General features: G+C 43.2%; 8 protein-coding genes and 5 long non-coding RNA genes across 13 annotated transcripts; 8 read left to right on the top strand and 5 right to left on the bottom strand.

Annotated features, from left to right (window-relative positions):
* Positions 1-18,236: 18,236 nt before the first annotated feature.
* gpr139 (G protein-coupled receptor 139) lies at positions 18,237-37,561 on the top strand. The gene is made up of 2 exons (XM_088936906.1): positions 18,237-18,354; positions 36,624-37,561. Exons 1-2 carry the CDS (start codon positions 18,237-18,239, stop codon positions 37,559-37,561), a joined length of 1,056 nt encoding a protein of 351 aa, XP_088793032.1.
* Positions 37,562-64,408: 26,847 nt separating this feature from the next.
* Positions 64,409-75,909, top strand: proza (protein Z, vitamin K-dependent plasma glycoprotein a). Its single transcript, XM_088936210.1, has 8 exons — positions 64,409-64,575; positions 68,055-68,215; positions 69,118-69,142; positions 69,922-70,035; positions 71,084-71,212; positions 72,254-72,378; positions 74,066-74,183; positions 75,082-75,909. The coding sequence occupies exons 1-8, from the start codon at positions 64,503-64,505 to the stop codon at positions 75,609-75,611; spliced, it is 1,275 nt and encodes a 424-aa protein (XP_088792336.1). The 5' UTR covers positions 64,409-64,502; the 3' UTR covers positions 75,612-75,909.
* A 12,104-nt stretch (positions 75,910-88,013) lies between these two features.
* LOC148818708 (uncharacterized) lies at positions 88,014-89,162 on the top strand. Its single transcript, XR_016094426.1, has 3 exons — positions 88,014-88,081; positions 88,237-88,287; positions 88,939-89,162. It is a non-coding gene; the product is annotated as an uncharacterized LOC148818708 (long non-coding RNA).
* Positions 89,163-89,945: 783 nt separating this feature from the next.
* LOC148818707 (uncharacterized) lies at positions 89,946-91,280 on the bottom strand. The gene is made up of 3 exons (XR_016094425.1): positions 91,198-91,280; positions 90,931-90,983; positions 89,946-90,516 (listed from the first exon to the last, which is right to left on the bottom strand). It is a non-coding gene; the product is annotated as an uncharacterized LOC148818707 (long non-coding RNA).
* Positions 91,281-95,706: 4,426 nt separating this feature from the next.
* LOC148818706 (G protein-coupled receptor family C group 5 member B-like) lies at positions 95,707-129,306 on the top strand. Its single transcript, XM_088936557.1, has 4 exons — positions 95,707-96,591; positions 112,755-113,781; positions 116,931-117,043; positions 119,852-129,306. The coding sequence occupies exons 2-4, from the start codon at positions 112,758-112,760 to the stop codon at positions 119,894-119,896; spliced, it is 1,182 nt and encodes a 393-aa protein (XP_088792683.1). The 5' UTR covers positions 95,707-96,591; positions 112,755-112,757; the 3' UTR covers positions 119,897-129,306.
* A 3,102-nt stretch (positions 129,307-132,408) lies between these two features.
* Positions 132,409-162,466, bottom strand: iqck (IQ motif containing K). Its single transcript, XM_088936558.1, has 9 exons — positions 162,415-162,466; positions 161,360-161,487; positions 158,971-159,103; positions 156,429-156,526; positions 152,807-152,859; positions 151,650-151,727; positions 149,816-149,900; positions 137,517-137,631; positions 132,409-132,572 (listed from the first exon to the last, which is right to left on the bottom strand). Exons 1-9 carry the CDS (start codon positions 162,464-162,466, stop codon positions 132,409-132,411), a joined length of 906 nt encoding a protein of 301 aa, XP_088792684.1.
* Positions 162,467-162,551: 85 nt separating this feature from the next.
* On the top strand, positions 162,552-177,567 carry knop1 (lysine-rich nucleolar protein 1). The gene is made up of 6 exons (XM_088936209.1): positions 162,552-162,587; positions 163,618-163,815; positions 164,356-165,198; positions 168,185-168,247; positions 170,560-170,628; positions 176,957-177,567. The coding sequence occupies exons 2-6, from the start codon at positions 163,618-163,620 to the stop codon at positions 177,284-177,286; spliced, it is 1,503 nt and encodes a 500-aa protein (XP_088792335.1). The 5' UTR covers positions 162,552-162,587; the 3' UTR covers positions 177,287-177,567.
* Positions 177,568-194,033: 16,466 nt separating this feature from the next.
* On the top strand, positions 194,034-195,713 carry LOC148818703 (uncharacterized). The gene is made up of 5 exons (XR_016094468.1): positions 194,034-194,102; positions 194,312-194,367; positions 194,545-194,626; positions 194,821-194,874; positions 195,320-195,713. It is a non-coding gene; the product is annotated as an uncharacterized LOC148818703 (long non-coding RNA).
* Positions 195,714-196,412: 699 nt separating this feature from the next.
* Positions 196,413-198,130, bottom strand: LOC148818702 (uncharacterized). Its single transcript, XR_016094464.1, has 4 exons — positions 197,646-198,130; positions 197,440-197,490; positions 197,234-197,284; positions 196,413-196,687 (listed from the first exon to the last, which is right to left on the bottom strand). It is a non-coding gene; the product is annotated as an uncharacterized LOC148818702 (long non-coding RNA).
* An 8,111-nt stretch (positions 198,131-206,241) lies between these two features.
* Positions 206,242-224,797, bottom strand: vps35l (VPS35 endosomal protein sorting factor like). Its single transcript, XM_088936489.1, has 30 exons — positions 224,747-224,797; positions 223,456-223,555; positions 223,043-223,210; positions 222,778-222,900; positions 222,156-222,180; positions 220,631-220,707; positions 220,024-220,152; positions 219,572-219,656; positions 218,987-219,043; positions 218,789-218,885; positions 218,043-218,090; positions 217,627-217,720; positions 216,796-216,996; positions 216,075-216,121; positions 215,683-215,794; positions 215,157-215,273; positions 214,712-214,765; positions 214,425-214,505; positions 214,153-214,215; positions 213,829-213,914; positions 212,719-212,799; positions 212,414-212,477; positions 212,217-212,315; positions 211,598-211,675; positions 211,250-211,364; positions 210,294-210,433; positions 209,827-209,992; positions 209,206-209,324; positions 208,205-208,351; positions 206,242-207,018 (listed from the first exon to the last, which is right to left on the bottom strand). The coding sequence occupies exons 1-30, from the start codon at positions 224,761-224,763 to the stop codon at positions 206,920-206,922; spliced, it is 2,889 nt and encodes a 962-aa protein (XP_088792615.1). The 5' UTR covers positions 224,764-224,797; the 3' UTR covers positions 206,242-206,919.
* A 664-nt stretch (positions 224,798-225,461) lies between these two features.
* ccp110 (centriolar coiled-coil protein 110) lies at positions 225,462-243,086 on the bottom strand. The gene is made up of 13 exons (XM_088936593.1): positions 242,725-243,086; positions 238,680-238,808; positions 235,844-236,966; positions 234,991-235,118; positions 234,339-234,498; positions 233,846-233,955; positions 233,125-233,241; positions 232,068-232,169; positions 231,661-231,777; positions 231,297-231,373; positions 229,449-229,514; positions 228,845-228,904; positions 225,462-228,385 (listed from the first exon to the last, which is right to left on the bottom strand). Exons 1-13 carry the CDS (start codon positions 242,860-242,862, stop codon positions 228,310-228,312), a joined length of 2,403 nt encoding a protein of 800 aa, XP_088792719.1. The 5' UTR covers positions 242,863-243,086; the 3' UTR covers positions 225,462-228,309.
* Positions 243,087-247,202: 4,116 nt separating this feature from the next.
* gde1 (glycerophosphodiester phosphodiesterase 1) lies at positions 247,203-262,657 on the top strand. Its single transcript, XM_088936486.1, has 6 exons — positions 247,203-247,665; positions 252,004-252,179; positions 253,747-253,852; positions 254,687-254,779; positions 255,421-255,632; positions 256,226-262,657. The coding sequence occupies exons 1-6, from the start codon at positions 247,399-247,401 to the stop codon at positions 256,371-256,373; spliced, it is 1,002 nt and encodes a 333-aa protein (XP_088792612.1). The 5' UTR covers positions 247,203-247,398; the 3' UTR covers positions 256,374-262,657.
* Positions 262,658-264,530: 1,873 nt separating this feature from the next.
* LOC148818698 (uncharacterized) lies at positions 264,531-265,887 on the top strand. The gene is made up of 3 exons (XR_016094406.1): positions 264,531-264,654; positions 264,858-264,913; positions 265,459-265,887. It is a non-coding gene; the product is annotated as an uncharacterized LOC148818698 (long non-coding RNA).
* The last annotated feature ends 22,471 nt before the right edge of the window (positions 265,888-288,358 follow it).

Below are 288,358 nucleotides of genomic sequence, written 5' to 3'. Positions count from 1 at the left end.
TTAAAGCCTCGCTGACTCTACAGCTGGGAGAGTGTGGCACAGAAAGGGCGGAAGGAGAAGCAGTAGGCAAAGGAATGCTGGAGAAAGTGAGGGAGAGCTACAGGGACCGAGGGGGGGATTCGAAGGGGAGAAGGGTCACATCGCTGTAATGATGGAGAGGGGAGGCAGGAAGACCCTAAAGAGCACACTGACGAGCACTTCAATTTCCTCCTGTTAATTAAATAACGGGACACCCTGGCAACTTGTGTTCAATTTGCTTCTTCCTCCACAAGTTCTAACAGATTGTGCCCCCATATTTTTTTGACTGCCGGCAGCTGACACAGGATTGGCTCCCTGAGAAGGAAGGAGTAGATTTCTCCAACCAAAATGTAAGCTGTCAGATCAGCCCACTGAAGTCACGTCCCGCCGTCATTTTCAATTGTCCAACTCCGAGCCTATCCCAGGAAGCCCTGTGTCCAAGGCCAATTTTACGAAAGCCAGTTCAGTTACCCGCACGTCTTTGGGCTGCGGGAGCCAACCGGAGCACCTGGATTAATACCCATGCATGGGGAGAATGTGCAAACTCCACACAGAAAGCACCCCCCTGGAATTGAAGTCAAAGCCCCAGCACATTAACACATCTCAGAAACTAAGCTGGTTTTAGTCAGGCCAATGGGTGGGGAATCCCTGTGTTGCAGACCCTTTTCAGGGCTTGATTAGAAATTGAGCTCTGGGTTCAAATCATTCTTCCACTAAAGCCTCCACTCACACAAAGTGCAGGCTGATTTTGCAGTCTGGAGCATTATGTTTTTTTCACCCGGGACTCTGCCATTAAGTGGTTCTTAATGGGATTCGTCGAGAGGCAGGCAGCACGCAACCTGCTGAGAGCTGCTGGGTTTTTTGCGGGTTCGAAGTTGGCCTGGGTTTGTTTGGATTGCTGTGCGGCCACAAACCCCTGTGGCTTGCTGGGAGCCTGTCAGCATGTGTTCTTCCACCATCGCCTTCCTGAAACAATGGGGATAGACCATGGCTGGAGTAAGTGTTTCTCCATGCTGAGATCAGAAATCAAAATGAAAATCGTGTGAAAGTGCAATGGCTAAGAACCTGCTGTATTAACAGAATTCTACATTATGGAATAAATTCAGAATTTGCATGAAGAAAACATCCTTCTGTTAATCTCCTTAAAAGCCCTTGGTCAGCATACAGTAGGCACATAGACAGTATCACTTTTTTCTACCCTCAGTACTGCAGCTGGGATCTCTCTGTATTCACTCACCCATTAATTCCATGCACTCACTCCAGTTTCTTTAATATTAATGATCCCACTACACAAGGCAGATCTCCCTTTTATGGGAGAAATTAATAATTTGCTTGGTTCATATTCTGTTTTTTTGATGGATAGGATGCTGTTTGCCTTCTGATGTCACTTGTTTTCCAATCTCTAAAATGAGACAACTGAAAAAAATAATACAACAATACAGACATCATTAAATAGTCAGTTTCAACGATCTGACATCGAAAAAAGCATCCTTTTCTTGGGAATAAACAAGCCTCAAATTAGGTCACGATTACAATAAAAAGTTACGTTTTCTTCCCAAATATTAACTGGGCTATTGCTTTGTTTTCTATTGCATTTGGTATCATATGGGACTTTTAAATCAATCTTTACCAGCAAAGCTCAATCAGTGGTATGATACACAGCTAATACACAAACTCTCCACCTAATCAATGTAACAGGTAGTATTTCCTTGAATGCCTGCAAGTATTGTCCATAAAGACTACATTTCTATTTCCTTGCTGACACCTCAGAAGGCACGCAGCACAATATCTATCACCCCCTCTGTTCCTTAGCGGTGCACTCTTATTTCAGTAATAGATACATTCATAATGGGAAATGGCTCAATGAACACTTCCAGTATCTTACCATTTTCTGCCTTTTCATGCAGGCATATCGTAAACAGCAAATGCTGGTGATAGCATAACAAGAGCAAGCAAATAGCAAGAGCAACCCTTTAAATTTACAAAGGAAAACCACCCAAAAAGCAGCACTCTTACAGCAGTAGTTTGACTTTTCTACTGCCCCAATGCAAGACACAAATGAAACCTTAAACACTGGTGTGACATTCTGAAAGCTTTGCTGTTAACATATTTTACTTCTTGACAAGGTGTTAAAAAGTTAGATCTCTATTAATCTCCTGATGTAGCTATCTGATAGATATCCTTGCCAATTCTTTGTGTGTCTGTGGCTTATTAGTAGTGTGAAACTAAATGTATGGGTTGCCTATGGCCCGTTTTATAGAAAAAGGAAAAATACTGTATAACAATATTTGTCTGCTTGATCAAGATGAAGTAGGTCCTTTCCTAAGCACAAAGCCCATGAGGTTCCTTTGTGATGACAAGCTCTATTTAAATGCAGAAGACTATTAATGTTATCAGTTGCATTCAACTGAATGCAGCTGCCAAAGACATAGAAAATGTACAAGATCAAAGTGGAATTTAGGAAGGACACACTCTTCCTTCCACAATGCCCTGAGAACTTTGATGTCCAAGTAGTAAAGACCTAGGTTCACATCTTATCTGAAATATGGCATCTCCTATAATGGCAGCTCAGTGTGTCCATTGTCACCATACTGGGGCTTTGGTTTGGAATGTGTGCTCCAGTAGAGAGTACCACCTGCTGGTGCCTCAAATCCACTTACAGCAGCAAGCTGTTGTTTTCTTCTGAGATCCCCCATCCGAGCACTAACCCGGCCCACCCTTAGTTTCTAAGATCTGCTGAGCTCAGGCTACAAGATGCACCTCCAACAGGACTCAAGCCATCTGATTAGGGAAGGGTCAGTCTTAGCCGGCATAATTAGTGTTATATTTAGAGGTTTGTGCAGGATAGGAGTGGGAAGGGTGTCATTGACACAAAACAACAAAGAGCAAGGCAAAGTAACCAAACTAGGGACATAGCGTCTTGTCTGTTTTGAGTTTAAGTATTTGTGACAGCAAAAATATCTAGTAAGTATAATCAGGTGTATTTTTTGTATTGGATGCAGAGCCGTTTGAAATCTCCCTCAAACATGACTCTGCTATCCACTGTTTCATGATGGATTTGTACTGGAATCCTTTAAACTAAAGAGGTGCAAACTGATGACTAGCAGATGTTCCCACATTTATAACCAGAAAGGCAGACTCTAAAAAAAAGTATGCACAATGTGTTAAATACAGCCTTTTAGTTATTCATCTGTTTAGGGTCCAGCTTCATATACTGAGACTGAAATTATTCACTTTTGTGTTCTGAATGTTTCAGGTTTAGATGTACTAAGAAAACAATTCAAACAAATATAGTGCCAACAGCAAGGAACACCATGACAGGTGTTCCGAAAATTAATTGATTATGATATTAGTTTATATTCACCCCTTTGTGACTTTCCTGCTCAAACCGTAGTAAGGTAATAGTATGATGATTTGTGAATTATTTCTTGGGCAGTGATTTTATAAAGCATTATCACAGGCAGAGACCATCTGAAGTCCGGTCATTGCTTTATGGTTTCATACCACAAGAAAACCACTGAAAATCCTTATCCAGCCTTGTTCAAAAAGCACACTAGTCTTCCGGAGATCCAGAAAAGGTCATTAAAAATATGGGCTGCACTTTATCCATAAGGTTTCCTTGAGATAAGGTGTGCTTTTGCTTTAGACTTTCTTAACCCATAGGTGTTCTACGAGATAAAGTGTACATAATCCATAGGTGTTCTGTGCGATAAAGTGTACATAATCCATAGGTGTTCTGTGCAATAAAGTGTACATAATCCATAGGTGTTCTGTTCGATAAAGTGTACATAATCCCTAGGTGTTCTGTTCGATAAAGTGTACATAATCCATAGGTGTTCTGTGAGATAAAGTGTACATAATCCATAGGTGTTCTGTGAGATAAAGTGTACCTAATCCATAGGTGTTCTGTGAGATGAAGTGTACCTAATCCATAGGTGTTCTGTGAGATGAAGTGCACCTCACCCATAGGTTTTTGCAGGAGCTAAGGTGCGCCTAATCCATAGGTTTTCCATCATATAAGGTCCATAAGAACCTTTGTGAATGAGGCCCTAAGGAGTAGAAAGAAACAGCATGTAACACCAGTACTCAATCAACAAATTTTATTTGCTTACAATTTAAATTCCTCCTGGAGTTTTTCGTGCTTTCCTATGTGAACTTGAATATCTCATGACTGTTTTACTGTTTTATTATGCTTGTTCAGCAGTTAAAATCACAAGAGGGGCTACCTGTTTAAAGAAATTCCTTCCGGAAGGATTTCCCTTCCTGCTGTTTGCATGCCCGAATCCTCCCTGCGCTACAGCATGCACTCCCTTTCACCCTTTCAGTTATCCACAACGTGACATATTTTGCATTCAAAGTTATCCATGTTTTAAGAGGGTAGAATAATGAAAAAGCCTGCGGTGAATTAGGAGCTGGAAGAATAAAACCATTCTGCAAATAGCTAGCGAGAAGAGCTTAGGCTCATCCTTCTTTCCACAATCCGCTGCTCCAGATTATATTTCATTTAGTCCTGACTGGCTATTGATTTGATTTACATAGAAAAGTCATTTGGTGCTTACTTATTAAAAACAAAAAAAAATGTATTGCTCTGTAAGACACAGACCAGACACACGAGACGCGACACCAGTTTTCCCCGACGTGTTTAATAGCATATTTAACAGAGATGAAAACAAACAAATCACCCCATTACTGTCTTTATTCATTATGCATGCTGTGACTGCCTTAGTGGTTATTTGATGAATTAAAGTGGCAGTCCCTCAGAAATCTGTAATTGGAATCCCAGGCCTATCTGGAGAGGACTAAAAGCACAGCTGATGAAGGTTCCTTTCAAGGTTATCAGCCCCTTATAGGGTAAGCTTCATCATGTGATAAGATCGTGCTTCACGGTGTGCTTGTAACATTTTTTATCCAGTCACCTTTCTGCAAAGTGCAGTGTAACAGCCATGGGTCTTAGCTAAGATTAAAGAAGCAAATGGCAAGCGTACTACCTTTGTAAAATTGGGTTTTTTTGTTAAATGGGTTTGCTTGTAAAGAGGTTATCTCTTGTCCTGTAGTAGTGCTGTCACTGAGCCCCTGAGTGGCTCAATCATGCCCGATCTCATTTAAAGCCTAGGTTGAGTCCTGTAGTCTAGATATCAGATCTTTTAATCCGGATCGTATCATTAGCCTGTGGTGAGTGTCTTTCCTGAATCTGTGACACACAACGAGAAAAACAATAAGAAAAAGAACAGTAGAAGATAAGAAAGATTATAAATGAGCGGAGGCAATTCAACCTGTCTAGCTGAATGACCTAAGGATATGTTTCTTGAAAGAAGCCATGATTTGGCTTTAACAGCATGACTGGATAGTTTGTTTGAGACTCAAATCGCACTGTGTGTAAAGAGCTGCCTCCTGTTGCCAGTTTTAAATGCACTGTCCAGTGGTTTCTGCTTGTGCTTGGGTCTGTGTTTCACTGTTGATTCCTATTGTGAAGAAGTCCACTCATTGGGTGGACTTTGTCAATGGCTTTGTGAATTCGGAATGCTTGAATCAGGTCCCCTAGTCTTCTGTCTTCAAGATAAAAAGGTTTTGGGCCTTTTATCCTGTCAACGTAGGATGATTCTTTAAACCAGGCATGTGCAATCATGGAAGGCCTAAATCAGCTTTTTATTGGCTTGAAAGAACCAGTTTAACAGCTTCTCCCTGCTCTTCAGGTGCTGCTTTATTAAAGAGACCTAGAAAATCCACAGACACAGCCACCCCCCTTGACCAGGATATCACCAACCCCGGTTTTAATCTCAGTAATGTGTCTGATCTGTTTCCTCTGGAGCAATAACCTTTCTTTCAATGTGACCAAAAATTGTACACAATATTTTTAATGAGGTCTTACTAGTGTATTCTACCGTTTTAACATACCATCCCTTAATTTTTAGGTTTGCATGTTTAATTCTAGATTCTAACATTGGTTTTTAATGCAAACAGTGTTTTGAAGGAAAAAATGATGAGCCTCCACAAGTCATCACAAGCTTTAAAAGCTGCTTCTTATAAAAGTTCAGTGTTTCCTATCTTTGTAACGTCTTGTGTGACGGGGGGTGGCAGCTGAATGTCAGCAACTTCGGCAACATTTAGACTTCACAACTTGAGAGCCTCGCTTATAATGTTTTTAATTAGGGGTATGGCTTTTGCGGTATTTGTCAAGAAATTGGGCCAGGAGGCAAACAAACTTGGAAGGCACTGATGATCAAAAGGAGTCCTAATGATTTCCTTAGGTTAATTAACTTCTTTCTAAATCATTAAGACAGGCATAGGATGAGCCATAGTAAAGCATTTATATTCAAACCTGATCTGGCCATCCCTAGCGAGGTCATTAATCTGGCCTTTGTAGAAATGGACCACAGCTCAAATATAAGAAAAAGAGATGGAAGAGGAAGAAACATGTGCTGTTGGATGCTCCTCTTTCCTATCAAGCAGTGCGATTCTGTCCAGATAATCTGAACATTGAAACATTGAATATTGAATACCAGACTCTTGAGATTGACTATATAAGAAAGACTGCTGTCTTATTTATCTGGAAATGCTGATTTCCTATATTATAGGATCCTCACACTAAAAATATAATATATAGTAAGGTTGTGCCAGAACCTTTAAAATAAACACAGGAAACGTCCTGGACTTTAAAACAGCTGTCGTCTTGGTGTGTGATGTGCAATTCTTCCAGATAATGGGGATCAATTCACAGACCCTAAGCCTGGGCTGGGATAACACTGTACAGGGATAGAGTTTCACCTTTCTGTGTGTGCTGTCTGAAAGAACTACTGTACATGGAACCAGGCATCTCAAACTGCAAACAGAGGAGAGTTGCCTGACCTTAAAAGCGCTCCAGTTTCAGGAGAATAAGAAATATTCTATCACTCTCCTGACACTATGTTTATTAGGGAGCTTTCTGGAAGACCAAATTTGATCATTTTCTTTCTCGCTCATTTTACTTTTCTTTTCCGATAGTCTTTTTGAAGTGTTTGCTTTAAAGCTTGCACGCTCGCAGACATTTCATGCTGTCCGAATAATAACTGTTCTTGTCACTATTGCAACAGAGCCCTGCCTACAAAAGCCAGTTCTCATCCTGCCCATTACACTCTCATCCTGACACGGGCTCCCAAGAGACCGCTGTGTTGGGATGGTTGTCTCATTTCGTGACAGAAGTGTTAATTGGAAGGCAGGCACTCCTCAAACTAACATCGCCTGATCCTTCAGGCACCTCAGCAGATATAGGAGTCTCAGATACATGGTGAGCTTACAGACAAAGTGAGCCAAGGGGCATATAACACACAGTAAAGGCAATCAGGAGACACTACTCTCGCTCAACGGCAGCAGATGGGTTTATTCCCAAACCTTTCGTAAACGATAGTAACGGCACTGCTGTGCAACATTTTATGAACAAGTGCCACAATTTTGCGGCTTCACACTTCGAAGATAGAAAAGCATTTTGACTTTAGTTACATTTTGAACTTAGAGGTGACCTTGAGGTGATTTGCTGTAACCTTACCAGGACAGGTAGATTAAAAAAGAGTGGTCAGAGAGATTAAAGGGCATCCCAGGGTGTGATCAATTTGAAAACCACTGCACCACTCAGCTAGATCCTCCTGTAAATCCTAGTGCACTGCAATTTTCTCATGTCTTGTGCAAAAGAAGAATTTCACAAAAGAACTCAAAGTGTTATACTTGTAATGACCAAGTGTTTTAGGCACACTTAGATGAACATTTGATCAGTAGAATCTTCTACAGCACAGTGTCACCAGTCACCAAATACAGGCATTGGCTTGGAAATAGTGGTCCAGGTGGAAGACCAGCTCCCCTTGGTCCACCAACACCACTTACAACAGCAACCTGGTTTTCCCTAGAGTCTCCCATCCCAGTACTGAACAGGCCCTGCCTTGCTTAGCTTCTGAGATCTGGCAAGATTAGGTTGCAAAGAAGCAAAGCTGCTCTCATGGTAGTAATTCTACTACGAAGGACTTCCCCTCACCTCTTGCTTGGCATGGGTATCAATATCAGTAACAATAACTTTCAGTCAGTTAGCCCACTGCTTATATCAAGTGTTTTTTTGAAAGTGCCCGGGAGTGTGTCACTAAACACTGCTTTTATATAATTGAAGGATAAAGACAGTCCTTCACACTAAATGGGTCACGATGTGAAACAAGACATTGGTGTAACATGGTAGGACAGGCAAGATTTGGATTGTTTGAAAAGAAGGCTAAGGTAAATCGATCTGGTGTTGGTCTCCACTGATTGAGTCCTGCAGTGTGTGTGAGTACTCTTTTCTAGAAGTAGAACGACTCCTGTCAAGCAGGACCCTACAGACTCAGCAGGATACCTTCCTGTACGCAGGAGGGCTGAGTCATTCCTCCAAATGTCACTGCCCACCCCCCTGAAGCCCAGAGAAGAGAGCACTGCACGGGCTTACAGGATCTGTAGGAATGGCTGCAAGGTGCACAACAATCTTTTAATGATTTTAAATCCATGAGACACGCGCAGTATCACTTTTGTGGACAGCGGCCAGTGGTAAGTGCTACCGATGTACAGTATTTGCCACACAGGTGGGGATGAGTGACTCACCTCAGTCTCAGGGCGGTTTCAGAAACTCCCAGCATGCATTATTGATTGGTCACTATTTAGTGTGGTCTGATCAGGAACTTCCATGCTGAGTTTTTCCACCAGAGTGATTGAACATTTTGTAGAAGAGAGGAGGTTTGAACTGCTGTATTGGATAACAGGAGAGGAGAGTGAGCACTGATATTCTCTTATGTCCTTGAAGCTTGAAGTCTTGGTCTTTGTTGATTGTGCAAAATGTAGTTGTCCAGCACATCTTGAAATACAACGTCCAATACAATTTCGGGCTGTTTTAATAGATGAATTCATAAACCCCTGTCCATGTGGTAGGAATAAATGAGAGAAAGTAGAGATAAAACTGAAACAGATCCTGCATTTAATATCGTTTACCTACATACTTTTGGGTATCACCAACTAATAGAATTGTGAAGATTTATTAATTCAGACTTTCGAAACATCAGATTTTTACAAATCACTGCTTAGGTTCTAAACACAATAAGCATGGCTACTTTTTATGTAAAAAAAGTGATTGTTTTTATTTGACATAAAACAAGAAGGTGTCATGACGGGTCATTATACTTTAAAATGGCTTTCTCAAAAACAAAACAAAGAAGACAAATCAGAGAAGCCTCGGTCTCAGTGGAAATGCCTCTTGCCTAAAACGTCCAGTTGAGTGGCAACTATATTCCACCAGTGGAAGCAAGATTCCCATTTCTCTCCTTTTCTTCAGCTGAGTCTCAGAATGAGGCTCCCAGAAATTTCATTCAGGGCTTCTGGGGCAGATGAAGCTGTTAAAATTAATCTTTTTCTCGATTAGGACATGGGTGAAGCCGTGAAAGCAGAAAGAAAACTGCTCATTGTTTTCCTTTTTAATTGTGTTGGTGCCGATGTCAGGGGGCACCATATAACAGCTCTGAGGAGGAAGGGAGGGGGGATCGTTGTTACATCCTTGCCCAAGGAGAAATAAATGTTTAATGAAGTTGGCAGGGGTCCAGCAGAGTCTGATTATGCCTGCAGGCACTTACCCCTAGAACAAGTAAATCTGTTTGATGGGCAAGACTCTGAAAATGCCATTCCAGCTCTGTCTATTGCAGTGCCCCCATACCCTAAAGCCCCCTGTACTGGCAAACATGGTGACATTGCCACAGATACCAATACTTGGCATGCTTAGGAAAGCTGGGGCTTACCTTAGATGGAAGGATTAAGGTTATACAGTAGTTGACATCTGAGTATTTGAGTGCAAAAAAAGATGAGCTCTTGCCTACAAAAATCATAAACATTTCTGACAGTCGTATTATTAAAAAACATGAGACTGAAGGAAGTCTGACTGCTCCTTAAAAGTTGGCTTTATGTTTTTGTCAGCAAGATTAAAAAAAAACACCTGAAAACTGTTGTTTTTCAGTTACTAAATCAGAGCGTAATGAATCTGATGGGTATCTGTGATCACCTGCTTCTGACTTTCAACAGCACCTTTGAATGCTGTTTGAAGGAGGCAGGCAGGTCACCAGCATGTGCACGGGAGAGGACCAATGGACAGGACTTATTTGCATAAACGTTTAACAGCGTGGTGTAGTCGTACGCCAAGCACCTTGAGGAGCCGTGAGCTGCAGTTTCCCATTCAGAGAAATGGGTGCTCATTTGCCCAGCTGCGGCTAGTTTTCCTTCTTCCCTGATCATTAAAGGTCATGTGGTAAAGCGGCTTAAAGTAGTAATTAAATAAAAGCCTCTCCTAATGCCTAAAATCCACAGCTTGGCTCTGTTCCCTTGACGTTCGCCTTGACAGCAGTGCTTCAGGTGCTGATGCTGCTGTGTTTGTAAAGTGTCACCTTTATGGACGTTTGTACACACGCAGAGCTCTCCCCTTAGATCTTAATTCTAGTTTACCTTGCTGTTCCTGGGTTCCCCGTGATTATCCATACCTTCATGGTGTTTAATTACTGCTCTGGACTGATTTACTGTAGTAAACGACTGTGAGCCGAGTACAGAACTCCCGTCATGAGGTTCAAGTGGGCAGCTGCAGCAGTGTGCAAAGTGCAAAGGGAGAGGTAGAAATTCATCGATCATTGAAAAAACAAATTAAAAACATCTGGACTGTGGACTGTATTTCAGGTCAAACATCTGAAAGTTAAACTGTCAGGCTTGCCCCCGCTAGTTGCCATAGCAGCCAGCCCCACATCTACTAACCAATCAGTGAGTGACAGTTGCCATGGATATGCAATCAGACAAGAGGTCTGTAACACCTGTGGGCCATATACAACCACACCCACTTCAGGTGGTTCAGGATACTGCACTAACCATGCTTTGGGTTCTGGTATTCTGGTAGTTTCGGACTAACAGTCTACTTGGATCCTCCTTGCATTCCTAGTTCTTTAGTTCCCTGATTTGCGTTGTGCCTTGGATGTTTGACCTTTCACTCTGATCATGTCTCCTGGATCTGCCCCTTTGTGTGTCTCTAGCTCTGAGCCATGCTTTGCTGTTGGCCATGGATCTGGACTGTGTTTTGCCTGCACCACGCTTGCCAGCTTGCTCATCACCACTCTGCCTGTGTCCCTAGCCTGCTACCACACAGTGCCACCTGCAGCTGTCCTGTCATCTCTATCGTCCAGCACTTGGGTTCTCCCCCCAGACTCTCAGAACACTTTAAGCGGAAGACATGACATGTACACCTGAAGAAAGCTCCACCTTCTGTTCTTTTCTTTTTGCCTGATGAGAGATTACTGTGGTGCTGTGAGACTTGGTTGAGTCAAGGACAATGTTAGCATTCCTAACATTATTATATTAACATGCAGAGGAAAAACACATTTAAAACACCAAATGTGGAATTGAATATTTTCAATTAAACTAGCACAATGGCAATGCGTTGAATACAGAGAGCAGTGTGGCTGCCAATTCCCTGCCCTGAGTTCAGCTGGGTTTTGCTGCTCTTGACAGTGCTGAGGTTTGCACAAGGCTGAATGGATGGAGAGCAGGCAGACATGCCTTAAAAAAGCAAAGTAGAAACTTCAATACCACAAGCCCAGCACAGAAATCACAGAAATATGCTGTTGTGAGAGTGATCTAGCCACAGTAGCCCGAATCCGCTCTTTACTGTTCCACGCTCAAATTGAAGGAAATGACTAGATCTTCAAATCAAACATCAAATCAAGCTCTGTGCTGTCAGTGTAGACCTGAAGAGCCATCCATCCTATTTCTAGCTGCTTCATCCAGGTCAGGGTCATGGTGGAGCTGGAGCCTATCGCAGCCAAGCAATGGGCACAGGCAGGGTACACCTTGGATGGGATGCCAGTCCATCACAGGACAAAAACACACACTCACACCAGGGCCAATTTTCTAGAAGCTACTTAACCCACCAGTATGTCTTTGGACAGCGGGGGGAAACCAGAAAACCTGTAGGAAGCCCACACAAACACAAGGAGAACATCGAAACTCCTCACAGACAACATCCCAGGTCTGAAATTGAACCCAGGGCACCATGGCTGCCAGGCTGCAGTGCTCACTACTGTGCCACTATGCCACACAGACCTAATGATGTCCTTTACAAATCTTGATATGCTGTAAGAGCAGATAAAAAATCTCCCTGCACAATGATGTCAGTAGGCCTTCTACAGTGCGAAGATGTATAATGGCTCCCAGCCAGAGGTGGCATATGCTGTTGGTAGACTGTTTTACTAAGCTTATTATTCGAAGCGCCAACCAGCTTTTGTTGTCCCTGCTACTGGCCATGTTCTCTTGCATTCTGCATTAACTACTTGGAAACTGCTGTTCTGTTTTTACTGCGTAATTACAGTGAGCGACAAGGGAGCGTATTTCTATATGGATGGCATCAGCCACTGAGGCAAGTTCCATTACTTAAGCCATCTCCAACCACCACGGACAAGACGCAGGAAACTGTGATTCATAAATGAGGGAAACTGACGTCTGAGGTGAATCCCTGAGGTCAAACGCTACTTCTTATATAAAAGCTTTCTTGAGTCTTAAACGGCAATTAGGGAAATAATATTTATGTGAGTGTGTGTCATGGACATAAAACTCCAAATGCAGGGCAGTCAGATCTATCTTAGGATTTTACAAGCTAAGTGATGGGAGCACCGTGAAACGGGATAACAAATGAATGTACTGTACACGTAAGGATCCAACACCTGGTGGCTCCTTAAATACAAGAATCTGCTGTGTGTAAAATCTACAATGAAACTCACTGTTGTGTAACTGCTTTACTGTTGCCCTCTGGACCAGAACCCATCAACCAACCAGTATGGTCACCAAGGCAACCTGTAGAGACTTTAAACTGTGGTCCTGACTCCTTGGTTATTAAAGAGTAAGGGAGACCTGGTAATATTCCACTCTAGGCTTTTGCAATCAAGCTTTCCAGAGATTCCTCCTTCAATTACTTCTCCACCTGTCAAAAATCCTTAGTTATGTGTTGTTGGAGCAGACCCATAGATCAATCCATCCATTTTCTATCTGCTTCATCCACTTTAGGGTCATGGGGGAGCTGGAGCCTCTTCCAGCAAGCAACAGGCACAAGACAGGACCCACCCAGTCCACTGCAGGACAGACGCAAACACACACTCACACCAGGGCCGATTTTCCCAGAAGTCAATTTTACCTACCAACATGTCTCTAGAATGTGGGAGGAAACTGGAGCACCTGTAGGAAACCCAAGTGAACATACAAACTCCACACAGAGACAGCATCCCCGGTCCTGAATTGCAGTGGCAATTCAGGACCCAGGGCCCCAGCGCTGGTATGCAGTGTAGTGGAATGTAAGAAACTCATATCGGACTCCATTGAATATGTATTGAAAACTGATATACAGTATAATAATTGAAAACTGCTTTATAAAATTATTGATTTAGATTAAAATAATGGCTTACCTAGGAATATTTCCTTGTACTAGAGAAGAATGGAGAAGTAATATAGTTTTGTTATCTCATGGACAAGATCTACAGATTCTTTAAAGCATCATAGTCAGTCTACAGTATTTACCTAAACTTTACAGCTGCAGATAATTATGAATTCAGCATTTTTTGTGAGGCCAAACATACCAGAGTCATAAATTTAAGATAAAAAACCAACCAAGAACCTCAAAATGCCCGTGTTTCTGTTCAATAATTGTTCTGTAGATTAATGGATTTGTAGAGAATGTATCACCATATGCAACTGATGCAGAGTCTTAATAAGAGGGTTATAATTAGAATGATTATTTTCCTCTCCTGAAAGGCATGTTAATAAACTCGGGTCAATACCATCTGAAATTATTACCAGATCAAATTACTCTCCAGCCACAGTTTTGAAATATGACATATTTAGTTGGATATGCTGCATGCCGGAATTGAACTGTAGGAGCTCAAAATGATCTCTTCTGCATAGGCTTTGGTCTCTTGAGATATTATTCCATGGGTAAACTTTAAGAATCCTTTTCTCTGCAGTCTGAAAAAAGAGATGTAGTTTTAAAAGGAAATATAAGCTGCCCCTGGAGGATAAATGCTTTTTGACAACCTGTTATTTCAAAGCACCTCTGCTCCTCAGTAATATTCCATTTCTTTTCCCATCTGTTTTATAGCCCCGAAAGAATGAAGCCCCACTATCCCTGAGGAACAAAAGTCACAGATAGTGAGAGGGTGTCGAAATGAGAGAGCTGCCAGAGGGTGAGAAGACTTTGAATGAGGGTAAGAGCAGGGTTTGCCTGTCAGTATCCCACACCTTGGTTGTGTTTCACCTGGATCATGGATCCTGCTTGCGTTGAAATCTCGGCCAGCTAAGAGAGCTGTGCAGAGAAATCAAAGAGCCAATAAATGCATGAGCCGCATTACCATTACCATCAATCCTCTGGAGAAGAGACAACCGGTGCAGGCTCGGATGAAAGGTGTTTTAGTACCACTAACGGCATGCTCTGCCAAGGCTGAGTCTGTGTCGAGTGACCATTTTTCAGATTCTTTTCATGGGTGGGCGTCCCATCCAGAAATGGAGCCATGGGCTAGGGGAGCTGCTGTGGTTGTAGTCAGGACTGGACGTTTATCTTTTCTCCAGTGTGACGGTTTGGGCAGGAGTGTCTAGCCACTCCAGAGCTCCTCCTGCAGGGATTGATGGCACCCTGACAGGACAGTGCTACATCTCTCAGATCCCGAGACCTTCTGCTCCTCCTGTGGCCTCATCCTTACATGAGATCATCCAAGCAAGAAAAGACACGTCCGCTTGCGGCTCGCATTGCAACAGCATTACTGTGAGATGAGAAGGGGGTGGCTGGTCTGTGGAAGCCCTGCTTGCAAGACACGAGCCTCTCTGAACATCTGATGGATGAGCTTCAGCAATGTGAGGCGTTGAGGGCTGAGAGATCAGTAAAGAACCACATGCTTGTCCCAGATTTACAGCTTGTATTTCTTCCAGCACTGGCCTCACATGCTCCTGGCCTGTGATTTTAATCATAGACACCCTTCTGATGACAGATGTTAATCTGCATGAATTTACCTAAGCTGTGTCTAAAAATGCCACAGAAATGTTTTAGGATTTTTGCGATAATAATGTCACAAATTTGACACAATTACTCTATAAATGAGGCTTCTTTTGATTATTTTAAAAGTCCTACTTGTCAATCCTTTTTGCCTGAGAAAGATCAGTTTTCTGGATTCTCTTTGTGGCATCATTTCCACATCATTTCTTCTGATAGCAACAGAGAAGCAACTGGACTGTGTTAAAAACAGATATACTGCATGTTGCGTTTTCTGTCTATTCAGAAGACATGCTGAAAGTGTTCAATAATCACTATGCAATAATTTTAAAAAGAATGCAGGCCTTAAACTGAAAGATGTTGTTAAAGTAGGCCTACATTCCCTTATGAATATTTACTATGGTATTGAAGGAAAATAATAGAGTAAAAGTAAAGTAAAACATAGTATATTTATGGTGAAAATATGGTAAAATTGTGGAAACAAGGCCATCTCAAAGATAAGTAAATGCATGGTGAAATTTTGTAAAACTGACATGCTATAAATGCCATATGGTCAAGAGGTAATTTCAAATTGATCCTGAAAATATGCCAGTCAGCTATGTGACAGAGCTTGACAAATCTAAAGCATACATTAAAAATCATCTCTCATTTAGACAGCTTCTCTCAAATTAAGCCTGAAATGACGCATTCTTGAGTGCTCCTTGGCAATGGTCAGCTACCTCTCTGATCTGATTGTCAGATAATGGCTGCGTAATTATCACGGCGCGCGTAGGGAAAAAGCTTCAGGAGGCGCTGCCACCAGCACGTTTTGTGGAGGTCTCTTAATTTATTTACCCTCACACACACAGACACACACGCGCCCGCCCGCCCGCCCGCACGGGGGGCCTGCGCGTTTCTCCAAAGCACACACAGACAGCACACGTTGTTGCGCACGGGGCTTGTCAGAGCCAAAGTGAGCGAAATGTCAAAGCCCGGGGATGACTTTCATGAAATATTCATGACTTGATTGGAGTTTATTTTCTAAGTCAGGCTGCGGCCTGTGGCTCCACCTACTCACGTGGGACTGCCTGAGGGGCCCGGGTCTTTAAACAGACACAGGTGTGCAGTTTTACCTCAAGAAACTTCAATGTATGTACCGTGGAAAATGAACAATTAAGAGGTTTCATCAATACAAATATGGAATAAAAGAACATTAGATATACTTGAGGGTGGCTCGGTGTGTTTTGCTCACCTGCATTCCAGCAGCTCAGTGTGCAAGACCTGCATGAGGACTATGGTTGAGCAGAACCACAGACTCCACACTCACCACACGAGTTGGCAGCTTGTTTCACAAACCTCCTGCCTGCTGTTCTCTTGTTTTCGACTCTGCTTCAGTTAGCACTATATTTCCAATTCTGCCCTACAGTTTGTCCTCTGTAGTGACTTAGAACCAAAGGTCTAGGTTGTTGTCTGGTCCTTTTTGGAGCTCCTTTTTACATACGCTATATCTCACAGCCAGATTAACCCTAGATTAGCATCATGCAATCTCATCTTCAAGTGGAGCTAGAGTGGATTTCTAAAGGATGATCAGTACTGCTCAAACTGCATGTAAAAATCTACTTCTGGTGGTATTGTTGTCTGGTTTATTTTCCTGCCTCAGACTATAAATGAAAAGTTGAAGATGAATAGTTCTTTCAATAGTTATTTTGCTCTCTATATCATATAGAAGAGGCTAGATCAAAAGAACGTCCTTGTGTCTCTGGAGCTCATAAAATTAAAGGATGTTTATTTCAATATTACATTGTCATTTGGAAGTGGGAAGATTGCATTAGGTCCTCATCTTTCTATTGCACTGATATGAAATTTTAATCATACAGTTTGCACTGTTGCCTTATCTCACTTTAACTGGAAAATCACACAGTGCAGATCTTATTTCCCCAAAGAATAAGAGAATGAGAAGAACAAAAGAAATAATGTTTCATTGATGAGATTTCAAATGGAAAAAAACAGCTGATGGCATAAAGGTTCTTCCAACCTTCACCACAGAAAATGCAAGGTGCCCAGCTACTCTTTCCCTAATATTTTTGGGAACCAGTGCAGTTTTGATTTCTGATTAAGGAATGAAGGTCAGGATGTTTCAATACAAAGATTGTGAACCAGAGATGATTAACAAGCAATCGTTTGCACTGAGAGCCGGGCTAAGAAATGTTTTTGTACCAATCGAAAATGGCTGCTAACAGCATCGAAGCTCCCGTTCCCAGCCAGATCTGGATGAAGGGCTTTTTCGCCTTGCTATCAGCTTCTCACCTAAAGTGATTAATTGGGCGCTGCTGACTGGAGAATCGGCAAACCCCAGACTGCTCTCAAGCAAATTGTTAAGGATTTGTTCTATCCCTCCCTCCCTTTTCTCCAGCACCTCTGCCACTAACAGCATTCTGTCGGCTGACTTGCTCTTATTCTTAATTAATTGCTCTCTACATCAGGGAGCTGAAGGCAGCAGGTGCTTTTATTCAGGATGTTGTGTTTAAGTTGTCTGCCTGTTGGCGAAGAAGCTTAGTGTTATATACAGTCAGGCAGCGCACTGCATCACAGACTCCTGTCCTCCATCCACATATATTCTCCTGGTCTCTTACATCTCCTTCAAAGCCTGCAAAACTCCCATTGTTGCACACACACATTATCTCCCTATCTCCTTCCTTCCTCTCTCAAATACCCAGGCTCTGTCTTTCTCCCTCTCCTCTTTTTTGCCTCCATCTCTTTCTCTCTCCCCCTCTCTCAGTCGACACGTCTTCTCCTCGTCGAAGCCGCCTCACGTTCAGCCTCTCTCTTTTGTGCACCGCCGTTCTCTCAGACACATCCTGCCTTCCCCTCTCTCTCTCTCTCCACATTTCTGTTCACTCGGTCACATGCGCAGCCTCTCCGTGCCTCTCCTTCTCACTCTCTCTCTCTCATTTCTCCCCGTCAGTCACACATCCAGCTTCTCTCTCTCTCTCTCTCTCTCTCTCGCTCTCTCTCTCGCTCTCTCCCTCGTTTGCTCCTCTCTCCCATTCCGGCTCTCACACGCGCACATGGTCTCTGCCGCCCAAGGACGCTGCCAGACCCTCGGCACCAGCTTCGGGGTGCTTGCCTCCATCTCGTTCCCTGGCAGGCAGAGCTGCCCTAAAGTTTGGGGAGAAGCCGAGAGCGGGGAAGAGACAGGAAGTCGATGGAGCACAACCACATCTTCAACAACAGCACTGGGCAGCCGCACAGCCTGCAGAGCTGCCCTCTTGGACTGCTGCCTGTTATCTACTACAGTGCCCTGCTGTGCCTTGGGCTGCCAGGTAAGGTGCGAGCGCAGAGACAGGTGTGTTTGGTTCAGCCAGTTTTCCACTGCAAGGGGGTTTGTGTGCTTGGCTTGCATCCTGCCACAGTAAGAGAGCACTTGCCTTCAGCTGATTCACTTGCAGGTTTTCCGCCGTGGGGTACTTCTGAGCCGATTTCCCACTCGTTTGCCATCTCCTGCTCCTCCCGCTCTCCTTTCCTTGACTGTTTTCAAACTTAACCCCTGCGTTCTGCTGCCAAGACGCACCTTTGGCAGCTGGCTCCCTTGACGTGACTCTGTGACCACGTTGGGGTTCCCTTCGCAGCTCTTTAGCATCGAAACTCTCGGTCTGCTCCTTTGCTGTCCCTGTGTCTGGCTTCCTTCTGGAGCCCCGTCTCTTCAACTTTCAAAAGCTCCATCACGAAATGCTCGTAGTATTGTCTGCACAAATTGTCATTTTTAGTCATATCATAGACTGTGGGAGCTTTTTATTGGTGTCCTCATACAGTGCATATTTAAATAATGTTTGCATGGCAAGTGGCCCATTCATTCTCTTCCGCTGTATGCAGCATGGTACCCTGTATTTAAAGATCGCCAGCCTGTGGCATTCATAAAGCATTCATCTCTTTTGGCTGTAATTGGTGGTTAATCACTCCTGAGTAACTCAGACAGGGCACAGTTAGTTAGCCAGCCATAGACGAAACTCAAAAGAACACAAAAAGCCCTTTTGGGTTTATTGTTGCATTGTTTTGAAATGTTGTGTTAATTCATCCTATAATTTGACTTGCTGTGAGGTTGTGCTAACTTAATTGACCAGTTGCAAAAGTATTGTGCAATTCTGTTTAGCAGCGTCATGGTTTGTAATAATGCTTCAGAATAATCTCAGAACTTTATTATTTGGCAGTAACAAAAGGAGCAGGTAATAACCTTTATGCTGATTTAAACAAATGTGTCACCTGAACTTGCTGTTTTTATACCCCCTTGACCTACTTTAAAAAGATGACATGCTAACGGATCACTTTTGTATGTCAGAGTACATGATGACAATAATAAAATGAGTCTTCAAAATCTGTCCTAGCTCAAGGGTTAGATGGTGGTTTGATTATTTTCTATGAATGGCAGAAGTAGCACCTGTTGTGTAAATGGATTAAAACCTTTTGAAATACAATTAATCAAAACATGGAATCAATGCATAAAAAAGCAGCGAGTTACAGATGGGGACATGCACACTGAAATCAGCTCGGCTTTCTCTTGTGCAGGGTTAGAAGTTATCAAGCACTGCTCGGGGTGTGCTTCTTTTTCAGCCAGCAAGACAGCCCTATCTTGTGGAAAGCCATCAAAAGAAAATGTCACCTTTTAATTCGCTGCTAATATTACTAATACTCATGTTTTATAAGCAGAAAATACTTGAAGAAATACTGCTCTGTGCTTGTAAAGTTTCAGAAACCTATCACTTCACTTACCGTGATGACAAATTAGGTTTGTTTTAATTTTGCATGCAGAAACTGTTCAAAGCAATTATTCCAACCTGGTGCTAGAACACAAGTTGCAGGACAAATTTCGACACATTAAGCATACTGATTTATATACTGCATATACCCTATATAAGCATATCGAGTCTCCAGCAGAGTAGAAACAAATTGTGACCTCAGTGTGCAGTCAGTGGCAACACTAAGGAACTAACAGGCAGTGCAGTTTTACGGTGTTGCTATGAAGCGAGCCACATAATGAAGAGATTGCTATTGATTTGCAATTAAGGTGATTGATCTTGAATTAACAGAAGAATTGCTGGCCCTTAACGCCAGGGAAAATGGTATAGCACAGTGCCAGATTGTCAGATTGGGAAATCAGGAGTCAATATGTATTAAAGATGCATCAAACACAATGTACTATTATTCAAGCTTCAGCTTTTCAAATGTTCTGTATCACAGAGATAGGGTTGCACTGCCTTCTGATAATGACTATGTTTTGGTGTAAAAGACTTAGTTTACTTGGAGCTTTATTGCCATTCAACTACAGATGATCAGATCACAGGTTCCTTTTATTGAATTCTTTGTTATGTAGCTGCCTTGCTGTCTAAGCTTATTATATTGTAATTCTGCATTTTACTTGCCTGTTATCTAACTTATCTTGCACTGTATTGTTATTATTTCACTGAGAAACTTATTGAATTAGATTTTGTAATGCAATCTGTTTAGACCACTTCACTTGCCTACTCCACACTGTCTGAGAAAGTGTGCCCAGGTAGAAACAGAACTTAACGTCTTCTAGCTGTGCTTTATTTTTTCATGGACAACGGATAAATGACTTTCTCGTCCAGCCTACCAAAGTTAACAAACTTGGGCATTTTCTGTCAGCTTTTGGAAATGGTCCCTTGCTTTAATATGGTGAAAATAAGCCTTCAAATTGCTTAGAAAAATTGCAGAAGTCTTTACTTTTGAGTGTTTCTTACTATTGTGGAAGTAGTGGAGAATTAGCCATTATTTTCAACTAGATATTGAGCCAAGGAATTGATTTTTTTGTATGTTCTTCAATGTGAAAAAAATCATCTCTTTCTTATTCAATTGGATGTTTTTTTTTCAGTTTAGTACATGCTCACTCATATAGAGGAGTTGGTTTTCAATAGCACTGACTGTGTTTTGCTACACTTTGCTATACTGTATGTCTGTCTGTGCTGAAAGCCATAATACAGATGAACTGAACTAATACCTTGCTCATTATGTGTCAGTTATGTAAAGCATGATTCACAGGTGAATAACACAATATTCAGTCAATAAGGCATCAATACAAGTTAAACCAGGGCATCTCTCTAAGACCTATTTTCTGATTAATCTGACATGGTTCTGTACTATTTTAGTGCCATTTTACAGCTCACTGGAGAGTCAATACAGAACATTTCAGAAAAACACAGATATAGGTATGTGGGTCATTCTGTATCACATCATCTCACATTCTGGGGGTTTGAATAACCATTTTAGAAATAAACAGTAAAAGCAAACAAAACCAAGTCTTAGCATAAGGAAATACATAGGTTTAATTTTCTAAGCTTCATCTCCAGATGTGCTTAAAGTCTACATTTTACATTTGAGACAAGTTGGTTATTTACTGTAAATGCAGGTATTCTTTTGTCTGTGTATTGTCTGAACTGCCAAAATGAATCTGTTCTACAGGGGTCATATACTTTTCCAATAATGAATATAGTATATTTGATGCAGACTACAGCAAACAAATGCTTATTGGGACTCTATAGAGAATTTTTTGTATTTATTTAGCATTTTATCCCACAGGATCCCAAATTTGTTCTCGTGCAGTAGGGCAGGAGGACTCACTCCATCCATCACTGAAGTGCAGTGGTGTTGCTGAGTGATTCTCAACAGCCTTTATGTGCCAGCAGCCCCACCACACAGGAGATCAGGAGAAGAAGTGAGAAACTCATCAATTGAATCAAGGAGTATTTTCATTATTAGCTTGACTGTGCAAGTGCAAAGTGAAAATGTAGCAAGGGCATCGGGGTAGACTCCTGTATTCTTTGGAAAGTGCAGTGGGATAGATAAAGACTGACCAGCCAGCGCGTTGATTTAAGTCATTGATCTCATCCAGAGGATGGCACCTTCTCCAGCAGTGTCCCAGTCAGCATGCTGGAGTATTGGTTTAGAAATTGAGGTCCAGAGGGAGAAGTTTCACCGAGCAGTTGGCCAACACTACTTGGAGATCTCTTTACTGCACTACTGGCCAGGGCCAGTCCTGCTTAGTTTCTGAGATTTGACCAGGTCGAACCGGTAGCACAGTTGTCAAAGAGGTTGTCCCGTCTTAAATCTTTAGTAACTGTGATTTCTGACTGGCACATAAAGCTAAGAAAGAAAGTAAGAAACTCTAAGGATTTCAAATGGCTTCCCTTCTAAAATGGAAGTTTTGAGGTCATGATTAAGATGAATGATTTTATATGGAACAACAGTTCTTATATGGCCTGCGTTTGGCTGGCATCCCATCCAGGGTGTACCCCGCCTTGCACCCGTTGCTTGCTGGGATAGGCTCTGGGTCCCCCAAGTCCCGGTATTGGCTAAAGTGGTTAGAAAATGGATGGATGGACTCTTATAGAGTACTGTTTTGTCTGGAATTGTTGTCAGGCCTTCAATAAATTATTTAAACAAGGACACAAGCACAATACTGTGACATGCCTTGATTAAAACATGCTGGGAGGATGCAAATTTTGTGTCCTGTTACCATAGCCAGTGGGGTGACCCTTGGCGTGTTAGGGTACTCACATGCTGTGGTACTCTTTCCTTCAGGGGAAGAATTAAAGCCCACAGTTCTTTCCAGCATTCAATTCTGTTTCCATAATGTTTCATGTAGGAATACTACAGTAAGTATAATGTGGACATTTGTTACAGATGTTAATGTCAGACATTTTGCACATAAGCTCTTATTACTTTATAACTGTCAGCATTTATCTCAGCTGAGCAATTTCTTCTTTATATCTGAGCAATTGTTCCTTTCCCTTCATTTTTATTCCAAAGCTAGGGAGTACCAGAACACTGCCTGAGGGGGGAACTGATGTCCACTGAGTGACTGATGAGTTCAGTGCAGTTTTGAAATAAGTTTATTAACAGATGCCCATCCAGAGAGCAAAGCAGATGCAGTGGCTTCTTTGCTGTACCATTCAATCACTTTTAAGGGCCTATTATATTCCATCTTCAAGCCTGGTCTGCTTCTTATGTTACCATAACTGCTGTGTTTAGGACAAGGACATAACATAAATGTGAACACAGAATGAACACATATGTGATATACGAATATTTCAAACACTAACTCTGAATTTGTAGTCTGAAGTCCAGCTGTTATTTAGCCACGTAACAACTGGTCACTTCCAGAGTTCAATAACAGGTGTGCCGTTTACTTTATCTGCCTGCTTTCTTAACATAAAGGAACAATGTCTAGATGGCGGGTTCACATCTGGACTGGGGTGCCTTCTGTATGGTGTTTGTAGGCTCTCACTGCAGGTCTTCTCTGTATGCTTCAGTTTCCCCCCAAAGATATGTTGGTTGTAAAGACTGGTGTCTCTAAATTCTCCCTGTGTGTGTGAATGTGACTTCAAACGGACTATTGTGGCCCAGAGTGTAGTACTGTCTATATTTTTCGGGATAATCTCTGGGACGTCATGATCCTCACTGGAAATAAGCAGCTTTCGGGTAACTGAAGGATGCTGCAAAGCAGACTGGGATGTATAGTCGGGGTAAAAAATAAAGTACTATTTGGCTGGCTGGGCGTTGCTTTTGTAAAGTGAAGAGACCTATTGTGGTAACAAGATAGAAGTTTTATAAAAGCTCATGAGACAGTTGTCTTGAAAGAGATGTTTATTTAAATTTGGGAACTTTTCCCATTTCTTCAATGTTAAGGTTTGGGATGAGTTGGAATTTGGGGTGATATTGGCCCTGCTCAGGCCTGGCACAATGGATATCCTACTGGATGCTCTTCATATTTAGGAAAGCTGGGGGAACCGGGGCTCCGGCTGTATAACTGGAAGTCATGTCAGCTTTTTTGCAGGGTCTGAGGCAGACAATTGCAAGAGTAAATTGAAAGTCCCGAAACGGGGACTCCAACGAACGCCGGCTGCACTGAATTGAAATGTCACACGGAGCTTCTCCGCCTCAGCTGTTTTCGTGTCTGGCTTTGAATGAAGTTTGTTTTAAAGCCTCTGCAGTATAGTGAACATATGCAATCCCCAAAAATGATCATTAATCGCCCACCTTTCATTACCTGGATGGGAAATCAAGTTTTAAGTTACTGGAATATATAATCAGAATTCTTATATAAACAAATTAGTTACTCCCATGCACTGGAGAGGAATAAACATAGTGATAGCACTCTAATTTGTTTTTAATATAACACAGTACAACATTGTAGCATTTGTGTGGGCACCATGCCATTTCAAATTTATAGCCATTTTGAGTTAATTGAATAGAGAGGAATTAGATTTACTCATGTCTTTTTTTAAAAATATTTCTTTCAGGCATGAACTAAGTTGGTAAGTCCCAGCTCAAGAGAACTGTCTATCACTGCCTTATGCCCACCTGTTACAAAATGTATCTAGGTAAATAGGCTGTTCCCTATTCCTCCTCCAGCAAGAAAAAAACATTCAGAGCAAATGACTGGCATGTTGGTGAGGAGTGCCTTGCTGGCCTTATAATTGAGCCTGTGAGTACAATAACCAGTGGAGCTGAAGGAATAGTAATGGTTAATCAGGCTGTGCGTGCAGCATGTGCCCACCATGGTGTCACCAGCCTGAGGCATTTCATTCAGGTCAGCATCCGGAGCTGGATACCAGGTGGAATTGTATGGGCCTGAAAGAGATACAAATCACATTATAAAGTCCTGTACTGTTGGCAGTCCCTTTGCAAATCATAAAACGAATGGCATTCTTGTGGCAGCCACTGTTCAACAGCAGTCCTGCTGTATTGAAGCCAGTAGTGCTGCACACAGAAAGCATTGATGGAATGTAACACCTAGGAAAGTGTAGACACAAACACAACAGCATCTGGTAATTTGGCTTCTGTACCATAGTTTCTGGGTGCACAAATTCATGCTGAAGGTAAGTATTTATGCCAGGTGAGTTAAATTGCTGCAAGCATCATGTATCCAGGTTAATTCAGGAAGAAGGGATCCTGAAATCCTGGCTCTCAAGCATTCCATCTATCTTGGTTTCCGTGCATTGCTGGTGCAATCTCTTCACCAACCATCGAGGACGATGGCACAGCTCCCTCCAAAGATCGCTTGACATTGATCTGCACAGAGTATTATTAGTTTTCAAGTGACAATAAACTGCATCGAAGAGCCTATCTTCCCCCAATTCTGAACAGTTTTTGAATATAGTGGCTATTCATATAATCCAAATAAACCAGATGAACAGTTTATTCAAGTTAAAAACGAGTAAAATTAGTTTTCTAAAATGAGTGCCAGCCAACTTGTTTAGGGAGGGTTACATTGTCAGTCTTGCTGCAAATACCATGAGATCAGCATTAACGTAAGGGGTTTGTAAGCTGAGTAGTTGTTCATCTGAGAGACCTGGGGGAATACAGTAGATCATTTCGCTTGGCCCTAGTTTGAGCTGATGAGCTTGGACACACAGCTTGATCTTTATGAAAAAGAGCTGCACTTTTTCAACTGCATATACAGTAACTAAATGTCTGCTTGTGGCCATGGCCATTGTGATTATAACTATTGGAATAGATGAGAGAAGCTGAAGTTAAAATACTTTGTCCCCAGCTGTCATGGATGCCGGTCCAGGCTCCCGTGAAGTGCGTAGTTTAGGACCCTACGCAGGCGGTATAATCCGGAAGTAGCTGGAAAAGGACCACTGGGAAAACACGATGAGGGTCAGACAGGGGGGCGTGACGACGGTGATCCGGTGCTCGGGTGGTGTGGTGCAGGCGAACAAGTCCAAACAGTCCATAAAGGGAAACCGGAACGCAGTCCAGGGTCCAGGTGCCAGGAGATCCATCAAAGACAGACGAAGTTAAAACCCGGAACGGGATCCGGTACGGGAACAGGGAACCAGGAAGATAAAAACAGGATAACGAGGCCAGGCGCTCCGAGCCCCGGACTCAGATGGTCAGGACGCCGTGATGAAGCCAATGCCGTCGGGTCTCTCCTGGACCCACTGGTAGGCAGGCTTCCGGGCGTCCGTCTCCCGCTGCTGAACGAGGAATAGCGGGAGCGCCGGGCTTCAATAATAACAGGCAAAACAGGGGGCAGGTGCACGTAAATAAACTAAAATACGAAAGGGTCGGAGCGCCCTTAAGAGGAGGGATGACGATCGTGACAGCAACCTGGCAGCAACTTGATTATTTCTATATACTATATCACCCAGTTCGGTTCTGCGCGTGTTGCAATTGTATTGGCCTGCAGGTGCAGATTGCTATTTTGGCAGGACAAGATTGTGTTTGTCATCGCATTTTAATATGAAAACTGGATTTTCTTTGTGACTCAACGGGAGATGTCAAAGCTGCACAGAAAAGATGGCGAGAGAGATTGGAACTTCATTTTTTTCTTGGAGAAACACGAGGGTCTTTTGTCTGAAGCTACAGGAACTACCTATTAAATGGACTCCTGTGGCTTTTGTTTCTTGCCTCCTTTCTGAGACATGGATCTATATTAAGGATTAGTGTGTTAAATGCCCAGATTACAGCTGAACAGCCACACACCTGGAGAAGCTAGAGAACAGAAAAAAACCTTAAAGCAGAAATCTTCATACAGATCCAAAAGATAGGATTTTTTTTTTGGCATGATGCAAAGGATACTCCAGAGGCATACACACTATGAGAATAAATGGAGGAAACTGAGAAATTGAAGTTTGAATTAATTTTCTCCCAAGCTGCCATTTACTTAATGGAAGCACAAGACTTACTGTAGTAGATTTTTTCCAACACATTGCCCCATACCCTTGTGGATAAACTAAAGTGTGTGGTGCCTCGGGGACCACCTCCACAGCAATAGAACTAATGAGAAATTACAATTCATCACCATCCAGAAATAAAATCACCCAGCTTTGAAACAGGAGCTGAATTCACTAGGTCTCATGCACATCCTTTCTAAACACAAGCCCACAGTGAAGGAACACAGCCATGTTCAAAAAGCAATTCTCCCTTACAATGCTGTCTCAAGCATTACAGAATAAATTGAACGGAGGAACTCTTCGTTTATGAAGACTCTTATGATACTTTACAACTTTGTTGTGCTGCTTTTATATTAACTGAAGGCATACATTTAGAGCAATGTTACATTTTCAATGTAGATCTTAGTACCAACCTCCTACATTCTCCTTGGTCACTGGCAATACTACTTGGATATTCTGGTGTTTGCAGTCTGTGTGCTTTCCTGTAAACAAAAACATGTTATCCAGTGAGACTGCTGAGAAATGAGTGACAAGTGTCAATTTCACTAAATGCGCTCACTTTCCTGTCCAGCCCACAGCAGAGAAAACACAGCCGCTAAGGAAGACTAGAACACAGCAAGTTTTAAATCCGAAAGAAGTTCAGAGCAGGAATGCCTGAGCAAAACCCTTCCCACGCACCATGTTTGTGTCTAACTCTGACTGCATTCATTACGTCATGGGAACCTTTAGTAGTTCACTGACTCTCAAGATTGAAAATGACTACGTTAAAGTCAACTGAGGCAGACCAGATTGCCTTGTTTTTTGAACTTGCAGTTAAGATGATTCTCATTTTACTTGAACCAGTTTGCATTGGACTATTCGGAATTCGATGAGCAGGCTTTACATACAGAACTTCAACAACCCATGTGATGGGACAAACACAAAAACATGCTTAATTGGAGGTCTGACCTTTCAAAGACCTTGATTGTGGCAGTCATGCTGGAGTCTACCCTTTCAAGAACTGTGTGATAAAGAATAATTCTGCATATTAACCCCAAAGGATTTTTCATCAGAGTTTCTTTTTTTGATTCGCTTCAAATGGTCCTATTCTTATATTGTTGTAAGATAAATTTGTCAAATGTCAAAGAGAAGTACAAGTGTGATCTCTCTAAAATTGTAGCATAACTGAGATACTGGCATGTCCAGAGAATACTGTACCTTTTAAATTTGTTTTCCTGGGTTTGGGGCTGTCTTTCTGTCTCTTCTGTGAGTCCCAAGGAGTGCCACTCATCAGCGACAGCATGGGGCCTATCCTGTCCTAAGGCCAAAGGCAGTCAAGAGGCAGCTGCTTATCACACAGGCCCTAGGTGATGCCATGTCTGTCTCTGATGAGTCACCAGGGTGCACTGCCTTGGCTTCCTGACGCACAGCTCGGCTCACTGGGGATTTTTGTATGGGCTGCCTCAGGGACTGAGCTCTGTGCTGGTATTCAAGCTTTCCAAGCCACTAGGGACCATCCTGCCTTGCCTTCAGCCTTCAGTAGCTGGCAGAGATGATTACAGCTGCCCTGGCATCTATGGATGAGGAGAGCAAAGAGATGGATATCTATCCCAGAGGCAGAACTAGGGCTGGATGGAAAGGCAGGAAAAGAATATTTCCCTGCTTACGTCCTGTCTGGCCCACTTTGTGGAAAGAAACCGTCTATCCAAGCTGGGCATAGCTACTGCGCTGGAGGGTTCTGAGGGAGGTGATCTCATCTACTTTCTGCAAAAACGTTTACCTGAACGGTAAGCATCATGGGAGACCTTCAGCCCCATCAGTGTCACGAGGATGTCTGATGGCTGTGGTGCATGGAGGGATAGCCCTTGTACTTTACTCATTAAACACCTGCTGCACGCACCAGTGAAGCTCTCTGGGCTCCTGCGCTTTATCGGTGGACAGGCGCGTGTTCTTTCTGGTAGAAGGCTGATCAGAACCAAAATCAATTAGCGTAGGAAAGAAAGTGATTTGCAGTTCAGAGACTCTTGTGTAGAATATTCTGATATTTAGGTTAAGGCTCCAGTGTCTCATTATGGAAGCTGATTAGTACTGATGCAAAGTGAAGTTTGAAAATGGGTGTAACGGGCTAAGCTGCGTTAAGTGCACCATCTGTAGAAAAGGGAAAAGTCTGACTTCCTTTTTCTGGCTTTCCGAAGTTTGAAGATGAAAGCATTGGATGAGGAACTATGGTGCCCTTGCTACGGAAAGCTGAGAACTGAGCAGTGGTCTGCGCAGGCTTCTCTGAAAGGGGACCAATGGAACAGCTTGAGTTCTGGCCACCAGATTCTGTGCAGGCCAACTCAAATGCACAAACTTTAAGGGGATGTGCTGACTGAGCCACACAAGCCTTCTCTTCATAATCTGTAAACCGTGTAAGAGAGACTCTCAGAAGCTACACTAAATCAAGGAAAAGTAGCATAAACTGCAGTACCTCATGGAAACCAAAATGAAAGCACTGGTATTGGGAGATTCAAAGTTTCAGAGCATTGGCCTCATTTAAGCCCTTTGGAGTAAGTGTTAATGAATCAGAGTTGCAACACTTATTCAAAGATCTTGTAGTCCTTCAGTCAGCACAGTCTCTTCACACGGACCCGACTACTGAAAAGCCAAATGGTGTTTGGACAGCACTCACTCACTTTTTAGACACATGTTTCAGGACCCGAAGGAAAACTATTTGCTTTTTTTCCCCTCCTTGATGTATCCCAGGCTCAGCATTGCAAGGTGCCACAAGACATGGTTTTGTTCTGCAGTGGATTGGCAGATCCATTTCAACAGGGGGTCTAGGGGTCTAGTCTGTTCTCCATCTGCCTTTCTAGTCCAAAACTGTCCCACTTTATATGGATGGAGTAATAAACAAGCTGGATACAATTCCTTATTGGTATACAGTCTGTGAAAATGTATTTTCTCTCTTTTGAAATTTATCACCCAATGTATCATTTATCAGCCAATCTGCTATAAATTGCATATATATTTGCAACACCATTCTGGAGATTCTACATGAAGATCGCTCCTTCTCTCTAGTACAGTTGCACTCAGGGCATGACTGACACCTACAACGTTTTGGCTTGCGATGGGATCTGCTGGCAAGTATGTGATTAGTGTGTTACTGGATGTGATTGGTATGACTGTGCTCTTGAGACCTGCTCATCCTGAATGACAGCTTCCTTTTAATGTCTTCAGGCACAATGTCATCTACAAGTTTGGGTGGTGAATGAAATGCCCTCGAATCACAGCTGAGTACATTTACTTACAGTAACTGTTCTTATGGACAAATCACTTTTTTTCATGCACACGCTGTCCACCTGGTCAGATATGTTCTTTTACAATATTTTCTTGATTATAGTACAGTACCTTTTCCCTCCAAATACAGCACCTTTATGTTCTAGAGTTTGTACATTTATTGCAAGTTTTGATATAAAAAACAGTAGAGAGGGCCAACTGCAAATTTCTGGGACATTTTTAAACATATTTTAGACAAATAATTTGCATTTGAAAAAAAAAATCAATAATGCACAATGAAGGCAATGCTTCTTACAATTTCTATGTCGTTGATTGATTCCCTGTAGCACCTGTTTCAAACAGCTCACTCTTGGATCCTGATTTTTTAACTGTTCAGCTGCAGTCTATCTCAAGTCCCTTATCTCTCCCTATACTGCCTTCTGACCTCTCTGAGCTGCCTCCTTTGACAGACTCTGTTCTCCGTGCTCCAAGGGCCAAGTAATTCTTATCCCTGGCTCAGCAGTGTTGAACTACTCCTTTACAACCTTTGGGCATCTCCAAGGGCTCATCTGTTTAGACAGCACCTGTGATCTCTATCACACTGCTGTAGAGCTTTACCACAAACCCATTCTGCTCTCTGCTCAATAACTGCTTCTTTATTGCAATCGATGAATTGGACCTACATGTTCTTCACTCTTCAGTGGACATTGTTTTTACACTGCTTTATGCTGCTGAGGCATTGCAATTCTCATTGTTCTTCTTAGTTGCCTGCCTCACTGTTTTTACTTATTTTACTGCTGTATTGGAATGTTGGTTGTACGGGTATATAATATTCTGTATTTATGTTGTCACCCTAGAGGAGGGAGTCTTCTAAAAAAATATATAATGCCTGATATTATAATGAAGGTATGTTACGACGATCAGCAGGCTAATCTAACTCAGCATAGTGTCTTCCTCTGCTGATCATGGTTACAATCTTAAGCTAGCCGCTGCTCGTGTTGGCATCTGTCTGCTGACTTGTGTTCCATCACATGCATCTACCGGGCTTTCTTTCACTTCATCCTCTGAAACCTTGCATTTCCAAATATACTCAGACGCGTCAGACATTCTCCATACTCATTCCACACTACACACATGATCTACTCAGTTCCTGCGAAACTTTGCAGCCAAAGCAACTTGCTTTTAGCTCCCTGTTCAAAATCTGTGCTGGTGTGCAGATCTTTGAGTTCTGTCATTTCCTCAGCCAGGTGAGTTAACACCAAAGTATTAAGTGTGCTATACCTTTATATTAGTTGGTTTGATTCAGTGTTACTCAAATTTGATCAGAGAGCTGACATTATATTATACAAAGGTAAATATATATTAAACATAGGTGCTAATGACAACAGCAACAATAATAATTCTTCACACTTATATGGTGTTTTTCTGTGAGTGTGAGGTGCTCCCTACACTCTCTGCGTAGATCTAGATAGAAATTTATAAATGGTAATTAATAGAAGAAAAATAAAACCAGCGGCTCCACTAGTTAATTCAATAAAGGTGCTTTTGCGAGCCCAGGCTGAGCTCTGAGAACCAGGCGTTGCTGGTTCAAGCCTGTGTCTTGTCACTAGCTGGCTGTGACTGACAGACCCAGATGAAGGAAAAGGAGGGGTCCTGTTAGATCTGTTAATTGTTCATTTGTACATTTCTTAATGTAACTGAAAATGTTTTAATGCGCCTTATGTGAAATCCAGTACGATTTCATTTTCTGTCCAAGCTGTAATTTATCCATGCACACACACGGACTTGCATATTGACCTGTCTGCTGCTGGTGAAGCAAGCCAAGATTGTTTCACAAGTTCTGGCTCATTAATTCTTGCTACTAGCTACAAAGACAACTGAACAGTGTAGGGCTAAATTTGATCACTTTGGTCTGCCACTTAGCACTTTCTCTTTGAGAGCTACAAAGTGCAAAAACAAGAAGAAGAAAAGTATGAATTTGTTGGAGAAGGGCCATCTAGCCTAATAGCCTAATGACTGTATTGCAACGAAGCCTATGAAGAATTACAGTAGTAAATGGATTTTGCACAGTTCGTGTAGCGGCAAAACACTTAACCATTTGAATTTGAAACTTCAATGTTCTGAAACAGACATCAGCAGTGAACATGGACAAGTTATTTTTTGAATGCACACAAAATCTCTAGATGTTCTGCAGAACTGTTGTTTTCTTGTTTGAAACTTGTGTGAAAATGCCTCCGATCAACAGTAAAGGAAGGAAAACTAACTGCGTTAACATTATTAATAATTTTATGCAGATGGCATTGGATTTGGATGGCAGTTATCATTGAGTTTGCAAGGAAAAAAATAAATGTGCTTTAAACGTGACAGCAACCCCATTCACTTGCTATGGTTGTATAAATAAAAATATGTATCCAGTTTATCCCTATATATACTAATGCCACTGCAAATTCCATTTTACCAGTGATAATGTTAGGGTACACCATTCCTTGAGCACTAGTCTGATTGTTGTTTATTTCAACAGTGAGCATGAAAGGTTTTAAGAGACAATTATGTTACCTTAATATTATATCAACAGTGTATAATGTTTTAAAACTGAGAATTAATTTTAAAAATGTGAGGTACTTCAATGTAGAAGGTAACACACTGGTGTTTGTGAGAGCTTAAATGGAGCTTACAACACATTTTGAGAAGGGATAACTGGCCTCAGCTGTCCTAAATCAGAATCATGCCTGATATAATTTCCTCATTAACTACTGAAAACTATATCCTGTACACACCTCTTCTTCCTTTGCAGTCCTTCTCCACCTCTTCTTCATTTTTGCCTCCAGTCAGTTCTAGACAGTGGTTAGTATTCCAGATACGTTTGCCTACATTCCTCATAATCCCTTGAGTGTGATCATGTGGATCACAACTGTGAACCAAGATGTGAAAAACACATAACTGGCGATTCCAAAAAATCAGGCAGGTATAACAAATCTGTTGGTAGTGAATGTGGAGGGAAGGGTGTGTGTGTGTGATGAGAGTGGGACCTGCAGTTTGATCATTATTTAAATTTGACCAAACCTTAGGAATAGTGGTATTTAACAGACTTTCGAGAGGAAGTCAGATTCTAATCTTGCATGCTGATTATGACTAAGTACTTCCTGGCTGCCCACAACTCTATCCATATTTTTTCTAGCCCCCATTTCCTCCACCCCAGCTACACCCTTGTAGCTGCCACCCTGGTTCATTCCTCATAAGTGACTGAGTTGTGACAGTGCAGGCTGAAGATCAGAGCAGTCATTTCTTCAGCCATAGTAGTTAACACCAAAGTATTAAATACACTATTAATTCATATTCGGCAGCTCATTTCATTGTTATTAAGACTTGACCAAACTACTGATGCATATTCTGGCAGCTGTCTGCTATCGCAATGGTGATTTAGCACTCCAGGCTTGGTGAGAGGTCTGGTTATCTCATAGGTCTCATAGGTGCATCAGTTTTCTTTTCTATAGTGCTGTCTTAGTCTCTGCCCTTGCATGAACACAAGAACACAAGTTCTACTCCCTGGAGACACCCAGACGTGGCCTGACAGGAAAAATTATTCTGTGATGACAAAGCAACAAATGCCTCCTTTGAAAATTCTGCTGGATAAGCACTCACAGACATGGGCAGAGAATCAAGTTTAACACTCCTTTCTCATCCAAAAGAAAAGTGCTTTTTATACTTTCTTAAATGCCTTTTTACCTCCAATTATTTGGTTCCTCTTTTGTTAAATTGTATATATGAAAGTGCAGCTGTTGTTGTTGTTTTGGAGATTTTGAACCAAACCCACATAGAAACATAATCTGTAATATGTTATGGATATATATATAGAAATGTAATATTTATGATAAAACTGAAGAAAATTTAATTGTATTTATCCATTTATGATAATATTAAAAATAAATTAAAGAAAGAAATTAAATAGGATCATATATTTAAAACATATGAAAGTATAACATTATATGATGTTATGACATGTAATTTAATATCAATCCTATATGCCTTTTAAATACAAATTAATACAATGTAAAAAATCTATTTATTTAAAAATATATTTTAATACAATGCAATGTATTACTATATATAGTAAATAGGCCTATATTATTTTAGGTCATTTCTCCAATGTATGCATACATGAAATACATAGTGAAGTCTACAGTATGTTCCACAGTACAGATCCCACTGCTTCCTAGCTCTCCAACAGACACACCGCCAGCCACCCACTGTAATCATTATGGCTCTGCAAGTTAGAAATCCCAGTGCTGATTTTCACCCTGACCAATTCTTTTCCCCCTTCTCTTTCTAATGGGGTTTATTAAACCGAAGTTCAAGAGGAGGTCCAATTCTAATGTTGCTCTTCCACTCATCCCTGTATAAAAAATATGTTATGGCTGCACACAACTCTGCACACATCTATTCTAGCCCTCCTCCTTCCACCCCAACTTCACTGTTGCAGCAGCTCCCTGGCTCATTCCTCAGAATGTGATGGGTTGTGCTCATTTCTTCTGCCAGGCATGTTAATAGAAACTTATTAAGTACCCTTATATTCATTGGCCCCTCTTTTTTTTAGAATTTGGCCAAACTGCTGAAATGATGAAAGGAACCATCTGCATTTCCTACATCCAAGCTGTAGGGGTATCCCCATACAAAAGAGGATTTTACCGGTTCAATTCAAAAGTTTCAATCTAACATTACACTGACTAATCCAGAGTGCAGCTGGGATCTAGTGTGTTGCTAAGTGAGATCTATTAGTCATAAGGATGATTACATCTCTGAATTAAAATTAGCTAAGATCCAAGGAATCCAGGTGGAAATTAACTGTGAGGCACATTCCGGATTGGAAATGGGGGGAAGCTTACCTTGAACATACTTACCAACCATTTCACAGAAGCTGATTCCCCAGACTTCCTGGAGGATGATACCGAAAGACATTGTTGAATCGATGAGTTATGAGCAACAGCAGCTGAAGTGAGATGTTTTCATTTGAATTGTTTCTTTTACCCCTATGTTCTTATCCCTGGGGTGTCTAAAGCTGTTAATGTAACACAAGTGAAAACACTGGGAGGCAAATGCAAAGAGGTAAGGCCCTCAGCAGTTTAGGACTATATGTGTGCCAATATAGCTCAAGGCAGTGCTACAGCAGGGAGGATAGCTGAGCTGGCAGGCAGGTCCAGTGCATCAATCAGTGGTGCTTATTAGCAATGGCAACATCGATTCAGTGTTTTAATTCATTCATTCCCATAACTGTTTGCCTTCCTGCCTGTGCCAGATGGGTGACACATTACTTGACTGAACATTACCTTTGAAGGCCGCCAAAAGGGGGTGACTATGCCATGGCAAATCTAGACTGAAGCTGGTGCCAGTGGCAGCCCACCTACTACCTACCACAGATCCTAGTAACGCAGCCAGACAGTATGACCTTCATCAGTGCCCTGCTTTCAACGGGAATCCAATTGCTCATCAAGCCGGGAGTACTCTCAGAGAGCACCAGCCTGGAGTAAATGATGCTGATTCTGAAGGGAAACTCCAGTCATTATCCTTGAACACTATGTCTCTCACTGCTGCGTTGAAAATGCGCATTGCAGGCGTCATTTCTCTTGGTAATAGGCTGTCCCGGCCTGTAGATTAATAGCTACAGACAGCAGCACAGCATCAGGGGCAGGGGCACTGATGGCCTGAGTGGTGTTGTAGAGGGGGAAAATAGCAGCAGCAGAGAGAAAGTTTATTATCCAAGTCAGTAACTTTGGAAATTGCATGGACTAAAAGAACTTGCCAGTGAGGCAAAAGTGAAAGAGGAAATGAAGGACACAAACAAGGTGCTCTTAACAAAAGACCGATCAATTCCAATTACCTATGGAAGCAGTAATGCAGCCTCTCACTGCCTTACAGTCATATTGAGAGAAGATGTTTTTTTTCTGGTCTTTTTTTCTAGCTAAATTTTTCTTGTTTAGAGAAATTACTTTTTTTCCCTTCGACTTCAATCTAGGATCAGCACTTTTCCAGATTGAGGCACTCACGCCTCTCCTTCAGGGCCTGTCCTTCCTCCTACACCTGTAGCTCTCACTTTGTCAGCTCACGGTGATCTTCTGCTCCACTTTCTGGGTGACCCTCACACAAACTTTATTTCAGCTGACAGCGCGCAGCCAAGCACTAAAGGGTGGCATGTTGCATTTGTCAGATATTTTTGGCAGGCGACACAAAATGAACCTCGTCTTTATTGAGTCTGTAGGCATTTGCATTTATAATCTCTGTTCAGGAATTTGCTTCTATAATATTTTGGTCCTGCAGCATCAGCCTGGGGAGGGTCCATTTGCATTTCTTGTACCTGAGCTTTTAGCTTTTAGTCCACAATTCCTGTTTTAAATTGCCACGCATCTTAAAAAATTGTGTACTGCCTCATCGTGTTGATTTTCCTTTGAAAGCATAATTGTGTTGCAACTCTGATTTTCACCCTCAAAGTGCTACCAGAATTTTTTGCGGTAATAGTTCATTGAACTTTTTGTCATTGAAGTGAGAGATGGGAAATCTCAGGCCCATGCTTCTGAGCAGACATCCAGCCCTGGTTTAAATGCAGTTCAGACAGAAAGATTGTGTGCACGGTTTGCGAACTCCCTTCTCTCTTTCTCTGTTTCCAGCCAACATCCTTACAGTGATCATCCTGTCCCAGCTGGTGTCCCGGCGTCAGAAATCCTCCTATAACTACCTTCTGGCCCTGGCAGCTGCTGACATTCTGGTGCTCTTCCTCATTGTCTTTGTGGACTTCCTGCTGGAGGACTTCATCCTGAGTCAGCCCCTGCCGCCTTCTCTGAACAAAGCCGTGCAGGTGCTGGAGTTCTCCTCCATTCACACCTCCATCTGGATCACCGTACCCCTCACCGTCGACCGCTACATCGCTGTCTGCCACCCACTCAAGTATCACACGGTCTCCTACCCAGCCCGCACCCGTAAGGTCATCGTGACAGTCTACCTCACTTGCCTGCTGACCAGTGCTCCCTATTACTGGTGGCCTGATCTGTGGCAGGTGGACTACAGCAGCAGCATGGCTCATCAGGTGCTGGTGTGGGCCCACTGTGTGACTGTGTACCTGGTGCCCTGTTCCATCTTCTTTGTCCTCAACTCCATCATTGTCCACAAGTTGCGCCGGCGCAGGAGCTGCTTCAGGCTGAGGGGCTACTCCACGGGCAAGACCACCGCCATCCTCCTGACGATCACCACCATCTTCGCCATCTTGTGGGCGCCCAGGGTGGTCATGATCCTGTACCACCTGTACGTCTCGCCCATCGCCTCCGCCCGCGTGGTGCACCTCGTCACCGACGTGGCCAACATGCTTGCGCTCCTCAACACCGGCATCAACTTCTTCCTCTACTGCTTCATCAGCAAGCGTTTCCGGGGCATGGCAGCCGCCATGCTGAGGGCCTTCTTCCGCTGCCAGAAGCAGCCCGTCCAGTTCTACACCAACCACAACTTCTCCATCACCAGCAGCCCCTGGATCTCCCCCGCCAACTCCCACTGCATCAAGATGCTGGTGTACCAGTACGACAAGAACGGCAAGCCCGTCCGCATTTCCTCCTGAGAGGTGGATAAGCACGGGGAGCTGCTGTTCCCTGGCGTTGGGCGAAGTTCGTTCTCGCTTCTGCTTCTCAGATGATGCGGAAGAGCAGGATTACAGAATCCTCGGCCAGCGAAAGCCAAGGAACAAGTCGTTGGCTTGTGAGGAGGCTCTGTGGCTGCTGCTGCTGCTCTTGAATTCATGGGTTTCCCCCCCAAAGAAAGGTGCAGCAAAAGTGGTTGTTTCGATGTTCCTTTTTATTAAGTGTGAAAGGGGATTTTGATACGGAGGTCGATATCTTATTAGAGGATCTCTCTCCTACCGCCGGTGGTCCAAGTTTGTTTTTGTTTTTTTTTAAGTCTTAGAGGTTCTGTCTGGCAAAGTATCTTTATGAGGCCAGAAGCAACAAACTTTGCCAAGACTCTTTTTTTTCAGAGGTGCAAAAAAGAGACAGTTTTTTTTTTAAATCTCTGCACTGTCAAACATACACAAAGGGATTACACTTCACCCCTGTGTTCCCTCATATTTTCACATTAGTGACAGTGAACACTTAACAAGTGTTTTACTGTCGGAGAGGAATATCTGTAGTCTGACAGACTGGAGGGGACTCTGGTCCTTGAGAATTACAGGTTCTCAATCTTTTCATTCCAATTCCTTTCTCAGTTTCTTAATTGAACTAATTATCTACCTAATTATTTAGGCTTTCAGATATTTATCCATTGACTGTAAAAACCTTTAAAACCAAAATAACTAGGGTTTTTTGAGACCAATGCAGGAGACAGCTTTCCAAAAAAATATCCATTTTAGTTCTTCAAAGAATTGGGATAGTTCAGACACAAATATCACTTTGAGGTAGTCTCTTTCTTTTTCTAAAGCCTTCTAACTCTCTTAATATCTCTAATGAAGTATCTTAAAGTAATGGTGACAGGCTACTGTACAGCAGGAAATGTTTTTAAAAGCAAGCAAAGGATGTTGGTTCAAACAATAGTAAGTCCTTTCTTTCTCTACAGTATATTAGCACTTTATTTCATTGATCTGCTCAACAAGAATTTTTAAACATTACAATACATTACAATCTTGACTATGATATATATCCCTCTTGTGTTTTAATAAATACCCAGATATGCTGTCATTTACTCTGGAGCACTGTTCTTGATCTGTTTGCACAGGTTTAGATCAGTGCAGTAGTCAAGCAGTTAAAATAGTGCACAATGAAATAAATGAACCATACTGCCTGTTTCCAAACATTTCCCACTGGATTGACAAGAGCTGAAAATGTACTCTCACCTCTGCAAGCCACATGAGAATATCTTTAACCTTTCGCAATCTCTCCCTTTTTGGTCACACGAATTGATCCTTATCCATAATTTAATTACTTTATCCTGAATTTGTTAATCTGTTTGTGCTTTGTAATCTCTCGAGAAGGCTTTAAAATGGATAAGGAGGTATAAAATGAAGGCTGAAATAAATGCCATAAACCCTAATTAATTAATTCATAACTTTTTTTAAAGAAACGTGGTGCTAGATGTTAATGATGTACTGAGGTATACTGTATTAAGCACCTTATGACTTTCTGCATGTGAGAAGCTGCTGTGAGATTCCACAGTTCTTAGTATTGCTGAAAACCAATCCTTTTACAGAAACATAGGGTTTTAGATGTGTTATACTCTTTAAACAGTACAGTGGAAATTAACCCTTTAAATAATTAATAACCATCAATCGAAAGCCAGACACAAAATGGTCCATAATCCTTTAAATTGTTCCCAAAACTCTGTCAACAGAACTGCTTCTGCAAGTCAGAAAAGAAACCTTAAAGAAAGAAACATTCCCTTTTAAACAGCTCGGCAAAGATCTTGAACTTCTCTGGCTCATAATTACGGTAATGCCTTCTACATTCTGGAATCACTTGATTCTGGTAAGTAACAGTTGTTACGGTTACTATGATCATTTATGTTGCTATTTTTAAGATTCCTAATTCTCAATCAGTGGGATCACGCAATGTTTTGTGATCCAGAGCAATCTGTAATCTTTTCTGGAAGTAATGAAAACAGTTTTAGATGGCAGTCACTCCAAAGAGGCAACACAACTCGGGACAGGAGGGAGAATGCCGAATTATTCTTTTTCGCCGAGTTATTTTTTGGGGCACTAGAAATCTATCTGGAAATCTTTGGTTTTTGCTTTCAGAGTTTTGACATGTCTGTATGATAAAATGAATAACTGATTTCCCTCCTAACCTCAGATATATTTGTGTCATCTCAGATCTCACCCTGTACAGCAGGAAGTGCTGTAACTGATTTATTGATTGGTAGGTTTCTATTCTTTTTTGTATGAATGGCTTTCCAGTGGGCAAATACAACATTAAGGCCAAGCAGGTTGGTGATCTGTAAACAGTAAATAGAAAGAATGTGTAGAAATAACAAACCGATGCCAAAAGACCTTGAGAACCTTTAGATTCTTTAGAATAGAATTAGAGAAAATGGAATAATTCACAGATGGTAAACTATAACAGCAAAAAAAACTATAATGAAACAGTGCTTGAGAGCCAGATAGCATGTTTAATTATTTTTCTCAGAGAAATATGGATACAATTTCACATATTGGGGCAACACAACAATTCCTCAGAAGGTCTTTCTGTGGAAAGACCTAACAAAATTTCAGTCTGCTTTCTTGCCAATGTGTGTGTGAGTCTATGTGTTCTGATTCGTGTGAGCTGATTTATGTGGTTAATTTCTTCACAAGTGTTTCCACAGAGGTAGGAATAATCTCCTCCACTGCTCCTTGGCCTTCTAGACAACCCACCACAAGTTATCAATTTGAGGGGTTAATAACAAGGTGCCTTTATTATTAAAATAGTATAATCTTCTAAAAAAGAAATGAAGGACCAGATAGGCAAAACGAAGTTCTATATATTTGGAATGTAACAAGTTCTATATATTCTGAAGATATATATATATATCATTTCTGAATGAGGACAGGAGCAAACATAGGCTTGATGGAAAAATAAAAAAAACTCCCTACCAAAACACATTGTCACTGCATCATTGTGAGGAGGAGAGAGTGGGGGTAATTTAACAGGATTGTTGTAACTGCATCTGCTTCAGACTGAGGATTTAAATGACAAACCCTGGGCTTTTCAAAGCTGCTAAAACTAGTGAACCACTCCAGGGTTTATAGGAGCTATGATGTGAAAGAGATGTAGCCTAAATTAACCAAGCGCTAGCCCCCTGCCTTACTTGACCTGCATGTAATGAGCAGGAAATACTCATTGCTTGGCTCTGGGATTTGGGATTCAAAGAGTTTAACTGTTGACTCCTGCAGATCCCAGACCTGGTAAAGACAGGAGCAAATGTTTCGGGCTGAACTCTGTAGTTGGGGGATCAATTGTGCACTCAAGGTGGAATGATTTGGTACCCAAATTGAAAAATCATTTAAATCATTAAACCAACGTCTACTCACCAGACAGTTTTGATTTAAAACTACATCAGACAAATCATACACACCAGACATCACATTTTAAGAAAAACCTTTAGACTCACAAACCACAGAGAATGAACTCAATTTCTAGAGGCCCAATATCCATTGTAAGTATTCAAGTCAAATTTGGTAATAGTATCATTACAATTTTAACCAATCATACTTATAGTGCAGAGAAATAATGAGTTTCTTCAACAAAGACAACATATTAATCTTGTAGTTGTTCAGCTGGACTGTACAGCTAAGTGTACCCAGCAAGCAGATGGGTTTTAAGGTCCAGAATTGCTAACTAATATGAGTGTTCAACGCAGGTGTTACATTAAGGACGATAAAGTGATTTAGACCTAACTGTATTATAAAGCCCCTCTGGGCTTCCTGTCTGCTTGCATCTTAGATAGAGAAAAACGCCTTTCATTGGTGCTGTACTGTGATCACTGTCAGTTTTCATTTACAGATGAAAGATATTATGATATCACTAGCAGGGACTAAATGTAAACTTTTAACCTTAATTCTGCCAGGGGCCTCTTTCAATAGATGTCCTTTTTCTCAGTAAATAAGATACCTTCTGCATATATAGATGCTGCAAAAGGCATGAAAATATATAGGTCAGCTCTCAAAATGACTTCTCATGTTCCATTAAGGATTTTTTCAACTTCCCACAGCTCTAAGCACATTATCAAAGGCACAAAAGAGCAATTTTTTAACAATTCGCCACCTCTCATTTTATTTGTGACTTTCTGCTGTTGTTTCAATCTGGAATAACAGTAATGAAAGGATCATGAAAGCTGGATTAGATGAAACGGCCAACTGGAGGTGAATTAAAAGCATCGCATTGCTCTTACTAGTGCAGAATCATTTCCTTGCCTTTTGTAAAAGAGTGAGCATGCATCTCGAAACGGAGTTGTGGGTCCCTTACGTTTCTGTCAGTGCGGTGCTGACCACTCAAGGTCATATTGGGAACATTGGTGGGCACATGTTCACATCTCAAGACTCCTGCCCCAGGGAGACGTCCAGCACAAGATCTTTTAATGAATAAATCCAAAAGTGTAAGTGTCTTGGAAAAGACATTCATCAGCAGCCCCAGAATGATCTCAGAGAGCTGGCTTTAGTTTGCTCTCTAGGTCTTTATGTACCTAACAGAGGCTCTTTCTTGCAGTGATTAAAATACTGTCCTCAGACAGAGAGGCAATGGCAAAGCACCCACCTTTACATCTGAGAACCCTTCTGTGCCACGTTCTACCACTGTGACAGGGTGGTCATGCACCACACTGTGCCTGATAAAGCTTTACCAATGGAGAAAGAAAGACTTGGCATTGATCTGCTTACCTTAAAGTCTTCCTGGTCATCGACTTTGAACAGACTTCTCAGACGCTGTTCGTATCCGTGTTGCGATGGCACAGCGAGACTGGAGAGCTCACCAGCCCTTGGTCTGCTCGGCTGGAATTCCAGTTGTCTGAGCCAGATGTGGTTTGGACATGGATAGAATCCCCAAACTATGAAAAACAGGAATGTTTGGTTTCAGTCTCCAGAACTACAAAATAAGTCTTTTTTTTCTACCATCTCGAGTTAAATTGGACCTTGCTCAGAAGCTCAGGATCAAATTTAACACTGTAGAGTTGGAGGAGAATGACTATACTGTATAAAGAATCTGGTTATGTTTATTAATACCAGAAGATCATCTGAATTCAACATCTTCCTAATTCAGTGTTGTGGATTGTCACTAGACATTAGACAGATGTTTGAAGAATGGCTCAGTGAATTGATGGACAGAAGTCAGGTGACTTCTTGCTACATTTCACATATATACCATGAAAGAGGTTAATGTTCTGTACTAATACAAGTAGTTCATCAATAACTAAAAGCTGACATAATGCTTCAATTTCAAACAGACAGAGAGTGTATAATTGGGTGAAATAACTCCCATACAGGTATTTCTAATAGGAATAACACTGGCATATCAGGAAGGCACAGTCCAAGAAACCATGATATATGCTCAAAGACCCCACCTTCTTTTGCCTCATACGTGTAAGTTATATGCATTTTGAATCCCACCATCAGGCTAGCATGGGCATGCTTTGAGCTGTCTGTAGCATGTAATTAAGATTAGTCTTGCAAAATGAATTAAAATTGAAGCCCCAAGTAAGCCTTTTTGAACAGATGCGCCTCAGTAAGATTTTTCACATTCCGCTTCATAAAAAATAATGAACTATGACCCACTCTCTAAAATCCATGAAATACATTCCCCTCTCAGGAATATAGTAGCTGAGTTTCGGCTTAATCCATTCTAATGAAAACCGAATTTCCCAGCCCAGCCAGTGGGGGGCCAGAAATAAAAAGGGAGTATCAATGCAGGTCCAGATATAGAAAAAAAGAAAGCAGAAGAAAGCAGACGCAATAAGGCATAAGCAGCTCAATTAAGTAATTGACAACTGAGGTAGGAATAAACAGACATCAACTGTCCTTGTGAACTTAACCTCTTTAGGCTACAAGATTAAGCTGTAATTGAATAACATGGGTCTGCAGTTACCCACCCCTTTATCAGCTCCAGTACAATCTAGCACAGGTTCAGCAAGTAGTCTCAAACTATTACTCATTATTTTATTGAATGCCTTCTCAAGATGAGCACCATTTTCCAAGCCCCTTGCAAAAGTGCTCATTAGAGACAAAGCCCTCGTGGACTGGATGAGATCCTTGAATGAATTAGCTACTAAAATCAACATGAGCTCCACAGACAGATGGGTTTCATTTTGTTTGTAAATATGTGCTTATAACCTGTGAGGAATTCTGGGCAGCTTCTATCAAAGGAGGGCTATGTCATTTCCTGTTATCTCTCTCAAATTACGTTAGCTTTCCACATTTATAATTAACAGCATTTAGACATATTTCCCAGTTAGGCTTATTGGGAACACATCCATTTGGGGCTGCTGTTATGTAATGTCAGTTATGCATATTTTATAATTGAAATATACTGTATTGCCAAAGAATGAATACAGTATCCTAAATGTTGTAATAACTCAAAAAGCTAGCCCTAACAGTGATCACTGACTGAACCATACCTATAATAATTTTAATCATTGTTTATAAAAACATTAATAGCATGTTAGTTTATGGCTTATAGACAGTGACAGCAGACACATTAACTGCAGTGGAACATTGTGGACTATATAAAGAGAATATTGAATTAAGAAATGACTCTGCATTTCTCATTATGGTACCTGAAACTTACAAGACAGCAGCTAGAAGCAGAATTTACTTCTAGAGCTCCATCCCTTTTTTTCTTAAAGAAATGAGCAGAGATACTATCTATTAATCATCGAGAGTCAGACAAAAACCATAATTAAGTGAGGCTAAGGAGCCATTGCTGTGCTGAAAATTAAATGTCTAGCATCCGCAAAGCTGAACCCTTTCGAAGAAACAGGAAATTAGCAGCAAGATCTCAGCAGAGTGTAAGAAGGATGGTTTACAGGTCAACTTCAGGCCTGTTGGGAAGGAAGTAGGTACTGTTAATGAACAACGAAGCGGTTACAGGAAAGCTCTTGGAGAATTGTGAATCCAGGGAACTAAGTGTACAAAGGAATTATTTCATGACAAATCCTTGTGGCCACAGGCAGTTAAAGGTGTATTAGAACATCTCTTCAGTGGAAACACTTGTTTTATCAAAATGAAACCTCGAACTGCAGAAAACAATCTGCGTTACTAGGGTTGCCAAGCATGTGTATAAACTATGTTCTATTCTGGTTACATTTCTTTGCTGAGCAAAATCGTTTGAACACTGGGCTATGTGCCTGTTTACATCTGGAACTGAGCAATGGCAGCACAATACATTGATATGACTGATGCCTTCACCTTGGGTAGACAATAGAAGACAACGCTTTGCTCCTAGAAGACTTTGTACTTTTACTCCGCTGACAGGACACTGGAAAAAAAAAACGTTCATAATATAAAACAACAACACTGTCGGTGAACAGTAGAAAAAGAAAATTCCTGGTATGAGATTGTATCACTGTGGAAAGTGGAACTGACTGACTGTCAGCTTCCCTAATTCTTGCGGATCAAGCGGATGCAACAAATACTATATCATGAACAGTATTATTTTTCTACAGGTAACTGAAAGAGAGTTGGGTTTTTCTTATATCCTTTAAAAAAATACGCCTGTCCTATGGTTTCTCACAGTTAAAACCAAAAGGATAACAAAAGTTAAACATGGGACAATCCAAACCTTAAAGTTTTAAATTACTCCTCACCTAAGAACAGCTCTTGCTGGGCCACATTAACAAGGGATTCTTTTTCTGCTTTTCTTTTTGAGTTTCTCCTGAACTCAGTGGACATTTAATGTTTCAGTTTTTTTTTAAAATGCAATATAGCTTTGTTGAAAGCCTTTAACGGTTTGAAATTTTTTTTCTAGTATGCCATGGACAGAATGGATACTGAAAACAACATTACAGCAGATGAACGGAGTATACTTGCACTTGAAATTGAAGCTGCAGGTGATGTGCATCTCACTGAAAAACATCCACAGTTTTAGAAAGCAGCATGACCACAAATGAGCTGATTCTTGTATTGAGACAAAGAAATTGTAAAAGAAAAAAAAGTTGCTAAAATATTTAAAGTGATCCTTAGCAGACGGCTATCATTGAAACAATTAACTATTTCACAAAGTGCAGATGTTGAAAACAAAGACATCTGGAAAAATAACTATATTATTTTGTTTTGGCATACTAATATATGACAAAGCAGAATATTATTGTGGTTGAACGGGGATGGGATATACAACTTCCTTTGCCAGTAATGCTGTTCTTTAAATTGTCCGAATATTCTTGCTTTTTAAAAATGATTTGACAGAACACAATTTATGACAGAATTTGAAACAAAAAAAGTCTTATGAACTGCACAAACCTGTAAATGAGGGGCTAGCCAGTGGCTCCACTTTTGGAGCTTCCATATTTCCCCATATGCTTGTGCAACTTTAATTTAGTTCCCCCTCTGCATTTCCTGGCTGATGTCTTTTCACTACATGTGTATTTCTAACACATGGTGGTTCATATACAAAAATCTGGAATATGGAGAAATGACAACGGGGACACATTAAGAATGATTTGTATGCACAAGCAAGTAAAAGCCAAATTAACAGACCAATCCGGATAAAACAGACCAAGCCTTTAGTCTTAGAGATTACATTTTGTGAGTCGTCTTATACACTGTGAAAGATGTACAGTAATTGTGAGGCCCTCTTGTCTATCGCACCGCAGAAAAAGACAGCGAAATCTGAGTGTTTCGCAATCCTTCCAGATTTCAATATTTTCCATTAAATTAAATCCTAAGGAAATCAGGCTCTTATGGCTGAATGGTAACAGACAATCTAAGCACATACTGTATCCATTCCTGATACTTTTATAACAAAACAAATCCTCAAGGGTTCTTCAGACCTATTAAGAATGATATTGTTTTATCATCGGGCATTTCAGTTTCACTTGGGTTGATGATATTGGTGTTAGATGAAAACTGGGATTAAAGCTCCAGTTTATGCTTTAGAAAAGAATGTGAAAAGACGTATTAATATACATATTGCTTTGTGTTATTTTTTTTAAATAAATGGGCATTTGAAATCATATTTCCTAAAGGAATAACACCATTATAGAAAAATACATTGTGTACGCTGTAACATATAAATCGCATTTAATATTAATATTCTCTTTCATTCAAAAGATGTTTTATAATACAGTTGAAAAATTGTCGTTAGACTTGAAAATTGTAAATAATTCATATTTAAATAGCTTTTTAGAAGAAAGGAAGATGGTAATAAAAGAATATTTTAAAATGGCTCAATTAAATAGCCAGGCTATAAAGAGCAGCTCTCAACTACAAACATTCAGTTTTCAAAAGGATGGATCTGTACATACAATTGGTCTTAATCTGCATGAACACATACAGTATGTGGTATTAAAAATACTGAACTTGTTCATTAGCTTTATGACACATTCATTAGCCTTTTTTATGATTTTTCCCAAAGACACTTATCCAAATATCAGCTGAGGTTCAAAGTTATCAGGACATGAAACGTTTGGCGTACCCCAGAGCTGGTTTGTGGCCAGTGCTTTTTTGTTGCCTTATTTTATTATCACAGACACCAGGCGTGTTGTTTTTTGCTGTTAATTAAGATTTGACACTGGCTAGCAGTGGGACAAACCACCAACCAAACCGTCTCGACAAACAAAAGGAGACAAAGTTACTATAAACACGTTTACCTTGAGAGGCAAGAATAAGAACGTGTTTCAAAAGCTCACCGTTTTAACACATCTCCTATTTTTATATCAATGTTCTCTATACATCTCTGTACATTGTGAAACTCTCACTCCTCTTCAATTATACTCAAGCTAGCTTGGCTTCTTCAGGCCCTTGTATGGATGCGTATTTTTTATTAATTCAAATGTTTTTCACGTGGAATTTGCAGAAAACCTGATCCTGTAAGGGGGTCCTGAAGCGGACAGTTCCACAAGAAAGCTGCTGCTGGTTTTCATATCTGTGAGAGAGGGAGAGGAAGAGAGAAACACTGGACTCCTTAAATGTACTGTAACACAAATGGTCTCGTCGGCCTTTCTAGATTAAATTTATCTTAGACTGTTCTGCTTATGTATATTTTTCTTATACTTTCTACTTTAGGAGGCTTTTTAGGCTATGCACACTTTGAGAAAATTCAGTAGGACTGTTTTAACAATTTTTGCAGTTAGACATTCATTCCAGCAGTGCTCTGCTGTGCGTCTTTCTGGTGTCTCGTTTAGGGCTAACTACTGTATTTCCTCGTTCGCCAAATGTTTGGCTGAAGACTTACTCTTTTGCTCGTGTATGCTTGTCGGGTTTTTTTTAATAATCTGCTGTTATAATTCACTTTTCTAAAAATATAATAATAATAGAAGTCTGTATTTTCATCTTCTGGTATTTTTTTTATCAGAAGAAAAGTTTGTCATGTGTGAATTAGCACTGAACTCTCTGTTGGTGTTTGCTCAGTGGCTTCTGAGCTGGAAGCAGTAACAGGAGAAAGAGCTACTTGTCTTGGCCCAGTATCTGTTACTCACTGTGACTGGTCGGGTTGCTTTTTAAAAGGCCTTCGCAGTGAGAGCCGTCAGGTTCATGTCCATCAAGATTTTTAAAATAAGTTTATGGTGGAAAATAAGCAACACAAACAATACAGACAGGAACAAACATCTTCCATCCTTCTGCAAGTAATTTGGACATTCTCAGAACAAGAATAAAACATTGCTATTCTTACAGTTTGTTCTGGTAGATAAACTCATTTGCATTACTTTATTATTATTTGATGTAGCTGTGTTAAATTTCAGAAAGTTGTTTCATCGGCAGATTGATTTTCTTGATGTCAAGCAATGGATTATTTCAGTCCAATGCGGTAAATACTGAACTTGAATCCTTTATCACCACACTTGCATCTCCAGAGTTAAATAGGGGTATAAATATCAGTGAATATGGACATTCCTTTTCCCTGTATTCTTGTACTGTGTATTAGAAAAAATAAAAGGTCATTAGATCTGCAATCCATGTCATTAGCTTGGTCATAAGTAAACGTTTCAAGACTGAAATGTGAAGTTTAGCAAAGTTATTTCGCTTACTAGACAATACGAGCTAAAATTACTTTATGGGTAGGCTTTCAAATGAACATGCAAGCTGCCCTTCATCACAGTCTTCACCAGTTAGTGGGCCAACTCAAATATCCATCAAATCTGTGGGGCACAGCCACTGGAGTGAGATTCTCGATACTCATCAGGAAACCTGTGTCAGCAAATTCTCTCTCTAGAATCCAGGTCTTCTAAAAAAACAAACAAACAAAATTATTTCCGAAGCACCTCCATAGCTTATGAAGTAAAAAAAAGAAACAAGAACATATCTGTGATTTAGCCAAACAGGCCTCCAATCTAAAGCACAGCTGTCTGTGAAAGAGCCAGGTGTGTAAAAAGGTGCTTGCTGAGGACTTCAGACACTAGTAAGTTCTGAGTCTTTCTCTCACTGGCAGAGTTTTGTGCTACAAAGAGTAACAGCAGCACAGGAAATCATCTGTCCGTGGGCCAGTGCCCCCCCACAGACTTCTTTCTTGGAAAGAGACTGGTGCAATATTGCAATAACACTTTTAATATCGACCCAGCTACAAATTATTGGGTGCTTACTTCAAGAGTCTGTGCCTTGCAGCCAGTGCTCACGTCTACTATGTTTCACTGCTTTGTTGTAAAAGGTTTCATATTAATTATATATATATACAGTATATTATAATATTATGAAAATCTATTATGTGTTGAGAAACTTGGATGTATGGTTTACATTTTTAATAAAGCAAGATTAATTTTCCTTTGTTGTTTTTACCAACTCCAACAGAAAAAGCAATGTTAACATTTTTTACAGCAGCAGAGGCAATAAAAATGTCACTGATTCTGTGTGACGTTCTGTGATAGACTATGAGAATGCTCCTGCATTGATAAAGCAAGACAAGTTTCCTCACAGTCAGCTGGTAAGGTTCGGCTGAGTCCACACTTGAATACTCCATGGTAGCACACAGAAAACGTTTCTTTAAACTGTACGCCAGCCTCACCACAGGAAGATCTTCAGAGGCTGGGACTGGAGCAGACTTTTGACAGGAATTTCAGCAGGGCCAATTTAGGCCAATCATAACTCTGGAATTATTTTCTCCACTCTGTGGGTATGTGTCACGTGTTCAATAAAGCCCTCACTCAGTGTTGTAATAGTTATGTATCATTTGTAACTCATATTGCCTTTCCAAAATATAATATAATTCATATAATAATATGAAATATATAATCTAGTCCAAAACAGGACAAGACATTCTATATCTACAGTATAATTGCAAGCCACCTGCACTACCTATATATCTATAAACACCATGCATGTACTATTTTTTAATCATAAAGCATGAATGATACATATCACATTTATTTAAAAAGTTGTATCAACTTAGTGTTTTGCTCCCTCATAAACAACTCACATTTCTGCCATTTTGTTTGTTTGTCTGTCTGCTGTAGGATACAATTCAGGTCATCCTATCTCAGAAGTTGTATATTACTGTACTGTGAACAGAAGAGAAATCGAGGCAGGAAGAGATAGCATTGATATTTTATCTTAGAAATGAAACAAGGAACATGAACCATTGGATTTAAACATCACAGGCTAGTGGATGTATTCCTACCATGGCCAAGACTGGAGCTGACATTTTTTTTGTGTTTATTTAGTCAGTTCACAAGGAACGACACAACTAGAATATTAGTGACAAAGCATAAAAAAAACATACACCCAGTGGATTTACTGATATCCATTGATAAGCCCTAGGCAGGAACTATTAGCAATAAATCTTTTTTTCTTTTTATAAATGATTAATTTATAAATCTGCACATAAACCATGTTGCAGGCTCTCAATTAGACCCTCACTTCACTTTTCTCCTTTGAAACCCTGCTTTCCTTTCAAACATTTTAGACCCTGGATTCTAACTAAGGAACAAAATACTGTCTTTTGTTTTGCTCTATAACCCAAGGTGATTTTAGATGATGCACGTATTCGTTAATTTATGAAGTACCTTTCATGCACAAGGTCCGTGAGCTTCACAGACAGGTAAGGCAGAAACAGCAACAGAAGCGAAAGTAAAATGGCTGCAGCTGAAGTAGAAGTCGAGCCACAGAAAAATGGATCCATAAAATATCAGAGCTGATTCAGAGTCTTAAACATAGATTTATAAATGGGCCAGGGATGCAAGCTTTCTGTATGATAAGGTGGTAAAGAAGAGAGCAGAAGAGCTGTAACACAGGTGGTGGAGTTTATTTTTTCATTTAATTTGACCTTCTGAATGCAGATAAAGTCATAACTACCTGACCCAGTCCAGCCAGAGTTGATAGGAAGACTGCACCTCTGCTAGATTCACTGCCACCAAACCATTCAGCGCTTTTGTATCTAAGTAAGGGAGTAAATTATTCTTATGTATTCTAGATGAGTGCAGACTCCTGGCTATAACAATTTTGGCTGAAAAGATTTGTTTCAGGATGTTCCCTTTCAAATTTCTTTAGGATAATATGAAACAGCAGAGCAGGGAAGTGTGAGCTGTGATAAAAGTCAAAGAAGGTTTGGGGATGAACAGTTAATACAATTTGTCCCTGGAGTGAAGGAAAAAAAATTGGAATTGAAAGCCCGATTTCAATTAAAAGATTTTAAAAAATACATTTGAAAGAGTGAACCTTACTCATGTTAAAAAGATGTGTGTTTGCAGCATTACCATGGCCATGGTCTCCAAGTTCAAACATATTTCTACAGCTATACAACAGTAGCTTTATCTAGTTCTGAGCAGCACTATGCAAAACTCCAATCTTCCACACCATTAATCCAATAGTTCATGCATTACTCTGTAAGATAACATGAAAATCAGACATGCATCCACAATTATCCTGAAACATACCATGGATGAAGGTACTAAAAGATCAAATTGTAGCTCTCATCCTCTCTAACCAGCTTCATAACTCTATTAGACAAGAAGTTACTGAACCACACTAAAGCAATAGTTATAGTTGAAAGTGAAAGAAGAAATCACACTCTGCTGAGGAGTGACATACAGTAAGTAGTTAATAGAAATCAGTTTCCATCCTAATGTAGTCCTTCTAATATTGTACTACTCTATTAACAAAGACTTTGACTCTGAAGACATGATAGTAATCACAACTGCTGTCTATTTGACTCCTCTGGATGGTCACACACAGATAAATCAGAATCAGATTATCAGATAAATGAGTGCTTTGTTTAAAACCACCTACTTAAGTGGAAGTGAGACACACCTGGCTTAATTGATTAATTGGCATTCAATGAAAGAGAGATTCCACATGAGGAAAAGAGCAGATATGATTGGCTCTGTGGGTCACTAGCCACGCCCCTGGATTATAATAGCAGGAGGTAGAGGACAATAGTTTTGTTGGGACTCCTGTATTGAAGGGAGATAGTGTGTGTTCAGAGGGGAATGTATTGTTTACAGTGTCGATAGCACAAATGTAGCCTTACAGCTCCTTTCCTTTAACAGGATCAGACAGGCTTGTGGTATCTGTTTGAAGGTTTATGACTAGGTAATGCAAATCACTGTTTCACTAGTTATCAGCTCAGTTACTCAGGTAGAATATTCCAGTGTCTCATTATGGAAGGTAACTGGTACTGATTAAAGTGAAGTGGGGGGGGGGAACTAGGTGTAAAGGGTTTAGCTGAGTTAAGAGCACCAGGCTGTCTGTGTAAAGGTAGCTCAGAGAAGTTCACATGTTCTGGCCTTCCTGAGACGGACAGGTGGAGGAATGGGAATTAAAATGTCTCTGCTGCCTAAATCCTCTGAGGGAATAATAGCAGGCTGTCTGGATAACCCTGAGAGGGGAGCGGCTGTACATCTTGTAGCCTAGAGGGGTTCAATCTCCGATATACTGACAGGCCACCCAAGCCCACGTGGTGACTGAGCTGCAATCTGTGGTTCGGGCATTGCTGTTCACCGCACTGGAATATTCCAGTCTAAAATATTTTACATGTCACCTGCTTCCTGAAGACTAAGAACAGTGTTGAATCAAGCTGTTTAACCACCAGACAACCCCCAAGTTACAAGTAGAGTGCTTGATAGGTTCTTAAAGATAAGAACAGTCTGGCAAAGAAAATGGAAGCCACCAGATTCCTGGGGCCTCCTGACTCGCTCAGCAGGGGGAGGTGTTCCCCTTAGCACAGGTTGAGCTCGGGGATCGCGGGTTCGAGCCTGTGAGACGTCCCTCGATGCCACTGAGTACAGGCTAGTCAGCTAGGGCTCTCTCGGCTCTCGACAGCCTAGGGACCCCTGCAGCCTCCCGGTCTCTTGCAGGCCCAGAGACGCTGCCGGAGCGGGGTGTACCTCTCCTCCAGTCAGTGCTCAACCTCCTGTACGGAGCAGTGTTGCCTGTGACGTGAAACTACAGTACAAATTGCTCAAAGGTGGGAGGATTGGCTGCCTCTACTTAGACTCCCTCATTGTCCCCCCTCTGTGCTCACAGCGCTCAAAGCCACAAGCTGAGACTTGCACTTGACTATTTCAGATCACACGAGTCGCAGAAAAAATAATTCCATACATCCATCTATCCTTCCGTTTTCTAACCACTTTGGCCAAATTAGGAGCTGGGGGGAATAGAAGCTTATCCTGGCAAGCAAGGGGCTCAAGGTGGGGTGCACCTGTCCAGGGCTGCCATGCGCAGGATGGAAACGAATGTTTTTGCCTTGCTGCTGCTAGACGCGTTTTGTGGAATTTGCCCATGTTCCTCCTGTGCAAATTGTTCCCAAGAACAGTTCTTCTGAAAAAGGCTACTGTAGTACAGTTTGAAAGAAGCCATTGGTGCTTCTGAAGCCAGATCTGTTACAGTAAGGTTTAAATACAGATTAACGAGTGGGTTTCAGTTTGAAGGGCAACTTTGTAAAATTAAGGATGAATAATGGCCACAACTGCAGGAGGTATGTAATATTATTAAATCAAATTTTCATTCCAAACCATGTCCTGACAAAAAATTGAAACTGTTACTGAAGATAAGGTACAACTGAACACAGAAAATGCAAAGGAATTATTGTGAAAAGAAAAGTGGCCCAAAGTTACTATTTACAGCCTGAATGAATAACAGTTTAATTACCTCTGGCAAATTTCTCTTTCTTTAACAAAATGTGGCTTATTTTTTATCATTAAGGTTGAAACAGCTCTAGTAAGGGAAGCATGGTTGAGAGAAAGCTTGGGAAACTTAGGAAATTTTAAAATGTAAAATGTTTTCCTTTGCACTTTTTGTTTTACTTTCAGTGGCTTCTAATCAGCTGACATTATGGGGATCAGTGAAACAGCAGAAGAGTTCTTGTTTTCTCCACCCAGCAGGAGGAAAAAGATGAGCTGTGGAGGATAATACAGGAACGTCTGTCTCCTTTGAGATAAAACAAACACACTGGCAAGCAAGCAAGAAACAGGACGCACACAGGTGGGCGAAGTGGGTGAGAGTAGGGGGTGAACTCCTCCTGAACGTTTGTTGAAAACCATTAATCGCAGAAAAATGTCAGGCTCTCCTAAAGAGTGTAAACACTACTCTTTATCAGAGGCATAAGGTTGAAGCTGCTTGTTTTTGAATGCTTTTCTTCTCTGTGCTGAATCATCCTGGAGATCAACACAATCACAGTAGAATAAATAGACTGGTAGTACAGTGTAAATTTAATAAAATCAGAAAAACGTGCATCAGCAAATAGAATGTCAGTATTTCCCATGCAGTTATCTGCACCGATGTTTTATACAGCCATATTGTTGTGCCTGAGGGTTGTTCAGAATACTTTTGTGAAATCAGAAATTTATCTGGAGATAAACTGAGGTGGGGGGCGGGGGGGATAAAAACTCCTGAATGGCCTCCCAGTTCATTTATTTTCCCTGTATTTTAGGTTGTGTCGATCTGCATGTAGATTGCTTCTGTCTTGTTGTACAGTTAAAGGGGGTCATAGAATTAGAACGAAATATCACTCAGATCAGAGAGCTCGCCCCTTAAAATGACATTATTACCATGTAAAGGAGACTGTAATATAGGGAGACTAACAGAATTGTCTCTTCCAATATCCTCCACTGTGATATGGCAGCAGGGGTCAGATGAACTCTGGGTATTAAGCGGTGTTTCTACGCATTTCATTTTTTCCCTTATTACAAAGAATTTTTCTTTCCTTTATGAGATCCTAGCAGTGCAGCATTGCCACAGAGTGGTGTCATTTTATTTTTGTGTTTCATCTTGCAAAGAGCCAGCAGGACCAGATCTCCTGGCACTGATAACGATTGTTTTTGTACCATGTTTTTGAAAAACGTATTTGAGGTTGTTGTTCCACCTTTGCTCAAGTTTCTTTGCTCTGTTGCTTTAACATACCTCTACCGTTGATGTTTTATCCTCAGTATAAACACTACTAAGCGTAGTAGTAAACTTCAGATGACACAACAGCATGTAATCAGCCTATACATGATTATGCATGCCCTAAGGAAAATGTAGACAGAAAATAGATTATATAGTATGATTGAGTTCTAAGTTCATGTAAAAGCCTGGACCTCCTTTTGAATAACGTGCCGTGGTGTAGCATATGGACTGCATAAACGAACATGAAGAACACAGCCAAGCGAAGAGCACCTCCTTAGCAAAGAGTGATGACAGTTTTCTCACTCCAAGCTCCATGTCCTGGCGGTGCTCTCCGAGATGAAGTGTCCGTCATTAGCGGCGCAGAGAGGCTCCATTAATATCGTTGTCAGAGTCTGGTCTGAGTGCTGTACCTGCTGCTCCTGAGGCTACATGACTCAACGGCTCTACTGAAGCCTATAAGGAGCACAGCCTGAGCGACCTATAGAAACATCCAGCGGCAGCTGAGAGGAGTCCTCTATCAGCGCTGAACACAGAAGCCTTTTTCTTTCATCCTGGTTGAACTTTTGCCTTCTTAATTGGACCGGAATGGGCTTTGTTTAACCTTGCCAGAATGCCACTCTCCTTTTTTGTTTAAGGAGTAATTACCCTGTCTACTGTGTCTTAGCCTCGGTGTTTGTTCAGTTTCATGAGGTTCAGTAGGCTGTCTCCAAAACTGCGTTTAAACCTCAGCAGCGCTGGTTTAGTATGATAGTGCCTCTCAGCCTTTTCCGTCACACGGCACACTTACAGAAAACTAGACATTTTTGTTGGCACACCGCCCTCTTCCCCACAAACTCACAAGTCATGACGCACAGTACTACTAGGTCCTGTAGCCGATCACGCCACCTAGCAACTTTGAGGGTCTAGGACCCTCCCCCCCTGCACAGCCTGTGGTATCCCCCAAAACCACCAGTGTACCCACAGACCAGCATCAGCCCAGTATAATACATAACCGCTGTTTTTATTTCTCTAGCAGCCACAGTGAGTTATCACAGAGTATACAACAACAAGAACACTAGAAAGAAGTATCCACAAGGGACACACACACAATTTCCACTACACTTCCATTTCTCCATATTCCATTACACTTCCGCCTCACCGGCCTTCTGTAGACTCTGCAGGCCAAAGGAAGAAAACAGTGCCCTGAGCTGCCTTGGCCTCCGCTGAACAGGGCTTAAATATCCTTTCTGTGTCCAGGCGATCATGGGGAGTGTAGGCAGACATAACAAAGTGGAAACTACCTGAGGAACCAACTGAATGCAGACGAACAGGTGGGACAGCGCATCTCTCCTTCCCTTGTCCTTTGGGTTTCCACTCTGTTCCTCTGTTCTAGGGCCAGTTCAGACTGGCTGCCCTCCTCACCTCTGACTGTGGCTGTGTGGCGAGTGATCGGTGTCCCAGAAACCTCAGGGACCTTGACACCAAACCCTCACAGAAACACTGGCCTTAACTCAAGTACACAAAGCCCTCAGGCCACTGCCCTACACCCACTTCTGTCATCTTGTGACAGTCACAACCATTTATGCCTATTCTCAACGCTTACTTTCATGCTTAAAATCAGGGATGGCTTCAAAAATGCATTGTCGCCTCATCCTGGTCGTAACTGACGACAGTAAAACACGAAGCTCCTCCTCAGATGCTCTCAGAGGTTCCCTGTTTTCTGTTTTTTTTTGGCCAGTTTTGAAAAACTTAACTTTTTTCTCATTTTCCATCAGAAGAATCTCCCATCTCAGGTGCGTATACCCCCAACACAACACTTGGGTTACCCTGCGAAGCAAAAATCTGTGTGAGTGATATTTAATGAATCCATTTTTCTCATACATGACTTTTTCCCCAAATTCCACAGACCGATGCCCAACGGCGGAAAGCACACCAGTGCAGCAAACCACAAATTCACTTGAGGCAGTAGTTGACAACATTTTGCTCCCTTACATTCCTACTGGAGCAAGAAAGGCTTCAATCTGGAAGGGACCAACTCATCTGCTGAAGACGCCAGCCCAAGACCACTCTAAGCATGAGGAGTTACTCCTGGAATGCACATAGTGCACTCCAATGCATTGCATAAAGATGCCCAATGATGCATATTATTAATGGCCGCACTTAATGGGATCATAGGCAGTTAAAACGGGAGCAAATCTCATATTTGTGCAGCCTGTCATGTACTGGACATGGCTTTGGCAAAATATAATGTGTGGCTCCCTTATGAATAGTCATAAACCCCCCAATTTAAACGCATGTGTTGTGAAGCTCTGTGCTCCAAGAACTGTCACTATACACAGCATTTGTTTTCTCTGTAGCAATAGTCTCTTGGATGGGCTTTAGGCTTTGCATTTCTGCCATTGTACTCCTTATTACTGCAGGCTTGTCTTTTCAAGGAGAAGCAGGCAGCAACATTAGTCAGACAAATATTAGTGAGAATGAATTAATCCTTCCTACTCTCTCTTTCCTTCACATGAGCACCGTGCCTTCTCCTGTGATCAAGAAGCGAACCATCAGTTCTCTCAGTTTATTGCCGACAGACAGTTGGGTAAGTGACAGTGTCAGCTGGTGGTCATTTATTTTCACATTTCTCCTGAGAGCCTCTGTACAGTGGAGCCATTACTGCTTGGAGAGAATGAATGCGCCATCTATAATGTGAAGTCATCGTCTGTCCTGGGAAAAGCCCTCATCATTTCTCGTACAATAGTCCCTTCTCTCCTGCTGGCTGGGATCTATTTAGACATTAAACTCTGATCCTGACAACTGGACAGTGTACAAATCCCTTGGCTCTGTTTGCAAAAGCTGGGGTGTTAACCCCATTGTCCTGGCAAGATGGAGATGTTGCTAAATAACTTTGGTGCTTGTAAATATTGGCCTGCTTTGTACGCATATTCTGCAGGTCAGGGTTTTCTTATTTAAAATGAGAAAATAACATTTTTGCTCGTTGCTCCTTATGCCTTAAACCCTAAGAAAATTATTCCAGAAAAAACAAGCAAACTTTTCAAACATTATCTGTTGTTAGTCAATGGCGATTAGAGTGTATGGCTTGAATTGTGTTTTATCGTACATTTTGGTGTACATTAGGAATTAGGATTTCATCTTTCAAAGTGCAACTCCTGCCTAAAACACTAATGTATTGCTTTTGAAGTGATCCCCCCCAAACAATTCTCTACACAAATTTTTAATTCTGACCACTTAAGTTGTCGTGTTAAACTCTATCATGCGTCTGTCCCTTTGAAGCCAACGTTTTTAATTATCAGCTGAATGGGAAATAAAGGGAATGAAGGGTTATAAATTCAGAATTGTACTCAATAGCACCTAAGTGAGGAGGGACTGTAAATCCAACAGTGACTTGACATGTGAGAGGCCAGTAGACTGGTCTCTGTATTGACCCCTGTGAGGATGTGTCAGGTCTTCCCAGTATCACTGGGTCTGATTGTCAGCCCCTGAAAACCTGCTTAAGAGTTCATCAGGGGGGCAAAGTCATCACTTTGACCTGTTTTTGGTCACTGATCTGTATTTGTCTGACATGTATTTTAAGGAAGGACTTGGCACAAAGAGAAAGCGAATATACTTGAACTGCCAGAGGATTGTCCAGGCACATGCAGGACATCCGGAAACGTGATGTTCTGAAGTAACACAAAGTTCTTTTCGCTAAGGACAAGCAAATTTCAGCCATTCGAGAGCTGTGCTGCACCTGATATCTTTCAGTCTTCATAAATAATTTATCAGAATTACCATCTCCTTCAAGCCTGGAACAGACAAATTAAAGACACCTATAAAATCTGCAGGGTCCACTTCTTCACCTCTTGTGAGGACTCACAAAATTGTAATTTCTTCAGAAGCTGAGTTTAGGTTTTGGAGTGGAGAGAGAGGTCAGAGATACTTCCCATCAGTGTCATCAGCAAGGATGTACGGGAATCTGTCATTCCTGTCATCCTGGAATGGATAACGGGACAGGAAAAGCCAAACGGCAAAGTCCTGGATTTCCTCGCAGCTCCCACAGAAATGAATGCCAGGAAGGTGAAGCGTGTCGGAGATGCGTTCGGCTGGCTTTATAGCCCAATCTCCGCGATGATTCCCTTCTCAGTAAAGGTTATCCTGTCATGGTTCAGCTGTTCACTTCCTGCGCTCCCTCACTGAGTCCGTTTTTAGCATTAATTGCTGTTTGGCTAAACGTAATTGTGATGCCTTGCTTTCTAGAGATTACGTGGTTGCTTTGGGGATCAAGGAAATGACAGTTTTTTTAATCAGATCATTAGAGAATTATGGTCCTTACCACAGTTCATTGAGCACATTGGCTCTGTTGCAGAATAGGTAACTCTCTTTTCCTTAGATAGTAATTATGATAAGTAACAGTTTAAACGAGACGGTCATTTCTCCTAATTTACCGGTCAGACAGCCAATTATGGGCCTTTCTGGCCTTTTTCGATTCAGCTGAAAGAAAAAATGCTGCTACCTTATAAAGTGAGATGTGCCATAATTCCATTAAGGTGCTTATATTCACCACCAAGGATCTTACTGTGCTTCATGCTTCTTAACAGCGCACTCAGTAGTCGGACAAACTCTTTTTTCTGCCCAATCTACAGTAGTTAGGTGCTTGAGGTTGCAGAGTGTCAAATTCTCCATCTCCTGGTTCTTTTAATCTTCTGGCCTTGTCGGTCAGGTTTTGAGGATGGGGACAGCAGAAAGGCCACAAGTAAGAAAGGAACCATTTTTTAGAGGAAACTGAGACACCCACTAAAAAGCCACAAGGAGAACATGCAAACCCCTTACAGACAGGGGACCAATTCTGGAATCAAACCCCAGACTCCAGAGCTGTGAGGAAGCAGTATCAGCCATCATGCTACCCTAGAGTGGCACAAATAGCGAGGTTTCTTACATTTTCCATTATTTAGCAACCCACCCAGCAGGATCACCTTATTATTGTTCCTCAAATCTGCTGCAATAAGTCATCCCAGTTCAGCTAGATATAGTATCAAAACATGCAGCCAACCCTTAAGCTGTGTTTCACTTTTAGAAACTGAAAAGAAGTGTTTTCCCTCAGATAATCCATGGCCTTCTCCTCCGAGTCCCAGAAGGCGTGTGATAACACTGCTGGCAAGTCTACACAGCTCACAGGAGAGATCCAAATCCCTCAGTAGGACTGAAGTCTTGCTGGGGAACGTATCCCAGGCACGGTCATTTCTGAGCAGTTTTTAATATTTAATTTTCACATGGATTTCCTTTAGAGATGGAAATCTGACAAAAAAATTGCTGTAGATCAGTGCCTGTAAGAGCTGTTAGGTGGTAGAAATGTTGTGGCTGCTCTCCCTGCTGTGTGAAGCCACAGAGTCATTACACTCTGCATCATTCTGTAAGGCTGTTTAGTTTCGCCTTCATTTCTCACAAACTCCCACCTGTCCATTTGCATGAGTGTGACTTCATTTACAATTGTGTCTTGTACGTAAACATTGCTGTTTTTAAAATAAGCTGATAATAATCGGACAACACCAATGTACAGTATGGAGGTGTCAAAAACCGCAGGGTAGTTGCTTTTAATATGAATTCCTCCACTGATAGTAGAGGCAGAAAACAGCTGAAACATACTGGAATGTATATGTACTGTAATTACCGCAGCCTATATGCAAAGCACCAGAAATCAAAGGTAGGAGACCACAGATCAGGTTATGTGTGCAGGAGATGATCTCCACATTCCAATTATGCTACCACTGCAGAAGTACTGTAGGCCAGACTGACTCCCACCCCAACTAAGCAGCAAGGAGCAAGACTGACTCCTGTTGTAGACTTATCTTCTGTGGGAAGATTATAATAAACCGACAGTTCTTTTTCCATTTTTTCTTATATATGCCTCTTAGAGTGAAGGAAACTATGACACTTTGGAGAGGTGACCTGGAATCTGGTTTTGGAGTTCATGTGTTCTAGTTGATTCAGTGACTTCATTCAACATTTAACACTTGAAAAAAATACACTATAAATACATATTAAATATTCTATACACTAAAATATTGCAAATGTTTAGGGTTTCTTATTCTTCCTCAGAAATCTGAAGTCTCAGGCACATAAAATCTAGATTTTGTAGTCTAATTCACATTTGTATCTCAGTGCAGTTGAATAGCGTTAATAACATGAATAAAGTTTACAAATAACAGGAGGCCATTTAGCCCATCACTTGGTGTTTGTTTTGTTGTTTCCTTTTTGTTTCCTCTTGTATTATTACTTTATAATATGTAAATGGTTTCATTGTATTGTATTGTTCTCCTAGAAAATGTAAAAAAAAAACCCAGAGCTTTCTGTATAATGTAGAGGGAAAGTTAAAAGTTAAATAAGATGTTTCTGTTTTAGTTATTTTGTTGTTCATAATATTGATTTTAACCAAAAAAAACAAATGTCAGAGAATGCAGAGGTGGTTTGTCAGTTCTCAGGCGACTCTTTCGCGCCTCTCAGTGTCCAGATTCAGGAATGACAGCTGCCCAGGGAGAACTGACTCTTCCTAGAAAGCTTTGTGCCAGTTTCTATTAAGACTTCAGAGAACAGCATCGTCTGCTGGACTGCTTCTGGAGGACACGTTACTGTAAGTCACATCAAAGCATTGAGTCCTCTGCGGCTTCGTGCATTTGACGAACTGTCCGTACCAGAGCATGGAGCTGCCTGCTTGTTAAACTGCAGGTCTGCGAGCCTAGTAAGCGAAATACGGGACAGGTAATGAGGACGCCTTATTAATTCTCGAGCAATACGATTGCGTACGTGCATGCAGGACAGTTTTTTTTTTATTGGAGCCCGTAGGCTCCAGCTATTTAATGAGGATCTGCTTTCTCTTCGCCGCTTTGATGCGCTCTCGCGGAGGTCAGGAAGAGAAATGAGTGATAAAATCGATCGAGAGCTGTCCATGGATTTCATTTAATGCTATAAAAATGTCGTGCGCGTTTTGCAAATGTCTCGTTTAAATGTCCTGTTTCAGTTTGTCTCTCACAGCTCGGCACGCCCCTCCTGCGGCGATCGCTTGCGCTGACACGGCTGCGCGTTCAATTAGTCAGCTGTGCTGCTGGATGGAAGGGGTGGGAGCGTGGTGGGCTGTAGAAATCCCAGCAAACGGTCTGAGCTGCTGTCTGCAAACAGGAAGGCCACATGGGTGGCAGTCTGGTTTCAGAAGGACGAGTAGACAGGTTCACCTCTCGCTTAGATTAGGCGTTAGATTCATAACGGCGTCCTGCGGTAGATAGCAGTAACAGAAATGTCGTTCTCCCAGATATTGTTTCTGGTTCACACTCGGTACAGTCTCCAGTACTGTACAAGAAAAGCGTTCTCCAACTCAAAATGCCACACACACAGTCTCAAAACAGATTGTAAAGGAGCACACAGGCTATCATGAACAGAACAAGCAGCAGTTAAGACAAGTTAATACAGGGGCATGATTACCCTTTTCATCAGCCAAATTCAATTATGTCACAGAGAACGTGAGCTTGTGGCCTCTAGGACAGAGCCAAACTCATCTCATTTTACAAATTGAGAAAAATACATTCAATCATTTTCTAACCGCTTTTTTCAATACAAATTTTCCCAGAAGCCAATTAATCGGCCAGCATGTCTTTGGACGGTGAGAGGATACTGGAGCACCTGGAGGAAACCCATGTGAACACGGAGAGAACATACAGACTCCACACAGACAGCACCCCTGGTCCAGAATTGAACTCGGGGCCCCAGCACTGCAAGGTACCCATGCTAACCACTTGTTAAGTGTTAACTGGCTTGCTAAGAAAAATATTCTCACTCAATAAAGCAAAATAAAGAACATAATTGAGATCAACAGAGTACCTGTCTATACAAGTAACAGGCTAATGGGGAAAAAAAGAAAGAAAGAAGAAAGAGAAGAGTTGTTTTGCTTTCCTCTCTAATGAGTGCTTGGCTGCTGTATAGTCGGGTCAAGGCCCTGACCTGCAGATGGACGTGCTCCTTTTTGTAAGAGCAACTTTGTTTCGTGAGATCACTGGGAAGGTTACAAATGACATTCTGCCCATCCCAGAATCTCATACAGCTGTGTCGCCAAAGAAGGCAGGGTACTGGTTTCACCAAAGGGGATGGGCAGTCAGTTCTATACACCCACAAAACCTCTTTTTGCTCAGTTTCTGAAACAAGAGGCACCTATTTACCTATTTATAACTCAATTAAAATTGATCCCCCAAAAAACAGGCAAATCTGGTTAGATCATGTGGGTGTTAAGTAACGATTTAATAATACATTGATTGGTTTATACTGTATTTCCCCTTTAAATACAAAAGGTGTGTAATCTAGACTGAGTCGTGATGCAGAAGGTCATTATGGGAGCCCCTGCAGTTACTCGTTAGTCTGCGTTTTGCTTGCCAGCCATTTTGTTAGGAAAGGGGAAGGAGGGAGAGGGTGTTGTGTCTTTGGTGATGTCGCAATATAATTAAAACAAACAACTCCCAAAAAACGGCTGACTAAGGCTCATATAACGTGAAATAACGTGGTCCAGCTGGAATCAGAGAGCCCCACCTTTACCAAACACAGAACACATGAGTAGACTTCCTGAGACAGTAGCTTCCACCCCCGCTCCTGGGGTGCCAGTGTCTACTGTTTACACTCAGACTGAGCTCTAAATCTCCAGAGATAATTTGTCTTGAACTGATCTGTTTGCTTACGTTTTTCTTGCTTCAGCACCCAGTCCTGACTTTCGAAAATACCCAACTTCAGCTTACAGAACCTGAAGCAACTCTCCTCAACCTCCTAGCCCATAATTCTAACTGCAAAGCTGATTAGGTGACCAGCTCACGAGGAGCAGGCACAAGAGGGAAAGACAAAATGTGAAACTCTCCCTTCATTTAATCCCTCTCCAGAGGTCCAGAAGGTGACATTTCAGGCAACACATCTGAATGAGGGCAGTTCTGAAACTGGTACAGAGTGGATACCAATTACAAATGCCTTTTAACTTTTTTATGAGAAAAACATATTTATAAATATGCCTTGAATATAAATTAACCTGTTATTAAGAAGTGGGCTGGGGTAAAATCCAGAAATAGTTGGTAACTACAGTACCTGTCACAGTGCTTTTGCTAACATAGCATTCAAACCTACTTATCAGATCTGAGATTGGATTTGCATTAGAAGTGTCAGAGATCACGCAGCGAGCTTCTGTAGTATTTATTCCAGCATCATAGGCAGTGATTTCACTACTTATTAAAACCACCTGCTTCCCTCTGTGTGTGTTGCCACAATACATTTTCATATTCAGTGGAACTTTGCTTCTCCTAATTCGTTGTTTCTTAGTCCCCGTGACTGTCAGAGGGACAGTTCAGTGGAAACCAGCTTAAGATAGCAATCTCCAGTACAAAGAATTGTGTAACATAGAAAATGTTTCATTGCTTGATCAGCTGATTCTTTCCTACGCCACTGCTGTGCTGTGAAAATCAAGAGTTATAGGTTGGGGTCCCCAGTCAGTCATTGAAATGGTAGATAAACAGGATATTGGCCTTTCTGGAAATAGGAACTTTGAACTCTTTGTTGTCAATATAGAGATACACTGAAGCTGCTATACAGCTCAACAAAAATGGACTCCTTCATCATCAGTCTGGCTGTAGCCTTAATGCTGAGCTGTGTAACAAGTCAAGATGCACAGAAAGGTAATGTGTGAATCTGATAGAGAGGCTTGTACTGTCATTTGAAATTCAGAATGCGGTGGCAGTGAATTTAGATAGATGATTATGCCTTTACTTTGTTGTGCAATGACGGCTATGGGTTCTCTCAGATTTTAAGTTTACACTTTGAATTTAAAATCATATGGAACATCAAACCAGCTAGTTGCTTCTTTGATTCAAAAGATGAGCTATATTTTAATTCGTGATCCAATTCATCAAATGAGCAGTGCACTGTCTATCTTTCCTGCATAAATGTGCAGCTATTATGGCTACTGTTGTGACTTAGAGAAGTTTCAGAAAAAGGATAATTTCTTTTTTCCCTTTACTACAAAGTGTGCCTACATTGGTTACACCACCTGTTGTGTACTTTAGAAGTAACGTCTCCTGTATTATTAATTGCTGAAGGCACAAGCATGCTATACGTTGTGAACATACATTTATTCCATGGTGCCTCATTCTATTATAGTACTGTAATTATATCCATAATGTTTCCTCTAGAAAAAAGGTTAGTTTGTGACTTCTCAGAAACTATAGGATTTTGTTTGTTTTTTTTTCATTTATTCACTATTGCCTACAAAATGTTTTGGGTGAGTTTGCAAGGTCTTCCATAAGATACAAAAGAGTATTTTATGGAAGAAACGTCTGAGCACCTCTGGTACAATTATAACAAAGACAGGAACAATAATGCTAGAAATATTCAAGCCTGTTTTTCCGTTTCTGCAAGTAATCATCGAAAATATAAAGGTGCAAATCCTACAAGAGAGAACAGAGATGTGGAAAAGAGGTTTTGATTCATTGCTTAAATTTTAGCAAACAGATTTCTTCAGTGGAACAAAAAGCATTGAAAGTCTTTGTTACATGAAAGTCATTCGTAAAGTACCTTAAAACCCTTGCCCTGGTTCACCAACAGCCTGGCTTATTGTATTACTGTGAGAGGGTTGGGGAGTTACACTAGCAGTGCAATCAGGAGCCCTGAATATGTGCGTGTTTATAAAGCAATGTAGGTGAATTATAAGAGTAAATAATAAGTTCCTATGGAACGAGTGGTAGTTCCTCAGAGTTGTGAATGAATCTTTGGTATAACTGGGATGAAAACAAGGCAAGAGTGTATTTTCACATGAGTGAAACTGTATGTGTGCTCCCCGTCTCTAAACCATTAAATCGTATTTTTTATCCACTGTAAGAACATAAAGAAGTCTTAAAAATGAAACGGCCATCTAGGCCATTCTGTAATTAGTAGCTAAGTGATTTAATTCATCTTGAACCAAGCCAGGGTATCTCCCTTGGCAACATAGCTGGGCAGCTTGTTTCCACAACATAGCCATACTGTTTGTTGTTCATAAATGCTTATTGAACCTACTTTAAACAGTGATGTTCCACATTACCATAGTTACATGGTGCTTTGCATGGTGTCTGAGTGCAGTAATTGATATCTGTTACTGGAAATCCATGTATCCACTCAAGATGTATCTGCCTGATAAGGGTCCTAACAGCATGGAATCGTATGAAAATACTGTTCCGTTAAAAATACAGCTAGGCTATAATAGTAGCCTAGTACTGCTGTCTTAATAAAAACCTACTTTATAAAATAAAGCAAAGCCAAAGCCAATTGGCACCATTTCATTTGGGCTTTTTTAAAGGTGAAGGTAAACACTGTACAGGTTTGCTGAGAGAAAAAATAGCCTGAGGTCTTTGTGGTTGTTATTTGCTGAAATGAGGTGGAAGGTTATCTGTGTAGAGTGTCTTATTTGTTTAGCTCCAGCATGAAGAACTGAAGCAAACACCTGGTTAATGAATCATGAGTTTTAGCTTTCTTGCGAAACCAGGCCTTATTCAAATGTCCTAGATGTTAGTGGTGCGATAAATCCAACTCTATAAATATAGAGGGCTGCTTTGTCACACAGATGCATCAAAAGCTTCAAACAGAGCAGAAAAAAACAGAACACAATACCGAAGTAATCTTTCATATTTAGTTTTCTTTGTTAAATAAGGTCTTCATCATCTGCTACTGCACTCTAAATACGAAGTCTATCAATTTTTCCCTCACGTTTTAGTGCTGACGTTAGTTGGAAGAATTTTTTTGTCACTTGTGGAATGTAGGTTATGTTTAAATGCCTTAATCTTAAAATGCTGAGGAAGTTCAGAAATAACCCAGAATTCTGCTTTAAAGTAGTGAAATAATACAAATGATCTGGTTTTCCACTGTAGATAAGTTACCGTAGGTACCTAAATCATTTCATGAAGGGAGGACATTTGGCCCATAATGATGACGATTTTTTTTTTAAGATAAGATTTTGTTTCTTTCAATTCTGAACCTAAGGTGCTGTCTGTGTGGAGTTTGTAGGTTTGCCCTGTGTTCACGTTTTTCCTCCAGGTGCTGGAGGAAATGCTGCCAGGTTAATTGGCTTTTGGGAAAACATGCCCAAGGTGTGAGTGTGTGCAGGTTTTTGGCAGTGTCTGTGTCTGGCATCCTGATCTGACTGCTCCCTGCCTTGTGCTCGTTGCTGGCCAGCAACCTTCTTAGTGGGTAAAGCAGTTAGAAAATGGATGGATTTTTATTTCTAGGGTTTGATTTCTCATAGCTGATGGTAAATGTATAGGAGATGCACATTATACTCTAGTACAAAGGAACCATGTTACTATGCACGTACAGTATATCAGGTTAATGATGAATAGAGTTATGTTGAATAAAAACCACTAGATGGAGCTAGTAGGTAATATTCTGTGAGTTTATACATTTGAAGAGAGAGAAAAAACAAAGTCACCCAGGCTGCAGAACTATGTGGGAAGGAGGGAACAGTGCACTGACAGCACTGCTTTGGACAGTAACTGCATCACTGACATGGCAATTTGCACATCTTAATCCAGTGACAAACAGTCCAGAAGTGAAAGACTCAGCCATGAAAATGGAGAAAGAATTCGTTTTGGAGCTGGTGTATTTATTGCTGTACTCTTTCAAATTCAAATAGGGAGCCTCTTACAGAAGTTAATGTCCCCAGGTGTTAAGAACGTATTAATGGTTATAGGTGAGAGGATGTCATCTGGTAGTTAGCAGCTACTTGATCCAAGAATTTCATCCAGGAGTTTTTGGAAAGAAGCCAGGGTATCAGCTTCAACGACATGGCTGGGCAACTTGTTCTACACTCCCATATCTAAGACTCTTCCAGAATGTAGTTTGGTATGGAGATTGCCTTGTTGAACCTGCTTCTGCTTTTTAGCTTTTATCTTGGTTTTACAGTCTGTGCCTCACTTTTCCAGCAAGGGTTTTAGCTGTATTAGTGCACAGCTGTGGTAACGCCAAAGGGAGATTTAGCTAAAATCTCAATTCGTCCACCAATTATTCATCCATGTATTATCAAATGTCAAGCTAACCAGTGGCAGAAGTAGAGAGGTGACCAAAGAAGTGAAGTCATTCAGGTTTCGTAAAGGGACAGAGTCAGGGGAGGGTTTCTGCTTTGTTACAGTGTTTCTGGACAAAGCCACTGCCAGTAGGATCATTGGAAGACACAGGCGCGCCAATCACAGGAATGAAGAAAGCCTGCCCCCAAATCTGGAGCGAGAGTGTGTGGAAGAGGTGTGCAGCTACGAGGAAGCCCGAGAAATATTCAAAGATTCCTACCGAACAGTAAGTACCCCCTCTTTGCATGTAGTCAAAACAGTGCTCACCGTGCCAGACACAAAGACCCAGTGTCGACATTGTGTTTCACTAAACTGCAGTCAGTGCACAGTGCAGCCCTGTGAAAGCCCAGCTGCATGGATGCACTGAAGTCTTAAGGTAAAGGAACAGTGTTACGTTCTGCAGTTTGCATTCAGATAGAAAGGTATTCCCTTTTTCTGCTCGGTCCAGACTCGTACATCAAGTTGACAATGAGGCACAATAATAAAGGCAGCACAATAGTGAGCACTGCTGGCTCGCAGCGCTGGGGCCCTGGGGTGCTGTCTGTGTGGAGTTTGTATGTTCTCCCCGTGTGCCTGTGAGTTTCCTCCTGATGCTCTGGTTTCCTCCTGCTGTCCAAAACCGTACTGGCAGGTTAATGAGCTCCTGGGGGAAACTGGCCCAGGTGTGAGTGTGCTTGAGTTTGTGTCTGTGCGTGCCATCCAGGGTGTACCCTGCCTCCAGGCTGCTGCTTGTCAAAATAGGCTCCGGCTCCCCTGTGACCCTGAACTAGATAAAGCCGAAAATGGATGAATGGAATCAAATGCATAATTATTACGCATTGCACTAGTAGAAGTATATCATTTCACTTTACACACCTGAGCCTATAAAAGCCTTGAGTCTTGAGTTTTCTAGTCACTCTATTTTTTAAGGTGCTTTCTGTACTTTGCATCATTTTTTAACTGTAAGATAGATTCATCTCATATGTTTTTCTCCCTTCCAAGTATAAATGAGTTAGATTATAAAGCATGCTGGTGTTTTTACTGGAGTTTGTAATATTTCCTCACATGTACATCATGTATTCAGTTCAAGATCTCCAGCCCCTATGAAATCCACATGAACTGGCTTCTGACATTGCTGTCTCTTTTCAGGACATATTCTGGACAGTGTATATCGGTAAGTACCAGTATAATAAGTGTCTTGTGATGGCCAAATGGCAAAGATGAAAACATAAAGAAATGGATTCTACAGCTAGGATGACCACAAAGCCTTCTGATCTTTCTCTCAATCAAGTGATCGTGAAAAAGGTTCTTTTGTCAAATGTTTCAAAGCCTTTTGCAGGTCAACTGATATGATTCAGCATATAATAGCAATAAAACCTTTCCTAGCCTCAACAGAAAAACTGTGTGACTGAGCACATTTCTCCCTTTTGGGAAATGGGTTTGACTGCAACACCAACTCCTGCATTCCTCTCCTTCCCCATCAAACTCATTCATGCCAGACGTCAGCAGCGATGACACCGATAAGACTGCCGTACTCACCTCTGCTGAAGGTCTCGGTGCCTGTAAAATGTTTCCTTTGCCAAGTTAATGCAACAATTAAACCATTTCAATAATAGGCTATTTGCAATTGGAAAAAAGACCAGAAGGACCATGCAGAAAGAATGGCAAAACATGGTTTTCCTGAGAGATTCCTTGGCCCACTTTGGAAATCTCCAAGTGAATTCAGGGTAGAGTTTCCAGACTATGTTACAACAGAGGCACATATGCTACACCTGTTCGGTGGATACGTAAACTTTCGTAACACTTTTCCAGAATGCTGAGAACATTTTTCTTCTCTCATCTTAAGCAGTTTTAGGAATACCGGGCTCCTTTGGAAGTGAAGGAATCTGAGGATCCTTCTGGGTCACACGTGATAGGTTATGAACTCAACCCACTTCCCTCATTACTCCACAGACGGGGATCAGTGTGCGAACAAACCGTGCAAGAATGGAGCCCTGTGTGCCGACAGCATAGGGGGGTACGACTGTATCTGCAAGAATGGCTTCTCTGGGGTTCACTGCGAAACCGGTGAGCAGCAGGAGGAATCTGACCTGTTTCGTATTCCACAAACTCTCAGTGACTTTCAGTGGAGCACAGGTGTTTTAAGGTTTAACACACAATGCTGTTTTTGTATCACTGCAAAATCCCCTTCATTAATGAACAAACATACCGAATGAACTGTAAGTGAAGTGAAGGAGAGGAGATCATTTCATATTTGGTTTTTAGTAGCTAATTGATCCAAGGATTAATTGAAACAAGCCAGGGTATCAGCTTAGAAAGCCTGGTTCTAGATTCCCATAACCATTTGCTTAAAGAAGTGGCTCTTGTGCTCCATTTTAAAGGTTTATTCCCATTTGTATTTGTGCCCTTCAGTTTACGCTTGATTGTTGAATCTGAGGCCCACAGCAACTCAGTCAGGGTTTTGATTATCTGAATCACGTGTGCACAGTCAATTGTGTTTGTGTACTTCTCTATGTCAAAATCTGCAACATTCTTGCAAGAACTAGCACCATCTGGGGCCATACGACTTCAAAAAATCCTTCAGTGTGAGTGTGTGCATGTCTGTGTTTGTGTGTGGTCTACGATGGACTTGTGTCCCGTCCAGGGTGTACCCTACTTTGTGCCTGTGGCTTGCTGGGATAGGCTCCAGCTCCCCCACGACCCTGAATTGGAAGAAAAAGATAGAAAATGAATGGATGGGTCCACTCTGGGGTGGCACAGTAGTAGAAATGGCTGAATAGTCACTTCTGAGAGACTAATTTACCCTGAACAACTTCCTCTCCAGTTCTTGGTTGTTTGAAGACAAACCGAACTTCCTGTCCCTTACACTGTGGCCTCTTTGTCTCAGTCCTCGCACCGCACAAGTTCCCTTCCTGACTGATTTGTCTTTGCTGACTCTTAGAATTCTCTCAGCAGAACAACCCAGAAACGTCAAGAACCTGAGATGAGCCTCTCGGCAAACTATTGTTTTTATCCACATGACCATTGCAAGAACACGGGTTCTCCTCAGCCATCGCTTCAGCAGGTTCGCTCTCATTGCTTCATTAACCATGCCTGTTGCTGTGGCTCTCCCCAGATCAGACTCTGTGCACGAGGAATGAGGACAAAGGCTGCAGCCAGTTCTGCCAGCCGGGGTTTCAGTCTTATCAGTGCTCCTGTGCCAGCGGATACGAGCTCCGAGAAAGAGAAAAGTGTGTTCCTCTTGGTAAGAGCCATCTCTCACTGAGGGATATTGAACATGTCCTTTACAGGCAGTTGCTTTGCTTTGTAATAAATAGAATGATTTGGACTGAGCTGTGTAAAAATCTCTCTGGCTGGCCTTATCAATCCCTAAGGGCAGAAACAGAGGCTCATGCAGAAAGTACACTTGTGCACTTGAGAAGCAGATGCAGAGTGATATACAGTATAGAATAGATACAATGAACAGATAAGGGTTGTTCCTTATTTGTCTTTGTCCACTGTTATTTCATTTATACTTCATTGAATAGTTTACCATACAAGTTGAGCTTGATTCTCTGTTGCACTTAAAGCCATAGATTAGGATCTTTCATGTGGTTAGATGATCTGTCAGTTTTATTGAGTTTATACAAGGGGAAGATTAATAGGGTTGCACCATATCTTTAGGCTCAGGTGTGTATTGTCAGCTGTCAATGGGTTGCTGGGGTGTCAGAAAGCTGGGTATGATAGTGTTTCTCATGTGAACTCCATGTGTTGTCTGATTGACCTGTTGAATGAATTAAAAGATTTTGTGTTTTTTTTCCCATTCATTTTTTTTTCTGTGGCAAATGTCAAGCAATATCATTATTGTTGTTCCGATTCAGGTAACTTGAGTCCGTGCTGAAAACAGCTGACAAGCTCTCATTAAGATTGAGGGCACTTCACTGAAGCATGGAGCTTTTAAACTCAAAGCCCAACTGCAGCCATAAACCAGAGGACATTGGAGTTCCCTCTGCTTGGGACTGGGAGATACTGCTTTATGAATGTAGCCCTGGAGCTCCATGTACATATCTTCCAAATATATCTGCTGGCTTTTCTGCCACTTTCAAAAACAGATATGCATCAAGAGAAGTGACGCCTCCCACTTAGTCACACCAACATTTAGATATCTAATACTACCATCCAGCCCAACTCAGATATGACTCTAAATTCAAACAGGGACTTGTGGCAGGAGTCTGTGCCCTGCTGCAAAGTTCCAGTGGAAACAGACAAAATTGCAGCACTAATGTGTTTGTTTTTTTTCTGGCAGGAGAATTCTCCTGTGGCAAAGTGAGCACATCAAGGCTGAAGGACCCAAGGGTGTTGGAGCAAAGCATCAAGACACACAGCAGTAGCGTGAGCTTGCCCTGTGCCACAGGCGAGTGCCCGTGGCAGGTATGTGTGACCAGAGGCTTGATTGCAGCTGGTTAGAATGCAAGTGGCACTCCTCCAGCATGCCCACCTGTCACAATGATTCCCGTTGCTGTCAGATCACCAGTGTCCCACTGTAGTCACTGTAATCCTACAGGTCCATCACAAGTCACGGGGGTTGTTGTATCTTCAAAATGTGGACTAACACCAAATCCTTGCCTGGCAGCATTTAACCTATTGGGTGCCATCTCTTCCCAGGGCCGGATTTTGGTGTTCGTAGGCCCTTAGCACTTTCACTCCGAAATGTGCAAAAAGAGGGGTAAATGCCGATTGAATAACATCGATTGACACGATGCACTTGAAACGATCCTAATGCTAAACCACGTGATTGATGGAGCGAGACGAACGACCATCACTTCCGTCCTTCTAGTTTCTAGAACAGCCGCTAGATACCAGATGATTATTGATTTGGAGCACCTAGAGCCGATCGCACACGATCGCGTTTTTTGTTAGTCACTAGTGTTTCCCTCCTTCGTAGGCCCTGAAAATTCCGCAGGCCCTAGGCACTGTGCCTACAGTGCCTAATGGGAAATCCTAATGGGAAATCCGGCACTGTTTCTTCCATAAACCTGGCTAGAGCGAGCTTGTGACCTGACTAGACTCTTGACATCTCAGTTGCACTGTAGGGCTCGTTCTGCATTCTGAGCCAGCACCTTCACAGACTGACAGATGGGGAAGCCCCTGGCAGATCACTTTGACTATGTGCAGCAAGCCATATCAACAAACGTGTACAACAAACGTGTCATGAAAAACAACAGACATCTTGAATGATGACCCATAAGACAGGAGACACAGGATTTCCCTCTGCTCAAGACTGGGAAATGGTGCTTGGTGAATGTAGCCCTGTGACTCCATGTGCATCACATTTCCTACTTTTGTTACTTAATTGATCAACTTCTTATATCTGTTGCAAAAGGGTTTTTACTTGGTCCCAGACCCCTCGTCTATTACACAGGACTGTAATAAGTATTATAATAATTCCTTACGCTTATATAGCACTTTTCAGGACACTCCATTCAAAATGCTTTACAGGTAATTAGGACTCTTCTCCATCACCACCTGGTTGATGCGACGGCAGCCAGAGTGTGCCAGTCCGCTCACCACACACCAGCTCTCGGTGGGGAGGAGCAAAGAGCGATGAAGCCAGTTTGAGAGATAGGGATTATTAGGAGTCCATGTTTGGTAAAGGCCGGGGGAAACTCCAAACACCAAATTTAGGTCCAGGATTGTGACCGTTGCAATATTAAAATAAGAGAACTATGGCGCAGTTACAGCTCAGCATGACATAGAAAGAGATACACAGAGCATTGGATGAAAGAGGAAAATGGAGACAGTGTATTGTCTAATGTGCAGTGTTGCATGGAACTAGCATAGACTAACATGGACTTGCTAATAGATTTTTTGCCAAAGGAGAATAATACTGATCACCTGTTTACACTCCCTGATCAGTGCAAGGCTTTGTCAGAACTTTAGCCAAGCGTGCTCAGTTTATATTTAAATGCAATCCTGGATGTGTACAATTTGGAAGCAATTCTTAAAACCACTTCTTAATGTGGGCAGCTCCAGTTAGGTGATGTAGTGTGTGTATTATTTGCTAGAAAACAAAATCCTCAGTAACTCTGTTTGCTGTTTGTCTGTCGTCCTGAAACAGGCCCTGTTGAAAAGCGAGCAGTCAGATGGGTTTTGTACCGGAGTCATCCTTAAGGACAACCTGGTGCTCACTACGGCACAGTGTGCCACCAGGTTCAGCAGTTTTCAGGTTGTTGTAGGTAAGTTTGAGATCGTTTAAGGACAAATGAGGGACTGGGAAAGAGAAAGGTATTGCTCTTTACTAAATATCAGTCTTACTGATGGCATCCATGAGCTGATAACTGAGTGTGATACTGTACACAAATATAAAGAATATCAGGACATATTAATTTACTGAAAAGAGGAAGGACAAACTCACTCCATCAGTTCGATGACAATCTAGATTTCTCCCCTTTTTACTTGAAAATCTAATGGTGTGTGACACTAATTAATTACAGTAGCTTTGGCACCTATGCAGGAAAACTCCCCTGGATTTATAGCACATGGGAGACATGCTGCTTCTCCAATCAGTGCTGTATTGTATCTTCTGTTAGAGGTTCATTGAGATATGTACACATTTCACTCAAAATCGTTTCGGCAAAAGCTTGCAATTGTGACTTTGGTGTAAATGAAGGAAATGAATTGAACATGTTGTGTTTAGCTGAGCAGTTAAAAAGCTTTGTTTTGTAGCCCCCCCATCACTGAACTGTTAAAGCACTGCCCACCTGGTTAACTACAGGCCCTCCACAAGAAGGTGGTCCCATTATCTTCAACCCACTGGTGGTCACCTAGGACCACCGAGAATATAGACTGAAACAACACTGTAGAAAAGAAAACTATAGTTAAGTCTTGGTCCAGCCAGACTGTCAAGGAAAATAATCATCTTCTCATTTTGAACGCTCTGTTTGTTTTTGCACAACAAAGTCTGTTTTGTTTTAGATTTTTTTGCGATCTTGAGCCCATTTGAAGGGCAGGTTTCCTCCTGCCCACAGAGTCACGTTTCAGAGGCTGGACATTTGGTACCTTTGCAAACGAAAGGCAGGAGGAGGGGGGCTTCTCTCCCCTCGCAGTGAAACTGTGATTTTTCACCCATTCCAGGAAAAATGCAAATACCTTATGAGGAGGGAGAGCAGGTCTTGTACGTGAAGAGCATCCACAAGCACCCCAAGCATGTGGCAGGCAGGCCGGAGAATGACCTGGCCCTCGTTGAGCTGAGAGAGCGGATCAGGTTTAAGAGACAGGCCGCGGCGCCCTGCCTGCCGGAGAGAGACTTTGCCGAGAACGTGCTGATGGGAGAGAAGTCAAAAGCCCTGGTGATGGGGTGGAACTACACCGGCGACGCCCTGCACGGCAGTTTGAAGCTCAGTTCCTTTGGCTACCTGCCCCTGCCTCAGTGCCAGGAGAAGCATGACGGCCTGCTAACCAACAAGATGTTCTGCACCACCTCCCCCGAGAGGGCCAACTGCTTCTTCGGACCTGGAACCCCAGTGGTTTCTATTCACAAGCAAGTGGCCTTCCTCGTGGGCCTCCTGAGCAGACCCCAGGGACAGGCCTGTGAGAAAGGCTTTGTGTACCAGAAGATATCCCGTTTTCTGCCCTGGCTCAGATCTTTCATGGAGGCTCGGTGAGGTGAAAAAACAGCCATCGCGGAGACCTCATTGCCTGCACCGGTTGCCTGTATGGGCTCTTCGCAGGCTGTGTGAAGACGACCCGAGCTCTTTGTTCTATTGATAACTATGTAGGCCCGTCTGATTTGTTCGATCAAGAAATCCCTAGGTTATACATGTTATTTGATAAGTCAGATCTGGCTGTTTCTGAAGACTATTGTCATGTTGGTTTATAGTACATTTTATGCTATATTGGTTCAAACAAAGGAGTGTAAATCCTACATTTTAGTCGCCTTAAAAATAAAATAGAATGTTTGTATTTTATGACTCTGTTTGGTCTTATGTATGCATGCCTGCAAATATTTGATGGATTTTTACCATTGTATTATATTAGATTTGCATACAACCTACACTTTGCTTTTCCTCTGCTGTTTTTTTTATTCCTCTTCAGATTCCTACTTTTTAAGATTGCTTCCCTTATTGTGCACTATCAGCATGCAGAACATTGCTTACTAACTTCCTCACATTGTTTAGAAGATGTAAATAATGTGTCGACATAATCACAGTCTCTTTCACAAATAAAGACTCGGGAGCTTTAGCTCTTTCCAAAAAATCAAATGAGCTTTTCCCCAAAAAAAACCTTTAAAGTTAAAAAAGTGACCGTTTTACCTGAAAGTGTCTGAAGGTGTTTAGAGACGAGGTTAAATTCCTAAAACTGATTATTGAGGAGTGTTTAATAACAGTTTGGCTTTAATACCCTTTGGTGCTACTTCCTTATTTTAATGGCCTAACATTGCAACTCAGATCTGTAAAAGGGTTGTGGTTTTACTGTTGCTTTTGTGGTTGAAAATCAAAGAGTTTAAGTAAATAAGGATGAGTTCCAAGTGACGGGTTAACAGTCGTGAGGCCGCGTTGCCGTGGAGACAGCAGGTAAAATGGGCCTTCACAGATGCAAACAGGATTATTCTCAGATGCACTTGAAACCTCTTTCAGTTTTAATTCTAATTCACATGGTCTCTCCGGCACAAAGGTGATGTTCCACTCATTTCCATTACTGTTTTACAATAAAAGTACTCATCTGCATTCACTGAGCCAGTACTGTACCACATACTTCCTAATTATTTAGAAGAAGGATTTTTTGTAGGTTTTCTTTTAACTGTCACATCTCTGATGCTCTGATACCACATTCCAGAGGGACTTATCTAGTGATGCCATTTACTGTTTGCTTTTCTACAAAAGACGATACATTTTGGAACTTTCTGAATGTGTCCCCACCCTTGATATAGTTTATATGGTCTGTAGGTTTTGTTCAATTTTACAAAACTAAGGAAATTAATTTTATACTTAGAGGCACACAGTCAACTTGCCTGATGAAGGGCTGATTATGCATCATAAAAAACAGACAAAAGTATAAATTAATTGAATATTCACGTGCAAAAAAGACACAGAAATGTTTAATACTGTCACTTATCAGTCAGCTTTCCCTAATGTAAATAAGCATGGTTATCAGTCAATGGAGCCTAAAAATCACCCTTGAAATCAAATATTATAATTTATATTTTACCATTCTTACCATTCTCTTTACCTTGAGAAAGTGACATCTCCACATTAAACCCCTATTCATTCATTTCCCTCCCCTGCACAAAATGACATGACTAATTAAGATTATCCATCTGGCAAAATGAAAAATAATAATAACATTAACATTGCAGACACCGAGAAAAAACATCCTCCAAAATACTTGTTGTTTAAGTTGCTTTGGTGTGTTTTTTCCAGTAAGTACAGAGCGGCATTTATGAATCTGCAGGGCAAATGTTGCTCTTTATTGATACCCTCTGTTTCTAGAAATTAAAATCGAGGAAAGTAATAAAATAGTTCAATGCACCAATAAGTGTAAATCTCGAATAGAATACTGTATTTCATTTTATTTTTTGCCCCCAGAAAGTCCTCAAGAAAGAGATCAAATGCAAGCTGCTAAATTAGGAACATTACAAAGGTTACAAAAAAAGAGGAGGTATTTAATCATAAATAGTTCATCTAGTAAACAGTAGCGAATTGATTCTGAAGATCTCATCCAGCTGTTTCTTGAAAGAAACCTGGGAGTTAACTGAATATGTTGCTTGGTGGTTTATTCCTACTTCCAACAACTTTTGCGTAAAAATGTCTCCTCTTCATTTTAAATTGACTTCCCCATAGTTTTTCACGCGTTTCGTATGAATTCACGTGTCATTTCATCTGCGTAATTTGAGAAGGCGGATGCAAAAGAGCTGTGATACCAGCTACTGTCGCAAGAGGGCCTCAAAGCCCCCTCTAGTTAACAAGGGGATAGTCCTGCTGCACTCCCCACGTGAAGGATTCGAGAAGAGTTGACTCGCGTGGAAATGCCAGTAAAACACAGGAGAGCAGGCCGGACCAGTGCAATAGTGTAGCTTTCCGGAAGGAAACCGATTATGCGACTATTTTGCGCTATTTAAGGAGTAAATAGCGGGGTTTTGCGCAAGTGAACGGTGGTTAAGGCAGCCTCACAAGTATCCCACTATTTTTCGCCTCAAGAAAAGCACTCAGATCCAATGTCGGTCACTGCACAAGGACTATCAGACGTGCTTCACACACACACAAATAGATTTCGTCTTTGCAAAGTTTTTTTTTGTGAGATAAATACGATCCCCAAACCAAAAAGGACCAATGTAGCGAACTTTTAAATGCAGGTTTTGCTGAACAGATAGCTTGTAAAAATGTTTCGGTAAAATTCAGAATTCATTCGTCTGCTGCTATCATTCGTTACAATATCAGTAAAGATGAGTGTCTCGGACACGGCTAGGAAAGCACAGACTGCCTCAGAAGTACAGATCGAGTGACTGAAGAGTTACAGTATAGATGTGGGAGTGTAAGACTGTTGCAACGTCACCTTAACCTATTGTCCTGGTGCTGAAACATCAGGAGTTAGACATAAGTTCATTCTTCTTTCGAATGCCAGTACTGTCGGGTGTTAACTTTGCTCTTCAGTCTTGCGTGCAGGTAGAAATGAAAGGGACAGAACATCGTAAAACATAAGATACGTTTTGCACCTCAGTTCCAGTTAAGGGAGGTATGCCTAACATCTGCAATGTCCTAGTTTCCCTGCTTTTTCTGTTTGAATTTTTATATATCCACCCTAATTTAAATAACTTGTATAACTAACCACTCCAAGCAGCTTCTTCAATTACTCTTCCCATGCTGGTTTAAGGGCCGACTAGCAATAAGTGTTTACAAAATTGCAGCTCTGAAAAGCAACAATAATTACAAATAATGTAAGAAGAATACAGAAAAAGAAGAGCAGCTCACAAAACACAAGCAAGTAGATAGCGAGGCCCGTAGGACATAGACAGGGCTGCCACAAATTGTAAACTGCCCCTCTGAAAAAACTGTACCTCTGGTTCAGGAAACAAGAATCCGTTTTCTAACTGCTTTGTTCGGTACGGGGTTGCAGGGGAGATGGAGCCTATCCAAGCAAGCTACAGGCGCAAGGCAGGGTACACCCTGGATGGGACGCCAGTCCATCACAGGGCACACACAGACACACACTCACACCAAGGCTAGTTTTCCCAGAACCCAATTAGCCTACTGGACCAGCATGTGTTTGGACTGTGGGAGGAAACTGGAGCACCCAGAGGAAACCCACATGAATATGGGGAGAACATACAAACTCCCCACAGATAGTAACCCAGGGCCCAATGCTAACCAGTGCACCCCCATGCTGGCCCATAGAAGGGTTTCAGGTGAGAATTTTAGGCACAGGGAAAGTATTTTTTCCTGGGGATTAAGATGCGGTGGCGTATCCTCATGCAGCCATGAGGTTAAGAGGGTTCATACCCTGTTTTTTTAGGACCTCAGGAGCTCCTTCATCATGACTGTCTGTGACAAGGGTGCTGGCAAACAAAACCTGTTTTACTGGGGCGCTGAAAGGGACACCCCTGTAGTTTTTCTTGCCTTGCAGCTGGTTGCCATGGCGCTCTCCTCGGAGACCTCGCGCTTCTTCCAAAAAACCTCCGGCTTTGTCCCCTTTCTCTCCGTTTCCATCAGCGGAGCAGATTAAGCCTGGTGTCTGTGGGAGGACAGCCTTCCTTCCTTTCTCTGGCCCTGGTCCTGCACCCCGCTGTCACCCCGATTCGCTCTCCTGGGTCACCGGCCGGGCGAGTGGTGGAGAGGTGGGGCCGGGCTCCGGTCAGGCTCGGCGAGAGACGCGCTCCTCAGGGAGGGGGCCAACGGACACAGGGAGGCCCTCTGGTTACCTCTGTGTGGCTTGACTGGCGAATTCGTACCGGTCTTACTCCGCTCAGCTGGGACACAGAGATCCTTCTTGTCAGCTCTGCGGGTTGTTTAAGAGGCGTCTTTTCCGGAGGGTCCCGGAGACCTCTAATCCAGAAGGTTTTGTAGGCTCTCAATAAAACCAGTGATTTCTTAAATTAAGTGATTTTAAAGATCATTTAGAACTGAAATCTCAGTGCTTTTAGGCAGCACAGTGCACACTGTTGGCATTGCCGCCTCTCAGCGCTGGAGAGGGGAGAAGGTGGAGTTTCTGTGTTTGTGTGGGTTTCCTCCCCTGGTCCAAAGACATCCCAGTAGGTTAATTGCTTAAACGTACTTACATTTTAGATCTTTTAAATGACTAAATTTAACAAATCAATTGTTCAAATGATAAGATTTTTTTTTCTATATCTTTAGAAGCTGGTTTTTTAATTGCTCCTGGTGTGGGAGTGTGTCCTGTGATAGACTGGCGTTCCGCCCAGGGTGTACCCCACCTTGCGCCCATTGCTTGCTGGGATAGACTCCAGCTCCCCCTCAACCCTGAAATGGATGAAGCGATTCGACATTGGATGGATGGATCTAAGTCCTCTTCGGCCTTCAAGGATCAGAGTTCTTTTAATTGAGCTGATCGCTTCTTTGATTCATTAAGAGCTGACAGGTGTTGTCAATCTTGAGGAACAGGTGACCTGTCAGGCAAACTGGACTGAGGCTCCCCAGGAACAGCAATGGAGATTCCCTGAAATCCTGTATTATTGCAATGCAGTATGTTGAAGAAAACGACTTTTATAAGGTGACATACTGGAGAGTGATCAGCAGTCATTGGTATTAATACAGGGCTGTTAAGTTCAACATGCAGAGAAGCTTATAGATGGTAGTAGCATGATATATCAGTAGTGTGAAACCACTAGTAATGGTAAGTTCACCACCTGGGTTTGTACTGTTAAAACACAATCGACAACATTATTTTTACCGTTTTATTATCTTGCGGTGGAGAGCTTAAGCAGAAGGGTGTAATGACCCAGGACCGTCCACGAGAGGACGCCAAAACTACCTCAAGCCTAGAGGTCAGAGACGAGCGTCTAATGTTGGGATGTGAGTAGTTGAGTGGATGTGCGGTATAACAAACTGAAGAATATTTCTCACGCGGGTTGCTGTATATAAAGGACAGGGTAGAATTTTTTTGTGTAAAAAGAGGCGTTAAAATGTGATCTGTTATGCACATCTCTGTGTTTCGCAGAAGTCTCTTTGAGACCCTGAGCTGGTCGTGGGATTCTTCCGCCGTTCTGACGTCGGGGACTGACAATCCCGCACCCGGGAAGTTGCAGAAAATGACCGGACGGAAAAGGCGAGTATCGATTTTGCCGTGTTTGAGTTCGCGGTGCAGGTTGCTGTGCCGCCTCCAGCTGAGAACAGGGCGTGTGAAGTCGGAGAAACCGAGGAACCGAGGCCGACGTCTCGTTTTGTAAGTGATCAAAAGGCTCGTGGGTCACTTTGTTGCACAATGCATACCTGAACAAGATTTGTAAACATATCACACAGAACGTCGAACAGGAGAAGTACATCGTTTCTCTTGTTCCAAATTTGACTCTTGTATCTGTGCAGTAAAATTGTGGTGACATGCCAGGTAAGTGTGTCCTTTAGTATTAGTGTAACCTTATGGAAACAATTGGCTGTAGTAAGTGCATAGCATACATTTGGCCAAAGAACTGCTTTGGTTGCATAGATCAAAGCCAGCTGGGAAATTTGTCAAGCATTAGCAGCTCTTGTTGGTTTGGTTGCATATCCACATCCTCTGTGTGAGGTGGAAGGTCTGTTGGTTTTCACTTGGGGTCTGCAAGGCTAATAGAACTGATCGCTCAAGAAGGCGCTGTTATTTTTAGAAGATGTGATTCAGAACGTATGAGCTCTCCCTCTAGGCCTACCACCTCAAACCCACCCTCTCCTTTCCAGAGCTTCTATTCCCAACAGTAGGGTTGTATGCAGTGCCCAGAATACAGCCCTCCCCCCACAATCCTTCCATCCATCGATCTGGCTGCTATTCAGTCGTTTCCTTCTTCAAAGATGGAGAAGAAGTTAGTCTGGCCCCAATCCCTCTCCTCCAGGACCTCGCTGGAGCGGCAGGCCTATCGCTTCCAGTCACTTTCTATGGCTCTTATCCAGGCGTTCAGCTGCAGCGCAAACAGTCACATGACCGAGCCCACTGTGGCAAACAGCATCACTTTCCAGCCCAGCTAATGATTGTGCAGACCCATGAAAACTGCCTCATGCCTCTTCATCTGATTGCGCTCTTGGCAGAATCCCATAGTCATCTAACAAACTGCTGCATGCTGTGTTACTGTAAGGAACTTGTGTGTTCTGACGTGTTTACAGACATAATGGATTAATGTTATATGAGATATAATAGAAATTACAAATCTGAGGCAAGCATGTGTGCTTAATTCTTTGCTAGTAGCTAAATGATCTGAGGCTCTTCAGTCACTCCGGGGATGGCCGGGAAGTGTGCTTCCACAGCAGGGCTTGGTATTTTGTTCCACACCCCCACAACTCTTTGTGTACCCAGGCCTTCTGTTTCTAGTCCCAATGAACTGCCATCTCTGCTATTACATATCCACATACTAAATGTCCTGTATATTCCCTGCCATGGACTGGTGTCTCATCCAAGGTGTACCTTGCTACGATGGACTACAGCTCCCCTGCGACCCTGTCTTGAAAGAATTGGTTAGAAAATGAATGGATAGATGATTAAAGAGACCCTAGAGACTATTTGTACAAGCAGGGCATTTAGCATTAAGTAAAGTACCTTGTTCAGGTATACAACAACAACGCAGGACTTAAACCTCCATCTTGTACAGCCCTTTAAGTGCCCTCACGTTAAGATAGAATTGTTCAAGCCCCAATATCCACACGTGGAAATGCCATGAAATTAAGAAAAATCAAAACACTTGGCAGTAAAGAATTTGCTGTTTTGCGATATCTGCTTGAGGAGTGCATAACCTGCCTGCAGTGATCCCACTTTGTGATTGAACCCCTGACAAGCATGCGTTGGTTAGGATAGCTGAACAGGGTTCTCTTGAACACAGGCCAGAGTCTTCTCAGAATCAAATTAAAAATAGCACAGGAACCCAAAAGTACTTTTCTGAGGTAACCGGAGCTACTGGGCCACCAGCCCAGGCTGTGAAAGGTGGAACAGATGAAGGGAGGATAATCTCCTCCTATACTTCGTCATTAGTCAATTACAGCCTCAGTAAGTCAGCAGTTTCTCCAGGAGGAAAATATTAAGAGCCTATTGGCAAAGCAATGGGTGCATTATTTCCTCCCAAGGAGAAAAACCTCTGCCATTTAGTTGGCAACTAAACATTTATCCCTTGTGCAATTAACAAGACATTCTTGTCAAGGGTTCACTGGACAATTATGAGCAATTAAATAGTGTTGACTGTTCCACCAATAGACTGGACACTTTTTTGGGAAAGAAAATGCTTCAGGTGAAAATGAAAAGAATAAGTATATCCTGAGGTTGATTGCTTTGCTGAATTGAAGGTCATTGTACTATTCATAATTAAGACCACTAAAACATCCAAAAATCCAAATTGCATATTTAAAAATCAGGTTTGTAAATATTAAACCTTAGAATCCATCACAGTTAAGAAATGCATTTATTATTGACAAAGGGACATAGTTCATTACATACTTTACTCGCATTTCTGCCAATTAAAACTGTTAGGATTTTACATGCAGATCAGACTGTGAACAGCTTTCTGAACATTTTCTACAGGAGTAGGTTGAATTTATTAATGGAATGCAGCAACAATATCAAGATGGAGATAGAAAGTATTAGATCTGGGAAAAAAAAAAAGTTTAGAAAGATGTTTGAATGTTCATCTTTTAAATTATATTACCGAGACAGGATGACTGGTGCTGTGCTTCCTCCTTCTTGGAGCTTGGGTTTCATTGTGGACTGGGGTATGTTCTTGTTGTGCTCGCATGGGCTCTCTCCAGATGTCCTGTTTGTACCCTGCAATGCGAGACTTGCAGTCAGGGTTAACTGGTGTCTAATTTTTGCTTATATAAGCAGCTTTTTTTATATGGAATGAATGGATGGATAAGGCTGCTTTTAAATCCTACAGCACAACTTACAATGTCCATTTAGCAAAGAAATTCTGCTGTATACTCTTGAACCTTATCCTGTCTCCCTCAGGGAATTATGGAGACATCTGGCATACCTAGCCTTGAAGTAAGTAGAGGTTACACAACTCATTTGAGAGATCCGAGATGAATATAATACCGTGGTAAGAGCTCATTTAGCCTCCTAATTAGAACTGAAGACTTTACAGTGATCAAATGAAGATGAGAAGAAAACAGACCACTTCCCCGCCCGGTGCAGTGTGGAGGATCTCCTTTTCCCCATGGTTGACCTTCGGCTGCCAGTCTCCATCCTTCCCAATGTGATCAACAGGGCTTTTTCTGCAGGTAGGAAAGGAAAGAGGTTACATGACCAAGTCCTGACACTTGGTTGGTCACTGTGGCATGGTCTCTGAATAATAGTTCAATACCAACATCCCTACCCAGACCCATCACCGTCTACTCCCCAGGCTTGGAGAGCACAGGCTCCTTACTTTACACAGATCATGAATGGTCATTGAAGGACTTCCACACCATCCCACAGACTTATCCAGTGAATATGCTGCCATGAGGAAGCCCCCTTTAGCACAAAGGGACTGGAGTTTCAGACTGATGCTTTTATCCAGAGTACCTTCAATTGCTACCTTTATATCCAAGCCACATACAGCAGGGTCCTACCTGGGATCGCTCCTCACTGGCTGTGCAGCAGGGTCAATCTGGGTTTCTATGTCCCAAAGATAGGAACACACTGGGCTCCTCCTGGTATACAACTTTCCTAAAGAGCCTACAAACCTAGTCCCTTGGAATGGGGCTCTTGTGGAATGCTGTTCTGACAGATCAGATGTTGCCTGAACATACAAAAATGGGTATATACACTACCTTGCATTGATCCATGAAGCCTCAGTTGTACAGAGGATCAGTCCTGTGCTTAAGGCTGTACTGCCTACAGAGCAAGTACTGAAGAGAAGCCAGCTCATCCATCTAAAGCACATCTTTAAAATACACTAAGCGATGTGGACAAGCTCAGCTTGTTTTAGCATGCAACACCATGAACATTTACATTCAACATCACCGACTAGGAATTCTGCAATGGTAATTCACTTCACAGCTTCAACTCACCCATGAGCTGGCACAAACATTCTCTCCACACATCTCAGGACAGCATCACTCACTGCATTTCCAAGCCACAGCTCAGCTTGTCAAGTCACGCAGAGGATCAGCTGGCTTCAGGAACACTGTGCTGGTTGAATTTTCCAAGCCAGTAACATCTTGCTCTTCTCCCCAAACAGATCCCAGTACTCCCAAGCCACAGGAACATTAGCGATACGCCTCACAGTGAATCATTCTCCTGTTCCTCTCCAACTCCAAGCATAGTCTAAATGTTTTTTTCTCCCAGGCTTCCCTTTTATAAGCCTCTTCATTAATTACAGGGGCTTGGCTAATTCCATGGGAACCTATCACAAAAGCTCTAAAATCCTCATGTGAAATGGCCAGGTGTGTCCAGCTCAATAATGCACACCTGCTTCCAGATCCTTTTTGGCTCAGAGAAGCATCACAGCCTGGACTTGAGCCAAAATGCAAGGTGCCTACAGAAGCCTTCTAGGGACAATATAATATTGCTTTAATAAATTATCTTTCAGCATTATTAGAACTGTATTCTTTCTAAACCTTTCAGCATACTTTATCCTATTTCAGAATTGAATTAAAAGAGAGAGATGATGATTTCATTGTAGTTTATATATACTGATTTATACATATACAGATTTCAGCACCCAATATTATTTATCTTCCTACATCAGACCACTTGTCAGTGCCTTCTATGATTGGAAGGGTGTTCTCAGGTGATGCATCACAAAAGAGAAACTAAGTGCTGCAGACTCATTGTGAAAACATGCTTTGCTAGTAGAGTCCGCTGTTTTTGAAAAATAACAATGGTTGATAAGAGTGTTGTAATTTCAGTTAACTAAGGAGATTGAGGCATTGCTTTGAGACATAGAATGTGCCTTCCAATATTCTTGATGGTCTTTGTTGGCTGCCAATGTTTTAACTGTTTTTTTCCTGTTGAACAGTCTCCTTCCCTTTTCACTGAGAATTGGTGGTTTTGGTAAGTAGGTATTTAATTAAACCAGCAGGGTGGCTTTTTTGAATCATCACTAGAGTATGAAAGAACATTTAATTTTGTTTCTGCTTGTGTTTTTTTTTCTCATGTACTTAAACAACTCCATCACCTCTGAGTTCTCATTTTGATCCCTTGATTTCTGTAAATCCTTTCTTTCCCTGAAAATGTGTCATCAGCACTGTTTCCTCCTGGTCTCCCCTTTGTAGACACAACCCATTATTAATGAATTATTATTAATGAACTGCTCTTACTGCTTCTACCAGTTTGAAAAATCCAGGGATGGGAAATGGAACATGAACATCTGCCTCCAAAAATAATAATAATAATTCCTTACACTTATATAGAGCTTTTCTGGACACTCCACTCGAAGCGCTTTACAGGTAATGGGGACTCCCCTCCACCACCACCAGTGTGCAGCCCCACCTGGATGATGCAACAGCAGCCAGAGTGCGCCAGTACACTCCCCACACACCAGCTCTCATTGGGGAGGAGAACAGAGTGATGAAGCCAGTTCATAGATTGGGGATTATTAGGAGGTCATGATTGGTAAAGGCCAATGGGAAATTTGGCCAGGATGTCGGGGTTACACCCCTACTCTTTTCAAAAAGTGCCCTTGGATTTTTAATTACCACAGAAAGTCAGGACCTCGGTTTTATGTCTCATCCAAAGGACAGCGCCTGTTTACAGTATAGTGTCCCTGGTGCTATACTGGGGCATTAGGACCCACAGAGACTGCAGGGTGAGCGCCCCCTGCTGGCCCCACCAACACCTCTTCCAGCAGCAGCTTTAGTTTTTCCCAGGAGTCTCCCATCACAGTACTGACCAGGCAGGCTCACACCTGCTGAGCTCCGGGGAGCTGCCAGATGCGAGTTGCAGAGTGACATGGCTGCTGGCGCTTATATCCCTTCTTATAAGGGCCAGAAGCTCACAAGAGACGGCTTGTTAGTGTTATCCCTCTTACAGGAATATTTGTAATAAACGAACACAGAGGTGTGAAGACATATATCCCTCATTTTCCTTATGTTGTTACTCTTGTCTACGTAGGTCAGCTCATGTCCGTCTCCCTACAGTTTGCTTTAGTTTGCCAAAGCTCGTTCCTTGTGATCCAGATCCATCTGGATACTGCATTTGCTTGCTTACTGACCTTGGCCACTGACTTTTTCTCTCCTGCTTGTTTGACACCAAGCAGCCCCGAGTATCTCCAAAGTGACCATGTTGACAATCCCCTACAGCTGGGAGACTCTATACTCTCCAACAGTTAGGTGACACTCAAGGATGAGGGACTGATATTTAATGAGCATTTGCTTATGTGCCTCCTCTTTCCTCTTCTCCTATGCTCTGTTAATTCAGTGAGGGCTCCCTGCTTTGGTCTCTAAGCAAAGCAAGTACAGCACTGAGATAAATCAGGCTATAGAACAGTAAGCGTCCTGCAAAGAACTTTAGACCCCACAGCTCCACTACATATTGCTAAACTCTTTCATTCACATCCCTGTGGCTCTCAAATACTAATAAGGATGTAACGTACTGTGATTGCTCAGATGTCCATGGATTTTTAATAATATTTGTAACTCATTGGGGCATCTGAAAACATACTCGATTTCTTCCACAAGTTTACGGGTGGAGCCAAGAAAAAAAGCTGCCTGCACCGTCAGACTGTAGCCACGCCCACTCGAATGACATCTCTCGCAGGCCACGCCCCGCGCACCTGTGCGCCAGGTTCTGCTGGAGAGAGCGGAGCTGAGTGAGTTTGTTCCGCGTCTTTTAGGATTATTTTCTATTTTTCCTTTATTTGAATATAGATAAAATTTAACTCATGTAATTATGTAGTCTAAACCTCTCGGGAAAAAGTGATACAAATCTCTCTTGCAACGAATACTTGTTAGTTTTGGTGGTCTTTAAATTCTAAAATCTGTATTTGTGTGTCTTCAGGCAGGACATGTTTGGCCCAGCTGCTGCAATTATCCAAGTAAGTATAAACGTTTTACTCATTTCTTTTCACGTATCTTTTTGAAATGTTTTCTGCACTATCTAGCCTGGTGAAAACGCTGTTTGCTATTAAGAAACCTTGGTTTAAATTATCTTTAAATAATCGTCTAAATACTTGTGTTCTTGTGTTTCCAGTTTGGTGTCTGCGGGCAGGACATGCTTGGCTTAGCTGCTGCAATTATACAAGTAAGTATAAACGTTTTACTCATTTCTTTTCACGTATCTTTTTGAAATGTTTTCTGCGCTATCTAGCCTGGTGAAAACGCTGTTTGCTACTAAGATGTAGCAATGTAAGTATAAACCTTTTTATTCGTTTACACGTATCATTTTGAACTGCATTAGATCATGTTTCTCCCGAAAATGCAGAAATGGTTTTGACCCGACAAAATTGTAGGCCTGCTGTTTATAGAACTCATTTTTTGCTAAACTACGATCAATTTCGGTTTTCTTTCTGCGTATTATAGATTATTCAGAAACCGTTTTGGCTTCCAAATTGCATCACAACAATTAAAACAACCGAACCTATAAAGATATGGATTAATTTTGTGTGTTCAATTAATTGTTGCAGAAAACGAATATGCTTATCAAAATGGAAAACTTTAAAGAGCACATTAGTAGTGGTAGTTTCTAATCGACACACTCTAGCTGTATTGTTTCAGTATTCACACTTTAAATGTAACTGTTACACCAGGCTAATCGCTTTATTGCATCTGTAAATATTTTTAAACTGTTTCATCTTTTGAACGTAAGACTCGATTCAGAAGATCTATCTTTCTGGGGTAATTTCAATATCCTGTTTGTAACCGAAAATTAATTCTTATTTTTGTTGTTTTACAGGAAATGCAACGAAGTTCCAGTCTTCATTCCGGTCGCTGCCTCGACAGAAGCCTCGGAGAACCAGTAACGTGCTGTATGTTTCTGTTTTAACATGTAGTTGCTTGCAAATGTTTTCTTACTCTGTTGACTTGTAACAGTATTTAGCGTTAATGTAGCCGTGCTTTGACACTTTGTAATTGAAATGCATGTTAGTTTTCACTTCGACGCCTGTGCATCCGACGTATTGTAATGCTTTATTTTGTATGCAATTTTCGCTCAATAAATTGTTGATTGAACCTTGATTTTGTTCTTTCATTTCTTGTGCAGAGTTCTGTACCCCTTGTCCCTGAAAACCCCCGATGTTGGTGAGTTTTTTGGCGGAGAGATTTTGCTAACAGTTTGTGGCCGCAAGGGGACCCCCTATCGCTTTTTGACTTGAAAAGGTCAAAGGCTACCCCCTTTTTAAGCGTGTCCAGATTTTCCCGCCAAAAAACTTAGTATCTGGGGTCTTCTTCGGGGTGTGGTAGCAATCAAGCCGAGCCTCGCCCACCCCCCTCATTGGAGAGGGGTAGGCGGGGGCTGGCTGATTGACCGCAGCTCTAGCCAAGCCCACTCGCTCCCGGCAGGAGAGGATGGCAGGCTGGTGGTGGCTTTGGTCCCTGCAGAGAGGCAGGTCTCCTGGGGTGTGGACTTAGAAAGCTGTCGGTTGCAAGCTGTGACTGATAGGCTGAGTCCGCCCTGGGTGCCTCCTCTCTCTCGGGCCGAGGCCATCTCCAGCTTGCCTTCCCCTCCTGCTGGGAGTGAGGGGGCTTGGCTAGAGCTATCCTCGGTTCTCCTCCCCCCAGGGCTATACCCACGCTCCCTCCTAGGGACCCTTTCCCCCCCCCTAGTCTATCTAAAAAGGCGGGAGTCTTCGCACTTTTCCAAGTCAAAGTAGTGCGGTGCGTGGCGCACACTGCAAGACAACCCTTCGCACCTTCGAAAATACAGGACAATGCAGACAATGAAAGGAGAGTTTTTATTGCGGAATTCACAGCACATACAATAGCAGCAGTCAACAGAAAACATGCAGGTCAAGAATAAAATACAGCACTGAATCGGGACATTACAGATCAAGCCACTGGTAACAAAAATCAAATGTAACAAAAAGCACACATCGTCAAGAATAAATTGCCGGAGATCGTCGGAGCGCAGAGAACCAGGAGCCGCAGCACATACATTAGCAGCAGTCAACAGCAAACATGCAGGTCAAGAATAAAATACAGCACTGAATCGGAACATTACAGATCAAGCCACTGGTAACAAAAATCAAATGTAATAAAAAGCACACATCGTCAAGAATAAATTGCCGGAGATCGTCGGAGCGCCGAGAACCAGGAGCCGCAGCACATCCAATAGCAGCAGTCAACAGAAAACATGCAGGTCAAGAACAAGATAAATCGGTATACAAAGGGTACACTACAGATCAAGCCACTGGTAACAAATATCAAATGTAAGAAAAAGCACACATTGTCGAGAAGAACTTGCCACCGTTCGTCGAGTTGCTGGAGTGGATTGGAAAGGAGATCGTCGGAGCTCAGAGGATCAGGAGCCGCAGAACTGAAGGCAAAAGAAAAAGGATCAAGTTAACAAGATATCGGACTTGTAGAATCGATTAACTTGAAGTTCTGAAGTCTTTTAACTTTTTTAATGAACTGCCCCAATAAAGAAACATACAAACACGCTCAAATTCAACAAGAAACCAATAGGTAACAGCATGAGAAATCCCAGATACATCCCAGTCCCAATACTCCAATATTTAGAAAGTAGGTTCAGCCTATTATGAATAAAAGAATCCGTAAAAAACAACCAGCGCTTTAGTGTTTCCTATTTGTATTCAGCAAAAGCTCAACTAAACGAAAAGAAGTGATAACATTAGTATAAAACCGTTCTGGTGTTAAAATGCTGTGAAATACGTGTAGTCTTTAATACACAGATATAAATAGTATAGCGTAAGATAAGAATAAAACTTACCTCGGAAAAAAACTTTAATAACTGGAGGCCGGTTTTTGAAATCCTTTTGTCACCTGGAGAAATAAGAAAACATACGAATTAGTACATTTAATCTTTGCAAAATTTTATCATTTCGGAACGGAAAGCGAAAATATAACCCAATTAGGAAAAGCAAAGATACTAACAGTTAGTTACTAACTTTATACAGGAAATAATTGAAGATAAATTACAGCTTTTTTCGTTAAAGGAAACAGAGCTAGATATGCCATGTCTTTAAAAAATACTTACATGAAAGGCAGTATAAGAACGCTGAATGCAGACTTTTAAAACTTCGAGAGCACGCTCAAACGGACAGAAGACTCATTTCGGCGTCCTAAAACATAAATAAAAGAGAAACAAACGCAATTAACAAAAGTTGGAACGACAATCCATTTTTGTCTAACTTTTCTCAAAGTGAAATTTGAGTTTTTGCACTTAGAATAAGAAAAATAGAAATAAAACGCAAACGCACCTCACGCCGCAGAAACTCACCCCGCCGCCATCTTGCCGGGCGCACCTGTGGAACAGGTGGACGGGGCGTGTCCGCTGAGGAAGGTCACTCTGGGGGCGGGCTCGGCTCCTGAATGACAGCTGGGCACTCGGTTACAAGGGCTCAACTGTTACTGAAAATAAATAGAAACTTGAACTCACCAAATCATACATAAAGATTTAACGGCGAAGGATTTTCAGACAACCTAATACAGTGACATTTTCCTACAAAGCTGTTCGCCGGACACGTTAAGCTTGCGGCCAGCTGGTCGAATCAAGAGAAATGTGCTGGAGAGAGACCCCTGTCGCTCCTAGTTAGGACTGCACCTCTCTTTCACTGCTAGTGTCACACCTGTCCTGAAGGTGTCTCAGTGGTATAAGGGGCTGCTTTTTCGAATTGAATTCCGATCTCTGCATTTATAAAGGACTTAAACCCCCCCATTTTCCCTGTTTTGGAAGGCCCCGAAAATGGAGCCCCCCAAAACGGCCGGCGTGGTAGAGAACAGCCCCCTTTACAAACTCACCCCGACAGCACGAGAGCTACACCCGGGGCTTAGATCTCAGACTGACGGGGAGGCTCGGGGCTCGACTTCAACTCACACGACTCTCCGGGAGTCGATCTGCTCTCTGAACTTTAGACGTGTCCGATGGTTCAGCCCGCGGAGCCACCAGGCCGGCCACGCAGAATACTGGCCATGTACATCTTTTATTCAGTCTAAAGCCAAGTCACAGCCCCGAGACCAGGCGTTTGCTCTCTTTTCAAGCATTAAAGCTACTGGGATGGCTTTGTAATGCGCTTTCCTAGCCGTTTTTGTGACTGGACCTGACTTTTGATTTTTTAGGATTGACAGTGAAAAATAAAGTATCAAAACCTGCAGTATAGTTGGGGGAGCCTGTATGTTGTCTATAAAGATCAGACGGCTGGCAATGAACTAGTTAAAGCAGTGTGCGACAGGTAGTGTGGGATCTTTAGATTAACGCTTAATTGTCATCTCTTAGAGATGCAAATTAATTTAATTAAATTTAAAAAGTCAATATAAAATTCAATATAGTCTCATACACTGCATTAGCAGGTTCTACAGTGAAAAGGTCTGGGGAACCACTGTTAATGAGTGACGTACAGTACGGTAATCACAGGTGAGACTGACTATCAAACACTAACAGTTCTTACCGCTTCTTACTGCTTGAGCTAAATTTAAAATGTAAGAATTCTGAAACACTGTTTCTGGCGCACGTTTGACGCTAATTTCTAATCTTTCATTATTCATGATCTGAATCCCTGGGGATGAATTAAGTATTCAGAATTGAAAACAAATTGTTAATGTTCAATTCAAGTTTCAACAAGGTTACTTCATCAAAACGTCAATGCAAAGACATGGATAATGACGTTTTTTTAATAAAAAAATATGATGAATTATGTTATGTGGAAATAAAAATAGTGTCAAATATTTACGAGGTCTGCACGTGTGAGGCACTGAGAGTTTCCAAGATGTTGTTTTGCAGATGTGTTATGAACTACCTAGGTCAACTTGGTATATAGCGTCCCTTAAGAAAAATCCGAATTTGCTTTGCATAAAAATACATAGTAGAACCAACGTCACGTACTACACGAAGTAGCTAATTCTAGTGTTTCTGAGTACTTGGCTCGAAAAACGGGTCGAATCTTTAAACATCCCTTCATTTGCATATTTAAAACGCAATGAGAAACTGATTACTTCTTCAGATTGAAAGCCCTCCCCCACGGAAAACAAAGAAACAAAACTGCAATCACACTTACCCTCGCACCAGTTATGAACTGTAGTGTTTCAGCTTTCCTGACGGGGCTGCTAGCGGTCAAAGACGCCGTGCACGGTCACGTGATCGCCGGAGGAAGAAGGCGCTATATCTCGGGACCGAAAGCAGCACTTAAGGTAACGAATGTGGTGGATTTCATCGTTTGTGCCGTTTGTAGAAGAGCTAAAATCACAGAGCTGACTGATTGCATTCATGTCTACTTAAAACTGGCACCGGATTTCAATTCGTATGCATCATCATTAGTTTTTTTTGTGCTGGCATATTCTTGTGGGTCATCTGAAAGTTGAATTCCATAATCTCTGAAAGTGCCTGGCTGCAGAAGATCTAGTTTCGAGGTCTTCTGAGAGTTTCTGGAAACTTTTCTGAAAAATTAGTGCATTCAATCTGTGGTTCTTAATCCTGATCCTGGTCAGCCGGTATCTGCTGGTTTCTGTTCCAGCACTGTCCCTAATCACCGCTGATGCTGCAGGTCGTGCCTGTATCTGATTTGTTTGCTGGGAGAAATGATTCTGCACTCAGTCCTTGGTTTCCAGCAACGTCATCTCTCATACCTCGAAGCAGTCTCTCCTCATTTGACTCATTTCTCATTTTACTAACTTCTGAGGAAACACCTTTTGCTGGAGGGCAGTCCAAACACTCACTGATGTGCACAAGGTGCACACACACGACAAATCTCATTCATCTTTTAAGAGCAGAAAACGTTTTTTTTTCAATCAATGCCTCGGGCTGAACATAAAAATGCATTGCCCTGCAATTAAGAACTCGTACAGAACTGAAAACAGACCACACACTGGTGGTACCACTCTCTTGGTATATTGGACACCAAGGCCAAAGCGCAGAAAAAAAGTTGAAAGAAGCAACCGTATTAGTTACAGACTCCAATCAACACTGGTGTGTAAGAGCCCAGATGCAACAACAAAACAGACCCCGAAGAATCACAACCTATTGGACCCGAATCTGGCACCTCTGACTACCTGTCTGGGTTTTGACTCTCCAGGTGTCAGTTCCCCATAAATAAGGCAAGGAGTCTCGCCTGTTGCTTTTCGTTTCTGCCTCTGGAAGCTTTTTCGTTTTCTTTTTTTTTTGCCAGAGAAAATAATCTCCTTCTTGACTCATCACATATTTGACACTCATCCTCCTTCCTGTCGCTCCCTCATCGTGCAACTGTCGGATTATGGGTCTGAGTTTCTGTGCTGCCTGGTCCGAGTAACCAAACGGGACTGGCTGTCAGGGAGCATGCGCGTCACAGTGGCCTGCTGGCATTGCCCAGGTCCAGCAGTGTGCGTGAGCGCTGCGTCAGCCGAATAGACCGCGTTGAGGTCAAGTGTACTGGAAAGTAAAAGGGGGGGGAATTTGGACTGTTTGTCCTCTTTAGGCGTCACACCTAAGACCTGAAGATGGCTCAACAGCCTCGACATTGCGACTCGTTACATCAATTTGTCAATGTGGAATTAGTTTTTTAAAGTTCCTTTTTTTATTATTCTGTAGGGGTTTTAACTTCATTATTTCAGTAACCATTCCGCAGTCCAGGCGGTTAACAGCAGGTTAACAGGGCTTCGGGATGAACAGCAGTACAGTGCAGACTATACTGTTATTAAGGAACGAGTAATAGGTTTATTCCATGCTGAAAAGAGAAGAAAAAAACACAACGTTTCGGCTGTGGAACCTTCTTCGGGGTAACGATAACATCATTAATAGTAATGGTTAAAAACCTGTCGTAAACTGCGACATAAAATTCAAATATTTTTAATATAGGTTTAATACTCCCAGGAATAACTGCCGCGCTCCAGGTACAGTGATCTATTAAAGGCTGAAAGATAAATAGATTTTAAAAAAAGTTTTCACTGCTATTTCAGGTGATTTTTTTATTTGCTTAGTTCTTTTTGTGTTTTGATGGTGAAAAGGCGTAAAGCATTTCTCGATTTAACATCGAGGACGTTGTGTCACCTGTGTGTGTCCCCTTTTGAGTGGAGGCTCATTGTGTAGCGCATTGTGTCATTTTTATAACCCCTTCTCTCCTCATTACAACAGAAAAAGCAGCATTGAAATGCCAACGACGTCCTAAAATGATCCAAATGATTAATATCCGAAAGGCTGTTGGTTTTCAAATTGCAGCCTACGCCATAGAGCTACAGTACCTTCTATCGCATCCCTGTCAACACGATTATTTAGTTCCAATAAAAAAGAATCGACAGGGGTGGACAAGTTTGAAAAACGGGAAAACCGATTCCTCCTTTTGGCGCACAAATCGACGATTTTGGCAACTCGGGAGTCTTTTAACACTGTCGGGCAGCTTCAATGCGCAGTGAATCGTTTAGTAAGATTACACGGGCGTTTGGCCTGGGAAAATGAAATACCCCGTCTGTCACCCACATAATCCTGACAGACACAATCCACACACACACACACTCCCCTAATCGCGCACACTCGCTCCGCAGAGCACCGTCCACGGGGCGGGACCTGTGTCGCTGACGCCTTGTTGTGAAGTGATGGAGTTGGACAGCTGGGGAAACGTGCGCTCAGACAGTCAGCAGCACCACACTGGGAATCACTACATCCTACCCCGGGGAGCCTCGGCGGTACAGAAGGAGAGCGCTCGTCTCGTCGCTGCTGCAGCAGAACCACACAGCGGACTTAAAAGCCACCCAATGCAGACAGGTTTAATACAAAGCGCGACTGACCAGACAATAGAGCCGCTCTACTCCGTGTCTCCGGGGGGACAAAGGCAGTGAAAGACAGGGGAGCGATCCCGGCAGCCACCCACCGGGAGCTTTTTCTGGGATACCGGGGAGGAGCACGATCGAGGGGAACAGTGGGTGCCCCAAAGCTGACATCTCATCTCCTTCCGCGGTGAAGAATGCGGCTTGTGCGGATAGATTTGCGGCGACACACGCGAACGATTGGATCTGGACCGAAACAGACACCGGGGATAGACTTGATGTCGTCTAACTTTGTGAACAGCGAGATTTGACGCTGGCGAGACATTTTTATTCTTCAAATCCGTATTTCTCGGAAGGGGTTAATTGCACCACTTCGGTCAACAGAATTGAAAGGCAAACGGCGGGGGAGAACAATAGTCTGACATCCATTCTTCTTAGTAAAACCCTGGAGCAGCGACTGGCTCAAGCGCACTACCTATAGGAGAACCGATCCAGCTCAGGAGCGTGACCGACCCAGATCCGGAGAGATCCCGAAAAACAGCCCGGTTAGCGGCGTGCTCATTACAGCCGAGATCGATGCGAGGAGTCCCGGTGATCTCATACTGTCAGCAGGGGGTTTAAACCGAAATGTGACTCTATTTACCTCCAATACACACACACACGTGATTCAGTATTCTGGAGTCGGAGATTTGATTAGAAGGTAGGTGTCGAAGCCGTGTGTTGAATTGAGTTTTCCCTCCTATGGAAATAATCAAGTAAAAATCTGACGGATGTTTAATTTTTGTAAAGTTGCATGTGTAGCTTTGAAAATATTAAGGGCTTTTAATATGAACTACCCTTTCTACTTCACGGAATGTAAATTGGACGGCGTGTATTTGTTGTGCCAGTAGACTGTGGATTTTCGCTCAGTCTCTATGTGGTTTTCTACAGCGCTTGTTTACCAGCTTCTCTACAGAAGGATACAGAAGCTCCCGATGAATTTTAAACTGACCTCTGAGCCTGCTAAAGGGACCATCTTGTTAATTCCCTTTTCACAGACTCACGGAGAAGTGTCGGTATAAATTAAGGAGTCGTGTTTGTCCACTCGGTCCTCATCCTGATCTTCAACTCCGGCTGGAGAGGTTACTCGCCCGACTCTCCTCAGAGCAAGAAGGTCTCAGGTCCAGGCTCTGCCATTGTCTGGTGTCCCTGTGACAGCAAGCAAAATACACGATGTATATTTTAATTTCTTGAACAGCTCGAATCTTTTCTTAGGACAAGAGAATGTACTGCTGACATATTCGTGCCAAGGTATAAAAGGCTGTATTCCTGAGTTCGTTTAACAAAGTGAGGTTGTGGTAGTTAAGAGTGTTAAACAGTTCAACCGTAAAAGAAGGAATTCGATGTTTTTCCCCGAAGAGAGTCTATAGGACACCGCAACTCATTTTCGAATTCACTTGACAGATAATGGAATATTTTCTCCCTGATCTTTTTGATCAGTCTCAAGGCAACCTCATACGTACCGTAGTGTGTGGACAAAGCTTCGAGGTTGTGTATTTAGCAAATGTCTTTTTTATCACCCCATGGTATAAATAGACCGCACGTGTTCTAAAATGGCTTGACAGTGCTTGACAGCACCCCCCAATAAAACGTTTGATTGATGTGCGAGGTCTAAATCCACCGTACATCATTACAACCCTCTCTAAAAAAAAGTCAATGCCCTATGCTTTAAGCCAGAGCGTCTGTACTGTACATGCTGAGCGACGGACGCACGTTGTTGCGAGAGAGCCGCATGAGATCGGGCACGCACTGTGAATGTTCAGCTATGTGAATTCCCCTGGGGTCTCTCCCCAGCAGCTGGGCTCTATACACGTGATTGCTGTCAATTGAAGTTGTTCTCACCGTTGGTGCGGGCTTTCAGCATTTCGCTTGAGTTTAAACCCCCTCCCTGCTTTTATCGTTCAAACGGAGGAGTCAGTGTGGACGAAAGCGTCGTACTCTTCACCAACTTCCCCCGTATTCCGCAGTCACTTTTTCTGTTAGCTTTCGTTCCCCAAAGATGTTTTTTCGGAACGTTTTTGTTCTCTTGGAACGCGAAGAAAACTGTATCATTAGGACAAACAGTTCATAACTGATTGCATATAGACTCCCCATAAAGATCTGAAGGACAGTCTTTCAGGGACTCCTGCACCCAACTCGCAGGTTACACCATTTCACATAATGTGAAGGTGTAACTCGTAAGGGCCACTCCTTGCACGAAATCCGTATTATGGTGGCCTATGGCAGTAGATAGACTCGCATGGGTCGAAGATGGTGCGCAGTTGGCAGTTCAGGCACAAGTGCTGCCCAGGTTATAGCTGAGCTGCGGCTTCTGGGATGGTTTTTCTTTGCCTCTTTGCCTACGATGGGAGTCTTGGCTCTTCCATTATGAAGCACAGACATCTCTTCCTAAACACATCTAAAAAGTACAAGACGGTTTTTAATTTCTCCACGCCAGTTGTCAGCTCTCCAAACAAAGCACTCTAGCAAAGTCGAGCAACGCCATCGTGGTTGAATTAAAGGTGCCAGGCAAAGATGGGAGACAGGTGGTCAGTCACAGTTTAGAGCCTAATTAATCTGTTGTACGTATGTCAGATCGGCATAACGCTTTCAATCGGCTACTTGAAGCTGACTGTCGCTTGTGGAGATTAAGAGTTTTAGGTTAATCTGTTACTAGACGCACTCCTTCGTTTTGTGTGAATCGGAGTTTCTAAATAAAAGCACTCAGTCTTGGGGTCAGAGTCTGAGAACCCACCAGTCAGAAGTAGGCTACATAAAAGGACTATACACCATCTATGTAATGATAGACTTATTTAGATTTCATTTCGTTTAGGAAAAGCCTATGTATTTATCACAACGGTACAGAAAGGTATTAAACATACCTGATTGACTCTATGTGTGCGTTAATAATTCTTTAAAGGGTATTGCACTTCAGACATTTTGTACTCTACGTTTACCACTACGTAGCTCTTCACAAGTACTCAAAGGTCTTCCCAAGTTTTTTTTGAATGCTCAAAGATTATGCTATAATATTCCACTGAGCCACGCGAAAGTTTCACAAGCAGAGTGCTCACTTCTGAAGAAGACTCTAGACTCGAGGTGGGACCCCTACATTAGGTGCTGTGTGTTAACACTGTGTGTGATGATTTTGAAACCTTTGAAACGCAGAGTGTCCATCAACATTACACATGGATATGTTTTCCCTAAATGGACATCATCAAACTATTTTACACTATAATGTAAATTTATTTTTTTTCTCGTTCCTTTATTTATAGCATGTAAATTGTCGCGTGGTATTTTTCGTCTTTATAGTGAAACAACAGCTTTGTTTTCTATGACGCCTTCAGAATAAAATACTATGCAACAAAACTCACATTTACAAAATGCGCATTACAAAATACATGGACTGAAATAAATGAAAATCGATGAGCAACAACACATTTCCACTTCTATGAATAAATTAAGATTAAGATCTTTCTTGAACTCCTGTCAAGCTCCTGCGTTATTGTCTACAGCTACCCCCCTATGCTTACGCGTCAGACTATTTTAACAAATCCTTCAGAGTAAACTCGTCTAAAACTGCTTTTTTGTAAGAAGAATATACATATCTCACCGGCAGAGCTGCAACGGAGTTCATCCTAACAAGTTGCTTAAAAACAAGCAGATTGGAAAAGAAGAGGAAGGGCTATTGAGTATAAACTTCTCCCACCCCCTCTCTTTAAAGATATGATACTTTTAATTCGATCAATTCGGCGACTTTCGCGTTATTATGCAGATTGAGATACAGTAATGTGGCGCACCACATTTCTCAAGTTGACTTCAATCGCTTTGGAAAATGCAATAATAAACCACATAGCTGACCGAGTAGCTGAAATTAATAATAATAATTCCTTACACATACTGAATATGGCGCTTGACGGGTAATGGGGACTCCCCTCCACCACCACCAGTGTGCAGCCCCACCTGGATGATGTGATAGCAGCCACAGTGCACCAGTATACTCCCCACACACCAGCTCTCAGTGAGGAGGAGAGCAGAGTGATGAAGCCAGTTCACAGACAGGGATTATTAGGAGGCCATAATTGGTAAAGGCAAATGGGAAATTGTCAGGACGCCAGAAATTGACCCCGCTAATTCACCGTGAAGAGCACCTGTGATTTAAAAGCTGGGAAAACTACCAGTTGTCGAGAGTCGTTAACTAAAAACTCAAGCGAAATGGAAAAACTAGATTCACTTTCTATTCCAGGACGGACCTTGGACATTCAGTAATAATAATACAGATGACAAAAGAGTCATTCGGGCGCTCTGGTTGTTTGGCTGTCCCGCGACTGTTTGTGTCAACAGTGCATGTTAGCTTCCAAACGCAATTTTGCTTGATTTGCATTTCTGCCCTCTGAGTCCTGTTTAATTGTCAGTCCTGGAGTAGTCGACAAAGTTTCAGTGCGTCAATTGGCTACCGCTCAGTTCACCTCCCCGTATAAAAACGTGTTCGTCTGAAACAATTAGTCTTCTAGTGTCAATTCTACAGGATAACTTAATGGCCGAATTGAATGTTTTTATTATTGACGGTCCTGATTACATGTAATATTTCCAAGTCCTGGACAGGACTGAGTTCCTGTGAAAGAGAGAACTGCAGCTACCCAGGATCCTAAAATTAGTTCCTTTATACTGCACATTATATAGATGAGGATAATATAAAATCAAAGTGCTGTAAACCACTAAATACCTTTAGGTGTATTCCAGTTTGACGACTACTGTATGCTCTGATACTTAAAATGTGTATTCTTACTGCTTGCATGTCATACTTAACACTTCAGTTTCATCTGAATTGCATCTCTGCTGTCCAGAATGTCTAAGCCTATTTATGTATATACAAATCTTGATATATATATATAAAACATTTGAATGGACCCTTTATTGTTGTGTACGAAAACGTGTAGCAAGTGTGCTAAGTGTCTGATATACCACCTTGGACCATCAAAAATGATTTATCTAGTCTGGAGGGATTTTATTCATGCCAATGGGGATAACTGTGTGAAGGAAAAACAAAGGGAAGGGTTAAATCATATTTAATCAGTATTCTTTATTTAGAGACTAGCAATTATCTCTAACCCCATTTGAATAATCTCTCTTTGTTTAAGGAGAGTAGTCATGGGGCATGTATTCTATTGTGTCTGGTTGCGCAGACTATAATTTCTTTGGAGGGGCTCTCTAAAAATAATATTAAACCTCGTCATAAGAAAACGAGAACAGCTACAGTAATTCACATAATAGTTGAGCGATATGTATGGGTCATAAATCTTGAGAGCGATCCAGCCAGCCTCTGAGTTCAGAGACCTTCAACCCCTGACTCAAAGTAAAATTTCAGTTGACGTTTGTCGGACAACTGAACATTAAAGTGGAGATCTCTGTCCACTTCCGCTGTCAGAGATTTTTTGTATACTGTGTTCCAATGGCCTGTTCTGAGTAGCTGAATCTCCAAACCTGTCCTTTATGATCTGCATATGAAATACCTGCAGCCTGTTATGTTTGTCAGAAATCAGCAATTATGTAACATAGCTGTAACTGGTCTGTGTTTCTGTTTTCTGGGTGGCTTAGGCAACGGTTTGCTTCATGACAAATGAATGCGAGTTTCCGCGACCGGCGCCAGAAAACCTCAGGACATTCATTTGAATTTTCCGGACCTTTCAAGTTGTCGTTTATTTTTTAAATAATCTGTCCCTCCTTCCCCCCACGTCAGTCTTCGGCCCTCTTTTTTTTCTTCCATGTTTTTGTTAAATGCCAGTTTTTACAGAACACCAGATTTCCTCTTTTTCCAGTTCAACAGTTTGCTGAGCTTTAGAGCAGTTCTGTTGTGCAAAACAAATTTGATGTGTGCCGCAGGACAGAATCAGCCTTCATGTTCTGAACAAAAGAATTCTTCTAAGAATATCTAACTTAAGTTGTTACATTGCCTTCAGAGAGAGACCATTGTTTTTCTAAACATAATGTACATTTCATCTCTGCTGTAGGTTTAGTGCAGGACATTTGCAGTTACTACTGTAATGTATAGTTTTCACTTCAGGCTGTTACAATGAAAAGACTCACTATATGCAACTGGGCAATGCTCGTGGCACATAACATTGCCCTTTTCTTTTTATAATCCACACTAGTTTAAGGGCGCAGATGATTATTAAACAGTTAGGGGCAGCAGGGAAGAGCAGTGGTTGGCATTGCTGCCTCGCAGTGCCGGGGCCCTGAGTTCAGTTCTGGACCTGGGCTGCTGTCTGTGTGGCATTTGCACGTTCTCTCTGGGTTTGTGAGGGTTTCCTCGGTGTGCACCCGCTTCCTTTCACAGTGTAAATACATGCTGGTAGAATCATTTCCTTGTGGGAGAAATTGGCCCTGGCATGAGTGTGCGTGTGCTCTATGATGGACTGGTGTCCCATCCAGGGTGTGTCCCGCCTTGCACCCGTTGCTTGCTGGGATAGGATCCAACTCCCCCAGCAACCACTTAATTTGATGACGTGGTAATAAAATGGATGAATTTTACAGTTAGGTCACTGATTCCCAGTCTGGGCCCTGGAATCTCACAAGATTCTGGATATAAAGCAGGAAATCATCCAGATTTTGCCCCCAGCTGAGTTCTTGATCACAAGGTAAATGATTTCAGTTTTTCCGTTTGGGGCATATTGGTCATTTCGCTTTCCACTCTTTAAAAGTTGAGTGAGGTTTGTACTTGGTAATCTCTGAGTTTCAGAACTGCCCTCTTTCAAGTGACCTCATTTGCCTTTTGAAATCTCCAAACGTGACAATTATTGTCAATATCGTGACAAAGCGTTTTTTCTTTTCTTGTAAAACTGTAGTCGGTTCATTTCTGGAATGCTTAGCAGTGTATTTTGACATTTTACCAGCTTTGTCAGCAAAGTGCGTACAGCACACCCTGGCCAGATTAAAGTGATTTCCTCCAACTTCATTCAGCACAAAGCTCATGCCCAGAGTGAGCTCAGTCCTTGTTTTTACATTACCAGTCATGCGATAACTGTTCCAGCAAAGAATGTGCCAATGCAGGGCCATTTTGGAAGGATTTGAAATTTTATTCAGAATTAGGAATAGATCAGAACTGAACATTTTCAAATACATTTTTAAATACACAAGGGGGGTTTAATCTAACATTAACACACACATGCACAGGGCTTCAAACTGTACAGATGTAAAATGCCCCCAAGGGGACTTCAGTTCATTTATGTAATAATTAAATTATGACTTGTGCTTAGTAACTGGAAACTAATTAGCATAAGTGATATGGATAGCTCACACTAAACAGTCCTAATTATCAGTTTTAAAAGCTCTCAGTTAATGCTAGGGTGAATCAGACCTTTTGTAATTGGATTTGTTAAAATTTCTGTGCTTTTCCACAAATTGTATCAAGTAGGTGAACCCTGCAGCCGGGGTTCAATTCTGGACCTTTGGCACTATCTGTGTGGAGTTTGTGTGTTCTCTCAGTGGTCATGTGAGTTTCCTCCTACACTCCAAAAATATAGTGGTAAATTAATTGACTTCTGGGAAAACTGGCCCTTCTATGAGCATGTGTGTGTTTCTGTCTGTGTGTGTACTGCGATGGGCTGGCGTCCTGCCCAGGGTGTATCCTGCCTTGAGTCTGTTGCTTGCTGGGATAGGCTCTGGTGTTCCCTCAGCCCCGAATTGGAGTTTAGAAAGAGAATGGATTTAAATATATATTAAATCCTAATATATTAATCCTAAAATATATTAAATTGTATATTAGAAATGAGGTTTGCAGCTGTTAGGTGTTATTATTTTATAGCTATCATCATCAACAACGATCCACAATAGTGGAGAAGCGAAGGATGATTTCGCACTGAAAGAGAGAAGCAGAAAGAAAGCCTACACACACTGACACAGCTCCCTGCTCAAATCTTTTCCGCTATCCAGAATATCTCCATATTAGAACAAAAATATGTCATTGAACTTCACCCCTGTGTGTGTTATGTTTTAAAGATTGAGCTGCATTGCTGGACAGTAAGCTTTAAACAAGGTTACTGTGTGTCTTTTTTTGCAGTCTTGCTTTTTGTTACTGCTTATGGAAGTTGAAATGTAAAAGTTTTTTTCCTAACAAAAGGTTGAACTGCATCACCCGGTGTCCAAGAAAAAGGCTAGGATGTGATGCTCCATCTGTCCCTGCGTCATCTAGTTTAGGGTCACAGGGGAGCCAGAGCCTATCCCAGCAAGCAATGGGCACAAGGCAGGGTACACCCTGGACAGGACACCAGTCCCTCACAGGACACACACAAACACACAAACATACCTATCAGCATGTCTTTTGAATATGGGAGGAAATTCTAACAAACAAGGGGAGAACACACATACTCCATTTACTTGTTTATTAATTTGTGTCTTTAGACTAGTGTGGATTATAAGAAGAAAAGGCCAAAGTAATGTACAACGAGCATTGCCCGATTGCATCTAGTGAGTCTTTTCATTTGGGTAGCCTGAAGGGAAAACTAGGCAATGCAGTAATATCTGCAGATTTCAAAGAGATATGGGCACACTTTGTGAATATGAATCAGTTAAAATCTTTGAGTCTTTTAAGGTTGGGCATTCATGTGGTTTTGTCTGAATATCCATTGGTCAAAGAGTGAATCATTGTAGATGACGCATCTAAAGGCTTTCCAGCTCTTTCCCATCTGTAAATGTCATATTGGCAGCTGAAGAGTTAAAGACGGGCAGCAGGAGTGATCGCATGTTGGTTTCAGGGAAGAATGCCGCTGTAGCAGAGAGGCAGCAGCAATGTCAGCAAACTGGCAGACACTGGTTCCTCTGCTCTTATGTAAGAGCCTGTGAGAGGCAGTCAAGGGACAGTCCGTATGTGTGTGTGGAGGAGGAAGAGGGGGGCAGTTTATAAGATATTTCAGAAAGGGTCTCTTTAAAAAACAGAGGAGGCAGCTGAGTGTGCTTTGTGATTGGCAAACTTAATCCCGAAAGAAACATATTTAGCCAGAACCAGATATTAAGGCAGAGAGAAAAAGAGAAAGACAAGAGTGGGTGTTGTATGGAACATGTTATTGAGTCATGTTGGCTGCACAGCTTTTTATTTTTTCAAGAAGCAGCCAAGCTAAAGCAGTAGGGGGAGTTGCTGTGTGATCTTGTTGCTAAAATTGATCAGTTCCGTCCATCTTTTCCAGCAAAAGCAGCTCACAAAGAGGTGGAGAGGAAGTCGTGTGGGGGAAGGAAAATAGCAGGGTAGAACAGGGGTTCCCAATTCTGCACCTGGAGACCCACACCTGCTGGTTTCTGTTCCACCTGAGCTGTTATATAACTGCATCCTAAACAAACCCAGTAATATGATGAATTTGAACTCTGTAATTGTTTTCAGTCTCTAAATGTGTAGGAGGGCAACTTTCAACTGCTGTGGTTCTTAAGTAACTTGAAATGTCTACCCTCTGAGCAGAAAAGAAACCTTTAAAGGTTCTAACCAAGTAACTTGTTGGTTCAATTAAAGATTCATTTAAGTATAAAGCTCAGCTGCACTGAAAACCAGGACCTGGTATGGGAACCCCTAGTGCAGGGGCACTGCACCCCAGTGATCACGCACAATGAATGGATTCTTGACATACTGTACTGCAGGCACCCCAGACTGGGCCCTAAGCACTCGATCGGTCTTAATCTGCATTTGCATGCTGCAGTCAGTTTGAATGGTAAATCACAGTCAAAACAACCCAAATAAGAGTCATTGAAGACTCACAAATTTGCATTTGTAATGAGCTAGAAATCAGACAAGAGGCAGAGAAAAAGCAGGGAGACAGTCCTGGGACTGAGAAAGTGTTGGGACCCAGAGGACCAACGGCCAATGCATGAGTCTAGTCTGGACCGCTGATCTCTTCAAGGTCAAGTGATCCCCCAGAAGGCAAAAGGTTTGATTTATTAGTTCTCAAACCTACATCTCAGCTTCCACAAGGGCTTTCAGATCTCATGTTGATTTAAACAACCATTTTGCTGTGGCTCTCAGTGCAGATCTCAGTTTCTCTATGCACATCTGTGTGAACCACTTGGAATGCTTTGCTACTGAGAGGCAAGCAAGCACTTTGCTCCCAAAGGATGTGAGGATATGGCCTGGGGCTCTCTTGGGCCCCGGCTTGCATTGTCACTGTGGATTTTCCATCATGGCGCTTGATGGGGTTGCTTATACATGACCAGGGGTGAAACTCCCTGTTCTACTATCGTCCTTCAGCAGTGAAGACATTGATTGTAGCTCTTGACAAAGCAATAATTATTTAGGAGCATTTCTCAAACATGGCAACCCAAAGCACAGTATTTTGCAGACATGACACAGCACATAATGACATGTTGAATTATAATACTGAACATTCATTATTTGAAAGGTGAAAGGACCTTTTGCCCTTCACAAACATCTAAGATTGCCCACAAACCAGTGAAGATATATCCAAGTGGTATATAATTTAACTTTCATTTATCATAAACAATTGTAGCTTATTATGTCCTTAATATTCCACTTATTTGTTTGGTAGGTCTCTTGTCATCTGTGTCTGCTTTTATGCTGTCTATATTCTGATCCCCTAATTGGAAAGTTCGAAAGCTGAACTGATGGTAAATTTTCATTGGATCCACCCCTGGGGTTTTGTAGACTTCAATCAAATATCCCCAAACTTTCTGAATGTTTAGTTCCGTTCATCAATATTATTTGATAACTAATCATGTACTGCACAATAAACCCCCAAAAGCAGCACCCTGCCACACTAAAACAATTAAAAATGAGCTAATTACCCAGTCTATGTCTCCTGCGTTTCGGCAGTGCAGTATGAACAGTACTGTATATAACAAATTCACTAGATATCAATGTGCTCCATTTTATGCTTGGTAGTTTGACAAGGCTGACTAATCGGTATGTCAAGATTTCTCATTCCAGGTTGGCCAGGCTTTCTTATACTGCTTTTCACGGGCCAGATATTGATTCAATGGGTAGGGTGCAATGATTCATTTCTTAGAACGATTCTTGTCAACACTAGTAGGACAACAATGCAACATAAAAATATACAATAAAAAAACATTCGCAGTGTTTGCAATTTGCCTGCCAGGCCCATATTAATAATTTAGTGAACTCTTGGTTCAGTAGCTGTACCAACACCTATTGACTTTATGAGAATCTGTGTGCCTAGTAGCATTCATATCCTAAAGTTCACTTTCTCAGTTTTCCTGTTCTGTGATATAGCATTTCCTTGCCAGGGCAACATGTAAAATCAAGCTTCATCAGATTTGTGCTGTGTATTTTTGTTTTTCCAGTTTTATCACTCCATCAAGTTTTTATTAAGTGCATCTATCAATTATATTGTATGTTACGTTACATATGCTAGCTGGCAGCTATTTAAAGTTTTGAAGAGTGGCCATTGAATATCACTGCAAGATACTTGACCCCTGTTAAGAAACATTTTTGAGTTTTTTCAGTGGAAAAGAAATAGAAAGAGATAGAAAAAAGAATAGGCAGGTACTGTGAAGTGGAAAAATCAGATGTCAAGTATGGTGTGTGTTTTCATAATATAAAACAGAATGCACTCCTGTACATATATCACTACTCCTACAGTAATTGATCCTGTACATGTGAGCAGAGATCAAAGAAATCCAACCTGCAATTAGTATAACATGGGCTGGTGAGGATGGCAAGAGTGGGAAAGGAGGAGCAGAGTAGAAGGGTAGAGAAGGACTTTTTCACTCTGGGAAGAGCTTGCCCCCACTTACAGGACCTCCTAGCTTCTTGCTCCACTTCACTACAGAGCATGGGAGTCTATTCCACTCAGCAAATGCAGCTTATCCAGCATAGGAATCTTCCCCTGAAGAAACACTGTGCTGCTGCTGTCAGAACTCTGGACAGTTCCCTCTGCTTCCACTCCACTGGATCCTCCTGCTGTTGAGTCTTCAAGACTATGGTTTGTTTCTACAAGAGAGATACAGCTAGGAAAATGTAGGAATACAGCTGAGAAGGTGTCTTTTTAATCATGACTTCCTCCTGATCCTCAGTTGGGACGGTCAGAGCACTTATTCCACTGTCTTCGCACCAAATGATTTGAATAGTTTGTTCAGACGCAGCTTCTCGTAAATCACGGAAAACTTCAGTCCTAACAGGTAAATACCTGAATTAAACTCAAACACAGGAGCACTAATGAAAGTCACAGATTATTTAATTAAATCAGTTCGATCTACTAGCTGAGCCATCACCTGGAACCCATGATGCAGTCTCTCTGGACTCTGGTGATCGTACACTGAGGCGATCCGAGCAGGGTAGGAAAAATATTTTGGCAGAGCTGTAGTGGAAACGGCGGGTGGCCGTGTCAGCTGACTAATACATTTCGTTTTTTTGAACCGTTTCCTGTCCGACATCAAGACATGAGCCTCATATCCTCCAGCTGCTGGAGCAGGACAAAAGCAGGAGTTTCCTCTCCTCCTCAGCTGCAGAGGGGAGACTGCTATCAGACAGCAGCCAAAGTTCATCTTCACTGTTTCCAATCTCCTGTCTGTCAGACTTCCTTTGTCTTTCAGTGGTTCTCCTGCTGACAGATATTCACTTCCACATAGGAAAGGATGGCTGATTAAACCATGATTTCTGATTTCGTGCTCCCTCTTCTTTACTGGCACAGCAACGTAACATTACAGAGGACGCTGGACAGGGAAGCACCCGCTAAAGAAAGGGTTTCTATAGCAACAGAACAGGAACAGAAAGCCACTGGCAGGCAGGAGCCTTGCAGAAAGGCATTGTGGGTGGGGGTCAGCTGGCACAGGTGGGGGGGTTCGGGGGTGTTGGGACCAGTGGAAGAGATCCACATTTTAAGGGTGCCGGAGTAGTATGAAAAGGCTGTGTTTGGTTCACTTGGAGGAGTACTACAGTACATGGGATGAGAGAGGCACTATCGATTCATCCCCTCACAGTAGCCCCCACCAGCACTCCAGGCATGGTAGGAACGCTCTGTTGCTTTTGAACATCACATTCCTTCTGCACGGTGACATGCCTCGAGCAGAAGAAGGAAAGTCTATGTACATCGTATTAACATAGAAAAGGCAGGAGCGCTACACTTAGTAGAAGTGATTGAGATCAAGAGATCTCCGAGGCCAGATGATATCATACCAATTGTACCTAACGAAACAAGACAAGTTTTTCATAGGCCATTAACAAAAATGTTCTCAGCCAGGACAGGTTTAATACAAATTAACTAGAAAATTGCTAATCTACAGCCCATAGACAGACAGGCAAGAAAACTGAAAGTAACAATAAAGCAAATTTTCTCTTAAGGTTAGGGAAACAATAATTAGAGCTAGAAACTCTTCTGTATGTCAAAATGATTTTAAAGGGAGGTTGAGGTGGATTAAAAAGGTACAGTAGATCTTGCTTAACTACCTCATAAGAGTTCTTTGACTAAATAGTAACTAGAACAGAGCATTTGATATATTTAGATTTTCAGAGGGCTTCAGATAAAGTTATTATTTAAGGTTACTTCCTACATTGCTGGCAGTAGCATTCGAGATAATGTGTGTGTTTGGTTTGGGAACTGGTTAATGGTTAGAAAAGAGAGAGGACTGATAAGGAGTGAAAGCTCAAATTGGAGGACATCATGAGTCACCCTGCCCTCTATCTACATTATAGCATAATTAGTAAATGTACACAAGACTGGGGGAGTAGCAAACACTGAAGAAGCTAACTTCTAAAGATTTAGGTAAATACCTGCTGTAAAAATAAATATAGAACTAGAAACACTGGACTTGAAGAGATTAGTTGTGAAAAAGATGTGTTTACTGTATGTCTTCTGGTTGAAATAGTAAGATATAATGTTAGTTTAAGTGCAAAATTTAAATCAAATGCTGTTAAAGTTATGCAATGCACTAATAACACGTGTTGTAGGATATTGTTCACACTCTTAGTCACAACCTTGCAAAATAGACACAACTGCTGTGGAATCAGTCTAGAGCAGTGTGATCGGATATATTTCAGGGCTTTTTCATCTTGACCTGAGAAGGATGAGGGGATGTAATTTAGCTAAATCAATGTGGGCCTTCTCTGAATCAACAGTGAAACATAAACTGGAGAACTCTAGTGGATACTATGTGGGTGTGCATTTAAAACTGAGAACAGAGAACAGGGGCACTTCTTTTCACAAGGGCTTGTGGGAGTCGAGAACAAGCTAACCAGCCGTTCTGAAGCTGATACTTTGCCTCTTTTCATGAAACAGCAGCATGAGGTTCCTTGAATCATTTCAGTAACCACAGTAACCAACAAATGAGCCCAGAGAACCAAGTGGCCCCCTCTCTTTCGTACGCTCTTAAAAGGGGGCAAAGTTGAGCTAGCTGAAATTCAGGTCACTGATAAACTTTTTTTTTCTTTTGCATTGCAGTGCAAAATTAAATACATTCCAAATGTACAGTACCTCAGGTAATATGCAGCAAAACTACAAAATGTGTTCAAAAATGAGGTAAAAAGAGGACTGATCTATTTTGGGTTTTATTTCTATGTTTAAGGAACAGAATGTAACTATATATCAAACTCAGAAAATGTTTATCCTGCTGTAGGTGTTTGCTTTCCTGGTCCCAGAGGACGAGTGAGTGGACAGATTTTCCTCCCAACTCATATAACAACCTAAATCAGTTTGTTACAGCTAAATTGGACTAATATAACCACTTTTATCAGTCCTTCAGGTGCGGGTACTTCAAAGTGACCTAAGAAACATGCTGGACCATTCAGAAGTTTGTAGATCCTTGCTTTAACGTGTCAAGAGGACGTTTGTCTGTGACAAGGCTTGAGATCCTTAGAAAGTTTAAGCCTATGCTTGATTATTTGTTTTTTCCATTCTTTCACATTCAACTATGAGCTTGTTTTCTCCAGCCTGTGATATTTTCCAAAACAGTAAGAGTTCAGGAGTGTTCATCTTTCCCCAGTCACTGCGCATGTGCTGTGGGAAGTTCTGATCTTGATGACCTTGTTCCCTTCAGTCTGCCAGAAAATGTTCTCCTACGCACTTTGCTTCCAGGCACGGTTTTCTCTTGGAAAAGGGGGAAGAGAGAGGGGGTGACGAGGAAGGAAGAGATGCAAAGAGAGACACAGAGCCAGTGGAATAATATTTGCACACCATCTGTCTTTCCAAAGCTAAATAATGTAACTCACTTTCATGTTATCACCCTGGAAATAGTGGCAAGGCATGTCTGAGCATATTCCACTTGAATTCAACCTCTCTATTTTCCATTGTGCTAAAACCTATTGTGCTACATGTCTGACTTTGGAGTTAATAGGAAAAAGGGTATGAGAAAAAATGCACTCCTCCCCTTCATTAATTAAGCAGTCTTTTCAATTTGCAGAGCCATTTTTAAAATGGCAATGTATGTGTTCCAATATATTTTAACAGTTCTGTATTATTGGTAGTTGGAAGAATATCATAGCACACTATACCTATATTCGTATCTCCTAGGTGACAGTAAAATCAATGTAAATTGAAAGATTTAGCATGCAAATTATAGGTGGGCATGCAAAGTGGACAGACAGAGAGACGGCGCAGCTTTTTTCCAGAATCCTGTGGTGAGTGGTACCTTTCTGTCAGCTGATTTGGATGCATTTACATTCATGTGGGCAGCACCAGTGATGTTGCATGGGTTGCTCACAAGAGTCTTCTGGAGCTCAAATAGGGGTAACCTCCCCGCCACTCCTGATGTCTCACTCTTGACAGGCAAGGGCAGCGAGAGAGAGCCCATCGTTTACTGCTGTCAGCAACACCCGGCTGCGGTGTGCAAGCACGTCAGCCGCAAACAAGCACATACGGGGGGGTTCTGTGGCGGCAGGCTGGGGGGTGTGCCCTTTGTGGCTGAAAGGCTGGAGAGAGCTGTGGTTAGACAGGAGGTCTTGGCAGCTTCCACTGAATGGTCTCAGCTGCAGGTCAGGAAATAAGAGGCAAGGGGCACCCCGGCTGGAAAAACACAAATCCACAACTGGCAGCAAAAAACAGCCATGAATCTGTAATGGATTCTGATCAAATTCTGAAGAGATGTGTCACAAGCTTACGAGCAAATCTGCAGGTGATGATATTAATCCAGCACTTTACTTTTGACATAATTATTTCCCATGTGCTAGTGAGATATTTGTTATGTCTCGAGTGATATTTAAAGTTTTTTGAGCTTGAAATACAGTATCTCCTTGGTAACTTGACGGACAGCTGGCAATACCAGACACCCCTTGTCCCTTTATCAGTCCTCCAAAGCAAGGGCATACTGTATACATACTGTATACACACAACACAGATGGGAAAATAACCTTCTGCAAACTTGTTCCAGTCATTTCATTCTCTTTCAGAAACAAAGAGCCTTCTACTATAAGCACAGGGTTTTAGGTAATGCCTATACTGCCGTTTATCAATGAAAGCATCAAACCATGTCTGTGTTATTGATGGAGAAGTGCCTGATAACACCATATTGATTAAAACGACTTACTCGAAACCACGTTTCTTCGGTTCTTTAGAAAGAGGGAGGCTACAGTATTTCGGCCTACGCAGAGCCTATGAAGCGCCTTAAATCAACACTGGCTCCTTGATTTTTGTTCCAGTTGAAAGAAAAGCCTGCTAATGGGTAGCTTGAACGTAGCTTTAAGGAGCGAGGTATTGACCTTGACTCTAGACCTCCATATAAACGAGCGGCATCCAGCAATCAGTGTAACAGATAGAAACCGAACACTTTTACCCGTTGTCCCCGAAGGCCGGTCTCAAAGGGGCTCGTTTCCCATTGTGGGCGGCAGCAGAACATGTTGGCTTCTCTGTTAGAGCGCTGTTCAGACCACAGTGTGACTGGGGTGCTTTTCGATCCTAGGTCATGGCGCGCTGTTCTCAGTGGCTGGCCCTCTTCCTGCTCCTGCTTTCCCTGCTAGGGGGCGGCTCCTCCCAGAATTCCAGCACCCCCCGCGGCTGCGGCCTGGGCCTGCCGGCGTCCTACACCCCGCTGTGCGACCTGGAGGCCGTGTGGGGCATCGTCCTGGAGGCGGTGGCCGGGGCCGGCGTCCTCACCGCCCTGCTGCTGGCCCTGGTGCTGCTGGGACGCCTGCCCTTCATCACGGAGCCGGAGAAGCGCAGCCCCGTGGGGGTCCTGCTGCTGCTGCTGCTGGGCGTGCTGGGCCTGTTCGGCCTCAGCTTCGCCTACATCATCCGGCCCGACGAGAGGGTGTGCGTCGCCCGCCGCGCCCTCTGGGGGGTGCTCTTCTCCCTCTGCTTCTCCTGCCTGCTGGCCCAGGGCTGGCGGCTGCGGAGGCTGGCGCGTCACGGAAAGAGCCCGGGGCCCTGGCAGCTCTCCTGGCTGGCCCTCAGCCTGACCCTGGTGCAGGCCATCATCGCCACCGAGTGGCTGGTGCTCACCGTGGTGCGGGAGGGGCAGCCGGCCTGCGGGTACCTGCCTCTGGACTTCACCCTGGCCTCGACCTACGCCCTGGTCCTCCTGCTGGCCTCCCTGGTCCTGGCCGTGCTCTGCCTGTGCGGGAAGTTCTGCAAGTGGAAGCGCAACGGGGTCTTCCTCGTCCTCGCCTGCCTGCTCTCCCTGCTGCTGTGGGCGGCCTGGTCCGGCTTCTACCTGTACGGCAACCGGGCCCTGGGCCACCCGCCGCTGTGGGACGAGCCCACCCTGGCCATCGCGCTGGTCTCCCACGGGTGGGCCCTGCTGCTCCTGCACGCCATTCCCGAGGTGCACTGCTGCGTCCGGCCGCCGCCCCCGCCCAGCGCCCCGGACTACTTCGACACCTCGCAGCCGCCCCCCCGCCTGCGCGAGACCAGCTTCGACGAGGACGTGGCCCTGCCTCACCGGCCCTACATGGAGAACCAGGCCTTCTCCTTCGACGAGCACAATGCAGGTACGTGCCAGCGCACGCTGCCGGACACGGAGCCAGGCCTTTCGCACCGGCTGCCTGTGGAGGTTCAGAGGGGAGCAGCACAGCTCTGTCAAACACTGGCTCCGATTTGAGGGGCAGCAGGGTGCTGCTGGGGTGAGAACTGATGCCTCCCAGTTCAGTTCTGCACTTGGGGTGTTGTAGTTCTCTCAGGGTTTGCCATCCTGGTGCTTCAGTTTTCTCCCACAGTCCAAAGACAAAGGCTGGCAGGTGGATTGGCTTCTGGGAAAATTGGCCCTGGTGTGAGTGTGTGTCTGTCCGCCCTGTGCTGTCCAGGGTGTGTTCTGTCTTGTGCCCATGTGTTGCTTACTGGGATAGGCTCAGGCTCCCCCGTGACCTTGAATTGGACGAAGAGGTTACAAAATGGATGGATGGGTAAAATTCATCTGATGCTCCGGGCTTGCACCAGTATTGCTTGTGCCCAGGTCTGCTGTCAAGATGTTTACTCGGCAATTAGCTCTCAGCGGAGGTAGTCTTAAATGGTGACTCACTGAAATACTCTGCTCCCTCTGTCTTCTGTCACGTGCAACAACGAAGACAAAGAAGCAATGTGCCAAGGCCTATAGGCCTTCTCCTTTCACTGAAAGATTTTTTCTATAAAAGCAAAAAAGCAGCTTTTTTCTTCTTCCTTTAATTCCGCAACGAAAAGCCCGAAAGTCGGCAGGTGTTAAATGGATCAGAACCCTACCACGGCTCAGGACAGCTGCTGACTCTTTGAATTGTCTTTTTCAGATATTTGTCGGTCTAGAAATGTCTGCATTAATCTGCAGTTCCACCCAGGACACGGAGAACATGTTCCTGTCTTTGAAGGCATTCCAAGTTTGTCACACATCACTTCACTGCCTCTGCCACACATTTCGCATCCAACTTGCAACTGGGTCGCCTACTTGAAGGCAGCTGAAAAATTGGCACAGATTATATAAACAGACTTCAGCTAAAGCCTGAGACCCAGATTCGTTCCACACATTAATCCATCCATCCTTCCATTTTCTAAATGTCTTATCCCAGCAAACAATGGGAGGAAGGCAGGATACGCCCTGGATGGGACACCAGTCCATGAGTCCATCCAGCCCTGAGGCTGTCAGAAACCCACACACTCGCTGTGCAGCCCCAGTCTTGTTCCACATTGCCTCTGAATATATTTTCTCTTCCATGTACATTATCAGGGATGATTCTCACAGTTTGTCTGCAGTGTTGCCCTTTTAGTAGTGGCTAAAAAGCTTTCTTGGGCTGAGAAAGGTGCTGGTAGTTTGAAAAAAAGCACAATACAATTGCTCTGCAAAAGGGCATTCGTATTATTTAAGGGCTGTACAGTACACTGTAATAAAAATACTGTAATAGTGTAATTGTGTGGAGGGCTGGGTGTAGCATTGTTGTCTTCCAGCGCTGGGGCCCTGAGTTCAATTCCTGGAGTGCTGTCTGCGTGGAGTTTGTATGTTCTGCCCGAATTACCTCCAGGTGCTTCTGTTTCCTCCCACAGTGCAAAGACATACCTGTAGATGAATTGACTTCTGGAGAAATGGACCCTGGTGCGAGTGTGGGTGTCTGGCCTACGATGGGCTGGTTATCCTGTCCAGGGTGCCTGTTGCTTGCTGGGATAGGCTCTGAATTAGTTGAAGAAAACAGAAGGGTGCAAGCTTGTGTAAAGACGACAGTGTAAAGTGCAAAATATACTAGTGCCTTCCAGCTTGCATGAATTCCAGTTTACAGGAGGGTGTGTGGAATGTATCTGTTGTGTACCTCAGGGAGTATCTGTATTTTCTCACCTGTTAGAGGAACTTGCTCTTAATGGGCAGTAAAATTATCCTTCAAAGCTCGGAACTGATTGCTTATGCTGCAATATAAGTAGCCACGACTTGGATCAAGTGACTTAATGCCAGTCAGTTGCTAGGCACCAATAGACTATAGGCCCTGTTAGTTGTTGGAACTTTGAGGTAATTGTGAAATCATGAGCTAAGGCGTGTGCTGTGAACAATAAAAAAAAGGAGGCGCCTTTTTTCAGAGGTACGCAGACTTTTAGGAAAAACTCCTTACCTCTTGATAAATTTCAAAACTAGCATTCTAGCTTCAGTGACTCTCTAGCACAGTTGTTATTGCATTTGTCCTGTTTTGCCCATTAAGAGTGTAGTCTGTGGTGTTTTTTTAAAGATTGTGGAGGTTCTGTAGCAGCTGAACTAGTGAAGACCTGAATCTCTGTCTGATTGAGTTTCCCTGGGTGCTCCTCATGCCCTTGGTGTGGGGTGGGTCCAGAAATGTCCAGGGGTAATTTTTGCTGTCCAAGCAACAAAACATCTGTGGGTTCCCCTGTGCCTGTTAGTTTCCACTGTTATCAGTAAACGATTCGTCTCTCTTTCCTTTGGTGCATTTGGGCAGCTGTTTTCCCTGGAGCCTTGCAGGCTGAAAAGACAGCTGATGTTGACTGTGCAAATGTTGGAGGACTGATGTATGTAGCCTGAGTCCTCCCAGCACTGGGGCAAGGGATGGTGCAGTAAGATGAGCTGGTTAACAGTTGTCAATTCCAAACCGGGAAGTGAAAATAGGGAGATTCTAATTAAAAAAAAAATCCTAGCTGCTTCTGGAAAATCAATGAGACTATTTACTTCTGGTGGCCACATGTGCTACTAACCTGTGTCTTTCATAGCAAGCCCCCTGTTGACGACACATCAGTTTACCAATGTCAAGTCTGTTCACCTGAAGGGTGTATCCTGCCATGTGCCCATTGCATGCTGGGATAGGCTCCAGCTCCCCCACGACCCTGTACTGGACAAAGTGGTTAGAAAGTGGATGGATGGAAGTTGGTTCACTTAATTGTCAGAGACCTGCGACACAGTCATTTTCCTGATATTAACTTTGAGAATTTGTTGAGTTATTAAGTATCAGCTTCTTCTGATGCTCGGTTAATCTGTTGAAATTTAAGCTGAGGTGAGAAGGGGCTTGTTAGATTGTACTGGACATCTGCTAACTCTAGAAAAAAGAAGAACTTGCGTCGCACAGTCAGACTCCCAGAGGTGATGGAGCAGCGGGAGCCTGCCATGCCAGGGCTGCTCAGCCTGAGTCGAGTCCGGGAGATGGGCTGTGCCGGTGCTGATGTCTGCCCTCCTCTGTGCCCACAGCTCTGCGGGCAGGGGGGTACCGCAATGGCAACCTGGGCTCTCGCCCCAGCGTCCCCTTCCGCAGCAATGTGTACCAGCCAACTGAGATGGCGGTGGTGCTCAACGGTGGCACGGTGAGTACGGCCAGCACGCCGGGGGCGTTCGCTGTGAAGGACAGAGACGGGTAGTGGTGGACACAGATCTGCAGGGACTTGTGAGCCAAGCTACTGTTCTGTAACCAGTGCCAACATGGCTAATGAACAATAAGCTCTGAACGAAACACAGAGATACAGCAGGGGCCATTTGCTTAAGAAGCTGCTTACACAATCACCTCATTATTAGAGCAGTTTACCTGGCATCCAAATCACTGTAAGAAAAGGGTGGCAACAAGGCAACACTCTCTGTTCTAATGCAATGCATAAATGCAATCATCTCAGATATAGTCGTGCCTAAAAGTCTGTATTTGATCTGTTTGGGTTTTTGGTTTGTATAAGCGACTGTTTAAAGGCAGTCAGAATCAAACAGTGGAAAAGAAGAGCTATCCTTTTCAGAGAGGTTTCCACAGCACCAGCTATTTCACGTTCAAGTGATCTGCATGACTATAAGCATCTCTGACAGCAGTGGTCCCTGGTGTTTCCTATATTTGGCAAAGAACTTTTCAAGTCCACGTTGTTAATGTTACACAGTGTATACAACTGTCCCAGCCAACATTCTGCAAGGGTAAATTGGACTGTAGGTGCACAGATGACTTAAAGCCAACTGGAACTAGAATCAGGGAACTACAGATGATATTATGAAATGTTAAACTACAAAGGCTTGTCCACAAAAATAAGCTAATTTGCAGTGTGTTCTTGCCCAGAAAACAAATACTGCAGCAAAACTCTATAGACCAGCTGTGGATATAAGTAAAATACTTAGACCAATTTAAATCTAAATTTTTAACATTCTAACCGTCATTCAACTATAATTTTATAATCTTTTTAAAAATTGTTCCACATTGTTGTAGAATTATGAGCATGTGTATAGGTGCTGTAGTTCTCTCAGTTTCTATTATCACTCTACATTGCTTAGAATGCTACAGCCTCTGGAACAAAAACCATAATATTGTGTTTTGTATGTCTTCTTTGTACTTTCATTGCATTACTGCTGCATTATGGTTTTAATGTGATATTTTTTCCCAGGTTTATTTGACAGTGGATGGGATCAACAAGAGTAGCCATGATCAGAATGCAGTAAATTAATACTACTCATGCTACTAACACAGCAGGAACTCACACACAAAATATTTTAAAAATGTGAAACTTTGATATTGAACAATACTTAACTAATTTTGACCACCGGGGATAGGTAATTCAATTGATAAGAAATAACATATTGTAAAGTTTTCTTTCTGATCTTACATCTTCTGACATAAAGAACACAATACTGTATGTTAAAAAATAAGCTGAAATGGTCTGTATGGCTTCTTTCCATTTGTTCCTTTGAACAGATATTGATGTAGGAGAGGCAGACAAGACCCCCACGTTTTTAAAATACACCCACTTTAAAATTTAACTGCTCTCATTTCTTTCAAGAACCAAAATTAGTTCCTTACAAAATGTACCAGACAGCACACCTTTCAGGCAAGTCAGAGTGGGCCGTTTTCTTGTTTTATGCTTAAAAATCATTGTTGGACAGAAACCACAGAATAAAAATGTGTCACTCGGAGTCAGGCCCCTAACATGCTCAAGATTCGTTTTACATACACAGGATCGGACTCCTCTGCTCAGTGCTCTGCCCGAGTCTGTTTGCTCTCCAGGGTGCACATACCAACTGGGCTTGGAGTTCCACAAGGTGATGTCGAAGAGTCTGGGCAGGAGGGGGTAGCAGCTGGAGAATGAAAAAGCACTTCAGCAGTTTGTCAGTGCCTATCTGCTGACTCTTCTGACTGCACGCACACGCAGGCACCTCACAGCTCCCTGGTAGCCCAGCCTGGGCTGAGTCTGTTCCAACAGTCCCCAGGATCAGCTGTCAGACTCTGTCAGACCGGGAGACAAATGCCTTTCCTCTCCAGCCCTGCTCAGATCATCTCTTGCAGCTGCTGTTGTACAGTACAGTCCCCCCCTCCCCCTTCAGAAACAGCATTCCTAGATCACTGCACTCTTCTCCGCCAACAGGAGGTCAATACAGCTATTTTGCACCCAAGAGTTACCTTGACCCAGTAAAACGATGATTGGCAAAGAACAATGGTTTCAGGAGCTCCCAAATTAGTCATCCATAAAGAACTGCCCACCTGCAGTGCACTATGTTAAAATCCAGGTGAAGTTACTACCTGGCTGTGAGCCGGACTGCCTAAGACTAGTAGCACAGCGCCGTTCAGACGCCACCAATATTGGGGGGGTTGGACTCATCTGAAAAGCCAGTCCAGTCTTCTTGCCTCTTGCGCTGGTGCTATAGCTGTGAACTGAGATCAATAATTAGCAATTCAAAAACAGGGGAAGTATTACTCAGACAGTAATGCAAAATTTGGAGAGGAGCTCAAAACTCACATGTAGACTGACAGACACACGGGTGTGCTCCAGTGGTCATGTGTGTGTATCAGGACTCCTGCCTTGACGTCTAGACAGCATAAACCACTGCGGCAGAGGAGGACCTGGTCCCATGTCCTGGCGGAGTTAGCCGCTGTCCAGGGAGCTGAGCTGGGCGTGCTGGGAGATCAGATCAGCCGGGATCAAATCCCAGGAAATCTGCCCTCGTCACATGTGGATAGCCATCCCATGCTGTTCAGCTGTATACTAGTATGAGCTGACCAGCCCAGCCAGCACATATCTAACCACATGCAGCAGGAGTTTCTATGTAACTGGCCTAAATAAAGTGAGGTGGGCAGGGAAGAAGAACCTGTGGCGTTCCAGGGGCTGAGAGATTGTGGCTGGCGACTGACTTCCTGTCCGTCTCTCTCACAGATCCCTTCTGCACCCCCCAACTACACAGGACGGCACCTGTGGTGAAGCCAGGAGGAGTGGGGGTGACCAGTCTGCGGGGGACCAGGGGGTGCCAGCGAGTTCCCCGGGGCACCGGAGCTACTTGCAGGGTTTTCTTTTGGTGGCGATGTGGGGGGGGGAACGGGGAGAGCCAACAGGATCCCCTGCACTGACCCTGCGGGCCGAACTGTACAGAGAGGGAGCAGGGAGGCAGAGTGCTGCTGCTTGGCTTCGTAACCGACTTCTAACACATTAACACTGCAGAGGACGGGCGTGTGGAGCGCGGAAGGGAGAGGACTCCAAAACTGCTCTAGCGCAGTGCTGAATTTGCACCAGTTTCCAATTCGAACCCTGTTTAATTTCTAAAAGAGAAACTAGCAGATGACCAAAAAAGCTGACTTCTACCATCTGTGATACCAGAACACAGAACACGAAATGGGACACAGAATTCAAACGCATCGTGAGCTGTGACTTCGTAATGGGGTTACCCCTGTCTAACACCTACTTACTGTATAATTCAATGAAAGTAGGGTCGTGAGAATATAGAAATAAAAACATGTACACTTCGTTTAGTAGAAGGTGCATTACACCAGGTTGTAGAATTTGCCTTTAAAGGGGTGTAATAAGCACAACACTGATTTATTGAGCATTTGAGGACCCAGAAAAAGCGTTATGCTACCATCAATGAACCTTGGTAGCCTAACCCCATACTGTACTTTAATCTTTGTTACTGGCAAAGCTGTTTAAGCATTTTTATTTTGCCACAACAATACTTGCTAAAAGAGACTCCGCTGAGCTCTAAAAACTAGAACATGGTAGTCTGAAGTGGATTTTCCCGAGCAATTAAAAGCGCTCCCCCAGAAAGTAAGCTCTGGTGCAAACTGAGCACGCAGCAGAGTTTGACGGAGTGGTTATTGGGTTGGGTTTGCTTTGTTTGAGGTGGCTGGTTGGTTGAAATGTAATGGGTCTGGTCCAGCAGCAAGAGCTCAGCGCAGAAAACAGCCCCAGTGGATTCAAGTCAGAAGCAGAGTCCACCCTCTTTCCCAGATTTCTTATGAAACTGCACCAGCCTCCTCTTCACCTCAGTGCTGCTGGACGCAGTTCCATCCCATTTCATGCAGTGGTTGGTACCTAAATTAAGTGAAGGAAACTGTTGCCACATTGTATGATCCAGTTGCGGCCCTGCTGTTAAGGTGAATGCTTGTGAGGATTTTTTAAACGAGAGAAGAAACTTTAGAGAGGTGCTGTCTGGCTGTTTTTAGTGGTGTTCTGCTTTCTCTTGTAAAAACAAAACCATGTAACTGTTTTTCCTCTGGGATTTCTCTTGCTGCTCATGCAAAGTGCACGTGTTTAAGCTATTTCTGCACCTTTTTCTTCTTCCCTCAGTGAACTTTGAACCCTGTCATCCCTCAGTGAACTTTGAAGCCCGTCAAAGTACTCCACCTGTCGTTTCTGCTCTTTTGGAATCTCAGCTGTTCTGATGTTTGGTTTGTTTGTATTTGAGATACATATATTTTCTTTACTAATGGAAAATGGTTCACTTTGTTCTTTGCACACGTTTGTGGTGGATCGATCACCACCACAGGAGAATTCCTGAAAATCCCAGGAGTTATCTGGAATGGATGTCACATTTCTTTTAAATCTTCTGGGAGAGAGCCTGGGATCTGGAATAAATGGCCTCCTAAAAGCAGTGTGCATGACAGATATGAATGGACTACAAAGAAGGACACCTTTGGAAAAGACTGGAGTCAACTGGATCTCCAAGTCACTGAATGAAACAGGCTGCCATTTAGCTCCCTTTCTGTTTTGATAATTTTTATAGATGTTTCTTTTTGTTCAGTTTTTACTGTTTTCTTTTTAATGCCTGTGAGGACTGTAATGTAAGCAGCTGCTGTGCGTTTGTGGTGTGCGTGGGTCAGTGCGAGGGCACTGGGATAGAATGGGAGGGTGGGGTGTGTTAGTGCGGTCAGAGCTCCTGACTGACCATGAGTGCAGCAATTTGCCCTTCTCACACACTCAAAAACACATTTATACAGTGCCTTCCCTGGAGCCTCTGATATTAAAAAAAAATAACTTGAACAATGGTAGCGGTGATTTTTTTTAAAAACAAAACTGAAATCCCTTGATAGATGATGCCTGTTTTCACAGTTGCAGATAATGTGTGTAGACTTTTGTATCATGAAAAGATAGCCATATTCAGGTTATTCAACTGATGAGAGGCAGTGTGCCAGATATGAAAAAGAGAGAACTCCTAAGTTTGTTTGCAGAACTGCATTTCCTTGTTCTAATTCATGTGTGCTGGGGCAAGAGCTTATTCAGTGTCACTCATCATGGCGGGTGACCCAAGCTTATGAGAAGTGTTGGTCATTGATAATAGGGAAATGCTGGTGTGGCTGATGTTGTACACAGTCAAAGCCCAGTAACAGACATTAGGGGTTTGAAGAAGATCAGTAGTTTCTTTTACATTTCACCCCATTTCTTTTTCTGTAGTGCTCTTTAACCAGTAGTTGAACAAATTCTGATACAACATTATTATTGCCTTTTCAGCTGATGTGTTTGTTTTTCTGCGTGATGCAAATACTTGTGACTGAGCACCCATGATTCTTAAAATACCACAGCAGAACATAACAAAAATCTTTCACGTTTCAAAATCTTCGCTTTTTTATTGTGTGCAGTCCCAAAACACAACCTTTATCATTGAAGAAGGAATAATGGGCTCATACTGTTAATCACACATAGCTTTGTTAAGTGCCTTGGGACAACCTTGTTGTGAAAGGTGCTATATAAAAATAAATTGAATTTAATTGAAATTGAATTAATCAAAATAAATCATCCTAACACTAGTTCAAGAGTAAAGGGCAAAAAAAGCATATCTTTAAGAATGAGCTGGTTTTGCGCACATGCCCCACAGATATACTGTAGGTTATTAGTGTTGCACCTTGATGAGTAGATCTATAAATACTAACATGCAGCTGTCCAGGAGATGAAAAATGAATCCGGCTTGTGGTATCGTTTCAGATAGTCGTTTCAGATAGTCAAAGTTTAGGTGGATACATGCCAGTCTGGAAAGAGCTGTCACCCCCACTACACAGGACTGACAAACACAAGGACAAAGAAAGGAATGAAATGTCACACCAAGCCTGACCTTTGAAAGCTGACTCTGAGCTAGGCTGTAGGAACTTCCTCAAGTCAAAGTGCAAAACAACAGGCAGATGAAGAGGAGGGCTGCTCATAAAAAAGCTAGGAAGGGCTGCTGAGCCATTTTATGTGTGTTTGGCCATGTTGTGTTCACTGGAAGTTCCAGTCTTTAACTGTGGTTAAAGCGGATGATTCATTTGGACGGTGTTGCATCTGCACAGACGTTCTCTTTGTTTGGTGGGTTGTGGGTTTTAGGTGACTGATTGGGTTGTAACCAGTAGGGGCTCATGGGAGACAGAGTTGCCTGGTGAGCTTTACCCAATGTGATCTGGCAGAGTCAGGCAAGTGGCTGGTTCATTGCTCCTAGCTTATGCTCTGAGGGGTCAGAGGCGGCGATAGCATGGTTTCAATGATTTCCAACACTAGCTGCAACAGTTTGGTTGCGGGCCTGAGTCACGTTTTGCCAAGCAGAGCAGAGACCTTTTTAACAGCTGTTCATCAACATAAAGAGGAATGCTGAACATAGAATAAATGCATAGAGAAATCTCTTTGCCCAGAATTCATTTTCATTGTCCCATTTCAGTCAGATATCCGAAGCACTCAGGTGCTGTCGGTGATACTTGGCCCTCTGAACCTCACAATTCAAACCCAGTTGTATTGTGCTGTAATATGAGACAGATGGCCATGTGACTCTGTGGACAGAAAGAATCTATGGCACCTTCCAGGATAGGAGTTGTAACCCCCAAGGGACAGGGGTGCATAACATCTGACTGCCTTCATCTCCCTGCCTGAATTCAGATTGAAGTCTCCTCTCCGTGGCTGAATTCCAGCTGGTCCTGTGATCCAAGTGTGCAGTACACCTCAAAGCTGATTCTACCGAAACTGTTGAGTTACTGAAAATGGCATCACAATCCCGGATGAAATCAAAGATGCTCGACAAATGGAAACAGTTATTTTGGCACCATTGGTGTCGGTAGACAGATGCTCGTCCGGTCCTGCTAAACAATTTTTTAAGAAAGAAACAAGAATTTGTGTAACAAATGACCGGATCTGCAAAAGATCGATATTGCTTTCTGAAATAAAATAACAAAAATAAATATGTATGTTACACTTAAGTAGAGGACAAATAATGGCGTATAAAGTGATGAAGCAGATATTAATACAAGTGTGTGCGCCTTCACTGCATTGCTAGGCCTCAGGTGTCTCTCCATTATAATCTCCTGTATTCTATGCCTTTTGGGTTCAGTGGAGCAGAGTGTCTGTTTGCACCCAAGAGATCATGTAAAAACACAGAGAGGCTCAAGGGAAGGAAATGGGAATAAAGACAGGAGACAGAAGTCAGGGGTATTCGACTTCTTTTCCCTTTTGCACAAAGACTAGAATTGAGTGCTTGAAAGTGCACTGTATGAGACAAACACCTTTACTGTCATAATCAGCAGGGGAACGGGAAAATATTCTTCTTTAATGTGATGTGATTCTAGAGTGGCACTGCGTGCAGGTTCTCAGACCAGAAATGAACATGCCCATAGTGAGGTAGTGAAGTGCTGTCTCATCATTCTGGTTCAATATTGTACCGTGCCATTCCTGGACCTCTGATGGAGGGTAACTTCTTCTGAAATCTTAATGACTTTGTTTTGTGTTCCGCATTATCTGTAGCTGCGGTGCAAAATGGGAATTGTAGAATAAGAAATCTTTTTTACACTAGGAAAATAAATTGATAAAAAAAATTCCAGCCTTGGTATCTTGCTGATACTATATATTACTTTCAACTATATAACTGAAATGGTTCTATATCAAATGTTGCTGTTTTTTTTTGGTCATCCTGGACAAGTTCTGGACTGACTTGCGATTTTACTTCTCTGCCTTTAACAATGATGATGAGCAGAACAACCTGTCATTGGCAGATGTAGTTCACATACAAAACTGTTTTTGACAGTCTTCTTTTAACCTTTTTTGACAAGCATTTGATGTAAACAAATGTTGTTGATTATCAAGATACAGGTCTTCAGAACCTTCTAAGCAACTGAGAGCCCTATGTTACAGAAAGACTTGCAAGGAAAGTGTTTTTTTTTGCAAAACAAGGTTTTCTTTTCAATGCCTCAGTCCTGCAGGTTATTTATGCTACAGTGCAAAGACAGTAGACACAAAAATCTTGCATTCACACGGATCACAATCTTCAAGACCCTGATCGCAACTCAAGGCAAACTGTACGTAAGCAGACTGTATGAACAGTTGTAGCTAATGCTTCACAATTACCATTCACATCCAGATGTCCCATTCAAGGGTGTTCCTCATCATTACCCTCATTCTCTCCCCACTAGAAGCCTTTTAGACCTCAAAAAGACTATTTTTTTCTACTGCAAAATGCAGATCTATCAGGATTAGCATTCATTTTAGAATGGCTAAAATTCCATGGCATTGTCTTAGAACAGTGTACCAGCATACAGAGGAAAATCACCACATGCTTGATATCCTGGGAGCTTGTTAGCTCACTTATCTAATTCAAACAAAAATGAAGAGGGTGTCTGCGCAGAGCAAAAACTCTCAGTGCTCCAAGCCCATCAGTCCTTGCTACATCTATTTCATCTGGAGGAGGATGGCTCAGAAGTGTACTGGAGAGTTCCCTGTGATCAAGCACCAAGGACAGAGATGCTGCTGAAGCTTACTCGTAATTCGCTGTGCTCTGGGCTGTCTTTATCACTGATGAAGGCAGGAGTTCAGGACTGATGGAAAGAGCTAATTGGATATTTAGCCCCGGACTGACCCTGGTTCTGTGAGTAATCAGCAGCAGTTCAGCTCTGATTACCAAGCTCTCTGGACTGAATCCTCTAGGAAGAAAAACAACTAAAATCCTTAAAAAACGGCATGTAAAGCACAACACCCCTACCATTATTGCACTTTGTTAAGGGATTCTGTAAGACTTTCAAGAGCTTGTGTGGTATTTTTCACGTCAAGCTTACTTTGGTGGACTTTTCTAAAAACAGTCTATTGCTATCAATTAAAACAATCCTTATGGTATGTGGAACAGGCTCATACATCCATTCTCTAACCATTTCATCCAATTTAGGGTAACGGGGGAGTCGGAGCCTATCCCAGCGAGGAATGGGTGCGAGGCAGGGTGGCCCCTGGACATCCATCATAGGACAGACAAACACACTCTCACCAGGGCCACTTCTCCGGGAAGCCAATTAACTCACTAGTATGTATTTGTACTGTGGGAGGAAACCAGAGCACCTGGAGGAAACCCACTCAAACGCAGAGAGAACATACAAACTCCACACAGACAGACCCCCAGGTCTGGAACTGAATCCAGGACCCCAGTGAGGCAGCAGTGCTAAGCACTGCGCCACCATGCCATCTGCTGTGCTGCACACTTTCAATATGATCTAATTACTAAACAAATTGCAAGTGAGTGAATAAATCAAGAGAGCAAATGGAAACCACTCCTGCTGAAGAATGCAGACATTACCTGCTGTACACAGGCTGAAGGAGCGTATACATGCATAAATCATTGCAGGGATTGTGAAGTATTTCCCCAGAAGTGCATACATGACCCCACACACATCAATCGATTGGTTTTGATTTGGAGAGATGCTTTTGGAGCTCTTCCAATGCGCTCTAATAGAGCTCCATTAATGTGCGGTACTGTGAAAGTACAACAGAGACATGCAGAATCAAATATAAAGCAAAATCAAGGCAATCAGCTCTAAATAATTACAGGAGAATCACAATCACAGCCGTATGTACTGGAGTTTCAAGTGCTTCAACGTTCTGATATTTACATAAAGGTAATGCTGTAGTTGCACAGACAAGGCCACAGTTGAACAACTACATTTTAGGTATGCAATTACATCAAACAGCACTATTAAAAAATATACCAGCTACAAGAACATATCATCACGGTTATAATAAAGGTAATATGGGCATTCATAAGAGGCTACTCTAGTCTCAGCCCTGACTGTAGACTTGAATTTGGGCCAGCTGGAAAGAGCACAGCTAGTTCATTACTTAATTTCTCAGTTTCATTTATAATGTCTTTCTACCGATCTTTCTTACCTATCATGTATATTTTCCTACTCCATTCTTGGTTTCCTATAATTAATTTAGTTGGATTTTTCCTCTATTATTCACTGACTGTTTTTTTCTTATGTATTTGGGTATTTAGTGTGTTAGATTTGTCTATGTTTTAGTTCTTTTGTCTTTAATGTGATCCACGCGATCATTTGACTGAGCAGTCAGTGTGTAATGTGTATAGACCACTTTACCTGAGGATAGCCACACGTACCAAGTGCACTGCTGTCACGTTTTGATTGGTGGATGTAGATCACATGGTCTGGGGTTTATAAGCCCATCTGTGGTTCAGGTAACAGAGAGAAGACAAGGGAAACAGTGGAGGACAAGACTACAGCCAGAGGGTATTGACTGTGGGCCCTGGGGGGAGATTTAATGAATGCTGTTTCTACGCCACGGGGAAAAGGGGTAATACCCCCTGTAGGCAACCAGGCACTGAATGTTATCAATATTTTCTGTGCAGTGATAATTTTCCTATATCAGTAGTACTCAGGAGAGATTTACTCACTTACTGTAGGACATAGGCCCGAGTCTCTTTCCAACCTAAAGAAGAGAAATTGATCTTAAAAAGGGCAAAGTACCCAAAACTTAAAGTGTGAAGTTCTCAATATGAATTTTCTTTTGCTGCAGGATTGGCCAGACAGGCCTCATAACACCAGTTTGTGTCTGGCTGGTCATCTCTGAGCTTGAAGTACTACTTGGTGAGTGATGCCTCGGTCTTCTTCCACTGCTGCAACATGGAGCATTTTATTAAAACAATAATGAGAGTAAAAAAAGAAGAAATTAGTTTTTTTTTCTGTGATCTAAGACCATGAGGTTGATCAATGGCCATTTTCTACTTTTTTTTTTGTCTGCTGGTTAGGTCCTACAGTGTGTACATCTGCTTAGAAAACACTGCAGGCAAGCTTGTACTCTCCTTAAGCCTACTCTGAGCAATACAAATTTCCAATGTATTTTGTATTGCTCTCCCTCAGCTAGATTCAGCTCCTCAAAACTCTTTTGTGAACATTAGTTTTCTCTCCTACAATAATATCTGTTCTATTTGATGGTATATTATACAAGACTGGTCATGCAGCACAATTGCACAGATACAGATAACATGGCTGTTGTGCTACAGTGCACTGCTCTCCACGAACATGCATGGCATCAGCAAAATGTTTTGAAATCTTTTGTAGCTGGTTGCTAATGTCGGCTCCCCATGCAAGGCAGTTTTGATCCCTGTCAGGTCTCACAATTTGTAAACGGTGATATAAATAAAGAGCAGCTGCTGGAAATGTCAAGCATGCCTACTCAACGATGTTAGCCCCTTGCCTCATGGGTGTTGGTACAACAAAATGGGGTGAGGTTAACATGCCTACATCACTGTAAAACTAATACTTGAGGACACATTGATAGGTGCAGTAGGCTTTTATTTTTGTTTGGACCAAAAATACCACCTTAACAAAGATTTTACAGTTTACTTTTTCATGCTTAGTTTCCGCCACATAACAACCCCATTTTTTTAATGACTTCCAACATCTGTGTATAATAAAGGTATAACAAATTTATCTAGCCTTGACACAAGCGTTACAGTACTTGTACGGTCTTCTACAAAGTAAAGACGTATTATTCACTTATATAATGACTTGTAACACAATGTTTAGACCAATTTGTTCAGAATTATTTTTCAAAATGACGTCCTGGTCTGTTTCCTTGTTCTGCTAGTATTCCCTCAAAGCAACCAGTAACTCCAGGGGTTCTGTGTTGACAGAGACTGTGTGAGCCGAGCCCTTGCAGAGAAGGCCATGGGTCTGCACTTTACCGTTAGGTCACTGCTGGCTTCCTCTTACACAAATCTGCAAACCAAGAAAACTTCATTACTGAAAATTGGCGACATTAACCATTTAGACAAACTACTACTGAAGACCTGACAGGCAGCCAACTCGGATAAAGGGGATTGATTTAAAATAACTCATGGGATGGAATATCTAATCTCAGGACACAATGAGAACTGAGCAGTTGTAATTATAGGTATAGAAGTGATGTGAGTTGCACACAGTTTTCCAAGCCTTTCCTCTAACCTTTCTTTGCCCTTATAACGATGGGGTGGCTGATGATGCTGTTGGGGTGCCTTGCAGAAACTTTGAAGTATGCAGAAGTATGCTGGGTCAAATATTGTTTTCTCAAAAGGGTGGGGCTCCTAATGTTCTGTACTGAATCCACATAACCTTCAATAAAAATCAGTCTGGTAATTTGCAGCATTGATTTGTATTTTGTATTTGGAGAACAGAGAAAATGTCCTGACAAATGCTGGTAGACCCTTTTGGGGGGGAAGGAATTCTACAGCAGGACTGCATGTATGCTGGGGCCCTGGGTTCAACTCTGGACCTGGGAGTGCTGTCTGTGTGGAGTTTGCATGTTCTCCCTACGTTTGTGTGGGTTTCCTCTGGGAGCTCTGGTTTCCTCCCACAGTCCAAAAACGGGTAAGTGGCTTCTGGGTAAAAAAAGACCATGCCACCCTGTAGTATAATTATATTTTCCAAAATTATGCCATCATATTCTTCAAACTATCCCTTTACTTCATCTTTCTTTTAACTGAAATGAGCTTCTCCTTAAGGCAAAAAGATTTAAAGCCAACTGTCAATGCACAGATGATCTCAACAGTAGAATAGCCAGCAGCACCCTTCCTGCCTGGACTGTGTGAAGTGTTTCTGTTGGGAGTGTAACCGAGTGCAGAATTCTCTTCCTTTCCCCAGGTGATGGCCTTAGCTTGATCGACTTTCCCCTCATTGCCGTTTTTTTGGTGTGATTTCTGTAATAAAATATTTAACTAAACATAAACACTGCCTTAAACTGACAATGTATTTCAAAGTCAGGTTCTCATGATATTGTGGATTACAAATACAGCTCCATTTGGAACTCGGCAGATGACGGAAAATCCTTAAAGATGATAAGGTAGCTGTGAAATTATCTCCGAAGTGAGTGATGGAGTCCCTTATAGTTTTGTTAACACAACGTTAAATCTCCCTGCAGCCAGCGGGTGATAAATTGAGCACTACCTGTTGGGGAATTAGCTGGACAGCTGGCTTGGCAGAGGTTGTATAAAGCTGCTGAGAGCAGATATAATTTACCTTTAGGGTCAGGCTCCTATCAGGCAAGAATTTAAACAACAGCTCGCAAAATTTGATAACAAGCATTATGCACACTGATGTAGTTTAGATTGAGTGTGAATGCAAATAAATGTAAATTTGCTGACACAGGCCATTAATTGATAGATTAATAGATACTGTCTAAACTGACTTCATTTATTTATGTAACCCAGCCACTAAATGCTATAAAGTTGTATTTCTGTAGTGTAGGTTGTTGAATGTTCCCCTGGCTCTTCTATGTTGTGATTACAGATGGTCAGTGCATTAGTTATCTGGGTAATGCACAGTTTTACAGCTGAAGAAACTCTTTTCAGAATACAGGGCACCGTTCGAGTTGAGGTGAGGAACAGCTGGATTTTTTACATATTTCTAAGCTAACAGGTCTTTTTATTTTTATGCAAAATTCCAAGAGTTTCTATATTGCACTGTAGATTGTTCTGTTTAGACTGTGCTTTTTTGTTTTTCAATTTGGAATACTTATCGTTATTTTATAGAAAAGGTCATTTTTGTGTGAAGAGTTCAAGAAACAGGTGGCACTGGGGTGCAGTGATTAACATTGCTGGGGAGCCCGGGATTTATTTCTCAGGGTGCTGTCTGGGTGGACAGGGTATTTTCTGTTTGTCTGGGTTTCCTCCGAGTCCAGTTTGCTCCCACAGTCCAAAGACATACTGGTAGGTTAACTGGCTTATTGGGAAAAGTGGCCCTGGTTAACTGGGCTCTTCCAGGGTGAACCCTGCTTTGCTAACGTTGCTTGCCCTGAAAGGCTCCAGCTCCCCCATGACCCTGAATTGGATAAAATGGTTAGAAAATAGTTGGATGGAATTTAAGACACTTCTTTCAGGGTTTTGATATGCTTTGAGCAACTATAAGATAGTGGTATAGATTAGTGAGGGTAACTGTTTACAGTAGTCTGACTTGCTATAATTTTGTCTTTGACAAGTACACAATGACAATTTGAGTTGCATTGCATTTGTCCTTAATAACAATGGGAATACTTCAATGAGTCATCTGTCCCCAGATATGACTGTAGCAAAGTATTTTGAGTGGACAAAAGGGAAAAAAAGTTAATAGCAAGTTGTTTTGGTTAATTTTGCTGATTCGGGAACAATGATCTTGTCTGATTGACCATCTCACTTGCTGCCTTTACAAAGTAATTTGATTTGAAGAAAAATATGACAGTAGATACAGAGATCATCTGATGCAGAGATAAACAGACTGTACCTTCAGTTTGCATTCTCTTTTAACTCTTTAAAAAGAGACAAGTACTTGTCTGTTTAAACAACTTCAAACACCTTCTGTCACCAAAGGTTGACAACTAAGAAAATCTTGGTGGAATGAATTCTAGTTGCTTTTTTAGCTGTAGGATAGCAGTTGATGGCATGTGATGTGTCACGTTGTAAAACACGGTCTCTCAACCTTTCTTCCCTGTAAGCTCCCATTAAAAAATACCTCCAAATATGTACTGTATTCCTCAATTAAACTACAGGATAAAAATGAAATCCACAGCTGTGACAAAAAAAGCCTTATATACAAACGATACAATCTTAAAAGCAGAAATGAGCACAGTATATTACAGGTAGGTTCTGTCAGAGGAGATTCACTATGTGAGACTTTTTACAAACTACTAGACTGGGAGGGGGGTTAAAGGTCTCCCTCTGTTCCCAGGGAACCCAGTCCCTGAGGGATCTGCATTCTAAAAAAGAGATTTTACACTTGTTCCTTTGTGTGTGCGTTATTTAGCTGTGGGCCCGAAAGACAAAAGCACACCAAACAATCTGTGAAGATTTACTCTCAGGTAGGTTTATCAAAATCAGACATCACATACATGTCAAAGGGTGGATCAAGAATAGATTCTTTTGAACTCAGAATATGCAATTATTATTAATTCTCTTTACACACCAACTCCTGATCAGCTTGACTGTCCATGTGTTCTTGTCAGGCCTTCCACTTCTTTGCACACTACAAGCCCATAGCACAAACAGCAGAGCTAAGACATATGTAGATAAGATAGAGGATCTGACAAAGCACTGCAAACTTACAGGCATCCAGACAGCCAGAAAGGTTGCTTTTGCACTACAAAATTACATAGTTCTATTGTTAATAAAACTCTCAAAAGGTTGCAAGGCAGTCAGATATTGTGCATACTCCTATCCAAAGGTGCAGAGGACAGCATAACAGAGATACACCATGCAGTGGGAAGGCTTATACTTCATCAGAGCTGAGCAGAGAAGGGGACAATGTCGCAGTGTTCGGAGTTGTCGAGGACAGGATAAGGGTGTTCTGTGGGGTAGGTGAGAGCAAGCGAATGGACACTCCAGAGTAGTTGGGCTGAGCAGCCTCCTCTGGATCCTCAATTTCTCTCCCCACTGAAAGCAAACACACACAAAGACGGGTGTACAGTATAAAACCACACAGAGCATCATGCTTGTAGCTATACTGCCAAATCCCATTACATCACCATAGTTACGTCTGGATCTGGTTAGTACTTAAGACACCAAAGGAAAATTAGGTGGCTCCTGAGTGTTGACAACAGATAAGAATGTGTTATTTTTCTGGACCATAAATTACAAATCAACATCTGAGTGTCGATAAGGCCCAGAGTAAGGCTGAAGTTTGTCTTTATGATGAGACATTAAACTGAAGTATTATCCACATTAAGGACATAAAGGCATTTTCTGTAAATGTAGCGGTGTTAACATACAGTAAATGCCACAGTCCAATCCAGAAATGGGTTATAAAAAAAAGGCTTGGTTAGCACTTCAGGCAAAAGTAATAGAAGACAGCTATCAAAAGGAACAAAAGCAAAGGGAAACGGAGGTTTTATTAACTGTACATTTAAATGAATTTCGGTCACCTAATAAAATATGAAATGCTGTTACTGTATTTACAGTACATCACTTTCTCCCATTTCTTTTCATGTTCATTTCTGCTTTTAAAAACAAAATGCAGAATTTAGCAGAAGTTCTGGGATGGCAAACAAACAATACAGAGAAGTTGGAATCATTCTGGTTTTTGTCACATGCAATTCCTGATGCAAACATACAGCATCAGTATATTGATTCAAAAACACACGCCAGACTCCAAACAGCGGGCTCCAAGGAATGTGCTAAAAGCAGCAAAGTTAAGCATCAGAAGATCTGACCTACCTAAAATGTATTTAATATTGGGTGGAAAAAAGGCCTTTAAATACAGATGAGATAAGAGTTGAGCTATCAGCTACCTCCTGTTAAAGTTATTCTAAAAACATACTCTCTGCAACTTTTCCACATTGCCTGAACCTGTACTGGATTCCATTCATTAAGCAAAAAAGCAATCTGCTTGCTTCAGCAACACTGCTCCAGCACCCTCTCTGGCTCTCTTTTAATCTGCAACACAACCTGATTGCACACTGCTGATCCAGTAGTGTTTATTTCTCCCTTTATCAGACTACAAATTGTGGCAATCAAGATGGAGACCAATGTCATCGCTTCAGACTAAGTTGTTCACATGTGAATTTGATTCTGTCTTAATGTAACACTACAGGGAGAAGACCAATAGATTAGCCTTTATTCGTAAGTGTGTATCCACAATCACAGCCGACGAGCTCTAATTATTTCATAACAAACCAAGAGAAAACAGTCACATGTATCTCTTTCCCTCTGTCTACTGTATACTGTGAAAGACCATTCCTGAAGAACAACAGGGAATCATGGAAAAAATGGCTCATTGCCATCTTTTCAATGACTTAAAATATGATATTATTATATTTTAGGAGACTTAAAAAGAAACTAAAGCAGGTTCTGCAAGAAAAGAGGAGTCGCCATTACAGTAAACAGTAGCCTTTCTCAGCACAGGGCTGTTTAGTCCTGGTGTTAGAAGGATAGTGTGTCTTGAGGTTTTCTTTGTGTGTTAAAAAGAAGCAGTACAAGAAGAGCTGGGAGAAGCTGTTAAATTAATCGAAGTAGGCTAATTTAGGTCATTAAGAGGTGACTTGGAAAGAAAACCTGCTGATACACTGGGCCTTCCAGCACCAGAATTGTATGGCCCTGTCAGAGCCACCACCTCACCACATTGCCTGATTGCTTGTGCAAGAACACAGTAATTATTCTGTTCAGTCAGTCACTGAACACGCCAAACTTTCTGAGTGCACAATGTTGGTGTTTATTTTACAGTGCCATTATTTATCATTTATCATTGCCATATGGGGTATATGATGGCTTTTATATTTATTAACAAATATTTATAAAAAAGTTGTGCATACTGTAAAGTACATCATTCTCCAATACATTGAAAAGAATATTGTTGGTAAATCTTGTTCAACAATTGGTAAAAATGCGCAGCCATATGCAGGCATTTCATCTGGAATGCTGCAAGACTGAAAGACATTAAGACCTGTAGCTGACTTGAAGAGTGGTGTGAAAATGTCATCAGTGTTACAATGTCCCAGAGAGGAAGAAACAAACGTGTTGTCTGGGTATAAGGTGTCACTGGTACAGCATGCACTTCACTGTCGAACAGCTTTTAGTGTATCGTGCGTTTCAATCAACTGGCTGCAGGAAATTCAACAGGTTCCCAGTCCTCCACACCACCTCCGCTCAATCTAAAAATCATCGAATCAAGAACTGTTTTGGACAAAATTATTCAAATCTATTTTTCCCCAGTGGTACTTTGGTTGCTTAGACAGTGAATAACGTTTTTTTTTTCTATGAATAATACACTCTCTCATTTTTTGTCAGTTCACAACTCAATAGTACAAACTGGGCACATGTTAAAATGCAGTGCTTAATGCAAGCTGTCTCAAAAGAAATGGAAATTGTTACATGTCAGGTATGGATGAGCATGCTGGCTATTTTTTTATTCCCTTAGCTCATTGAGTCTCTCAGGCACCTGTGTTAATGGAATTACTAGATCAGGAGTGAGCAATTTCAGTCCTTGAAAAAGTGATAGAATTGGTCAACCCTGTGAAAACCTTTTTATAGGTTTCTTTTCTGATCCTACAGTATCTCTGTGTGTAGTCTGGGTTTTTTTTCTATCCCTACGTCATGCATTTGGGCATGTTACGCACATGCTGCCTTGTATGCTTATATGGGTGTGTGTGAGAGAGATGTTGGATGCCTATAGATGTGTGTGTGCATTTGCTCTGCTACGCTAGGGAACCGCAGTGTTTACAAGAAGCACAGTCTGGCCTCCCTGCTATTCTGGGAATCACAACCATTCCATCCAGATCCACAATCCACAGCTGGCTTGTCATTCTCAGCTGTTTTCTTGCAGAGCAAGGGCTGTCTCTGTGGAGAGTGGGGTTACATTATTGCTCAGTATACAAATACAATTTGCTCAATATCACACACAATAATTCATTTCATCACACTCATCAGTTTTCTACAGTAGTTTTTTAGATGATGAATATGGGATATGCATCTTAAATTTCCCAGTGTATGCCATACATTTGAGACCAAAAGGTTTTTGTAATCATCCTGTTACATGTGCTGAGTAACTGCCCTCAGTTGAGTATTTTAAAAAAATAATGATTCAAATGCAACGTTTCGGCTGTGAAGCCTCCTTCAGGTGTGAGGGTTGCTTGCACCTGAAGAAGGCTTCACAGACGAAATGTTGTGTTTCCTTTCGTTTCTTTTCAGCATGGAATAAACCCGTTACCTTACGCATGCTGACGCAGCTCCCTACTTGAATTATTCAAATGTTTTTTGAAATACTATTCAAAATGAACAAGAGCAAAGGGTAGAGAGGAGAATGAAAGAGCTGTTTGTGAAGCTCATAGTTTTGGGCTTCGTAGCATCGCCCCACTTTTTGGATTCCTGTCAATCAAGTGTACAATATCTTTCACAATCAGGTAAGAATAAAACAGAACACTTTTTCATATTAGAAAAAAATACTGTCACTTTATGTAGGAAGCCCATCTTTACCTGGATGTAAAAGCCAAATCACAGTTGTTTACTGTTTGTTACCATATGATAATATCAATATAAATAACAAAAATATGAGAGTTGCAAAAATGTGAAGTTCTCTAGAAACTTGGTGAAAATGCTTGCAATGAAAAATGTTCAACCTCCTCATTATCTAGTGTACTTTGCTCTACACCATCTCACTTTGAGATGGTACTCACTGTGAAATAGTAAAATAAAAATAACATCAGATGGATTGATTAACAATGTTAAAAACAGAAACAAGAGTCCAAATAAGACATAAGATTCCTTCAAAACACATTCCGGGAACCCCACTGTCTTTTCACATTACATCATTTGTAAGGATCTTTTTAAAAATCTCAAGGATCTTGGTTCTCAGAGGACCAGAGGCTACCACGTCAAAATCCTTAAACCTTATCACAGAAGGAGACCCTTTAACTGAATTTTCGGAGGAATTCAAAGCATTTGGCAGATTCTCAGTGCTGTCCCTTTAACTGTGCGGGCTTGACCTCTGCTTCTTCCTATATGGGAAGCTGAACGGAGTGGCGGATTTGCGTCTGAATGTTAGAAAGGGGGGTTATGGGATCCCCCCAACTCAATAGCACACAAAACCCGCTGAGCTGACAGCCTGCCGATGTGTGATGGGAGGGGGTTGTTCCTTTGTGCTACCGGCTATGGTCACACTGAGCTGCTGACCTGTCCCATCAGTTCACATCACGGTGTGGAAGACAAACTGAAGCCTGACCGTTAATTCTACTCCTCTATTTTTTTTCTTCCTGTTTCATTTTTGTTTTTCAATATCCAGTATGACAGACACCGTTGGTCTCATTACACTGGTGGGGTGGGGTGGTTAATATCAGCATAATTAAGTTTTCACCTCTTATGCCCTACTGCTGCTTCCCAAAACCACTTCCCACTGGTTATTTTGCTTTTTCAGATGGATTCCGGTTGTTTCGCACTTCCACCATGCCACAGGAAACTCTGCCCTGGTGTGAATTGAGATATTAGTCCAATATTACCATTTGAATTGTTTGATAGAAGTCAGACACCGTGGTATTATTGTGTCTGGCACTCTAGCTGTATCAGCTTTGACTGTTTGCTGTTCTAAATTCCTTTGCAGCTGAATATCTGCTTCTGTAAAAAGTGCATCCGGTAGTTTATGTTTTGAACACACTACCAGACTATGATAATACTGCCATTTAGAATAAATATGCATAGAGGTGATGTAGCATACTGTAGGTTTTAAAAGAATTTCAATTTGTAAATCTGAGCATTATCTTTGTATAAAAAAACCCAAGCAAACTGAAAGTAGGATGAAAGCGAAACGCAGAGGTAAGCCAGAGTAAAAGTGAAAACTTCCCTGCATATTTACCACAGTAACATCTGTCAAGTCTCGCTCCTGTTTCTCACCTCGGGATTCACGCTGAGCCCAGAACTCCTCCACTCTCTGGCTGATGCTCCTGCTGTTCTCCCTCAGCTCTCTCTGCCACTGACGCAGCTCTTGCACCTCCTTGTCACAGCGCACCTGAAAAAGCAAGGCAAGCCAGCCCAGGTCAAGCTGCTGTTCATGTCCTGCTGCAATAATAACACTCTCCTGTGCTGCACAGCCTCTGCGTGGTGATCCATGGTCAGGCCATGCCCTGCTCCAGTAACGACACACTTCTGTGCTGCACAGCCTCTGATCCTGTAGCGTGGGGTGTGCGTGGTGATCCATGGTCAGGCCATGCCCTGCTTCAGTAACGACACACTTCTGTGCTGCACAGCCTCTGATCCTGTAGCGTGGGGTGTGAGTGGTGATCCATGGTCAGGCTGTGCTGCAGGCATGGGCTGGATGTTCCAACATCTTAGTAATGTTGTCCTGCAAGGGCAGGATGCTGAAATCCTCGGGAGCCACAGGGCAGCTCATTTTCATTCCAGTTCAAGCTCACAATTAAGCTATTTGACTTATGTGTTGGCTGAGCTAACAGGTGACTTTCCTGAAGACGTCCACTGGCTTGGCTTAGTCCTGATTTTTGAGAATTTTGGAAGCACCTCATAATATGTCCGTGTGTAAGAGATCCTTTAGCCTGTCAGTGTACGGCAGTTCCTCGAAGCCCAGGACTTATTAGACCCCACCAAAATGCTAATTAAGTCCAGACAACTCTGCAATCACATTTCCAATTTCCATAACATTTCCGCACAAACATCAGATTCTGCCCTATCGCAAGACAGATAGGAAAATTGCTCATTTGCTGGGGGAGGACTTCAGCATTTAGGTCCCCCATACCAATTAACTCATTATTCCTAGCATGCACTGCAAAGTGTGATAGCTTTTGTGCAGCAGCCACCCTCCACTCTCCCCCGGCCAGAGCATTTTGTACAGGGGGGAACCCAAGAGCGGAAGGGCAGAAGGGGGGGGGCAAACACAACATCTACCCTCCCCACCCTTTCTGTGAAATGACATGTCTGCTGCTGATATTGGGCAAGAAGCAGCAGCACGACAATGGAAGCCTGTTCGGAATGGCAATGAAGTGGAATCTGTTTTTTAAGTAATTAATGATGGATACCAAAAGGGCCAAATTGGACAGCTTTAAATAACTGTAGATGCAGCCATGAACACAAAGGGCCTTTGCCTCCAAAATCCCCTGATGTAAGACTGCCAGTCCCTGCCTCCCTCTTGCTGGCTGCCTCCCTCCCAGCTCGGCTCTTATGTAACAGTCCCGTTTCCTCCCCTGCCACGCTGGGTGATTATTTAATGATAGTGATTGTTAATTTAGTGGCTGTCAAGGAACAGCTGAATTCCCTCCTGGCAGAGGGAGATACAATAAAAATGTAAATGAAGAGCAAAGCAGACCACACGCTGAGGAGACATTAGCAGTCAGAGCGAGAGCCATCAAGTCAAGAGAGTATGTGTGTTTCTTTGTGTCTGTTTGCGTGAGTATGTATGTGTGTGAGTGTACTGCTGCTGTTGTAACTTTGTTGCAAATGAAGCTTCTAAATTGAGACCTCCTGATTTAAATTGTTGCCAAATTGGGAGGAAATGGACAGAAGTATTGAGCAAGTTCTCAAAATTGTGTAATTCTCACATGTTGAACACATATGACCTCATTTGGAATATTCTGTTCCATTCGGGTCTCTGTGTTACAAGAAAGATATTGCTGGGATCAGTCCAGAAAAGAGCAGTCAGATACATTTTAAGCATAAAGTAACGTCTTGTGCTGACAGCCTAAAAGAACTAAACATTTGTAGTCCCGAACAGAGAAGGCTATGAAGGGTCCTGAATTAAGTATTCAAAATCTTCAAAGGTACTGACAAAGTGGAAACTATGCAGAAGTGGATTTAAAACTCAAAACAGGAGGCACTTGTTTACACATAGTGTTGGAACAAGCTACTCAGCCATGTTGTTGAGGCCAAATCCCTGTTTTTTTTCCAGGAAACAGCAAGATGTGATCCTTGGATTGATTAGCTGCTAGCAGCTCAATGAGCAAGACGGACTAAATCGCCAGCCTCCTCTTCCAATTTTCCTTGTGTACTTGCGAACTGCTCTGTCTCCATAGACAGGATTCAAAAGCAGCCATTTTATGCAAAACGTGCAATTATTTCTCTCAATGCTAAATCTCCATGTTTAATTCTTAATACGAACGCCTTTGTAGCTGCATGAATAACTGAAAGGCTAGCATCAAACAGGCAATGTTTTGGTGATTTTACTGTACATAGCATGCTGTAGGATCATATTTGAGAAATAAATCTGAATTCATGTCACCATCCATCACAGGCTGGGGTCCAAAATCTATACAATTTTAGTAAAAGCAATCTTGTGGAAAAAATCTCTACCCCACCTTTCTCAGTTCTGAAAAAACGGATTTCAAAAGCTAATCATTTTTGAAACACAAATTATACAGACAACAAAATTCACACCAGTCATTTGTAGTCATAGAATCGAAGTCACATCAACATACTGTAATTGCAGCAAAAACATTTCATGGATAAATACATGCTCAGTGGGTCATTAAAGGATTAATGTGTAATTTCCACACAAGAAAGAGACAAAACATTGACCTAACCCTGGATAAGATTTCATGTTGGTCATTTTTCTTTTCCTCAGATATGAATGATTCTAGGATTTTTTGGGGGACTGGAAGCATCTTGTGTTCATCAGAACACAAAGAAGAAAGTTGACAAACAAGGTTTGGCCCAGCTAGACTGTTTTTTTTTAAACTGATCCAAGAATCTCATAAAAACACTGAACTTAGAGAGGCCAGGGTATCAGCCTCAACAAAATGGCTCGGTTAGCTTGTTTTAAACTCCTACAAGCCTCTGGGTGAAGAAGTGTCCACCTCACCTTTGTCTCTCATTCAGTTCCACGGTTTGTGCTTCACTGCTGATTTTGAAGCAGCCTGTTGTGTGGACCTTGTCAGTCCCTTTCAACATTCTGAGTATCTGAATCGTACTTCTCTGTTCAAGACTAAAAGGTTCCAGGTACTTTAGTCTGTCACTGTAAGACATTCTTTTTAGAAAAGTTTCTGTTAACTCTTCTCTGGATGCATTCCAGGAACAGGAATATTTTGTATAATGATTATGACCAAAATTGTACAATATACAGTATTCTAAATGAGATCTGATTAGTGCATTGCACAATTTTCATCAAAGAAGTTAATGAAAAAGAAGTTTGTAAAAAGCGTGTAAAGCAAGGCCTATGTTTACAAACTCCTTATTGACTATCCCAGAATGATAATGCCATATACAGTATATGAACAATACATTTAGTTCTAATTATTGTTTCTATAAATTTTACATATCACAGAACTAAGACTTATTGGGTCTGTAATCACTTGGTCCTTTTCTCTCCCCTTTCATATTGATTTGTTCTACCTTGACAATGTTCGAACATTTATCAACTTCTCTTGATAAATATTCTCTGCTGTAAGTGCTTTGTTTAGAGGATATAAAGAATATTCTGTATTTTAAGGAAATATTTTTTTCAAATTAGGGGAAAGAAGTAATTTCTTGACAAAGTGTTTGAAATTAAAAGTAGGTCTTTTGCTCTGTTATTAATTTTGTATTGCTATGTCTGTGTTTAAAATATTCCTCATGATTTTACAGTTAATTAGTGTCCTACTTTTATGAATCTTGATCCAAGACAATGTCATTACAACCCCCATTATCCGAAAATTTATATTGTAGCTCCTTGCTTAGGTACCCCGGAGGGTTTCAAATGTATTTACCTACTTTTTAACTTTTAACTTTAACTTCCTTTTTACTCCACACTAATTATTGTGTAAAATAAAACAAAGCTATCTCCTATGTAAAATGACATTCACATGTCAGGAACAGATACTCCCAATTAAACACCTTAAGACTAACAACATCTGGGAAGGTCAATCTTCACAGATCAATACTGTACATAAAAATGATAGTGAGATTTAACATGAAGAATTCTGTTATCCAGCAACACAGTAGTTAGCATTGCTGCCTCACAGTGCTGGGGCCCTGGGTTCAATTCTGGAACTAGGGTGCTGTCTGTGTGGAGTTTGTATGGTCTTTATGTGTTTGTGTGAGTTCCCCCTGGTGCTCTGGTTTCCTCCCACAGTCCTAGTGGTAGGTTAACTGGCTTCAGGGAAAATTAGCCCTGGTGTGAGTGTGTGCTGAGTTGAGTTTGTATCTATGAGTGCCCTAAAATGGACTGGCATCCCACCCAGGGTGTACGCTGCCTTTTGCCTGTTGCTTGCCAGGATAGTCTCCTTCTCTCCTATGACCCTGAATTAGAAGAAACGATTAGTAAACAGATGGATTGCATTTTCTTCTTCATTGAAGTTTTTTTTCCTGCTCTTTCATTATTTGCTTTTTTTTTAAAGTTTGTACTGCCTCCCACCAGTCCGAGAAAGAGCAGTAAAACAAAATAGGAACTGATTAGAAATCACTTTGCATTTATCCACCTGAAGTGGCCAGTCTTGAAGGTTTGTGTCAGTAAATGGACTTTAGTGGCACATCGCTGTATGCAACAGAACGGTCTGCGATTACCCCCATATGCTTAATTGTTCCATGTGTTTGGAAATTGATGATTTAATGGTTTCAATTACCACCTGATTAAGACCTGGAAAGCACTGCTGGTTTGATTTCTTCATCTACTCCATTAGTTCAATTTAAGTCATTAATGTCTAGATGGAATGAAAACCCGACCCAAATGCAGCAGTCCACTCAAGCGTGAGCCTATCCTTCTCCTCCAGGAGTCGGATTGGCAATCAATCCATTCCAGCTACAGCTGAATGTGGACAGATGATAGAAGAAACATTCTCATCACCAGAGACTAGTGTACACCATTTCCCACAGGACAGACAAAACAATCTTACAATACCTGGGCGCATGCAATACACGCTTGAGACAAAGCACGTGAAATGCCATTTCCTTTGCTTATGAGGACAACACGCATAGTGTGTGGAAAAACAGCTTGAGAAATAAAGCAGCTGGAATGTTTTGTGTGACATTCCAAAGCACTACACATTTAAGAAATGTATTATGTACGTTTAAAATACAACCAAATCATGCAACATACACAATTTAAATAAGTGAAACAACATAAACAATACTCATTTGCATCTTAATTAGGATTTTAACCTAAATGGAACAGAATATGCTGAAAATGTGACCTGCATGTCAATTCTTTTTCATATAGCTGTTTATATCTCAGCAGTAGAGAAAGAGCCCAAGATGAAATCTTATCCAGTTCATGTGTAAATTATGGCCAGTTATTGACTGTGCCACGACTTTATTACCCATTTGATTCTGACAAAATATATTTCTTGACGACTGTGAGGTAATGAGAGGTGGATTAGTGAGAAAGCAGCACATTAAATGGGAAAAAAAGAACTTCAAACCGAGGCACAGCTGGTCTATCAGTCTGATTGAGTAATTAGCACTAGAAATTAGAATTAGTAATATTCTACTTAAGGGAAAGGAACAGTTGGGATAGGATCTGGGTGGAATCAGCCACTCCTCTTGGCTAGTTAATAGGCTTATAAGAACAGGCAGGAGGAAAATGGATTCAGTGTGTGTCTAGACTCCAGCCAAGAAGGAAGGAGAGTAAGTGCCCCAGTGCTGTAGTGAGGGGGGTGTCACATGTCGTGAAGACTGGGAAAGTTAGTGATGAGAAAAGTTATGGATTGTTAGTGAAGATCTGGTGCTTGAGTAAGAGTTGAGCTGAAGTGATTTTAGTCAACACTAAAGTTGAATAATCTAGTGCCTGGAGATTAGTGAACGTGGAGCGTAGAGTTAGTGAATATCACTGTGAAGAGCTTCCTGGAAGGGAGACAGCTGTGCCTCAGAAACTTCCCTGCAAGTAAGACATTTTGGAAGTCAGGATCGCAGTCTGCATGAAGAGACCGACCACTTCAAATCTGAAAAGCTAAAGTGATGTAGCAGTATCGGACTTAAGGAAGTTTCAGCAGTTGCCTCCATGAGGTATTGAGCATCTATTTAATCACTAAACTATATCAATTATTGTAAAACATTTTTAAGAACTAAATACTTAGTCCTCAAAATGTAATGCATAATTGTCTTGTTTTGAGGGTGTGTGTGAATATACACAAGTTAACTTGCCTAAGCAATGAAAAAAGTCAAACTTATTTCCTCTGTGTATTCCTGATTTATTGGCAAAATGAAATCTACTGAAGCCAAGGTGGGAGTCACACACAATTACAAATAGACATCTGTCCATGTTTTGATGCTATGTGACAATGTCTTTATATACTGTACTTGTCTGGTCATTGAGGACACAAGAATGTGCTGGTAGTCATGTCAACTTTGCTAAAATTATCACCTGTAGCACTGTAGTATTAAGTTGGGAAGAATATAATTTCAATGCACTTTTGATGCTTTTACCATAAGTGGGTTTGCTGTTGAGAATCATCTGTTCTTAACAGTGTACTGACCAGTGTGCTCTCTGTATAGTCTTGAATTACATCTACCAGGACCCAACCCCTGACAGGCTATCAGCTCTGACTCAGTCCCCTGCACTGCCTCCCAGCCTTTCTATTCTAGTACCACTTCATCCTGCCTATCAGGTCACATTAGTTGGCTGAGTCACGCCATGTGGAAAATCAACACTTGGAAAATACCACAGAATCTGATTTCTTAGAGCACGATCCCATTCCTCCAGCTTCACTGAAGGATGAGCAAGGCATTTCACAATGCACAAGCCGACAGCTTCAATCAAAATCAGCCCATGCTTATTTTGCTTCTATACTGCGTGTATCTGTAAGAAATAAGACCAAGTTCATAACTCTTAGAATATGATCAGTTCTCTAACTATAAATCAGCAGAGAGGAAACAGAATAATTCACCCTCCACCCAGCTTCTCCCTTGGGTGGAATATTATTTCAAAACAGGTATCCACCCACCCACTGCATAGTGTTGTGGGTGAGACTTTGGACTTATAACTGACTGGTTGTGGGTTCAAGTGCCTTCTGCAGACACTGCTGTCATACTGTGAGCAAATGACTTCTCCCCAGCCGCTCCAGTCCAGTCTCTGTATCCCTTCTGGGGAGGGAGTCGTGTACTTTCTAGTCCACTAGTGCTACCGAAACCAGGATGAACTCTGGTAGGAGTTTTACCTTTTTATTCACCCACCCTGGAAAATATCTCCCTGCCTGCAAAGGCAAAAGGCATTAATCATCTTGGCAGATCTGTTAGCTACTTACATATTCACTACATAATCGTAGGATGTCAGCCTGACCAATCACACCACTCAAGCACATCAATTAATAGTGATTTTACACATGGATACGTGACAATTAAGAAAATGTATTAAGTTACCATGTGTGAAAAAAAATTAAGTGTCTGCCCATCCCTTTCTCAACAATACTGCAATATGGTTTTATTCAAATAGTGTACAGCAATTTTGCATGCTACTTTGAAACATGTTGCTTTAAAATAAATGGCACATACTGTAGTATATTTGGTCTGGCTGTTGAAATGAATAAAGTTATACAATGCATCTTGAATATCTGGATTAATTAGTCAGGTTGGGATTCCCTAATAGCTGTAGTTTTTAACCAGCCAGCATCTAGTCTGCTGTGAACACCTATTTTCCCAAAATAATTCAGCAGAACGTGAAAATTTCAGATGCATGTGCAATCAGTTGGTTCTCCTTAACTATGTGACTAGGAAAGTGAGGGTTAAGAAAGCCTGCGTCTGCAACCTGTGGGTTTCAGTGGGTGCTGTCTGTCACGTTTGTGTATGACATTTACTTGTTTTTCCAGTTTTAATCACAGTGTGAAAATATTCAGTCACTTCAATCAGTACATGTCACAGGACACATGTTCATTTGAACTTTTTCCAAGTTATTGGACTGAATCAACAAAACTGGCAGTAACACACGATGCCAGGATGGATAAAGAGGATAAGTGTTGAGTTTTAATAAATACAGCAACCATAAGCATTTCTGTTTCCGCTTTGTGCTCCTAAGCCCGGTCTTAAATTCTGCCTCCTCCTCCACAGAGCGTTGGTTTCTTTCCTTGTGGCTTTAAGCCCTGCATCACTGCAATAAAGCCTCTTATCACCTTTCTTTGCAGAATGGTGTGTCCTGCTCAGCACTCTGCTCCTTATTTAACATGAAGAAAAATAATAAGATGTACCTTGACATGTTAGTACTTGGCACGTTAAAAAATAATATTTATATATAACTAGTTTACTGTCAATCTAAAAACATCATTTGCTTGCAAATGAAACTGACCCTACAAAGATACAGTTTCCAGTTCATTCTGTGCTTGTTGGCTTTTGTTCCACCCAGGCTCCACAACTAACAGGTTCTGCTCTTCTCCCCAGACCTCAAAATGTTTAGCATTCACCCCACCATCAAGGGAATGAAATATCGTGTGGCACAATCAACTCAGCGATTAAGACCTGTATGGGGAAGAGAGCCAACAATCTAACCATCCTTGAGAACTGGAGATACTGTCTTTAAAGTGATGTTCAACTGAGTTTTCTGTAGTTTTAACAATTGCAGTAGTTATTACAGAAGTATAATTTCATCAATTAAATAATAATACATTTCTTTGCAGGCTAACCAGAAATCAAGAGCAGACGTGAGACCCAACATATTACTGATATCTCTATGATATATCAGACATTTGCATATGTATAAACCATTAAAAACTGTACCACTTAACATACACTTCAGCAGTGATATGAGATTGGTGAAAACAAAAACTGGCAGGAAAGGAATAATATCTCTCTTAAAAATATTTAATAGATTTGTAAATCAAAAGCAACTATCATACTCTGTGTGAGTGCAGTTAGTTATCTACGTTATCTGAGGGCAATGTGAAAGGTGTTGTTGTGGGCAGACAGATATTCTTGGATTTCCAGAAATCTATTAGAATTGTGAAGTTGCCTATAATGAGGTGTTAAATGGCAATGAGTGCAAGACTGAATGAGTGGACTGAATCTGAAACAGGGGAATCAGTACTGGGGAACCTCAATTGGTGAAACAAGATAAATTAAATCAGAAAATGTTCAAAACGGAGAGCAGAGAAAGGTGGAGTGAGGGATGATCCCATAACAATAGAACTCTACTATATCGTATGTGCTGGCAATATAAATTCAGCTTCTCTTCCTTAGCTTTGCAATCCATAGTATTTTTAACCAAGAACCCTAAGCAAGATGCAGAATTCCCTGCATCAGTGGATTAAACTGGGAGAGTGGGTGCAGAATAAGCTCACTTTGCTAAATCCAGAGCCCTTGTCTAGCTCTGCAGTTCGTGCTGCGTCAGCCCAGTTATATAAACCTGCTGACAGAGAAGCACTTCCACTGGAGCAGCAAGCCTGCTGCAGGACTGCTTACATAACAATGCTGAATGCTCCGCTCCAGCACATGACAGGCTCCCCACACCCGTACACACACTGCTGCTTACAGATATCCTGCTGTCTATCGCTTTGGACACTACAAATACTCACTCCCCTTGGTCCCCTATGCGTAAACTTGCAAATAGTAAATTCTGCAGTGGAACTAGAAAACCCTTGCTTTTACACAGAGAATTGTTATTGAATGTATTCCATTAACAAGCTGGTTGTGGATTCAGTTTTGATGAAAATAATTTTCACTTGATTGTACAACAGGAATATTCTGACACCTAAAGGACAATGGAAAGTCAAAAGCCCAAACTCTCCCTGGTCATGTTTAACCCCTGCTAGCAGCTGAACTAAAATAGCTAATTAATTGTTTTGTGTAGCTCTGAAGTCGTCTCGTTATATGGATGTATACACGCCAGTGTGCATGTTCCTTTGTGTGTACCTGTGTTTGTTTTCTTGTCTGTGTGTGCTTGCACAGTGCTTTATGTAAAAAAGGCTTTTTTGCTGTTTTTAATATTTATTTTTATATTTCTACATTCATAACTGTGGACCACACTTTACGTGCTTTCTCATCTAAGAATTTTACTGAAGCCCCTTGAAAAAAAAAATAAGCAGGACTTTCTTCCGGTACTTCTTGCTCAGCAAGTGCATTTATAGGGCACTGAACTTTTCCAAGGCAAGGTACTGTAAAACACAGAACAGCTTTCTCAGAGAATAAATATATGATGTTTTATGATAACCAGAAAAACCACACAATACCAAGAGTGTTTGCCAAGCCCAGATTGAGCCTTATGTAAAAGGAAACAGCAGAGGCTGTTGCTGTTGTATTTACAGTATTAACGTTCTGTGTTCCATGACCGCAAGCAGCCAGCTAACAAAATTCCACATTGCTTTTAGTTTTTCAGATACTGTGAACCAAACAAGGTAGCTGCAGCAGCAATGGGCTGTGAACTTTCTTTTTATGCTAGACTCAGGACTGTCTATCCCTCGCTTGGAAAGTCAGAAATGACAGAGCGAAAGGAAAAGGCCAAATCAAAGCATCTGATGCTCTACAAGATTAGTGTACATATGTATCATTTAGAATTGCCTTCCACAATGCAAAGCATTGAAAGACAGCTTGATCATATGAAAGTATATGGGAATCCTGACAAATAAAACGTTTACTATATTGATAGGTGTACATGGACATTCCAACAACAGCATTTATAAACAGTATATAAGCCTCCCTGTTGGTGGGCGCACCGCATATTTAACACACTTGTACAGTAGTCACTTGCACTCGTACAATTGGGTGCACAGGTTTAAGCTTTGTACACACAAAGACCTTCACTGCATTTTTGGAAATTACTGAGCAGAGCAGAGAAATGTAACATGAAAGGCTGTTCACTGCCACCCACCATGTTCTCTATGCACCCACACTCATAGGCTCTGGAGCTATCAAAATTACACCCACGTCCGATAAGCATGCATGAGTGTGTGAGTGCACAGATAGGAGATTGCAGGAAACGAATGGCATAAAACATTCTCTCAGCAAGCCACCTTTCATAACATGGAACACTCAATCCATTAATAAACCGATGCAAATCCTATTGTTTTTCCTTTACTTTTTACTTCATAAATGCTTACCATGATATTATAAATCTGCATAATAGTTTTCCAGTTTTATTGTTTTACATTTCATATAGCTTTATATCATTTTAAAATACAGTGTAACAGTAGCAACATTAAATGCTTGTCAGGCCTATGTCATATTGCCCTCGTATGATAATTTACTGTCGGAAGCACAGCACACTATTCAACACCCCACTCACTTCTCAAACACTGATACTGGCATACTTTTCAAGTTTGCAGCAATTGAGTAATAGCATTAGATATGTACCAGTTCTGTTTCTATACTAAAAACATATCTAGAACTAAAAAGGTATGCAGAAGCCTTACTGAAAAATAAGTTAAAAACAAACATTACTCTCTCCCTGTGAACCGTTTTATTTGTTATTCAAGAAGTATTCCAATAAAACATTTTAGTGTACTGTGTTCATTACCTCTGTCATTAAATAAATAAGATCCAAAACACTACACCCAATCCACACGCTCCCTGTGGTGAATACAGAAGAACAGCTGAAATGCAAAAACACTCATAAATACTCCGAAGCTGCTAAAAATAGAAATGACTTAATGACTGTACGTTTGCGTTTCAGCCATTGCCTTCACCAGAGTATTAGGGTCTTTTAAAAACACAGATCGAACAACAGTGCTCAGATTTGAAAGTGTCTGTTACTACTTAATCAAGGCTTTGACCAATGTCACAGGCATGACTCAAAGCTCAGAGCGCTGCCTGTAGAAGGAAAAGGACACAGCAAGCAGGACAGGGTGTGCAGCGTTGCCTGGAAGCCAGGATTTCTAGACAAAGCCGCTTCCCATTCCTCCTGAGCTATTCTTGTATCGCCACACCATTTCAAAGGTCGCCAGCGTCTTCCACCCCAAACTTTTGTGTTCTGAACTCTTGCTGAAAATAAGCTTTATTTTACTTAGGTTTACTTCCAAACATTAGTTGTTTGGAAAATTAATTCCTATGGCAAGAACAATATTGTAATTATTCTTACTGATCTAGTAGAGTGCTCCATATGCCATGTACATTTAAGTATGTAGTAGTAGGTACATTAAGTAGGCAATACATTTAAGTAAGCAGTAACTGATATGAGGAGATATGATTAAAGTGTTTAAAATCCTGAAAACCTATTTAAAAAGCTAACCCAAGGATGTGTACTTAAAACTCAGTCATGAAATAAGACCTCAAACCACAAGTGGAAATGAATTGTTCAAGTATTCTGGATGGCTAACATGGCAGGGCTACAGAATTAGCCTCAGATGATGTGTACTGACCTTGTGGCCCCTCCAGAAAGCCTGAATCAGCAGCACAGCCTCATCATCTGACAGCAGTAATGACAAGGGAATGGGAGGCCTGGGACTGACAACGAGAGGGGGAGAGAGCATGAGTTTTCATTTGTATTATCTGTGTGAGCTCTTAATGATGAACATGAGCTCATGCATTCTTCAAGTTTTTTTTAAAATGATAAAGCTGTATGACAGTTTTCCTCATCTTACCATTGTTGTCCAAGTTTTGTAACATTTTTTCCAATGCATATTTTTCCTTTGAAGGATTTTGCTATACTTTGCTGACATTAAACCTACTATTCACCAAATTGATCATTTTACATGGATGCAGTACCTGCAGTTATTTCTTCATGTTAATGAGCATTAGCTGAATATCCCTTTTTCCCAAGTGTTGATTTCTATCAATAAAGGAGCCAAACAGATTTTTTCATAGATCTATGTATATTCTGTATACAGCTTAACATTACTTCTTACACAAGTAGCTATACTGAATATGAATATTACATTCTTTTAGATACACTAAGCCCTTCAAATTTAGAATTACAATATTAACACTTATTACTCAATATATCTGAAGTTTTTCCAAGGAATTTGCTCACATTCTTCAAATTCTCACATACTGTATAAGGTTATGCCAAGATCATGCATACACACTGTAAATGTCTACTAATACATAAATGAACACTAAATGAATGGTTATATGATATTCAAGCAGCACTGTCATCTATATACAACCTTCTGAAGCACTTTGTTATCCTTAAGGTTCACATAAATAACTAAAAAGATCACCTGCAATGCCCACTATTCCCTGTTTGCTATTCCATTTAGTTCATACACATTATGTCCATTTTGAACAATTTGGAATGATGTGTGCAAGTCAATATCTAGATAACTGCTGTTGCAACATATCATCTAATTAAGGGAGAAATGGATGAATGTAGTGCTCACTCTCCATCTGAGCAATGCACTGTTGAAAGCTATAAGTTATAATCATTAGTGATATCTACATAGACAATTTCCAAATACACCACACGCAGCTCAACTAAAATAGCACTTTCCAGCATGGATGTAGTGCATCAGAAAAACAGCAGTGGAGAGAGAAATTGTCTCAGCCTGTGAACTACGGTACAGTACAAAGGAACAAGCAGTAGTTAAATCCAAGCTGAAAATCAAAATAATAAAGTATGCAATGACAAAATTGTCCTCCAAAAACTGCCAGACATTTTTTTATTTCAGGATATATCCTTCACACTTCACATCCTAACTTTTCACCCTAAAACCTTTTCTAAGTTTGAGGCCATCAAACAACTTCATTTTACAGAACAAACCTTTTATCTAGACTCACTGATCATCTGATGTACACAGGTGTCTTGTCCACAGACCCCTTAACTGTCCATAGCCACCTGATCATCTCATACCACTGACCACCTGATCTACACAGCTGTCTGGTCCACAGTCTCCTTAACCTTCTATAGGCACCATTCACAGCAGGAACTTTTTTAAAAAAAAAGCTCCTGTGTTGCCTGCACTCCTTTTCTCCAGCTCTTCAATGAAATATTTATGTTTTCCCCACACACTCGAAGCAGGCTACTCAGCCAAAATGCATTTGTCTTTTCATGCTTTTCAATGTGGAAATAGCCTTTTCATGTTCATAAGCAAAACAATACTGTATGTGAACAAACAAGGAATGTGTTCTGTAAATGATGATTTTTATTTTGCAAGAGCAAAGCAAAATTTTCAACACCAATATTACTATTAATAGTGATGTACGCCCCATGTATACATGTAATTCAATTGCAATGTATTACTGTAGTGTACTTACTGCTCTCTTAGCCAATCCTGGACGAAGGGGATCTGTTCAAAGCTCACTGGCTCCTCTCCCTGTCTGATAGGGTTTTTGCTATCAGGGACAATGGGAACATAAAGGTTACATAAAGTACATTAATTCCTGGTCTTTCTTTGTAATTTGCATGGATGAGGACTTATCTTGTAGTATTTCTGACTATCCTCACTAAACACCTTTTTTTCTGACCTGCTCTAATGGGAAAGGGAGGATCATTACTGCATTCTTAAGGATACCCAGTCAAACTGGAATCAGGTTAGTGACCTTCCTTTTCCAGACACAGTGTGGATTGAGCTGTGCTCTAATAAACTGCCCATCTGTGAACTTATAGCAGCTTCTGAAATCTGTAGGGTTTCAGTAAGGGCTAGGGGTATAGTTAAGGGTCATGGTTCAGAACAGGGTTAGACATAAGTTTAGGATTAGGGTTGTGGTTGTGTGTAAAGATATATGATCACAGACTCAACTGAGTTATATACTTGTACTGCAAATATACATTGTAGAAGTATTAATTCTACTATGTATATTTGTACCACAGAACTGCCCTTTGTTCAAGTGTAAACTGATTGCTTTATCTTGGTTACTCTAATTTTCTAATGCTGTCATTTTTAAATTTATCATTGTGATATTTGGTATTAATAACATCTATGTCTGATCACATTGATTTCTCTACTAGTAAGTCCTCCACATTTCTATAGGTATTGTGACAGCTTTAAAATTTTCAACATAATATAAACTTTAAACCATTGTATGTATACTAAAAATGCCTTCAGCAGAGATGTGTGGTTGTTCGTTTTTGTTTAAATTTTAATGTTTTTTTATTTTTATCCTTATAAATGTTCAATAAAAAGTGTTTCATTACTGTCCTATTCCAGTACGTCATATAAAGTAAGAAGGTGGTCCACCAAACATATGAATGACATTGAACAACCCATTCTGGACCATTTTTGCCTCCATTGCAAGAACTGTTCTGGATTTACTGGAAAAATAAACCAACATTCAGTGTCCTCCAAAACGGATCCCAGCATGTGATCTGGGATGACCTACATTACCCTGTGATATCAAACACAGTATAGCACTGTGCATAAACTATAGCGTGCCTGTTTCATTAGGAAATCGGAAGTTATTTCTCAGCTTACTTGTAAAGCCATTCTGTCAGGAAGTCACAAGCATTGAATTTAGTTCTCCTCCTCTGAAATCAAGAAGCAGAAACACAAACAAAATCAGCTTATCTGGGATGCAGTGTAAAGCATTCAACAGTTTTCTTTTGATAGCTTAGTGCAGCCTAGTTTCAATCAAAACCCACCTGTCATATTCCTAATTTTCCAATGTTGCCAAGCTTTTTAAGAAACGTGCAATCTCTGATTACATTCTTCTGTATTCATTTTGAATAACCATTTTCCACTCAATCCAATTCACTGCTCCCATACTCTTGTCCTCCAAACAAAAACGTGAGTCAAGAAAAGGGGTGGGTGACCATGCATTCACATAAGGCCTCGCAGGGCTTTGAGAAGTAAAAGAGGATACTGACACATAAAGTCAAGGAGCCCCTAAGAGCACATAACCCTCCCAATCTCAACAGCATTTGACACCATCCAGTCAAAGTGCCCAATCACAGGCAGATGAGGAGCCTCAGTAAGAACAGCCTTCAAGTGCCAGGATCCTTGCTGCACTCCAAGTCAAAGATTTTCCTTAATAAGCTGCTAGGGTGCAAACAAATGATTTTCCTATGGGAGTCATACAGGGCAGAATTTGTCTTTGGCAGTACTATTCCTCACCTTACTTGGTGCGACTTGCCAGGCAATTTGAAATGCGGCGACACACGCTATTGGCTGGGGCTCAAGCGAGGTTCATCTCGGCCGTCTCCAGGACAAGAGATGGCAACATGATTCTGCTGCAGGTGATGCAGCCTTAATGTTAAACATTAAAACAACTTTTGGGAATGACATTTGTAAAGCCGAATATCCCCTTCATTTGCATTAACAATTACAACGTATTTGCTGTTCTAGAATCCTTAAAAGGAGCTGGCGAAACCTCAGAATCATCATGAAAGTCTGAAGAGACGTATCAGTTCAGTGTCTGCCAGTGATGTCTGTGGCAGAGGAGGAGTAGAGGGGGAGGTCTGGCTTTTTACCAACAAACATCTGCATCCTGTCTGCTTGGAGCTCGCAAACTGAAGGGAAGCCTTACTAGCCTTTCATATAATGATCATGATGGCTTTGCAGGGCAGTGTCAAACCAAGGAATGCCATTCTGCTGCAATAATAACCCTGCACAGTACAATAGGAGCATGAGACCTGCTGAGAAGATAATGTCTATGGGATTGTGAAATTAAATCAGGCACCCCTCTGAATGAATAATGATCATAATCACTATAATCATTATCTTAAACCTCATTGTCACTCATTTTTGTAGTTTTTTTTCATGGTCGCAAGCAGCTTTGGCACTTCAATTGTAGCCCATAGCCCAGGCATTTATTGTGGCAAATCTCCAATTCTTGAAAGGAATATTTAGGCAGATAAGGGTTTGGATGGCTGAAAGTCAGTCAGGAGAATGCTAGGCAATTGAGAATTGAATTCTATTACATAAAATGTAAATTAAAATATACTGTGTCCAAAGTTCAAAGGCATTTATTGCAGAAGCAGTCACAGAGGAGCAACAGCTATGTTATAAAACAATCAAAACAAAAGTGCAGGAGGATGTCAGTGACACAAGCTACTAGACTGCATGCCTCTGAGGGACTGCTGGTGCACAGAAAGTGCCTGACATGGACCTCAAAGGCTGTGCTTAGGCTATTGTGAAGCACTGTCTGAAAGCACAAGGCGAAAAGCAATGTGTGTAAAAGGCTTATTACTGTGGGCGGCTATGGGTTCACTCAAGCCATCAGTCTAGCTTCACTTGTCACAGGGCCTGTGTGCGGCAGTAGATACAGAACAGCCCCAGGGGATTTCACTGTCTCACAAGTCTCTAGCCAGACATTTTGTGAAGACAGTGATATTAAATAAGAAGCCTCTAACCTGCACTGTGGAGTTAGAAACAAAGTTCTACAATCTTTTTAGTGCCTATAGTAGTGACTTGCCAGAAGAAGACAAGAGGTGCTTTGGCAACATTACACTAACATAACAGAGAGATCAATTATTTTTTTACATTTTAGGAGGCTTAATTTGTACACATAGAGCAGACCTACTATTAAACATTATTGTTCTAAAATGTACAGTTTAGCATCATATTATGAGAAATTAAAGCACAGAAAAATTTGATTGCAAAATGAAGTGTTTTTCTCCACAGCTTTCATTCCCTGGCTACTTTATTATAAATTTGACACTAAGAGACACACTGGCCTGCTGTCTGGTAGGCCATGTTAGGAGGATTTGTAAGTAGGATCTAGTATTGAACCAGTCTGGACATTATAATTGGATATTCTACTAGAATGTTTTAATACTACCTTCTTCAATTAGTCATGTGTATTCTACTGGTTTTCCTCTATTGGCCTTTACACTAATAATTTAGAAAAATAAAACTATGCTTTATAGGACCTCTCACCACTTTTTGGTTTATATGCTAGGTTTAGAAACTAATTAGTTTAACAGGCTCTGTCAAGCATGTTGACTTACAGTATACTGTACACATGTCACTTCAACACAATCTGAATGGCACTCTTGCTGTAATGGAGATTATTCCCAATAGTTTCAGGAAATTTTATTGGCTACTGAAAGTATTCATCCCCCTTGGGCTTTTCCACATTTTGTGTTACAATATGGAACCATAATGTATATAATCGTGATTTTCTGCCATTAATGAACACAAAACACTCTCTAATTAATTTAGGAGGACTTGCAGAATTTTGTATTCACTTTGACTTTTAGGGTTTTGAATGAATAACCAAGAACATGAACGTAAAAGAATAACCGTACTGTATAACCTTTCTATGACCTTTATGGGGGGGTGGGGGGTGGCTAGTTCCTTTCCTTCGTGCATATCAACCATTCCCATTTCTGTGTTAGTGTCAAGGTTTCTCGATATGGTTTGCTAAAATAAAAATGCAGTACGCTAGCGGAAAACAAAAATAAAAAAGAGCTTGAGGGAGTCGTGCTAATCTAAAAGACAGAGGGAGGAAGCAGTGCAGGGAACTGATTAGAGCCACAGCAGGTGGCAGGGAAACACAGTGCTCCAATTTCTGTCTCCTGGACAGTAGCATTGTCCTCCAACCAGTGACAATTCATTGGCAGCTTGAAAAAAGCACAGCTGTAATAAAAAAAAGGGACCTTGGCCCCTGGGTGATTTTGTCAAGAACCGGGTTACGTCATAGTGTCTAGAGTTTTCCATTGCCTCAGCTCGTTCAGATGTTTTGATCGCGTTTAAACTGTCACATACACCACGCTCCCTCACTGCTCCTGAGAAACTAAAAGCTGCAGAAAGTCTTTCAGAAATCTGTCTGGAAAGAAGTATGGATGGCACACAAATACATGTATATACCACACAGAACCCCACTGAGGGACTGCCCCTAGAGCTCTAGAGCCCAATTCTTCCACAGGGTTAAATTTTGGTAATAATACAGCAGGTGCAAGCAGCATGAACTGGTCAAAACTTCTGTCGGGAAAGCCTGCAAAAATATTTTGTTAAGCCTCCAATTCACATTGGACAAAAAACAATGCAGACAAATGCATTTGTTCCGGTTCTGCCCATTACTCTTATTTGGCACGTTTGCGGAACTTTCATTTTATACGCGGGGTAGGTACTGTATGTGAGTGTCTGTGCTCACCTCCAGGCAGTGCTGGCTTTGTGCTTCTCTCAGCATGGCCTCCAGACCTGGCAGCAGCACAGGGAACACAGCAAGCTCCAGGAACTCTCTAGGGGAACCTGTAAGGAAAGGACTGTAAAGGTCAGGGTTGTACATAGGAACCAGCGAATGCAATAGTTCCCTTTAAGGGGTGTTTTATTCCTACATCTCACCTTTAACTGTAAACTGGTGTTGTGACTTTTGGTTGTCACAAATCTCTCTGAGAGTTAAATATGCTTTTCTGTTCGAGTGGTGGGCTTTTGTCTTTGATGCTATGAAAATCCATTCAGTCGATGTCAAGACAGCCATAGGTCTTCAGTACTGAATCTGCAGATTTTAATTACGTGTTTTCTTAATTTTATCTTAACAGAGACGTTGTCAATCAAGGTAAAATACAAGAAGACAAAAACTTGAGAATTTAATAAGTTGCTTTCAGCTTCTATTTATTAGAAATCACTGTCATAAAACCACTTCAGTAGGAGATTTTGTAAGAAAAACATACAGATGAAAATTGTGAAGAGGAACTATTATAACAGATGGTTATCCAGCATCACTCATGACTAGCCACCCACAGACACTCCATCTCATAACTCACACAAACTACAAGCTTCAAACAAAAAGAAAAAAATAATGCAAAAGTATATCCTATTTGTGCTTTTTCATACTGACTCACCAAACCATTTGCTCGAGAATTACCCTCTCCCCTGAATAGCCTGGGAGCTGTACTGCAGCCCATTGAAACAGAGCGGTATAGTCTTGTTTAGTACTAATTTTCATCAGACCAAGTAAGACAAGTGGCCAGGAGAAATTTCATGTAATTGCTGCATGATTTCTGAAATCAAAATATACAGTACATGCTGTACGTGCTGTATACAATGCTGAGAAAAGGTCTGTGAACCCCTTATATAATAATAAGAATTACATTTTTTTTACCATGATATACTTATTTTATCAAAACCAATCTTTTTTAAGTAGCCAAATGGTTATTGTGTACATTAAATTCCACAATGCATTGTGCATATTTACCAGTTCAATGTTTTTTGAGATGTAATGTGTATGAAGTAGAAAAAAATGAATACCAAGAATCAGTGTATGTGAAATAAGAAGTGAACACCTAGGTTACTCAGCACAAATAAGGGGGTAATTAGAATCAGGTGGTGAAATAATTCCAGTAGGTAAAAAGTAAACAAAGAATGAGCCTTGTTCTATGTAATGGTCAGAAACTTTGTGAGTTTGTCTTTCGCCATCCAGGTTAGTGGAAACTTGTCATGCCATGACCAAAAGAGAAAGATCTCAGAAAAAGAGTAGTTGATACTCATCAGTTAGTGTTCATACCTTAACATTCAGGAAATCACTTAATGGAAAATTAATTGAGTTAATTAATAAGGTTTTCATGGTAGGATAAGCAGAAAGAATCCTCTTCTCTCTAAGAACAACATTGGCACCCATCTGAAATTCCACTGAGAGACCCTGGATGGTTTACAAGACTACAAGAAGAATGTTCACTGGACAGATGAGACAAAAGTTTAACTTTATACCACAATGAGAAATGTTTTTGTGAAGAAAACTAAACAATGCCTTTCAAAAGAAGAACCTCATCCCAAACCATCAAGCATGGTGATAGGAGTATCTTGACTCGTGGCTAGTTTGCTGCTGTAGTACAGTACCTGCTATTACAGTACAGCTTTTCATTATTGTGAGCGCCATGAATTGAAAGTTGTATCCTAAAATTCTGGAGTAGAATATTGGAGTACAGCTCCCCTCTACTGAGGGCATGTTTACAACTCTCTGTCTCAGGACGGCTGGAAGCATCGCTAAAGATACCAGTCATCCTGGTTTCTCACTTTCCCCACCCCTTCCAGACTCAGAGACAGTTTCTTCCCACAAGGTGTCAGATTACTGAACACTACCCCTACCACTGGCTTACACTGATGTTCTTGTTTTCTCACACTGCTTGTCTGACTGTTTTTTAAGTTGTATGTTATTTAGCTTGTTCTTGCTGCTGCAGTTCTGTGTTTGGTTTTGGTGAGGCCTTTGTATTGGAGCATACATGCAAATAAGGACTTCATTGCACTTGTGTATATGACAAATGAACTGAACTGAAACGCCACTGACTTGAAATACTTATGTAACGAAATACATGTACATGTGAAATACATATGAAACACCAAAATTCATAAAACCAAAGCAAGAGAGTGATAAATCTTAGCAAGAAGCACGCAGTGGAAGTCATTGCTGCTCAAGGAGGTGCCACTAGTTACTGATTTTAAGGAATTATCCTTGTTTGTACAAGGATAATTACTGTTAGATCATTTTATTAACTACGTAATACAAATATACTTTGTTTATTTGTGTTCTATGTTTTTAATAAGGTTATCTTCGTTTTCTGTTATGAATTTCATGAAGACAGAAATATGTTTTAGGCCTAAAATACAGGATAATAAAGACCAACCTAGGGGATTTACAAACATTTTCTCTGCACTGTATGCAGTATCCTTAAGGATACTTTTTTTGAAAGACTTACAGCTTTTGGGGTCAATGGGGTGAGTAGCCGGGAGTCTTGAAGGGGGGGATCTCTCTAACACAGCATAGCCAGCCAAGGCAGGGTGAGAGTGAAGGGGATCAAAATCCAACAGTGGATCACAGTCTACTGCCACCTGGACACAGAGGAGAGAGGGAAAAGGAGTATTTTTTAATAATCATATGCATTTGATGACATGGCTCTTTTACTGCAGTCATTCTGTACATGGACAGAGGACCCTCTTAATAGACCATTTTACTTTTTAAATGAACACTATTTTAGACTGACATATCTCACTTGATCTTTGATCTAAATAGACACTGTGAATCATTAATTGTCTCCAGTGTCCTCCCACATTCAAATGTGCACACTTATTATAACATCCACGATTGTCCATGGTGTTGAACCCATTTTGGTCTGCTGTTTGTTAGCCTGTTGAGTACTTTTGTGAGAATGATCTATCTTGCAGGCATTAAACTCACTGCTGGTCTGTAACTGCTGATTTTCGGTTGTCTCCTCACTCATACAAAAATACTGTATTACTACACCACAGTTCCCATAATGTAGCATGTTCTTTTACTATATATATTCTGCAAATACACCTTAGTTATTTGCCTTCCTTTCATAATATTATGTTGTTTCAGATCTTTTTTTCTTTCATGTCATCAAGGTTTTATTCCTCCTGGTCATGCTCAGTGTTTCATCCTTCAGATATAAATTGATGAAGTCTTGATACTTGTGTGTTTACTGGTGTTTCTTCTCAGTCTTGAAACTCATTGACTTTGTTTTTGAGTCACGGCTGGAATAAAGATGCTTGCTTTCTAAGGTGAACAATATCCATAGATTTGAATTTGACTTTCTCTCATTTGCTGTATTCAAATGCAATTTGCATCATATACTAGTCATGTGCTTCACTTTACTGAAGTCACACAATTTCAGCAAGCAGTCATGAATAGCCTAGATGACTCAAGCCTATCCTACATCAGTGGTCTTCTAAAACTGTGGTAATTCCTTGTTAGAGATGACTAAAAACACTTACAATTCTCAACTGACTCTAAATTGAGAATCTATACTGTAAGGCAAATGTGTGACATAGAAGAACTTCAGGATCATGTCTTTATATTGCATGCTGTGGGTTAGAGAAATGTTTGATGTTCCCAACAAAAACACCCTATTCCAAAATGATGATGTAAACTATTCAAGTCTTTACACAGCTGACCTGGGTCTTTGAGGCAGCAAACATGACTAAACATACTGCTAATCCTTAACTCAGGCTAAAGTAATTCTTCATTAAATTGTTAAGTCCGTTATTTTAGAACATCATTATTTAACAGTGAACATCAATATTAAACAGCAACTAGATCATTCTGAGAGAAGTTGTTAATATAGTCTTCATGTACAAAGTAGACCTCAAATCAGCATAAATACTGTATGACACGCAATATCTAAGGGGGTACAGTAGATCTCAAATGGAACGGGAACAACTCAGATGATAGGGGAACAACACTTGAGAAATGATTTGGGCCGAGAGAGAGACATCGCCTTCATACAGACTAAAAAGCTGGAATGTGTCCAGGTAATTAGAGTACTGGAAGAGCACCTTACTCTTAAGTAAAGGAACTTGCTCTTTTATATTGGTGGAAATATTGATCTCCTAAAAGTGGAATCCACAGGCTTAAAGACATCCCTCATTGATTAGTGTTGCAGTATTTTGGAAAAGATCAATCGGTTCCTTGTCAGTTACCACCCATTAAAGACTCATTTAATTCTGGAAAGGATCCTTGTATTCTCAACTAACAGAATACAGAATCCCTCTTTGATACTGTCCTCTTTTAAAAGTGTTTTGTGTCTTGGAAGTACTCTGGTACTCACAGAGTTTTATATATGGCAGTGTAAACATTATTGTGTTATGTATTTTTAATCAATATTTGTCTGTCTTGTTAAATAGCTGCCTGGTTATTGCTATATTACCAAACTGTGCCAGAGAAACCAAGGACGCAATTGATATGTAACCCTCCGTATTCCCCGATTATAAGGGGCTTAATTATTGTTAGTTTCATAATTTTACTACATAGCAAGCTAGTGCCAGGACCAGATTTTTAAAATTGTTTTGATCTTTATATTTTGTAATTAAAAAACCCTTAACACAATACTCTATGCTACAAAAATCAAGAAACATACACATCGAAGCTAAAAAATAGTGCCTTCATGGCATTTAAAGTCAAATCCCTTTTCATACTTCCAGGATTAACTCTTTTGCACATTGAAAGTTAGGCCATCTGTAAGAAACTGTACAGACCCCGTACTCTTTACAGATGCTGCTGGGAAATGAAGCTGTATCATGGTGTTAGAAGTTAGGTGTCCCGTTAAAAAATCAATCTTCTGGTGTCACCTTGGTGGCCATGAGTCCATAGAAAACAGGTGTGTGCTTGCTGGCGCTGAACTGTGAGACATCAGTGTCCACTGAGTCCGTGTCCCCAGGCTCATCACCAGGAGCACGGGGCTGCTCCGCCTCATACTCTACAACACAAACAAACACAGACTGGACATGTAACACAGCCCTCAGGCAACATCACCAGAAAACCCCCGAAAAATTGTTGTTGTTTTTTGTTCTTGTTACGAATCTCTTGCTGCTGTAAGCTATTAATTGAGCCGAGTCTTTATCATTCTTGGATGCAAACCACAGACTGGATGCAAAGATCTCATGTTTCAACAACATGGCTGAGTAGCTTGTTCTATATTCCCACAACCCTTTGGGTAAAGAAGGGTTTTAAAAAGGACTTTCAGGTAGTTTCCAGTCATGTCCTCTGGTTCATGTTTCCTTGCTAATTCGAAGAATTCTCCCAGGCTGACTTTATCAGTGCCTTTGAGAATGGCTCTTCTTTGAGAAGACTTGTATCAGTTTCTCTCTCAGTTTTCCAGCTCAAGACTAAAAGTTTTGATTCCTTACACCTCATTGCTTATTGCAACTTATTGCAGAGTGGCACAATCTTTTCTACATATTTTTTTCTTTGAACAATATTTTGCTCAATATTCTAAATCAGGCCTTACTAATGTGTTATACAGTATGTTATCTAAACATAACATCTCTTGATTTACATGTTATGCATTTAACTGCTTTTCCTAGAATTTAGGTTGCTTTTTTAAATGCTTCCGCACCTTGTCAAGAAGATGTAAATGATGGGTCAACATCACCACATAAACAGTCTTTTTCATAAGTTTTGTCTTCTAGCTCAGTGTCTCCAATGCTGTGTGTAGAATTTATGTTTTTACTACTGGCATGCACTACACTGCACTTATCTACAGTACACTTGTCTAACTGACAGTGACTTTTACAGCCCAGCTACAAACATCACATCTGCCCTGTGGACTCTCTATTGCAGTGCGCAAGACACAGTAATTTCCTGCAATTTCCCTCCCGGGATCAAAAAAGTAATGCACACGAACCTTCGCAAATCTGTTGCCACAAGGACTTCTTATCCGCTATCACTTTGGCCATGTCGCCTCGGTTGCTAAGGACGCGGAAGCACAGGAAATGAAATTGCGAGTTGCTAAGGTACCGAGACATTCGCTTCCGGGTCAGAGAGCGGCGTGGTGGTGTTGCTGCGGCGTCTTTCCACGTGAGTGACGAAAAGTGAGTCGTTTTTGGTTGGGGAAGAAAAGATTAGTTACTTCGTGTTTCTTAACTTTAATAACAATGGAATTTGTTTAGTCTAGACCAGGTCTCATACGACCATGATAGATAATTGTAGGAATGGAGTGGTAAATCGAAAATACATGCTTGCCGTGTGTTAAATATTGTTGAACAGCTTGCTCCTATGTGTAAATCGTTTCACGCATTACAACACAACTGGGTCGTTCAAGCCTTCGAATTAGCTTGGCATAATGCTCTAACATTATTGTTCATTCTGTACGCTTAAGAATATCCCCGGACCAACGTTCTTCCTCTATATTGCTCTGGTTAAAAAAGCTGTGATTAATAGCTGCAAAAGAAAGATATAAGATACTTCTAGAAATACTTGTTCTGATTCTTATTTTGTGAGCATTTGGGATATCACAGAATACATAGTTTGTAGCGATGTTTGTATTTTAATGTCATTGTCACTCCAGACCCTTTTTGAAATAACCTGAATTACTAGACTTACTAGGCATCCAAAGGTCCAGCTAGTAAGGACCAAACAGGAGAATGAAAATCTACTGATTACGGGTTTCCTTTTGCTTGACAGTTTTAAAACAATCTGCTGTTTATATTAATATTCATTTTATTTTTAGCGTCTTTCATAGTTTTCATGAGTTTAAAACTATTTGCACAAGCCATAAACAAGGCACACTTGAGTGTGCTGTGCAAGACTATAATGTGTGTATTTAGAAATTAATAGGTTAATACGTCAGAGTTAGATTACTCCCCTTGGATTTAAAATAATGTTACGCAAAATGATTTAATAAATGGCTCATTAATAATTATCGCTGTTCCAGAGAACATTCAACTGGTGTATACTGAGGATCAAACCAGATTATAGCTTATAACTTCACAAAGAAAATGTTATTTTTGTAGCACTATCTTTTTATTGAATTGGCATGACAGGTAGAGCTGCAGGTCAATTCTTAGGGTCCGCAGACGATGTGATTTGAAAACGTTCTTTCTGACAGATGGTGCTGCTGGAGGGAGAGAACCCAGAAGCAGTGGAGAAGAGGAGGAGGAAGAAGAAAAATAAAGATGCGAAAGAGAAGAGCAGAGTGTCAGAAGAGGGGGGGGAGAGGGACTGTGGACAGACGGGGCAGGACAGGGAACAGGGGAATGCCTGGGGCAAGCAGGTCATGAATGGGGCAGAAGCCGCGGAGCTCCAGGTAAAATCAGAATGCATTATAATGTTTGACATCAACAGGGGGGTCTATGGTGAAAGTCATAGACTAGTAGAATGTGCCCACTGGAAGCTATACAAGCTGTGTCTTGAGTATCCGTGAGGTATGACTTTGCATCAGGCCGCAGAAGCTGTCTTGTGACATTTCTTGCTCTCTGAGCCTTAGATGCCACATGTCCGCCCAGCAAACCCCCCACATATTCAATCACATCTGGGCGGTAGGACGTCCTTGGTACAAGACCCACATTCTCAACTCGCAAGGAAGCCGTTGTTCCAGTGACTGGGTAACAACAGCAAAATTGGGGGACAGAACTTAGTCCATCATTCTGCACACGTGCATCACCACACTCCCTGACGTCCGTCAGGGCGGTGAGCACAAAGCTTTGATTCACCGCGAGTGAGCCTGGTTCTGTTGCTCACAAGTGCACCTGATGCTGCTGATTCGATTAACACTGAGCGGCACTGGGTCTCTGTGGGGCTGTCGGGGTCCGCAGGCGATGTGATTTGAAAACGTTCTTTCTTACAGATGGTGCAGCTGGAGGGAGAGAACCCAGAAGCAGTGGAGAAGAGGAGGAGGAAGAAGAAGAAAAAGAAAGATGCGAAAGAGAAGAGCAGCGTGTCAGAGGAGGGGGGGGAGAGGGACTGTGGACAGACGGGGCAGGACAGGGAACAGGGGAATGCCTGGGGCAAGCAGGGCATGAATGGGGCAGAAGCCACAGAGCTGCAGGCCATGGAGCTGGGGGGAGACACAGAAACGTGGCAGAAGAAGAAGAAAAAGAAAAAAAAAGAAAAGAAGCCGTCCGTGGGCAGAGAGATCAAGGAGGCAGAAACCAGCGTGCAGCCTGAGGAAGAGGAGGTGAGAAAGACGGAGAAAAAGAGAAAAGAAAAGCTGAACCTCGTGGAAGAGCCGCCGGCTGCTCAGGAGAGCGAAACGCCCAGGAGGAAGAAGAAAAAGAGGAAACGGGAGAGTTCGGAGCAGGGGGCGACGGATGGAGAGGAGCGGAGCCGGGGGGTAGCTCCAGGAGAGGAGACGGCGCAGATGGGGAAGAAAAAGAAAAAAGTCCGGGAAGCCGAGGCACAGGAGCAGGAGGAAGAGCGAGAGAAACGGGCGCATGCAGCTTCGAGTGGAGCGAGGAAGAGGAAGAAGGGCGAGGAAGGCCCGCAGGAGAGCAGGGAAGAGAAGAGAAAAAAGAAGAGGGAAAAGGAGAAGGAGATGGAGCAGGAAAGGGAAAATAAGGAGAGAAGGCGGGGAGACTCTGGACCGAGCTCCCCGAAGACGAAGAGGAAAGCAGGTCAAGAGCTCGCAGCCGTGAAGAAGACAAAGAGGAAAAAGAAATTTAAAACAGAGGAAGAGCTTTCAGGGGGCGAGGTGAGAACAACTGCTTGTCAGTTCTCAGTTTGCAGCATCTCAGTGTTATAAAAGTTTAAACGGGGGATTTTCGGGGATCTAAAAATGTGAGTTTTTTGCAGCTTTATTCCTATGTTCCTATTAAGTAAATGGGGAACTAAATGTCAATGTTTTATTCATAAGCCCTGTAGGTTTGACAGACATTGGGGGTTTTTGGAGCAAAAGAGGATGTTGAGATTTGTAATGGAGCTCTGGATCCTTTGTTATCGATGACCGTCTTGAACCTTTAGCTGTGGGGTTCTAAGTTTTTTAGCATGCAAAGGAGTCAGAGATAAACTGTTTGCAAATTATAGCAAAGACCAGGTAAGTGCTGGAAGCCAGTGCACCAGGATGCTGACAGGGAGCTCTGGACTGTGGGCCAGAGGCCCGGGAGGCTGACACTCCTGCAGGTTTGTGATGCAGCCCAGCTGTCAGTTACACAGTTGAACCCATTAACAGACTGAATCCGAGCTCTTTCATCGTTTTCAGCTCTTAAACTGACGCGTAGCATTTAACACGTGTCTTCTGTCTTCTAACTGTTGCATTTTTATAAGTAACATTAAACCGCAAACTTTTGATTAGAAAAAAGAGTTCCAAATATCATGCAATCAAGCAGCCTGTTAGTTCTGTTAAAGGGGAACTGCAGTCCCAATTTCACAGGGCAGTTATAAAATCTTGGCAACAAAATGAATTCATTTAAGGTACAAAAAAAAAATACAAATTTCAAATGAAGGAAAAAATCATGAACTTTGTGAAAGTATTGTGAGCCTCAATGCTGTCGCAATCTCGCATTCGAGTTACCACAAATGTGTAATGTGATTTATGAGTGAGTAAATACAGGTTGTGCAGCAGAAATGTTCCAACGTGAACCGTATACAGAGTTAACAAGTAAGTAGTATTTGTTGGCCAAACCATCTCAAAGTCGACAGCAATATTTCCCTTGGATTAAAAGAGATGTGTTCACAAGCCTGCTTGTTTACGGTGTCGTACGGCCATATCAGGATACCGGATGTTTTGTTGCCTCTTTCTGAATCGCAGAACATGACACTGCGCATACCTGGAAATTTAGTCTGTTTTATGAAGAACATTGGAGGTTTTAAAAATTACTGTGTACATTTTACTTTCATTGCGATTTGGAATGCACTCATCAATGCTGATTCTTTCTAAGCCCAAAATTTAAAAGCATTGCAGTTCCGCTTTAAGACTTCAGTTAGGTAATTAAGCTCGTCTTGAATGAACACCAGCAGGTGTGGGCTAATGGAGGACCAGGATTGGGAACTCCTGCTGTAGGAGGGGCTGTCCTTCACATAAGATGTTAAACCAGGGTCCTAACAACTCGGTCCTTTAAGTTCTTGTGGTCAGTTAACACAGCTTCTTACTTTTCCGCATGTGCAGCACGGGTGCACACTGGGAGTCTGGTGCCATGTGGAGTGGTGGCTGACCTTCAGTGTCTTTATATAGCGTCTTTGGGAACACTATATAAAGGCAAGCACTTTTTATTAAAAAATGTTTTGGAACCGATTCTGTGGGCTAACTTCAGATGAGAATCTGGGATCAATATGCTTACAGTCGAAAGCAAAAGAAGCAAAAGACCTCAAGATACTAAAGGGATCTTGAAAAGATTTTTAATAGGAAAAAGGTTTTATTAATGCTTTGCAAGGTTACAGTTTAAGATTGCAAGATGGCTCACAAGATGCAATTATGGGGCTGCAAGCCCAAAGCAATAGTTGTAGGTCACCCTTTTCCATTTACTTTACCAAGACAGAAGTTTGCTTTAGCATGCAGCTCTGATTGAAAATATGAAAATTTGTAGCTATTTTTTGCGCACTGAATAATTTGGTTGGCTAATGAAAAATAACCTGTGTTTATTTTTGGCATTGGCTTTCATAGTAAAGAAATTATTCTATTTAATGCTAAATTATTTGGTGTTTGTGCATTAGAGTAAATAGAAGCAGACGTCTCAGGTGGTGCACTACAAGAGTAATGTACATCACTGCCCATCAGCCAGCTCTATGCCCTGTTGATTTTCCTTGCAAATGTCTTGCTAGTGCATCTGCTGTTACAGTGTAGTCAGACACTTTTAAGCCATTTTCCATCCTGCCTCAGACAGGAATGTGAGAAGAGGTGTTGTGAATTGATTCCCCTTGAAGCAGACAGAAAAGGCAATGAATATAAAAAGGGGCCTGACTGGTTAGGAAGAAATTGCACCAGTGGCCTTTATAAAACAGTTATCTTTTTATAGCCCATGGTTGTTGAGAGTAGGCACTACATCCAGAGAGGTCAGAAAGGTCAGAGTATTCAACTCTGGATTTGTCTTCACCTGGCTTAATTTAAGGCCTAACGAGTCACACCTGACTCAGCCTTAGGAAGGTAAGTGAATCTCCCCCACTGTTATCACTCATTGGAGTTGCAGATTGGAGTGGCACGGTGGTGCAGTGGTTAGAATTGTGGCCTTACAGTGCTGGGACCCTGGATTCAGTTCTGGACGTGGGGTGCTGTCTGTGTGGAGTTTCTATGTTCTCCCCAAGTTCACATGGGTTTTCTCTGGGTGCTTTGGTTTCCTCCCACTGTTCAAAGACACAGTACTGGTAGGGTAATGGGCTTCTGGGAAAACTGGCCCCGGTGTGTGGGCGTGTCTCTCTCTGTCTGTGCCCTGCTATAGACTGGCTTACCTTGTGTCCATTGCTTGGCAGGATGGACTAAGACTCCTCCGTGACCCTGAATCAGATGAAGTGTTTAGAAAATGGATGGATGGAGTTGCAGAGTGAAATCAGCTTCACTTGTCCAACTGTTAACAACTTGCTCTGACATTTTAATTAAGGAACAGTTTCAGCTCAAAAGCCAGGGCAGGACAGGTAGAACAAGGACAAACAGTGGACTCCAAAAGACATTGCGCCTGTGTATAAGGTCTCTGGGGAGCACGGACTCGCCTGGATTGATTTGGCTTTTCCTGCTTGATGTCTTCCAGTCATCCGAGGTGGAGTTTGTGTCGGTGAAGCCTGGAAACGTGGATGAGGTCACCATTGACAAGGTGAGGGTACGCCTCTCCCAGCCTCTTCGCCCCTGGGACCCTCGAGGTCTCATCTCCAGGCCAGCCCATCTCACTTCTGACCTCTCCGGGGGGGCAACAGAGGAGGGGCACGTCACGCCCTGGCCAGGCAGGTTTCAGGAAAAGAAGTTTGGCTCACAGGGCTATTTCATTTTATTTCTCTGTCATTCAGTCAGAATTCAGTGCTTTAGAAATTGATGTTTACTCTAACAGATGACTTCTGTACCAGATTTAAACACTCCTTGCACTGGCTCTGATAAGCTTTGCAAGAAAAGACTGCCATCAGAGATAGATTTGTTTCCAGAGCCGGCTGTCAGTCTAATTCCTGTCCTGGGATTGAATCCTAGAAGGGTCAGAGTGCTGCTGATTGTGGATATTTCCTCCTGCACAGCAGTGTACGTTCACACTGGGGAAAAGGGATTTTGTCCAAGCGGTAGTATTTAGCACAGACAGGATTAGCTCTGTGCATTCATGTCTGATTGTAATTGATGCAGTGCTTCATTCGCATTAATCACACAATTAGAATAACCTTAACAACTGTTTGTAATTAAAATTCATAGCATTGTCACGGCTGAATTTTAGTGCCAGTGCCAGTGGCTTAAGGCACACTTGTGCACGGAGCTGTGAAAACACAGATTCTGTAACTCCTTTGCTGGCATAATGTTTTTTAAGGACTTCATTTTAGAATTTTTGAAGCCAAAGAATGTGTTAAATGTATCCTTTTCTGTCAGTCATTTAACACAGTTATATAGCTCCAATATATTTGAACAGAGGTACAAACCAACAACTGGAAAGAATGTTCAGGACTGTTAGCCTAGAATGTACTTAATAAAAAACAAACTTATTCTAAACTGTTAAAAGGCAAAATCTGACAAGAATTTTATGTTTGGCACTCATCTTCTACATAGTCCATAAAGAAAATCTACAGTTGTATGCAAATGTTTGTGCACCCTTGGTTAGATCGCATGTGTCACTGAATCTCTAAGTGAAAAGAAGTTAATACAACCTCTGCAAGGGTGCAAACTTAAACATGACACATTTCTGCACATTTTAATGCACAAGTACTATTTATTTGCTGAATGTAACAACTTGAAAAGTGAAAACAGTGAATATGGCATGTGCAAATGTTTGGGCAGTTGATTCATCAACACTTTAAGGCTTCAAAACGTGATTGACTTGTTAGGCCTTAAATTAAGCCAGCTGAAGACAGTTCCAGAGTTGAATACTCTGACCTTTCTGACCTCTCAACAATCACAGGCTCCTCCTTTGGCAGCTTCCAAACATTTCTGGTAGCCAGCTAAGAGTCTTTTTGTTCTTGTTTTAGGATTTTTTCCCACTCTTCCTTGCAGAACTCTTTTACCTCAGAAATATTCTTATTTAAGCATTGCTCCAAAAAAATCTGAATGAATCAATGGGGTGCCCAAACCTTTGCACATGCCACATTCACTATTTTTTTCCAATCTGTTAAATTTAGCAAATAAATAGTAATTGTACATTAAAATGTGCAGAAATAGTAACTAAATAAGAGGTTTCTTAGAAAGTGTGATGATTTCTAGTGTGATAAAGGAACCTAACATATACAGAAGCCTAGAACCTTTGTAATTAATATATTTCCATGCATCTTGAATCCTGAAGGATCTCGGAGCAGTTCACATATAGGTTTTCCACCACTGAAGCACATGCAGCAGCCCCTCTAAACAGCAGATCAGGTGGAGAAGGGAGAAGTTGCTTCACTGGTCAGATTAAAAGAGACTTAATCAGTTGAATTAAATGGGAACGTGGGAGGCCAGATATAACTTTAGCCTGGACACCAGAACTAAAAAACGAATCTTACAAACAGGGCTTCGAGGTTTTTAATGAACTTGGTTTAATGTCCTATCTGAGTGGAGAGCAGCTCCTAGAACTCCGAATCCCCAGTCTCCATGCTGGGGGCATTGAACTGCATATTCTGGACCACAAAGAAGAGCGCCACCTACTGGTCCACCTAGTGTTTCCCATGTTGCCCCATTGCAGCTTGAAGGTCCCTGCTTCAGATTCAAACTTTGTATCTAAATTGATTTTCTCGGGTTAAGGAAGGCGCCATGGGTTTGCCCTCTATTACTCCTGTCATGAAAGTATCTCCCACAGAAGTCTTACTTGCCTTCAAGGAGGCCGCCAAAGCTGACCTCATTCTTTGTGGTTTTTAATTTGCTTCTCTGTTTGAAACAGTGTTTTCTTTTGCATTTTTGTGACAGACTGTGATAGAAAATGCCGTCTGTGTTCTAAGCAAGCACACTAAGACATGTTTGTTTCAGGAGAGACGGCAGGCTCTGCAGAATGCAATTGATGAAGAGTCACGCCCTCAAGCCACAGAGAAGACGAAGGTCAGTGTTTGCCCTCTCCTAACAGCTGCATAGCTCCTTGCACCTCAGCGCTGCACACATCCGTGTCACTCTAACGTCTCCGGCCGGGGCTTCTCTGGCCAAAGAGAGCATTTTATTGGCCATATACAATTTCTTGCATTAGGAATTTGTCTTGTAGCATAACCCAGCGTGCTCTCCATGAGAGACACACAGATAGGGAGAAACGTTTGGGGTCAGAGAGCAGGGTCAGCCATTTATACGGCGCCCCTGGAAGAGTTGGGGTTAATGGTCTTGCACAGGGGCCCAACAGAGTAGGATTCCTCTGCCAGCCGCAGGTTTTGAACCAGCAACCTTCCAGCCACAGGTGCAGATTCTTAGCCACAGTGCCACCGCTGCCCCCCACCTACAGCAGGGATGACTAAGGATCACATACTCCTCCCCCTCCCAGTGCTACTGCTGCTCTCCCTCCCAGTGCTGCTCCTGCTCCCCCTCCCAGTGCTACTGCTGCTCCTCCCAGTGCTGCTGCTGCTCCCCCTCCCAGTGCTGCTGCTGCTCCCCCTCCCAGTGCTGCTCCCCCTCCCAGTGCTACTGCTGCTCCCCCTCCCAGTGCTGCTGCTGCTCCCCCTCCCAGTGCTGCTCCCCCTCCCAGTGCTGCTCCTGCTCCCCCTCCCAGTGCTACTGCTGCTCCTCCCAGTGCTACTGCTGCTCCTCCCAGTGCTACTGCTGCTCCCCCTCCCAGTGCTGCTGCTGCTCCCCCTCCCAGTGCTACTGCTGCTCCTCCCAGTGCTACTGCTGCTCCCCCTCCCAGTGCTGCTCCTGCTCCCCCTCCCAGTGCTGCTGCTGCTCCCCCTCCCAGTGCTGCTGCTGCTCCCCCTCCCAGTGCTGCTCCTGCTCCCCCTCCCAGTGCTGCTGCTGCTCCCCCTCCCAGTGCTGCTGCTGCTCCCCCTCCCAGTGCTGCTCCTGCTCCCCCTCCCAGTGCTACTGCTGCTCCCCCTCCCAGTGCTGCTCCTGCTCCCCCTCCCAGTGCTGCTCCTGCTCCCCCTCCCAGTGCTACTGCTGCTCCCCCTCCCAGTGCTGCTCCTGCTCCCCCTCCCAGTGCTACTGCTGCTCCTCCCAGTGCTACTGCTGCTCCTCCCAGTGCTACTGCTGCTCCCCCTCCCAGTGCTACTGCTGCTCCCCCTCCCAGTGCTACTGCTGCTCCTCCCAGTGCTACTGCTGCTCCCCCTCCCAGTGCTGCTGCTGCTCCCCCTCCCAGTGCTGCTGCTGCTCCCCCTCCCAGTGCTGCTCCTGCTCCCCCTCCCAGTGCTGCTCCTGCTCCCCCTCCCAGTGCTACTGCTGCTCCCCCTCCCAGTGCTGCTCCTGCTCCCCCTCCCAGTGCTACTGCTCCCCCTCCCAGTGCTACTGCTGCTCCTCCCAGTGCTACTGCTGCTCCCCCTCCCAGTGCTGCTGCTGCTCCCCCTCCCAGTGCTGCTGCTGCTCCCCCTCCCAGTGCTGCTCCTGCTCCCCCTCCCAGTGCTGCTCCTGCTCCCCCTCCCAGTGCTACTGCTGCTCCCCCTCCCAGTGCTGCTCCTGCTCCCCCTCCCAGTGCTACTGCTGCTCCTCCCAGTGCTACTGCTGCTCCCCCTCCCAGTGCTACTGCTGCTCCCCCTCCCAGTGCTGCTGCTGCTCCCCCTCCCAGTGCTACTGCTGCTCCTCCCAGTGCTACTGCTGCTCCCCCTCCCAGTGCTGCTGCTGCTCCCCCTCCCAGTGCTGCTGCTGCTCCCCCTCCCAGTGCTACTGCTGCTCCCCCTCCCAGTGCTGCTGCTGCTCCCCCTCCCAGTGCTGCTGCTGCTCCCCCTCCCAGTGCTACTGCTGCTCCTCCCAGTGCTACTGCTGCTCCTCCCAGTGCTGCTGCTGCTCCCCCTCCCAGTGCTACTGCTGCTCCTCCTCCCAGTGCTGCTGCTGCTCCCCCTCCCAGTGCTACTGCTGCTCCCCCTCCCAGTGCTGCTGCTGCTCCCCCTCCCAGTGCTGCTCCTGCTCCCCCTCCCAGTGCTGCTCCTGCTCCCCCTCCCAGTGCTACTGCTGCTCCTCCCAGTGCTACTGCTGCTCCTCCCAGTGCTACTGCTGCTCCCCCTCCCAGTGCTACTGCTGCTCCCCCTCCCAGTGCTGCTGCTGCTCCCCCTCCCAGTGCTACTGCTGCTCCTCCCAGTGCTACTGCTGCTCCCCCTCCCAGTGCTACTGCTGCTCCCCCTCCCAGTGCTGCTGCTGCTCCCCCTCCCAGTGCTGCTGCTGCTCCTCCCAGTGCTACTGCTGCTCCCCCTCCCAGTGCTACTGCTGCTCCCCCTCCCAGTGCTACTGCTGCTCCCCCTCCCAGTGCTGCTCCTGCTCCCCCTCCCAGTGCTGCTCCTGCTCCCCCTCCCAGTGCTGCTGCTGCTCCCCCTCCCAGTGCTGCTGCTGCTCCCCCTCCCAGTGCTGCTCCTGCTCCCCCTCCCAGTGCTACTGCTGCTCCCCCTCCCAGTGCTGCTCCTGCTCCCCCTCCCAGTGCTACTGCTGCTCCTCCCAGTGCTGCTGCTGCTCCCCCTCCCAGTGCTGCTCCTGCTCCCCCTCCCAGTGCTGCTGCTGCTCCTCCTCCCAGTGCTACTGCTGCTCCCCCTCCCAGTGCTACTGCTGCTCCCCCTCCCAGTGCTGCTGCTGCTCCTCCCAGTGCTGCTGCTGCTCCCCCTCCCAGTGCTGCTCCTGCTCCCCCTCCCAGTGCTACTGCTGCTCCTCCCAGTGCTGCTGCTGCTCCCCCTCCCAGTGCTGCTGCTGCTCCTCCCAGTGCTGCTGCTGCTCCCCCTCCCAGTGCTGCTCCTGCTCCCCCTCCCAGTGCTACTGCTGCTCCTCCCAGTGCTGCTGCTGCTCCCCCTCCCAGTGCTGCTCCTGCTCCCCCTCCCAGTGCTACTGCTGCTCCTCCCAGTGCTGCTGCTGCTCTCCCTCCCAGTGCTGCTCCTGCTCCCCCTCCCAGTGCTACTGCTGCTCCTCCCAGTGCTACTGCTGCTCCCCCTCCCAGTGCTGCTGCTGCTCCCCCTCCCAGTGCTGCTCCTGCTCCCCCTCCCAGTGCTACTGCTGCTCCCCCTCCCAGTGCTACTGCTGCTCCCCCTCCCAGTGCTACTGCTGCTCCCCCTCCCAGTGCTGCTGCTGCTCCCCCTCCCAGTGCTGCTGCTGCTCCTCCCAGTGCTACTGCTGCTCCCCCTCCCAGTGCTGCTGCTGCTCCCCCTCCCAGTGCTGCTCCTGCTCCCCCTCCCAGTGCTGCTGCTGCTCCCCCTCCCAGTGCTGCTCCTGCTCCCCCTCCCAGTGCTGCTCCTGCTCCCCCTCCCAGTGCTACTGCTGCTCCCCCTCCCAGTGCTGCTGCTGCTCCCCCTCCCAGTGCTGCTCCTGCTCCCCCTCCCAGTGCTACTGCTGCTCCTCCCAGTGCTGCTGCTGCTCTCCCTCCCAGTGCTGCTCCTGCTCCCCCTCCCAGTGCTACTGCTGCTCCTCCCAGTGCTGCTGCTGCTCCCCCTCCCAGTGCTACTGCTGCTCCCCCTCCCAGTGCTGCTGCTGCTCCCCCTCCCAGTGCTGCTCCTGCTCCCCCTCCCAGTGCTGCTGCTGCTCCCCCTCCCAGTGCTGCTGCTGCTCCCCCTCCCAGTGCTGCTGCTGCTCCCCCTCCCAGTGCTACTGCTGCTCCCCCTCCCAGTGCTGCTGCTGCTCCTCCCAGTGCTGCTGCTGCTCCCCCTCCCAGTGCTACTGCTGCTCCCCCTCCCAGTGCTGCTGCTGCTGCTCCTCCCAGTGCTGCTGCTGCTCCCCCTCCCAGTGCTGCTGCTGCTCCCCCTCCCAGTGCTACTGCTGCTCCCCCTCCCAGTGCTACTGCTGCTCCCCCTCCCAGTGCTACTGCTGCTCCCCCTCCCAGTGCTGCTCCTGCTCCCCCTCCCAGTGCTACTGCTGCTCCCCCTCCCAGTGCTGCTCCTGCTCCCCCTCCCAGTGCTGCTGCTGCTCCCCCTCCCAGTGCTACTGCTGCTCCCCCTCCCAGTGCTACTGCTGCTCCCCCTCCCAGTGCTGCTGCTGCTCCCCCTCCCAGTGCTGCTGCTGCTCCTCCCAGTGCTGCTGCTGCTCCTCCCAGTGCTGCTGCTGCTCCCCCTCCCAGTGCTGCTGCTGCTCCCAGTGCTGCTGCTGCTCCCCCTCCCAGTGCTGCTCCTGCTCCCCCTCCCAGTGCTACTGCTGCTCCCCCTCCCAGTGCTACTGCTGCTCCCCCTCCCAGTGCTGCTGCTGCTCCCCCTCCCAGTGCTACTGCTGCTCCCCCTCCCAGTGCTGCTGCTGCTCCTCCCAGTGCTGCTGCTGCTCCCCCTCCCAGTGCTGCTGCTGCTCCCCCTCCCAGTGCTGCTGCTGCTCCCCCTCCCAGTGCTACTGCTGCTCCCCCTCCCAGTGCTACTGCTGCTCCCCCTCCCAGTGCTGCTCCTGCTCCCCCTCCCAGTGCTACTGCTGCTCCCCCTCCCAGTGCTGCTCCTGCTCCCCCTCCCAGTGCTGCTGCTGCTCCTCCCAGTGCTGCTGCTGCTCCTCCCAGTGCTGCTGCTGCTCCCCCTCCCAGTGCTGCTGCTGCTCCCAGTGCTGCTGCTGCTCCCCCTCCCAGTGCTGCTGCTGCTCCTCCCAGTGCTGCTGCTGCTCCTCCCAGTGCTGCTGCTGCTCCCCCTCCCAGTGCTGCTGCTCCTCCCAGTGCTGCTGCTGCTCCCCCTCCCAGTGCTGCTCCTGCTCCCCCTCCCAGTGCTGCTGCTGCTCCCCCTCCCAGTGCTGCTCCTGCTCCCCCTCCCAGTGCTGCTGCTGCTCCCCCTCCCAGTGCTACTGCTGCTCCCCCTCCCAGTGCTGCTGCTGCTCCCCCTCCCAGTGCTGCTCCTGCTCCCCCTCCCAGTGCTGCTGCTGCTCCCCCTCCCAGTGCTACTGCTGCTGCTCCTCCCAGTGCTGCTGCTGCTCCCCCTCCCAGTGCTACTGCTGCTCCCCCTCCCAGTGCTACTGCTGCTCCCCCTCCCAGTGCTGCTGCTGCTCCCCCTCCCAGTGCTGCTGCTGCTCCCCCTCCCAGTGCTACTGCTGCTCCCCCTCCCAGTGCTGCTGCTGCTCCCCCTCCCAGTGCTACTGCTGCTCCCCCTCCCAGTGCTGCTGCTGCTCCCCCTCCCAGTGCTGCTCCTGCTCCCCCTCCCAGTGCTACTGCTGCTCCCCCTCCCAGTGCTGCTGCTGCTCCCCCTCCCAGTGCTGCTGCTGCTCCCCCTCCCAGTGCTACTGCTGCTCCCCCTCCCAGTGCTACTGCTGCTCCCCCTCCCAGTGCTGCTGCTGCTCCTCCCAGTGCTACTGCTGCTCCCCCTCCCAGTGCTACTGCTGCTCCCCCTCCCAGTGCTACTGCTGCTCCCCCTCCCAGTGCTGCTGCTGCTCCCCCTCCCAGTGCTACTGCTGCTCCCCCTCCCAGTGCTACTGCTGCTCCCCCTCCCAGTGCTACTGCTGCTCCTCCCAGTGCTGCTGCTGCTCCCCCTCCCAGTGCTGCTCCTGCTCCCCCTCCCAGTGCTGCTGCTGCTCCTCCCAGTGCTACTGCTGCTCCCCCTCCCAGTGCTGCTGCTGCTGCTCCTCCCAGTGCTGCTGCTGCTCCTCCCAGTGCGACTGCTGCTCCTTCTCCCAGTGCTCGTCCATCACCTGAGCTCTTTGTGCCACTCACACACATGCGTTCCCAGGTGAGCTGAGGGGTCTGTGCAGTGCAGCCCGACTGTGCTATCCTGCTCTGCGGGATCAGCTCGATCTGATTCCCATGAAACCTGCAGTCAGCCGCTCTCCAGTTTTGCTTTGCACTTTGCGGTAATGCAGGGAAGTCAGTATCTGTCCTGCAGGGAGCACTTCTGCCCACTGTTGTCCTTTGCTGATGATGTCTTTCCCTCATTTTTCCATACTGACATCATCTCACACACCATCCCTCTTGAAACATAAGAGAACGGCACTGTCCTGGTCACTGAAGCTCCTGCTAAAAGCACCTCTACAATCACCCCTCTTTTCGTAATCACAGAGGTCTCCTCTTGCTGTCATGCTAGATAGGCTTAATTGTAGGTAACCTGTCCAGTAGTTTCATACATGACCTTAAAGATGCCGGGGTGCTATTTTCTTAATGAGCGAGTCACTCCTGTGTGTGGAAGCCCTTGCCTTCAATATTTGGTGTCTGTCATTTACCCAGGTGTTTAGATATTTTGTCCACCGCCTATAGTAGAGTTAAAATTAAAACTGAAGCACAGCTGCTTAAACTAATGATTTGGGTAGCTGCTTGGATGCACTGGTAATGGATAAAAATATCTGTAAAGATTCTATGTATGTTTCTTTTTTGTTTCAGAGCAAGAGTATGGGTTTTGGACAGTGGAGCACCACCTGCTTCGAGAGTGAAGACCAGCAGAAGAAGTTTCTCCGGCTGATGGGCGGGTTCAAGAAGTCCAGCCCATCACTGGCCCCGGTAGGCGGAGCTGGCCCACAGCAGCCAATCATGGCTCTGAGCCGGGACGAGGCGCGGCAGCTAAACCAGGGGCTGCTGGGACAGTTTGAGCGCGCTCACAATCGTTGGCTCAATCCTCAGCAGACAGGAGCAGGGCTGGGATTCCAGGTCACTCCCAGCAAGAAGTTCACCATTGACGCCCATGCCTCTAGATCTGTCAAGTTTGAGGACTAGTGTCTGGATAGGTCCGCACTGAGTACCTGGCAGAGAGCCCTCCGTCCTCAGGCCTCTGGAACTGAAAAAACCACGAGGCCCATGTTGGTGTCAGAAGACTCAGAGATAATCGGTGCTTTGGCATGAATTTTGCTTGGTTGCTGTGGTGTAGCAATCCATACTTACTCTGATATGAAACTTACAGTGTATATTTGATATACCACAACAGTAAAAGGTATCTATAGTTCAACTGGTTTTTAATTCGTACAGCGCTTAATTAAAATAAGTCCTATATTTATGCATCTTTCGGCTTTTGTTGTGTTCTCTGTTTCCGGTACTTTTTGGCTCTGATAGTCTGGAAAGAAGTTTGGGGCAAGGATTTCAAGAATACTGTTTACACGCAGCACAGTGGTGCAGTGGTTAACATTACTGCTTCACAGAGCTGGGGCCCTGGGTTCAGTTCCTGGGGTGCTATCTGAGTGGGGTTTGTATGCTACATACTGGTAGGTTAACTGAAGTATGGTAAAAATGGCCCTGGTATGTGTTTGTGTCTGTGTCGATGTGTGCCCTGTGATGGTCCCCTCTACGGTCATCCTGCCTTGTGCCCATTGCTTCAGTTCCCACTCGACCATGACCTTGAAGTGGTTAGAAAATGGATGGATGGGATACTGTTTATATACAGTACATATGTGTACTTTACTCTTGCAGGGGCCTGTTTCTGTGCATTTTAGAGTAAAATCTAGAGTAAAGTCGGCCACTACTTCAGAATGTCGGAAAATCTGCTTGTTATACCGATGAACAAGGCATCGGGGCATTACAAAGAATTAAGTGTTAACGTAAACCCGGATTTTGTGCTTTTTCTACCGAGGGGGTAGTCTGAAGTGTGTATTTCCGATACATTAATTACAAAACAAAAACTTTTATTTCAGGACAGCATGCGTAGTAAAAGAGGCTGAATGCTTTATTTTTTTTATTTGTGTTATTTTTTTTTATTTGTGTTAAATTTAAGTCCTTGTAATAGCAAATACATCTGGAAAAAAACACAAAATAATCTGTCTGGGTGAACAAAATTAAAATGCATTTTGCCAGGTAAAATTGTATGCTAATGTGCAAGTTCGTTCCTGCCTATTTTAAAGGCAGCACCTCTTAGACTAGGGGGTTCCCAATCTCGGTCCTGGGGACCCCCAATAATGCTGGGTTTTGCTCCACCTGATCTCTCAGTTAAATATTAACTTAATTATAATAACTTGATAATAGCTTTAGTTTGAAATCGGTCATTGTTTTCAGTTCCTTAACATGTAGGGTGTTAGCTTTTAACTGTTGTTTAACAGATCTCCCAACATTGAGTAGAAATTAAAACTTGAAAAGACTCCAACCCAGCGACTTGTTGGTTCAGTTGGGGATGCCTGTAGGCAAAGAGCTCTTTTCACTGAGACACAGGAGAAAGTAACCATTATGTTTGGTGGGGATGATTTGGTCACAGAATGCCCACAATTCATTGTCTAACCGCATTGGCCAATTCAGGGTCACGGGGGAACTGGAATCCGTCCTGGTAAGCAGTGGGCATGAGGCAGGATACACCCCGGGCAGGACGCAAGCACATCGCAGAACAGACGGATACAAACAAGGACACACCGGGCCCCATTTTGCCAGACACCAGTTAACTTGGCAAAATCCTTTCAGATTGTGGGAGGAAACAGGAGCACCCGGAGGAAACCCACATGAACGCAGGGAGAGCATACAAGCTCCACATGGATAGCGGCCCAGGACTGACCCCAGGTGCAAGGCAGCAATGCTGACCACTGCGCCACCGTGCCTCCCACAATTGTCTGATTTAGCATCACCACCGCAAAAGTTTGGGAATGAAATTGTTAAATCGGGGAAATCGCCCCAAGACCAGGATTGGACTCATTGACAGGGTGCTAAAGAGATATGTACATTATGAACAACGACACACGGCTAGGTTTGTTGTTTTAGGTGATTATGGGGGCAGTCGCAGTCTCTGCCTAGATCGTAACAGATCAGTATGTACCACACGGAGCGCCGTCCTTCTGGAGCGCCAGCAGCCGCAGTCTCCCCTCGTTGCCAGCGTTCAGTTCAGTTCAGCTCAGCGTGCGTCCTGATCGCTGCAGCGAAAGAAAGGAGTGTCTCTGGAAGGAGGTGGTGGTCAGTGCGCAGGGAAAGCTGTCCGTCTCGCTGCCTGTCGGCTTTCAAAAAACCCCATTGAGATTCATGCCGAGACTAGAGCTGCATTCGGTCACTGTGGAAAAGTGGGCACAAAAAACTTATCAGGTCCTCAAGAAAGAGCTGGCATGGGCTGCAGCTATTGAGCTATTTATCACAATGAAGAGCACTTCTGGGTCACGCAGTTCGCTTCAATGAGCACAGTCTATTCAGTGTTGCCAGTGCTCCACTCAGTGGAACACACAGCAGAAGTAACGAGTTATATAATGGAGACAGAGATGGAAAAAGAGAGACCAGATGCCCAAGTGCGTGGGCCGATCCCTATAAATTAGGATTGTTTTCGATTTAATTTGAGCAGTTCCCATGACTCCCTGTGTAACTGTAACCAATAAACAACATCTTGTTTTGCTGCCGTAATGTGCAGGAAAGGATAAGGTAAAGCTTTCAGGAGTCAAGAACAGCCACATAAGCTCAAACGCACCATCTGGTGGCCATGGGTTTCCATAGCAGTGGGTATGGAACCAATTCCATAAATTATTTCTATGCATTCCTGTAGACATTACTCTGTATGGATTTTTTAACCACTTTTTCCAGTTCAGGGTTGTGGGGGAGCCAGAGCCTATCCCAGCAAGCAACAGAGTGCATCCTGGACGGGACACCAGTCCATCTCAGGGAAGATACAGACACACACACTGGTTAACCTATAACCTAAACTGGAGCATCCAGAGGAGACCCGTGCAAACGCAGGGGGAGCATGCAGACTCCACACAGACACGCCTCAAGAACTCAACCCAGGGCCCCAGCACTGCAAGGCAGTAACGCCGACTACAGCACTACCGTGCTGCCCTACGGAAAGGATAATCTGATTGGAAATCTTGACATAAATCATCTGAAAAGAAGCTACAGTGAAATATTGCATTCTCTAGCCATTTTCAGAATGAATACAGCATTTTAATGTTGCATCATTTATTTTACACCGGTTGCTCTCTGCTGGTTTTTGATCAAACTGGGCCCTTCATCACCAGGGCTCATTAGTACCTGTAACTGATCTGCTTGTGCATTAAACATTTTTCCGCACTCAGGTCCATGTTGTGGAAAGATACCTTATGAAAGTGTAATATTTGCAACAGCAAGAGATCACAGAACGCGGTGCAGTCTGCCCCCGTATTTCTGTCTAAGCAGCTCTAAATAGGTCATCAGCTGATGAACAGACACAAGTAGGAAGCACACGGGATCAGCTGCCATGGTGAGTTGATGGTCTTAACTCTGCGTAAGGTTCTGTTTCCGGCACATTTGAAGGAGCGCGGTCCAGAAACTCACTTACACACTAGCACAGGGTTTGTACCCATTAACGGAAAATGATTGGCTCATACCAAAAATCGTATTCGACATTTTAAGAACTGAAAACATTTCAAAACTAAATTGGGCTGCAATGCAGGATTAAGCTAGAGCAAAAACCAGAATATCACCCTGGGGTGGTTTTGAAAACCCAGGCCTGGAGAGAAGCCTAAACTGGCAAGCAGATCAGTTATAGCAGCAGGCAGCACAGGTGATGAAGGGCGCAGCTGGGACACTGCATCACTGTGACCCGCATTTTCACCCACAACATCCCTGAAATGAGCAACTACAATGTGAATCTCTTCTAAGAAGGCCTCCCTCCAGAAAACCACATCATCCAGGTGATGTTGGCAGCTTGGGTCAGGAGGGTACCTGCACATTAGTTTTACATTTAGCTGGCAAAATAAATTTTCATTTGAAACCCCAGACTTATACTTCCCTGGCTCAACCACGGCCCTATTTATAGCTCCCTAAAAAGACGCCAGAAAACAGAAAGAACTAAAGAACCAACTTCTTTATCTTTAACAATCTTTAGTTTCTCAAGCTACATGAATTCCGTGAAGTTGGTTCCCCTCCCCTGCAAACGGCACAAATGTTGAAACCCACCACTTGCATTTGTGATGCTTTTCGTTCCCAAGATATAGCGCCTTCTGTCTCGCGACCATGACTGCTAGTAACCAACCGTCTGGAAAGTTCAAGCACTCTATTCCTGGATGCGAAGATAAAAATACTTCTTTGTATTGAAACTTTATTTGAACATTTACGATTTGTTTTCAATTCAGTTGAACTCAAAATACTTTATCTGACACACGACACGCAGGCTCCCCCAACTCTACTGCAAATTTTGATTCTTTATTTTTCACTGTCATTCGAAAACATAAACAAGTCACGTCCAGTCGCAGAAAAGGCCAGAAAAGCGCATTACAGAGGCGCCGTGGTAATCTTAATGCTTGAAAAGCGAGCAAACAGGGGGAACCTGTATAAGAGTCCACAGCTGTCATTCAGGAGTCGAGCCCGACTCCAGAGTGACCACAGGTGCGTCCGGCAAGATGGCGGCGGGACGAGTTTCTGCGGCGTTAGGTGCGATTGCGTTTTATTTCGAATTTTATTTTAAATGCAAAAAAATCAAATCTCACTTTGAGTAAAGCTAGACAAAAATGTTTTGGCCTTGCTATTTTTGTTAATTGCATTTCCTTCGAATTAATTTGTGTTTTATCCAAAATGAATGTTCTGTCCGTTTGAGCGTACTTTTTTGATCACGTGAGGGAAACGGCAGAAATTTAAAAGTCTGCATTAAGTGTTCTTATATTATCTTTCATGTAAGTATGTTTTTTTTTAAGATATGGTATCTCTAGGTCTGTTTCTTTTAACGAAATAAGGCTACAATTTACCTTCAAACATTTGCTTTCTCAGGTCAGTAGCTGTGCCATCTCTCCTTTTCGGATTCGGGCTATAATAACGCTTTCTGCTCCGAAATGATCAAATATTGTAATGGTTAAATGTACTAATTCGTAAGGTTTTTTTAATACATACAGGTGAGAAAATGAACAGGCCTCCAGTTATGATTTTTTTTTTCCTGGATAAGTTCTATTCCTGTCTTCCAACGTACTATTTATATTCGAGTAACTCGATATTCCACAGCAATTTAACACCCAAAAGCGTTTATGCTAACTATATAACTTCGTTTTGTTGTTCTTTTGTTGAATAAAAATAGGAAACTCTAAGGCGCTGGTGCTTTTTTTGGTTTTTATTCATCTATTGAAAGCATTGGGTAAAAATGGACAATGCTAACATTTTAACGATGGTTTTCAAAGCAGGGAGTTAAATCGAAGATGATACACGTTATACTTGATCTTAAATTTACAAGTAGCATTGAATTTCTTTGTGGCTGAATGTATATTCTAAATATTGTAAGTAGTGGCACTGGGATGTATCAGTGATTTCTCTTGAAGCTGCTATTGGTTTCTTGAATTCTATTTGAAATTTGAAATTAGCCAGCTTATTAAAAAAGTTAATAGACTTCAGCACATTAAGAGAATTGATTCTGCAAATCTGATATCTTGTTAACTTTATCCCATTTCTTTTGTCTTCAGTTCTGCAGCTCCTGATGCTTGGATCTTGGAAGTCCTCCTAGAGCTCATCAGCTGGACGAAAATGGAGTTCATGTCTGCAAAATCTAGAAACTTATTTTTCAAAAAGGGGTATGTACAATACCTTGCATTGATCTATCTTGTACAGTATGTCTTGGCAGCATGCTGTTGTGGAATCTAATCTTTGTCACAAGAACCCCATTTCAAGGGACTAACTAGGCTTGGAGGCTCTTGAGGAAAGCTGTATACCAGGAGGAGCCCAGTGTGTTCCTATCTTGAATCCAGAAACCCAGCTTGACCGTGCTGCACAGCCAGTGAGGAGAGATACCTACACTGAAATCCCAGGTAGGGCTCTGCTGTACTTAGCTCGGCTGTTGAAATGGGTAGCAATTGAAGGTACTGTGGATAAAAGCATCAGTCTAACAATCCAGTTCTTTTGTGCTAAAGTGAGCTTCCTTACGACAGTACCTTACCTGGACAAGCCTGTGGGATTGTGGGAGTCCTTCAGTGAGGGCTCATGATCTGGGTAAAGTTGAGGAGCTCATGCTCTCCAAGCTTGGGAGTCCAGAGTGTGACTGGCCTGGGCATGAATGTTGTTCAGTGTGTAGTGTCAGGACTTGGTCATGTAACCTCTTTCCTTTCAAGAGACAAAAGAGGGGTGTGCTGTGATGCCCTCTTTTTCTCTCCTGCCTGGAGCTCTGTTGATGGGAAGAATGAAGCTCTCCAACAGGAATGGGATATCCTCCACATTGCATCTGTAATGTAAACAAAGCTATTTGGTGTGTATGGTCATTCTCTGACCTCCTGTCATGTCCTTGACTCTGATCTTGTAACAACTGTATTGTGACTGGGCAATAAAGTGAAGGTGTCACTGGAAGTTTTTCTTTGTATGCAGCCATTAACTTCTATGAACTGTCCCCTGCAGTGGTACTACAGCACTGTAATCTCAGATGCTTTTTGATCTGAATATCAGTGGGAGAACAGTAATTGATAACACTACCTTCAGGGGTAGCCTTTCTTGGGTGACAATGCCACCTGGAGGAAAATTTGTATATCATAAAATGTATAATAAGGGAAAGTTGGGGCTATAAACTGTTCAGTCTTAATAGAGAAGTCACACCTTGCATTAGTCAATGAGCTTCAGTTCTGCAGTTGTCACACCTGTAATGCACAGATTAAATAGGCTGAGCCTTACAGCTGCGGAAGAACACTAGTATTGACAGGACCAATGGAGCACAGGCTTGTCAGTGATGCTACAGCACAGTGACCAAGGTGCCAAGCTGGGATTTGGCCTCTTCCCACCTCAGCTGTGGTGGATTTCTGCAGCTGCTGCAGGACAGTTTCCTTCTAAAAGGTGTGGAGTAGCTTAACTGCCATTTCTGAATTGTGTAAGGACCCTGCCCGGCAATCCCACAATAAGCCTGTCCAGGAACCTTTAACCCTTTGAAAATGTCTTTTCTGCACAAGACTTGACTAGAGCAGGCGTCTCCATACTTCATCCTGAAAAACACTGATTGAGTTGCGTTATGCAAGTCACCACCTGTTTAACTAAGAGCACTGGACGGACGTATTAGGCTGTTAAGTAATTTGATCACTCACTGATATGAGCTCCTTACCTTGAAGGGTCTTCTGGTTTTTGTTGCAACTCTTTTACTTCACCTAGAGGTCCTTAAAATATTATTTAATAATTATTACATATCGAACCTGCTGAGCTCAGGCTGCCCAAAAGTGGGCTTGAGAGAGGCTCAGATTAATCTAGAGCCTATATTGTCAGAAAAGTGTAGTGATGGGGAACATCTATTTCAGTAATTTATTAGATTTATCTGCTGTCAGGTAAATGGCAAAATTACCATTCTTCTTTAGCTTTTTTGTTTAACTGCTTCACATATGCCTGTGTGGAGGGGAGCTGGGGGCAGGCATGTAATTATTTGGTAACTTAACATTAATACAGAATACAGAGGATTTCACAAAGCTTGCATTAGTGTCACATATGCAAAAATATGTAGACTGAGAGACCAGAGCTGTACCTTAACATCTCAGTACCTAAAAGCCTCATCTTCATGGGTTGAAGGTTTGTAGCCCACTGTAGTCAATGTATTACTGCACAAAACGGAAGTACAAGACTATGTCCTTTGTGTAGATAGTTCTTTACATATTGGGAGGGATTCAGTTCCATGACAGATAAAATGTAGCAGTACCTAGTGAGACACCAACACATAGAAAAATTTAAAAAAAATTAATTGGGAAACATTAAGAAGCCTAGGTTGTTCATATAGACTAGAATAAAGGCAGGACTCCAGGGTTAACACCCCTACACTTTAATCTTTATGGTCCTTGCTTAAATCATCTAAGGATTGAACATCTTACTGCAAGGGGTAAGATTGAAGAGCACCACCTACAGGTCTCTCCCACCCTACACACCACTTACAATAACAGCTTAGATTTTGAGGCTCTGTATCAGTCCTGAGTGGGCTCAGAGTGGCTTAATATGAGGTCATGCCAATTTATTTCTCCCAGATCTGCTAACTGACTGAAGAAGTGAGGAGCTTCTATTGGACAAAGCTCAGCTGTGGTGGGGGGGACAGGAGTACCTGTATTTCCTACTGGTCAGTTGTTCATATACTAAAGAGCTGTTTCTATTGGTCAATAAGAGGAGGTGTCTATTCAATTCTAATTGGTCAGAAAAGGATCTGAGCAGCCAATCATATCATTTTCTAGGTAGCCGCTGATGCTAGATGACAATCTTCATACATACCTCTATGAAACAGTATATGTTTGAAGTTTCTAAAAGTACAGAACTGGTAGGATTACAAAAAACACAATTTTGTTTAATTTAAATAGAAGACAACCTTCTAACCTCTGAATCATTTTTACGTCTTCAAGAATACTCTTAGTATTATAATGACCACAAACAAGTTACCTCGTACCTCGTAATAGGTATCATGTTAGACAGCAGAATCCACTTTTAACAAATGCTGTGTATATCGGCATTTAGATGTATATAAAAGTTTTTTTGTATGTATCTTGTATGGTGTTTATTCTGACCGCTGTGGGCGTTGTTTTGTGCAAACTTGTTGGTTTTGGTTTAACTGCTAGAAGAGCCTAGAGTTGTGTGTTACAGTGACTGAGAGGTGCGGTCACCACAGTGTGTACATATAGCGCATAATTGTAACAGTGTAGGACTCAGTCAGTTTCCTGTGCTCACTGAAGCAGGAGACGGTTGTTAATGATTTACTATAAATCAAGTAAATGCAGTGAAAACTAAGTAAAAACTCTGTCATTTAAAAGCCACGAATGTTTAAAAGTAATAAAATTGAATTGCATTTGTACCCTAGTGCCGTTATTGACAAGAAATAATTTAATGTTGTCAGCTATTGCCTACACTTGAAGCAGGCTTTGACTTTCATGCAGATTTTTTTAAACTGGAACAGTCCAGTAGACTTTCTGTAGGGATGATGCAGCCACCACACAAACATACACAAAATGAAGTAAACCAAGACTCCCCCATATCAGGAAGTTTGAGCATAGCTTGACCTGGACAAGATTTGCACCAAGAGCATGGATATAAGATGAGAGATTCCTAATCCCCATATCTGTGACAGTGTTCTCTTTCTAATCAGAGAAACTGAAACCCATTAGTTTTAATTTTCTAATGAGAGGACTCTCTCCAGTTTTAATCGAGAGTGTGTGCATTGTGTTTTATTTCAGAACTGAAGGCATCTTCTTCTGGGAAGAAGAGATCCTGCACACTGAGCTCGCTAGAGAACAAAGCTGCCACAATGCAGGTAGGAGTATCTCTGCTCTGCCGGCACACAGCCTGTGTTTTACAGTCCAGGCTCTTTTGCATAAAGCACCCTGTTAAATGTAAAGCGCTTTGTAAAATACCAGCTCTTCCCTCATGTATTCCTGTGTCTGTCAGTATCATGTGTGCACCTGTCCTTCTCCAGCAGTGTCTGGACATGAACTGGAGCTATCTAGCTATCACTCTGTCCACCTGCTTCACTGGTTGAATGTGAATGTTCTTGTAAAATGCTTATTCATGGACACTAAACGTGATGTTTGGTTTCTTGTATGCATATGTCCAATTTAAAACTGCCTCTGAAATTATCCATAATTATATTCAAAAGCTATGTGCATTGTACACTAGTGCTGTCCCCACTGCTTTTCACACTGTAAACCATTATGACAGCTGTTTGATTATCAACTTTGTGGATGATGTCGCCTTGATTGGGCATTTGAATGATGACACATACAATACCAGACAGGAGAGAAATCATTTTTATAATTGGTATCAGGATAATTCACTGTTTTTAAACGCAAAACAAAGGAAATGAAAATTGAATTCAGAAAGAAATGTTCTATTCCTTTGAACTGTGAAAGGCAAAGATATTGAAAGAGTGAACGAATATAAATGCCTTGGCTCTATTATTGAGTGTAAATTCACTTGGACCATCAATACAGAGGCAAGGTATTTGAAGGTGCAACAAAGGTTGTGTTTTTTAAGGAAGTTAAGGAGTTTTAATGTTGAAAGCACAATGTTGACACTTTTTTATGAGTTTTATTCAGAGCATGCTATCCTTTTGTATTCAGAGGTGGGGAGGTGTCTTGTCCTTGCAGACGAAAAACAAGTTGAATAAAGTGATCAGGACTGATGGCAAGATTACCGGCACATCCCTGGACTCAATAACATGTCTGATAGAACAACATATTATTAAATCTTCGATGACCCTGCTCATCCACTCTTTTTAGAATATACTCTCCTACCCTCTGGGGGGAGGTACCAGATTCCCTGTATAAAGATTGAGAGAGCATGTACTCCCTTTATACCTAAAAGCATTCAATTGTTGAACAACAAAAAACATTGTTTGGAGGTAGGGATCTCATTACTGTTATTGTTTTAAACACTTTACTAGCTAATTGCCTGTTTTTAATTGTATGATACTCAGTTGAGCTCTGACAGAGCAATGTTGTAAATGTTGTTTTGTATCATGGTATTGCACTGTTGTTGCTATGTTGTATTAGTGTCATATACTGTATATTATATGTTTATGAGCTCAAATTCCCTTAGAGGCAATAAAAGTTATTCATTCATTCAATTTATCATACTCTTTAGAAGAGACTGAAAGAGGACAAGAAAAAAAGGGAAAGATAAAATAGACAAGTCTTTTTTTGTTGTTTTAGAGTTTTATTTTATCAAGGTAAACTTGTTTTTTGCCTAAGTGTGTTCTGGTCTTGGGTTCCATCTACTGATTGACCCGACAGATGACTGTAACCCCCACGGCATCACACTTTCATTTAGTTTACATGGAATACTCTTGATATAGCTCAAGATGAGCTCTTGATGTGCAAGACAAATTCTCTTAGAGGCAATAAAGGTTAATTCATTCAGTCAAATCATAGTACTCTTTAGAAAAATCTGAAAGTGGATGAAAATAAGGGAAAGTTTAAAATGGGTTTAACAAGCACACATAGTTTACTTTTTGAATTCAAGGAGGGAGGTTTGTTTTGTATGGGTAGGAAGACATGATTGGATCTATTTTTGAGGGAGAAATTGGAAAGATTTATCATTCTTCCTTTGAGAAGAAATGTAGTTTTTCATATGGGTACATTATTTGTTTCCCAGGGTGTTTTGGAGACAAGTCGCTCTGTGTTTGTTTGTTTTATTTTATCAGGGTAGACCTGTGTTTTTAACTGTTATTTGCCTAAGGTGTGTCCTGGTCTTGGGTTCCATCTACTGATCGACCCGACAGATGACTATAACCCCCACGGCATCACACTTTCATTTAGTTTACATGGAATACTTACTACCTAAGAGCAACGTGTTTCAATCTGACGTCTAGCTTTTCAATTTTGAATTGAGAGTATGACATTACTTTCACTTTCCTATTTTTTGCAGCAACAGTCTGGCCTCCTGGAGTCTCCTGTTGAATTCGCTCTCTGCCTGTTCTCACTCCTCCAGCTGGTCTGTCACCCCTGAGGCTGGAGGAAGGGGCCCTCCTGTGGGTGAAGTGTCCTGGGCTCCTGTGGGGTGAGCAGTACTTTATCAGCGCAGCTGCTGGAGGATATTAAAGAGCTGAAGGTCTTCTGTAACTGAAGGTATTGATTTGTGTTTATTTTACTTTTGCGACTTTCTAAGATCTTATGAAAAAGAGTGTTTTGTTATTTGCACGGTGGCTGTCAGTGTCTGAGTAGGCAGCCCTCTTCCCTGTGGCCCACATTTCCATACCAAAGCCCCAGTACAGAGACTCCTGGAGTGAAATTTTATTATCCTGGGTCCTACAGGCCTCAGACAGGTCATTTCAACTCATCGTCTTGGAGTTTTGGTTTGTCTGGCAGCTTGTTTTTATCACAGTTATTTGATCTAAGAATTTACATCCTTACATTTACATACAGCCCCAGTACAAAGATGCTTGAAGTACCTGTGTCCTACAGGTCCTACTCTTGGAGTTTTATCTGGAACTCAGTATTGCTAACAGGTAATTTTACATGCTCCTGGACTTAGCATGTCAAGTCCAGCCTTACCTGATGCAGCTCTAGAGGAGATAAAAACTTATGGACATGAATGGTATGATTTTAGGGCCACTTTGTCCTAGCCGAAATCCATCCCTGACACTTGTGCTGTTATTTTAGACAGCTTTAATTGGGTTGTGTTGGTCTGGCAGCTTGTTTTTTCACAGTTATTTGAGCTAATAGTTTACATACAGTACATACAATTAAGTACTGCTGTATGATTCATCATAGATAATAATTAAACAATAGACTTTGTATTGATTATATTTTCCTCTCGTTTTGAGCAACTGTCCCTCCCTGCTGCTGACAACCCATTCTACAGCAAACCTGTCATTATTTTTTTTGGAACTCTGGGAATTATATTTGTATCTGTAGTATGTGTGGGTCTGTATACGTACAGTGTATTGGTGCTCTGGGGCAGTGTAAAACTAGCCTGGGGAAGGCTAGTAACTATTGGCATAATACCAAGGGACATTGGGCAGTCTGATTTTTAGGCTTAAAATGATTTTCAGTACCAATTTTGATTTGAAACGGGCACGAAATGGTTACATAGCAAGTTTGGTACCATGTAGCCTTTTTACATAGTGAAATCTATTTTTTATACTTGTTGATGGTTTCTAATTTTACTTCTCAACTCTCAACAGTGCTGACAATCAAAGGCCTTTCCCTTGAATCCCTGAGCTGGGGGGGGATCATGAGGACCACCTGGACACTCAACACAGTTGAGGTCATTCTGAACAGCAGGTTCTTACGTCATTAAGAGGGAGTTGTCTTTCAGGGGAGTAAAAAAAAAATATTTAATTCCCAATTTCTTAAATGTTTATATGAAAAGATAGAATTGTTGGGAAAACAGTGATGTTTGTATAACTAGCTACATTCTCTGTTTTCAGTAACATAGCTCTGCACCTGGAGTAGCAAACACTACCTTGTATCTCTGTCTTTCAAAGAATCAGTTTATTTAATTTAATGAAAAAAAGGAAATGTAAACTAGTTTTGTAAGTAAACTAAGTGGTTTTCCTTATGAAACTTTTTTTCCTGAGTAAACCTACAGTTTTTTTGTCTATGCTGTAGGTACTGTACAGATATCTTGGAAAACTGGATAGACATAAAGGTTGATTTACAATTGATCTATATGTGCCCTAAAGTAGCATTAAGTGAATAGTGTTGTGAAAACCTTTTGAGTTGGATTCTGCTTCATGTACATTAAAAGTTCATTTTTTGAAAGTTAATGCTGCTCTTCCAGGTCCTTATTATTGCCAGAATGAGTCTGGCTAAGAGCAAGAGCAATACTCATTGAGATAGGGCTGTGATATTAAGCAAATTCAAGCATGTTTAAAGGGATGATTTTACCAAAGGTAATAGTGGAAGTTCATTGTGTTATGAAGCAATTGCTTGGGCACAGGCTGCAGGGCTTTATCCATTCAAGCAACACCTGGAGTTTTACAGGCAAGGTGGAGGAAAAGCTTGTGCAACAACTACCATAGATGAAGATGAAGCACCCTAAATTCATGACTGACAGGCACTCTGAGCAGCCTGCACGGGCAAAGGAAACGTAGACGCAAAGAAATTAAGACTCGTTCTTCCTACATGAAGTGACCCCACTAAAATATCCGAACCAAACCCCGACATTCACAAATTGATTTAAGAAACAATCCAAAGACACTAGTTTATTGCAAAAATTGAACAAAAAGAAACCGTACAGGCGTAACCCGGCCGGCTGTTATCCAGACGCTCCGGCGGTCGGCAGTCTGGAGCCCCGGGAGAGGAAACGCTCCAGTCAGGACAGCCGGCCGGAGAGACGGTGGGCACCTGGGACCGCGAGGTGAGTCCGGCTGCTCTCCGGGATCAGCTGCTGCTTGAACAGGGTAGAAAAAGCGTTTCCAATACATATAGTCGCAAGTTCTGGCCTCTCGCCTTAACCTATACAAAAGTAGCACCACTTTTGGAAAGCAAAAAAGGTTAATTCGCAGGGAGGTGTTCAACGGAGCGAAACCGTGTTTTACCCGTACTGACCATTTCCCCGTGGAATTCCCCCCTCAGATTAAGTGAGCGCAGCTGTGTGCTTCTTCTTCACAATCTGCTTTGCCATACTGAAAAGCAAGTTGGTGCTGGGATTTCTCCGACTACAAACACAAAGCTCTTTCTTTAAACCTGAAAGCAAGAGGCTCTGCAAGCGGAGTGCAGACCGGTTGGATTCTCACCTTCGAACTGGCCGCTCATCTGTCCAGTTTCACGCCACACGGGAGCTCTGCGCTTCGGCGTCCAGGCTGTTGTAGAGGACAGGAAGGCCGGGGAGCTGGAGAGGAGGAACTAGGGAATAAGACACCTGCTGAAACACCACTAACAAACCTGAGCAAGCACTAAAAATACAGGTAGCCATTTTAAATAGTAGCAACAACTATCCGCTCCATTTCGCCTGTTGAAAGATACGAAAGTTACTGGTTTAGTTTGAGTTCAACGTCTCTTTGAAAGCCAGAAAACCTTTTCTAAAATCCAGTTAATGGTCGTTTTTTTAATTATTCTGAAGTTCTGATGCCTTCTCTCGTTTCATTTTGAACTGCTCCTCTCCAAATAGGAAGAAAACTTGTCCGACATTCTGCTACTCAAATAAAGCGAAACACCCCGAGAATATTTCCCTGCACCTACAAAGCCGCTATTTAAGGACGAAGACGCTCTACTGCTGCCAGAACAAGTTGTAAAGGAGACTAATTGAAGGCGGGTAAAGATTAATCACACCTGGCTCTGGTCTGTTAATTAATTAGACATGTGTAAAACACGGACTGGACTCTGGAGTTGGCATGGATCCCTAAGTGTTTCCGACACAAGTAATTGGAGTCAATCCCATTCCATAATTCTAACTACACCGCTGATGAAATAACCTTATTAAAACTTTAATTAAGGATTTACGATTTGTTTACAGTTTAATTCAAAATACTATATTCATCCCCATCTATCATCAATAGTAAAAGGTTACAAGTTAGCGACACCCCTGCGCCAGAAACAGTGTTTCAGAATTCCGTCTTTTAGCTTTGGGTCAAGCAGTAAGAATTATACTGTTAGTGTTTGACAGTCAGTCTCACCTGTGATTACTGTACTGTACGTCACTCACTGACCGTGGTTCCCCTTTCACTGTAGAACGTGTGTATACAGTGTAGAACACGATATGGACTCTTAATGACTTTTTAAATTAATCAAAATGAATTTGCATCTCTTAGAGATGACACTTATGAGTTAATATAAAACTCTGCTTCCACTAGTTTATTGTCAGCTGTCGGATATTCATAAACAACACTTTCACTACCTGCACTGTGCATTTGACTACAATAACGTTCACTTATTATAGTACATGAAATAATAGCGTCTCTCATAGTAATAATAAGAAGCGATGTGATGCCCCATTGATTGCAAAACTAGTTATTACATCCTTGTCACTGTTCTGTTTTCTGTGCATACACCAGTTCACTTTCTATTTACATGCATGGCTTTTGATTTTTAAATCTTTAATCTTTAAACTTGTATGTGGAACCTTGTCAAACGCCCATGGAAATATAAATATACTGTCGTGACACCTACTGTTCTTAAGGAACTAAAGGGATATTCTGCCCGGACACCAACTGGAGTACAAAACATTTAGACCAATTTAATCGTCCATGTAGTTTTTTTTTAAGTTGTCTTTAGATCATTAAAAACATTTTGTTTAAAAAATAAATTAATGCTTGATGAGAGAGAAAACAGGGGAACCGCCTTGTCTCGGGGCTGTGACTTGGCTTTAGGCTGAATAAGAGATGTACATGGCCAGTATTCGGCATGGCCGGCCTGGTGGCTCCGCGGGCTGAACCATCGGACACGTCTAAAGTTCAGAGAGCAGATCGACTCCCGGAGAGTCTTGAGTTAAAGTCGAGCCCCGAGCCTCCCCGTCAGTCTGAGATCTAAGCCCCGGGTGAAGCTCTCGTGCTGTCGGGGTGAGTTTGTAGAAGGGGCTGTTCTCTACCACGCCGGCCGTTTTGGGGGGCTCCATTTTCGGGGCCTTCCAAAACAGGGAAAATGGGGGGTTTAAGTCCTTTATAAATGCATAGTTCGGAATTCAATTCTAAAAAGCAGCCCCTTTTACCACTGAGACACCTTCAGGACAAGTGGGGCACTAGCAGTGAAAGAGAGGTGCAGTCCTAACTAGGAGCGACAGGGGTCCCTCTCCAGCACATTTCTTTTGATTCGATCAACCAGCCGCAAGCTAAACGAGTTCAGAAACAGCTTCGTAGGGGAATTTTGTTGTATTAGGTTGTCGGAAAATCTTTAGCCGTTAAATGCTTTGTTAAAATTGACTATTTATCTTCAGTACCGTGAGTGCTGAGCCCTTGTAACAGAGTGCCCAGCTGTCATTCAGGAGCCGAGCCCGGCCCCAGAGTGACCTTCCTCAGCGGACACGCCCCGTCCACCTGTTCCACAGGTGCGCCCGGCAAGATGGCGGCGGGGTGAGTTTCTGCGGCGTGAGGTGCGTTTGCGTTTTATTTCGAATTTTCTTATTTTAAATGCAAACAATCAAATTTCACTTTGAGGAAAGTTAGACAAAAATGTATTGTTGTTGCAACTTTTGTTAAATGCGTTTGTTTCTCTTTAATTTGTGTTTTAGGACGCCGAAAAGAATCTCCTGCTCGTTTGAGCGTGCTCTCGGAGTTTTAAAAGTCTGCATTCAGCGTTCTTGTACTACCTTTCATGTAAGTATATATCTTTTTTAAGATATGGTATATCTAGCTCTTCTTTTAACGAAAAAACGTGTAATTTATCTTCAAACGTGCTGTAACGTCAGTAGCTGTGTAATCTCTGCTTTTCGGATTCGGGCTATAATAACGCTTACCGCTCAGAAATGATCAAATGTTGTAAAGATGAAATTGAATAATTCGTAAATTTTTCTTTATTTCTCCAGGTGATTAAAAAGGATTTGAAGAACGGACCTCACTTATAAAAGTGTTTTTTTCCAAGGTAAGTTCAATTCCTACCTTCTGCTGCAGTATTTGGGTAACTCGATAAAACAACACGTATTTCCCAGCATTTTAACAAAAGAACAGTTTTATACTTACTTTGAGGAAAGCTGGACAAAATGTATTGTTGTTGCAACTTTTGTTAATTGCGTTTGTTTCTCTTTAATTTGTGTTTTAGGACGCCGAAAAAATCTCCTGCTCGTTTGAGCGTGCTCTCGAAGTTTTAAGTCTGCATTCAGCGTTCTTGTACTACCTTTCATGTAAGTATACATCTTTTTTAAGATATGGTATATTTAGCTCTTCTCTTAACGAAAAAAACTGTAATTTATCTTCAAACATGTGCTGTATAAAATTAGTAGCTGTGTAATCTCTATTTTTCGGATTCGGATTATAATAACGCAGAAATGATAAAATGTTGTAAAACGAATTCGTAAATATTTCTTTATTTCTCCAGGTAACAAAAGGATTTGAAGAACGGACCTCCACTTATGAAAGTGTTTTTTCCAAGGTAAATTCTGTTCCTACCTTCCGCTACACTATTTGGGTAACTCGATAAAACAACACGTATTTCCTAGCATTTTAACAAAAGAACTTGATGACTTATTTTCGTTTCATGGTGCTTTTGTGGAGTAAACTCCTAAGCCTCTGGTTCTTTTTTATGATACTTTTATTCATCTATTGAATTCATTGTGTAAAGATGGATAACACCAACAAAGTGTATCGATGGTTTTCAAAACCGAGTTTATTTGAATATTATACACGCTGTGTTACCTGGTCTTGTATTTACAAGTAGCTTTCAATTTCTATGTGACTGAACGTATTTTCTAAATATTGGAGTAGTGGGACTGAGATGTATTGGTCATTTCCCATGGTTTATTGTTCAATTTGAGTGTTATATATATATATTAAGTCCGATATCCTGTTAACTTGATCCTTTTTTCTTTTGCCTTCAGTTCTGCGGCTCCTGGTTCTCTGAGCTCCGACGATCTCCTTTCCAGCTCCACTCCAGCAACGCGACGAGCGTTGGCAAGTTCTTCTCGACAATGTGTGCTTTTCCTTGAATTTTATTTTGATACCCGTGGCTTGATCTGTAGTGTACCCTTTATGTACCGATTTATCTTGTTCTTAACCTGCATGTTTGCTGTTGACTGCTGCTATTGGATGTGCTGCGGCTCCTGGTTCTCTGCACTCCGACGATCTCCGGCAATTTATTCTTGACAATGTGTGCTTTTTCTTACATTTGATTTTTGTTACCAGTGGCTTGATCTGTAATGTTCCGATTCAGTGCTGTATTTTATTTTTGATCTGCATGTTTTCTGTTGACTGCTGCTATTGTATTTGCTGTGAATTCTGCAATAAAAACTCTCATTTCATTGTCTGCATTGTCCTGTATTTTCGAAGGTGCGAAGGGTTGTCTTGCGGTGTGCGCCACGCACCGCAAGGCGACACCCTGTACCGCACTACTTTGACTTGGAAAAGTGCGAAGACTCCCGCCTTTTTAGATAGTCTATGGGGGGGGGGGAAAGGGTCCCTAGGAGGGAGCGTGGGTATAGCCCTGGGGGGAGGAGAACTGAGGATAGCTCTAGCCAAGCCCCCTCACTCCCAGCAAGAGGGGAAGGCAGGCTGGAGATGGCCTCGGCCCGAGAGAGAGGAGGCACCCAGGGCGGACTCAGCCTATCAGTCACAGCTTGCAACTGACAGCTTTCTAAGTCCACACCCCAGGAGACCTGCCTCGCTGCAGGGACCAAAGCCACCACCAGCCTGCCATCCTCTCCTGCCGGGAGCGAGTGGGCTTGGCGAGGCTCGGCTTGATTGCTACCACACCCCGAAGAAGACCCCAGATACTAAGTTTTTTGGCGGGAAAATCTGGACACGCTTAAAAAGGGGGTAGCCTTTGACCTTTTCAAGTCAAAAAGCGATAGGGGGTCCCCTTGCGGCCACAAACTGTTAGCAAAATCTCTCCGCCAAAAAACTCACCAACATCGGGGGTTTTCAGGGACAAGGGGTACAGAACTCTGCACAAGAAATCAAAGAACAAAATCAAGGTTCAATCAACAATTTATTGAGCGAAAATGGCATACAAAATAAAGCATTACAATACGTCGGATGCACAGGCGTCGAAGTGAAAACTAACATGCATTTCAATTACAAAGTGTCAAAGCACGGCTACATTAACGCTAAATACTGTTACAAGTCAACAGAGTAAGAAAACATTTGCAAGCAACTACATGTTAAAACAGAAACATACAGCACGTTACTGGTTCTCCGAGGCTTCTGTCGAGGCAGCGACCGGAATGAAGACTGGAACTTCGTTGCATTTCCTGTAAAACAACAAAAATAAGAATTAATTTTCGGTTACAAACAGGATATTGAAATTACCCCAGAAAGATAGATCTTCTGAATCGAGTCTTACGTTCAAAAGATGAAACAGTTTAAAAATATTTACAGATGCAATAAAGCGATTAGCCTGGTGTAACAGTTACATTTCAAGTGTGAATACTGAAACAATACAGCTAGAGTGTGTCGATTAGAAACTACCACTACTAATGTGCTCTTTAAAGTTTTCCATTTTGACTAGCATGTTCGTTTTCTGCAACAATTAATTGAACACACAAAATTAATCCATATCTTTATAGGCTCCGTTGTTTTAATTTTTGTGATGCAATTTGGAAGCCAAAACGGTTTCTGAATAATTTATAATACGCAGAAAGAAAACCGAAATGATCGTAGTTTAGCGAAAAACGAGTTCTATAAACAGCAGGCCTACAATTTTGTCGGGTCAAAACCATTTCTGCATTTTCGGGATCTACATTATCTAATGTAGTTCAAAATGATACGTGTAAACGAATAAAAAGGTTTTTACTTACATCGATAATTGCAGCAGCTGAGCCAAGCATGTCCTGCCCGCAGACACCAAACTGGAAACACAAGAACACAAGTATTTAGACGATTATTTAAAGATAATTGAAACCAAGGTTTCTTAGTAGCAAACAGCGTTTTCACCAGGCTAGATAGCGCAGAAAACATTTCAAAAAGATACGTGTAAAGAAATTAGTAAAACGTTTATACTTACTTGGATAATTGCAGCAGCTGAGCCAAGCATGTCCTGCCCGCAGACACCAAACTGGAAACACAAGAACACAAGTATTTAGACGATTATTTAAAGATAATTTAAACCAAGGTTTCTTAGTAGCAAACAGCGTTTTCACCAGGCTAGATAGCGCAGAAAACATTTCAAAAAGATACGTGTAAAGAAATGAGTAAAACGTTTATACCTACTTGGATAATTGCAGCAGCTGGGCCAAACATGTCCTGCCTGAAGACAAACACAGATTTTAGAATTTAAAGACCACCAAAACTAACAAGTATTCGTTGCAAGAGAGATTTGTATCACTTTTTCCCGAGAGGTTTAGACTACATAATTACATGAGTTAAATTTTATCTATATTCAAATAAAGGAAAAATAGAAAATAATCCTAAAAGACGCGGAACAAACTCATTCAGCTCCGCTCTCTCCAGCAGAACCTGGCGCACAGGTGCGCGGGGCGTGGCCTGCGAGAGATGTCATTCGAGTGGGCGTGGCTACAGCTTTTTTTCTTGGCTCCACCTGAAAACTTGTTAAAGAAATCGAGCCTGTTTACAGAAGCCCCCATGAGTTACATATTTCAAAATCTTTTTTCCCATGGCCATCTGAGTAATCCGAGTTAATGCATTCAATCATTATTAGTGTTTGAGAGCCACAGGAATGTGAATGAGAGTTTTGCAAAAGGCAGGCGAGCTGTGGGGTCTGAAGTTCTTTGCAGGACGCTTACTGTTCTATAGCCTTATTTATCTTAACTCTGCACCAAGAAGTCAGATTTATCTTCCGTAAACGTTTATCATGCACTCAATTTACCACCTTTGCAGTCATTAGTCGTGCAGCTGATGTGCTCATTTAAGAAGTTAAAAGAACATGAGAAAGTTGAAATAATATTCTATCCATGTAGCCCTTTTGGTTACTGGTATCAGTTTGATTTAATAATCTCACACAGCCATTGCTCAAAAGAAGACAGGCTGTTGGTTTCCACAAAGTGGCTGGATCACCTGTGCCATTCTCCCACAACTCTTTGTGTTAAGAACTTTTCAATGTACTTCCCAATGATATCCTTTCATGTTTCCCTTGGTTCACGTCAAAGTAGTTCACACAGTATTACTGCAACTTAATCTTTTAACTGGTTACCTATAGCAACTCCTTAACTCACTAGCATAGTTTTCAACACTTGTGAACTACATGTATACCGAAGTACGTTTTACATTCAAATAAACTCAGATTTCCCAGCCTAACCCAACCCAACCCCAATTCTAAGCTTTAAGCCTTACCCTAAGCACTAATCTGTATATGGAGAAAAGATCAGAAAAGCTGCAGTTTACAAAAGAGGAGGTCGATCCAGCGGCTCTCACTGCCATGCCTCAGCCTTCATGTTAAGTGGAGACCTGACCTCACATCTCCTCGGTCTGCTACTGACTCACTACTGATGGCCTGGCTGTGGTTCTCCCAGGGAAGTTTTTATCCTGACCTTATAATCATCCTCCAGCTGAATCTCCTAAGCTTCCCTATGCTCTTCAGCTCTGGTCGCATAGTAACCTGTAATCCTTTTTAGAGAACTCTGCTTTCTTGCAAGGCAGTATGACACCACATGAGCTTCTTACCAAAAGAGCATAACTCAACAAATCTCAAGCAACTCCAAAACACTTCACTTCTCAATGTGGAAAGTCAAATTTGTTTTGCAATTTTAGCAAGTAGGCTGACTAGGTTCATGTTGAATAACAATTGTATTGATGCATCTGTTCAAAAGGGTGGAGTTTCAGAAGTGTCGGCCTGCCTGGAACATGCTGGCATCACTTCTAAGATCACAGGAAGTGCAAAGCAAAATAAAGGGGAGCTCACAGATCTATGTTTAGATCTAGCTAAGGCTAGACATCGTCCTTTGGGCTAGAGACACAGAGCAGGGAGCCCTCACTGAACTGACAGGGCCCTGGGGAAGAGAATAGAGGAGGCACATCAGCTCAGTCCCACAGCCTTGAGTGTCAGCGGAACAGATGAGAGTATAGAGTCTCCCAGCTGTAGGGAATTTGCAGGACAGTCACTTTGGAGAGACCTGGGGCTGCTTGGTGTCAAACAAGCAGCAGAGAAAAAGTCAGTGCCCAAGGTCAGTAAGCAAGCAAATGCAGTATCCAGATGGATCTGGATCACAAGGAACAAGCTTTGACAAACTAAAGCAACCTGTTGGGACAAATGGGTGGATCTGAAAAACAACATAAACAATCAAATAAATCTCAGAGGGTTATATGAAAAATGAAAAATTAGTTATATGACTTGACACTCCTGTGTTAGTTCATTGTAAATTGTCTTCTGGCAGGGATTACACTAACGAGACATCTGATGCGAGTTTCTGGTCCTCCTGAGAGGAGATATGTGACCATTATGAAGGAAGATGTTTATGGTCCACTTCCCATCCCTGGATTTTTCAAAATGGTAGAAGCTGTAAGAGCACTTCATGAATAATAATTCATTAATAATGGGTTGTGTCTAAGAAGGGCAGGCCAGGAGGAAACTTATGAGGACACATTTTTAGGAGATGAAAGGATTTACAGATATCAAGGGATGAAAATGTAAACTCCAAAGTGATGGAGTTGTTTGAGTACATGAGGGAAAAACCAAAACCATAATCAGAAATAAATAAAATGCTATTTCAGACTCTACAGATAATTCAAAAATGTTGCCCTGCTAGTTTTTTTAAATGTCTACTTACCAAGCCACCAGACCAAGACCAGACTCAGTGAAAAGGAAAGGAGGCTGTTCAAAAGGAAAATCAGTTAAAAATCATCAGCCAATACAGGGCATCTAAAATACTGGAAGGCAAATTTTGTCTCAAAGTAATGCCTCAATCTCCTCAGTTAACTAAAATCACAACACTCTCATCAAACATTGTTATTTGTTTTAATATAGGGGATTCTATTAGCAAAGCATGTTTTTATAACTGTCCTTCACCGTTGTGATACATCAACTGAGAACACCATTCCAATCATAGCAGACATGGACAAACAATATTGAGTGCTGAAGTGATGTGCTAAAACCACAAAAAAAGGAATATATATATATATAAACTATAATCAAATTATTTTCTTTCTCCCTTAATCTTTTTCTGAAATAGATTGAGGTATTCTGTGCTGAAGAGTTTAAAAAGAACACACTGAATAATGTTCAGGGGAAATGTATTAAAGCAACATCATAGTGTCCCTAGAAGGCTTCTGTAGGCACCTTCCATTTTGGCTCAAGCCCAGGCTGTGGTGTTTCTGAGCCAAGATGGCTTCAGAGCAGGCAGAGATCTGGAAGCAGGTGTGCACTATCGAGCTGGACACACCTGGCCACTCCGCATGAGGATTTTAGGGCTTTTGGGATTGGTTCCCATGGAATTAGCCCAGCCCCTGAAATTAATGAAGAGGCTTATAAAAGTGAAGCCTGGGAGAAACACTTCTACCTTGTGTCTTCAGTGGAAGAGGAACATGAGACTCTTCACTATGAGCTGTGTTGCCAATGTTCCTGTTTCTGGAATATTGGGAGCTGTTTGGAGAATAGACCAAGATATTAGTTGCATGGAAAATTCAACCAGCACACTGTTCCTGAAGCCAGTTGATTCTCTTTGGGACTTACCAAGCTGAGCTGTGGCTTGAAAAAGCAGTAAGTGAAACTATCCAGTAGGGAGTGCTACATGTTGTGAGATCATCTGTGAAAAGGATGTGTTCCAGTTCAGGAGTAAGTAGGTCATGTTGAGGTGACCTGAAGCTGTGGAGTAAATTGGCATTCCAGAACTACTGGTCATTGATGTTGAATGGAGATGTTCAGGGTGTTGCATGTGAAAATATACTGAGCTTGTCCACATTGCTTAGTGTTGAAAGACTTTCTAGATGAGGCTGGTTAGCTGCTCCTCTGTACTGACTGGAGGCAGTACAGTTCTAGGCACAAAACTATAGAAACCCTGCACAATTGATGTTTCATGGGTATGTACAATAACTTGCATTGATCCATCTCCAATGATAGACATTTTGGGGGGGGATCCATCCAGTATGTTTTTGCAGCATGCAGTTGTGAAGAGGTGCGACAATAACCCTATTCCAAGGAACTAGGTTTGGAGGCTTTGGAAAGCTGTATACCAGGAAGAGCCCTGTGTGTTCCTGTCTATGGGATACCGAAACCCTGCTGCACAGCCAGTGAGGAGACATCCCTACACTGAAATTCCAGGTAGGACACTGCTGTACTCGACTCCTGAAATGGGTGGAAACTGAAGGTACTGTGGATAAAAGCATCAGTCCAACACCCCAGTCCTTTTGTGCTAAAGGGAGCTTCTTCACAGCAGTACCTTACCTGGTCAAGCCTGGGGGGTGGTGTGGGAGTCCTTCAATGAGGGCTCATGATCTGGTAAGGTTGAGGAGCTCATGCTCTCCAAGCTTGGGGATACAAAATGACTGGCCTGGGAACTAATGTTGCTATTGAACTGTTGAGAGAATGTTATAATGGTAAAACTGTTGGGACTTGGTCATGTAACCTTTTTCCTTTCCCACCTGCAGAAAGAGCCCTTGGGGAAGGGTGGAGACATCCTCCACACCGCATTTGTAATGTGGGACCAAGATGCTGGGTTTGTCTGGTGATCCTCTGACCTTCTGTCATGTGCTTGACCCTGATCTTGTGACTACTTGTCCTTACAATAAAGTGAAGGTGTCATTGGAAGTTTCTTGTGTGTACAGCCTTCAACTCCTAAGAACTGTCCTCTGTGGTACTGGTGGATCCTCCCCAATGCTTAAGTGATCTGATTAGTTGGAGGACTGCAATTGGTAATTCCTCAGAGGTAGTGTTTCTTAGGGAACATTGCCACCTGGAGAATATGTACAAGGAGGGAAAGCTGGGAATATGAACTGGTTGGTCTTGAGACACAATTGCATCTTGGTTAGAGCAAGGAGCTTCAGTTCTGCAGTTGTCACACTTGTAATGCACAGGTTAAACAGCCTGAGCCTTACAATTGCAGACAACCACTAGCCTTGACAGCCCTAAGGGATTGTAGATTTGCAGTGCTGTTACAGCACAGCAACCCACATGCCAAGCTGGGAGGTGATGGGGGTTTCCTGGCTGGAATTGCTCTATTCCCACCTCAGCTGTGGCTGCTTTCTGCACCTACTGCAGTGCAGTTTCCCTCAAAGGTGAGTAGCATAACTAGTATTTCTGAATTGGAAGAGCCCTACACATTCACCCAGGAATCAAAACCCTCCCCTAGGGCAGGGCTCTCCATACCTCACCCTGAGAACTGCCAAATTAGTTCAGCTTTAGTTAACTAGGAGCAACGCTGAAAGTTGTACTGCTACCCAATGTGATCACGCGCTAGTAAGAGATGCTGAGCTTGGAGGGTCTTCTGTATTTTGTTGCAATGCTGCCTAAACGACTCGGACCAGTTCGGTTTTCCTGCGCCGTTGGAGGGGGGACAGGGTAACGTCACCCCTCCGAAGTAATGAGGCGTTATATAGCGGAAACAAAAGCAACACAAACCGGCTCAAACGCAGCACTAAGGAATGCGGTGGGTTAAACCATCACATTAAACCAAAACCGCGCTGTGCTCTATGACTCGTCTGAAGGATCTCCTCATGAAGCTATATCCGTTAGCCGCAGAAATAAAAGCTGACATAATACGACCTATGTTCAAACTCAAACCAGCAGCTCTTTTTCTCGTTTGTTCCGTGACTACATGCGACTGAGTATCACATTAGTAATTCCGTACCCTACCGTGGTACGCTTAACAAATGCCTTTCTTCCTTCTTACAAATAGCATTGAATTGCCGGGGATATTCAGTTATATACTACCACGAGACAGAACAAGTAATCACGGTCTACATATGAACTTACTGCTGCGATTAGTTGAAATGTTCCGATTCGGAGCTGCAGTTCGTGCTTATCAGAACAACGGCAATGCTGAGCTCTCAGCCCGGCACTGAGCACCAGTGCGCTCCAGCTTCATTCCGCACGTTTTCCGTTGCAGCTGAGCTCAGAGCTAGAGATGAAATCCAGATTGTACCGTATTAACTAGTCCGCAACCGAGTGCTAAAGCCGAAATTCGTTGCATATGACTCCAGACGATTAAAGGTTTTACATGTCATCCACTGCTTCAACTAGGAGCACTGGTGAAAAGGTGTTGTGCCGTTATGTAATTTGATAACTTGCTAAGAGCTCCTTACCTGGAGGGGTGTTCTGGTTTTTGTTTAATCTTTTCCAGAGTTTTGCATCACCTGTATGGTTAGTCCAGGTCTTTAACATAATTTAATAGTTAAGTATAAAACCTGCTGAGCTCAGGCTCTTTAAAAGCAGGGTTGGGAGTCTCTGCTTACTATAGTGTGTATATATCTTGTTACTAAAGTGAAATGATAAAGATTACTATTCCAGTCATTGCGCCTGGGACATGGCACATATTTGTATAACTGCTTCACACATTGCAGTGTGGAGGGGGAGTTGGGGGCAGACATATAGTTACTCTGTAATTTCACATCAATATAGAATGCAGGGCATTTCACAAACCTTGCATTAATGTCACATGCAGATATTGTGAGTGTGAGATCAGATCTGTAACTTAACCTTTCAGTACCTAACAGTCTCATCTTCATGGTCAGAAGGGTTTTATCCCACTGTGGTCTTTTCACTGCAGCACAAAACGAGGTCCTTTTGTGTAGAGAATGCATTTCATCCTGCAGGAATCTACAGATCGGCTGGAATTGACTACCAATCATGCAAATGCAGCAGTAGACACCAGCCACTCTGCACCAACATCTCCTCTACCAGCTAGAGAAGTCAGAAATCAAATTAAGGAAAAACAATAACAAGCTCACGTTGTTAGTCTAGCCTGGAATTTAGCCGGGACTCCAGGGTTAACACCCCTACATTTTAATCTTTATGGTCCTTGCTTAAACATCATCCAAATGATTGAATCTCTCACAGCAAGGGGTAAGATGGAAGAGTATCACCTATGTACATATCTCTCCGACCCCACTTGCAGTAACAGGCTGGATTTCCAGGTTCTGTACCAGTTCTGGGTAGGCTCAGACTTGTTTAATACGGGATCAGACTAAAAGATAGTAATACTGTTTCTTTTTTTTTCCAGATCTGCTTCTGGGTGGTAGGGAGTTCTTCTTGGACAAAGCTTAGAAACCGGAGACGAGCGCTATTGTCAGCTGAGGGGCTGGAGTACCTGTAGTTCCTATTGGTCAGTTGGTCATAAACTGATGAGATGTTTCTATTGGTCAATAAGAGGACGCACCTGTTAAATTCCTATTGGCCAGACATAAGGAACTGAGCAACCAATCATATCGTTGATTAGGTAGCCGGTGAATCTAGATGACAATCTTCATGCATTCCTCCATGAAAGAGGATGTTTGAAGTTCCTGAAAGTACAGAACTGGTAGGATTATAGAAAGACGCATTTTGTTTAAATTAAATAGAAGACAACCTTCTAACCTCTGAATCATTTGTACGTCTTCATAAAAACCACAAACGAGATAGAGCAGAGCTCTTACTAGTGTCATGTTTGACAACGGAATCCACTTTTAAAAAATATTGTGTATACGGGCATGTAGATATATTTTAACATTTTTTCGAATGTATCTCGTATGTGTTTTATTCCGACCGCTGTGGACGTTGTTTTCGATTTCGATCGGTTTCGGTTTAACTGCTAGAAGAGCCTGGAGTTGTGTGTTACGGTGACTGAGAGGTGCGGTCGCCAGTGTGCACAGATAGCGTATAATTTTAACAGTGTGGGACTCACTGAAGCAGGGGACTATTTTTTTATGACTAACTGTAAATCACGTAATTGCAGTGAGAATAAGTTAAAAAGTGCGTCATTTACAAGCTATGAAATGTTTAAAATTATATTCCGTTTTTGCATTTTTACAGCTGTCTCTTTGATAACTGATAAAAAGAAAAAAATAAAGTTGTCAGCTATTGCTTAAAAAACGAATCTTTAAACGTCCCTTGATTTTCATATTTAAACGGACACTAAGAAAAGTCGGAAACGCATTTCCGCCATCAAAAAAAACGTTATCTCGCAATTACAAGACGTTCATAATAATAACAACGTTCATTTCCATGTATGAACAACTTGGTACATTGTGCAATGACAGTCCCTACATTTTAAGCTACCGATAACTTGAACTGTGGCTTTAGTGTTGCCATCAATATGCAACGCTGCGAAATGCGCACAGATCTGCTTTCCCCTGGGGTTTATTCAAGATGAAATTTTACAGTTTGCGCCTTGTACCAGTGTGTACCTCCCGTGAACACAGTTTTAACCATTAGGATACTAACACACATTCTCAAACAAGAACAATGCCCTGGAATCGATTCTCCTGCTTAAAACTAATGATGATGTAGGAATTATATGACAATTGTGCTATAGTGTGATGATCACATACAATATGCGAGAATGTGCTATCCCGTTATGGGACAGCCAATTATCAAAGTGAAAGTCGCCATACGTGGTCACACGATTACCCAAGACGATACCTGAAGCGACACAAACGCAGCACTAATGCAGCGGGTTTAATTAATCGTCTGCAAGGGGGCCAGCTTCACAGAGCTAGCTCCATGCGCTCAGAACCCTCTTCGTAATGCACACTTCTCTGCAGCGATGACAGGACACTGGAAATATATATTTGCTACCAAATGTGACAAAAATAAGTCAGATACTGCCTCTGATATTTTTTTAACCCTTTTTAGTTCCTATTCCTCTTAAGAATATTATTTCCTCCTGTCACACTCCGGGTACAATAGTGACGAAGTAACAAAATCACTATAACAATATTATTAGATATTCTTATATTTGAAGAATAGGGATCATTACAGTCATTACAGACACTGCACGTTCCTTTGCTTTATGACGATAAACAGGCAATCCCACAAGCTGAAACCCTCTAATTCTTTGCAATGACCCCCCGGGTCTGCGGGGGGAGCCTTTTGCATTTTCCAGCTGGTAACTCAGGTTGTGATAGCACTGACAACGAGCAAGTGGCCGAGACAGGGCTTCCTATTTCTAAATTTGGCGCACGTCAAAAGCAAGGGGCGGAGCAGAGCCTCGGAGCTTTCTTCTCGTGTCCCCCACCAAGCGCCACACGGAGAATAAGCTCCAGCTCCTTCTTCAACAGTGGTGTCAGGCCAGAGAGACCAGCAAGCCCCATTCCAGACTTTCTCCTGCATTTACATGTCTGGGTTCCTCATTTTGATACTGCTGGGCTTCTGCAAACCTCTCACACAAATGACAGCACAGGTCACCCTTCTAACCAGCCTCCCCCTAACACGACTGGATTACCAGAAAACGACCAAGAAATATCTATTATTATACTATGTGCTGAGGACAGCGTGTTTCCCTGTTTGCAAGCTATTCTTCCATGAGTTCTCCCAGCCTGGGACTGCCCACATGCAGGCAGCCGACGATGGAAGTGCAGTCTGTGATGGGATAGGGACGGGTCTGCAGGGGGTGTGGTTTCATGTCCTGGTCTGTAGGGGGAGACGCAGGGCCAGCTCCGAGAAGTGGGCCATGTCCGGCTGGCGGCTTTGCTGTTTGATGAACTCCAGTGTGCGCACCTGTGAGGAATAAAGAACAGGCCAGTTCGCACGCGTGTGGAAAGAATACAAGGAGGTTTTATGACAAGAACAGGCCACTCAGCGCATCAAAACTCTCCCATGACTCTAGCGTGCAGGTGAAAGACTCCAGCTATTCCAAAACAATGTCAAAGTGTGGATACTGGCAAGATCCCAGCACATTAGACAACTGTTTATCATACATGAGCAATTCTCCGATTTCCCAAACTTGTCTTCGCATTATGGAACATTGGCACCAACTTCCCGTTGGCACCAACTCAATTATGGTCATGTGTCACTTCACGTTTTTATGGTTTTGTCGGGGTATTTTGCTCTATTTATCAAACATGTTCTGTCATGAAGTAGAAGTGATGTGAACTAAAAGTGGAAGATTATATGATCTGTCAGTTTTCACTTTGCTGGAGTAGAGCTGGGAATAATAAATTAAATAAGAGATGATAGGATCCCAAAAACAACAGCAGCAGTTTCTGTGTTTTCATCGACAGTATATTTCTTCAAGTGGTGTGTCTATGAAGCAGTTTTATAGCCTCCTGGACATCTGAACGGTCTTTCATTTAATCTATGCTAAAAAACTGCTTAAACAGAATTAATTTTTTCATCCAGCCGCTCTATAAAAAGTGCAGGAGATTGGCTCTGTAGTAAAAGGAGTACAGTGCACTCTTGTGAGTATGAGTGTGTGTGTAAGTGTGAGCATGTGTGGAAGCGAGCGTGTAAGCATGAGTGCGTTTGTGTGTGAGCGCGTGTAACTGTGCACGAGTGCATTTGCACAACTGTGCATGTGTGTGAGCAAGTGTGTAAGTGTGAGCTTGTGTAACTGTGTGCATGTGTGCAAGGGAGTGTGCAGTCTTGCGTGCGTGCGTAAGTGTGAGCATGTGTGGGAGTAAGCGTGTAAGCATGAGTGCGTTTGAACAACTGTGTGCATGTGTGTGAGCAAATGTGAGCACATGTAACTTTGCACAAGTGCGTTTGCACAACTGTGTGCATGTGTGTGAGCAAGTGTGTAAGTGTGAGCGTGTCTAACTGCACGTGTGCAAGCAAGTGTGTAACTGTGTGCACATGCGCAAGTGAGTGTGTGTGACTGTGTGCACGTGTGCAAGCGTGTGTAAGCATGAGAGCACACGTGTGTTTGTATGCGTGCGTGCGTGAGTCCCCGCCCCGCCGGGCTCACCGAGGTCCGTGTGTCAGCGAAGCCATGCCTCTGGCTCAGGCTCCACAGGTTGACGGCCAGCTGGTTGAGGCGGTTGTTCCGCAGGTCCGCGTGAGCCACCAGGCTGCTGAAGAGGAAGAAGGCCAGCGAGCTCTGCCTGCGCAGGGTCTGAAACACACGCACAGGGAGCAGTGTCACGCACACGCCCAGCACAGGCCATAAACAAAACTCGCAAGCAGCTACAATTTCCTCAAGGTCTAAACAGGATACAGGTCTGGGAAAGGGGATATAAAGGAATCATTTTCCACATATTCCCAGGAGAGGAGGAATAGCCCTCACTGCTTTCTCTACTTTCCAGGAGTAGAAGGAAGAGGAACGTCACTCTGCAGAGAGCCAAGAGCATCTTCTGGGGGTGGAGTATTCTTATTCTGACTCTAGGGGAGGGGATAAAAAACACCTATTTGCTGGTATTCTTCAGTTGCTAGGCCTTTAAACATCATGGGATGACCAGATCATTCTCCATTAAAAGGTGACAATTACTTGTAGGTCCTAAACACGCCCATTTCTTTGTCCTTGAATATTAATATTTTAAAAAAACAACTTTGATTTCATTAGCATACAAGGAAATATTTGTGCATGTTCAAGAAAGGATGGTGGAGACTGGAATTCTGAAAATCTGTGTGAACTAACTCTGCTGCCTCATGTTGAATAAGAGTGCTGGGCTGATGGTTGTAGAAAGGTCTGTGATAAAACATCGTTAAGAGACCATAAGAACATAAGAAAGGCTGAAAACGAGAATATTTGGGGATTAGTAGTTAATTGATTTAGAGGATGTCATCCAGCTATGAAAGAGTCCAGGGCTTCAACAGCATGGCTGGGTAGCTTGATCCATGCTCCAAAAACTCTTTGCATAAAGATGTTGCATGGAGAAACCCCTGTTGTGTTTTAAAAGCAGCCAATCGATCTAGATGGATGGCCTGGGATTTCTCCCAGCGGATGTGTGTGCTTTGCACCAGGCTCACCTCCTCTCTGCCCAGGGTCTTCAGGTGGTCCAGGACCTGGCCGATCAGAGTCTCACACAGCTTGTTGATCTCGGCCACAAACTTGGGGTCCCCCCCATACAGCGTCTCGTTGGAGTCCACTGCCCGGGGGAGGGGAGTAAAGGGCCACAAAGTTAAAGAGGCGTACAATTTCACAAACATCACACACAGGGGTAAGACCTCATCGTGGGCTGGCACCACCGCTCTCAAACGAGAGGTATCTCCCTGGCGTCATCACTGGCGCCAGCGGCCAGACTTGAGTCAAATTAAGAGTCACACAGCTCCTGTCTGACCTTCATCTCGTTTCCCTTTACGTCTGCACGGATTGCGAATGAAAATATTTCTAGCTGCGTTTTTCAGAGACAGAGTTCTGGGTATTAAAAGCAAAAAAAGGGGACGTCCAAAATCTGGACATCTCAGGGGTGGAGGGGTAACCCCCAAACCATCAGGCCTCGTAGTGAGGAGGCCACACTGCGTCTGAACCCCAAGACCAGCTCAAACCTGAGGCCTTTCCCCGGATACAGATGGAAGACAGAGTGCATAGCTGAAGATCTTGCCCCCCGCGCTGCGGCTATTGTAAGAAGCGTCACAGAGCCCCGATACCTTTGGGAACGCAGTACAGGTAGTTCTCCTGGCTCAGCGCGGCCAGCAGGTGTAAGGCGCTGATGTACAATCTGACCTTGGCGTCGCTGTTGTCCTCCCAGGTGTAGTCCTGGATGACGTTGAGCAGCCCGCGCACCAGGTACAGCACGCCCTGCTCCGGGTGGTCCTGCCCACACAGATGGAGGGAGGGAGAGGGGGGGGTACGCTCAATTTCTAATTTCAATTTTTTACTACAAGTAAATTGAGAAGAAGAACCAAGAAGAAACTACTGTCGCCTCATCCAGCGAGCTTGTTGTGTTTCCCAGTGGAGCAAAACGCCATCACGTTGCATGAAAAGTCCACTGAGATACAGGCTTTGGAACTTGGAAAGATCATCTCCTCACACCAGGCTGACAGCCGGATCGCCTCTCCGGTCTCCCTACAGCACACCCTGGGCCGGAGCAGACAGGCGGGGGGGGGGCACTCACCGGGACCACCAGCAGTGTGGACAGGAAGTTGTGGATGAACTCCAGGAGGAAACCTTCGGACGACCTCAGCTTCCCGTCCACGCTGAGCGAGCGCGGCACCTCAGGCAGCAGGCTGACGGCGGCCTTCAGGAAGGCATCGGCTGCTCCAGGGAAGGGGGACAGGAGATACGAGACGAGGGGATAAGGCACTGCTGTAAGATGTGGCACTACTTGAGTGAGGAGCGGATCAGTACCGCACCTCCACAAGGTGGTCATCCTATACTGACCACAGTGCCTGCTGATCTGCTGTTTGAGGGACTTCTCTGGTCAGTGGTCAGCACCCTTCACACTGACCCTTTCTCTCTCTGTACACCATCCTGCAGAGCTCCTACAGTGCCCAGAAAGTAATAATACTAATTAACAATTCCTTACACTTATATAGAGCTTTTCTGGACACTCCACACAAAGTGCTTTACAGATAAAGGGGACTCCCCCCCACCACCACCAGTGTGCAGCCCAAACTGGATGATGTGATGGCAGCCATAGTGCACCTGTACACTCCCCACACACCAGCACTCAGCTAGCTATGGGGAGGAGAACAGAGTGATGAAGACAGTTCAGAGATGGGGATTATTAGGAGGTCATGATTGGTAAAGTCCTGGGTGAAATTTGGCCAAGACACTGGGGTTACACCCCTACTCTTTTCGAGAAACGCCCTGGGATTTTTAATGACCAGAGGCAGGACCCCGATTTTACGTTTTCACTTTCTACATTTGGCAAGGGGTCAAAAATCTTCCTTCGTATCGCTTCTTCGTAGTTACCAATCCGTGAATACCAATTCACACATCTCGTAGTGTCGAATTTTCATTAAAATAACATTTGTAAAAGGAGGTACAGGTGCACTTCTTAAAGCCAAACACAATGTTAACCTGTGGTCCTGTGTCGCTCTCCTGCGTTACCCAGTGTGCTCTACTCACCCTGGGAAAGACACTGGTTGGCCAGCGCCACCTGTCCGGAGAGCAGGTAGAGGTTGAGCCGACTGAAGATGCTGGTGAGGGAAGGGATGGTGATGAAGCTGTAGGCAGCACAGGCCTGCGGAGACAAGCAGCCACTGACTGTCAGCGTGGAGCCTCGGCCCAGTTAAAAAAGCAGTGGCAATTTCATGCCAAAAACAACACATCTGATCTAAATTAAACTAACTTCGGTCACGCAAACCAACTGAACTCCACATGCACAAATGAATGCAAAAACGCTCTTTTTTTCCAGCCCGTTCCGCAGCGAGACCCCAGAAGCCACCCCCAGGCCCAGCCGCGCGCGGCACCCACCCTGACGAAGGCTGCAGTCTTGCGGGAGTGGTTCCCTCTCATCACGCGGCGCGTCTCCATGGCCAGCTGGTTCACCGTCTGCGGACAGAGGGCATCGCCGTCACACGCGCACAGAGGTGTACACACACACACGCACACTCTCTCTCTGTACCCACAGAAGCACAGGCAGAAAAAATACTAAGACGGGATTTTCAAATTTTCAAATCTGCATTTACAAAGCTTTACACTAATTAATACAAAGGTCTCGTCACAAGGACTTTTTACAATTTTGCATCTTCTAAAAATGCTAAATACAAGTAAATTACTTGAGCTCAGAGGCTCAACATGCCGTAGCTTATCCCATCTTAATTCTGGTGGCATTAAGAGGACTGAAACATGTAGTATTCCACATATTCCCAAAACAGGCACAGCTGGTAGACATGCCGGGACGAATTCACTGCATGTCTGCAGAGGCCTGTGCCCTTAACCTGTGCTGTCCCCTACAACAGACCCAGACATACATAAAATCAGAGTCAGATGTGGGACTTCTGCATTGAACAACACAAAACTGTCTCCCCACCCAATCATGTATCAGGTCGTGCACGTCCCCCCCCTCAGTGTCGCCCCCTGCTGGACTCACGTGGATGAGCTGCACCATCACGGGCTCCAGGTTACAGAAGGTGGCGCGGGCCTCCACACAGAAGCTCAGCTGCTGCTCGAAGTCCCGGCCAAACGACACCTGGCAGAGAGACCCAGGCATGGGGTGAGCGGGGGACAGACCAGGCGAAGGCGCAGAGCCAGTGAGATGGACTGGCTGCCCAGAAAACAAGAACGCACCATTCGAATGAAGCCATTGATCAGCTGGGCCAGGGACCTCTTCTCATCATCCAGCGTCAGGGCACTGCAGGGGCACAGAGAGAGTGATCAGAGCCCTGGGGCACTGCAGGGGCACAGAGAGAGTGATCAGAGCCCTGGGGCACTGCAGGGGCACAGAGAGAGTGATCAGAGCCCTGGGGCACTGCAGGGGCACAGAGAGAGTGATCAGTGTCCTGAGGCAAACCAAAACCTAGCAGCTCGACTTTTGGACAAATAAAACATACAGTTAGTCTGGATTTGGAAGGCTGAAAGGATGTGGTGCTTACTTGACGGAGTCGTGCATGGTCTTGCAGACGTGCAGGAGGGCGTTCAGGATGACCGGGTCGCGGGTGGGCTCCTGCTGGCACCTGTGGGCACAGACAGGCTGGCAAGGAACGAGCAAGACGCGCAGACCGAGAGGCCAGGTTTGAGTTGGAGGAGACAGAGGAGAAGCAGAAGGCTCAGGAAGTCGAGGGAGAGGAATCATGAGGAATGAGAGGAAAGGAGAAGACGGAACAGGAGCGGTTTTTGTGCTGTGCAGAACCTACATTTACTTCACTTCTCAACATGTGAGATTATCCGTTTCTTGTTTTCCTTGTAAGTCATATATGTTAATTCCATGTTTTAAAGTTCATCATGCATACAGCACAGAAAACACTCAGACATCCTGATACATCAATCCCATTGATGGGCTGTTACTCGTACTCTGAGGGATCTGTCCAAGTTTAAAATTTCAGTTCAGGGTAAAAATGCCAACTCTCTGTATTGTTGCTAAAAGAGCTGTCATGCAGAAATGGGTAGTTAATACGGGGCCATTGCACATGGAATGGGTTCATGAAGCTCTTGCACAAACTCAACATGAAAAGACTGCTTACACACCAGCAGGTAAAATAATTTAATCAATTTAAATTGATTTAAATCAATTTAATTCAATCAGGTATGGGACCTCCTAGAGACAAATCTCAATAGCACCACAGACACAAAGTTGTAGATATATAAGACACCAAAGACAGAGTGTGAGATATGCAAGATACATGGAGTGGAAGGAAATTAAAATTGTTTAGTAAGTAAAGGAAGGGAAAGAGATGTAATAACGAAATGAAAAGATGAGAAAAATGTATTGAAAGTAAAGATGTCCTCCACAGTTGGGGGGGTGGAGGGAAAAAAAAGACGGTTCATCATTTACTCTTGTCCTGCTTGGGCATCAGTGAAATCCACCCGTTACTTGAGATGGGAATCTGAGCGCGGTTTCGGACAGGAAACACGAGGGAGAACAGGCGGGAGAGGGATACAGCGAGGAGGACAGACGGGAAACGATAAGCAGGGGAATCGAACTGAGCTGCTAGATAAACTGACAGGCAAGAGCAAAAGAAAAGGAAGCATGGAGACGCACAGACCTGATGAAGACCTCCATGATGGAACGGCACACCTCCACCCTCACGCTGTCCTTCTGAAACATGTCCAGAAAGGGCAGGAACCTCTCCTGTGGAAAGAGACAGTCTTCTCACTGTCCTGTCCCACCTGCACCTACCACAGTACCCCCCAACCCCCACCTTCTTTAAAACCAGGCTTGTCCATCATCCATTTTCATGCTCCTCCTATTTCCAGCTCCCCCAATAACTATCATGCAAGCAGATCTCATCCAGCTTAAGCCTTAATGGCAAAATCCAGCCACCCATACCTCCTTCTCAGCTCTCCCACCAATATCCGAGTCAACTCACCATGGAGAACAGCACAGAGAAGTCCTGGAAGTACGTCAGAATCTTCCTGATCACAGACTGCAGCTGTAAAGCACAACACACAATTAGCCAGCCTGTCTCTCCTAGGGCTTGTGACCATGGCTCTAAAAAACGGGCAGAAACACATAAAATAATAAATTTAGAATCTTTGATGATCGTCCAAATTCACTTTGACCTAAGACCAAGTGACCTATGACCTACAGGCTGGACAGAGCAGCCCTTGAACTACACTAGTGACTTGAACTGCAGGTTACCTGGGGGTAGGCATCTTCAAAGGCACGGTCAGGCGTCATGTGTTTGATTATGTCAGAAAGCACCGTGTTAACCTCCCGCTTCTGTGGGACAAAAGAAATGCAGAACAATTATTTTGGTTCTGCCAGACACAGATTTTTAAATGAGGAATATTTTTTTTTTAAAAAGCAATGAATATTCAGATAACCCTATATCATCACACAGTTTAATCACAATGATACCATCTCTTTCTGTAAACCGGAACTGAGACACAAGACAATCTCCCTCTACTGCCCCCTAGTGGACTCACGGTGAAGTGGCGGCAAGTGAACTCCACCCAGATCTCTGCACAGTTGATGTAGTCCTGCCAGGAGCCAGACGGGATGAAAAGAAAGAGAAGAGAGAGCAGTCAGAAACAAGCCCTCCCACAGGGTCTCATAAACCTGACCTGAGCCAACACTCGTAACCCAGGATTAAACGGACGCTGCTGCACTTTGCTCATTAGACAACGGTCTTATGCAATGATCAGGGCATAAGATGTGTAACTGGGGAGTTCTGGGTTCAAATCCTTGGTGGGGGCACAGCTGTTGTATGGTGAACATGGTGCTGCAATCTGATTGCATCAGCAAAATGCCCACCTGTACAAATGGAAGTCACTCTGCTTAAAAGCATCAGCCAGGTACATTACTGACGACAGGCTGAAGCAGCACCAGCGGGCCGTGGCTCAGTTCATGCGTCTCGGTGGCCGTCTGTACCTGCGGGCTCCGCAGCTTGGTGATGACCTTCCAGGCCTCGTTCAGGATACCGAGCCGGTCCACTTCGGGAGGGTCCGCGCTGGCCAGGCTGCGCCCCAGCGAGCCAAACAAGAGGTGCTGGCGAGGAAGGAGGGAAGAAACGGAGATGAAGGTTATTCCAAAAAGAAAAAAGCAGAGAGAGATTATCCCGGTCAAGATTTAGGCTCTTATACATGCAGGAGGGCTGAAGGTTCAGGCAACGGCAGGCCCTGTCTGGACTACATTTCCCATAAAGCAGTGGGGATTGAGCTGCTGCCCTCAGTCACCTGACCGACTTGCCGCCCTCTTACACACTACAGCACAGATCAAGAGGCCATGTTGGATTGGACTCTCAATGGAACATGCCCCTTCAAATTTCCCGGTTCTCTGTAGGCGGATTTCTTTCCCTCGGACGTTGTCCGAATTCCACTCTTAAGAAGCTGTGGTCGATATGAGCGATCTGTATGTGCGGTGTGCGGAGGGGGTGTGAGCTTTCTGGCGGGATTACCTTGGGGAAGCCGGCCTCGTCGCACTCTTTGATCATGCCGATGAAGTCAGTGGCTCGGGCAGCGACAAACTCCGGCCGGAACGCCGACATCACCGAGTTCAACAACAGAGCACTGTGGGGGGGGGGGGGGGGGAACAGCTCAGTGAGACCCGGACCCTGTTTACCATTGACTTCATGACTCAACACAAGCGAACAGCACGCTTACACAAGTGCAGGTGATTTTATTTCCACAGCCACAATAATAAAAAAACAGAAAAATCCAGAAAGGCAACTAGTGTCCTGTAAGTGCACATACCTCACTTAAGAAAACCTTTATTTCTTATAGCAGACACCATTTAAAAAGAGCTGAAAGCCATGAGGAGGACTACAAAAGCAAAGTACAGGAAACCTACTTGTTCCCCAGCTGCTTACACCTCTCCATCATCTCCGTCAGCAAGGCCTGCAAACAAAGAGCAGAGTCAGGGGTCATCCTGCCACTAGGCTGGCACTAAGCGCCATAAGAACAGTCACCTCTACTGCCAATTTCATTTTTCTCCTTTTACAGAGGCTGTATTTTTTTGTGCTTTTAGAATTTTCCTTGAGAAGACCTACTTATTCGAGCATATAGACGTATATGTACATGAGCGTACTAAAAGAGTAATGTACGGGGAGTTTTTTTTTTCCTCAAATTTAGAAAGCAAAACCAGATGTAAACTTGAAAGGTGGCAAGGTGATGCAGTGGTCAGCACTGCTGCCTCACAGTGCTGGGGCCCTGAGCTCAATTCCTGAGGTGCCATCTGTGTGGAGTTTGTCTGTTCCCCCCGTGTTCATGTGGGTTTCCTCTGGGTGCTCAGGCTTCCTCTCACAGTCCAGAGACATTCTGGTAGGTTAAGTGGCTTCATTAAACTTTGGCCCTGGGTCTGTGTGTCTGCCCTGCGATGGACCGGCATCCCGTCCAGGATCCCAGCATGCAACAGGACTCCTGCCTTGCACCTCTTGCATGCTGGGATAGGCTCCCTCTCCCCCACCCCGAAGGAACTGGACGAAGCGTTTAGAAAAATGGCTGCATGTCAACCCGCCGTGCTGTGGAGCGCTTCCTGAAGATTGTGCGGGGTGTGCGGTACAGTACTGTACCTCGGGTGCCCGGTAGGAGACGCACTGCAGAATCCAGTGCACGGCGGGGGAGTAGAGGATGAGATAGGCCGGGATCTCCACGTGCTGCAGCAGCAGCTGGTTCTGCACACTGTCGCTGTGGACCTGCTGGAAGGTGGTCAGCAGGTCAAAGAAGTTCCTGTTGAGGCTGTCCTTCAGGTGAGGGGAGACCTCCATGCCGATCTGCGCGAGAAGAGAGCGATGGCAAATGACCAGGGGAGCAGACATTAGGAGAACAAACTTGGATGCACTTTGAAATGTGAAACAGCTTGGGGGTGGGGGGGGCTTCCAGGCGACTCAGACAAGCAGGACCCTCGTTCATAGTGCTGGCTGAGCTCAGTGGCTCGGACGGCACTAGATCAAGACTGCATCACATCAGGTGACGACCGCAGCTGAGAGGTTATTCTGCCCATCCAGCCCGTTATATATTCAGTACTGAACTGATCCCAGGATCTTTGTTTCTTGAAAGGAGCCAAGGAATCAAGTTTAACAAGGTGGCTGGGCAGCTTGTTCCAGACTCCCACCACCCTTTGAGTAAAGAAGTGCCTCCTATTCTTGGTTCCACAAAGCTAATTATTAAGCCAAGGTCCTCTTGACTTTCGCAGAATCATCTACCCCCATGACTCCCAGGACAGCACAGGTGAGTTAGACGCAATACCCCTTTAGCCAACACTAATTATGCTTTATTCAAGGATGGCAGTGAATGTCTCCAGACCCTCGTTTGGCCAGGGCTCGGGGGGGCGGGGAGAACTCCCACAAAGGTGTAGCAGGACAGTTCCAGGCAGGGGGAGCGGAAGAGGGAGAGAGTATTACTCTGCACAGGTAGGCCCTGGCGTAAACAGCCACCAGCGGATCTCCGATTCCCCGAATCATGGCCGTGAGCCGTGGCAGAGTCTCCTGGATCCCACTGTGGGAGAGAGACAGGGATCAGCACTGGAGACAGCAGAGACAGCACTGGAGATAGCAGGCTGCTCTCACGCAGCAAAAATCATGTCCACCTTGGACTTTGCTATAGAGTGGGCTGGAAATCCACTTCTTTCCAAAGCTTTGAAGGTAAGAGACAAGATAAAGAGGTCCAGTTTCCTTGACCAAAGCCTGACCAATGCAACTGGACGCCCAGAGAGGACAGGCTCAGTGACCACAGCCCAAGGAACAGGCTTTTTTTATTTTTCTGTTGCTTTGGCAACACAGTAACTCATCGGTCATGCCAATACAGGAAAAATACCCACGCTTTCGAGAGGAACCGGTGACACTTCAGGATGGCGGCCTCCACATATCTCTCAGCGCTGTGAAGGAAAAGCAGTGGAACCTCAGAGAACCTGTGTGCAGCTGAAAGACAACCGAGAGCCTGGCCAAAAACAAAACTTCAGAAACCTGCTGTTAAAAAGATTTTTACAACTTTAAGTGTTGATTTAAAATCCACTGACCTATGGTTTAAATATATCTGAAAATATATAGAGTTCTGGGGCAGCGCAAGTGCTATTTTTTTTATTCCTGTTGACCGAGCTTAAGATAAATGTAGGTTTTTGCCAAAGGGCATAATAGTTTGCAAATGTGCAAAGTTTGAAGTCTGTGGTTAGTATTGCCGCCTGGGACCCTGGGGTCAGTTTCAGACCCGGGGTGCTGTCTGTGTTGAGTTTGAATGCTCTCTCCGGGTTTGTGTGGTTTTCTTCCAGTTTCCTCTCACAGTCCAAAGACATGGTGGCAGGTTAATTATCTTATGTAAAATTGGCCCTGGTGTGCGTGTGTGTGACTGTGGGAGCCCTGCAATAGACTGGCATCTCATCTGGGGTATATCCTGCCTCGTGCCCAGTGCTTTCTGGGAGAGGCCCCAGGTCACCATGACCTCGAATTTGATAAGCGTTTATTGATGTTATACAATGTTCTCCCAAATGTATTAATGGCCGCCACTGAGAGGAAAGCCTGCTGTCAAGGCAGTGAGGGTACTGGATGTACATCACAGTGTCAAGGATACAGTCGAGGGATGAGCTCTCTGATGGAGGCAATTTTGAAGAACCAGTTGAGGCAGGTCTCTTTCGCTGTGTCATTAACATCCTCTGGGGAAAAGGACTCTGTAAGGAGGAAACCAGGAGGGAGGAATTAAAAAGACAGAAACATGGCAGCAGACAGAACCTCAGATACAGACAAACCATCAGCAACGACAGGCCCTCACCTGGAAAGGGCTTAGAGTCAGAACACATGGTCCAGATCCTCTCGTACACCAGCCGCCCTGGCAACAGAAAGAGAAATCCCCACTTGAATTGGGTGTTTGGGGGACAAGAGAAACGAGAGAGGGCTTTCAAATTGGAAAGTGCCTTCAGTTAGCACCCGGACGCATCCAGAATTTAAAAAAAGCCAATACAAAATGAACACAAGCGAAGAACGAAGGCGCTGTTTGTAGCCGCCAGCCGAAACAACAACAAAAAGGACACACTGGGTGATCCCTAAGTGGGTGGGATAATAAAATAACAACCGGCGATTCCATAGTTTGAAAACAACCAGGGGTCATCAAAAATCCTTTCTCTGGAAGCTGTAGTGACTTGAATTAATGATGTCCTTGTCTGGTAACTCTCATCGTTCTTGGAGGACGATGCCAACAGATGCCAATGAAATCTACCGGCTACCTTCTGGATAACATGCGTGTATTTCCTTCCAATACTTTCGGCACCTTTGTCGCACCTCTGGAAAAATACGACCAGTTTGAAAAGAAAACCTTTGGCATAATCAAACACCTGTGGACCGGGCCTCACATACTCACCAAAAGTATCCAAGATGTCTGTGATCAGCACAAACTTGCTGGGATAAAACTGGATCACGGCTGTGTCAGAGAGTAGCTTGGAGCACTGCAGCACAAACACACACAGACAAATTATACCAGGAGTTTCCTGGGCCGTATATGCAGAAGAAACCCTCAGGAAACTTTGGACACCGATATCAAATAATCACGAGTTGACTAAGTAATTTCATTACATAGAACACAGAATATCTAACAGCGGTCTGCATGATCTGCTGTGTTGAAAATAGCACAGCTGAAATCCTGTGTATTACTATGATTCGGAATTTACCCTACAGGTTGAGTCAGCCTCTAAATGGAATCCCAGCTGTGTTAGATTTAGGTCAGTCATACAGATAGAAACAGACGCAGTGCGTCACACTGACAGACAGCTGACCAGACAAAACTGGACAGAAAACCAGCCCGCGTCCCCAGACCTGGATGACGATCTTGAGCGCCCTGACTTTCTGATCTGAAGCCCAGGCCTCCTTCAGAGACTGGTTGAGCTCCTCGATGCGGTTGACGTAGTCTTGCTGAGAGAGGTTCAGCATCTCCTTCTGCGAGCCCTGAAAAAAAAACGCACAGAGATGAGGGGAGACGGAGGGGAGAAATTCAGTCCAACCCGCGATGATGCTGATTTAACAGGCCGCTCGGTAGAGGAATGGTTTTGTCACTCGATGTCCGCTCTCGCGCTCTCACGATCAGCTTTCTGCTTCAGACCTAGTCCTGATATGTCTGCAAACCTGGAAAGCTGAAGTTTTAGACTCGACCCTTAAGTTTTAAAAACAAAATTATTTTAAAGCATAGGCACCATTGCTGATGCTAAGCCAGGTTGGATTCATTCTGATTCCTGGTTCCCACATGCCATAGGCTCTCACTGGTGTCCCTTAAACCTAATCTCTCCATTCTCAGTCCTTGAACCTGTCAGGCTGAACTGACAGAAGTAACCTTGACTCGGGACCGGCCTGGCTGGTTCTGAGAAAGACGAGGCATCAGTTTTGGAGAAGAATAGCAAAGTAGGAAAAAATGCAAGCGTCCCCTCACCTCCTCCAGGTCATCCAGCTCCTCCAACCGAGTCCGCACTTTCTCCGACACCGCTGAGCCAGGACTGGGCGCCTTCCCTGTCAATCACACATTCCGCTCTTAGTGACCCGGCATGCTAGCCCAAGGGGCTCCCAATCCTGGACCTGGAGGATCATCCACCTCCTGGTTTTCCTTCCAGCCCAGCTTCATTACCCGACTGAAGCCCTGACAGAACTAGCAAAGTGCTTGACGGGAATTTTCGCAGGGTTTGTTTCCTACTCAAAATATTTACTGTAATTAAGAAATATAACTAAAGGGGAACTGCAAATGCAATTTGGGGGTTAGAAAGAATCAGTATTGTTGAGTGTATTTCAAACTGTAATAAAAGCATAATGTACACAGTAACGTGTAAAACCTCCAATTTACATCACAAAATAGACTAAATTTCCAGGTATGCGCAGTGCCTTATTCTGAAATTCAGTGCAAGGCAACAAAACGTCCGGTGAGGTGAAGCGGCCCTATTACATTGTAAGCCAGCAGACTTGTGAAGACATCTCTTTTAATCCAATAGAAATATTGCTCTCAATTTTTAGATGGTTTTGCCGACAAAAACTACTTGTCAACTCTGCACGCAGATGATGTTGGAACGTTTCTGCGGTGAAATGTCTGCTGCTCAACCTGTACTTATGCGCTTGGACATCACATCACATTCGTCATCCCGGTGACTAGTGAGCAGGAAGGGCCGCTTCACGTTGCAATTTTCGGGAGCTCTCGCTCTCGCTCGCGGTGAGACCAGGGCTTTGCCACAACATGGCCACTAATAGTACTTTCACAAAGTTTACAATTTTGTGGCTCATTCGAAATGTGGAAATTTTTACTCTGCCGTCAATGCTTTTATTTTGTAACCGAGATTGAATAACCGGTCTGAGAAATTGGGATTATAGTTCCCCTTGAAGGGTTCAATTGTGTAACGCGGAGGTCTGTGTGCGTCCAGAGTCAGGATTGGGAGCAAGGCTGATGTACCACAGGGTTACTGGGAGGGGAATTTCCTCAAATAGGCAGACACAATTAAAACTGTACGTGCACAACAGGAATATACCCTAGACTGTCCAACAAACAACAAAGAAATAAACCCTCCACACACCTCCAGCCTGTACAGTTTTAATTCTGCCTGAGCTTCCAGTATCACAATTCGCACAAGCAGTAATTCAACCTAATTTACCCAATTCTTTGTAAAATTAATACTAGAGAACACACAGTAGCAAAAACGTAGTTAACTAGGGAGAAAATGAAATTGTGGTAATTTTCACAGTACTGGTACTCATGCAGTTTACCAACTGGCCAAGAAAATAAAAAAAACAATATTCATTATGAAATTTAGCGGGTAGATGTAGAATGTTCCCCCTTGTGAGGATAACTGTAAAACTATTCTCTCTTGCTTAACTGAACCAGTTCAAGGTCTTCAACAGATAAGGATAACCACAGCGGCAGGGTTAAAAAGCAGATTCTCATCAACGTATTTTACAGATTACAGAACTCTTCTCACCTTTGTCCAACCCCATGAACAAGTTCTGAGAAGAGGAAACAGAGAGAGAGAAATAATCAGCGAGACATAACAAAATCCAGCACTTTTCAACACAGCAGCCTAGGACACGAAAAAAAAACACAGTAGTGAAAGACCATTCTTGTTTTGAGCAGGCTTTACTTATATGAGCGCATGCTGCCTCATGCTGCAAACTGAATTCATCTAAGGCATCCTCACGTGCAAGGCAGGATACACCCTGGGCAGGACGCTATAAGACATTACAGCAGGGGCCAGATGCCTTAAATTCTGTGCTTGATCAGAACGTGCCCTGATTTCAATGAGAATGATGGGGACTGAACAGCAGTTTAACATTTTATCTGGAAGAGTCATGCCAAAGCAATGATGCTTTAGACCGTATAGCTTTTAAGTTCAATGGCATACAGCCTAGAGAAAGAAAATGCGTAAAAATTCCCTTCAAGGCTATATTGCCTTTTCACTGTAAAGGAACTACAGCAGACAGGGGACATTTCTTGAAGAAAACACTGATCTCCGCAGCTAGGAAAGGAGAACAGTCGTTGGAAACGCTGCAGCAGACGCCAGGCAGGTGCCCGGCCAGCGGCTGTGCCCACTGGCACCCACTCACGATGGAAAGCTTCTCAGTGGTGGTGAACCTGGCCAGGATCTCGCTACGCTTGGTCGCCCAGGGCTCAAAGTCGATGCCCACGCCTTCCTCATCTTCCTTTTCCCGCCTCTTCCTGCCAGATTCCTAAGGAAAGAATCCACGAAAGCCGTTCAGCCCCGACGCCACCCACCGCTCGCCAGCAGACAGGCAACACGGCCGATCTCAGAGTCTCGGAGCCGCTCAGGCTCTGCGGGTCGCGATCCGTCAGCGTGTACTCGAGTCTCACCCCGGACGCGGTGGGCACTGACGCGTCTCCGGCGGCGGCAGCGAACATTGACAGGGGGTCAGTGCCATCCAGCATGGAGCTGAGGGGGTCCGGGGCCGAGCTGGAGGAAGATGAGGATGAGGAAGAGCTGCCCTTACGGCCGGGCCGTCGCGTCCTGGTGTCCGTCACCTGCACGGATACAGACACAACCGGAGACACTGCGCCTTGTAAAAGCAAGCTAACTTAGCTCTGAGCTCCTTAAATGAGAGTGGAAACCTTTCGAAAACGGAGGTTTTCTGCCTCCAGTTCAAACAACACACTTCTTTCACTCGTGATCAGTGAAAACAGGGCTGTATGTTACAGACACCCGATTCGGTCAGCTGGGGGTCAGTCTGGGTGTGAAAGAGGACCCCTCATCGCCCGCCTGGACTCACTGTGATGGGCTTCAGTGGGTGGTAATCCCCAACCTCGACTGGCACAGCCCCCAGACAGCCCGCCGCCAGCTCGGCTTCATAGGGGCGATTCCTCGAGTGCCTGGAAGCAGAGAGAGGCATCACATCTCGCCAGCATACTCACACACACAACCAAGCCGTCAAGACCCCATTCAAGATGGCTTACAACTGGGGCTCCCAATCCTGGTCCTGGTTCCCAGCTCCGGGTTTTCACTCCAGCCGAGCTTGAATTCTTCACTGAAGCCATAACTGAACTAACGAACCAGCTGCTTGACTGAAATACTTATCAGCTATTTGAGGAATAGTGGCCAAAATGCCAAAACCACTTACAGCTAAATATCGAAGCGATGTATTTAAAACAACTGCCAATTAAAATGTTACACCTGAAATCGGTAGTTTTACTGCCTCTTCATATGGAAGGCTTTACAGAACCAGCTATAGCTCTCTTATGTCTAGAGAGGCAGACAAATGAAGGGACAGGCACATATTTAAAGTCCTGTTGACACATTCTGCACTAATTGTAATGCTTATTGTTCAGCATTACACTTACGACAACATTCATATCAAACTGGGCTGATGGACTGCTGCGATTGGCCAGACAGAAGCCTGTAATGAAACTCATCATTTATTTCATTCTCTAGTGGTATGGAGAGCATTTCCATACGGTGTTAGCAATTCACAGTCCACATACAAATACAACTCCCTCATCATGCTATAATTGTACACAGATGCATGTCCTTAGAACTGCTTAAAGTTTGTACATAATTATGACGGTGTACAGTAGCATTGGTAGGAGCAACGATAAAAAAAAAACATGAACGGTGCAGTGCATCAGGAGTTTTGGCTGAAACGGGATGTTAGGTTCGAGGGCGATCTTTACTCCACCGAAATGTCCGAGATGTATCTATATATCGCCCCGAGGAGAACCGTCCAGCAGGTCACATGATCACCGAAAATACAAAATACACATATGCACACTCAAACTGATCAACAGACGATCATAAAAAATAAGTTCTTTTATTTGTTTTTAACCTTCATGCTAAAACATGATTGTCTTGATCTGCTGCATTTAACTCAGAACTGCAGTTTACATGTATTTTTAATATCTCTGGTGTTTACACATAATACCTGAAAAATGTCTAACGAGGAACTTCTGTTTTTTGGCAGCATCATTGAACGTCTCTGGCTCTCTGTGTAATACATTATCAGAACTGTCTACACAACAATGAGACCCAGTCTAGATCGATTAAAACCAGCAAAACTGTTTCCTTACCACTGTACTGCAGACATCTTCGCAGTCAAGTGACTTCCACTAGGCGTCGAAGTTCAACTTTAACCTTTAGGCATTCTGGGAAATGAAGTACGAGCTGTACTTCCTCTGTGTCTGGAGAAAAGAAACGCCCCCGCTGGAACTGGACATCCAGTTTCATCTGCTTTGTTAACTTCCCTTCGAAACTGGTGCTTCTACCGTTTCCGTACAAGTTTATTTGCTTGAAAAATTCCTGACCTGTAGTTTGTTTTATGTAAATACACGGTGTATCTGTTTGGTTGTGCATGTATGCGACAACAATGAATGTCAAGCACATCCCGTTTCTGTTAGCATAACCTTGGGTCCTTGGAAATTTGACATTTTGATCTTGGAGTCGTCAGACATCTCTCTACATACAGCTACGTATTTTATTTAATTTAAAAAATACAGCATATGCTTAAGTATATTTTACTTGTCTGTTAAGGTAGGAGGGGGAGCATTTCTGGGTGAGCCACAGCTCTTTTTCAGCTGGGTAACTGTTACCAAGGTGTGAGCTGGACTAACGTCTTGTGACTGGCACATTGTCAATGACATATTTGAATGCCTTTTGAGCTGATGGCCCCCACAAATGACTCTGACTCATACTTTACACGAGCTGGATAAGTAGTAGTTGTGCCAGTCTTAATTTGGTGCTGTACAACAGAATATTTGTTTTTATTTTAAGAACAACAACTCAAGGTTGATATTTATTTATTTTTTATTAATTCAACATGCTTATAAACAGGAATTAAGAATACCATACAAAAGAATAAATAAGTGAATACACACAGAAAATGATGCAAGTTAATTAAAAACTGAACCCAGCACTGCAACACAGCATGGGAGCGGTAAACAGCCAGCAAGCCTGCGGTGCTGAAAGGCAGGCACACTGGCACTCGTGGGCATCTGGCAGGGACGGGCATCTCCAGACGGGCCCTGGTGTTTGGAGGACAGTGGTACCATAGCTGTCCCACAACTCTGCACTAAATCGTAAAACTTCACAACGGGGGGTTGAAATTCTGTTCTTCTCTGCCGGGCGGGTTAAGGCATTAAAAGAAATTTAAGAGCAGTCTTTACATTTTTCGCCTACAGTTTCCCTATAATACTATACAATTAGTATTTAGAATATTAACTAAACTGATATTATTTAGATAAATACTATATATATATTTCTTGAGAATTTAATCCTAGTATGACCTAATTTCAGATTTTATAGGGCTATAGACTCCCAGGCTGCTTTTTAAAATGAGCTCCTTTTTGTCCTGCATATTGAGATCTTGGATATCCCCACCTAATTAAAACGGAGCTGTAGATCAACTAGTGTCCTCCTCTCACAGTCTACCAGATCTTGTCTAGTTGTGCAGCAGATGGAAGCTGTCAGAGGGCTGTCAGAGCCAAGGTAATACAGCACAACTAAACCAAGCTGTGCCTGCTATAACACGCTCAGATAAATAAGCTATCTAATTATGCCTTTCTGACCTGTGGAAACACAAAAGCCACTTTTATTAAGTTGATTTGTTGCACTCTGTGCAGAGCAACAGCTTCTCGCCAAGCTGCCGAAATGAAATAAAAAAGTTTAAATAAAAAAGTAGTAGTTTAAAAATGTTTCTAGAACTACAAAATTAAATACAATCAGATGCAAAAATGTAAACATATGATTAAAATGACAGCTACTGTGTCATGGCCTGTTTCATTTGGGAACGGAAACTAACAGTCCTGCACAATACAACACCACCTCTGTCATCAATATCATAATTGCAGAGAGGGTAGTACTTCTGCAAAAGGCAAGCTAAGAAGACCATGGGCAACATTCTCTAAAAGACTGTACAAGTATCCACTTTAGGTCTGCAACAAAAATGACCGCTGTGCAAAATTCACGAAATGAGGTACAGAGCAGACTTAAAGAGGATACTGGTACAGTTCATAAAACAATTACACAAATCTTAACTTATTATCTACACTTGTAACAACTCTATACAGTCTAAAATACTATCAATGTGGTTTATGCATTCTGATCTAGGGAATACATTCTGCATATGTAGTAAAAGCAATACTATATCTAAGTTAAACTTGCACTATAGTGCACTTGGCTGGAGAACAGACAAACTGAGACTTGGCAAAACAGTGTCTCCTGCAGTACATTAGTGCTCAGACAGGAGAAGGAGAGGCACATACAAGGCCCAGGCTTGGATAAATTCTTGAAATTCAGTAAGTGAACTGTGATTCAAGAGCTCACCTGCTGAACAGCTTCAGTACAATTATTTTCATCTCTGCTCCCATTCCCTGTAGTTTGGCTATCACATAAGGTCAGTGCCTCATAATCATCTTAGACTGGGCATATACCTCGGCTCTGTAATTCTTTCTACTTACAAGTTAAACCATGAAACATACTGACATACCTTATACACTTGATGACTATATTAAGGTAGTAGGGCGTTACAGCAAGAAAAGGTCATTTCCTGACCTTTTCCCCAGAATCACTTCTGTCTCCCAGTTTTCTTCCCACCAGAGCTATATAATTGGATGTAATTGGTTAATTGGTTTTAATTGGCCCTCTTAAGGAACTCAACCAGGTAAGACACCCACTGTGACTGAGATTTCACAAGTGGTGGGACGAGTTGGCCAGGGCTCTCAGCAATACAGTGCTCCCCCTGTGGTAAGGAAATCAGTCAGTCAGCACAGAACCACTGGTCTGAACTGTGGTACTTGTGACGCACTGAAAGACAAGTGGCTTGAAGGTGGGCGGGTCAGGGGAGACCGACTACACGTCTTCATCCTCCCCTTTGCAGTCACGGGGTTCACAGCTGTGAAAAACACACAGCTGGCAACTGGCAACGCCACAGTCAGTTCTCTATGAACTAACTGTGAAGAGAAATGTAATAAATATGTTGAGTACACACTGCATTGTTTGTGAAACAGGAAAAAGAGAGAGTAATGGTTACAATGATATGAACTGTAATCCAAGTATGGAAAACAATTCAATTAGAAAACAATTAATTTAGAACAACAACGAATACAGAGGGTACCCTGACGACAAAGACTGAAACCCTGGCCTACAAACTGTCAGTGCAAAGTAGAAAGAAGGCTTGATTTGCTTGTATTGAGTGGCTGCAGCACTACACAAGACCCAGTTATACTTGAGTGAAGAATACCTCATCTAGACAGTGCATTGCTGTCAGTAACTACAGGACTTTTAAATACATGGAAAGTTTGAAATGCAACAGTTCCAAGCAGCTTGTGTTACACCCCCAAATTCACCTCTCTGGTTTGGCATTCCATTAAAAACATTTGATCCTTTAAAATAAACTAATTCACATACATCTTGCAGTAAGAGTGCATTTCTTTGTTCACTTTTTAAAACTGACCCAGTGTAAACATTAAACATTTTGAATAAAATTGTGAGAAGACGCCACCTGCCCACAGGGGCTCCGTGACACCCCATTTCGGCGTGAGAGCTGTGGGCTCGCTCCCCAGGAGTGGTGAGGCCCCTGTGTTGATTATGCGCTTGGAGAGGAATGGGACGTAGCTGCACTTGCTTGGCAGGACGTCTATCCCAGAGAATGCTGCTTCCTCAGGCTATCAGAGCGCTTGACTCGCTCCTCAGGGTTCTTCCTGTACAGACTCCTGCCAGAGAGAGGGGAGATCGTCACAGGGCGGTGTGGAGTCATCCGTGATCTCCATACTGTCCACGTGTGGACCAACCGCAACAAACTGACAAACTTTATTTGTTTATTCATAACATTCCCTCCTTTTCTGTTATCTCATCCTACTCACTATAACCAGATTTCACTGCATTACAAACTATGCAAGGAAATTCAAAATGCTGCTTGAGGCAGTGCTGGTGAACTATTCCCGTTCGACTACAAATTCCAGTACTGTAAAAGGCATTATTAGATAGGACACTTAGTTGAGGTCCTTGTAGACACTATGCATGGTGAAGATACCACAGGTCTTTTTACAGAAGCAAGGCTGTTAACCCGGTATGGTATCATGGTATTATACCTGCCTGTTTTCATTAACACACACCAAAACACAGCTTTATCCTATTTGCATAAAAAGGCACTGTCCCACTCTGCCACTCACCCCTGTCTGTGCAGGTGACCAGGAACTGGGGCATTCTGGCCCTGGTTTGGTTGAAGGACCCTAAGAAAAAAGCAGGAGGATCGATAAGAAACTGGATATAGATAGCAAGATGCCCAGCATTTTGATACTACAGTATATGCCACTGTTTTCTAGAGTAAACTAGCACTGATCCTACCAGGAAACTACTGCAGATGACCAGGTTAGATAAAGCGGTCTGAAATCCAGTACCACTGGACTCACTGCACCTCACCTACAAACCAACTACATATGCAAAAACCATGAACGGCAGCTCTATTAATTTAATTTTCCAAGAGTAAAAAATTATTAAGACAACTTTGTTACAGTGCATGCAGCTGTGAAACAAACTCATCAGTTAACCCAACTTGAATTAAACCGAAACTTAATATCAATTCCAAAGCAAAGCTACGGACCTCCACGAAACAGCACTTCATTATTTATTATCTGTGCTATTAATCCAGCCCTACTGGTTACACAGATACATTCTAAGTGTAACTTTAATCGGATTAATCCATCACTGCCCAGTCCATTCAATAGACGAAGTAGCACTTTCAGTGAGCTTTATCTCGCTGTTGCTGTATCATACCTGTTGGTTGGAGGGCTCTTTGGCTTCTGTTGAGTCTTCTTGTTCTGGCCCACTGTCTCGCCAACTCTGATGATAAGAAAATAGTCCATTAATGCCAGAGACACCTTTATTTCTATTGTTTCTGCACATTCCTTGTTTGTTGACTCAGCAAACGTCTTCCCAGACTAATAATGAAAGGAATACATGAATGATTTTAAAACACTGGAATGGATGTCCTTATAGACTGATCCACAGACTGCTCCACTTTACAGACCTGTTATTCACATTAGTCAAAGACAAGAATGAGTGAAATATAATCATAAGACAAGATATTCATGTAAATTTAATCAGATAGTCTCAGTAAGCGCTGCATTAAAAAAAAAAAAACATTGGCATTATTAAGAAAGCAAATAACAGGATGCAATATTTCTTTCCCAGTCACAATACAAATGAAGCATAGGATGCTCAGAGATCTATCTTTTTAGTGTTACTTTTAATTTAGCTACCCTGAACTTCTAAATGTAATGTCAATCAACAGCTGTCAATCTTTAATTTAACTAGAGATATATATTCATTAACAAAAAGGAGTTTTAAATCTCATTGGTCTTGTGAAACTGAACTAAAAGTTAGTCAAGAACATTTGTTCTCTTCTTGTCAGACCACTTTAGTAAGGCTTTGTGCTTTGGGTCATTGTCCTGCTTAAGTCTGAGTTTTTTACGTAGTTTTAGATTCTTTTGACTCAAACAGCTTTTCCTCTAGGATTCTCGAGTACTTTGCTACCTCCATTTCCCCCACGATCTTGAGAAGCATCCTGATCACAGCTGATGTCAAGCATCTTTACTGACAGTTGGGATGGTGCTGACTTAGGTGACGTGGTGTATTGGGCTTGCACCACACAGAACACTTTGCATTTAGACTAAAAAATTCAATGTTAGTCTCATCTGACCCTACAATCTTCTGCCACATGTTTGCAGTATGTACTGTATATGAGATTTATGATGAGGATTTTTCAATAATTCTTGCCCATCACCTTTATAGATGAGTTTTGTTTAGGGACTGAGAAATTGGATTGTATGAAGTGTGCCTCTTTGACACGGATTTTTGCAAATCGTTCAGGTCATTTTTGAGTTTGCAGTAACATCCCTAACTAATTTACTCCTCGCCTTGTTTGCTCCATTTGAAAGGGAAACTTGATCTAAGTAGTGTCTGGGTGGTAAATATCACATTCCACTTATTAATGATGGACTTCACTGTACTCAAATGGAAAAGTAACCTTCTCTTGATCCACAGCCCTCTACCACATTATCTCTGATTTGTTTTCAAAAAGCTCCTTGGCTATCGTGGACTATTTGTTGTATCGTTATGTTGTGTCTTGAAATTCAGAATTTGAGGGAACCTACAGGCAGAGATGCATTCAGTCTGAAGTTAAAAACACAGGAGGCCATTCAGCCCACCCAGCCTGTTCGCTAGTTAGTATCTAACTGACCCCAGGATTCCATCCAGCTGTTCCTTGAAAAGAAACCAGGGTCTCGGCTTCCACAACACAGCTGGGTAGCATGTTTCATACTCCCACAGCCCTCTGGGTAAAGAAGTTACATTACCCACTCTGATTACACACTAAACTTGAATATAAAATCCTATTTCAATGAGTCATAATGGCAAGCAACAGCAACCACATCTAGAAACTTTACAGAGGGCAAATGCTTTTTGCAAGGCATTATAGATCAATACATCCTTGACAAGTACAGACTATTTAAAAATACAATGGTTGGTTGTCCTAATACAGTTCTAGAGCAGGCCTTAATGTGCTGTGATTCTTCGGAGTTGGGACTGGTGAAACGTTTCTTTCCTTCCAGTATCTATGCTCACCTCTGCTTCTTCCTGTCCAGAGATTTCTGGGTGGCTACTGACAACGTGACCTTCTCTCGAGGACTCTTTGCCTTTTCCTGAGGAAAATCAACAGAAATACTCAGACAACGCAAATCCACAGTCCTGCAAATAGATGCGAGATCAAATCTTTACAGTCCCGAAGATCTTTTACAGGATAAAATAGTATACACCCCAGAATATAATAGCCTTTTCAGCACCCTTGTCCAATTTCCATTTCCTTAAACAAAATACTTTTCTATGATTTTAGCAAATTAGTGTAAAGAATAAATGGTTTAGGTAACAGACAGCCCCCTGTATCTCTTTCTGCTGGTCAGGATCCCCAGAAGCACCCAGATGCTCATACCATCTCCCTCAGCTTCCTCTCCTTGCGTAGCTGCCTGTCCTGCTGTAGTAGGCCCAGCCTCTCACTCAGTGGCATCACGAAGAAGATGTCGTGCACATCAAACAGAGCAGCCCGCAGCTAAAGGAGACAAACATAGGCACGCTGACCCTCTGGACACTACACAGCCCACACACAATCTGTCTGTAGAGAACATCTTGATTATTAAAGGTCAAACATGTACACAAGGCAACTTAAGCATTGTATCTACCCCAGTCATGATGTATTGATCTACTAGATGAAAGTATAAAACACAATGTGGTCCCTGAACTACTTCTTCATCATCGGCATAGACTTGATCAGTCCACCTAACAGAGAACTACAGTAGAGAGGAAGAAGTGAGCACAGACCAGCACTGTTCTGGTTCGTACCTGTGCGAGTACTCTCTCCTGCAGCGACATGTCCTGGGGAGAAATGGCTCCACGCTTCAGTGGGGCTTCACTCTGGAAGGTCCTGATGAACTCCTTGGTGTCCTGTAAACACATCGCACTGTCAGGGTGCCTGTGTGTGCTTGTGTGGGGTATGTTGGGCCTGTGACGGGTTGGGGTGCCATCCAGATCAGTAACCCTTGGCCACAGGAATCATCAAGTTTCTGACAATAAGTGGACTATTGTCAAACTACAGCAATTTCTCGCTTAGTGCTGCAGAGGGGCTTCGGAGAAAGTAGTGGTGTGGAAATCGGCACCAAAACAGGCAATTAGATCTAATTTCCCAGGAGCACTACTTCTGACATAGGAGTAAGGTGTCATGTCCTGATTTTGGTATTGGTAATGGAATTACTGATAGTTGTACCTCAGAATGTGATTAAAAATATTTTTTTTTTACAGAAAGGAATTTATTTTAAAATCATAGTTAAAGCAGAAATCATCCACACTCTCACTGTCTGAGAGGACGCGTGCCATTGTCCACCATACACTGCCTTGCAAACAGACAGCAGCAGGATGTACAGATGCAGGCTGCCCTGACAGTGCTCTTGGAGCTCAAAGCAAGGCATTGCTATGTCGTATTTAGTCAGACATCATGAACCTGAACAGTTCTCATTTCTCTCCTGTTTTCATTCCAAAGGACATCTCATTAACCTAACCAACCAAACTGCTACAGGACAAACGTCAAAAACCTTAAGAATCTGTTTATCAGCATCAAAACACTAAAGCATTTTAATGAGAGAAGACATTCCCACAACAATATCACATTTTGCTTCCTTTTTTAATCCTTTAATATTTATTGTTTAATGATTCTCTAGAGCACTTACTCTTGTAGGATATTGTCCTTTTTTGAGATACACACATCCCCATGCTCTGACACATTTAACTTTCATGGTGGATGCAAAGATGCTCTGCTATTAAGATTTTTTTTTAAGAAAACCATGCAAGGGCCGCGCTGTTGTGAGAGTGAGAAGGCTTTAGCTCGGGAGTGTCGGGCTCTGACCTGGACGGTCTGCCGCAGGTGCTTGACCTTCTCTGTCTGCAGCAATCTGCGCGTCAGGAAGCCCTTGGCCACAGCGGTCAGCCTACACAGCCACTTGTGCAGCTCAGGCGGGACAGACTGGAAGACACCAGCATGTAGAAACAACATCTCATCCACGTACTCCGTGAGGCCCAAACCCGCTGACGTGCAAAGTAAGCCCCAGACTCACAGGTACAATGTAAATATCACACCTACAGTCGCTTCGTCTCATCAGTACATGCACATTTTATTTCTTAATCCCTTCAGAATCAGATTACAATGCCAAATACAGTCAAAACGTCCCATTTAAAAAAACATTCTATACGATTGGTATAAAATTCAGATCCTTCCACATTAAGATCTGCATCAGTTTAATAGATATTGCTACTTTGGTGTCCCCTCTGTATTGTGCTTGAATTTCTTACTTGTTTTTATGTGGCAAGTATTGTATGAACTAACAGCTCAACGGCACACACGCTGTGAGCTCATCCTACAACTCCCAGAACAGAACAGCTATTACAAAGATTAGCACCTACAACTGAGCAATTTATTCAGGGAAAACAGTCAGTTTCATTTCCGCGATGTCACCAGGGACACTTTCCTTCCACTTGTGAGGGGGCAGAGACCCAGATCCGAACCTCAGACCTAACGAGACCCGCGCTCCTGCAGGAAGAGTAAAAGCGTGAAGTCGAACGTCTCTCACCTGTGCCATCCTGCCCCTGAGTTTAGTGCCCCCGCGGTGCGAGGCCCAAAGGTAGAAGGGAGGCTGTTCTGTAGGCTGGACCGCGCGAGAGCTGAGCTGCACAGGGAACCCTGAACAGAAAGATGACAAAAAGGCAAGCAGCTTCATGAGAAATCATTAACTTTGACTGTTAACTGTATACTGTTCATTATTTAAAAGCGTATCGTAATTAATCGGACTGCTATCATTTAGTTTCTGCACACTGATGGCAATAACTCATACTTCTTCACCCTTTGTCTGCCGTTGACATAGAATTCAGAAGAGAAAAACTGCAGACTCCTTTAGCTGACATCTCCCTAAGCAAAGGCCGACAAACCAAGTAATATGTTTCCATACCAATGATGGTACTGCTATGATGAACAGGCCAGCAAAGAGTTAAGGTTTAGTGCTTGCAAAATATCCGGAAAACTAGTGCCACCTTCATTCATCGTTCAAGAAGCAATGTGTGCTGTACCCATTCTGTGTGCGGAGTGAACAGAGGACTTCTCTCCCTGGACCAGAGTGGTGCTAGCAGGACAGCTCTCGCTGATGCCCCTCCACTCGTCTCCCATGTCCCCTGCCTGGGCCAGATCAGACCCCTGCTCCCTCAGGCACCTCTCCTGCTCCTCCAGCTCCTGCACACACAGACACACTGTCACAGGGGGCCGCACCAAGAGGACATCCGGAAAGGAGCTAACCGGAGCCTCTCAACATGCTCGTTCATCTGCAAAACCCAGCAAAGGCCTGCGCCACGCATAGAGGTTCATTTGTGCTCCATTTAAAGATCTTTCTGAAATTACTGAAATTTGAAAAATGGATTTCAATGTTCAATGTTTTCAGGATGGTTTAAAATGTGATTTGTGGCTGATTATTCAAAATTCAGTCATTCCTGGATTGGCGACCATTTAGCATTCCATCATAACCTGCGTGTGGTCATGCACTGTCCTTACAGCTCTCTGTGGGAGCCGGAGGAATTCAGTACTGGTGTGGCAAAGGTTTCACTGCACTCGCTCTCAAGCGTGTAAGGGGTCAGTGCACATGCGCATGAATGTCCGATCAGCCAGTGCTTCGGGAATCACAGGCACTCTCTCGTGTGCGTGTGGGTGTGGCACAGTGAGCTGCCCGACCTGTCGGAGGCGCTCCTGTTCTCTTTCTTGCTCGGCGATCAGCAGTGACAGCTGCAGGGCGTGTTCCTTCTCCAGCTTGCGCCTCATCTCCTCCAGAGCCAGGACCTGCCGCTTCACCAGCTCCTCCCCTGCAAAGCAGTGTCAGCCACACGTCAGTATAAAAGCAGGTAGATCTCTCACGACCCCAAAGTTATCTCACACGGAAACAAGAACAGCCTCCAAGAATACAGACTGTACAGATCTAATTACTGTAGACACAGCACTGTATCAATGCAAAACACATCAGCACTACTACTTTCAGCACTCCCATGAACTACATGAACTAATGCACACACCACACTGTTAATTACAACCTCTCGTAAATATTGCAGATAAAGCACTGTCATCAAAGGCACTGAAACACCTCTAGGTATTGTGCATAAGGTTTGTATCAAATCAAACCTGAATCGCATTCCCTTCATTCCTTTCCCTGCAGTTTAACTCCAACAGAAAGTATGGCACTCTGTCACACACGAGAACAGCCACACCTCAAGTGTCGCTCTAACCTATTACGGAGCGAACACTGCTGTGTACCCTCAAAGCAAGTGACACAACAGAGTCATTTCCCTCATTAAAGGGAATTAGAAATGTATATGACTGAGCTCCACTAAGAATCATACACTCCTAAGAGATGATGGATGGTCAGAGCAGAACACCCATTGACTGTGAAACAATCCACATATATAAAAGAAACAGATCTATAGATGCCGAATTTACTATTACGAGGATACATAGACTTTATCAGCATACCACTGTGAACAGCCACAGAGTCTCTCACCTAAGACAGCAGTGTTATTAACCCAGGTCCACTCACCCACACTGCTGCCCGGCGACTCGGGCTGACTGCCCTGCTCCTCCCCCGGCCTGGCTGGCTGGCTGGGAGTCAGCCGGCCCTCCCTGGACCCCCGAGTGCCCTCCAGCTCCAGCCTCCTCCTCGCGGATCCCGCTTCTGGCGACCGGTTGCCGACGCAGGGGCGCAGCAGGACAGGCGAGGGGCTCTCCACGTCGTAAGACTGGTTGAGGGGGGCAGGTGAGCGCCGACGGGGCCCCCGGCAGGGCAGGCCACCCAGAAACCCGGGGACCCTCTCCCGGGATGCTCGGAGACCGGCAGGTGAGAGGTGGCTGTCCATGGTCTGGGAGCGTCTGCGGAAGACCGGGGCCTCCCTGTCCTGGACATCCAGGTGCGGGACAGGACTGCTGTGTCTCTTATTGAGGGCAGAGGGCTCTGCCGGACCCTGATCCCCAGGGAACACTCTTGGCGGTGAGGTCTCCTCTCCCTGTGCGGCCTGCTGGTCCAGGCAGGGGCTGAGCTCACAGGCGCTGAGCGGGCGCGTGATGACGATGTGTCCGGCAGACAGGGGCCGTGGGCGACGCCGGTGCACCCTGGGGCTCAGGCTGGGCTCAGGGCTGGGGAGGCGGGCGTATGAGCCTGTCAGGCTGCGGGGCAGCAAGGACAGCGAGTCGGGGCCGTCGGAGTCGGAGCCCGACGGCGGCAGTGGGGGATTGGGGCTGCAGGCGCCACTGCGGCCAGGCCCGTGGGAGGGCTGCCCTCCTGACCCCCCACTCACGCTCCCATCCCCACTCTCATTCTCCTTGTCCGACAGACTCTCGCCCAGGGACGGAGCTGCCCTGTGATTGCTGCGGGAGCCGCGCTGGCTCTGCTCCCTCTCCAGGTACTCCCTCGATTTCCTCAACAGGCTCTGCAGGTTCAGGGAGCAGCTGCTGTCCTCTGCCTCCTCCCCCTTTGGCCAAAGTGAGGCACCGTTGTGCTGCAGGGGATGATGCTCTCTGTTCCTCAGGGGTGCAGCATCCCCAGCAGACACTTTCCCCTTTGGCAATCCGTTCAGGTCGGGCAGCAGGGCAAAGCCGTTCTTGGCCTCCGGTTTGAGGGAGCAGCTGCTGGAGACAGAGTCGCCCTCTTTTGGCACCTTGCGGACCTGCAGAGAGAGACAGAGCGTCACGCACCACAGCCCCCCTGACATCTCAATGCTCCATCTACAGTGACAGAAAACCTCTACAACTAGCTTTCACTTTATGAAGTTATCGATTTAAATTTAGGGCAATGCATTTCAATGGTGTCATGCTGAATCCCTCGAGGACATAGAGACAGGAGACAGGAATGAAAAGATTCACAAAGGGTCAAATTGTACTTATACAAAAAAATTCAAAAGATTTTAAACAGACTCCCTTGTGATGACCTATGTCACAGAATCTGGAAGACAAAATTAACAATGATGATCCATAAAACAAATGTGGAACTCAGTCACTAATATAGTTGTACCTGTATTTCATATGTATTTGCAATCTTGCTCACTGACACAAATCATGTAGGAATCCTTAACACATTCAGTTTCAATTTACTATAATATCTTCCAGAGTAATCTCGGAGAGGATTTATTAGAATCGGAAGATAAACAAAGTCATTCTATTACAGTGGAATCTTGTTTATCTGTTTTCTGAATGGATCAATAAAGATAAACCTGAAGAACTACATTTCACAAGTGTTCCAAAGACAAAAACATCACTGATAAATATGCCTTCATCAGTTTAAATGTTTTTGTTTCCCAGGAACATTTCAGATTTAAAAAGCAAAAGCACTTAAAATTGCCACATATGGTCCAATACTCATCCATCTTAATGGTTTTGTTAAGTAGTCCACTAACCAAACTGTTTTAAGACTTAAATGATGACACTTCTTAGGCAAGTTTTGAAAAGAAATGTAATTTGCAGGAGATGTACAGTATCATAGGAATGGTACTATCATAACATCTACAAAAAGATCATTTTTGTAACAACAGGAAATGCTAAACAGAGTCATTGATTACTCAAATTCATCACCAGTTTATATAACACCCTACAATTCCTAAAGGCACAGCAATGTCAAACAGAAAAATCAGTGGTGGCACATTCCTAAAGAGGATTAATATACATATCCACCCTAGACTACTTCGAAGCATACACATTAATTAAGATTATCTATCCTTAAGCGTAAAAGAATGAAAAACTATGCACCTGTAAACAGATTGCGTCATAGCTATTGACCTAGGGCTCCAAAAGGCAGTGTGTAAAGCCAGTTTGAGTCAGTCTGAAGGGGTTGTGTCTGTAATAGTCAGCAGGCTGTTCCGATGCTTGAGATCAATGCTTCTTCAGCCGTCTCCAAGCAGAAAATGTCAACAGAGACTCGAGTCCCACTCCCAGCTGGGGAGATGGGTTGGGTTAGTGGTAAACAACAAGCTTCCTGAAGCTTTAACTCTTTCGCCAGCACTCACCACAAGAAACACAATGACAAACAAGGCTGACGGTTACCAATTCACATTGCATAACCTGTGACAAACAAAAATAAAATCACACAGGCTTCACAATTCCCCGTGGACAGATGAGCATTGGTATACAAGTACCTCCTGATGAGCATCAGGCAACTGGTGTGTTAATTCTATGGTAGATGGGCGAGCTTACACTTATCTTAGTGGAATATAATGTCAGTGGTTAGGACAGCACTTCACTACTTTTAATGGATTTCAAATGTCAGCAGGTTAGGGGAAGGGATTAATGATCATTCAATCAAGGATATAAAATCCCACGCTTCACGGTAACTAGATCGACACGCTTCCCCTGATCGTCCGCGCCGTGTCCGGGCTGGTGCCGCTCACCTGCGCGCTGTCCAGGATCTCCTGCACCCGGGACAGCAGGGAGCTCCTGCGCAGCCTCAGCCGCTGCTCCTCCAGTGCCACGGCCCGCTGCCTGTACTGCGTCATCTCCTGCCGCCGCTCCGGGCTCAGCTGGAACACAGGAGGGGGGGGGGGTCAGTGAGCAGTTCGTGGTGGCGGCGGCTCCCCCGAGCCTCTCTACCTGAATCACGCCCTGCTGTTCAGAAATCCCATCTTCACGTGCTTCACCCATGTTTGCTGGTAATATGACAAGCAAACACAGTGGTGATGGGCAATGGCTTCAACAAATAGAGCTGTCATTGGTACCGTGCTTATGGAGGTCTACATCACAGCCTTCTTTCGCGTTCATAAGAAAGTTGCAGATATTGCAGCAGACCCACAGCTCTAGATTAATCTTCTATTTAAGACAAGTTCGATGTCACTTGAATAAGGAATTAACACGTGCCTCAAGGACAAAGCACCCAACGTAACGGTGAATGATACTGTAAATAACACTCTGGGATCCTGTTTGTCAGCACCTTCTAGCAATCAATGTGCCCAAGATAATAAGCACGTTCTCATTTCTGTTCATTTCCAGCTCAGAACCTGTTTAACACAAACTAAGGAAACATCCAGGCAAAAGTACTGGATAAGTAAGTAAGTTAAACAAGTCAATTAACTTATTGTTTCAGCTGTGACGTACAGTACAGAAGATAAATAGTTATTTATCACCGCATACACATTTTTGCTTCTATTTATTCCCAACACTCCAAAACTCAACTAATTCAAGACACAGTGGATCACACGTACAGTTTATGTACACATGTGCTGCACTGTATTAATCTTGTTTGGATCTCACAGTATAAACCATATTTAATAAATCATTTTTTCTCATTCAGCTTACCAGCTTTAGTTTGCTTTAAACTGGTCCAAATAACATTTGTTCACCTGCACACTCAATGAAGACAATTATACTGTTAAATATGTCCCAAAAAAGAAAGGATCCAGGAAAACATTAATAAGAGAACAAACAAGTAATAAGATAGGGTATTCTTATAACACGTTACACTTTATCAAACAATCCCTTGGATTTTCAACTTAACCATGATCTACATGTAACCAGTAAAATACACCAGTTTGGAATTCGACTGAACAGCTAAAAAGACACTTTCGGACTATGTGCCACAGCTCAGGGTGAAAAGGGAAGATTCACGCAACGAGCTGGGGCCGTGATTCTGAGAACTGTGCTGTGACAGACCCGAGGAAAGAGGAACTCTGCTTTATAGCTCTGCAACTTTCAGAAGTATATGGCAAATGAAATTAGCCTGCAATGTAAGGGAGCTGAATGTGATGACCACGAGCATGAGTTCTTCTAGTCACCTATTTGTGTCATTCTGCTGCTTGGTTGAGATTTTCCTGAATAGAAATCTCAGTGTTGTACCCTCATATTTCCTGCCAAATCATTTTATCCTAAAAATTAAATCTCTGAGCATCGTACGAAAGAAGCAAATCAACACAAACTGAGTATAAACTGTGGAGTGGGAACAATTTCTCACAGGCGTCCACTGTGTGATTTTTATTTACACCCTTGTTATGAAAATCACAATGTAAAATCTAAAAGAGAACCTCCACAACATCATCATAAACTACTAATTAATAGGTCATGCTTTTTTTCCCTTTCTATAAAAAAGCTAGGCAAATAATCAAGTCAAATGATCTCTTTGTCATATATAAATAGCTACCCTAGGTCATTTGTTTCACCTGTCTAACATTGCCAGACAAAGATAACAGTGTTTATACAAACACAGACACTTGATCAAATGCCTTAAGGAAGTACTGCATTCAGTATTGTAAACTGTATTAGACTGGACATCAAAGACCATATAAATGAGATATTCAGCCTAGCATTTAGAAGGTTACATGGGAGTTTTCTTAAATTAATTCCTTGACCGTTACAGATACAGCTCAGCTTTGTTTATTTCCATTCTAGTTAATTTACAGTAAATAACTTGACACTATCCTCAGCTCCCTCCCGGCTCCATTCTCCTCTATGAAGAAGAGCTCATGATAAGCAGCAAAATGGGTCTGACTTGGAGGTATATATGAACATACACCCCTTTCCAATGTCCATAGTCCACATCATTGGATAACATTGGATTGTAAGTATTTAAATGTTAGATTGTTCTAGACACTATAATTACATAATTCCAGAAGAAACATACATTTTTATTCAACATCTGATCCCAACAGTATTGTGTTCAACTGACCAATAAAGCCATAATATGCAGGTTAGATCTACAGACAGAAAAAATATACTGACCTGATTCTAAACTTGATAACCATGTATATGCAGTAGATGTATTTAAGCTTAATTCCACCAAATGACTTTACTCCTCCAATAACTTATAAAAGAAAATGAATTGTACAGTTTAATAGACATGGACACCATATTCTGAAGCACTATATCACTGAGGATTTTAGAGCAGAATCACACTATTCAGCTTGTAGTGTGTTTTCTCTTTCGCAAAAATACACATTAATCAAAAAGATCTACAATGTACAGTACAATAAATGTCAAACTAGTTGTCTATAGCTTGATGTACAAGAATATTGTTTTACAAACTTAAGTATTACATTGCAAATACAGCACTCCTAAATCTTCCAGAAATCTGGTTTGAGTATTCTGTCCCGCGGTATAAGCAATCCATCTCACAGTGTAAATTACCTCATATACTCTTCCCACTTCCAGAAAGCAAATCACAGTTTAATCTGAGCCAGCGTCCTGTAATTCTTACGTTCCTTTTGGATGCTGAACAGCAGCAATGCATCAGTACGGATGCTGGTGACAGAAACGAGCCCTCCTGTCTCCGAGTGCAAATGTTTAAGCACATGGAGCATACGCTATTACTACTACTGTAAACAGCAACCACCCCCAGCGTATTCCCCTTGGTTACCATGCACATTGAAATTCAAACACAGTCACAGGCCACACGCTGATGTGACCAGAGACTGCAGCCAGATCATTCCAGCTACAATTACTTAGTGACATCAACAATAACAAAGAAAAAAAAAACACCTCTTGACTGACCAGCCTTGCTCCTTAGACCACAATGTAGCAATACTCTACTGACGTTTTATAACAGCCAGTCATCTGTTATAGAACCTAAAAGCAATTTGGAATGGGCAGTTCTGTCTAATCAAATAAAACAGCAAGGACACCTCATAGACATTTGTTCAGAAGATGCGTTATGCTTTATTGATAAAAAATCCCTGCTAGAGATAAACACAAACTGAAAAGCTGAAGGCCAAGATAATTTAAGGAGCATTTTCAGGACAACAGCAGCAGTTTTCCAGCCTGGCCATCACACCTTACATCACTTTCTGTCTAGGCTTCTTCAATATACTATACTTCAGCAAAATATATTGTTCAGACTAAATATTTTTTAAAGCTTTGATTGGTTGCATCACAGATCAGAGCAACCAGCTGTACACTTCTGTAATTGTTCTAGCAAGACGCAAACAGTTGTGGAAAACAAACAAAATTTATATTGTTAAATACGATTAAGCACATCTTAGGTTCACAAATACACCTTCCTTTACACATAACTGCTTTCGGCCTGGTGTTCAAGTCACCCTCGTGTCTCCTGTGCTGTCGGTGTCTGAAACTCATGTACAGCCCTCATAACTTCATATACAACTTAACTTCTCTTACTGTGAGATTTAGTCTGGATTTATGTTATGTACTGGGCCTGCTGGTCACCAGGCAGGTGCTGTACGCCAATGATGGATGAAGTGGGTCCCCTCCTATGTGCAAAGAAGCTTGGGATCCTTAAGGATGAAAAGAGCCTGACATAAGCAAGGAATTATCACGATGGTGACTAGACTAGCATCTCTGCATCTTATATTGATCCCAACTGTGTGGAACAAACCACCAAGGAATGCGGCTGAAGCAGATCCCTTCAAGAACAGGCTGGATGTGTTTCTGGAACCACCAGCAACCCAGCAGATAAGACAGATGTCTTTATATTTGACATTTTGCTTTCCCTACCAGAGGTGACAGTACTGGCATTCCATGGAACTGGATGATGGAGAGCTCCCCCTGCTGGTGGGTGGCCGTGGCGTGGGTCTGCCCCTGCGCCTGCAGGTGTGCCAAGCTGCGTGTGCAGAAGTCCTCGTAGCTCTCCATCCCCGCGCAGGCAAACTGCAGAGACGCAACACACAGGGGACAGCCATGTTCATTCTCTCCTGACAACACAGCAAAGCAAGCACCAGGCTGCAGTGCTTCGCACGTCTTTCACTGGACATGAATGCCAAGCTGCAGAGGCCCAGGGACAAACATGACGCCCACTGCAGAGCCCCGGCATTCATCTTGCGTTACAAAAGTTGCAGGCAGCTTCATCAGAACAAAAACTGCAACGAAGAAACCAAAAGAAAACATTTTTAAAGTCACCTATCTGCATATGACCATTTACCAAAAGTAAGGGCACAAACTCGGAATTTCCTTTACCTAAGATTGTCTTTGTAGCCACCAGCGGTGTGCAAACTTTTAAACAGACCAAATGCACACTGAACGGGAGTCTGATTCGTTACCCAGTAACAAGCTTCTGACTTCATTGTAACTCGCGTAGGCTGTGATCAGGAGCAAACTCCTTCTCCCAGGGAGAATGAAGTCATCGTTCGTGGCAGTGTCTGTAGGGAACAGCCAATGCGAACAGCAGCTTCACAAAGCAGCCCCCCTCGCACTTTCTCAACACCGACCCCCCTTTCAAAGACACCAGTCGGTCATTTTCCTTTCAGTCAGAAGTGCAAGAGCATGGCCACTTCCTACAGGCCAATGAAGAAAACCTCGCTAAAACATTTAATACACCCGTTACTATTCTGCACACAACCATACAGACTAATAATATGGCAACTTATCCAACCACCCATCTTCTAACTACTTCTTCCAAATTCCCCGCAAGCAACGGGCGCAAGTCAGGGCACACGCTGGATAGGACGCCAGGCCATCGCAGGACAGACAGTCACACCAGGACCCGCTGTGTCACAGAAGCCAGTTATCCAATCAGCACGTCTTTGGACAGTGGGAGGAAACCAGAGCTCCCAGAGGAAACCCACATGAACACAGGGAGAACATGCAAACTCCACACAGACAGCACCCCCAGGTCAGGAATTGAACCCAGGGCAATGCTAACCACTATGTATGGCAAAACACATATAAAAATGTTTTCACGAAGAGCACGTGGTGCTAATTACTTCTCCAAGGTGAACTCAAATTTAAAAAAAAATCTTTCAAAAAAAAATTTCATGTGGTCCTCATAGCCAGCCAGAGTCTGTAGACTTATTTGGTCATAAATGAGAGGGTATTTATCCTTCCAATGGGAAAAGCATCCAATAACTGTTGTCTTTTCCAAGGAGCTGTGATGAATTAGACAGGTAAAATCTGATTATACAGTAGGTATCTATAAACTGATACATCTGTAAACATTTCACATGCCTCTAAGAAAAGTACAGTACATACAGTACATATTTTAGCTATTTTAAAAAAAGATCAGGGTAGAGATTAAGGTGGTAAATAATAGGTACTAACAGTAAAGTAGTCAAATTAACACTGATCAGCATTTCCTCTGTCAAACGTTTCTCAAGCCTTTTGAATCAAATGAAATGATCTACCTACCAATCTTTACCTCAGAAAAACCCAGTCAAGATAGGAAGGTAATGAGTAAAATACGATCACGGGTCAACTCTTCAGAGGAACAAGTATTTTCAAACCAAAGGCTGTAAGTAAATGAATGTACTAATTAATAAAACAACAATAATTGTTATTGCAAAAACATATGTATTAGGTATACAGATTATATTTGCCTGACCATTGCAATTTCTCTGCAACAACCCAGACTCACGCTACAACCTTTCACTCCAAATTAATCAAGAACAAACTTATGGGGGCAAACCTGAGGTTTAGTGCCTTTCTTTTTTTATTTACTGTGTACATTTTTCCTCTACTGACTTGTTAAAACAAAACACCGTTTTCCAGAAATGTCTCCTGGACCATAATGCCCCAGTAGTTCCGACTCCTAACGCGTCTCCCCTGCAACGGCTGAGCTCCTGCAATATTTCTCCTGTCCTGCTGTACTCTTCCGTGCCTTTTAAGATAAACGAGATATGAAAAATACACTGCCATTAAATATCCGTGGGCTTTTTAAACTGTATACTAAATAGTATAAATACGGTAATAACCATTCTCTGCATGAAACCGTAGTGGAATCGCGCAATATATCATTTTTTCACCACTGTACGAAGTGCTGTACAAGTGAAGAGTCGAGGATTACCAAAGACTGAAAACTATCTAGAACGAAATAAATGGTGCTGTTAACCAACGGCAACCAGCCCAGCTATAAACACCCCGCTATAATGAACTTGCTGTAATGATTATGACAGTTCATCATGAGAAAGCCCCCTCCTTACCTCACCGTCCAAATGAAACGCAAAACGAAGAAAATTTCCTCAAATTTCACAGAAACGCCGTCAGTGAGATCGTAAATCGGTTATACTACGTGTGCACGAATACGGTGGTTTCGTCAACATGGTTATTTTCGTCGGTTTCTAGCATAAAACATCAACACCCGCCTCTCCCTAGCAGCCGCCATCTTCCGGCGGCAACAGGGCCTCCTAGCAACCTCTAAGCCCCGCCCACTGCTGGGAGGCTGTGAAAAGCCGACTCACTCTGTACAGAGGAACAGCAGATGCACCGACGCCCCCTATTCACACGTCCACTGAGCATCAAAAGAACTTTTAACACTTGGTACAGTTCTACGTGAATCTTTTAGGTTTATGAGCCAGGGGACAATCTTTCTCCAGCAGCTGCACCGTCATTTTATTGAACAAATATTCACCCACTTTCTTATCCTTATGTATTCAAGGTAGCACCAGTCCATTCTAGGGCAGACGTACACACGCACACCTGGGCCAACTTTCCCAAAAGTTAATTAACCTGCCAGTGGCTCTGGCCTGAGAGAGGCAACCAGAGCACCTAAAGGAAACGCAGGAGAACACAGACAGGACCCCAGCTCTGGAATTGGACCCAGGTCACATTGCCACATCCATTTTCAAGTACTTTTTTCCCCTTAGCTTTTCAGCATTTAAACATGGACCACCTTTGAGAATAAAACATTCACATCCCTCACCCACACCAAAGATCAGGTACAACAAGCAATCCACCTCACTCATTTAAACGATTCTCAGAGGCCTTGCTTCAGGACCGCTGTCTGTTGGGAGGTGAAGGATGAGCACTTCTCTAATGCAAAAAGCAACTGCAAGTGAAACACACACATGCACAGCCATCACAGATTGAAGTCTTACTTTATTAAGTGGGTTTCTTTTCTGACACCCCAAACAACAGAGCTTTACAGAGGAGCTCTGGACAGCTTTTACAACGCAGTCTACTTTTATGTTGACAGCTCTCAACATTGGTTAACAATTGTAGCCCAGTGCAACAGGCCCCAGCTCCAGGTAGGCAGCTCAAAGGGTCCAAACACTTTCAAAACTCACAATCAGCTCTTAGGTAGAACAGCTGAGGAGACTCCCAGCACAAATACACACCCTGCCACTCCCCCCTCTGAGTGCTATATATGCCAAACATTACTGATTGATCCCCCTGTGAGAATGTGACCTCTAAACCCTTCACCAATCACCTAATTAATTAATTACCACCCCGTGAGACTATGTACAGATAACAGCAGCTTTAATTATCCTCTAATGCAGATCAGCTGATAAAGCAGTCCCCTTTAATCTGGCCTGCTCCAGTAAAATGAGCACAGCTTTGTCTTCGGTTTGGGAATCAAACACGTTTACAGCAAATAAATGTTAAACTGTTTTATTAACGTCATTAAAGTTCATGGCAGGCTTTTCCAGCTAATCGTTTATGTCCACTGTCATTTCCTGGGACTAAATCAGTACAATAAAGCACCAGTTTCAGTTATTCCTTTAATTTTGAACACAAGCTGAATTGTTAGCAATAAAGCAATATTCAAAAACGGACTCGATATCTTCACTATCTGGAAAATTACTCCTTCATTGGGGGAACGATTATACACTGTTGTTTGTTTTTTTTTATTTAATTGAACGGGGGTATTTCGTGGACTAGATTTTGGGCGTGGCCCAGAAAAATGGCTCAGTAATACAAACAGCGTACGGTTTGGATGGTTTAATTAAAAAAAAAAACACCCATGTATGAGCCATTTACCATTTCATCAAATCTGAATGAAGCTTTATTTTCGATTGCTGCAGCTAGCGCAAGTGACACAATGGTAGTGGGAGGGGGGGGGGGGGGAGAAGTGGGTGATCGAAAAAATCAGCATCCAAACTAATATTCATTCTCATCGAGACGAAACGATTAGCTTGCAATACAGTCAAGGGTCAAGGCTGCCGAGCACCCTGCCCTCCTGCGCGGGCGAGGTCCCCGCCGGTCGGCTCTCCCAGCCCCGCCGGGGGTAAGTGCGCCTTGCGCTGTTATTGGTCGGGTCCTGCGGGCCCGGACCTGCCCACTCCCCCGGGTGGAGAGGACGCTTGCGCGCTGGGCTGGACGGCCAGGCACAAGAGCGCCGGTAGCGCCGGGTCCCGACTGCCTCCCCCCCAGCCGACAGCACCGGGGCCGTACCCAGCGCAGGTACACGGAGTCGTGCCTCGGCGGTAGCCGGATCGTCACACACACGGGTCCGCCACAATGCTGCAGCTAGGAGATGGGCTAGCCTTTTTCTCCGTCGTTTTCTTCGTGCTGCTGCTGGGCACCCGGAGCCCGCTGTGCTCCACCGGCGGGACAGCGGCTCTCTATCTCTTCCTCGTCCTGTTCCGGTACCCGCCGGTGCCGGCGAGCCGGGCCCAGAGAGTGCTGCGTCCCGGCCGACGGGCGGCCGGCGGCGGCGTGTCCGTGGTGGCGCACCGCGGCGGGGGACACGACGCCCCGGAGAACACGCTGGCCGCTATCCGGCAGGTGAGTCCCCGCTTTCAGCACGGGCAAACCCTGGCGCCCACTGTGGCTTCCTAACCCCACCTTTTCCTCTCGCCCACGGGGGAAAAAAACGGAGGGTTTTTAATTTTGTGTGTACCGGGTGTTTTGAACGCGTCCGCCGCCTGACACGACGCATGCTCGCTCGCATAAAGGAAAGGGAAACGGATGCGGAGCTTCCAGTTTTTTTTTTAAATCACGGGGAGGGTAGACCGGACTTGCACAACACTCCGCGCTTACTCCACATCAAGCACCAGAAGAACCTCATACGTGTAGTTAGTAGGAGCAGTGTTCAGATCCAGATCAGAAAGAGCTCGGCTTTGAAACATAAGCAGACTGTGCTGTAGGAGAAGAGCGGTCAAAGAGCATAGTGCATCCCCACCTGCGGCCGCAAGGCGGCGCCATCCTGTCTAGTAATGGCCCAGTTTTAATTGTCTGTGTTAAACGACTAACCGTGGTCGTTCCCCCCCCCCCCCACACCTGGGCACTTCACTTAAGCAATCTGAGTGAAAAGGGGATTAAGTACGGCAGCAGTGACCCCACGCATTAAAACCTTAGTGGGGAGAAGTGGTTTAAGCTTAGTGTCTGTCGTGGGAACTGCTTTGGAGCAACTAGACTTGTTACGGCACAAGACCCGGTTGTTGGAATATAAATGAATAAAAACCGAAACACGAAAAAGTTGAACATACAAAACGCAGGCCTTTATTTCCCCCCCCCCCCAAAGAAAAACTAAAACAAAACGCACTTAACTCAGACCCGAATTAAAACCAGTTTCCCCCGAACAAAGTAGTCTCACTACTCTTATGCTTCCCTATTTACATAAACTAACTCCTATACAAACCAGAAAGGGGGGAAACGGAACACAAGGCGCTGTGAACATGTAAAAAAGTCCGTCCGTTAATGAGCACAAGCGGCGACTCCCTGACGGTCCGACAGACCTCCCCTCCAGCTGGAGCACCAAGACCACGCCTCCACACAGGTGTGAGCCTGTACAAAATCAGAGGAAAATGAGCACGTAAAGGACATTCCCCACTCTTTAAAAAGATAGAAAGTACCCTCCAAGTTAATTTATCTAAATCCGTGAACTTTTTCAAATAAAAAACACTTACACTCGAGACGAACATCGTCTCCTCCTCGGAGATGTCGGATATCAAGACAAGACACTTGTAAGACTCCTTCGCGTTAGTCTCCGATTTGACTTCCTCCGTGTTTCGGTGGAGACGCTGCTGGCGGGTTATGTTCAGCGGCAGCTATCCAAGGTGAAGGTCCAGAAACCTAAACCTCAAAATACAAAGCAAAAAAAAAAGAGGAGAGCGTTTCTTTAATAACGGAGTAATTACAATGACGTTCTCTGATGATCATTAGCCTAACGAACAGGATGTTCTACAGCATCTGCAGAGCCCGTCGGCTGTACCTCCGCTGCACTATCATGCAAACCTCCGAGCTTCGTATGAGCCTCACCTTAAATACACGCGTTTCTTCGAGTTGAAAATAACTCGTTGGCCAAAACGGCAGCCTTTGAAACCAGCACCTCGTTCCCTCCCCCCCCGTTTAAGTACGTAGCAATCTGAGGTACGCAGTTCTTGAACTGCAAAAGTAGTATCAACAGCTTTTACCTGCAACAAAGCACACCACTCACCGAACACTTTCTTGTGCAAATCCTACGTCTTGCCGTCTCCCCTCTTACATCGCCGAAAACGCTGCCCGATAAGCTTGAGGAACCAGCTCGTATGTCCGCTTAATGGCATTTTATCACCACTTCACAGCCAGAGCTGCGATCCATAGTTCAAGAGGAATAAGCCTCTTGGGTTCTACCAAGCACACTCTGGGAGTAAAGACCAAGCTTTGCCCATTCATGCGAAGTAGCTACACGCTCCAAGTAAGCAAAATATTGATCCACCTCTCGGTAACAAGGGGCACCAGACGAATATTCCTGCCTACATCAAACCCAGCAGACGGAATAGCTCCCATTTTGCTCGCTGCCAGCGCTACCTCTTTCAATCGTAGCGCATTTTCTTCAACCGTTTCATTTCTAACCGTTAATTTCTAACCTCCAGCTCCTTCATTTTTAACTCGAACTCCAGTTTCATTCGAAAATCGTCGCTAGACAATTTAACGGGCGATGATGGATCAGAAACAATTCACGTTCAACCAGAGAAGTGCAGTAACTATTTGATCTTTAAGTTCAGCCTTCCGGGCAGTATAGGTTACGTCTGCTTGATAATAGTCGACATTAAAAAAAAAAGTCGAGCCTTTGTGCAGGTTATTAACAGACAACTTAATATCAAATTCCTTAACCGCACAAACAAAACAGATGCAAAACAACCGGCTCAGCAAACTAACTTTGGTATCCCGGACGAACTCCCGCATGTTACGGCTTAAGTCCCGGGTTTGTTACATTATCATGCATAACTAAAGCCTAAACAAGAGTTTTACAAACGAAACAGGCCTCCCCCCCCCCCCCAACCTCATTTTTCTCCAAACGGGAAACTATTCTATCCAAATATACTCCAACACAATTAACTTAGGACCCCCCCCACCAAAAAAAAAAGCTTATCTCAAACAAGTTTTCCTCAGACCCTCTGACTACTCTCACACTCCCCTATTCACATAAAACAAAAAAAAAACAAACAAAAAGCACAATGAACATATAAAAAAAATAACAGCATTAGTCCATGACTGAGCACAAGCAGTCAAACCACAGAAAACAACCTGTGTGAGAGCACAAAGCTGTGGCAGGCTGGTTTGGCAGATCTTATATAGTGAAGGCCAGCCTCTCCCATTCTAATGGAACACCGAGACCACGCCTCCTCTCAATCAGGTGTGAATCTGTAACATTTAAAGCAAAATCAGATAGAAAAAAAGATGAGCACACAAAGGTCATGGCATAAATAATACAGAAATAATGGGGTCACACCACGTTCACTGTTAGGGTAGGTGCTTGTAATTTTAAAAAGCTGGCTTATGTAGTTCTCTCTTTAATTGGATTATTAGTCTTTCAAGCTACTTATTTTTGGCTAGGCAATAGAGTTAATTCATATTTTGTCAATATTTGAGCAGAATGGGGCCCTGGATTTGATCTGCATGGACTTTGGAGTGTGTATGTTCTCCCTGTGTTCACATGGGTTTCCTCTTGCTCCTCCAGTTTCCTCCCACAGGCCAAAGACAGACCTGTAGGTTAATCAGTGTTTTGTGAAAGTGATATCTAGCCAGGTTTACTAACAGATTAGTTATACACCAAGGTTCTGTTTCCAAATTACCTCTGGCAAAGCAAACATGAAACTCCTTAAATCTTACATTCATGTTTAAACACTTAAAGATTTTAATGTTTTGCAAGTCTGAACAACTTTGTATATATACTGATGGGGAAAAAAAAAACGCAACACTTCGTCCTCCACACTCTGGCCCTCCTGTCTGGGTGGAACAGGCTGAAGAGTGACTCATCCGTGAAGAGGACCTGATGCCACTGCTGACGAGTCCATCGCAGCCTCTATCTGGCCCAAGCCAGTCGGGTGTGATATCTAGGAGGTGTGAGCAGAGGGCCTCTGACCGGTCGCTGTGCTCTAAGGCCAGCAGCATGGAGCCTCACAGTCCTGTCACTGATGTGTGCATTGATCTGAAAGATCTCTCAGATGGACCAGTCTGATGTGTCGGTCCTGCTCTGGTGTGGTCACTCGAGGGCGACCAGGTCTTGAACGGTCATCTGTCCTGCCTGTCTGCTGAAACCTTCTCTTACTCCATAGTGTCTGGCAACGCTGGCACATGACATGCCTGCCTGCAGCATGCCAATGGCCCTCTCCCTTGCTCCTGGTGACATTCGAGGCATTATGGAATACACAGAAAACTGACTAAGTGGGGCCTTTTTCTTGCAGTGACCTAAGCTTTGAATTAAGGCCTTTCTAAAGGTGACCTGATGAGGCATTGTTCCACCTGGACCTGGTTGGGTAAAAGTGCACCGAACGAGCTTTCGTGTGATTGGCAAGCTGCAATGCCTCACTACACAAGCTGTATTGCTGGTCAGAGGCCTTAAAACAAATTGACAACTTTTTGTGAAAGTACATAAGCTAAAACTATAGTATTCTCATTCCAGAAAATGCTGCGTTGCTTTTTTCCATCAGTCTATAGAAACAACATGGCAGAGTTTCTCTTCCAGCCCGACTGGAGGCACACAAATCACCTTGTTCGTGTCTGAGTCTAGAAAGTGTGAGTTTAACAGGGTGAAGCCTGGGGACAGGCTCAAGTGTTATTTCTCTCGCAGTATCTGTCAGAGGCCGCGACCCGCAAACGCGCCCTCCCCCCGTCTCCCTCTCTCTCCCGCTCCAGGCTCGCGAGAACGGCGCCACCGGCGTGGAGCTGGACCTGGAGTTCACGGCGGACGGCGTCCCCATCCTGATGCACGACGAGACGGTGGACCGCACCACGAACGGCAGCGGGCCGCTCAGCCGGCTGCGCTACGCCGACGTGCGCAGGCTGGACGCCGCCGCCAAGCACCGGCTCAGGTGGGCTGAGCGCGCCGGGAACAGCCGCGGTCAAAGCGGAACCGCAGTCCTGCTGTTCCGTCTCGGAAACCAAATGAACTCCCTGACGGCGTAGGAAATGTTTCACAAATTTCAAATCAAGCGCAAAACCGTGAACTGTGTGAAGGGACTGTAAGTCGCCATTGCTGTGGCAAACTGTCGGTCTCGCCCTGGGCATGAGCGAGAGCTCACGAGAATTGTGAAGTGACGCGGCCCTTCCTGCTCACTAGTCCCTGTAATGACTAATGTATTGTGAGTGAATAAGCACAGGTTGTGGAGCAGACAGGTCACTGCAGAAATATTCCCACGTGATCTGCATGCAGAGTGAACAAGTTAAGAACTATTTGTCGGCAAAACTGTCTGGAAGTCGAGAGCAATATTTCTATTGGACTAAAAGAGATGTCTTCACATGCCTGCCGGTTTACAGTGTCATGGGGCTGCAACATTTCACCAGACGTTTTGCTCGGAATCGCAGAAAACAGTGCTGTGCATGCCTGGAAATTTAGTCTATTTTGTGATGTCAATTGAAGGTTTTACACGTCACTGTGTACAGTTTACTGTTATTGCAGTATCAATGCTCATTATTTCTAACCTCGAAATATACAAATCGTGTGGCAGTTGCACCGTAGCAGTCACTATATGTGTCCAAGACCACTCTGTCACGACACTAGAAGGAAAGACGGTGTTTCCACCAGGCCAGTGTCACACTCAAATAGCCAAGTTTCAGTACTTCCGATTGATTTGTTCCTTACCTGTGTTTCACAGATAGACCGTAATGTAAAAAAATGATGATTGGTAAATTGAATGTACTGTTGTTCAATAGGGCAGCTCAGTGGCGCAGTGGTTAGCATCGCTGAGGCCCTGGGTTCAATTCTGGACCTGGGTGCCATCTGTGGGGAGAATGTATTCTCCCTGTGTTCAACTGGGTGTGCTCCCACAGTCCAAAGACATACTGGCAGGTTAATTGGTTGCTGGGAAAATTGGCCCTGGTGTGAGTGTGTGTGTCTGCATGTGCCCAGCAGCCAGTTAACCTACCAGGAAGTCTTTGGACTGTGGAAGGAAACCGGAGGAAACCCAAACAAATATGGGGGGGAGCATACTGTACAAACTCCACACAAACAGCACCCCAGAAATTGAACCCTGGGCCCCGAGCAACGCTTACCACAGATCCACTGTGCTGACCTAACATAACACCCTTGGATTTAAATTACACTACAGTTTTGACAGAATAACTACAGATCCTGGCAACGTTTGTCTTTTTAAGTGCCTCCCCACAGTGTCTGGAAGATGTAAATGATATGTCATTTCGTAAATGTTTATCAGAAGTAGCCTCTTCAAGCTCAGCGTGTCCCAGTTTGTATCTGTAGTTTGTTTTTGCGACCTGCGTGTAACACTCTGTGCTTGTCGGCAACGTCCGCATCACCCGCTGGGTTGAACCAGTCCTGGACGGTGTCTGGACAGACGCCTGGCAGGCCGTGTTGATCCCGGAGGGCGGTGCGGCGGTGCGATACCGTGAAGTGTGACGTAGCTGGCGTGTGCCTGGTTACAGGGACAGGTTCCGGGGCGAGAGGGTGCCCACGCTGAAGGAGGCGGTGGAGGAGTGCACCAAGAACGAGCTCACCATCTACTTCGACGTCAAGGGCCACGCAGACCAGGTGTGGCAGCAGCTCACGGGCAAGAGACAAGCTCTCGAAGGATAAAGGTTTTCCAGTTAGCCAGGGCTTGAAGTCACTCTTCTGGACAGGCTGGGTGGTGCTCTCCAAGCCACAGGTTAACTGAGCCACCCCACGCTTAACCTGCAATGGGAGCTGGTGAACTGCGCCAAGAGCACAGTGTGTTCTGGTGCCACCGGAGCTCAATCGGACCTCAAGGGTGGCACGTACAGTACCAGAACTGGCACCCTGACTTCCAGGGAGAGACAAAGCACTGAGCTTATTTGGTCTGCTTTAGTGAGCAGGCCCTCTGTGAAATTAATCTGTGATTTGTCTCGGACCTCTGCAGCTCAATCGCACTGCGGGGCGAAAAAGCAGGATTTTACCTAATCATTTCAAAATAGTACTCTAAACTTTAGCCGATGCCTAAATTACAGTATACCCCCAATGCCACAATTAGAAGGTGGAATGGAACAAGTAAAGGTTCATTCCATGCTGAAAAAAGAAGAAAAGAAACACAAAATGTTGGCTTATGGAGCCTTCTTCAGGTGACGTTGTTTTTTTCTTCTCTTTTCAAGAGGAATGAACCTTTACTTGTTCTTTTGCAGCCTACGCATGCTGACGCAGCTCCCTACTTGAACTAGTAGGTGGAAAGCCTGATTTAGAAATCCTGTTGTATCTTAGTAGAGGCTCAGATTTCAGGTGCAGATACTGAAGACTTCCTGGCTGAGTAATCTGCATGGAAGCACAATCGCTAGATTCAGGAGATTAAAGGAAGACAGGCTAAGCACTCCTGGGTAACTTAAGTGACATTTTAACCTTGCCCTGCAATTTCAGGCTGCTGCAGCACTGAAGGAAATCTACAAAGAATATCCTGTGCTCTACAACACCAGCATTGTCTGTTCCTTTGAGCCAAAGGTCATCTACAAGGTACAGATTGACATTGTCATTTATTTGTACTGTAATGCATTGCTTACCTGTTTTCATAAAGATCGTTAGTGCTGGGGGGTCTCTCCTTTGCTATTGTTTTAAACCAAGACATCCGTAAAGGAATATTCCATCTGCAGTCTTGACTGTAGGTTTTCCAGTGGCCTAGCAGGTAGTGCAGGCCTTCACTCAGAAAACAGATTGGACCCAAGAAACTTGAAATTGCTGGGTCTCAGTTACGTTTGTCTTTTTCATATTCTTAGTTTCTAGCTCATTACCCACAAATGTGGCATTGACATTAAGTTTTCTGGCAGGGTGTGTTTTGTCTTCATGTGAAAGAAAGGTTTCTTACTTATTGCATGAACCTCAGAAAAGCACCCTACGATTTTTGCAAAGTTAATTCTCCGATCCACCACTACTGTACACATTCATTCTGTGTGTGCCGGTGCTTTCATGCACAGGTGACTGCAGGCCAGTGATGTGCCCTGTGGAAACTGCTCGTACTTTAACACACGCCAGCCTGTCCAGTCACCTCCAGGAGCACGGGAAGTGGCACAGACATTGAGCTCAGCACCCGTTTAGGGGGGAAGGCTATGCTCTCTCTCTCCCGCGGTTCCTTACCGCGTGCCGCTGGGCTGTTGCAGATGCGGCAGGCCGACCCCGAGGTGCTGACCGCCCTGACTCACCGGCCCTGGAGTCTCAGCCGCTGGGGCGACGGCGCGCCACGCTTCTCCTCCCCCTGGAAGCACCACTGGTTCCAGCTGCTGGACGTGCTGCTGGACTGGAGCCACCACCAGCTGCTGTGGCACCTGTGTGGGGTGTCGGCCTTCCTCATGCAGAAGAACTTCATCTCCCCGTGAGTACAGGGGCTGCGGTACAGGCCTGCTCTGCACTCCCCCCTGTCCGCCGGAGAAAGACACGCAGGCCGTGGGCGACCGCCAGAAAACAGAAGGTCGTCACTGACCTCTTTGATTACAATCCCTTTACCAGCTGAGCTGAGCAGCCGACCTGCCATTGTAGCGCAGAGACTCCTGTTCCTTTATAGCATCTGTGACTGGAATCTGTTCTTTTTTAATTCTGTAAAAGCTACTTTGGGGAATAACGGATGTATTTGTCAAGATGTGGGGGGTCCAGAGTATCACAGTTCACGGAGACATTAAATCCCGTGTTGTGTTGAGTGGGCAGTGTTTCAGAAACCATTCCTAGGTTCTGTGGCAGTGAAGTGGAGTGTACACTCAATCGTACCCCTAGTTAGCTGGAACACAGTAAGATTCACAATGATAATATGTGGGGCTCCGATCGTAGTTACAGCTGTGCTGCGGTTGTCGTTCTCTGCTCACACGCAGGGCTCGGCGCCAAGCTGGTGGGGGAGGTTTGAGTACTGGCCAGGGGAAGCACACAGGAAACGATGGTGTCTAACCCTGGACGTGTCGCCCTCTTCCCCGGCAGGGACTACGTGCAGTACTGGGCCGAGCGGGGCGTCGAAGTGGTGGGCTGGACCATCAACACCTCGGCCGAGAAGCAGTATTACCAGGAGCTGCTGGGGATCGGCTACATCACGGACAGCCTGGTGGAGGACTGCGAGCCCCACTACTGAGCACTGCAGCGGCAGCCTTGAGCCGGCGGCTGGCGGACCGGCCACAGGCGCTACCGTTGGACTTGACCTCCATCACCGAGACACATGGCCTTACCTCTCCCCCCAGCCTGCTCATCGGAGGGCCGAGAGTGAGCGAGGCCCCTGGTCCCAACCTTCCCAAGATGCCCCGCGGCCGCATGGCCTCCTGTGTCTTGTATATAACCTTTCTTCATGACCAAGGACCCGAGACGTCCCCCCGTCAAGCACAGGCAGAATCAGTGACCATGCACTAAGGTACTGGGGACTGCGCTTTATGGGGGTTCAGAAGCAAAGATTGACCCTGATTTGGACAGGCAGAGGAAGAGAACAAAACGCTTCCCAGCCGAGTCCCAGGTGTTTGTGGCTGCCCAGTCCTGTAGGTGTTTTTTTGGGGGTGTGGGGTCATGGCTCTGGGGTTTATGAAATCGGTCCCCTGGGCGCACCTCCCAGCATCTCCGGTTTCCGCGGTGACGTCCCCTGACTCCCACACACAGGACGCAAGCCCTCCCATGCGGCCGGTGGTGGTCGTTGAAAAACTCTTTTGACATCCTGCCCTGGCCCCATCCTTTGGAAGAAAGACACGCAGTGTGTTTAAAACATCTGTGAGGCCCGCTCACTCCCTTCTCAGCGCTGTATGTGCGAGCCGGGGGCCGTCCCCTGGCAATGGACAGATCACCCACCTCCCCAGTTTCACTGTTTCATTCACTCTGAGCTACTGCCCTGGTGCTGTAAATGTGTGGCTGCGGAGGGAGGGTGACCCAGCGGTCGAGTAAGGAAACGTGGGAGAGGGGGGTATCCGCTGTCGAACGTGTTTAGCGTTTGTGTTCGAGGAGGTTTGTCCGAAGACGCGACCACTGCTGGCACTCATATCCAGCTCGCAGCTGTATTTTAAAAAAGTTTCTACAGCACACTTAACAAAACAAAGTTACGTCTGTCTACGACGGCACAGTCTTCACTGGAGCTCTTAAATGCCCCCAAGAACATGTGCCAATAATCCCCTGAATGAGCTGACTGGCCGTGGCTTCTTCTTCATGGCCCAAGGGAATGAGGAAAGTTCCAGTGTGTCCCTTCAAAAGACAGACATCCTCAACACGTTGCTAGTAGGACCGTGATCTCCAAGACTAAACTGGAACTTGATGTTTAAGATAAAATATGTCTCTTTTGTATTTAATTAGGTGGAAATACTTGTCACAACTTCTAAGGTTGCCGGCATAGTTGAAACTCAGCGAGGATGACCATAAATGTGGTAAATGTGCATTTCAACATGTAAGCAAGGCAGTGATCCTGGCATTTAAAGCTGTTGTCTCACACCAGCTGTTGATGGCTTTCTGAGGAACAATGTAGTTTTTCAGGCGTTAAGTGTTCCTCTCAAGCTTATACTGTAGTTTCACTCCCATTAGGTCAATTGAAATTGCAGACTAAAAAGGTCTGTTCTCCATTTCCGTGATGCAATCTTCAGGAATTTTATGTTGTTCAGCGTACTAATCCCCACAGAGGCTTCAGGACTTGTTGGGTGACACACTGTCCTTACCAGGAGATTAGTTGGAGTATTGTCTCGGGTTCGATACCCTCTTGATGCTTTAAAATATAGAAAACAGTGTAAAATTACTGATGTTATTGCGGGACCCAATTTGGTCAAATAAGGAAGGCTGTTCTTCGATGCAAATCTAATCCATCCATCTTCTAACCACTTTATCCCATACAGAGACGCAGGAGAGCCAGAGCCTATTCTGGCAAGTCCATCACAGGGCACAGACAGACACAGACAGGCACACACTCACACCAGGGCCATTTTTACAGAAGCCAGTGAACCTGCCAGTTTGTCTGTGGACTGCGGGAGGAAACTGGAGCTCCCAGAGATGTGTTAATCTATTACTAATAGGAACAAGTTCTGCTGTTTTATTTTATTCAGAAAGAAAATCTGAGATGGCTCGATTTCATTTCTACATCAGTCATGCAGACAGAATGGTCCCTAGCAAAAAGCAGGTGCCATGAATAGAGATACTTTTCATTTTGTGAATGAAGAATGAACTCTACGGTTAAAGTCTGGGTTTATTAGAAAGAGCATTCTGGGCAACAGGAGCATAACTCGAGAACAGTTGAGAAACAAACCTTTTTAAGGTGGCCTTAGCGACCACATGCCTGTTTACAATTGGGAAATTAAGGCAAGCTGGAATGACTGGGAGAACACAAGGTCACGAAGTCTGGGAAATGAAATAAGGCCAGGGTACAGTATGTAGGTTATATAAATGTGTTCATTAAAAGACATTTTTAACATCATGTAGAATTTAAACTATATTTTGCTTTGGCAGAAGCAGTGCTCTCTGGGAGCAGTTGGATTGCATTACTGATGTTCAAACAGACATCTGTATGAGCTATGTGTGACGTTGGACGAGGGACCTTTCACCTACTTTTAAAACATGTGATCTACAAATCTTGTGGTTTCTAACACGGGAACAACTTCACCAGTAGTACTGAATCTAGATTACTACACACCAGCAATAACCTAATAAATGAATCACAAAAATATACATTTGTTCCAAGTGTTGGGTGCCATTAATTAGTGTCATAAGCATTGATTAAAACATGACAGATGCAGAATTTGTACTAAAGGACCATTTCCTTAGTTATTTATAGTCCTCAAGCCCAGACTTTTTTTCACTGCATCTTATTCTTGCTTATGAAATGTACAGGCTTTTATATAACATTCATGAAAAAAAGGTGCAGAAAACATCCATCTGTGGCAAGTGTTATGTCTTAAAAGCTCAGTTTCAGAAGAAGACTTTTCTAGTGACATCTGTGCCATAAGCTATATGAACACACTGAGAACAGACAGGTGTCCCCACCTGCAATTGAACCCAAGAGCTGCAAAGCCCATCTCATCTACCATCTGTAATGATCCTCAGATATAAATATCAAGAGCAATTTATTAAGTTAATTTCTTTTTCTTATTAACGGTAATTAAATTAGGTTGACTCAGTGATGAATGACTGACTTTTTAAGGCTCAAATGTATGGAGTATGTGAGAAATCTTGAAACTGCTGACCTAAGCTTTCTTTATTTTCAGTCTTCACCAATTTACAGAAGTATAATCCAGGATGCATAAATCAGTATAAATCAGGATACATAGAAGGACAATAGGAATTGTGCATCCCAAGTCTCGATTTTCATTCATAATGAGCATTTATTGAAATGAACTGTTTTACCCAGTTTGTTAAGCAGGTCAAAACAACATCTGCAGTGTTGCCAAGAGGGTCTTTCAGACCAACCGAATTCCCCTGAAGACATAAACAGAGTGAGATCAGCCTGAGATATTTCCCATTTGCATCTGGTGTCCCAAAAGACAGTTTTGACTCTTGTGTTCATCAACATTCTCACAGACTGCAGGCTTGTGTTTAGCTTGTGCTGCGCCACAGCCCACCCATTGAGCTGTGTGCTGTGATAAGATGTGTAGGTTAAGGCTTAATCGCCCGATTTCCTGTGCTGGCATTGATAAGAACAGTAGCCAGTCTCACACGCCCCTTGTTTTCAAGGGTACTTTACTCTGGCACACTAGAAACTTTGTGGTTGCTTAAACAGAGAACTGTTTCAGTCTCTCTTATCACACTGGTGTTCATATTCCCTCCCATCACTTGTGCTCTCCATATTATGTCACCCTGTGGTGCTTGGGTGACAGCTCAGCTCCCACCCGTACCCTGAGAAAGAGAACACCCTCTCAGAATAGTTGGTGTCTTTCACATCCTGTCAGTCAGGGGTCCCAGTCAGGGTGCTGTTTCTGCTGGGCTTTGTTCCAGCCCGGCCCTGACGTACACAACTGAACCTCTAACTGACTTCGTAATAAAAACAGTTGCAACTCCTTACGCTCTTGAACGTGTTGGAAATGGCCCTTTAACGAGCGCATTTCACAGGAAAAACGAACAGAAGCGACTTGCAAATTCAATTAAGGCTGGAATTGTGGTAGCAGGTATGTGTGTCTCCGGGACGAGGTTTGGAGACTTCTGCCATAATGAATTCGGGGGGGAAAGCGTGTAACCCAAAATATCTCACCTGGACTCCCTTAAATCTTAGAGGAGGACACTAAATGTTCTGAATACTGGGGTTTACAGGGGAGATCTGTGTTCGCATCTGGCCTGCGAGAGGAAGAAGCAGAGGTTAATCCAGCACTGGAAAAAAAAACTACACGGAAAAGGAGCTCGGCATTGCCTCCACAGAATCCACCGAACGCATTCAAACCTGTGACAGGACAGGACAACAGAAAAGAACATTTGAGTGGCAAAGACGACTACGTTCTTTTTCGCCAGTCTATCGAAGGGGCTAGACAGTGGCAGTCAGTGTGACAGTTCTGATTTTCTTTCAACTCCTTGTCTCAAACAGTATTTCATTGAGAATACATCATTAAAATAGTCTTTAGCCCTAGAAAATATTCTAGATCAAGACACTATTTTGATAGGTGTAATGTAAATTACTGCTTTGGATTTTGGAAAAAATAACGAAAGAGAACCAATGCACTCTTTTCTGTTCACTTTAACGCTTTTTGAATATTAGTCTCAGCTATCACTCAAAGCAAAGAGCAAGTGGAGATGAGAGAGAATCTAAGTAACTTTGGTTATTTGCCAGTGTTTCTGTCTGTCCTGGTAAACATGGTTCTTCCAGGGCGGGGTTCGGAGACCACCACGAAACATAACTGGACGTTGTTTGCCAATCAAACCTGAGGATCTTGGCACCGCAAAAAAAAAAATAAAATGGAGAGAAGATGTATAGTCGCACGTTAGATGTTGATTCGGTGCATGTAACACTGTGCCAAATACTTAATTGGTTTATTCTTGCTAAGTTATTGGAAATGGTAGTAGACTAAAGTCCATTTGCCGAAAGAACATTTTATATCTGTAAATACCGTCGGACTAGTTTTTACCTAATGGCTGTAACTGAAAAATAAAAAGGAAGCTGCGGTTGGTTTATTTGGAACTTTATATTGCATGAGCTGCTACCATCATGATACAGTTTGGAAGGATGGGGCTCTCTGCGTCAGGGTGGGGAAAAAAGACATTCTTATCTCGACTACGCCTCCTGAAGGACGATTTTTCGAATGCATGTCCTCATCACTGTTGTGACACTGTATTCTAAAACCAATTCATTTACTTTCGCTAACTGCACATTGGATACAAAATACAAAGATGATTAAGAAGCAGAATACAAAAGTTTCAAAAACAAGAGCTAAAAAAGGTTTCGTCGTGAGATAAAAAGGTGGGGGGGGAGAGGTTTTATAGTTCTAAACGTTAAACGTTGTTGAAAGACTTAAGCTGAGGAGAAAAATAGGTTGCAAAGTGACTTTCAGGCTGATTCTCGCAAAAATAGATCTTTCTTTAGCTCTGTGAAGTTGCTTCCCCCACACAGACGATCAAACGCATTGATTAGTGCTGCGTTTGTGCAGTCTGTGTTGGAAGTAGCTTCCCAGCTGCTTTCGTTCCCGAGATACTGTATAGCGCCTTCTTTTTCGGGTAGTCGCGTAACCATCTACAGAGACTTTGACCGCTAGTAACGCTGTATGGAAATGTCAAGCACTTGCTGGTGCAAGGATAAGTATGTCTACAATTTTGTTTCTCTCTTTGTCGGGGAGTGGTTGATTTTGCATTTAACACGAGTAGTTGCTGTGCGTTGGTGTGAACGGGAAAATCGAGTTTGGTTCCGTCATCATACCGTAATCACATACCGTAATCACAAAAGTTGCGGGTTTAGCCTCAAAAAGCGAGCAATTAGCAAACGACTTTAAAAAAGGCTTTAACTAGCACGTTTGAATACTTCGTTGCTGTGTCAACAGTTTTTTTTTAGACCAGAAGAAGTCATTCGTTTTTCATTGTGTCAGTTTTAAAATATGTCAATCAATGGCCGTTTAAAGATTCGTCGCGTCTTTCGAGCCGCGTATTTAAAAAAATACTAGAATTAGCAACTTCTTGTAGTCCAAGACCATTGCTATACTATTTTATGCGAAGCAGATTCGGAGACGTGTAAAATAACCTGGAAATTGTTTTGTAAGGGGCCACTATGTACTATGTTGACTTGGGAAGTTAATAACACATCTGCAAAACAACTTTGGAAACTCTTATTGTCTCACACATGCAGACCTCGCGAATGATTGAAAATGTTATTTTCACAAAAAAATGATTGAACTTATCACATTATCCGTGTCTTTGTATTGAAGTATTGATATAGTAACCTTATTGAAATTTTAACTGAACATTAAAATTAAAAATAACAACATTAAAAAAGGAGTTGTGTTTTAAATTCAATTTAATTCAACATACTTTATTCATCCCCAGGGATTCAGGTCATGAAGAGGAAAAGGTTAGAAATTAGTGTCAATGTTGTGCCAGAAACATTGAGAATGGAATGCCTTTTAAGTTTGGGTCACGAAGTAAGAATTTTACTGTTTGCGCTCAATCTCAGCTATGATTACTGTACTGTAAATCACTTATTTACAGTGGTTCCCCAAACCTTTTCGCTGTATAACCTGTGTATCGGTGTACAGTATAACACGATATTGAATTTTAATGACTTTTTAAATTCATCAAAATGAATTTGCATCTCTCTCTTAGAAATATAAAATATACAACTCCTAAATACCTTCCACTAGTTCTTTGCCAGCAGACTGATACTCAAAGAGATTGTCGCCTTCCCCCTCTTTTCATTTGACTACGTTTAGACTTTTACAGTATGTTAAATAATAGCTTTTATAATACTAATAATAAGTAGCGAAGTGATGCTCCATTGATTGCAAAACTAGTTATTAATCCTGATCATTTCTGTTTTCTTTGCATACACTGGTTGACATTCCATTTACAAGCATCTCTTTTGATGATTAAATATTTAATCTTCTATGTGGAACATTGTCGAATGCCCATGGAAATCTACACCTACTGGTATAAAGGAACTAAAGAGATACTCTGTTCAGACATCAGCTGGGGTGTAAAGCATTTAGACCAATTTAATCGTTTATGTACTTTTATTTTGACAAAAGGGTGTCTTTAGAATCATTTCAGACATTTTGTTTTAAAAAATACAAACATCAACACTTAACCTCTCGGACTTCAAGCCTGACACAAGACATACAGACTCCCCCAAGTCTACTGCATATTTTGATGCTTTATTTTTTACTGTCAATCGAAAATATGAACAAGTCAGGTCCAGTCGCAAAAAGGGCTAGAAAACTGCATTACAAGGGCATCTCAGTAGCATTCATTTAATGCTTGATTAGCGAGCAAACAGTGGAAACCGCCTCGTCTCGGGGCTGTGACTGGGCTTTAGGCTGAATAAGAGATGTACATGGCCGGTATTCTGCGTGGCCGGCCTGGTGGCTCCGCGGGTTGAACCATCGGACCCATCTAAAGTTCAGAGAGCAGATCGACTCCCGGAGAGTCGTGTGAGTTGAAGTCGAGCCCCGAGCCTCCCAGTCAGTCTGAGACCTAAGCCCCGGGTGTAGCTCTCGTGCTGTCGGGGTGAGTTTGTAAAGGGGGCTGTTCTCTACCACGCCGGCCGTTTTGGGGGGCTCCATTTTCGGGGCCTTCCAAAACAGGGAAAATGGGGGGGTTTAAGTCCTTTATAAATGCATAGATCGGAATTCAATTCTAAAAAGCAGCCCCTTATACCACTGAGACACCTTCAGGACAGGTGTGGCACTAACAGTGAAAGAGAGGTGCAGTCCTAACTAGGAGCGACAGGGGTCTCTCTCCAGCACATTTCTCTTGATTCGACAAGCTGGCCACAAGCTAAACGAGTCCGGCGAACAGCTTTGTAGGGGAATGTCACTGAATTAGGTTGTCTGAAAATCCTTAGCCGTTAAATGCTAAATTTATGATTTGGTGAGTTCAAGTTACTTTTTATCTTCAGTAGCGTGAGTGTTGAGCAATTGTAACAGAGTGCCCAGCTGTCGTTCAGGAGCCGAGCCCGCCCCCAGAGTGACCTTCCTCAGCGGACACGCCCCGTCCACCTGTTCCACAGGTGCGCCCGGCAAGATGGCGGCGGGGTGAGTTTCTGCGGCGTGAGGTGCGTTTGCGTTTTATTTCTAATTTTCTTATTTTAAATGCAAAAACTCAAATTTCACTTTGAGGAAAGTTAGACAAAAATGTATTGTCGTTGCAAATTTTGTTAATTGCGTTTGTTTCTCTTTTATTTATGTTTTAGGACGCCGAAATGAGTCTTCTGTCCGTTTGAGCGTGCTCTCGAAGTTGTAAAAGTCTGTATTCAGCGTTCTTGTACTACCTTTCATGTAAGTATGTTTTGTAAGATAAGGTCTGTTTCTTTTAACGAAAAAAGGCTGTAGTTTATCTTCAAACATTTACTTCCTAAAGTCAGTAGCTGTGTAATCTCTGCTTTTCGGATTCGAGCTATAATAACGCTTACCGCTCAGAAATGATAAAATGTTGTAAAGATGAAATTGACTAATTCGTAAGTTTTTCTTTATTTCTCCAGGTGATTAAAAAGGATTTGAAGAACGGACCTCCACTTATGAAAGTGTTTTTTCCAAGGTAAGTTCTGTTCCTACCTTCCGCTACACTATTTGTGTGACTCGATAAAACACCACGTATTTCCCAGCGTTTTAACACCAGAGAACAGTTTTAAACTAACTTGATAACTTTTTTTCGTTTCATTGTGCTTTTGTGGAGTAAACTCTAAGGCGCTGGTTCTTTTTTATGATACTTTTATTCATCTTTAGAATTCATAAAGATGGATAATACCAACACACTTTATCTATGGTTTTTAAACGGAGATTATTCGAATATTATACACGCTGTGTTACCTGGTTTTGTATTTACAAGAAGCATTGAATTTCTATGTGGCTGAACGTATTTCCTAAATATTGGAGTAGTGGGACTGAGATGTATTGGTGATTTCCCATGGTTTATTGTTCAATTTGATTGCTTTTATATTTTTTTATTTCGGCATTTTATTTAAACAGTTAATAGACTTCAGAACGTCAAGTGAATCGATTCTGCAAGTCCGATATAGGGTATAGGGTTAATAAAGTAATGTTAATATCCTGTTAACTTGATCCTTTTTCTTTTGCCTTCAGTTCTGCGGCTCCTGGTTCTCTGCGCTCCGACGATCTCCTTTCCAGCTCCACTCCAGCAACGCGACGAGCGTTGGCAAGTTCTTCTCGACAATGTGTGCTTTTCCTTGAATTTTATTTTGATACCCGTGGCTTGATCTGTAGTGTACCCTTTATGTACCGATTTATCTTGTTCTTAACCTGCATGTTTGCTGTTGACTGCTGCTATTGGATGTGCTGCGGCTCCTGGTTCTCTGCACTCCGACGATCTCCGGCAATTTTTTCTTGACAATGTGTGCTTTTTCTTACATTTGATTTTTGTTACCAGTGGCTTGATCTGTAATGTTCCGATTCAGTGCTGTATTTTATTTTTGATCTGCATGTTTTCTGTTGACTGCTGCTATTGTATTTGCTGTGAAGTCTGCAATAAAAACTCTCATTTCATTGTCTGCATTGTCCTGTATTTTTGAAGGTGCGAAGGGTTGTCTTGCGGTGTGCGCCACGCACCGCAAGGCGACACCCTGTATCGCACTACTTTGACTTGGAAAAGTGCGAAGACTCCCGCCTTTTTAGATAGTCTGTGGGGGGGGGGAAAGGGTCCCTAGGAGGGAGCGTGGGTATAGCCCTGGGGGGAGGAGAACCGAGGATAGCTCTAGCCAAGCCCCCTCACTCCCAGCAGGAGGGGAAGGCAAGCTGGAGATGGCCTCGGCCCGAGAGAGAGGAGGCACCCAGGGCGGACTCAGCCTATCAGTCACAGCTTGCAACTGACAGCTTTCTAAGTCCACACCCCAGGAGACCTGCCTCTCTGCAGGGACCAAAGCCACCACCAGCCTGCCATCCTCTCCTGCCGGGAGCGAGTGGGCTTGGCTAGAGCTGCGGTCAATCAGCCAGCCCCCGCCTACCCCTCTCCAATGAGGGGGGCTGGGCGAGGCTCGGCTTGATTGCTACCACACCCCGAAGAAGACCCCAGATACTAAGTTTTTTGGCGGGAAAATCTGGACACGCTTAAAAAGGGGGTAGCCTTTGACCTTTTCAAGTCAAAAAGCGATAGGGTGTCCCCTTGCGGCCACAAGCTGTTAGCAAAACCTCTCCGCCAAAAAACTCACCAACATCGGGGTTTTTCAGGGCCAAGGGGTACAGAACTCTGCACAAGAAATGAAAGAACAAAATCAAGGTTCAATCAACAATTTATTGAGTGAAAATTGCATACAAAACAAAGCATTACAATACGTCAGATGCACAAGCTTCGAAGTGAAAATGAACATGCATTTCAATTACAAAGTGTCGAAGCACGGCTACATTAACGCTAAATTCCGTTACAAGTCAACAGAGTAAGAAAACATTTGCAAGCAACTACATGTTAAAACAGAAACATACAGCACGTTACTGGTTCTCCGAGGCTTCTGTCGAGCAGCGACTGCAATGAAGACTGGAACTTCGTTGCATTTCCTGCAAAAAAATAAAAATCAGTATTAACTTTCGGTTACAAACAGCTTGTTAGACCGAGCTTCTGTATTGACTGGCATGTTCAGAATATTTACAAGAATAAAGCGCTTAGTCTGGTGTAACAGAAAATGCTCCTGTTCGAAGAGGGTATTGAAGCAGTTGCATTTAAAGATTACATTTCAAGTGTGAATACCCAAAGCACAATACAGCTACGGGGTGTCGATTGCAGACTAATGTTCTTTTTAGCATTCTTTTTCTGAAACAATTTAGTCAGCACAAATTATTAATCCATATCTTTATAGGCTCCGTTGTTTTAATTGTGATGCAATTCGAAAGACTAAACGGTTTCTAAATATTCTATTAGACGCATAAAAAACCGAAATTGATCGTAGTTGATCAGAAAACGATTTCTATAAATAGCAGGCCTACAATGTTGTCGGGTCAAAACCATTTCTGCCCGGGAGAAATCTAGTATCTCCTAGTCTGAGTCTTCTTTTGACAACAATTCTCGGGAGATAAATTATGTACTTCAAAATGATACGTGTAAACGAATAAAAAGGTTTATACTTACATCGATAATTGCAGCAGCTGAGCCAAGCATGTCCTGCTCGCAGACACCAAACTGGAAACACAAGAACACAAGTATTTAGACGATTATTTAAAGATAATTTAAACCAAGGTTTCTTAGTAGCAAACGGCGTTTTCACCAGGTTAGATAGCGCAAAATATATTTTAATGAGATACATTGTAAAGAAATGAATAAAATGTTCATACTTACGTTTAAACTCCCAATATTTAGTGCGAATCTTGTCCTTCCCGAAGACACTAAACTGAAAGTCGAATTAAAAATTTAAAGCCCATTAAAATGTATTAGTTGCAAGCGACTATTTTACCATGAATATAAGAGCATAATCACACAACAAACTCTGGAAAATAACGAACAACTTTACAAAACTACTTTTCAAAGTACTTTCCAAACGTAGGTTTGGATGAATGCACACGCTTAGTTTTGTGAACAAAGACGTACATTAAAAATGCTATTTAGCTCCCAACAAAATTACGCGTTTTACCCTTTTCTCATGTAAGGTTTAGACTACATAATTACATAAATTAAATTTTATCTACATTAAAATAAAGGGAAAAAAATAATCACAAAAGACGCGGAACAAACTCAGTCAGCTCCGCTCTCTCCAGCAGAACCTGGCGCACAGGTGCGCGGGGCGTGGCCTGCGAGGGATGTCATTCGAGTGGGCGTGGCTACAGACTGACGGTGCCGGCAGCTTTTTTTCTTGGCTCCACCTGGAAACTTGTTAAAGATATCGAGCCTGTTTACAGAAGCCCCCATGAGTTACAAGTTTCAAATTCTTTTTTTCCCATGGCCGTCTGAGTAATCAGTTAGTGCATTTAATCCTTATGAGTGTTTGAGAGCCACAGGAATGTGGATGAAAGGATTTAGAAACATGCAGGCGAGCTGTGGGGTCTAAAGTTCTTTGCAGGACACTTACTGTTCTATAACTTGATCTACAGTATCTTAACTCTGCACCAAGAAGTCAGATTTTTCATGTGTAAACATTTATCATGCACTCAATTTGCCACCTTTATACTTCTTATTAGTCATGCAGCTGATGTGTTCATATAATACAGTAAGTTACAAGAACATGAGAAAGTTCAAATGAGAGGACAGTATTTCATCCATGTAGCCCTTTTGATTACTGATATCAGTTTGATTGGATAGTCTCATGCAGCCGTTGCTCCAAAGTAAAGAACTGTTGGTTTCAACAAAATGTCTGGATTGCCTGTGCCACTCTCCTACAACTCTTTGCGTATAAATACACTTCCCCATGACATCCTTTCACATTTCACTTGGTTCATGTCAAAGTAGTCCACGCTGTATTACTGCAAATTAAATTTATTTTAACTGGTTAACTGCAGCAACTTCTTAAATCATTAGCATAACACTAGTGCACTGTACTGAAGTACATGTCATATTCAAATAAACTCAAATTTCTCAGCCTCAGTGCATCCCCAATTCTAAACTTTAGATCATTCCCTGAGCATTATATATGGATCAAAGATTGTACTGCAACCCCAGACACCAGGAGGAGCTGGAGACGATGGCTACGCTCGTTAAACCAGACAGACCCACCAGTGCTTTTGAAGAGTCGGAGCCTACCTGGCAGGAGATGAACCATTTCCTAAAAAGCTCTGGAGCAGGATCAACGCCAGAGCCAAATGCTGTCCAGTAGAAGACTCCCAAGTACTGCGAGAGGCTCGGGCGCAGACTCTGGGAGCTGGTGAAAGCAGCAGGGAGGAAGAACTCAGTCAAGGAAAGCTGGCTGATTGCAAAGAGGTGTGTGAGGCCATGAGGGTAGTGGCTGCCACTATGGACAACTCAGGCTCAGAGTCAACAATTCGCTGATGCCTCTGTCCTCTCTGATCTCCTCTGAGATCAAGCCCTAGGTCCCTCACAATGCTGAGCTCTTCACTCGTGGTGTCCTGAGCTCAATGAGCTTCACCTCCAGCTCTCACCCTCTGGCTAGTCCTTGTCAGGGAGAAGCAGTGGAACGCCCTCAAATCGATCAATCCAGTTTGACCAGAGCTGCTCTATCGCCTTCTTTGCCTTACTGGCAGGCCGACTAGGCAACAACTGAGGCTGCTACTCCTCCAGACCTTGTTCGCACCTCAATGACACTTCTCAATCTCTCCAGGAGCCTCCCTGCTCCACGCCACCCCTCCAGGAGCCTCCTTCTCCTCCCTGTAGCCACTGGTCCTCTCATGACCAGCCAGCCCTCGGGCTTCCAGGTCCTCCTCCAGCCACTGGCATCATCTTCTGACACCTCCGGGCTGGGTCTCACACAAATCAGAGTCTCCAGAGTCTCACTCTCACACTCAGACTCAGCACACTCATTACACTCAGTCTCCAGCTCCTCACTGTCAGGCTGAGACTTGACACACTCATGTTAGAACCACACAACCTCTCAGTGCCTCACTCTCATGTCCTAGGCTAACTAGGCTGACTATGAACAACAATTCTATTGATGCATCTCTACAAAAGAGTGGCGTTCCAGGAGTGTCTAGATGCCTGGAACATGCTAGCGCCATTTCTAAGATCACAGGAAGTGCAAAGCAAAATCAAGGAGACCTTGTAGTCCTATTGTTAGAGCTAGCGGATGCCTGTGGAGTTATACTGTATCTCACAAGCTGGTTGTCACCATTTTATACTACTTTGGTCCTGGAAGGTTTAAGAGCTACTTCATCTTTTGATCTATAGACACAAAGCAGGGAGCCTGTCCTAGGGCATCAGGGTAGAGGAGGCACATGAGCGAAAACTCAGGGAATATCAGTCCCTCATCCCCGAGTGTCAGAGAAACAGATGGAGAGTATGGAGTCTCCCAGTTCATGCTGGCTGTAGAGGTTTTGTGGGACAGTCACTTTAGAGAGGCCTGGGGCTGCTTGGTGTCAAACAAGCAGCAAAGATAACTTTAGTGGCCAAGGTCAGTAAGCAAGTAAGTGCAGTATCCAGATCGATCTGGATGACAAGGAGTGAGCTTTGGCTGTAGGGAGACAGACCTGAGCTGTTATGAATGGATCTGAGTAACAACACATGTGCCATAAACAATCCATTGAATCTCAGAGAAAATGAGGGTTATATGTCTTCACACCCCTGTGTTAGTTTATTGTAAATGCTCCTCTGGCAGGATTTACACTAACAAGACATGTCTTGCGAGTTTCTGGCCCTTCTGAGAGGGGATATGTGACCATTTTGGCAGAAGATGTTTATGGTCCATCTCCCATCCCTGAATTGTTCAAACTGGTAGAAGCAGTAAGAGCAGCTCATTAATAATGGATTGTGCCTAAAACAGTGATTTTTAGGAGAAGAAAGGAGTTACAGAAATCAAGGGATGAAATTGAAAACTGAGAGGCGCTGGGGTTCTTTGAGTACATGAGGAGAAGCCAAAACCTTAAGCAGACACAAATAAAATGTTATTTCAGACTCTACTGGTGATTCAAAAAGTCAGTCTGCTAGTTTGTTTAAGTGCCTGCATACCAAACCACCAGACCAATTCTCAGTGCAAAGGGAAGGAAGCTGTTCAACTGGGAAAAACTGTTGCCAATACAGGGCTTAAAAAAAATTATGGTAAATTCGATGTCTCAATATTATCCCTCAAGCTCCTTATTTAACCCGAATTTCAACACTCTCATCAATAATTTTTATTTTTTAAATACAGAGGACTCTATTAGCAAAGCAGGGTTTTGTAAGGGGTCTGCAGCACCGACTTTCTCCTTTGCGATTCCTCAACTGAGAACACTATTCCAATCATAGCAGACATGGACAAGTGTTCTGACGGAGGAAGGGGAATAATACTGGGTAGGGATGCAGAAGTGGTTAAGAGTTCATCGCAAATCTGTATATGTATAAGGAATATATATAAGCCATTACCAAATCATTATCTTTCTATATTAAATGATTTCTGAAACAGATAGAGGTATGGTGAAATGTTTTGGAACTAATAATGTTCAGGGAAAATTGATTAAAGCAATGTTGTACTGTCCCTAGAAGGCTTATGTAGGATCCTTACATTTTGGCTCAAGCCCAGGCTGTGGGTTTCTTTGAGCCAAGATGGCTTCTGAGTAGGCAGGGATCTGGAAGCAGGTGCGCATTATTGAGCTGGACACACCTGACCATTCCACATAAGGATTTTAGAGCTTTGGGATAGGTTCTCATGGAATTAGCCCAGCCCCTGTAATTAACGAAGAGGCATATAAAAGTGAAGTTTGGGAGGAAAGCATTCAAATTGCGCTTTGAATTGGAGAGGAACATGTGAATTATTCAGTGTGAGTTTTGCCCATGCTCCTGTGGCTCTGGAGTAGCGGGACTTGTTTGGTGAGAAGAGCCAGATGAGAAGATGTCACTGGTTTGGAAAATTCAACCAGCACACTGTTCCTGAAGCCAGCAGATCCTCCTTGGGACTTGACAAGCTGAGCTGTGGCTTGGAAATGCAGTAGGTGATGCTGTCCAGTAGGGGGAGCTACATGTGCTGGGATGGTATGTAAAGGATGCGTGTGCCAGCTCATGGGTCAGCTATGTTGGGGTGAGGTGAAGCTGTGGAGTAAATTGGCATTGTAGAGCTACATTCAGCAGCACTGACCAGGAGCTGTTCAGGGTGTTGCATGCAAAAACCAGCTGGGCTTGTCCACATTGGTGTTTCTGTATCTTCTAGATGAGGGTTAGTTGGCTGCACTGTTGTACTGCCTCTGGAGGCAGTAGGTCCTTCAGCACAGGACTGACAGTCTGCACAATTGAGTCTTCATGGATATGTACAGTACCTTGCATTGATCTATCCTGTATGTCTTGGCAGCATGCTGTTATGGAATCTTTGTCACTGAGAACCCCATTCCAAGGGACAAGGACAGCTGTATTGGGAAGAACCCAGTGTGCTCCTGACTTGGGGGATCCAGAAACACAGTTTGACCCTGCTGAACAGCCAGTGGGGAGAGATCCTTCCACTGAAATACAGGTAGGGCACTGTGGTACTTGGATCAGCGTTTGAAATGAGTAGAAAATGAAGGTACTCTGGATGAAAGCATCAGCCTAACAACCTAGTCCTTTTGTGCTAAAGGCTGCTTCCTCACAGCAGTATTTCCACTGGTCAGTGACGGAAACCGTCCTTCAGTGACGGCTCATGATCTGGGTGAGGTTGAGCCGTGCTTGGGAGTCCAATGTGTGACTGGCCTGGGTATGAGTGTTCAGTGTGTGGTGTCAGGACTTGGTCATGTAATCTTTCCTTTCAAGACACACAGGAGAGGTGTGCTCTTTTTATTTTTTTTCCCCACTTCTGAAAAGACCCCAGTTGATCACATGGGAAGAATGGAGAGGTGTACTGGGAAGCCTTTTTCTTCTGCCCTGGGAAGAAGGGAGACTGGCAACTGAAGCTCTCCAACAGGAAGGGGAGATCCTCAGCACTGCATCTGTGATGTGGAACCAAGATCTGGTTTGTATGGGGCTCCTCTGACCTTCTGTCATGTCCTTGAGCCTGCTCTTGTAACATCAGTGTCATGTCTGTACAATAAAGCCAAGGTGTCACTGGAAGTCTCATGTACAGCCATTAACTTTGAACTCTGTCCTCTGTTGTGGTGCCAATGGTTAGTCCCCGATGCTTTATTGGACTGAAGATCAATACATGCAGGGGTAGTTTTCATTGGGCTACAATGTAATGTGGAGGGAAATTGCTGTATCTTCTCACTTACTGTTCTCTCGAAAGAGACAAATGGCACCTTGCACTAACCAAGGAGCTTCAGTTGTGCAGTTGTCACACATGTAAAGCAAGTCTCTGCCTATTTAATCTGTGCAACTGCAGAAGAAGGGATCTATAGACCTCATCCTGAAACGCCAATTGAAGTGGTCTTACAGGTCCTCCACTATTTACCTAGGAGCACTGGGGAGACAGTGCAGTTACGTAAATTGATCACTCTCTGACAGGAGCTCCTTTAAGGGTCCTCATTTTGTTGTGACTCATTCAGAATTTTACATCACCTGGAGGGTTAGTCCAAGTCCTTAAATGACCTTTTAATAGGCAAGTATGGAACCTGCAGAGCTCAGCCTCCCACAAAATAGGGTTGAGAGAGTCTCTGCTTAATCTAGAGCATATAGGGTTCTGTTACTACAGTGCAGTGAGAGAACATCTTTTGGTGATTTATTTAATCTGGGTACAGGGCACAGTTACCATTCTCACTTTATTTTGTATAACTACTTCAACATTGTGGAGGGGAGTTGGGGGCAGGCATGTAATCACTTGGTTATTTATTGTTGGTACAGAAAGCAGGGTATTCCACAAAGCTTGCATTAGTGTCACATATGCAGATGTAATCTCTGAAATAGACTGTGCAAACAGAGCTGTACCTTTACATTTCAGGATCTTGGTCCCTTGTGTTCAGAAGGGTTTCATCCTACTGAAGTTATTTCACTACTGCACAAGGCTCAGTCTTTTGTAGGTGGTGTTTGACATATTGGCAGGGATTCACTTTATCCATCACGAAAATGCGACAGTACCTGGTGACATGCACCAGCAGACCCTCTACCAGTTAGAGGAAAAGAGAAATTAAATTAATGGAAAACAAGCCTAGGTTGTCTAGACAGCCATGAATTTAGCCAGGACTCTGGGGTTAACATCCCTACACTGTAATCTTTCTTAAACATCATCCAAATGATTGAACCTCTTTGAGCAAGGCATAAGATGGAAGAGCACTTCTTACAGGTCTCTCCCACCCCACACCCAATCTGCAGTGACAGTCTGGATTTCCAGATCTGCTTCCTGACTGAAGAGCTGAGGAGTTTCTATATAAGTGTAGAAACCAGAGCCAAGTTCCATTGTCAAATGGGGGCTGGAGTACCTCTATCTCCTATTGGTTAGCTGTAAATATACTAGGGAGCTGTTTCAATTGTAAGCTTTATTATTGGTCAATAAGGGGAGGCATCTATTCAATTCCTATTGGCCAGAGGTGGGGAGCTGAGAAGCCAATCAGATCATTGTCTAGATGACGATCTTCATACACTCCTCTCTGAAACCAGATATGTTTGAAGTTCCTAAAAGTACAGAACTGGTAGGATTACTGAAAGACACAATTGTATAAATTCAATAGAAGGCAATTTTCTATCCTCTGAATCATATTTACATCTTCATTAATATTCTTTGGATTATAATGACCACAAATGAGTTAGAGCAGAGTTCATATTATAAGTATCATGTTTGACAACAGAATCCACCTACATTATAACAAATGTGTGTGTAGGTATGTAGATGTATATAAGTTTGTCATATGTATATTGTATAGTGTTTATTCAGACTGCTGTGGGTTTTTTATGCAAACTCCTCGGTTGTGGTTTGACTGCTAAAAGAGCCTTGAGCTGTGTGTTACAGTGACCAGGAGGTGTGGCTGCCATACTGTGTCCATATAGCGCTTTATTTTAACAGTTTGGGACACAGTGTAACAGTGGTCACTGAAGCAGGAGACGAATTATATTGACTAATTATAAATCAAGTAAATATAGTGAAAACTAAGTAAAAAGTATATCATTTAAAAGACACATCGATTTCCCTACGGGATTAATAAAGTATTATCTATTAAATGTTTAAAAGGAATACAATTTGACTGCATATTTATTCAAGTGCCCTTATAATTAAACACAATTTAATGTCAGCTATTGCCTACACTTGAGGCAGGCTTTGACAATCATGTACAATTCTTACAATTGGAACAGTCCAGTACAGTACAGTAATCCTGTAGGGATGGTACAGCCACCATTCAAACACACGACACAAAATGAAGAAAACCCAGACTTCCTGATACAGGGGAGTATCAGGCAGAATGCCAAGTTTGCACCATGAGTGTGTGAGAAGAGAGATGAAGGAATTTAGGAATCCCTATATCTATGACAGTGCTGACTTTCTGATGAGAGAAGAAGAAACACGTTAGTGTTCACTTGCTAATGAAAAGACTCTCTCCAGTTTTAATCGGATTATTTCAGACCTGAAGGCTTCTTCTTCTGGGAAGGAGAGATCCTGCACACTGAGCTCGTTGGAGGAAACAGCTGCCACAATGCAGGTAGGAGCATCTCTGCTCTGCTGGTACACAGCCTGTGTGTTCTCTTGCACAAAGCACCTGTCAAATGTAAAGCGCTTTGTAAAATACCATCTCTTCCCTTGTGTATTCTTGTGTCTGTCAGTATCACATGTGCACCTGTCCTTCTCCAGAAGTGTTTGGACATGAACTGGATTCTCTAAGTATCACTCTGTCCACCTGCTTCACTGGAAGAATGTGTGTATGTTCTTGTAAAATGTTTATTCATGGAAGATAAACTTTTGATGTTCGTTTTCACATCACTGCGTTTTGAACTATGAATTTCTGTTTGTATAACTTTTGTGATGCCACCACGGGCACTGCACTGAATGGGAGGTACTTTAAGAAGATTTTGCACAGACTTTTGATCTCATTAAGATGGCGGAACTGAAGTACCACAACATAAAACACTGCAATGATGATAGAAGTGGAACGAAACAGAGGAGAACTCATACCTGCAGGCCACATAAATCAAACCCAGAGATGACAGAGAGTAGAAACTGAAGCCAAGCTGCACACAAACTACAGCTGACTGGATATGGTGAGTACATGATTTCCCATTTGGAAAAGGACATAGGGAACGTGTTGGAAGACAACAGGAAAACAAAGAAAGGGCAGGGGAAGAAGAGAGAAAAAGAAAAAAGAAAAGGGTAAAGAAATAATCAAGAGCAGATAGTATAAGATAAACGAAGTAAAAAACAGACAGATCGACAATCCTTTAACTCACCAGATCTGGAACTCCTGTCTGTTTCTTTATGACCTCGGTACCTGCCATGGGAGTTTGCAACTCTTCTGCCAATTATAAATCTGCCTCAGAAATTGATTTTGGGAGATTAATTTTGAGAGATTTCAATGGGTGTTTGCTTAAGTCAGTTCTCCCCAATGATCATCAGTATCTAAAAGGCTACACAAGAGGTTCTAGAGCATTAGATCCCTGTTATGGTAACATTAAGAATGCCTATAAAGTTCATATCAAACCACTGACATGATGATCTGACCTAATCCAAAAAGAAAGAGCAGGAATTCAAAGCTGTGATAGTTTGAGGGGGAAAGTGATTCAGAGGAAGATATAGGAAGAATTGAAACAGGCTAAAAGAGATTATAATTCCAAGGTGGAGAAACTACTGAATAGAAATAATGTACAGGAGGCGTGGCGTAGGATCTAAACCGTGATTGGCCAGGTAGCCCTTAGTAATGGGAGCTGGTTTGAGCACACACCCCACTATGTAAATGAACTGAATTTTTTTTTTTGCTCAGTTTGAGAGTAGAGAACCAGGAGAAACAAGGAGGTGCAACAAAGGCAGTATTTCCTAAGGAACTCAAGGACTTTTAATGTTGAAAGCACAATGTTGACTCTTTTTATAAGAGTTTTGTTCAGAGCATGTTATCCTTTTGTATTCAGAGCTGGGGTGGTGTCTTGTCCTTGCAGAACAAAAACAAGTTGAACAAAGTGATCAGGACTGGTAACACCTCTGACAGAACAAAATATTATTCATCCCGCACATCAGATCTTAGATGACTCCGCTCATCCACTCTTTTTAGAATAGATTCTCCTGCCCTCTGGGTGGAGGTACCAGATCCCCTGTAGGAAGAGTAAGAGGGCATAAAAGCATTCAGGTGTTGAATAACGAAAAGACTGTCTAGAGGTAGGGATCTTATTACTGTTATTGTCTTAGACACTTTACTAGCTAATTGTCTGTTTTTAATCTTATGATAGTGGATTGAGTTCTGACAGAGCAATCATGGAATTGTACTGTTGTTGCTGTGTTTATTATTGTCAAATATGTTATAGGTTTATGAGCTCTTGATGTGCAAGACAAATTCTCTTAGAGGCAATAAAGGTTAATTCATTCAGTCAAATCATAGTACTCTTTAGAAAAATCTGAAAGTGGATGAAAATAAGGGAAAGTTTAAAATGGGTTTAACAAGCACACATAGTTTACTTTTTGAATTCAAGGAGGGAGGTTTGTTTTGTATGGGTAGGAAGACATGATTGGATCTATTTTTGAGGGAGAAATTGGAAAGATTTATCATTCTTCCTTTGAAAAGAAATGTAGTTTTTCATATGGGTACATTATCTGTTTTCCAGGGTGTTTTGGAGACAAGTCGCTCTGTGTTTGTTTGTTTTATTTTATCAGGGTAGACCTGTGTTTTTAACTGTTATTTGCCTCAGGTGTGTTCTGGTCTTGGGTTCCATCTACTGATCGACCCGACAGATGACTATAACCCCCACGGCATCACACTTTCATTTAGTTTACATGGAATACTTACTACCTAAGAGCAACGTGTTTCAATCTGACGTCTAGCTTTTCAATTTTGAATTGAGAGTATGACATTACTTTCACTTTCCTATTTTTTGCAGCAACAGTCTGGCCTCCCGGAGTCTCCTGTTGAATTCGCTCTCTGCCTGTTCTCACTCCTCCAGCTGGTCTGTCACCCCTGAGGCTGGAGGAAGGGTCCCTCCTGTGGGTGAAGTGTCCTGGGCTCCTCTGGGGTGAGCAGTACTTTATCAGCGCAGCTGATCTTAAGGTCTTCTGTTACTGAAGGGATTGATTTGTGTTTATTTTACTTTAGTGACTTCCTAAGATTTCATGAAAAGGTGTGTTTTGTTGTTCACATGTTTTTAAACAGTGTACAAGTAGGTGGCACTGTTCCCTGTTGCCCATACTTTCCATACCAAAGCCCCAGTACAGAGACTTTAAATATCCTGGGTCCTACAGGCCTCAGACAGGTCATTTCATCTCAGACTCTTGGAGTTTTATCAGGGACTCAGTATTGCTAACAGGTAATTTTACATGCTCCTGGACTTTCTACTGTACTAAGCATGTCAAGTCCAGCCCTACCTGATGATAGATGAGATAAAAACTCATGAATATAAATGGTATGATTTCAGGGCCACTTTGTCCTAGCAGAAACCCATCACTGACACTTGTACTGTTATTTTAGACCGTTTTAATTGGGTTAGGTTTGTCTGGCAATTTGTTTTTAGCACAGTTATTTAAGATAATATTTTACATACAGCTATATAATTTATCATAGATAGTGATTGAACAATACGATTTGTACTGATTCTATTTTCCTCTGGGCTTGAGCAACTGTCCCTCCCTGATGCTGACAACCCAATTCTACAGAAAACCTGTCATGAGTTGTTTTGTACTGTGGGAATTATATTTGTATCTGCAGTTAAATGTGGGTGTCTGTATATATACAGTATATATCAGTGCTGGGGCAGTGTAAACCTAGCTTGGGGAAGGCCAGTAACTATCTGAGTAACACAAAGGGACATTGGGCAGATTAACCTTTACTTGTGTGAAACAGACTGATTTTTAGGCTCATAATGATTTTCAGTATCAATTATATATTCACGAAACAGATATGAAATGGTCTACAGTAAGTAGCCTTGTCTCATACTGAAATCTGTTTTCATATTTGTTGATGGAGGAATGATTATATCTCCAGTGATTTCTGATTGTATTTCTCAACTCTCAACAGTGCTGACAATCACAGGCCTTTCCCCCGAGTCCCTGAGCTGGGGGGGATCATGAGGACCACCTGGACACCCAACACAGTCTGCAGCCTCACCTGCACGAGAGGTCATTCTGAACAACAGGTTCTTACGTCATTAAGAGAGAGTTATGATGCAGGGTTTTGTCATTCAGGGGTTTAAAAGATATCACATTCCAAATTATTTTAAGAAATGTTGATATGAAAACATAAAATAATGGAGTGATCATTTTATCACTTGATACACATTCTCTGTTTTGCAAATAGCTCTGCACCTGGAGTAACAAATGTTGAAAGTTGTATCTCTTCATGTCTCTTGTTTTTCCAAAGAAGCAGTTGATCGTTTAGCGTTTCATGTTTTGTGAAAAAGTTAATGTAAACTAACTTTGTAAGCAAACATAGAATGGTTTACCTTATGAAATGTCTTTTTCTGAGTAAACTTCCAGTTGGATTCTGCTTCTTGCAGATTAAAATTTAATTCCTTGAACATTCAAAATGTTTATTTTTTCTGTCACTGACTGATAGTTAAACATTTGAAGTGTTTCTTCTTTTAAATATACATGCATCTTAATCCTTGGTAGTTAAACTGCCTTAGTTATTTAGTCTGTTTTCAAAATGCCCCCTTAAATGTGGAATGGTGTTCAGAGCTGTTGTTGTGAAGCAGATTGTGGGTGTGTGTTATAGCACCAGACAGGTGTTAATTAACCCTGCAATGCTCTTTCAGAGAACAGGCTGCTCTGCTCATACAGGACTGTGATCACTTTTCTCATTGTGTGCTCAGCCACAGAAAAAGCACATTAAACCTCTCTGATGGGTTTACATTCTCTCTCAAGTTTTTGCCAATTACATGAAATTTCTACACAAAACACTTTGCAATTAGAATTGGATCCTCTCAAGTCTTCAGTTTCTCAGGAGTCAAGCTGCAAGCAGGACTAGACTGAGCTGAACCTGCCAGGACTAGAGCTGCTCTGTCAGATCCTTCTTATTGCCAGAACCAGTCTGGACAAGAGCAATAGTCATGTAGAGGGGGGCTGGGATATTAAGCAAATGCAAGCGTCATTAAAGAATTATTTTACCAATAGGAGTTGTCTTATCATGCAGTTGCTTGTCCACAGGGTGCATGCCTTTATGTACATTCAAGCAACATCTGGAGTTTTACAGGCAAAAAGCTTGTACAACAACTGCCATGGATGAAGATGAAGCACCCTAAATTCATGACTGACAGGCACTCTGAGCCGTCTGCAGGGGCAGAGGAAAGATGTAGGCTCATTAAAGAAACAGGAGGAGAATGATCCCCTGTGGAGATGCACTCTTACTACATAAAGGTGAGTGCACCAAAATACCCAAACAAATTGGTTTAAGAAACAATCCAAGGACACCAGTTTATTACAAAAATTGAACAAAACGAAACCGTGCAGGCGTACGTCTGGAGCCTGGGAGAGGAAACGCTCCAGTCAGGACAGCCGGCCGGAGACGGTGGGTACCTGGGACCGCGAGGTGAGTCCGGCTGCTCTCCGGGATCAGCTGCTGCTTGAACAGGGTAGAAAAAGCGTTTCTAATACATACAGTCGCAAGTTCTGGCCTCTCGTCTTAGCCTATACAAAGTTAACAGCACTTTTGGAAAGCAAAAATAAGCTGTTTATTCGCAGGGAGGTGTTCAACGGAGCGAAACCGTGTTTTACCCGTACTGACCATTTCCCCGTGGAATTCCCCCCCACCCCCCTCAGATTAAGTGAGCGCAGCTGTGGGCTTCTTCTTCACAAACTACTGCCTTGCCATACTGAGAAAAACAAATTGTTCCTGGGATTTCTCCGACTACAAACACGAAGCGCTCTTTAAACCTGAAAGCAAGAGGCTCTGCAAGCGGAGTGCAGACCGGTTGGATTCTCACCTTCGAACTGGCCGCTCATCTGTCCAGTTTCACGCCACACGGGAGCTCTGCGCTTCGGCGTCCAGGCTGTTGTAGAGGACAGGAAGGCCGGGGAGCTGGAGAGGAGGAACTAGGGAATAAGACACCTGCTGAAACACCACTAACAAACCTGAGCAAGCACTAAAAATACAGGTAGCCATTTTAAATAGTAGCAACAACGATCCGTTCCATTTCGCCTGTTAAAAGATACGAAAGTTGATGGTTTGGTTTGAGTTCAACGTCTCTTTGAAAGCCAGAAAACCTTTTCTAAAAATGCAGTTACCTTCTTAATTATTCTGAAGCTCTAATGCCTTTTCCTGTTTCATTTTGAACTACTTCCATCTCAATAGGAAGAAAACCTGTCCGACATTCTGCTACCCAAATAAAGCAGAACATCACATCCCGGGATTATTTGCCTGTCGTTGCAGAGCTGCTATTTAAGGACAAAGACGCAATTCTGCTGCCAGAACAATTTTTAAAGGAGACTAATTGAAGACGGATAAAGATTAATCACACCTGGCTTTGGATTGTTAATTAATTAGAAATGTGTAAAACACGGACTGGACCCTGGAGTTGGCATGGATCCCTCAGTCTTTCCGACACAAGTAATTGGAGTCAATCCCATTCCATAATTTTAACTACACCGCTGATGAAATAACCTTATTAAAACTTTAATTGAGGATTTAAGATTTGTTTACAGTTTAATTCAAAATACTATATTCATCCCCATCTATTATCAATCGTAAAAGGTTAGAAGTTAGCGATACCTTGCGCCAGAAACAGTGTTTCAGAATTCCGTCTTTAGCTTTGGGTCAAGCAGTAAGAATTATACTGTTAGTGTTTGACAGTCAGTCTCACCTGTGATTACTGTACTGTACGTCACTCATTGACCGTGGTCCCCTTTCACTGTAGAACGTGTGTATACAGTGTAGAACACGATATGGACTCTTAATGACTTTTTAAAGTAATCCAAATAAACTTGCATCTCTTAGAGAAGACACTTACAGGTATGAGTTAATACAAATCTCCTAAACACCTGTCTCACACTGCGTCCACTAGTTCATTGCCAGTGGTCTGATATTCATAAACAACACTTTCACTACCTGCACTGTGCACTTGACTACAATAACTTTCACATATTATAGTATATGAAATAATAGCGTCTCTCATAGTAACAATAAGAAGCGATGTGATGCCCCATTTATTGCAAAACTAACTTTTACATCCTTGTCACTATTCTGTTCTCTGTGCATACACCAGTTCACTTTCTATTTACATGCATGGTTTTTGATTTTTAAATCTTTAATCTTTAAACTTGTATGTGGAACCTTGTCAAACGCCCATGGAAATATAAATATACTGTGTCGTGACACCTACTGTTCTTAAGGAACTAAAGGGATATTCTGCCCGGACACCAACTGGAGTACAAAACATTTAGACCAATTTAATCGTCCATGTAGTTTTTTTTAAGTTGTCTTCAGAATCATTAAAGACATTTTGTTTAAAAAATAAATTAATGCTTGATGAGAGAGAAAACAGGGGAACCGCCTTGTCTTGGATCTGTGACTTGGCTTTAGGCTGAATAAGAGATGTACATGGCCAGTATTCTGCATGGCCGGCCTGGTGGCTCCGCGGGCTGAACAATCGGACACTTCTAAAGTTCAGAGAGCAGATCGACTCCCGGAGAGTCGTGTGAGTTGAAGTCGAGCCCCGAGCCTCCCCGTCAGTCTGAGATCTAAGCCCCGGGTGAAGCTCTCGTGCTGTCGGGGTGAGTTTGTAAAGGGGGCTGTTCTCTACCACGCCGGCCGTTTTGGGGGGCTCCATTTTCGGGGCCTTCCAAAACAGGGAAAATGGGGGGTTTAAGTCCTTTATAAATGCGTAGTTCGGAATTCAATTCGAAAAAGCAGCCCCTTTTACCACTGAGACACCTTCAGGACAAGTGGGGCACTAGCAGTGAAAGAGAGGTGCAGGGAGCACCTAGGAGCGACAGGGGTCTCTCTCCAGCACATTTCTCTTGATTCAATCAACCATCCGCAAGCTAAACGAGTTCAGAAACAGCTTCATAGGGGAATTTTGTTGTATTAGGTTGTCGGAAAATCCTTAGCCGTTAAATGCTTTGTTAAAATTGACTATTTATCTTCAGTACCGTGAGTGTTGAGCCCTTGTAACCGAGTGCCCAGCTGTCATTCAGGAGCCGAGCCCGCCCCCAGAGTGACCTTCCTCAGCGGACACGCCCCGTCCACCTGTTCCACAGGTGCGCCCGGCAAGATGGCGGTGGGGTGAGTTTCTGCGGCGTGAGGTGCGTTTGCGTTTTATTTCTAATTTTCTTATTTTAAAGACAAAAACTAAAATTTTACTTTGAGGAAAGTTAGACAAAAATGTTTTGTTGTTGCAACATTTGTTAATTGCATTTGTTTCTGTTGAATTTGTGTTTTAGGACGCCGAAATGAGTGTCCTGTCTGAGCGTGCTCTCGAAGTTTCAAAAGTCTGCATTCAGCGTTCTTATACTACCTTTCATGTAAGTATGTTTTTAAAGACATGGTATGTCTAGCTCTGTTTCCTCTAACGAAAAAAGCTGTAATTTATATTCAGTCATTTGCTGTATAAAATTAGTAACTGTATCTAACTGATAGTATATCTGCCTTTCGGAATGGGGCTGTAGTATCGCTTTCCGTTCCCAAATGATACACTTTTGCAAAGATTAAATGTACGAATTCGTATGTTTTCTTGTTTCTCCAGGTGACAAAAGGATTTCAAAAACGGGCCTCCAGTTATGAAAGTGTTTTTTTTCCCGAGGTAAGTTTTATTCCTACTTTACGCTAAACTATTCGTATTTGTGTAAAATTTGTGTATTAAAGACGACTCGTATTTCACAGCATTTGAACACCAGAACGGTTTTCTACTAACGTTATCACTTCTTTTCGTTTAGTTGTTCTTTTGCTGAATACAAAGAGGAAACACAAAAGCGCTGGTTGTTTTTTATGGATTCTTTTATTCATAATCGGCTGAACCTATTTTCTAAATATTGGAGTATTGGGACCGGGGTGTATCTGTGATTTCTCATGCTGTTACCTATTGGTTTCTTGTTGAATTTGAGCGTGTTTGTATGTTTCTTTATTGGGGCGGTTTATTAAAAAAGTTAGACTTCAGAACTTCAAGTGAATCGATTCTACAAGTCCGATATCCCGTTAACTTGATCCTTTTTCTTTTGCCTTCAGTTCTGCGGCTCCTGGTTCTCTGCGCTCCGACGATCTCCTTTCCAATCCACTCCAGCAACTCGACGAGCGTTGGCAAGTTCTTCTCGACAATGTGTGCTTTTCCTTGAATTTTATTTTGATACCCGTGGCTTGATCTGTGGTGTACCCTTTATGTACCGATTTATCTTGTTCTTAACCTGCATGTTTGCTGTTGACTGCTGCTATTGTATGTGCTGCGGCTCCTGCTTCTCTGCACTCCGACGATCTCCGGCAATTTATTCTTGACGATGTGTGCTTTTTGTTACATTTGATTTTTGTTACCAGTGGCTTGATCTGTAATGTCCCAATTCAGTGCTGTATTTTATTCTTGACCTGCATGTTTTCTGTTGACTGCTGCTATTGTATTTGCTGTGAAGTCTGCAATAAAAACTCTCATTTCATTGTCTGCATTGTCCTGTATTTTTGAAGGTGCGAAGGGTTGTCTTGCGGTGTGCGCCACGCACCGCAAGGCGACACCCTGTATCGCACTACTTTGACTTGGAAAAGTGCGAAGACTCCCGCCTTTTTAGATAGTCTGTGGGGGGGGGGAAAGGGTCCCTAGGAGGGAGCGTGGGTATAGCCCTGGGGGGAGGAGAACCGAGGATAGCTCTAGCCAAGCCCCCTCACTCCCAGCAGGAGGGGAAGGCAGGCTGGAGATGGCCTCAGCCCGAGAGAGAGGAGGCACCCAGGGCGGACTCAGCCTATCAGTCACAGCTTGCAACTGACAGCTTTCTAAGTCCACACCCCAGGAGACCTGCCTCTCTGCAGGGACCAAAGCCACCACCAGCCTGCCATCCTCTCCTGCCGGGAGCGAGTGGGCTTGGCTAGAGCTGCGGTCAATCAGCCAGCCCCCGCCTACCCCTCTCCAATGAGGGGGGCTGGGCGAGGCTCGGCTTGATTGCTACCACACCCCGAAGAAGACCCCAGATACTAAGTTTTTTGGCGGGAAAATCTGGACACGCTTAAAAAGGGGGTAGCCTTTGACCTTTTCAAGTCAAAAAGCGATAGGGGGTCCCCTTGCGGCCACAAGCTGTTAGCAAAACCTCTCCGCCAAAAAACTCACCAACATCGGGGTTTTTCAGGGACAAGGGGTACAGAACTCTGCACAAGAAATGAAAGAACAAAATCAAGGTTCAATCAACAATTTATTGAGTGAAAATTGCATACAAAACAAAGCATTACAATACGTCGGATGCACAAGCTTCGAAGTGAAAATGAACATGCATTTCAATTACAAAGTGTCAAAGCACGGCTACATTAACGCTAAATTCCGTTACAAGTCAACAGAGTAAGAAAACATTTGCAAACAACTACATGTTAAAACAGAAACATACAGCACGTTACTGGTTCTCCGAGGCTTCTGTCGAGCAGCGACTGCAATGAAGACTGGAACTTCGTTGCATTTCCTGCAAAAAAATAAAAATCAGTATTAACTTTCGGTTACAAACAGCTAGTTAGACCGAGCTTCTGTATTGACTGGCATGTTCAGAATATTTACAAGAATAAAGCGCTTAGTCTGGTGTAACAGAAAATGCTCCTGTTCAAAGAGGGTATTGAAGCAGTTGCATTTAAAGATTACATTTCAAGTGTGAATACCCAAAGCACAATACAGCTACGGGGTGTCGATTGCAGACTAACATTCTTTTTAGCATTCTTTTTCTGAAACAATTTAGTCAGCACAAATTATTAATCCATATCTTTATAGGCTCCGTTGTTTTAATTGTGATGCAATTCGAAAGACTAAACGGTTTCTAAATATTCTATTAGACGCATAAAAAACCGAAATTGATCGTAGTTGATCAGAAAACGATTTCTATAAATAGCAGGCCTACAATGTTGTCGGGTCAAAACCATTTCTGCCCGGGAGAAATCTAGTATCTCCTAGTCTGAGTCTTCTTTTGACAACAATTCTCGGGAGATAAATTATGTACTTCAAAATGATACGTGTAAACGAATAAAAAGGTTTATACTTACATCGATAATTGCAGCAGCTGAGCCAAGCATGTCCTGCCCGCAGACACCAAACTGGAAACACAAGAACACAAGTATTTAGACGATTATTTAAAGATAATTTAAACCAAGGTTTCTTAGTAGCAAACGGCGTTTTCACCAGGGTAGATGGAGCCGAAAATATTTTAATGCGATATGTGTAAAGAAATTAATAAAACGTTTATACTTACTTGGATAATTACAGCAGCTGAACCAAGCATGTCCTTCCCGAAGACACTAAACTGAAAACACAGAAATGCAGAATTTAGAATTTAAAAACCATTTAAAGTAATAAGTATTTGTTGCAAGCTATTTTTTTAGCACAAATATAAGAGCACAAAAACAAAATCCTCTGGAAAGTAATGAAAAAAACTTCACAAATCTAAGTAAGCTATTTCGGTTTGGAAACATGCACACCCTTGATTTTGTGAACAAAGACTTAAAAATTAAAAATGCTATTTAGCTCCCAACGTAAATACGTGTTTTAACCCCTTCTTCTGGGAGGTTTAGACTACATAATTACATGAGTTAGATTTTATCTACATTAAAACAAAGGAAAAATAAAAAATAATCATAAAAGACGCGGAACAAACTCACTCAGCTCCGCTCTCTCCAGCAGAACCTGGCGCACAGGTGCGCGGGGCGTGGCCTGCGAGAGATGTCATTCGAGTGGGCGTGGCTACAGACTGACGGTGCAGGCAGCTTTTATTCTTGGCTCCACCTGGAAACTTGTTAAAGATATCGAGCCTGTTTACAGAAGCCCCCATGAGTTACAAGTTTCAAATTCTTTTTTTCCCATGGCCGTCTGAGTAATCAGTTAGTGCATTTAATCCTTATGAGTGTTTGAGAGCCACAGGAATGTGGATGAAAGGATTTAGAAACATGCAGGCGAGCTGTGGGGTCTAAAGTTCTTTGCAGGACACTTACTGTTCTATAACCTGATCCATCTTAACTCTGCACCAAGAAGTCAGATTTTTCATCTGTAAACGTTTATCATGCACTCAATTTACCACCTTTCTACTTCTTATTAGTCATGCAGCTGTGTCCATGTAATAAGTTACAAGAACATGAGAAAGTTCAAATGAGAGGACAGAATTTGATCCATGTAGCCCTTTTGGTTACTGATATCAGTTTGATTGGATAGTCTCATGCAGCCGTTGCTCGAAAGAAAACAGGCTGTTGATTTAAAAAAATGTCTGGATCGCCTGTGCCATTCTCCCACAACTCTTTGGGTAAAGAACTTTTAAGTACAGTTCCCCATGACATCCTTTCACGTTTCCCTTGGGTCATGTCAAAGTTGTAAATACTGCTTTACTTGCAATTTTTTTAACTGTTAACTGCAGCAACTACTTAACTCATTAGCATAACACTAGTGCACTGTGCTGAGGTACATGTTATATTCCAATAAACTCAAATTTCTCAGCCTTAGAGTAACCCCACCAGTGCTTTTGAAGAGTCAGAACCTACCTGGTGGGAGATGAACAATTTCCTAAGGAGGTCTAGAGCAGTATCAGCACCAGAGCCAAATGCTGTCCAGTAGAAGACTCCCAAGTACTGCGAGAGGCTCGGGCGCAGACTCTGGGAGCTGGTGAAAGCAGCAGGGAGGAAGAACTCAGTCAAGGAAAGCTGGCTGATTGCAAAAAAGTGTGTGAGGCCATGAGGATAGTGGCTGCCACTATGGACACGAACAGGCAAAACTGACTCTCCAGACACCCCTCACAGCCTGCTGGGGAAGGTTTTTCCCAGTTTTTCTTTCTTTACACACACCCTCCTCTAAGAGTGGTGATGATCACAGCCCACTCATCTGGGGAACCTGGACATGTGGAGGACATGTCTGGACCTCCAGCCCCTGGACTCTCGGTCCTCCCTGATCTGCTCTGAGGCCATGCCTTAGGCTCGTCACATCGTCACACCTCTCATGACCAGCCAAACCCTTGGACTTCCAGGTGCCTAAGAAGGGAGGACCAGGAGGAAGCAGTGGTGACGCCACATTTATAGGGGAAAAGAGGGGTTTACAGAAATCATGGGAGTGAAGTGAGAAACTCATAGACGGGGTTGTTTGAGTACATGAGGAAACTGTAAGCATAAACAAATAAAATGTTATTTCAGGCTCAGCTGATGATTGAAAAAAGTCACCCTGCTAGTTTGTTTAAATGTCGACTTACCAAAGCACCAGCCCAGTTCTCAGTGAAAACAGAAGGAGGCTGTTCAACATGAAAAA

This window comes from Atractosteus spatula, chromosome 18 (genome assembly GCF_055471065.1).
Source record: "Atractosteus spatula isolate fAtrSpa1 chromosome 18, fAtrSpa1.hap1, whole genome shotgun sequence".
NCBI lineage: Eukaryota > Metazoa > Chordata > Actinopteri > Semionotiformes > Lepisosteidae > Atractosteus > Atractosteus spatula.
Note: the sequence above shows the minus strand (reverse complement) of the source record. Positions and strands in the feature narration are given on the sequence as shown.

Coding starts and splice junctions, on each gene's coding strand:
- LOC148818706 (XM_088936557.1), top strand. CDS start 112,758: ATGGCGCGCTGTTCTCAGTGGCTGGCCCTCTTCCTGCTCCTGCTTTCC. Junction 113,782..116,930: donor CTTCGACGAGCACAATGCAG/GTACGTGCCAGC, acceptor CTGTGCCCACAG/CTCTGCGGGCAGGGGGGTAC. Junction 117,044..119,851: donor TGGTGCTCAACGGTGGCACG/GTGAGTACGGCC, acceptor TCTCTCTCACAG/ATCCCTTCTGCACCCCCCAA.
- ccp110 (XM_088936593.1), bottom strand. CDS start 242,862: ATGGAGAGCTACGAGGACTTCTGCACACGCAGCTTGGCACACCTGCAG. Junction 233,242..233,845: donor TCAGGGGCAGGATGGCACAG/GTGAGAGACGTT, acceptor GGTGTCTTCCAG/TCTGTCCCGCCTGAGCTGCA. Junction 232,170..233,124: donor ACCTGCGGCAGACCGTCCAG/GTCAGAGCCCGA, acceptor ATGTGTTTACAG/GACACCAAGGAGTTCATCAG.
- gde1 (XM_088936486.1), top strand. CDS start 247,399: ATGCTGCAGCTAGGAGATGGGCTAGCCTTTTTCTCCGTCGTTTTCTTC. Junction 247,666..252,003: donor CGCTGGCCGCTATCCGGCAG/GTGAGTCCCCGC, acceptor CTCCCGCTCCAG/GCTCGCGAGAACGGCGCCAC. Junction 253,853..254,686: donor TCAAGGGCCACGCAGACCAG/GTGTGGCAGCAG, acceptor CTGCAATTTCAG/GCTGCTGCAGCACTGAAGGA.
- iqck (XM_088936558.1), bottom strand. CDS start 162,466: ATGGCCAAAGTGATAGCGGATAAGAAGTCCTTGTGGCAACAGATTTGC. Junction 151,728..152,806: donor CTGACAGAATGGCTTTACAA/GTAAGCTGAGAA, acceptor TGTCCCTGATAG/CAAAAACCCTATCAGACAGG. Junction 132,573..137,516: donor GGCTCAGCGTGAATCCCGAG/GTGAGAAACAGG, acceptor GTTTGCTTTCAG/TGGGGAGAGAAATTGAGGAT.
- vps35l (XM_088936489.1), bottom strand. Junction 214,766..215,156: donor CCAAGCTGCGGAGCCCGCAG/GTACAGACGGCC, acceptor GGCTCCTGGCAG/GACTACATCAACTGTGCAGA. Junction 209,993..210,293: donor CCACACTGCTGGTGGTCCCG/GTGAGTGCCCCC, acceptor CTGTGTGGGCAG/GACCACCCGGAGCAGGGCGT.
- proza (XM_088936210.1), top strand. CDS start 64,503: ATGGACTCCTTCATCATCAGTCTGGCTGTAGCCTTAATGCTGAGCTGT. Junction 69,143..69,921: donor ATTCTGGACAGTGTATATCG/GTAAGTACCAGT, acceptor ATTACTCCACAG/ACGGGGATCAGTGTGCGAAC. Junction 72,379..74,065: donor CAGGCGAGTGCCCGTGGCAG/GTATGTGTGACC, acceptor GTCCTGAAACAG/GCCCTGTTGAAAAGCGAGCA.
- gpr139 (XM_088936906.1), top strand. CDS start 18,237: ATGGAGCACAACCACATCTTCAACAACAGCACTGGGCAGCCGCACAGC. Junction 18,355..36,623: donor GCTGTGCCTTGGGCTGCCAG/GTAAGGTGCGAG, acceptor CTCTGTTTCCAG/CCAACATCCTTACAGTGATC.
- knop1 (XM_088936209.1), top strand. CDS start 163,618: ATGGTGCTGCTGGAGGGAGAGAACCCAGAAGCAGTGGAGAAGAGGAGG. Junction 168,248..170,559: donor ATGAGGTCACCATTGACAAG/GTGAGGGTACGC, acceptor TGTTTGTTTCAG/GAGAGACGGCAGGCTCTGCA. Junction 170,629..176,956: donor AAGCCACAGAGAAGACGAAG/GTCAGTGTTTGC, acceptor TTTTTGTTTCAG/AGCAAGAGTATGGGTTTTGG.